General features: G+C 37.1%; 4 protein-coding genes across 8 annotated transcripts; 2 read left to right on the top strand and 2 right to left on the bottom strand.

Moving 5' to 3' along the window:
• Positions 1–3,864: 3,864 nt before the first annotated feature.
• On the bottom strand, positions 3,865–5,146 carry wu:fb55g09 (coiled-coil domain-containing glutamate-rich protein 1). The gene has a single exon (XM_053483699.1). The coding sequence runs from the start codon at positions 4,822–4,824 to the stop codon at positions 4,234–4,236; it is 591 nt and encodes a 196-aa protein (XP_053339674.1). The 5' UTR covers positions 4,825–5,146; the 3' UTR covers positions 3,865–4,233.
• Positions 5,147–10,181: 5,035 nt separating this feature from the next.
• Positions 10,182–45,755, top strand: nisch (nischarin). Of its 5 annotated transcripts, XM_053484006.1 has the most exons (21): positions 10,182–10,424; positions 12,035–12,118; positions 14,409–14,591; positions 21,238–21,286; positions 23,105–23,268; positions 23,578–23,673; positions 24,559–24,654; positions 24,749–24,901; positions 25,560–25,628; positions 25,754–25,939; positions 26,034–26,162; positions 26,729–26,842; positions 27,234–27,357; positions 31,301–31,416; positions 32,510–32,577; positions 35,064–36,323; positions 36,909–37,095; positions 37,315–37,465; positions 40,169–40,297; positions 41,191–41,352; positions 42,595–45,755. In XM_053484006.1, the coding sequence occupies exons 1-21, from the start codon at positions 10,344–10,346 to the stop codon at positions 43,206–43,208; spliced, it is 4,215 nt and encodes a 1,404-aa protein (XP_053339981.1). In that variant the 5' UTR covers positions 10,182–10,343; the 3' UTR covers positions 43,209–45,755. The 5 variants fall into 5 exon arrangements, 3 of the variants coding, with proteins under 3 accessions (XP_053339981.1, XP_053339983.1, XP_053339984.1); XR_008356172.1 differs by lacking the exons at positions 35,064–36,323; positions 36,909–37,095; positions 37,315–37,465; ... (1 more) ...; positions 41,191–41,352; positions 42,595–45,755 and having other exon boundaries at positions 27,234–27,365; positions 32,510–32,525; XR_008356173.1 differs by lacking the exons at positions 32,510–32,577; positions 35,064–36,323; positions 36,909–37,095; ... (2 more) ...; positions 41,191–41,352; positions 42,595–45,755 and having other exon boundaries at positions 27,239–27,357; positions 31,301–31,317.
• An 11,213-nt stretch (positions 45,756–56,968) lies between these two features.
• Positions 56,969–150,396, top strand: stab1 (stabilin 1). Its single transcript, XM_053484208.1, has 69 exons — positions 56,969–57,245; positions 57,398–57,525; positions 58,924–59,039; positions 59,137–59,222; positions 60,023–60,092; positions 60,510–60,605; positions 64,398–64,508; positions 66,182–66,372; positions 66,491–66,621; positions 67,400–67,527; positions 67,637–67,707; positions 68,541–68,687; positions 68,771–68,905; positions 69,753–69,824; positions 69,949–70,062; positions 70,179–70,232; positions 70,868–70,948; positions 72,062–72,220; positions 72,808–72,870; positions 73,107–73,205; positions 74,319–74,405; positions 75,388–75,499; positions 76,597–76,783; positions 77,882–77,975; positions 79,153–79,311; positions 81,988–82,083; positions 82,504–82,599; positions 85,585–85,632; positions 85,724–85,851; positions 86,379–86,487; positions 86,585–86,662; positions 91,046–91,147; positions 95,916–96,020; positions 96,115–96,249; positions 96,338–96,466; positions 104,910–104,963; positions 106,743–106,856; positions 107,260–107,455; positions 107,873–107,968; positions 108,086–108,131; positions 108,250–108,329; positions 109,900–110,025; positions 110,432–110,505; positions 112,376–112,447; positions 115,347–115,466; positions 115,604–115,651; positions 115,761–115,841; positions 118,143–118,289; positions 118,477–118,611; positions 119,021–119,080; positions 119,914–120,090; positions 120,584–120,670; positions 124,268–124,414; positions 124,512–124,568; positions 126,856–127,024; positions 127,457–127,606; positions 129,711–129,809; positions 130,012–130,119; positions 130,699–130,892; positions 130,978–131,122; positions 133,002–133,135; positions 134,872–135,034; positions 135,147–135,253; positions 136,310–136,429; positions 140,501–140,650; positions 145,501–145,614; positions 146,010–146,159; positions 148,418–148,525; positions 148,645–150,396. Exons 1-69 carry the CDS (start codon positions 57,192–57,194, stop codon positions 148,705–148,707), a joined length of 7,662 nt encoding a protein of 2,553 aa, XP_053340183.1. The 5' UTR covers positions 56,969–57,191; the 3' UTR covers positions 148,708–150,396.
• A 20,265-nt stretch (positions 150,397–170,661) lies between these two features.
• On the bottom strand, positions 170,662–207,894 carry ccdc71 (coiled-coil domain containing 71). Its single transcript, XM_053484209.1, has 2 exons — positions 207,813–207,894; positions 170,662–173,741 (listed from the first exon to the last, which is right to left on the bottom strand). The coding sequence occupies exon 2, from the start codon at positions 173,707–173,709 to the stop codon at positions 172,654–172,656; it is 1,056 nt and encodes a 351-aa protein (XP_053340184.1). The 5' UTR covers positions 173,710–173,741; positions 207,813–207,894; the 3' UTR covers positions 170,662–172,653.
• Positions 207,895–243,793: the final 35,899 nt, after the last annotated feature.

Below are 243,793 nucleotides of genomic sequence, written 5' to 3'. Positions count from 1 at the left end.
CAGAGAGTTCTGATATACAAAAAGACAGACAGACATGTACAAGGGCTTCAACCTGGCTTATTGCTTACAAGCTTATTGCAATTTTTTTTTTTCGCACCATTTTTGCAAGCTCTGAAAGTTGTTTTGCCTGAAATTCCCAGGAAATCTGACTTTTCAGGAATACTCAATCTAAAAGCCATGCCACATTCGAAGTCATTGAAATCACATTTTCCACATTTTGATGTTTTATGTGAACATTGATTAAATAACTTGGCCATCAATCTGGACATGAAGCTGAAAATAGTCTGAATCTGCAAGTTACATTTATCAGGTGATATTGTTCAATAAAGTCATGTTATTATGTGATCAATACTAAATGTAAAAGTAGCAAAAATTGGTAAGAACATATTACAGTACTTTTTAAGTTAGTCTAATAAACATGTTATAAAATCACATGGATTTTGGTATAACACATAAAGACAAATTACACAATTCAATTCATTTCTATTGTTGCTTCAGCAGCGAATTCTAAAACCACGCACGTGATTCATATTAGTTATTCAGCCCAAAATGTTACTTTGACCACCAACAAAGTATTTAACTAAGTTCACGGCAGCTTAAATCAGTGAAGTTCAACTTATCACTTGTGCATAATTACCACATGTTAGGAAGGACTGTTTTGATGTGGCACACCTATAAAAGGGAAGCTTTGTGACATGTCAGAGCAAGTGTGTATTGGCAGGATGACCTGATTTTTAGCAAATATCACACTGTTTTATCTGATGTGTTGTATGTGCTGAGCCAAATTCCACCCCAGTCCAGCCTATCCTCTTGACAATGAGAAAACATTGGGTTTAATTTGCATTGTCACAATCTCTTTCAACATACTGTTGACTTACATGTGTGTGTGAACCATAAAGTTGCACTTGTGGGAAATGTTCTTAATATAGCATGCAGTACATTGTCAGAGTAATTCAATTTCAATCCAAATTTATTTGTATAATTAAGTAAAAAAAAAAAAACAAGGCTAACAGAAATTTAATTAAAATATATATATATATAAATTAAGCAAACACACATTTTTGGCTTTATCAATTTATCCCTTAGCAAGCTCCCTGATATAACATATGAAAACCCACCAAGCACAGGGAGAACATTCAAGGTGGGAACCAAACCCTTCGAACCTGGGAGCTTGAGGCCACAGTGCTAACCACTATGATAGGCAGTTTAATATGTAGAAAATCAGGTCATGCCCTTCTTTTGTAGTTTACGCGTTAAATTAACATGCCAAATTAACAGGTTAATTACTTGCCAGTATTAAAGAAAACAAACACACTAAGTTGGTGCATTGGTGCACAGGCAGAGACCATTCCCAAACTCTTCCCACAAAGTAGGGAGCATGAAATTGTCCAAAATGTCTTGGTATACTGAAGCATTAAGAGTTCCTTTCACTGGAACATCTTAACCCCCCCAACCCTCCATAAAACTTCAAAAGTTCAAATCGATTGGACTTGCTGTGTTTCCTTTACACATGTGTTGGAGCACACCACACATACTGTCTGTTGAACATTTCTGGTTTAATTCACACATGAATGAGGACTAACTATGCACTTTAAAGATGGATAGTGCCACTGCTATCACATTCCATAGACTTTATACAGTTTATTTACACAGTTCATACCTTTCATATTTTTTTATACAGTATTTCTAGGTAATGCTCTATTTCACTGCAACAAAATTACTACATATTGTAGATTTTGTATTTTACATTCTTTTCTTGTATAAGCATTTCACTGCCTCACTTCAACTGCTTTCACTGTTGTCTATTTGATGAATGAAATTTCGAATTTGAAATAAAACATGCAAATGTACAAGGCTGTTACATTGGTCTTTTTGTGTTTTCATAATTTATGCTTTAATATTTACAATTTTTTTTATACAGTATGTTTTATCACTTTTATACTGTTCATCCAATAAATATTTAGGATCCAGCTGTGCTGTAGCATTAGATATACAATGAAGTATTAAGACAACATATGTGATACGTTATAGTTCTCCCTGTGCATAAAACAGATGACATTACTAATTAGATGAGTTTTGCTAATTAGAATCAGTTGGTTTAGTTAACAGACAGAACAAACTAAACAAATATGTGGCAGGACTTTTACTTTCTAAAGCTGTGGTGTTCACCTTTGCACACAAAATGTGCAAGGGAATTTTGTGAAGCTTTTGTCCCTAAATTTATAACTAGGGAATTCTCAAAGGAAATTGCAAACGTTTTTGCAATTTTTTGTACATGATCCTCGGAAGTAATCATGCATGCACAGATTTTGTAGAATAAAGATTTCATACTAAACACTAAATAATTGTAATAAATATTTTTTCAGACTTTATGCAGGGTCAAACAATGAGTTATTAGTTTTATATATATATATATATATATATATATATATATATATATATATATATATATATATATATATATATATAACTGTATATATATGACTGTCAAAAACAACTTGCTAAATACCTGTCTTTGGTGCATCTGATATGCATCAAACAGCATGTGACAAACGTGACCTTTGGTTAGAGGGCTCATTTAAACATATATAAATTGTTATTAATGTATCATAAGTATTGACATTACTGATAATACTACATGTGACAACAAAGACTTCCCTTTCCTCACTCCAAAAAACAAAACAAAAGCCACATTACACCACTGTTGCTCTTTATACGGACACAGCACAGCTCTGTCGATCAGACTGTGATCATGATTTTTGGCCTAAGTAAATATAATCAGTTACACCGTTTCCCACATTGTTGTTTTGCTCTTCATCATTTAATATACTTGCGAACTGTGTAAGCTTAGTCTAAGTTTAGAAAAACCTAGGGCACTACTACACGGCCCAGGTATTTTTTTTTCTTTTATACACAGGACAGGAAGGGGAGGGTGGCCCTAAAGACTGTTTTGAGAATCACTGACATGAAAGATGCACACAGAGGTACTAGTAATGAGATGTCATTTGATTTATACATGTTTATAATATGCACTCAGAAACTGTACTATAAGATTTCTTATCATTGTGTTACCATTAAGCATATACCTTTTGTTGTTTAGTATGTATTTTTAGCATTATATAAAAAGGTGAACAAAGTGCACTTTTAAAGCTTTAATCTGAAAGCAAATTATGCTGCAATGTACTTGTGGCTTTTTTTGGGCAAAATACACAGCACACACATTTCCAGTTGAAAAATACATACTTAAGGAAGTGGGAACCACCCTAGTAACTAGAGCGTGGGTTACAATCCAATATGCAAAAAAAAAAAAAAAAAAAAAATCACTTTTGTGAACCAAATGTATAACAACTGCAATGTATTATTTTGCAATTTCATTTTTGCCATGCATGCTGCACTAATACTTTCCTGACCATGATAAATCTATTTTTTTTATTAACATCTGCATTGACATTTTTGTCATGCATGCTGCACCAATACATTTCCTGTCATGATAAATCTATTATTTAACAACATGCATTGTTTTTGCCATGCATGCTACTTTAACCTTTCTGACCATGAATCTATTCTTTTTTCTACGTCCTTTATTGATTGATTAACTTGTAATTGTTTCTGACACCTTTTACCATCAACCTTCCTTTTCAGTCTTTGTTCAGCTTGCATAATTTTAAATGTACATTTTTAATTTAATTCTTAACTTTTACATATATATTTGCATTATATTTATATTTGAAGGACCCAAACACTTAATAGTATATAAGTAAGTATTTGTTAATATATTAACTGTGCATATCTATATTATGTGATACCCTATAGATTGTCTGATTAAAATAAGACACAAAAAAGTATATTAAGTGGACACAGAAATTACTTAAAAACGTGATTTTTATTTCAGTTCACAAAGAGTCATTTAAACAACAAGATATGGCTGAACCTCAAGTGGCTCCCTGCTCCGTAAACAAGTGCACCACACAGGAAATAGGGCTTCTTTAGTCGATTGAAGTGCACTAGATGCCCAAAAAGAGGAGGAGGAGGGACTGAGTGATCTTGAAATCTGATTGGCTGCTCTAACACTCCTACTTTACTGCTTTAATTACTTCCGTAACAAAACAATGCATCATAAAAAAAACAAAAACAAATACACAACATGATAACAAGATCTTATTTTTAAAAAAAACGTTCATGTTGTTCTGCTGGCCTGTGCACCACACACTGTGTTTACCTGTGGCGAGTGTTTCATGTACAAGCCACGGTGTCACAGAACTGTTTAAAGTCCCTCAGCATGAAGTCTTCGCTCTGCATGACGTCACTCTCGGACGGAAAGTACTGCATGCTGTCTTCTCGCTCGAGCTCAGGGAACGTGAAAAAGTGGAAAGCCTGGCTGGCGGTGAACGAGAGCTCGGGGCTGTCTAACAGCGCGCCGCGGGCGTTCTCGAGCACCCCGAGGTACGAGTCCATGTCCGCGGGGTCCAGCTCGCAGTCGGATGAGCTGTCCGTGCCCACTGAATCAGAGCGCATGTGCATAAGCTGGTACTTCTCGTGCATGAGGAACTGGTTGGTGTTGCGTGGCGCGCGCATCCCTGGCGCGCGGCGGCCGCGGACGTTGGCCGGCCGGAGCGACACGGAGCCCGAGAAGCGCCGTGGTCTCGGCGGGTTGCGGCGGAGAACCTGGCGGAGATCTCCGCTTTCGCTGTTCCACCGCCTCCTTCCGTTTCTGTGCCAGCTGTGCTTGGCTCTCTTCGACTCCTCCTCGTGCTTGAGCTCGTGTTTAACTGACAGCTCGTGGCTCTGGACTTCACTGTGGCACATCATTCCCTTCCCACACATTCTGTCTTCGTATAGCGTTATCTTCTCTCTCTCTCTCTCTCTCTCTCTCTCCTCTTAATCTTCTTCACATCGTCTTCCCGACGAGGAAACAAAGAACAGTCTCACCCGTTTAATGGGGAGGTTTTGTTTCTCGACTCGAGGGGGTTCACCCTCAGTATCTCGATATGCTCTACCTTTTTACAATCTTCTCCGTTTTTTTCTTTGTCACTGGCTTTCGCAGGTTCATAGCCTGACGCGGTGCCTCCTCGTTAGGCAGTTTGACTCAGTCACACCCCTCGACAGTCCGCTTAACACCTTCTTTCTCGTCGTTACTCTTGGTATATATATATATATATATATATAACACGTCTAAATATGAGGTTAAATCGTGGGGAAATGAGCTTATAGTTTGTTTGACGTTTTTAATTACAAACAAACTACTTCTCACAACCCCGCAGATACACCATCAAGCTCTTGGCAGTTATTTTCAATGGAGGAGCGACTGCATAGCTGCTTATATAGCATCAGGACGCTGGGCGTGCGCTCGAGTTTAAGGGGGTGGTCGCTTATTGTTTGGAATGGAAAATACAATTAAAGTATAAAACCCTAGTCTAATACACGATATCACAGAATTATAAGTAAAATATTTCGTATATAAATAATGGGCAAGCAGCGATTTAAGGCATTTAAAGCACACTACGTTACACTATAGCCCCACCCATAGCTTTGAAATAATGGTTTCTTCCATTGAATGGTTGTTGGACGTACAGCTGGTCTAGGATCAGTTATTGCCATCCCAAACAGGCTAAACCTATCAGCAAAGGGAACCTCGAACAGGTAACAGATCAGATGTATCATCCTTAAAGGCACAAAGAAGCTACGTGCAAAACTGCATACTAGCGCACTACCACTTTAACAGAAAGAACAAGTCTGCCGACCATTTTTACCTTTTTATGGAGGTTGTTGTGGACATGAACAACAGCGTTAACACGAAAGCAACGGCTCCAAAATTGGCGCTACAAATAATGAAGCAGTGTAATTAGATTCAGTACTCAATGGAGTGACCACTTTGGAGGAGACAGGGTTATTTTGTCTATACAATACTCTGAACCTAAGATTCACCTGCACAATGACGTTCTCTCTTATAACACATGGCCAAAAAAATCTTTTGATACTTATTCAGGTTTTGGAATTTTCACTTATCATCCCTGAACTTAATTCCAACAATGTAAGATAATGTTCTATGTACATAGATGTTTGACATGTGACTTGGGGAAAACATCAAAAATACCATACACCTTCTCTCCTTTACACCTTGAAGCAACATGTTTTCACTGAATTCCCATTTTGACACACTTAATCATCCATGTCTTGGTTCAGTTCCCACCCAATGTCCAAACCGCAGCCACTGGATGCCATTTGGGTCCCAAGCCCAGATAAAATGGGAGGGTTGTGTCAAGAAGACCAATAACAATCATCTAAACCATTAGACAGACTAAAAGTCACCATATCTTTAAAAAACCTGAGTGTGAGTTGTAATGGGAAGCTAGTGTTTCACAAACTGCCAAAGAAGCACCCCTGACAGGGGTAAAAATAACACCAACTACACTGTAGTCTCATATTACTGATTTTATATATTAGGGAAGCTGAAGTAATGCTTATTCATAACTTATACACACTGGATGGAAAACAATGTACAGTGTACACAGCAAAACATTGCCGTTAAAAGAAAAACATTCTCAAAGTATATTAAAACATTAACATTATTTTTGCCTTTGCTAAAACAATTAATAATAATCATAATATGTTCTGACAGTTTAGTCTATGCATGCCAATACTTATTACACAACCTTGCTTTAGCCTTCTTGTACCACATGAATAAGGAAAAGTCTCATAACAGATCATAAAAAGACCAGATGAGGCTGGCATCTGTGCCAGATTTGTCTTAAATTTGGGATTATTAATGAACAAGACAATAAAATCATGTTAATATCAGCTGATGATATATTTTAGTACAACATGCATTGTTACAGCTAACACATATATGTCTGTTCATTTACCTATTAGGTGGAAGGAAATGATCAATGACTAGTCTATATTGATATCCTGTGTCCTAGAGCACATTTTTAGGCATCTTCTAGCTTCTAATTAGAGGTTTAATAGCACTTCTACTTTTAGGTCATGTAAATAGAAAGTGGAGCTGAGCTTCTGCTTAATAATAAGATGGAAGAAAGAACTTTAACTACTTTTTTTCATAAAAATGGGTTAATGTTTTACTTCCGTCAAGGCAGTTGTTATGGAAGCACTGAGGTTATAGTGGTTATAGTACAGTATATTGTTGCATTTAAAAATTAGTGAGATAAAGTCAAATGGTTTATTAGACTTCTGGAACCACAAGAATCTATACACTGTATGTCACTTTGTATGAATTCTCAAAGTAAAGTCTTTTTTGCAGATCAGTATGAAATAATTACCAGGAAGTACACATTTCATAGCCATAACAACAGAATAACTACTGTACTATTTTTACTCATCACACATACATTACAACATTTCCCCCCATATCCCAGGTCATTAGGAAACTGGGCTCAGAGCAAAGGGTCAGTCATGATACAGCACGCTTGCAGCAGATAGGATTAAGGCCCCTGCTTCAGGGTCCAAAAATGGCTCCTTTGTGGTCCTGGTCTTTGAACCCTGACCTTTGGTTTAGTAACCCAAAGTCTTAAATGTTGAGCCAACGCTCCTGCCTTATATAATTTGGGGATATAAGATAATTGTTTTTGGCCTTATAGCCATGCCATATTAAAAACTCCAACTCACATCAGCAGTTGGATAGTTAAATGCAGTCTATGTACAAAACATCCCAGTTATTCCAATTGAAAGCCTTCATGGGATTTTAAAAGATAAAAAAGAAAGAAAGAAATGATGTAAAAACTACCAACGAATAAAGGCTAAAGTCTTGTGGTCTATTGACCCAATAGTAGACAGTTAAATTGGACTCCTAAAACATAAACAGATATATGTCTGTCACCTTACAGCCTGTGTTTGTCACCTTTTAAGATTAAATTCAGTTCCGAGGCTATAAAATTAAACATCCATTAAACAGGTAGCACCCCTCCAACTCCTAAATCCTAAGTCAACCCGTGTATTGTGATTTCACATGTAATTTTGAAAACAACACAAAGCCAGATATTAATTTATTCATTTACAATAACCACATTATTCTCCTTGGGTACATACTGGGTGCACAAAACAACATGGATAGTACCATGCACATTGGGGTAATTTAGAGAAGATAATCCACATACCAGCATGTTTTGGGGAAATGAAATGTAACCCGAGAGCCTGGAGGGATAGGTGAAAAACATGTAAAACTCGACCAGACAGTTACCAGAGCTCAGGATCTCACCAGGGACCCTTGAGCTGTGAGGCAGTAATTCAACCCATGGCTCCACCATGTGGCAGGCTTTGGTTTTGTGTAAAAGTGCAAGGCAGTGCTATATGATAGCCGTACCAAACTTCTTTCTTTACATCTGTTTTTTTTTTTTTATTACTTTCATTGCAGTTAGTAAAAAGTTTCTAACGGTTGCATGTTTTGGAGACTTTGGTGTTATTTAGCTTTTGTACTGGTTAAAATAAGATAGATTATTATATCCTGAGGGAAATCGAAGAATAACATTTATTCATTTATCCATCTTTTATATTGCTTATCCTGTGTACATGGGCAAGGCCCCCTGTGAGGTATTTTTTTGCTATTTTGGTCTGTCCACATGCCATCGGTCACTTTGAGTGACATTATATCTGATATAGCCATCGTTTCTGTGGCAGTTACTTCAGAGGGCGGGTTGGCAGGTCAATGCACGATGGTCATTCCCAATCTATGGGCAATTTGGAAACCCCAATTAACCTAATCTGCATGTCTTTGGATTGTGGGAGGAAGCCGGAGTACACAGAGACAACCCATCAAGCACAGGAAGAACATGCAAACTCCACACACGCAGACCTGAAGTGGTATTTGAACCCTTGACCCTGGAGGTGCGAGGCCATAGTGCTAACCACTAATGACATATTATTTAAAAAAAATTATTTTAAAACCTGAAATTAAACATTTGTAACTATATAGTCAAATGTCCACATTCTTGTGACCATACATTGAACTGCCATAATGTTATGACCACGTACTTACGTTTAGGCATTTGGCAGACGCTCTTATCCAGTCATGGATAGATACTTACACTGGGTTACTAACCAAGTGCCATCAGTCAAACACTGTTGTGATTTTTTTTTGAGGGGATTAGTCCAAGTATTGAAGAAACAGATACGTCTTGAGTCGTCATTTAAAGACTTAATATTATGTAGGCCCCTCTTTTGCACCCAAAACAGAAATGACTTCCGTGTTCTGACAGCCATTGCTGGAAACCAGCATTATCCTTTTCAGCAATTTAAGCTACAGCAGCTTTCACATTGGATCAGATTACACAGGCCAGCCTTCACTCCCCATGTGCATCAGTGAGTGTTGGTCTCTAGTACCACTGGTTTTCCTTCCTTGGATTACTTTCGGTAGGCGCTGACCAATGCAGCCTGGGAACATCTCACAAGAGCTGCAGGTACGGAATTTCTTTGACCCAGTCCACTAGCCAGCACAATTTGGCAGTGTCGCAGTAGGTGCAGTTACAAAGCACCTGGAAGTGGGTGGGATATATTAGGCAGTGAAGCTTTTGTCCCTAAATTTCATGTAGAAAAAATGTACAAGCATAATGATTTGAGTGACTTTGATAAGAGCCAAATTGTGATGGCCAGAGCACTGAGTTAGAGCAACTCCAAAACTGCAGCTCTTGTGGGATGATCCTGAACTGCATTGGTCAGAAAATTCCAAAAGTGCTACAAGGAAGGAAAACCGGTGAACCGGTGCCAAGGTCATGCGCAGCCAAAAAACAGTGTTGCACATAGTGGGCGTAAGCCCCTGTGTAGTTTAATTCAATTTAAATTTACTTGTGTAGCGCTTTTAACTATTGACATTGTCGTAAAGCAGCTTTACACGATAAAAAGAATGATTTAAGTTTGTATGAAATAAGAATGTGTATGAATCAAAATGATAAGACTGTCCCTGATGAGCAAGGAAAAACTCCCTGAGAAGAAACCTTGAGAGGAACCAGACTCAACAGGGAACCCATCCTCATTCAAATAATAACATACAGAATTAGCCCGATCCAATAGAAGCGTTAGTGTAAATCAAATTGATAAAAAGGTTACTGCTGGTTTTAATAGCAAAGTATCACAACACACAGTGCGTCAGGGAGCCAGCTTCCGCTCTCCAGTACACCAGTAGGCGCTGTTGGACTTCATGTTTTCAGAACTACAAGAGTAGAGGGAAATGATCCAGCCTGTGTCTGTGTTCTCTGCTCGAATCACAACAGTCATGGACGGGGACTGAATGTTTTCTTTGCACATTTCAGCTGACATTTCTGCATCAGACGTTGTCATTGTCCGGGTTCAGGTTTTTGTATGATGGTGTAGCAGAAAATTGTAACCTGGGGAAAATGGACTGCGAGGGGTTTACGGAGCAAAACACAGAAAGAAGTGTTTGCATCGTTGGATCGGAACTGGTGGAGAACTACACGGTACAAGTTATTGAACATTAATATGCATCCTATGAATATAATAAAGTGTGCTTAGATGCTGCGCTTGGGCTTCTCCTGATCCAGTGTCCCGAGAATGCTCTGATAGTGCTCCCGCTTATCTTCTGACAGTTATCCTGTGGGCCGCGTCATAATCGCCTCTCTAGTGGACATAGAGTGCACTAGATAGGGTATACACTCGAGTGCATTGTAGTTTTCTTTTATAGTGAGGAAGGGGAGGTTTGGGACTGAGCCAATGTTTACGTCAAAATCCGTGAAATTATCGCAAAGACAACATGATATTATTTATCAACGTTATGTTGTATGGATACAACTGCGCAGATTTAGTTAACTGGCTTGTTTAACCAGCTTGGTTATGTGTTTTTAAGTTCACAGAAAGCTTGGAAACAATCGACGAGACCTTTGAGCTAGCGAGAGAAACACTGCTAAACTATAACTAGCTAATTGGCTCATACAGCTCACTATAATAAAAATGTATTTTTATGGCTCTAACATTGCTTTCAGGTTTATCATCCAATTTATGTTAGCTACAAAGCTAGTTCACACAGCGTTAACCAGCTAGTTAAGTTCGTTTGGTTCGTCTCGCGCCTCACAGTACTTCCGGATGTGATGAAATTGTATTACTTTCTGTAGACTGTAAACTATTTTGGTGAAATAATTATAAAGAAAGTGAAAGCTGTATAATTTAGATGAGTTTGTTTGTTTACACAGGTTGCTTTTATAATTTTTTATTACACTGTTTTAAAATGGTTGATAAATCATTAACTAATCCCCCCCCCCCCAAAAAAAAAGTCAAATCAGCATTAATTCATAATGTATTAAACATATTTAGAAATATATGGCAATATCAGAATTTTTTTGTACGAGAGAATGAAATGATTTGGATGTGGCCTTTAAGCTTGTTATATAAATGTGTAAGCGCCGGACATAGAATTAAAAGAGAAAACTGTTATATGTGAATTTTTCTGTTGGAGGTACGAAGTTGTTATCACCGTGGGCTTGAACCTCCAGGGTCAAGGGGTCTGTTTTCTCCCCGTGCTTGGCGGGTTTCCTCCGAGTGCTCTGGTTACCTCCCACAGACCAAAGACATGCAGATTAGGTTAAATTGTGTTCATAAATTGTTTTTGTAGTGTGTTTCTCTGTGTATATGAATGATTGTGTGTGTGTGTGTGTGTGTGTGTGTGTGTGTACATATATAAAATCATAACTAAATAAGTAACTTGTCAGGCAGCAAGTACTTTCCAATGTTTCTGATCTTGCCGGAGGGTCTCCGTAGCTTGTTCAGTTGTGATGTTTAGTGTATTGAGGTCTTGAATAAATGTTCGCCTCCATGTTTGGGGACGTGTTCTTGATTTCGTTTTCCACCAGGACATCTTCACCAAACTGCTGTCTTTGGGATCCTTTGGTTTCACATTTAAAGTTGGTGGGACACTTGGGAGATAATGAGTTGCAGTTATGAGAGAATAGTAAACCTATATATTCATTAAGAAAACTCACCTTGTTGTAAGTTCTAGTTAGATGTCCAAAATGCAGAACCATCAAGAACTGTTGCAATTGCTAACACGATTTCTTTCTGATTTGCCTCTGTTTAGGTTTATATAATCGAGGTGAAGGTTGGGGAGCACCGGTGGACTGTAAAGCATCGCTACAGTGACTTTCATGAACTGCACGAAAAGGTATGTTATAATCTTGTATGCAGTGGATATACAGTTCATACTAACTAATTCCTAATTAACATACTGCATACAAATAAAACATCCTTTAAATGTTTTGCAAAAACCTTTTTCATTGATGCATATTTTTCACCATAGATTATACTGGCAAGTTTATAATAGCTATAGGTTAGATTAAGTTGCTTAATTTATACTCGCAGTTAAATTTGTTCTGCAGTAAATGATGGCAACGACATAAATTTTTTTTTAGCTTGTTTTATACCGCTATGTTCTGTGCTTTGGGACTAAAAACCTCCAAAACCGTCCAGAAGTAAGAAGCTGAAACTCACTGTGCAGAGAGTGGGAGTCATAACTTAAAATAGATGTAGCCTCTGTAGAGATGTTGGATACAACTGTGACTCACCAACCAATAAACTAGACCATTTACCTATCTGCTTTAAGGAATTTCTCGCTTTTACAGATGCATGACCAAAACATGCCACCAAAGATAAGGGCAAGACTGATTCGATAAACGCATGGTGAAACATGCCCATTATTGTTTAGTCAGCTTTATTATTCCAGCTTCGCTTGCAAACGACGTGTTAATTTTGGCAGATTATTTTAGTTTTAGTTTTGATCTTAGTTGTAGTCTATCTTATTTAATAAGATATTATTTTATATATAAAAATATTCTAGTTGATAAAAATTAAATCACATTCTGTTAGGTCAGGCTATACAGTGGTGTAGTAGTTAGCACTGTGACTTCGCACATGCATGTTCGCAGGTTCGATTCCCGCTTTGGGTCCATGTGCTTGGAGTTTTCATGTTCTCCCCGTTTCCTGCGAGTCCTCCAGGTTTTCTCAGATAGTCCAAAGACATGCAGATTGGTGATGGCTAATTGTTGTTCTCAGATTGCTCATAGTGTGTGGTGTGTGCATGTGTGCCCTGCAGTGGATTGGCCTGTACCACCTTATGCCTGAGGTGTCCTGCGATAGTCTCCATGCTTCCTGCAACCCTGTACAGGATAAGCGGTATAGAAAATGAAGACTGTTAGGCCACATATTTTGATTTAAAATTTCACAAATTCATGGAAAGTACCTTCGGTTTGTCTAATTTTATAATATTATGTTTATATTTTGGAATAAAAGTATAATTCCAATATTATGTTTAAGGTTTAATAAAACAGTCACTAAAATTGCGTTTGGTTTGTCCACTAAACTGTGAGTAGGCTCCAAACAACATGGTTTCATTATGATTGTAGGTTATTTTGTTTATACTGTAACTAGAGCAGTTGCAAAAAGCTTGCAGAAGAACAAGACTGTTAGAGGCTACAGTGCTGTCAGAGCATCGTAAATCAGGAGATCTCAGATAAGAGACTTGCATGACTCCCTGTCCTTTGTTAAAAACAGATGGGAATCGGAGATAAACGCTGGATGAATGATGCTACTACTTTCGTCCTTCCTGCGAAATAGTAACTGCAGTTTCTGATGCTATAAAAGTTGCAGGAATTGTATTCACGCGTGTTTAATTTAAATTGTGACCACTGTCAGAGTCGACTGTTAGCCAGGTAAATGAAAATGCAGTATGTACTATACGCTACTGTTTATAACAGTATAACAGGGTGGTTAACATGTTATGCTACGCATTTAAAAGTAAAGCTAACTGTATGAATGCAACGTTATGTTCACAATCTGCCTTACTGTTGCATAAATCGTAATGTGTGCTTGCTTTTTCGTACATTTCTGAACAGCTGGTATTCAAACGCTTTTCACTTTTTACTATCCTTTTTTTTTTTTTTTTTTTTGTCTGTTTTGGCAATTAAGTTATCACATAAATTGTTAATCTTTTGTTCGTTTTCTCACAAAAGCAAGGAGAGCCATATCAGGTAACGGAAGGTTTGTTTTTGATTCCAGTTTGTGGATAAATTTTTTTTTTTTTAATTATTATTATTTATTAATGTCAAACTTACTACAGTTTGCAATGTACATGTGTGCAGCTTTTTGAATAAAAAGAAAAAAAATCAAACATATCTGTCCTTCACATTTACCTCATTATTTAGTTGTTATTCATTAATGAAAAATAGAAATAATTTCATTCATGGTTATTGTTTTCAAAGAAGACACTTAGTCTTGTCCTTAACATGAAATCTAGTTCGTCAGTTAATAATTTGAGTCAATATTTTTGTTTACAAAATTAACAATGCAAATGAGCATTATTTAAACTTGAATGAGAACATTGTTCACATGTTCCTTATCCATTTGTTAAATGATGACATACAGTATGTAAGGTATTGCATGGATTATGTGTCTTTCAGCTCACTTCAGAGAAGAAGATTGACAAACATCTTCTGCCGCCGAAGAAGATAATTGGTAAAAATTCCAAAACCCTTGTGGAAAAAAGGCAGAAGGAGCTGGAGGTGTATCTGCAAACGTTGCTCAGCCAATTCCCTGTAGCGGTCCCGAAAGTTTTATCTGACTTTCTGCACTTCCAGTTCTATGTAAGTGTTCCTACACATATTTGTTTTTTGGGATTGAGCAAACGATGAGCAAGTCCAAATATAGAATGATAATTAAAACTGTCTTTGCAAATGTTGTATGTAATACAACATAAAAGAATCAAAGACTAGAAAAAAGGTAGTGATGGTGTAATCTGAAGTATAATGGCAGTTCATTCTTTTTCCTATTTAAAGTTCATTTTAATAATGTGCTACAAGAGAAATTAATTCTTGTTGTAGATTACACTTAAGCAACATCACACATGGGTCAGTGCTGTTCTTTTAGATATCCAGCAAAACTGATTATGATTAGTTTCTTTATTTAACCAGTTATTTTGTTCCGCCAACACAAATAACAGTAGTATACACTAACAGTAGTAAATACAGTAGTAAATAACAGAGCGATTTAAAATTCAGCCTTGGGTTAGGAGCTAGTTAGCTGTGTTGCCATAAATAAAAGAAGGTGAATAGCAGGGTTAACCTGTTCTGCCTTCATTGTCATGTCCGAAATTTTATGTGTCACAGAAGGACAGAAACCAAAAGAACAAAGACCTCTGAGATTAACTTTAAAGTTTTATGCAAACTAGTAACATTATGAAAGTGGTGGTATTAAATAAACTTCATAGTCACAGTAATAAATAATTGATTATGTACAAAGAATACTTTTAATGTGATTTGGGATTTATTTATATTTTTATTTATTTATTTCTTGGTGTAGAAAACTAAATTTTATTTGCAAAGCAGCTTTCCAGAATCAAAAGAAAATTATGAAATGAGTGAGAAAATATGTATGAATTGAAATGATCAGTTTGTCCCTGATGAGCAAGCCGAGGGCGACAGTGGCAAGGAAAAACTCCCTGAGTAGGAAAGAGACCTTGAGAGGACTGAGACTCAACATCCTCATCTGGGTGATAATAAATAGCAGGATGTGATTTGCAGTTATACTTTGTGTTAGGCAGCTGGAAGTTCAATATACTGTAACAGGAGATGTGTTGAAGTTAACATGGAGTCTCGTTATTGGAGGCTCAGTTACAGAACTGTAGGGAGTTCCAGTCCTGAACTATTGAACGACTGCAGCCACAAGTCCTCAGAGAACAGCTGTCTGCATCAGCTGAGGACAGGACCATCTTCATGGTAAAGTGGAACCATTCTCAGTCACCACACGCATCCCAAGCAGACCACACGGGCCTCTATGCACCAAGATCCCCATGACTCCATCAGTCAGACAGGTCTGGAGGGCAAGGGATCTGTATGTCGGCAGTGGTAGCTCAAAGGGTTAAGGCACTGAGTTACTGATCAGAAGATCGGCGGTTCGACCACCAGCGCTACCAGGTTGCCACAGTTGGGCACTTGAGCAAGGTTCTTAACCCTAACTGCTCCAGGGGGCCCTGTATCATGGCTGACCTTGCGCTCTGACCCCAATTACGCTGGGATATGCGAATAAGCAATTTCCCTCTGGGATCAATAAAGTTCTAATTATTATTATTATTATTATGGGCAGCTCAGGGCCACCATGTGTAGCTCGACAGAGAGAAAGGGGAGAGAGAGATGAGTAGAAGAGAAAGAGAGATGAGTTTCTATCGGGTCACAGTCACATGTGTAAGGTGAATGTACTTGTATATTTAGTGCAGAGTGCAATCAGTTACTCCGGCAGGATAAACTGTAACAGCATAACTAAAAGAGAGGACCTGAAAAAAACACAGACATGAGGGCTTCCTGGGAAGTAAAGCAACCAGTCACTCCACAGTCAACAAACCCAAGTGATCAAGAGAAGAGCGAGGGAAGACGGCATCCAAACATACTATTTCAAACTTAAAATAAAAATTTTATTTATCATAGTCATACATAGTATGATATGCAGTGAAATGCTTAGACAGCTGCCCATGACCTTAAAATAAAAGACTATGAATAGGAAATAAATATGAAATGGAAAATAGAAGGTAAATTTAACTAAGAAAGAATAAAATAAAATTAACTGTACAGTACAAAATGTACAATAAAAGAAAAATGTATGAAAAATAAGAAAAACAGCTGTACAATATCAAATATAGAATCTATACAATTTTTGTATGGGAATGAAATTGAATATAAATGGAAATGACCAGGGGTGTGCAAATGTGCCTGTAACTGTAATGATTGACATATCCACATATTTAAAGTGACTTTAAATGCATCATTGAACCAGAACGTCCAGGGGGTGTGCGAATATACTTAAAAGTGACTTATTTAAAGTGCCATGTGATAGAGTAATTAACTAATGTCCGCGAATGTGCATTTGTGCAGTGGCCACTAGTGTCTTGAATGTCCAGAGTTGGTGCAAAAAACGTGTTGATGTGCAAAATGGATCATTACTGTGTGGTGTACTGATTAAGAGACCGTATCGCCTGCGGAAAGAAGCTCCTCCTCAGTCTTTCTGTGTTGGTCTTTAGGGAGCAAAATTGCTTTCCTGACCTCAACAGAGAGAACAGTCCATTGTTGGGATGGCTGAGGTCCTTCACGATCTTCCTGCCTTGGTCCAGCACCGCTTGCTGTAGATCAAGTGCAGGTCAGGGAGCTCGGTGCGGATGATGCGCTCAGCTAATCGCACCACCCTCTGTAGAGCTCGTCTGTCCTGCATGGTGCTGTTTTCAAACCAGGTCGTGATGTTTCCCGTCAGGATGCTCTCTATGTAGTAGAAATTTCTGGGGACTCTGGAGGGCAGTCTGTCTCTCAAGCGTCTGAGGTGGAAGAGACTCTGTCGGGCCTTTTTTACCACGTGTTGATGTGACAGGACCATGACAGGTCCTGCGTGACGTGAACACCGAGGTATTGGAAGCTGTCCACTCTCTCCACTGGGCTCCTGTTGATGACGGATGGTCTGATGGTTCCTCTCCTGCTTTGTACTAAAGTCCACTATCGGCTCCTTTGTCTTGCTGACGTTTAGAAGGAGAAAATTCACTTTAATACTCCCATGAGTCCATATCTGTTTCTTAATCTAAGACAAATCCATCCGCAAAAATGCTTGGCTAAATTAATGGGGACTTTGGGACTTTGTAAGAAATAGGAAGTTGAGCTTGTTGTTTAGCCCTGTGTGTTTCTCATCTGTATATTTTACCATGATTGACAGTTTTGAAAATATATTACCTTTGACCTACGAACGGATTTAATGGATGCAACATTCCTAGCTACTCAGCATTTCTAATTCAGGTCAAACTCCACATATTTACTAACTTAATGTGAGGTCAAAGTAGAAAGAGTGAAGAGATACTCAGATTAGTGAGATATGCTGTGGACATTCTTCTGACTTAAAAAGTTTTAGTGTTTTCTTTGCATTTTAAGTTTTATTTAGCATCATATAGTGTAAATTTCTGAGGCAGCTTCTTACTATATTGGAACCATCCTAGTTTTTGTATAAAGTATTATTATTATTATTATTATTTATTTTTTTTAATACCAAATGGAAATTTTTTATTACACCAGTGTAGTCGTGAATGTGTTTTAAAATTAAAAAAGAGCATGAATACATAAACAACAAATGAGCTGTTTTATGTAATTGAAGAAAATTAATAGCTCTTGATAATGATTATTATTATATATTTTTTTATTTTATGTGTGAAATTCTTTTCGCCATCTGTAGTGATCACATGGTTGGGTGATTTGTTAAACTGGAGTGTAAAAGTGAAATTGCTTTACTCAGACCCGGTTTCTGCGGGGGCCGGTGTTAATTCCACTTTTTTCAGAGCTATTGAGTGATTGTATTACTGTCTGTTTTTTCAGGTCATTGTTCCTCTTTCTTCTTTTCTGAGAAAAACAGGGTCCAACATACAGAGGTTTTATAATTTTAGTCCCTTCCCCTACTGTGTAAATGGACTTTTGTGATTTTGAAACACCTTTAGTAAGCACTTTGTAAAACAGAAGAGTATGATTCTACAGCCTGATTAAACAGGTTTGTCTTTCCCAAATTGGTTGTTAATGAATACTCCTAATGTCTTTGTCTTTTGGGAAAAAAAACCCCCAAACATTTAAATTAAGCTATATTTTTTTTAAACCAAACTGGTAGGGGTGAAAGGTAGTCAGGCATCCACAAATGACCAAAATTAGTACATATTGCAAAGTAGAGCTTCGAGAAGTTTATAATCGAAGTGATGAATTTTTTTGCAGCAGTGTGGCTCAATTTTATTCTTTCCCTCTCTTTCATTCCCCAAGACTCGAGGGTCCACTAATGCGGTTGTCTCTATCCTTTTTTGCACCACGGACCGGTTTTATCTAAGACAGTTTACCACGGACCGGCCATCACATGCTCGTAACAAAACATAAGTGCATAATATATACAACATACTATTAACACAGAATCGTTTCCTCATGTTCAGTCTGCTCTGTTATTTCATTTTTGTTGCTGTCACTGCAGGCAACCCTGTCTCACAGAGATACATTGTTGAAAATTGTGTGGCGATTTCAGAATATTCCGCCTTGATTTTAATCCAGAACGTCTGCAGAGTTGAACTTGTGCAATGTGCAATGTGCAGACGGAAGTGAATGGGAGACGATCTGGTATTATTATTTTTTTAAACAAAATACTCTGCAGATAGTCAATAAAATAGAAATAAAATCAAATACATATTTTAATTTTTTTCTGTATGGCCCGGTACCAGTCAGCAGCCCAGTGTTTTTTTTTTCCCTGATTTCTTCCCTAATTCCTCACCGTCACTAGGGGACTCCCACCGGCTGAAGACCATCAAGTGTTTCCTCCGAACCACGTGACGCCAGCTGACCGCATCTTTTCGAACTGCTCACTCACGCCATGTTGGGGGCGGAGTAACACACTCGGAGGACGCGTGTGTGCGCGTGTGTGTGTGTGAGAAAGTTGTCCTACATGCCCCCCTCTGTTATTCCTACTGTTATACCCCTAATTGTTATACCCCTATCTCACCCTATGCGGTCTAAGATGGAAGATAGAAACATAATCACAGCCCTAAACCTCGCAGTGAATCATGATGAACTGTACTTACGGCCACCACGTAGGTGAGGGGTTTTAGTAGTTAACAGATTATAGGCCAAACCTCGCTAAGTGATGATGGTAGAATAATTATAAAGGTCTTGACTAAAACAACATGCATAAGGAATCACAAAGGAGTTTTCATTTTCTGCAATGGAAAAGTACTCGAACTAGTTACTTTTATCAGAAAGTAATGCTGTAAAGGCCAGGGGTAGCTCAGTGGTTAAGGCATTGGACTACGGTTCGGAAGATCCCAGGTTCAAACCCCACAACCACCAAGTTTCCACTGTTGGGCCCTTGAGCAAGGCTCTTAACCCTCAACTGTTTAGATGTGTAATGAGATTAAAATGTAAGTCGCTCTGGATAAGAGCATCTGCCAAATGCCTAAATGTAAATGTAAAGTAACTGATTACTTTTTAAAGACAGTAATTTTGTAATGTAATTAGTTACTTTAAAAAGTAACGTCCTTCAACACTGGTTATGATTTCGAGTGAATAAAGAATTCTTTCCAAAGGCTAAGCCTTAATGTCATTTAGAAAAAGAATCAAGCTTTGTTGATCCCCTTTATGTGTGGGGAGGCCTTCTATCCATTTGACATTTAAATGATCCCATTTCCTTAAAAATCCATTAGAGCGGTTAAATATAGATCTAAATGGGATGTTAAAAGCGTGCTCACATATTTTACATTTTCCCATCTGGTAGGTCTTTATCTTATTTTATTTTTTTTTTTATTTCTACCCAAGTGAACACTTGGAAATACTAATATTTGTAATAATACGGTAGGAAAATGGGTATTAAAATTGGTAAATTACTGGTAGCAATAGTTCTTTCCTCACACTTACCCAGTCTTTTAATCATTGACCACTGTAAGACTTTTCCTTGAAAGAAGCATGAGACCTAGACATAAAGTGTAAAAAGGAGTGAAGTGCGGTAAAGGAAAACAAAAGAAGAAAATGTGTGGTTTGGATGCATTTTAGATGCGTCAGTCATTTTATGGGTGGTCTATGGGCCTCCTTAGATTCTGGAGGAGCTTCAAGTACAGTACATGCTTGAGAATCATTCAGATATCAAACTAAATCTTTAAAGATGATGATTAAAATCCACTTTATTTTAATATTTCTTTAAAAAGTTAACTTGTGCCCCAGAGTTTCCCCAAAGTGTGACTGTTAATGCTTCAGCTGAAATAGCCTTTAGATAATTCATTTTTTAATTCTTCACACTTCGTCTTTTTTTCACTCCTCCTCCAAATGCACTGCCAGAACAGCAGTGCTAAGCAACAAGACATCTTTTATACTACGAGAACTACAAAAAGCCTCGTACAATTAAACAAATCAATCATTGAACAAATCAAACATCTGTTACCCGAATGTTAATTAGTGCACTTGTCATGATCGTAATGAGTGTATGATGTAGATGTGAGGTAGGAAACAGTGGAACAATACTTTTTTTTTCTGTATAGCCAGATGGTAGAAAACAGTTCACTGTATTTTAGAACTTAATTCAGCAGTATGTAAAGCCCTGTATTGTGTTTACATCATTTCATCATCATAGCTAAAGTTCTGTAATCGCAATATAAAATGCATGGGATCGGCGAATAAACCAAATAGTAAATGTGGCTTTATAAAGATTTTATTTAAATACATAGTAACTTATGATTGCTTTCTTTGATTTCAGGAAATCAATGGCATCACTGCTACCCTGGCAGAAGATCTGTTCCACAGAGGTATGACTTGTATATTTGTATTTTGTATATTTTATAGATTATGTCTAAAAGGTCTGATAGGCTGGGTATTCATCATGTAACTTTAACTTGTTTTTTCTTTATTATATTGTTGGCTTTTACTGCCATGTTTACATACTTAATGTTTTATTCTGGTAAAAATTAAACGTATAACAATATGGAAAGATATCATTCCTTTCGAAGTAAGAAAGGCTTCAGATCAACCCATTTCCTTGCTCACACCACTGTGCTGACAATCAGGACTGATTGGACCCCCGCTCTAAGACCTCGACTCAGTACCAGGAAAGCGTAATCATTGACTACAATTTTATAAAGTAGTTATTTTGTGGCAGGTGACGTTTTCTCCGATTTGTATTCTGAAAAACTATTTCAGTCAGAAATATTTGTATAAAATCTGTCAAAAATTAATAGAAAATTGCATTTAAACATTCTCCTTCCTGTATCTTTGGCATTTTGACAGTTGGTGTCTGATAAGAAACTCTTAGGTGGAAACACTTAGCTATCAAGATTGCGGTCAGAAGTTTAGATACACTCTGCATCAACATCAATGTCATGGCTAAATTGGGCATGCAATAAAAAAATTAATTTTGTCTAAATATTGTATTACAGATCTTTATATACAGTACTGTGCAAAAGTCTTAGACACCATATTATATGCTGTACTAATTTTGTTAATTATGTTTATCATGTCTGCATAATTATGTACAAAATAATTCAGTATTTCCATATATAACTTAAAAATTAATAAATAAATAACATTACAGGAGAATATATGCATGGCTGTTAAGAAAAAATATATAGTTCAAGACAGACCAGTTTTCAGATGGAAACAAAAAACCTAATGTACGCTCCTGGGATTTGCATAAAAATAGAAAGGAGCGAGTGTGACAAAGTTACCAGAAGAACTCATATTCTCCAGCAAGCTCAGTAAAAACCTATCAGCTGTTTTCTTATAAAACTGCACAAATCTGTGTCTAAAACTCCTGATTTTAAAGCAATGAGTTTTCACTCTCAATATTGACTTATTTTATTACTCTTATAAAATTTATTACACTTTTATTTTTTTTACACTTATAATATTTTATATATTTTTACTTTACAGCCATTTATTGTGGGTTTTCTGAAACCAATACATGCTTTAAATTATGCAGCACATTTAATATTTGGAATTCTTAGTTTCTTTAGCAGAGATAACCATTACCATGTCACAAGCTTTTGGCAGAATCCTATTTGGATATTTAAATCAATCTTAATTAATTTACTGGAATTAATTACTGATAATTATTGGTTTTCTGCTGACTTTTAAGAATTGCCACTGCCATTGTTTGAACTGATCTTGGAATCTGCGGTTCTTTACAAATGGCTCCATGAGAAATTTTGGACATGCCATCCTCTTTCTCAGATCTGCACTGAGCTCCTTGGACTTTCACGTTGTAGCACATGTTGATTAATCCAATAAGTGCTGTAAAACAAACATACATTTTTTTTTCATAATTCATCCAGAAAGTTTGTGTTTCACATATATCAAAACTCTACATGCTTTAGTTACTATCCAACAGAAACATGGTTAATGCAATTTGCACAAAGAAACAACCTTTATCTAGGAATAAAGTACACTACATATTTTATACAACAGTTTTATAAATTTGACTTGTAGTAAATGATTAAGATCAATATATTGTAAATAATTATATAATCTAATAAGCGATATTGTAACACAGCTGTCTGTCTTTTCATTGTTGATGATGAATCATAAAAACGTGACTGCATGTTATAATTTATGTACTTCTCTTCGTGCAGGTGAGCAGTTGTTAGTTGCGGGTGAAGTTTTCCTCCTGAGGCCGCTACAGCTCTATGCCATCACCCAACAGCTGAAACTGGCCAAACCCACCTGTGCTAATGGAGATGCCAAGGCAGATCTTGGCCACATACTGGACTTTGCCTGCAGACTCAAATATCTCAAGGTGCATAAAGATTTGCTTTAGGTGTCAGGTTGTTCCTGACTCGATGCATCATTCATCATATTTATAGAATTTCTTATAGTTCTTTCTGTATTTTCTTTCTTTTTTACAATTTTAATATATAGAAGGTTTACACTTTTATTGGTGTTCATAAGTAAGAAATGTCGCCTATTGCTACTTGTTAAATAATCCTTTATTATTTATGAATCATCACATCAGAAACCTAAGCAGTCTCATATTTTATTATTTAGCTCCAATTTGGTCTGGTATTGAATGGTTTTAACAATTTCTAATGTGTTTGTGCATACACAGATCCCAGGGACAGTAGGAGTTGTGGGCACCAGCAATATTGCAGAACACAGCCTGACATTTGACCTTTCTGTTTTTAAATCCATGCTCCAGATTGAGGTAAGAGACACATTTTCTTTATAGCCTGTAGTAGGTTGTTATTATGTTTAAAAAATGTTGGCATGAAGCACAGTAAGTCCCCGACTTACAAACATTTCAGTAACGAATTTCCACAGATACGAAACTACCGCGGAGCTATGAACATTAGAAATCATGAAAGTAGCTCAAGTGTATTGTACAAAAAATAGACACTGCATTGTTCGAGATACAAATATTTTAAATTATATACAATATTTTCAATGTGTAAGTGTCCACAGTCCAGTATATTGTATGTGTATGTGCATGTGGGGGGTGCAGGAGAAATGAGTCGACCTTACCGGTTACAATGAACCAGTTCGGGAGCACAAGGATAGAAAAGCTGTCCTGATGGTGAATAATCGTTATTTCGGAAAATCCTCCACAAGACAGCGTTCACAGTCCAATACAGCTTTGAGAAAAAATGGCATCCGTTCAAGCACACAGTAAACATCATGTAGCGTTGTCCCTCCCCTGATGTCCTCCTGGGTTCCTTTTAAACAAGGTCAGCTGGTCCCGCTGCGTCTTTGCCACTCTAGATTCGAAATACAGAACCTGTTGTGTTCTTAATTATTTATTTTAAAAAAAAGCTTTACATTGTATATTTATGTCAAAGCTGTATGAGACTCATTTTGTTGGAATTGCGAACAAATTCGACTTATGAATGTGCTCTTGAAACGGAACTTGTTCGTAAGTTAGGGACTTATTCTCTGGCTTTTGACAAGCAAGAACAATTAAAACTCTTACACTTTTGCATACTTAGACTACATTAACTATTAGAAATTGTTTTGGTATGTATGTAAAGTTAAAACGTGTTAAATACAAACAAAGTGTTTTAAAAAAATGCCTCTACCTGCTGATTTGTTTCAGATAAATGATTGCAGTTCAGGACAGATAAGAGGACTTCCTGTGTTAAAGCCCACTCTGGCTACACTCAGTATTCATCGCTCAGCTCTGTCCATGAAGGTTTAATATCTGCTTTGATTGAACCATTTAAGCCAATTTAAAATCCAGTATCTGTATTAACCCTGAATTGGGTTTGGGTGACTTTGTTCTGTAGGAAATGTTAGTTCCCGAAGCTGCTGAGTTTGCCCAGTGGGAACCCGAAGGCTTGGACATCGATGGTGCAGTGACAGCAATCATTCCCACTTGGAAGTTACTAACCACCTTGGACATGAGCCACAATAACATCAGCTGCATCGATGAGTCTGTGGTGAGGCAAAACTGCTTTAAATTCTTTACCTGCTAGAAATTTCTTTTCTCTTCTTTTAAAACAATTTGATCACCATGTTGATAAGTAAATGTAGGGCAAACGTAAATGTTTAAGTGACTTTAACGAAGGTCAAATTGTGATGGCTAGACAGCTGGATCAGAGCAACTCCAAAACCACAGTCTGCAGTGGTCAGGACTTATCAAAAGTGCTCCTACGGCGCAAAACCAGTAAACCGGCAACACGTCATGGGCAGCCAAAGCCTCATTTGCATATGGTGAGCGACGGCTGGCTCTGGAAGTCTGTTTCAATAGAGCTACTGTAGCTTAAATTAGGAAAAAGATGATTGCTGGTTTGACGAGAAATCTGCGAACACAGAGTGCATGGCTGTTTTCGTGGCAAAAAAGGAAACCCACACAATATTATGTGGGTGGTAGTTATGTTATGGCTGATCAGTGTACTGTATAAACACAAAATAAAGGAACAAACTTTTCCACCTTGGCTAGAACTGACAAGCACAGAGGCCGTGTGCATTTCTCCACCGAGACTATTATGCCACACCTCTTTTACTGGCAATGCCCCTGACATCCATGCTTCTTGGCCACACATGGCACACTCCCTCACAGCTAATCTCTTCAAAATCTTCCCTTTGTCATTTTAGAAACTGATTCCTGCAGTTGAATTCCTTGATCTTGGACACAATTGCATATCACTGGTGGAAAATATACAGGTAAGCTATTTAAAAATCGTATTGTTAATATTAAACTATAATATTTGAATATACTGTACATACTAGCCATTCTAAACTTTAATCAACATTTGTCAAAGCCTTACTTGTTTCATGTCTATTTGCAGTATCTGTACAATCTAGTGCACTTGGACCTGTCCTATAACAAGCTCACGGTCCTCGAGGGTGTTCACACTAAACTAGGCAACATCAAGACCCTGAATTTGGCCGGGAATCAACTTGAAACCCTGTCTGGTCTCAGTAAACTTTACTCTCTTGTGAACCTGGACTTGAGCAGTAACAGATTAGCACAGGTATTAAAAAGATTGGTTGCCAAAGATGGCGAAGATGCATGTTGGCAGAAATAGTGTTTAATTTGATTTACCTGTTAATCGTTATTTTCCGCAGTTGGATGAAATAAAGCACATCGGAATGCTGCCCTGTTTGGAAAAACTGTCCATCGCCAACAACCCCATGTGCATTATTCCTGACTACAGAACAAAGGTTCTGGCGCAGTTCTGTGACAGAGCATCAGAGGTACGGCTTACTTATTTATGAGAAATTTACTTGTACCATCATATTGTACCTGCCAAATGCCTAAATGTAAATAGTGTGTGTGTGTGTGGGTGTTTGTTTCATAGTTTATTGTTAAAGTATTATTTGTTTTTTTTCCCCATTTTATCATTTGATAAAAGTGATCAATCCCCCAAATGGACAAGTGGTCCGAAATTTTCCGTACCAATACAACATAATGAAACAGAACAACTTTCAGTAATATTATAATACAATGGTGAGTCAGAAAAATATCCGCACTCCTGTTATATTAAAACGTTTGTTGGCCTCATCTGCGCTTTTCGTTCAAGTCTCCTCATGGATATGGACAAAGTGTATTAAGAAGCAAGAAGACAATATAAAAAATGATGCATTTGTCTTTTCTAAAAATTCATTAATAAATTCTACAGGTAGAGTGCGGATAGTTTTTTCACTTAGCCTCGTAATAATAAAAATCTTGTCGTAAGATTGTCATTACATGTCTAATTTCCTGCTTATACTGCCATTGGAAAATTCATAATGAACGTGGGTGAACATATGTGTTATTAAAGGTTTGCCTAGATGGTACAGTAACCACTGAGAAGGAGTTGGACACTGTTGAAGTGCTGAAAGCCATTCAGAAAGCCAAAGAAGCGAAAGACAGAATGGCAAACTCTGATAAAAAGGTAAGGGTTGTTTGATGTCATAGTCTTTGTTACTTAAAGAAAGGAAATCACAGTCTTTTAGAAACTATTCCTCTGAAGATAAGCTTGGTATCTGCTTCCTTATGTGGGCCTTCAACATGACCCTTTAGTTCCTCTTTTAAAACTGTAATCTGTTTTCAACCTTTCTCAATTTTTCCACACCGCCTCATTGCTACGCTCTTTTGACCACAGACTTTAAGTACTTAAATTAGGATTTGGTAAAATTTCTTCTGCAGGTACACCATATAAATTCCGATTCATATGGAAACAATTTATTCATATGATGTGATTCATTGTAGCTGCATATTTAGTGCAAGCTGAAACCAGTACATTTAACTCTTCCTAAAAGTGGTGTGTTTTTCTTCTGTGTCAGATTAGTGATGTCCCCAGACGGACTGATGCAGGGCTAAATCCCTCATCCTCCGGCTCTGTCACTGCTTCACAGTCTTCCTCTTCTTTTTCCTCTTCTTCGCTTCACTGTGCCAGCTCCAGCCAAGGTAATCATGTATGTATCAGCGCAGCATGAAGTGGCTCATTCTGTATCACGTGTGTAAAAAGTTTGACGTGTAGACGAATAGGTCGTTATTTAGATATTTAGAAGATATATGTTTGCGGTAGTTATTTGCAGCATTAGGTTCATTGCAGAATTAAAGACATTATAGCTTTTGAAGTTTAAGCTTTTTAAGATTAAAGACCTCATAATAAAAGGTACAAAAGGCCATGCTTAAATGTCAAATCATTCGAAGAAAGAAGCATTTGTGTACAGAAGTTAAATGGCAACATAGGTGCCATTTAATGTCTAATGTCTAATCTAATTTCTTTAATTTTTATTGATAAATTGTTCATGATCTGCTGCTTTTTTTTAAATTTGGCTTTAATTGGATGAATATAATTATTTTTTTTCTGAGATGCGACAACAGGCCTTGTATCTTGGTAGGTGTGGCTTGAGTTGCAAAACATTGTGGTTTTGCAGTTTATTACATGTCTGTTGGTAACCTTACTTAAGAATATATGAAGATTTCAGCACTTCTTGTTTTAATGTTTGTTGAGCAAAAACTTAAACATGCTTACATTAATGCATGTTAGGAGTAAAGCAACAAAATGAACGGATACATTTTCAATTCTTAGGTGTTTTGTGTGACCTCTTCTGGCCTGATGTGGTGTTACATTTTCAATTCAGGACTCTGAGGGCTGCACGGACACAAATATCATGCAATAGAATTCTTCTTCGTGACTGCAGTATATAAATAAAATAGAAACCTGCTAATTTGACACCTTGGAATGCACACATGACAAGTTTTATGAACACACTCTAGGACAACATTAAGGCACTGAGATATAGTTCTGTTTGGGTAAAAGGTTCCTTTGGTGCTGCAGTGCACCGGGTGTTCTGGTGCCTTTCTGTCGTGGTTAGCATTTGCATTTTTCTGCGATTTGTTTTGCATTGGCTTTTCTGTGGGATTGGAGCAGAAGGGCTGGCCCTTGGTCTGGAGCCATGGGTGCTCATGGTCTTGTCACTAGTTTACTAGTGTATACAGTAATTTAGAGTCAGTGTTAATGAGTTAATGTTATGTAGTGTCGATGTTATGGATGATTGGTATGTAAGTAACTAAAAAAAATTGTGGATGTGTTTTAAATTAATATATTACTCAGTCACTCATGCTGTTTGAGATTAACGGGCACCACCACCTGGATGCACTGCCTCTTTCCCCATCTCATATGCTTTCATCAGGGTCAGTCGTTTTAGGGAAAATCGTATGAAATTTTTAAGAGATCATCAAGGTTTGATATGGTTCTCTTAGATTTAAGCATTTTGTATGTGGTTGGGAGACTGCATAGTTTTGTGCCACTTTTTTATGGATCATAGAGTTGTCGCTTCTGGATCAACTTTCTAAAATGGCTAAATCTGACCATGTGCAGTAAAGTACTAAGTAAGATGCTCTAATAGATACTATACTCAGTATGGTGATGTTATTACAGAAGTGCGTGACAGAAGCTATGAACCTACAGTCACAGGAAGCCAAAACACGGGTTATTTGGTCACTGTTAACAGGTGAGATGCTGGTAATAGGTAAATTGTGTATATTTTGTAGAAAATAAGTGGTTTGGCACGGTTTGTAGTAGTTGTGATCATAAGTATGTCATAACATTGGTAATGTGTAGCCAGTTTGTAGGTGTATGGCATGTGATGCCACCAAGAAGGTGACTAAGAACTGTTGAAAATTTCCATTCGGGACGATTGTGCATGTTCCAGCAAGTTTGCAAATGTGAAAGCGCCGCCTGACTAAATGAAAAATTTTCACAGAAATACCCAAATGTTTGCTTTGTACCTATTATTTATTTTCCCCCAGCAGCTTCAAAACCCATGATGGATAGTTCGCAATCTTCCTTTCCTAAGGTGATTTGTTATTTAATGGTGGTGGTTTGCTAGAACTCAAAATGCCTTAAGATAAACGCCCCTGCAGCAGCTATACCTTTTATATTTTGGTTCATATTGAATGATGCTTTTGTAAAAAACACTGGTTTTACATTCAGGGCACATACACACTTAACTGGGATGACCACATATTCTTTAGCAATTTGTTTTTCGAAATCGCCCAATACAATCGCCCAATAATCGCCCAATATCTCCTAAATGTGGGAGTGATTTCAGCTGGGCTCTTTCTTCTATCCTGGACCGTAATTCTACCAAGAAGGTTCCCACCTCCAGATCAGCCATTACTCATTATTCAAAAATTTCACAATCCCACATCTTGCTGTTTTTAATTTTTCCCCCCTCTGTGTATAATTCTTCTTAATTTTTCAAAGGTTTTGTATTCTGTCCAGCTTACAGCTATGAAACTATAGTTATTTCAGACTTTATCACTTCTTATTCCTGTTACACAACTGAACTCTACCATCTATGGAGGCCTAATACTGCTTAAGGGGTTTGTGGAATATATATTATGCTTGAGACATATTCCTTATAAATCACCCAAACTCCTGATGTCTCCTTCATTGCAATGGGAAGCACATATTTTAGAGTATATTCCAGACATATTTAGGAGGGCTATTTCTTACAGTGAAATTAAAGGAAGAGTGAGAAATGAACGCCCCAAATTACTAACAGATCAAATATTGAGGCTTGACTTGCTACATAGTCAGACTTCCTTGCCAGCACTACTAGAACAATGTCTACTAGTGCAAACTCTAAATATTTTAAAAGCCCAACAACCTGAATGCTTGCCTTCTAAGTTGCGATGAGTTTTCTTTGAGCCCCCCTACTGTATCAGTCTTTGAGGAGTCTTTCCTGTCAGCCTCCCTTCCTCCTACTGTGTTCATGTCATGGGTCACGGTGCTATATGAAATTGAGTTACAACGTGGCACAAGACAAGTATGTCCCTTATTTCAGCTTTTTTTGTTGTAGAGATAGAGACACAAGCCATAGCTTTGAGAGGATCTTAAAGGAAAATGTGTGATTATATGCTAATGACATGCTGACTGAGTTGGGTAAAATATCAGGCTATAAAGTCAATCATCAGAAAAGTGAACTAATTGGCACAGCGTTCACAAATCATTCTTTTTCTTTAGCCCCTTTTAGGATTAATCACAAGAAATTGTGAATATCTGGAGGTATAAATTACACATAAATATATAATCTCTGGTCAGCAAAATAATTGGCTAAAGAAGGATTTTTTTTTGACAATATAGTCAATCAAGGTATTACCTCGTTATATAATGATGTGTATATTGATTTCAACTTTGCTTACATTTGAACAGATAACTGAACATTTTGTATATCTTTACAAATTGGCTTCCAACTTTGTTGCCCTTCTTGCCTTCTTTTCTTATTCTACTTATATGGAAAGACTCTTTACCTCCGACTTATGATCATTGGATTAGAGATGTTGGGCATCATGTACCGCTGGAGAAGATGTATTAATTCTATGAAGGGATCTATAGAGGGATTTTAAGACACATGGAAACCCCTCTGTGAACGGTATAGGGAACATGAAGCTGAAAAAATTTACAATTTTATTTATATATTATATATATTTTTCTTTTCAGTTCTACTAGTTTGTCTTATTTGCTCCAGGACAGGTGTTGTATGTAGTATACTTTAGTTGTATACTAAATGTTTTGTTTTATTTATTTTATATTTTTATCTGGGACTCTGATGTGGTTTACAAAAAAAATACATATAAAAAACTATAATAAAAAGCTATTTCGTGACACTGATTATACTTAAATGCATCAATTTATATTGATTCACTTTGCCTGCCTACCCTTATACAGTATGAGCATCCATGAAATGTGTATGTGTCTACAGATAGTTGATGTATTGGTATTAGATTTTCCTTTTTCATAACCGTACCGCTCGCTATACCATTGATTTGCTGTATGATTTATTCAGTTCTCCACCTCTGTTGGGTAAATAAAATCACTGCTGTCCTTTTCCAGAAATAGCCTGCAAAGACGATGCCTTTCTTACCAAAGAGATATTGACTCATGTGGATTCTACACTTACCCAGCGATGCTGTAATGACCTCCCCACAGCCTGTGAGGCCACACCTCAGGTGAGGAGAATTATCAGTCGATCAACTGCACATAAATTTGTAATTAAATTTGAATTTTTTTAAAAAAAAATTTATGTGAGTCAATTACAGTTCCATCACAACCAGCATTTATGTTTGGCTTGGTATTAGTGGGAAATTTTAGTTGTAGTAGTAGAATTTAATGAATAGAGAATAAGTAAAATAGATAAGCATGTGAATTCCCACGGAGTTGGAATTGTCCGTATCCTCTCCCGATAAGGCTTTTACTCTAACTATTCACCTGTATAACCCTTTTGTAGAGGTTGTCAGTTACCAATAAGTGTCACTGTAGTCCAGCCTGTGGTGAGATTCAGGAACATGTGCTATAGTTCCAGCAGTGAGCTGAGTTGAACAGCTGTAAAGTAGTTTATCTTTTAACAAGCATACCAAATACTAAACTTTTCCAGAAGCCAGTAGGAAGTAGGGTTTGTTTTCTTTCTCACTGTTTTTTTCTGGTTATATCTTCTTGTCCACTGGAAAAAAATCAGATAGTAATACACACATGGTGTTCAATTCTCCGTCCAGGACACACCACTGTGCTGTAATATTTATACACTTCATCCATTCGCAGTAAAACTCTTGGACAAGCTCAGTGAAGACAGCATGGCTTCCAATTCCTCAGTCACAGACACCACTTGTGTTTTAAAATGGTTGTTTAAAAGAAAAATGTATATAAATTTGTAGCTGTCAGTCATGTTCGAATTATGCAATCACATTAGGTGCTCAAAGTTGTCCCCATTAGTGTCCACACACGTTTGATTTCGGCAAACTACATTGGATAGTTCATAGGGATTACTCTACATGATACTTCAATTTCTCTCCACAGTGTAGCGAGTGTACAAATGTACAATACCACTTCAATATAATATTATATTGCCCGAAAGCAAAGCATGGCTCCGCCGTTTTCCTTTTCATTTACCATTTGTTTGGGCCCCTCTGTGTGTGTCTTTGTGTTTGTATGTATGAATACAGTATGTCTTTATGTATATCTGTGCATGATTAAAAACATTGTGGAAACATTTTGTCCAACACTACAGCAGTGAAAGAACATTTGCCTGTGTTTGGTTTATTACAGGTGAGGACTCAACTTACTACCGGTTCAACTTCTGAGATCAATTCTGAGGAGAAACATGAAAATTCTGGGTCAGTTTTTTTTAAAATACATGGTTAATTCTCTATGACCTGTCAAAAATTATACTGATAAATTACTATTATCATGCTTAGAAAATTACTACTATTGAGACCATAGTGTTCCAGCAGCTCGGATTAACAGATATGTTTATCATTGGACTAACATTTCTGTAAGGGGGTTTTAAAATGTCATAATATACTGCCCATTTTCTTAAATCATGTGGAAATCATATAAGAATGTTATTGATGTAAACATGCTGACTGATAAAATCACATGAACACGTAACTGCTCCTAAAGCTTTTGTAGAGACATAAAAAGAGAGAATGTGTAAACATGATTACTTCCCTACATGTTTATTTCCCAAGCTTTTAATATCACTCCTTGATAATAGAGACTAATAGAGTTAAGAGGTGTAATTCAAGCAAGTCAGATTTTTTTAGAATGTGTAAACAATCCTCAAACAATCTTTTGATGCCCTATGTTCTGATGCGAATGCTGAGCGTAAAGATTTGCCTCGCCCCTTCCTCTCTTGGGAAGGTTTAGATTAGATTGTTTAGTAAACAACAATGGCACTTTTTCTCAGAGTGTGTAGAGCTGCTGTCTGACGTTGCATAAGCCACAGGTTAAAAAAATGTCACGAGGAAGCATGTGCAAACCTTCATCCTCTCTGATCGGTAATTAGTTGCTATTTGTTGATCGGGAATGCTTAGTTAGTGGGTGGGAATTGACCAAAAAATAAAAATAAGAAGAAACATGGCGAACAAACTATTAGTAATGGGATTGTTACTTTATAGTTTGAAGCAGTTGTTGATCATTCATTCAGTAGAGGTAGTGGTTTTTATAGTCTGATCAATAAATCTAGACACGTATAATTAAGGTCATACTGAATATTCTCCCAAACATCAAATACTGTTTGCATCTTCTCTGCATGATGCACAATACAGTAAATATTTATCCAGATTTACAGAGGAATGGTTTCCCTTTTGGGTCTGCTTCCTCTCCTCATGTCACTTCAAAGTTTTATTCATTGCAAGTTTTCCTCTGGATTTCGGACCCCCCCCCCAAACATAAATTAATTTTTTATATATATATGTGTATATATAAACTACACATATTTCCCGCTGCACTTATTTTTTGCATGATGTTTTCAACTTTAAACGCAATCACAAAGTTTGATGAATCTAATGGGAAATTTAATATTTGACAACCATCATAAAGTTTCGAAACCATGTTCAAGGCAATTCTTTCATTACAGATACTCAAGTGTGCAGTAAGTGTTTTAGTAGTTTTAAAAGTGCGGTAATATGCAAACTGTAAACGTGAATTATAGCAGCAGTACAGTGTGCTGTAAAACGGATCACCATAGAATGTAGCAGAGCATAATAACCACTCGATATCTCTCACAGACGTCCATGAGCTGAACAATATTATAAAGCAAAATAATGTTGGAATGTATTAAAAATAAAATGCAGGTGAATAGAGAGAAGAAGGAAAGATGTAAAGGCTCCAGAAACAATCAAGCTCTTATGAGTTATGGATGTTGAAAGTGCTTTGGATTCCATGGGTAATGCGACTGTATTTCTATTTAAAAAATCTTAACAGATGTTTTTTTTTTTTTTTTTTTTGCCAATCATGTGGTGGCTTAGACTGTAATAGTCAGCCATGGCTTTTAAAGCCCACCTTGCTGTAGTTTATCATTTGGACCTAATAAGGTTAAGGAAACTAATGCATTAGCCTATTAATTATATGGCAAGTGTTTAACAGTAGTAGCTGCAAAATGTGAACTTTCTGTTGACATATCAGTAAAGCCCATAATTACAATAGCAGCAATAACATATTTAGACAAACGTTTGTGGATATCTCACCATCACTCCTATATGATGAGGGCCTTCTTCAACTTTTTAAAGCACACAGTTGTATGCAATGTATTTGTGTACTGTAGCATTACCAAACTTTTATTGGATAAAAACTTTTATTGGAACCAAAAAGCCCAGCGCTGTTCCACAAGACTTATAATGTCATAGTTTGCTAAGGATTGAGTGTCTTGCCCAGATCGAAGAACTTGCCCAGAGCCCTGACCTCAACCTGACTGAATACCTGACACCTTTTTGGATGAATTGGAACAACACATTTTGCCCAAGACCTTCTAGTGCAAAGCTTCCAGGAAGATTAAAGGTTATTATAACAGCAAAGGGGGAATAAATCTGGAATGTTCAAATGGGTGTGATGGTCAGCTGTCAACATGCTTTTGGTAATATATTGGCAACATATATGGGACACACAAACTTTACATACTTTACTTACCTTTAGTTCAGGATTAAACATGGTCGTATTGACCATGGATGTACAAAAGTATGAACAAATCAATACACAAATATTTACAAATACAGTTTGTCAAATACATGATGTAAAATGGTAAAACCCCCCAAAAATTTAGTACTTGTGCTTGTTTTTGTGTCTTAGTTTGTTAATTAAAACAAACCTTTCTGTCTCTTAGCTGCTTTTACTGTGAAGAAAACCAGGAATCCTGGACCAGCAGATGCTCCACACCTGTACTACCCTTCTGTTATTTGTCCTACACCACCACGAATTTGGACTTCATTACTCGGCTTTCTGATTTAATCTGGCAAAAACATATGGAGAATAAAACATCCATTGAATGCAGGACCTCCTCTGTGGATGTGACTGAGCAGGGCAGTCCTGACTCTGGAGGCAGTTACTTTGAGATGGGCCCAGATCACAATGATGAGATCATGGGTTGTTCTTCCTCTTCCACACTTCTGGATAATGAATCTGAGAATGTGGAAAGCTCAAGCATTCAGATCAGTCTGATAGTGTGGTCTCACTGCATCAGTGTGGGCCAAGATGGAGGTCTGAATCAGATACCGTGCTGTTTGGCTGCAACGGATAACGCACTGGTGGTTTTTCAGACACGGTCCAAAGAGAAACCACATAACTTGGACGAGCTAATGGACAGTATTAAAGTAGCACTGATGGTGCCATATTCAGACATTGAGGCATTTCGGTTTGATGTTCCAGACACTTGCGTCTTCTTAAGGACAAAGTCTAGCACCATGCGGTGTTTCTTTTTCTCAGATGGACAACATTTGAAAGAGATCCATTCCCATGTGAACTTGCTTCTAGATAAAAAACAAATTGAAAGTATCAGTGAACAGTCTAACATCCAGTTGTTTATTCAGCAGTTTCTAAATTCTTGGGAAATCGAAGAGAGTGATAGCGGAGTAAAAGGTGGATACATAGCTCACATTCTGGACCATGCGTCATTGCCCCCACAAAGTCAAAACAGCTCTATTCCCTCGGACATTTTATCTCCAGTATATGAAAGCCACACTTCCATCCCATTACTTTTGTTCCTCACAGCACGACATCTCTGCGTGCTTAAGGTTGATTTCATTGGCATGGCATCAAAACCCAACGGAAATTGCATACGTTCCTGTACCAAGTTCACCAGAATTCCACTGGCATCTACCTTACTGAACCCCAAGAAAAGTCGAACTGGACAAAGCAGTTCAGCCACCCATTGTTTTTGTGATGGCCATGTTTTAGAGCTCATGGCAGGGCATGCACACCTAGCTGTCATTTTTGCTCTCCCCCATGACAAGTTTCTGTTTCTGAAGCAGTTTGCTCAGTTCCGTGCCAGCCTTCGAGATATCAAGACCATCGCGCTTTTGCAGACGAGTAAACGCCAACTGACGGCAAACATTGCAAGTCCTAGCAAAGCTACAGGGAAAAAGAGGTAAGGAAATAGTTGTCATGTTTAACAGCCATTTAATAAGAGCCAGTAGCCATTTAACATGTTCCAAGGAGAACAAAGAGATGATGTCGTATTGAGACCCAAAAACAGATTATGGAAAGCACATGTTCTGAGCCATAGGAAGTATTATTAAAAATGGTAATGAATGAGGGGGTTGTTTAAGACGTATGACACAGGACCAATAGAAGCATTGAAAATTTCACACAATATCAGAAATCTCTAAAAGGTGACTTGTGGGAATGATAGGACCTAACACAATTTGAGAGGTATACAGTTATACACTATTTTCTCTATCAGCAGAATCATATATCTGACTTTGGTTAAGACTAGAAGGTGGTAAATGATGGATGGATATGAATTAACATGTCTAGACTGTGACGTAGATTCATGGTTTCACAGTTACTGTACGTACATTTTGGCTTCTACCATTTGTCAATGCTTTGTAGTACCATCTGCTGGACAAACTATTAAGATAAAATGAGAATGAATTATGTACTTTCTTGTGTTTTTTAATGATAAGAATCACCATCCTCTTTTGATCTAACCAGGATTTATTTTTATTTGAAGTGTTCCTCAGGACCCACAGAAACCCCATTTAACCTTGTCTCTGGTCAACCCTGGAGACTCGCTAATCCAGCAGCTGTCGGATGAAAACCAGTGTCCGTCCCACCTATCGCTGTCTTCAGCCCTGCGTCACCTGTCCTTATTGAGGGGCAAGGAGGTTCTAATTTTCTTCCATGACAACATCGCAGAGGTATGCTATGCAGTGTGTATTACTTGAAGCAAGCCTGGTTCCAGTTTGTGCATTGCTTGATTTTTATGTTTATTTTTTTGAGATTTAAATAGCTATGACATTACAAAAAGCAGTTGTTAATTTGGGGTGAATGTCAAAATTATAATATGTATCCTTATTAAAGTATATGTCACCACACCGACTACATTGCAAAAGAAAATGTTGTGTTTGTTCTTCTAGGTGGAGAATGAAGAGCTAAAGCACATGCTTTGGACCTCTGTGCTTTTCTACAAATCCCCTGATGTGGAGTTGACCGCCTGCGTTATGCTGTCTACCAAAGCTGTTTACTTTATCCTGGATGATGCTGCGTCCGCACTCAGCGATCAAGCTTGTGAGTGGCCAGATTTTTACTTGGTTGTCTACATTTATTTTTTCTCGTTCCTTTTTTGATAAATGATGAATATAATATTGCGGTTGCTTAATTCACAACAAATTAAGGAGATGAAAGATCTTGCATTGATTCCCTGTGTTTAATTTGCATTTGGTACTCCTGCTGTTCATAGGAACATTAAAAAAAGGTACTAATGAAAGTGCAGGAGGCCGTCATTTGACAAAAATAAATAAAATAAAATCAGACCTATCAGAAAAATATAAGGAAGGCTTATGTTCCACAGCCAATCACATCTGGGCTGCTGGTGTTTATTTATGATCGGACTGCTGATAGAAGTAGCAGGATAAATTCTAAAATATTAAAGAGCTATACTTTGTGCACACATTCAGTCGAATGCTGCCAAACTAATTTCATATGTGAATATTAATCTAAAATGTGCTGTAAAAACACCCCAAGTCAAAGAAATTTAACTTGGCTGGGTTAGTCACCTGACCTCAACCCACCTGAGCAGGCTCTTGACCTTCACTTTTTTACTTAAGACAAAACTGAAGAAAGAATGACCTACAAAAATATAGCATCTGAAGTTGGCTACAACAAAGGCCCCGCTAAACAGTTCAAATCTCAGTTTGGTGATCCCCATGACTTTTACATTTACAGTTTTTGCATCCATTTAATAAGTGTAATTCCAATATTTTCAACTATGTTCTTTGGCCTCCGAGTAACGCTGTAACCTCTCGCAGCCGGAGGTCTAAAGAGAGCTAATTGGCTAAGCTCTTATAGAGGGGCATGCGTAAATGGAGGGTCTTCGTATTGTCTTAAATGGTTAATGCATTATTTTTATTAAATGTCTTGAGGTCTACACTTTAGGGCTGCATTGCAAATCTATTGTGTTGGTATACAGGGTAAAATGACAAAGTATCTCTATTAAAATACTTGAGCGTATAAATCAAATTGCACAAATCACTTGTGACTGAATAATGGCTCCTAATGTTCTTTTTTGTATGATAAATAGTCGTGGCCAAAAGCTTTTAAATTACATAAGTATTGGAAATTGGAAAAGTTGCTGCTTAAGTTTTTATAATAGCAATTTGCATATACTCCAGAATGTTATGAAGCGTGATCAGATGAATTGTATAGTCCTTTTTTGCCATGAAAATTAACTTAATCCCAAAAAAACCTTTTCACTGCATTTCATTGCTGTAATTAAAGGACCTGCTGAGATCATTTCAGTAATCATCTTGTTAACTCAGGTGAGAATGTTGACGAGCACAACGCTGGAGATCATTATGTCCGGCTGATTGGGTTAGAATGGCAGACCTGACATGTTAAAAGGAGGGTGATGCTTGAAATCATTGTTCTTCCATTGTTAACCATGGTGACCTGCAAAGAAACGCATGCAGCGATCATTGCGTTGCATAAAAATTGCTTCACAGGCAAGGATATTGTGGCTACTAAGATTGCACATAAATCAACAATTTATAGGATCATCAAGAACTTCAAGGAATAGGTTTAATTCTTGTTAAGAAGGCTTCAAGGCGTCCAAGAAAGTCCAGCAAGTGTCAGGATCGTCTTCTAAAGAGGATTCAGCTGCGGGATCGGAGTGCCACCAGTGCAGAGCTTGCTCAGGAATGGCAGCTGGCAGGTGTGAGCGCATCTGCACGCACAATGAGGCAAAGACTTTTGGAAGATGGCCTGGTGTCAAGAAGGGCAGCAAAGAAGCCCCTTCTCTCCAAAAAAAAACATCAGGGACAGATTGGTCTCCTGCAGAAAGTATGGCGAATGGACTGCTGAGGACTGGGGCAAAGTCATATTCTCTTTCCAACTGTTTGGGGCATCTGGAAAAAGGCTTGTCCAGAGAAGAAAAGGTGAGCGCTACCATCAGTCCTGTGTCATGCCAACAGTAAAGCATCCTTGGACCATTTATGTGTGGGGTTGCTTCTCGTCTCAATACTCACAATTTTGCCCAAAAACACAGCCATGAATAAAGAATGGTACCAAAACACCCTCCAACAGCAACTTCTTCCAACAATCCAACAACATTTTGGTGAAGAACAATGCATTTTCCAGCACGATAGAGCACTGTGCCATAAGGCAAAAGTGATAACTAAGTTGCTCGGAGACCAAAATGTTGAAATTTCGGGTCCATGGCCTGGAAACTCCCCAGATCTTAATCCCATTGAGAACTTGTGGTCAATCCTCAAGAGGCGCATGGACAAACAAAACCCACTAATTCTGACAAACTCCAAGAAGTGATTATGAAAGAATGCGTCCTGAAAAAGAAGGGCCAGCACTGCAAATACTGACTCTTTGCATAAATGTCATGTAATTGTCAATAAAAGCCTTTGAAATGTATGAATAGCTTGTAATTATATTTCAGTACATCACAGAAACAACTGAAACAAAGATCTAAAAGCAGTTTAGCAGCAAACTTTGTAAAAACTAATATTTGTGCCATTCTCAAAACTTTTGGCCACGACTTTAGAGTTCGTAGCCACCATCAGTGGCACTACAAACAGTGATTTAGACATTACACTTAGACCTTTAGATATGGTAAATATAGTCATCTTGAAATTTAGGTCTCTGCTAATGAGTAATTCTGATTATTTCATGGATTATTCCTAGTTTCCACAAACAATCTGCACGCAAATTATGAACTGAAACTCAGGAACATACAAATGACCACAAAACCATTTCTTCATGCAGTGATGTGGAGTTGGCACCCGTCAGACCACAAGGACACCGATTTCCTTATCTCCTTTTGCTTTGCGATGAAACTGAATGAGCTCCAGAGTGTAAATGTGGGACTGTTTGACCAGTACTTCAGAGTGGTGGGTGAGTAGAGATGTAGACAGTTAAACAGTAGGACATATAGGCCTCGAATAATCAAGGAATGCACAAGTCTTGTAAAGACATTTGATGCAATTAAAAAGCATCTTAGTGAAGGAAGTGCACAGAAAGCATATGCTTAACCTGAAGAACATTTGATGCGTTATAATTGTATATTAATTATGGCCATAGCCCGATGTGGTTACATGACATTTGGATAAATGACTTTGATCAGATCTACTTCAAGATTTCATGTCAATCATTACATTCAGGCCATCAGCTGACCTTTATTTTATTGCTATGTTGCGTCGCTAAGTCTGGACCTGACCAACTGAAGCAACCCAGATCATAACACTGCTACAGAGGCTTGTGCATCATGGGTGCATCACTTTATGTGCTCCTCTAATTACTGTCCAATGATTATGCTCATGCAAATGTTTTTTTTTTATGGCCACATAGTTGTTTTGTCCCAATCCTGCAAGTTCTCATCAATTTGGTTGTGAATGGAAAAGCTCTTGCCTTCACTATTAAATGTGGCTACTTGTTTTTTTTTTTACTTTTGAATTTTTAACCATGTAACTTCAATTGTTTAAATGATCTCCATTCATTTTTTTTTTACCACAATTTTTGCACAAAGTTGACAGTTCAGCACCATCCTTGCAGGTTTGGATAGTATGTTAAAGGGTATTAACCCAGTTCACTTTAGTTGTTTTCTTTTCTTAATACAGTCCAATAATCTGACCCTTCTAAAATGCTTCTTTTTTTTTTTTTGTCAGGTAGTATGTAATAAAACTTATTTTTATGTGATACAAAAACATAAATATACCAAAGAATAAGATGTCACAATTTTTTTTTAGTTTTTTATTTAATTAAATATATTTTATTTATTTCTTTTAAAGGTTCCTTTCCAGAGCACATCATCTCATGCCTAACCAGAGACAGCTACAGCACACACCACTTTCTCCAGCAGCTGATGAGTGTGCTGTCTTTACTGGAAAAAGCACCTTCACCAGAGCCTTCAGACCAAGACTTCTACACGCAGTTCGGCAAGAAGAGCACAGGTACAGTAGAATATTCTGTATAAACTCTCTCTAGACTGTTCCTTATGACACAGGTGATAACACATACATAACTGCAATTGTATCTGATTGATGGCAACAATTTGTGAACAGTGGCATGGCTAGAAAATCATGGTCTAACTTGCTGAAAAACATAAAGTGTTTCATACTTGCTTCCTAATTGTGTCTCTGTATAATTGGACAGATAAAACGGTATGTCCAGCTTCTAAAGTCTTAGCCAGTGAGTGAGCTTTGGCTGTATCTGTCTAGACATCATAGGAAAAAAAATACAGACTGAATAATCTTCGTATTGCCGTTTTAAGATTTTAACTCTTTTGTTTCCAACTAAAACTTATCAATTAATATAGCTTATTACTACATTACTTGCAGAGTACTACATTACAAGCAGGGTATATTTACATGAGGACACTTCGATCAGTTTGATTGAGTATGAGTGTATATGTGTGTGTGCCCTGCAATGGATTAAATTGGCACCCTATCCAGGGTGTACCCCGCCTTGTGCCCTAGGTCTCCTGGGATAGGCTCCCGGGCCTGCGACCTTGTATACAGGATTAAGCGGTATAGATAATGAATGAAAGAAAAATCTTTTTATTTTATTTTTTTACATCAAGGTTCAGCTTTATAGTAAAATGACTGTACATACAAGCATGATGAAATAAAAAGAAATTCTGCCAGTATCGGCGCCCATACTTCTGCAGACTCGAGTCTAAAGTAAGCATTAAAAAGCAATGATCCGAAGAAATGTCCCTCTCAACCTTGTCTACAAGCATTAATGCCAAAGCCTGGAGCAGAGAGAGAAATCGGAAAGCTGAAGCAGCCAAAAAAAGAGCTTAAATTTACTGTAATCGAGTATGCTTATAGTCTGCTTGTTTGTGTCCTATTTTGCATTTGTCTGGGCATGCTTGTATTAATCTAAATTTACTTTGGCTGTGATTTGATGTGATACGATATGATGACAAGGTGAGAAGTCAGTTCTTCTTAAACAGAACAGATGGAAAACATAGCAACTGTTGCCAAAGCAATGTGGGTTAGCCATCTCGGGAGTATTCAGGAGTTAACTTTTATTCAAATGAAACAAAGCTTCAGGATGCGTCCTTTACACGTGCGAGTGAGGGTCAGGGTGCTCTATTTTTCTCAATCATGATACATGAGCCTTTGTGTTTGTTTGTCTCAAAACAGGCACTGTGTAACTTACACTTGTATTCCGTTCTTTCATGAAAATAGGCATAATGGAGAACTACGAGCTGGTGCACTCAAGCCGTGTGAAGTTTGTCTACCCGAGTGAGGAGGAGATCGGTGACTTAACCTTCATTGCGGCGGAGAGGAAAGGACCTCAAGGACCTACCCACTCGTTTAACGTCCTCTTCTACGCGCTGGTGTTCCAAGTTCAGAGCGGTCTGGGTGCGGGAACTGAGCTGCAGCCCAAGAGTCTCGTTCTGAGCAGCACACATGTCTTCCTACTGGATGAGGACTACATCAGCTACCCGTTGCCCCAGTTTGCCAAAGAGCCACCTCAGAGAGACAAATACAGGCTCACAGACGCCCGCAGAATACGAGACCTGGACCGTGTGCTCATGGGATACCAGCCGTACCCACAGGCGCTCACACTGGTCTTTGATGACGTGCCTGGACCTGATCTGCTGTGCCATCTGACCATGGACCATTTCTCTGATGAGAAGGAGAGGAAACGGATGCAGGGTGGTGATGGAGCTGAGAGCGAGGTACAGTGGTGTATTTTTGTCCCTGGCGCAGACAGCAGGGAGAGACTGATCTCACTTCTGGCTCGCCAGTGGGAAGCGCTGTGCAGCCGGGAACTTCCACTGGAGCTTACGGGCTAATAGAGGCCCAAAGGTAATTAAGGAAAAATAAAGACTATGTCTAATAAGTGACTGGGTGTCTTAGCTTCAGTTTTAGTCTGAGCTTTAGTTTTCTTTATGAAGTCTTTAAGCATTCAGCATCAGGCAATATGACATAATATTGACATATATATCTATGTATATGACATTATCACAAAATGATGATAATGACGGTCAACAAAGTTGAAAGTGACAGAACACACCAGCATAGCACCTGTGCACATCTGTGCATTTAACAAAGGGTATACTACTTACACATAAACAGCTATAGGAAGAAAGAAAATCATAACATCAGATCAGCTACTTTAAGTTTGTTGTCTTTGCTGTTTCATGCTACCGCAACATCACTAACATCTAAATCTTTTTTTTAAACAGTTGTTTATTTACAGCGGCAGTAAAACCATAATTACTGTTTCATTGAACATGCTAAACTGGGAACCTGATCAGGAAATTTGAAAGACATCCAAAACACAATGTCCGCCAGTGTCATCATGACTTTTAGTGCACATGACTGCTCGTTCTGCCAACCTGAGGGGAAATTATACTAAACTAGCTGATTTACTAGTTTTCTTTAAATGAAACAACATATTTAGTCTTTCAAGACCTACTTGTACAAATAACCTGAAGATACTTAAAACATCATTAAAAAACAAAAAACAAAAAAACACTGGCCTGAAACATGAATTTAGTAACTCAGTCACTAATCGTCTGTACAGCTTTATCCTGTGTACATGGACACAGGGGACCTGGAGCAATTTGGGAACACCAGTTAGCTTAACCTGCATGTCTTTGGACTGTGGGAGGAAACCAGAGTACCCTGAAGAAACCCAATAAGCACCGGGAGAACATGCAAACTCCATGCACTCAGTCCACAGGCGGAAGTCGAACCTAGAACCTGGAGCTGCGAGGTGACAGTGCTAACCACTAAGTAAAAAGTTAATTAATTTATTAAGGAAGTAGTAACTTCTTGTCCAGCATGCTTGTCTGTCAGACTTTTTAAAGACAAACAATGCAGGGCATTTATGATCCTGGGGCGGGGATTTTGTGAACGTGGCCGAGGGGGAATTCAATTTTATTTATTTATTTATTTATTTTTTCCCCATTAATTGGATTGAGTTGAAGTTGAAGACTAGCAAATTAGTCAGATGAACTTGCTATTTATGATGTTAAACTACATTAACTAATTTTAATTCCAGAACATCGGCTAATCTAAAAATACAGATGTTAAGGATTTTTTTTCCTTCATTTTGTTAATCTACTTTAAGCAGGGCCAGATCAAGACCTTCAGTGAAATCAATTATGCAAGTATGCTCTTTTTTTGAATGTCAGTTTGTTGCATGAACAACCATCACTAAACTACCTAAATTTTTAGAATGTTTGCTTATTTTGCTACTACAATGTATAGTTTTGACAGTCTTTTAATACTAACACTACCTGTGCGGCAAAGATAACAACTGATAATATCATAACCACTGTTTTGTCTGAGTCTCAGTAACTGATCGTCTTAGATAAAATAGAAGGTGCAACTAACAATGAGGGTCTTCTGTTTGCTAAAGTCCAGATGCTCCAAATCCATTTTCTAGAGCTGCAAAAAATGCTGGATAACAGAAAAAAACTTCAAAGGGAAAACTAAAGCTAAAAAAGCTGAAGCTAAAACATTGGATGTGGTTATCCTCATGTAGTTCAAAGGAAGAAAAAGAAAAATCCTCCCAGCTTATACACACAAACACACACACGCACACACACGTTCTTTGTTTCATTTTTACTTACGCTTTCAACACAAAGCATCCTGGGAAGTTTTGTGTAGAGTCCACAAGAGTATAATATTTTCTTTTCCGTATCAGCCTTCAAACTTTGCTGTTCTTCTCACACTGCTTATATTTTATTTACTTGCTGCTTTGTACAATCTACCGAATGTAAATTACTGAACAGAATAATGTGTTATTAAATGTTGTATTTTATTAGAAATATCATAAAAAATGTATGTTCCGAGTTGATTTTAATTATTGAATGGTTTCATATGATTTATGTTTTAAAGCATTATGTCTTTTTAAACAGTCATTTTGAGTTGTACAGGTTGTACATTGTGGTTTACAAAAATAGAACATTTTTTGTCATGCATTAATGAATTTGATTTTATGCCATTATTTGCCTTGGACATTAAAAGCATGCACTTTTGGATTTATGTTGTCCCCCCCCCGCTTTTTTATTTTTCTTTTTAACAAAAATAAATGTAATTAATCCGAATGTGTCCTGTGTAAACGCTTCATTTTGGTATGTTAATGTTATTCTGTACTGTAAAGTGGCTGTTCAGGTAGGTGCATTTGATAAACTTGATCTACCTGTATTACACAATGTTGAGTCCAAATAATACTCCATGTACTCTGAACAACTAAAATCTGTAAGGTGCTTGAATCCGTATAAAGAGGAAGATTTACCCATACCGTATAGCACCCGGGTACCATCATTTCCCCTGCAACTAAGTGAACCCAGCTGTCACATGATGTAAAATAAAGCAATTTATCAGACCAGGCCACCTTCTTATTCTTGCTATATGGTTCAACCCATCTGCAGCCCCATACAGTACAAAGCTAGCTCTAATGTCTCCTGACACCCTTCCATCAGAGTTAGCATTAACTTTTCAACAATTTGTGCTGCAGTAGATCTTCTGTGGGATTGGACCCGACAGGCTAGCCTTCACTCCCTACATGCATTAGTGAGCCTGGGAGCCTGCGACTTGTTATTGGTTTACAGGTTGTCCTTCCTCAGAGCACTTTTGGTAGGTGCTAACTACTGCCTAATAGGAACATACCACAGGACTTGCTGTTTTGAAGATGGACTGGCGAGGTGTCTAGCCATCAATATCTTTGGGGGGGGCCTTGCCAAAATCGCTTAGATCCTTAAAGTTGTTGAAGCTACAGATTAATTTATTTATTTATTGTCTAGGTTTTGTTATTCATTAAATTATGTATTTAACAGGAAATTAAGTCTCATTAGGTATTAACCAGTACCATTACAGCAATGTTGCTTAAAGGGGCTGCTTAACTAGTGTCCTTCATTCCATCATCTCATCCACATGGTAATGGTTTATGGTAAATAAAATTATAAATGTAATTTTTTTTTTTTTTTAAATAACAACCAACAGATTAACAACATAACCACTACACACTTAATATGGTAACTAAAAAAAAGTAAACATAATTAAACAATCAAAAATAACATAATTAAATGATCATATACCCTTAAAGAACAAAATGTATTAAATTTCCTAAAAATTACAATAAATAATAAGCTGCCTGGGGGATACAATAAATGTACAACATGCATCAGTAGGTTATGAACAGTTGAATATAAACAGTAGTCCTGTTGTGGCAAGAAACGAACCCCAAATATGTAAAAATTTATCCAGGGATTTGGATCGTGTACATCTTCATTTTTCCATTCGGATAATAGACCATTTCCAAAATGCACCTTTGAAAAGATGGAGAACAGTGAGATTTCCAATCTGTTCTAATTAGTCTCTTGGTGGTGTTCATACCAAGCATCAAAGATTTCTGTAAGGCTTTAGGTACTGTATATGCAGCATGGATTCTGAACAACTAAAGATTGATAGTATGCCCTTACACGGCAAGCAAGATGGGTCCAATGGACCTGATTTCAAATTACTCATTTGAGTCTGAACATCAATAAGTATCCGAAATGAATGAACATTTGTAAACAATATGATCTCTACATTCCAAGCACTCCTTGCAAGGCAAAGCCTAATTTATTCAAACAGCCTGAACTGAATAGAGGATGCATGTAGAACCTTGAACTGGATATAGAGCACAAAGTTCTGAGGCCATAATTCAAAAACTGTTTTTTAGCTACTATACACTTAAGAGAGCCGACTTCTGGTATACTGCAGCAAAACATTAGTATTCAGCAGGCATAAGGATTTATAGGGTTAACATTGAGCAATCATCATAAAACCTGGAATGTTCGGTTGATCTAAAGACCTGCTAGTAGCTGATGTGATTTAACACAAATTGGGTGCTCACACTTTTAAAGTTTTTTGCATAATAAAACAGCAATCTCTTGTGAAGTAAACTGTAGAGTGTAAATTATTTATTTATTCTGCTTCATTTGCATCAACCATGAAATTGTCTCTTATGGACAATTTAACTTTGCCAGTTCAAACTTATAATAACTTGCATATACATTTACACATTTTTGTGAACTAGTTCAAATTTTTTTTTTTTTACAAAATCAGAGTCTCATTAGAGTCTGAAGTTCGATGATTATGATAAAAAAAAAACAATTTATAAACACAATGATCTACATTCTAATGAAATGTCAATCAATTCTAGTGGGCGGGGCTTTGTTTAGTCAAGTACTGGCATAAAATTGCATAAAAAGCCAATTTCGACAGGGTTATGAATTATACTGCTGATTAAAGAAACAGTTTACACTAACCAAATTATTCAGTATATATTCAGCAGTAGATTCTAATGAAAAAAATATATACATTAGGTCCATAAAAGTGGACTTCTTAGCCCTTAGCCCTATATACAGTACCTACAAGATGCTCATCACCTTAATGGAGCTAATAAACTGCCATTTCAGTGTAAAACTCATATTGTCTAAACAACCGAGTAAAATGTGCTGTGCAGGTTTAACAAAAGAAAATGGTTGAGAGAAAGGTTTTGTGCTCATTTTGCAATCTAGCAGTTAGGAAAGATAAACCGATTGACCTTAAACGCAACACCCTTTGTTTAAGAGGATTCACTGCACACTACAATGGCAGTCAGCAGTATTCTATACTTTTTTCCATTCGGCCACGCGTGATTAAAAAGAAAACATTACAATGTGAATTAGTTTAATCAAATATTTACCATATTTACACAAGCAATATGTATGATTTTAAGATTTCGGGCTTAAATATAGTCTGTTTACACATAACCTCTCTGTAGATTGTGTACCACAGACTCACCCTGTTAAAATTGATAAATGAATTGGACAATAATATGTGTCGTATCCGTAAAGGTAAACAGCTCATTAACATGATATACTCACTCTTATTCTATGCTAATAATTTTAATATATATAATAAAAATAAAAAAATCACAAAACGTTTTATGAGTGATGTTGGGTGAGGAAGCAACACTGAGCATTGCATCCTTTTTGACCTCATTGCATCCTGTTATTCCAGGGAAGGCAGAGTGTGCTGTGCTAAAGGTCAGAGCGCAGAGTGATGTTCAGTCCTGTCAATGCACAAATATTTTTGTGGACACTCCAAAACTTTAGACTTGAAGCCATGCCTTTGAATGACACAGCAAATTATCTTTGGTACGAATTGAGTTATATGCGTTTATCATGTCTGCATTATTATGTACAAAATCATTCAATATTTCTAAACATAACTTAATGAATAAACAAAATTAATAAATAAATAACTTTACAGAACATCTGCATGCCTGAAATAAAAGCAATAAATTAAATTACAGACCTGTTTTCAAATGGAAACAAAAAATTAAGAAAAAGAAAGAAAGAAAAAAAAACAATTAGGCTCCTGGATTTTGCATGAAAATGGAAAAGCGAAAGCGTGACAAAGTTACCAAAAAAAAAAAAAAAAAACTTACATTCTCCAGCAGTCTCAGTAAAACCAGCTTTTTTACTCACAGTACATTATATATATATATAATGCCATAAGCATTATGATGCCTTTTAAAACTTTTCGAAAGAGCAGGAAAGAGTATGCTGAGTGTGCTGAAGAATATGCCAGCAGTTCTTCTGGTAACTTTGTAACACTTGCTCTTTGCTATTCAAGGCATTGGGACTAACCAGCTGTGTCTTTATACCAGGGAGCATAAAGAATAGACTTTGGAGCATTATAAAAAAAAGGTCATGTTGTCTTATGGGTCCAGCTTTACCCTGTTCCAGAGTGTGTGGTGCATCAGCGTAAGAAGAGCACCCATCATGATAAGAGCCTCCTGTACAAGCCTGTGGAGCAGATGATCTGGAGTCACTTTTGTTGGTCATGTCTAGACTCAGCAATTCTGTGCCCACAATATGAGGTCAGCAGACTACCTAATATGCTGAATAACCAGATTTTTCCATCAATAGATTTTTCCTTCCCTGATGAGACAGGAAAAATCCAAGATAACAATGCCAGGATTCATACTGCTCAAATTGTAAATGAATGGTATGGAATATAATTTTCACACATGGATTGGCCACCACAGAGTCTAGACCTTAACCCCATTAAAAATCTTTGGGATGTACTGGAGAAGACTTTACACAGCAGTCTGACTCTCCCATCATCAAGTCAAGATTAATGTGATGTGGATGAAGCTAAATAAATCAACATTGCATAAGCTTATTAGAATGACGCCATGGTAAATTGAAGCGAAATGCTATCCAACAAACTATTTGAATGTATGACCTTTTTTGGCCAGGCCTGTATATACGTACACTCACCTAAATGATTATTAGGAACACCATACTAATACGGTGTTTGACCCCCTTTTGCCTTCAGAACTGCCTTAATTCTACGTGGCATTGATTTAACAAGGTGCTGAAAGCCTTCTTTAGAAATGTTGGCCCATATTGATAGGATAGCATCTTGCAGTTGATGAAAATTTGCGGGATGCACATCCAGGGCACGAAGCTCCCGTTCCACCACATCCCAAAGATGCTCTATTGGGTTGAGATCTGGTGACTGTGGGGGCCATTTTAGTACAGTAAACTCATTGTCATGTTCAAGAAACCAATTTAAAATGATTCGAGCTTTGTGACATGGTGCATTATCCTGCTGGAAGTAGCCATCAGAGGATGGGTACATGGTGGTCATAAAGGGATGGACATGGTCAGAAACAATGCTCAGGTAGCCCCTGGCATTAAAACGATGCCCAATTGGCACTAAGGGGCCTAAAGTGTGCCAAGAAAACATCCCCCACACCATTACACCACCACCACCAGCATACACAGTGGTAACAAGGCATGATGGATCCATGTTCTCATTCTGTTTACGCCAAGTTCTGACTCTACCATTTGAATGTCTCAACAGAAATCGAGACCAGGCAACATTTTTCCAGTCTTCAACTGTCCAATTTTAGTGAGCTCGTGCAAATTGTAGCCTCTTTTTCCTATTTGTAGTGGAGATGAGTGGTACCTGGTGGGGTCTTCTGCTCATGTAGCCCATCCGCCTCAAGGTTGTGCGTGTTGTGGCTTCACAAATGCTTTGCTGCATACCTTGGTTGTAACGAGTGGTTATTTCAGTCATAGTTGCTCTTCAATCAGCTTGAATCAGTCGGCCCATTCTCCTCTGACCTCTAGCATCAACAAGGCATTTTCACCCACAGGACTGCCGCATACTGGATGTTTTTCCTTTTTCACACCATTCTTTGTAAACCCTAGAAATGGGTGTGTGTGAAAATCCCAGTAACTGAGCAGATTGTGAAATACTCAGGCCGGCCCGTCTGGCACCAACAACCATGCCACGCTCAAAATTGCTTAAATCGCCTTTCTTTCCCATTCTGACATTCAGTTTGGAGTTCAGGAGATTGTCTTGACCAGGACCACACCTCTAAATGCATTGAAGCAACTGCCATGTGATTGGTTGATTAGATAATTGCATTAATAAGAAATTAAATAGGCGTTCCTAATAATCCTTTAGGAACACCTTTAGGTGAGTGTAGTTAATGATTATTTAATGTTATTGCTGCTAAAGGTGGATCTGCAAGCTATAAAATCAGAGAAGTACTTAGCATTACCTGCATGTTTTTTCTTGAGTTAATTTTGGTTAAATAAATAATAGTACTGTAAAACAAGTTACATATTGTCATTTGTCTGAGGTTGCCTTTAAGCAAACACGCTATAAGCAGATGATTTATATTACAGTATGTTTTTCGACACAAAAAATCATGGAATTAAAAGAGTGACCATTAACTTTTACACATGACTCTTTCTATCTATACTCTATATTGCCAAATGTATTCCCTTGCCTTCCTTCTCATGCATATGAAGTTGAGTAACATCCAATTCTTAATCCATAGTGTTTAATATAATGTTGGCCCATCCTTTGCAGCTATAACAGCTTAAACTCTTCTGCGAAGACTTTCCACAAGGTTTAGGAGTGTGTTTATGAGAATTTTTAACCATTCTTCTGGAAGCGCATTTGTGAGGTCAGAAACTGATGTTGGACAAGAGCCTGGCTCGCATCTCCACTCTAATTAATTTCAAAGGTGTTCTATCGGGTTGAGGTCAGTAATCTGGGCAGGCACGTTCTTCCACAGCAAACTCACTCATACATGTTTTTATGGACCTTGCTTTGTGCACTGGTGCGCAGTCATGTTGGAACAGTAAGGGGCCATGCCCAAGCTGTTCCCATAAGGTAGAGAGCATGAAATAGTACAAAATGTATTGGTAAGATGAAGCATTAAGTGTCCCTAAGTTAGAAAAAAACGATCCCACACCAGTTCCAACATGACAAAGCAAGGTCCATCATATTAAACCCTGTGGATTACTGAAGTTCGTAAGCATGTGAAGGCAGGCAAGCAGGTACTTTCAGCTATTTAGTATATACATGTATACTGTATAAAAAATATCTTATTTAAGAACAATATTGATTCGCTAAGAACAAAAGTGGGAAAGTTCAGGTCGCATAGTGCTGCGCCCCAAAGCTCAGCCTCAAATCACATGCTTTACAAATATCTATGTGCCTACATAGACACTCGTTTGTCCAGACGCCCCGCGTACGCAAACACAAATGAACGTAATACAGTTCAGATTTTTTTTTATTGTAATTAAATTATATTAAGAATTACAGTGGAATATTGTGACTAAATGTCATTTTTTTTCATTATTAAAATAAATAATTATTATGTTAAATAATTACAAAGCATACAGTAGTAATAGTTAGAGTAGCATTTATCTCTGGCTAACTTTAAAAGGGCGGCGCCCCAGCGCCCCTTATTAACCGGCCGCCACTGCTTACTACAGAAATCCTAAAATATTTTAAAAAAGCCTTAATGAACTATATCTCTTTTCAAAGGTTCAACACCCGCACTGTGGCACAATAATGCATATTTCACCCTTTTTTTAAGAGTTCTGGATGTTCTGTATAACACAACCTTTAAAAAGTATTGTAAAAGTGCTATTAAATCTTAAGCAATCTTAACATGATTTATTTCAAATTTCATATTTATCCATTTTTATATGACATAAATTGCAACTCAGTTTGCAAATATATCAAATTCCTGTTAATAATGGTGGACTCATGAACTGACCTACTTTGGCTGATGACAGCACATTTATTACTTAAACAGTGTTCTGTTAAAACTGCAAGAAAAACAATGTCAGGAAAGACAAGCATTATTCTGATTACACAGCACTATGTATAGTGCCAAGCCTGTTTCCCCCCCATCCAATCACATATTTATGGTGCTTTTCTGCAGATCAAGCATTTTATTATCTATTGAATTTACTGTTTTGCACAGGTTTCCCAAATGTTTAAACAGAGTACGAGAAACTCTCAATTTCTCAAAAGTCTAAAATCAAACTGAAAATGATTCAGAATTCAAAACCTCAGTCGACAAAAACAATACATACAGTACAGCTATCGAATGCTTATGTCTTAAAGAACATCATAAAAACACATGACTACTTTTGATGGAACTGTTTTGGATTTCAGGTGGCACGGTGTAGTGTTTAACACTGTCGTCTTACACCTCCATGGTCCGGGTTCGTGTCCCGGCCAGGCGCGATTCCCGTCTCTGTGTGCATGAAGTGTGTATGTTCTCCCTGTGCTTGGTGGGTTTCCTCCGTGTACTCCGGTTTCCTCCCACAGTTCAAAGATATGCAGGTTAGACTAATTGGTGTTCCCAAATTGCCCGTAGTATGTGAATGAGTATGTGTGTGTGCCCTGCGATGGATTGGCACCCTGTCCAGGGTGTACTCCGCGTGGTGCCTTAAGTCTCCTGGGATATGCTCCAGGTTCCCGCGATCCTGAAAAACACTTTAAAGTAAATCATTGCACAGATACAAAAATGTATCCAATATTTATTCGTCACTGCAACATTAAATGTTCTGCTGATTTGATAAAAATATTATAAAATTGCAAAATGTAATGAAACTCATCACTTTCGTCTCAAATCCAGGTCAGATCAGAGTACCTCACCCACATTGGCTGCAATGTTCTCCCTGGCCAAGCAGCAAGGGTAAAAATGCCTGGCATGGCAGATCCATCCCTGGCATTAATTCGGGTGAATGGTGTTACATGCATTCTCCATTGCCTGGAGCAGTGCCACATGTATGTGGGGTCTGCATTTGGACACATTCCACTTTAAAAAGAATTCCTCTATCTGAGTTAGAAATGGTAAGTATAGTGAAAGGTACAGTACAGCTAAAGCATGGGTTGTTGACAAACCAGTCATCGTGGAAGTTCACATTATCCCAAGTGACAAACCTACGTGGGCTGCTCTGGTTCTTCTTCCTGTGGAAGAATGAGATACAGTATTTTTGAGCTCAGTAAGAGGAATGTTAGCAAACTGGGAGTGTTATATGGACCATGTTTTGCATGATGTATAACCCCACACTAAGCAAAATGTGCAGCACACATGGTGACATTTCCGCCATGCATCCCAGGGACAGAGACAACGACACAGTTGCCAATAATGTTACTCCCCCGCCACCTGGTCTTCTGCAGGTTGAACACAACCTCGTCAATCAAGATATTTTCACAGGGAACAGCTCCGGCATCAGGAAATAGAACACAATGTACCCGTTTTATCCTCAGCAGGTGATGTTTCTGGTTGATTTCAGACAGGCTGTGCTGGTAAGAGTTTGCTATATGAACATGGGACTCCAGGACTCTGTCTCTGATTTCACCTTAGGGTGATGGCACCATTTTCCAAAACCATGTGAATTATAGTGGTCTCTTCACATCTGTGCATTTCTGGTATCTTTCACCATTTGCTGTTAGCTTTCTGTTCTGTGAAAAGTTTATGCATACTATTAAATACACATTTTACTGTCTATAAAACATTACACAATAGGGAACATTTCTGTGAGCAATGTGAATGTCCGTTGAAAACCAAAAAGTTATGGTATACTGTAATTATTGACATGTAAAACTTCTTATATGGTTACTTTTTATGACATTTATTGTGGACAGCAAAGCAGTTTTAATGAATTTCATTGAAACATGTTTATTTACTGTGCATATGACAATAGACTTAAAATGTAACTATTTTCTCCTTAAAGGCTCGGATTACTGTAATTATCATGCGTGATGGTCCACAAAAGTTGCACATATTTTATTAGAAATATTGGTTTGCTTTCCGGCACTGTGGTTAGCACTGTTGCCTTGCACTTTCATGGTCCAGGTTCGATTCTCAGCCAGGTTGGACTTTGCATGTTCTCCCTGTGCTTGGTGGGTTTCCTCTGGGTTCTCCAGTTTCACCCCACAGTCCAAAGACCTGCAGATTAGGCTAAATGGCTTTCCCCAAATTGCCGCTAGTGTGTGAATAAGTGAGTGTGTGAGCCCTGCGATGGATCGGCACCCTGTCTAGGGTGTACCCTGCCTTGTTCCCTAAGTCTCCTGGGATAGGCTCCAGGCCCCTGTGACCCTGTATACAGGATAAAGCGATATAAATGATGAGTGATTGAGTGGTTTCCCTTTCACTTCCTTCTCCTTGATGACCAGATGTCATGATTGTCTATGTTTTAATCATACTGCTGTTGTCATACCCACACACAATATTTTTACACTTGAGACTTTTAAATTCTTATATTTTTATACCTCAAAGTTTACACTTCTATTTCGTGCATTCTGTTCTTGTGTAAGGGTTCACCATGATCCTTCTAGATTTTAATAATGCATTAGACAACTCTTAACCTAATTTCTGTAAGTTGAAATTTTTTCTTGATGCAGGCCAGCTCTTCTGAAGCGATGACTTATTTACAGTATTTTGCTTAGCAATTGTAGAATGTTGCTGATAAAAATCCGTGTTATGGATGTTAAATAAAAAGCAGTCCTTCAGTGAAGAGCACAAGGCCACCTCATATATTTTTAGTGAATTCAAACTAAGTTAAAAAAATAAAAACATAAGCTGAAAACCAGTGGTGTCAAAAGTATTCACATTCATTACTTGAGTAGAAGTACAGTATAGATAATAGGGTTTAAAAAGACTTCTTTAGAAGTTGAAGTATCAACTCAAGCTTTTTACTCAAATAAAAGTGTAAAAGTACTGGTTTCAAAACTACTTAAAGTATAAAAGTAAAAGTAACGTGAGAGGGAAAAAAGCATTAAGGATAAAAGCTTAGGCTGTGCCACGGGCCTATATACTGCACTAACACCTCACAAAAAAAAAAAGAAAAATGTGGTGTTGTTTTTTGTTGTATTTTTTAACGGCCCTAGTGATTTGGGATACTGTATATGGCAATTAAAAAAGAATGCATTTTAGTACAATGCAAATACATTAAAGAAGTGTACTACTGAGCATTAACATGTTTATGGAGAAGAAGATATGATAACTAGTTGCCTATAAGTATTTTAATGGTGCAAAAAGTCAAACTTCAGAGGCATGTCATCGGTAACTTTTATTAGAATGTAAATGTACATCCAAGCTTAGCTGCAGGAATCTGTGAGTGCAACATACAAGAAAATTAGTGTACCCAGGGCAGGCTTAGTAACAATTACCCTTGTATGGTTGTCTACAATAAACATTAGTGCTGTCAGAATGAATGATTAATCCAAGTGATTAATAAAAAAAAAATTATATATACGTCCTTGCTCGAGTGTGTGACGTGACGTCATGTGCAGGTGCGATGCATCGCGTACCAACCAATAGGGTGTTGGAATGGTATGTTTATACTTCTCATCCAACCACAATTAAATTCTCTCCATCCGGATGGTGCGATTTATCCGGATGTTTTTTTTTGTGTGTTTTTTTAATGACAAGCTGAAATAAAATAGGAGTAACGAAGCTATTTTTAAAATGTAAGGAGTAGAAAAGTACAGATAATTGCATGAAAATGTAAGGAGTAGAAGTAAAAAGTCGGCTAAAAAAATAATTACTCCAGTAAAGTATACACTAGATACCCAAAATTTCTACTTAAGTAAGGTAACGAAGTATTTGTACTTCGTTACTTGACACCTCTAAAAACTTAACTAAAGAAACATTTCCACTTCAGCTTTGTGATCATAAGAACTTGATGATCCTGGCTTTAAAATGATGAAATGCATGCATGAAAATAATGTTTCTGTGATAAAATGTTTTTATTGTTGGATCTTTGCACAGAATCAACTACTACATACATACATATATACACTGTATATTTTCTCCTCCAGGTACTTCGGTTTCTTCCCACAGTCCAAAGACTTGTAGGTTAGGTTAATTGGTATTCTTAAAATTGCCCGTAGTGTGTAAATAAGTGTGTGTGTGTGTGTGTGTGTGTGTATGTCTGTGTGCCCTGCGATGGATTGGCGTCCTGTCCAGGGTGTACCCCGCCTTGTGACCTTAGCATTTAAGTTAGCATTTTGGCATCTGTACTAACTGTATCTGTACTGACATGCATCTGTATGTAGTACATTTACTGCTAGACACGTCTGAACAAAAAAACTCAGCTAATTGTCACTCTCGGTTGGTATTTTGCTGAACGTCGCACAGCAGTCAGTTGACAAGTACAGATTTCCTAACAGACATTGCAGAGGAAATCCGTCCATTTTCCTGTCAGGAAGAGATCGTTTACTTGTTCTCTTCTTTTTCGAAATGGTGCATGGTCAGTAGGAGAACCTCCCTTGCTCACCAGGAATAAACTGACACTTCTTTCCCCAAAAGCAGAAAGGAACTTGTTGGACATGGAAGAGTAAAACTTCTCCATCCTGCCTCGTAACTCATGCTTTAAGGGAGGTTCGGGTGGATATTTTTCGAATGAATGCTTATCTTTGAGAAATTCTTTCTTTGATCTCCGAAAGCAGCCATGCGTTATCTCCTCATTTTAGGACTCACGGTGCTGTGCAGTTTACAAACCGAGGTAAGATTTTTTTTTACAGTTATAGTACCTTTAGAATTCTTTGCGGTATCTAGATTTGTTGTTTTTCCCTAGAAGTTTTAACGTTACTTTAGATGTTAGACTACAGTTAGCTTTCAGTGCACAGCATGCTTTGATGATCTGATTTGTTGAAGGCTACCTCGAATCGCTGTGATGAGCCCCGCACTGTCCGCCACTCCACTCTGTGTACGTCTTGTGCTGCTGCACCTGCTATCGTCTGCCCACAAGGCTTCAGGAAGACTTCGACTGATGCTGAGTGCCGGTAAATGACTTCTCATCCAGCTCTTCCAGCTCGCTCTAGTGTCCAGATATCCTTTCAAGCTTCCTTCAGCAGGAAAAAAAAATTGTTTTATATGTTTTATATACAGTAGAGCACATTGTAACTATGATGCAAAAAAAAAAGTTTAAAGGTGAGAATTGAGTATATCTCAGTGATAAAGAAAATTAATTCAAGATTCCCCTTATTACAAATGCAGTCAATCAGCCATAACGTTTCCTCTAAATGGTGCTTTTCTACAGTGTTATTCTCTACTGGATAAATTTAGCCCAGGCTGCATGCCTAAATCATTACACACTCGCCTCACTCTGCACTACATTGTTCAGCTTTTTAAACAGACTTGTTTATGTGGTTCCTGACACTGTACGGCACATAGTTATCTGTAAAAGTTTTCAGAAGTAAAGTGCTGAGATAAAAACAGTAATAAAGTTAAAGCTGAGGCACTATGTGTTAGCCATCAAACTGAGTTTCAGATAGGAAATGGAATTCTACAAATGTTATACATTTGCAATTTTTTGAAACTTTTAATGTACAAACTCTCTTACGGAGCATTCCTTCTAAGATGAATGTGAGATTATCTTCTCTGCAGTTAGTTATCCTTGTTTTGTGATTACAGAACAGAACTACAACTACTTATCAAACCTATTTCTATACATTGTAACTAATGCCCAAAACATTTGTTTTATTTTTTTTTCCTACCTTGAGGCTTTCAAGTCAAACTAACCCTTTTGATGCAGAATAAAAGAATCCACTCATGAGAGTATAAACTCCCCTTATTTCTCCATACACTCCCTTGCTATCACTAGTCCTTGGATATAATCAAGGTAGAAAGTTTTCTCAATATTCTGGAGCCACAATCAGACATCCTGGCCCTCCGTGTCAGAATGTTTCCTTATCTCTCTGTAGATTAGCTCTTCTGTGTTGGCGGACAAACACCAACATACTGGTGTTTGTCCAACAACTTATCTGTAGATTTTTTTTTAGGATCATCTGAATGTTCATGGGAAGTGCAGTTGTCTCTGAGCCACCGCGAACGGGATCGTCATTCACGGATGAGTGACGTTCTGTAAAATGTTTGCATTCAATTCATATGTTTTACTGCGGATGAGAGTCTCATAACCATATTGTGCTTTAAATCTTCTGTAAATGTCGTTTAGTTTGACGTCGTTTAGATCTCCTTTTCCAACAATATTTCCAACAATTTGACAAATCCCAGTTTGACTTTGCAATATTTTTTGAAAGAAGCAAAAACGTCTAAAACCTCTAAATGAAACTCCCTTTGATTAGTAATAACCAGTAGATTTGCCAATATAGCATATTGTGCACCAAGTGTATTGGATAAGAAGTTTTGAAACACCAAGTGTGTTGTGTTTGATTTCTCAGCTACACAGTGCAAATCGGTGAACGCCTTCTGGAGCTGCCTGGTTGTTCTCGCTCCTGCGAGAAAGTCACTCTTATCAAGCGATGCTGTCCTAGCTTCTTTGGGTCTCTGTGCTCAGGTAAGTTTGATAACTGTAGATCTAATTCTGCTTTAGATATTGACTATGCTTATAGTTAGAATGCAATGTGTATTAACACAATGTTTTATCTGTTTAGCATGTCCTAGTGTGTCAGATAAAATTTGTAACTGGCATGGCACCTGCATGGACGGAGAATCAGGAAATGGCACCTGTGTGTGTGAGGTAATAAAATAAAATTGGTTACAATTAAACATTATTATTATTATTATTATTATTACATTAACGAGGGGGGGGGAGGGGGGCATTGTTGATTTTCATATCAACAGCATACCGAGCATAGTTGTGTTCTCTTTGCAGAACCACAAACACAAACCTGAGCCGTGTTGTGTAATCTGCCTATATCTGCTTTGAGTCCACCCTTAAATACAGGACAGAGTTTGAGCCTGGTTAACAAATGAAATAAAAATATTAACTTTTTCATTTTGCTCACATACTGTAGTTTAGTTTTTCAATATTTTTTCCTTCTACTACCTCCTACTAAATATAAAAGACATTTTCAAACTAACTACATGTGCAGTTTATTAGAACTTTTGGTATTTAGTATAAAAAGTCACTGGCAAATAGATCTTATTTATTTAATTTATTATTTATTCGGTTGGGGGGCTTTTTTAGAATAAAATTAAAATTTTGTATATAGTATGTTGTCTGACCTAAAAGAAATCACAGAAATCTTATTTAAATGAATCTGATCTTATTAACTCAAGGCAGTAGTAAGGATCACCAAACACACACACACACACACACACTAGCCATTTTTGCACAGTAGCTAAGATGTGGCCTACTGTAGAACTGTGTGTGTAATCAGTCTTCAGTGTAGAGTTTGTGTTTGATAAATGCCTTTTTGCTCTCAAACCCCAGCCTCCTGTATCTCTCCTTTTTAATGTAGTACAGTACTTTCCAGTTTCCCTTATGCTTTGTGTTATACAGTAAAGAACATATGTATGACTGAGTGTATTTTGCAGGAGGGCTACACTGGGTTTGCATGTCAGAAATGCTCTAGTGAGAAGAACTACGGTAATCGCTGCAGCTCAGGTGTGTGATGATTTTAATACTAACTTTTGCTTTAAGATTTTCGTGTTTTTATTGTCACTTCAGAATGCACAGCAGAATGCATTATTACGGCAAACAACTTAAGTTTCCATTTACTAAAGAAGTCTAATCACATAGTATTTTAAGCAAATTCACCACCTTTCCTAGCTGTTATAATCATATTTAAAACCGTATTAAAAACAAATATTTTAGTGTCATAATGACTGTCTTTGTTTATATCTTTCTACTATGCAACCCTATAAACTTTATGTACATGCTATTTGAGATGCTTTGTAAGTGTACATTATATGACATTTGTTCTGTCATTCACAAATGTATTAATATTTATGTTATGATTTTATGTTCTGCTATACATGGTTTTTATGTGTCTTAATGAGTGCTACTGTACCTTTGCTTTAGTGTGTGATTGTGTGCATGGAACGTGTAATTCGGGTCCAGATGGAGATGGAAGTTGTTACTGTCAACCCCCGTATTCTGGACCAAAGTGTGACCAAAGTAAGATTGATTATATTATATAAGGTTGTTTATCTGTCAGAGCTTTAAAATGTTTTAAATATCAGGTTTGTGGGGGAAAAATAAATATATAGTACTGTCTTGAGCGACCCCTCATTTCCTTATATTAAGTTATAGTAATATTAAACTAAGTGATTAATAATTTAACTATGTTACTACGACTGCAATGTTCCTATAGATAATATTTAAAAAGGGTTGTTTATGTAATAACAGGTGCCATGGTGGTGTAGTGGTTAGCATTGTCGCCTTGCACCTCCAGGGTCCGAGTTTGATTCCTGGCCAGGCTCGATTTCTGTCTCTGTGTGAATGGAGTTTGCATGTTCTCCCTGTGCTTGGTGGGTTTCCCCCGGGTACTCCAGTTTCCTCCCAAAGACATGTAGGTTTTTTTAATTGGTGATCCCAAATTGCCCGTAGTGTGTGAATGTGTGTATGTGTGTGGGGTGTATCCTGCCCCGTGCCCTAAGTCTCCTGGGATAGGCTCCAGACCCCCCGTGACCCTGAATACAGGATAAAGCGGTATAGAAGATGAGTGAATGGTACAGCAGCAACCTCATTTCCCCTCTCATTTGTTCCAACCACTTAGAATTACAAGTATACTAATCTCCGGCCTGATCATTTCTCATCACCTGCACCTGTTTCTAACTGGTTCATGCCTTAATTTGGATGTTTTTATGCTTAAATGATTTGAAGGTCATTGCAGCTTTACAAAAAGAAAAAAAAATGAGAGACAAAAAATCTGGAGAACTATTCCTCAAGAAATACAAGAAATCAGTATATAATACAAGAAAGCCGGTCTCTTCGGAAGCCAAATATGAAGAAACAAGGCTTTTACGAAGACTTTAAAGTTTAAAGCTTTCTGTTTTAATAATGTAAAAAATCAATATAAAAAACAAACTGAGAATTTATTTCCATCTGCATAATTCTTAATAACTCTACTTTGGAACTTGCAGCCACATCACACCAAGCTGTATAATGTAACTATGTGCTACCCTGTGAATCCATAGAATGTAGTTTTCAGAATGCATTGCAAAACTGAATGCTAAACAAATCTTAGTTTATCCATATCATTTAATTTTTATCTTCTTAAAAATGTAATCTTTGTCAAAGCTGTTTTTATTTTACAGATTTTAGCATTTATAGTATATTTGTTTTATGCAGTAATTTATACAACAGGAATCAGCAATACCAAGGTGAAATAAAATATCAAAATACATGAATAACCAAAAGAAATCTCATCCTTTAAAATTCAATCACTTTTAGCTTCGATTACACACAGGGTAATGGCCAATTCATGTGTGAAACTGATTCCTCCTGCTCCCAGAACCACTCTTTTACAATTTAAGTCCTGGAATTTGCCTGTGCTGTCAGGGACAAAAACATCCAGTCATGTAATACCCTGGTCATTCAGTACATTTAGGTCACCATCTGCAACAACCTCAGATCATATTACTGCCTCCAGAGGCGCTTACAGCATGATGGGAGCATTGCTTCATGATGAAGCAATTGATTGTTGATTTCTTCCCTGACACACCAATCATTCTTGAGTAGAGTCAAATATGACCTTTTTACACATAACCTTTTCACATTGCTCCAAAACCTCTTCTTTATCTTTATGCTCCCCTATTTTTACCATGCAGCTTCACAAATTGTTCTCCCTTCTCCCTCTTTAAACCACATCTTTCTAAAAGTTAAAGGTTCAGCACTATCCTTCCAGGTTTTGATCAGTGTTGAAGGGTCTTATCTTAGTTCCAGTTTTAACTTAAAATCTTCTTAGTTGTTCTCCTTAGTTGATGCTCAACTTTCTTTTATTTGGCGGGGTACTGTATAAGGTTCATGCAGTATATATGTGCAGCTGTAAAGATTAATGTTTAATAAACCTTGGAACTAGCACCTTGTAAAAATGTAGACATTGTGTAAATCACATAGTATAGTAATTAGTTCAAGTTTTAGCTTGGCACAGTAAAAAGGTTCAAATGGGGGAATAAATATACGAGGGACAGTACTGTAATTTGTTGTTATGGGTTATGCTTATTTTTATACTATGAAGTGATAATGATCAGGGCCGTTTTATGATGGAGCTGGAGCACCAGGAAAACAGGAAGTACAAGAGGAAACAAAACAAAGGCTCTACCGTACATAATTATTTCCCTATTTTAATCATGGTAAACAGAAGGCAAACTGGAAATCTGTGATCGAACATTACAGTATATATATGTGGTGGTTTTAAAAAGGTTCGAGATTTACACACCACAGATCGCATCGCTTTCGCGGTAGACTACGTCTTTTTTTAAATGCCTTAAAACCTGGCAGTAGGCCCCCGAGTGTCGTAGTGGTAAAGTGCTCGCCCTATCATCTGGAGATCGCTAGTTTAATTCCCGGGTGATGCTGTAACCTCTCGCAGCCGGATGTCTAGAGAGAGCTATTGGCCAACTCTCTCACAGGGGAGGGATGAGAGATACTTTGTGCTCCCACATTAACCATGGCTCTAAAGCCAATCAGGGGCATCTGTGAGCTCACGCAAGCGGAAGGAGCGGATAGCGCTTTCCTCCTAGTGTGTTACGCCACCCCTAACGGTGCGTGAGCGAGCAGTTCAAAAAGGTGAGGTCGGCTGGCGTTATGTGGTTTCGGAAGAAACACGTGATAGTCTTCGGCCCTTCCGACTGAGTGGTAGTAGTAGCCTTAATATAGGAGCCCCCTAGTGACGAGGAGGAATTGGACACAACTAAATTAGGGAGAAAATTGGGAAAAATTCCAAAAAAAAAAAACCTGGCAGTATAATTTGCTAATGACGATGTGGCCCCTAGAGACGAATTCTTAATTCACAATGCCACAAATGTCAAAAAAGATGATAAGCATGCACTTGATCAAGCTGAGGACCTTTTTCCGACCCTTTCCGGTCGTGAAGATTTTTGCTTTGTCTCAGGGTGGGACCAACACATACAGGTTTTGTCACCAGTAATGATACTCGACATGATTGTTGGTGTGGACGGGTCATCCAAGGCAAACTGATGGAGTTCTTGGCAGACTTTGATACAATGTTCCTTCTGCTCCTGGGTCAGTAGCCTGGAGACGAACTTGGCAGCACACGCGGTGCGTCTAAGAAATGCCGGGAGTATTCTGTATGACATCCTGACAATGGCAGTAATGTGGATTGTTTTGTCTAATTTTTTGTGAACTGACAATATTTCTTCTTAATTCAAAAGAGAACCATTGTTATCCAGAGTGTACAGTATATTTAAAGGAAATAACATCACAACACATCAAAATAACCCAAGATCATGCAGTACTTTCAGAGCTTTAATAACTCATATAAAACAATAATTCTAATAATTTGTAAACAAATTGTGATAATGCTTTGGCTAAATAACATTACGAAATCAGTATTTGGTGTATAAAATATAATAACCACGATTTGCAATTACAGCTTTCATAGCTTTTTGGCATGCTCTTTTTTTGCAAAAAAGCAAACAGCTCAGCTTTGCTTGGTGGTTTTTGACCATCCATCTTTCTTTTGATAACATTCCAGATGTTTTTGAAAGTAAATTGCAGTAGTCTCTTATTTTTGATGAATGATGTGTTGTATAAACATTGAAAAAAAAACAGGTTTGAAAAAACCCTGTTATGGTGCAAAATATACTTTGTACTATTGAAAATATGACAATTATCAGGTAACAAATTAACCTGAACATCATCAGAGGTCTAGAGCTTGAAAAAGATTATGAAAGATAAATATAATGATACATAATTTTAACTGTTGTCTTTCTCCTTATGCAGTTTCGTCTTCATGTTCAGACTGCAGTCTCTACTCTTACTGCAAAGGAGAGGGTGCAAGTGCTCAGTGCGAATGCCTTCCATCTTTTAAAAAGGTTGGACGCGTCTGTGTAGGTACGATCCTTTAAGACAGTGGACAATTACATTTTGCATAGTGCATGTTGTCTGTAAAAACAAGTAAAAATTAGGCTACTTTTAGACATTTTCATTAAAATAGACTAAAACCTAAAGTTGTAAGGTCATTGTTTCAGATACATTAGATGCAGAAATATATATAAATAATAAATAAAAAAATATTTACCTTTTTATTAATCTGAAAATATCCCTACCTGTGTTTGCTTGGAAAATATTAACTTTAATCACATTCTCTTTCATCCAACATTCAGTGACTGGAATTGGCTGTTTTTCAGCTTGTAAAGTTTGTTTTCCAAATACTGCAAATGAATTACTGTAGTTTGAAACCCACTCAATACATACACCAGTATCAAAACACTGCAATTGCAAATTAGTTTTTAAAATCGCCCGCTCCTAATTGCTCAACATGCACTCAAGACTTTGAAGGCATATAAGGTGTTAAAATGTCACTGTTTCTTTATAATCCTTCAAGTGGTACACTTTGAACTATTCACACATTGGCATCCCATGTTGTAGGAGTAAATTATTTTCTAAGTTTGTTTCGAAACAATAATTATGGTGAAGGACAGAGATATGTGCTTTTTTCATTTAAAGTTAAATGGTACTACTAATACTATAACGAGTGACTCATAATTCACAACCCTTTGAATTATACAGAGGTATAGGTTATAGGTTATTGTGAGCTGCAGGGAAAAAGGCAAAATAGCAAAAATGCCTATCTGAAGTGCACACCCAGTCAGTGGATGAAGGGATTAAATTTGCAAGAACTGTCACATGACACTATAAGAAAATGTCACTAACTATTACATAAAAAAAATACACAGGCAGGGATTATTAGCTAAGATGAGTAAAAACAAGCTTATTAAACAATGTATTTTTGGTTAGCTCACTTTATATTGAAATATGCAGTCATGTGTACAAGTACCCCTTCTCTTTATTCTATGTGTTTAAGTGTTAAACCATAAGAAATAGCAGAGTATAGCAGCGTATTCTAGATGCAAATGTGAGGCCATCTGTTAGACAGCTAAAGCTCGGTTGAAATTGAAAAATTGCAAACAAGACAATGATCTGAAGCACACTAATAAATTCACATCAAAATGGCTAAAAAAAAAAAATCAAGGTTTTGGAATGGGCTAGTCAAAGTCCAGTCCTCAAACCAACTAAAATGCCATGGCAACAGCATACAGTAAGAGAGCTGTTCATAAGTAAATGGCCAAAAAACTCAATGCCTTTAAGCAATGTTATAAAGAAGAATGGACCAAAATTCCTAACTGATAAAGTTGTTAAGGAAAAGATTTCTTTAAGTTATTGCTGGCAAAGGTTTCTCTACAAGCTATGAATCATGGTTGGGGGGGTCTTTTTCGTTTTATATTTATTAAATGAATAATGGCATCATGAAAAAAGTTATATGTTGTTTGTCTGAGGTTGTATTTGTACTACAATACTAATACCTGCTACAAGCAGATGTTTTTATTATGTTTACACCTAACATTAAAAGAGGGGTACTAAGGTTTGCTCATGACTGTTATTTTATGTTAAAACACAACATAAAATTTCTTCTCACATTTACCTAACTCTACTGCCCATTGGACAGACATGCCAACTTTGATTATTAAAAATTGTTCATGACAGTTGTTCTTATAAAATTTCAGGGGTTTGCAGCAAGGATGTTTGTGACATAAATGCAGATTGTTCATACAAGGGTGCAGGGCAATTTCAGTGCACTTGCAAAGCTGGCTTTGAGGGAGATGGCAAATTCTGCATCCCGGTCAACCCTTGTTCTCAAAATAATGGAGGCTGTCCAACAAACTCCACTGTTTGTGAAGTCACTGGACCAGGCCAGGTAGTTGTTGGGCTAAAATTTATACCAATGAACTCTTTACTGTATATTATACATAAGATTCATAAACAGTAGATTCCTTTATTCATGTAAGTTTTGTGATAAATGTGTTTGTGTTCAGTCAAAATGTGTGTGTCAGAGTGGGATGGAAGGATCAGACCCTCGTACTGGCTGCAGGCTGAAATCCGCCTGTAAGGATGGCACATGCCACAGGACTGCACGTTGTGAAACTGGACAAGATGGAATAGCCAGGTTTCTCTTCACTATTCACTCTTTTCATACTCTTTGTATTGGTATTTTGTTATTACTCATATTATATCATGCTTGGACTTTATACAGTATGGGCACCCTAAATAACTTTAATGGTATGCACTAAATAGAAATAACAGAAAAGTACAGTACTCACAAAACTGAGCTCCACAAAAATATTTTTAATACATCAAATTGGCATCTGTAGTTTTTAAACAAATTCAACAAATTCTACTCTCTGACCCCTTTTTTAATTTTTTTTTATATTTTCATCTCAGGTTTGATAATAATACACCATGGTCCCAATTTACTAAGATCGCAAATAACCAATGCTAAGTTGTGTGTTATAATGATTCATTTTGCATACATTTATGCATTTAGGAAAAGCAAAACTGGGTAAAGTAGCGATTTTACTGAGTTTTTGTATTTACTGCTCAAATTAAGAGTGTAGCAGATTATTATTTTACTTAACTTTTGATAATTTAGTAAGTGGTTTTATGTTTTTCTTTAACTGATGAAAAATGTATGACCAAAATTATCTTCTAACACACATTTGCCAATTTTGAAGCTACTTTCAGGCTTAATACTATGTTGGATAAAAAAAATATATTATGTTCCATTGACACCATTCCGTAGCAGATCTAGGTATGCAAATTTACACAAAATAGCATATTCACAGTAAATTCTCAAATTCACTGAAGAAATTGGATTACCATTTTAATTCTTCAAAGATTCTGAGCCATGTAAATCAGTATTTGTGAAACTGTTGTTCTTTTTTTAGGTGTGTTTGTACTCAGGGACAGATCAGCGATGGGTGGCGCTGTTATGGTGATATCATAGAGCGTGTTTTGGAACTGGATCAGGAAGGCAGCCAAGCAGGAAAGCTCACCGGAAGCATTTCATTGTTTGGTACTATTGCTGAAATTATTCATAGATTATCTGTCCTCTCTTGAACTTATTTATGCTGCAGATGTTTTAAATTAGTGATAATGTATCCAGTACACATTAATTTTTACAGAACGAGGATGTAAGCTCATTCTGAGCAAGCATGGCCCGTTTACAGCGTTCATCCCAGTGAATACATCACAGGTGAGCAAAAGTAGAAATGAATTTTAATTGCTTTTTATTATTTTTAATTATTGAATATTATGGTATGAATATTATTTTAATGATGTATAAATTTACTTTTAGATTTAATTATTTAGCTTAGGCTCATATAACATTTATAAAATGTTATGCATTTTTTTGTTTATAAAATAAGGCCAAATGATACTGGTGAGTGCTGATTTGTTCAAATGTACAAGTGCACTAGTTTATAAATAAAAATAGCAATTTTTAAAAACCTATACACTTACAGTCCCCTCCTCCCAAAATATTAAAATGTCAAGGAATAATCCAGATGGTCAGATGGTCTTACATTTGCCTTTAGAATACTCTTGCATACAGAGGAGTTCATAATGAATTAGTTGAGTGACTCTCTTGACTGTGGGCATGAGGGGTTTTCTGCTGAAATGCCTTTGCTTTTCACTAAATATGACGCTGGGCATAAAGGCCAAACAGCTTCACTTACATTTGGCAACTGACTTGAATGCTTTTCACTTGTGAATAATCTTTCTTACTGTAGAACATTGTATTGGCACACAGCTCAATGCTCCAGAGCAGCAAACTGCCAAAATATCTGCTTTTCCAGAGGTCTGTCTAAGCAACCTGGTTCTTAATGACACCTTAGCAATGCTACATGCTGATTGCCTACATGCCATGCCACACCGCACTGAGACAGTAATTTGTGCTAAAGGAGCCCCAACCAAATTTTAAGTGCATAAATGAACATACTTTTTCAGAATTTCTATACTTTAAGTCCTTTTTCTTTATATCTCTATGTAATGGAATGAATGTGTGTGTGTGTGTGTGTGTGTGTGTAGCTATCCATGGATAAACTTAACCAGGGGAGAAATGCAGAAGCCATCTGCAAACATCACCTCATTCTCGGCCAACGTCTTTACAACGATTTGCAAGGACAAGACTTATGGACATATGGAGGAGAACCTATGAGATTTAAATCAAACAAGGTGAATTATGATTCTAAAACTAAAATTTGTATGGTTCCACATCTAATGTCTACTTAGAGCTGATTTTTGCTTGTGCTTTGCAGAAGTTCATCTCAAAAAATGATCCTGATACACTGTTGACAATAATCATGAGTGACATACCTGCATCCAATGGAATTATTCATATAGTGGACAAAGTGTTTACGTTTGCTACCTTAGACACTTCTGACAATACTGAGGTAAAGTAATGATTTAAATTCTAAGAGTGATAAAAAATTTATTTTTTATAGTGTTTCCCTTATTTAAACTATATTTTATCAGCCAAGACATGCCTGGTGGTGCTAGTAGGCTGACTAACAAATTGCAAATTTGCACACACACCAGCTTAGCAAAATGCATGCTAAAAGCATCATATGCATGCCTCACTCTGTCCTGTGTTTTTCAGTAAGTAAGCAATAAACATGATGCATTACTACGCTGATATTTATTATTTTCTAATAACAAATATTATACCACATTAATTAAAAACACTGAAATAAAAAAGCCTTGTTCACTAATTAGCTATTATTATATTTTAAAGAATGACATCATATGTTCGTTTGTTTATAATTGTGCTTAATTTTTAAAAAGCCAGTTCCTATTAGCAATAAACAGTTGTTTTTTTACCAGCCTCTCTAGTTTTTCTCTTATGAAGAGAGAAAGACTAGACAGTCATGCAGTTACCACGAAACCACAATTTCCCAGTTCCAAAGGTGCTGTGCCTCTGGGTGCCACTGGAGAAATAATTAAAAATGCTATATTCCCAGAGAACTACACCATATCAAAATTAATTTAAAATCTTTGTTAATGCGTAGTGTCCAACATGCATGCTTCTGAACAAATAGTTGCTATAGAAATGATAACTTATTTAACAACATGTACAGTATACTGTATTTACTAATGGTGACTTTGAACACCAAATATACTCTGCTGAGAAACTATAATTAAGAATGAATTTATATATTTTTTTGTTTGGAGGAGATCCTTTTTTTCATTAATCATTAAGTGGTATCTCTTTTTTGTAACTCGTTTTCCTATTAATTATAGTTTTCTTCAAAAACCATTGGAGACATTATTGCAGAAGACAGCAGATTCAATCGATTTGTATCTCTGCTAGATGTAAGACTTATTTCCTTTTTTCTCTTGACTTATTCATATAAAATTAGTTGCATGCTTTTCTAGGTGTTTCTAACTGAACTCAAAATTTACCCTTTTTTATTTTATTTTTTTATTTTTTTCATAGAACTGTGGAGCTTCAATGCCACTCCAAGATCCAGGGCCAATTACACTGTTTGTCCCAACCAACAAAGCCATAGACAGATCTAGGGATGGCAGTATTATATACATGCTAAAGGATGTAAGTGATGAATGTTAATATACTGTGTACATAAATATTTTCATAAATATTTTAGTTCATGCCAGTATTAAGTGTAGAATTTTGTTTTACTCAAAATATATCTTTCACTCCTAAAGGCGAAGCACAAACTTCAAGAGCTTCTGAGGCACCACATTTTCTCTCTCGCAGCAGTAAGACTGTTTGCATTTTGCCTTTAAATGAATGAATTCATTATGTTGATTATTATTATTATTATTATTATTATTATTATAATGATTTGTCTAATAGAAAGGCTATCACAGACATAAGGACTTTTTTATTGTAAAATGCAATGTAGACATTGTTTACTGACCCCCCCCCCATCAATAATGTAGATGAGTTTAGTGTCTGACATTCTTCTTTTTTAACTTTGCACTAAAACTTTGAAGTTAATGTAATGAACAAGTCAGCGTGCCTTTATATCTTTAGGAAAATCTTTTCCCTTAAATACATTGCCAAATCTTAATGTACTTGTTTCAAAGGATGCTGACGTATTTTCAATTTATTTAATGTGATTGCAAGCAAGCAAACACAATATTTTTCTTATAAAAATTATTTTATACGCTTTATTTTTATTATCAGTATCGTTACTCCACTTAATTTTTGGCACCCCTTCTATACTTCTATCACATCACAACACTTCTCCAAATGTGGTAAGCTTGTTCAGATCCCATGCAGTGCAGGTGTAAATATTGTTGATACAGTATATAGCTTTGTTACATAAAGATATATTGGTAGGTTATTTTATTATGTATACGGTATATTCTGCATATGTACTTGTTTGTAGGTAACTGTGGACGAGCTGACCAGCATGACAGAGATCCAAACTATGGCAAATCAGGTCATAACGATCAATATCACTGGTGATGTAAGTCTCTGCATATGTTTGGGGTTGTTCTTAACTAGAAAGTGTTCTTAAATAGAATTTAATCATGTAATCATGTCAAAGATCTTAGCGCTAGATATATTATTATCATAACATCTACCAATCAGACATATTCTACAATTAATATACTGTAGTTATATGTAATCGCATATAAAGACCACATACCTGACTTGTGGAAAAAAAAGTCTTACACCACATGTGAAGCATATGTTTACCATTTGAAAACCTCTCACCAGACTGTCAAATTAAATAATAAAAGTGATACTTTAATACCATACTATAACAGCACTTTAAAATTAGTCCAAAATTACCTACCTTTTAATTAGGACATACTTTATGCTGAGATCATGAATGCTACCTAAATAAATGCAGCCGTCTGCAGCGTCCTGACTGGAAATAGTGATGATATTTTGATGTACCATATATTACGTCCCAGGTCTTAGGTCCAGGAGCGTAATAATAAAAAAAAAAGGAAAATTATAAAGAATAATAAAGCTTTACAAACAATGTGCTGGTCTCTTGTTCTCTCTTTTTTTTATTTGTATTTTTTTTTTAAACACAGGGAGCTTTTAACTTCAGGGTTGGGCCAAGGCCAAAACAATAAACAAAAATAGTATCCCTTTCTTCTCCCACAAACTAACTATACTAAAAAGAAAAAGACAAAAAAACGAAAACACAGGGCTAAACTATCTCCCTTACTAACTAAACAGAAACAGGAAGAAAAACGGGTTTAACAAAAAATGGTGCCCAACTCCTACAGCTTCCACATACACAAACAATAACAAAAGAGATATTTACACTATTTACAACGTTTACACGTAAGCGGACCGACATGGCCACGATAAAAAAACAACAACAAAAAAGAGGAACAACAACAATTAAGAGAAAAGAAAAGGAAAAGATTTACACCACAGGCGCGATAACAACAATGTATCTTTATAAAGCCAATATTCATGTAAACAACATCAACAACCCGCGCGCGCTTCCGGCTTTTCGTAAAATAACCAAAATAAACCCAGTGTATAGTAATATATAACGCATTTAACAAGTGTGGATTCCACAATCCTGATTTCTTTTCTCTCTTTTTTCTCTCAGGGAAGAGTGTTTCTTACTGAAAATGGAATACCTCTTGAAATAAAAGATATTGTTGCATCCAATGGGATCATTCATATTATTGATGGACTTCTTATTCCACCATCTATTACTCCAATCATGCCACATCGGTGTGATGCGAATGTGTCCACTGTCATTATGGTATGTTATGTTAAATACAGTATAACATGGACTGTTGGATTTTTTTTTCTGCATTAATAAATTATCTAAATGAAATATTTACTTTTACTGTACTGTAGTTGCCACAAGTTGAACTGGTGATGGTACTAAAATAGCCAGTTTGTTACTATTACTTCTGAGTGTGTAGTAATGATACACATAAACAATAGCTGTCAGCATTGCAGTATAAAGAGAAGCCACGTGACACATTAACCCCTAAATATTTTAATATATAAGAAATAAAAATTACAGACTACTACAGTTACTGACCCCTGAGGTACTCCTGTACTGTGGTTAGACTGTAAGAGGATGATGCTGAACCTCCTCAGGCTCTACATTATTAACATTTTTCTTTAACAACTTAAAATTTCCTATGTACTGTATTATAATCCATGCTATTAGGTTGTATCGTTATTTCTCAACTTAAAATATTAGACCCATTAGAGTACATCGCTGAAGTGCACAAAAGTGACCTTTTTAGAATAATAATAAAAAAAAACACTAAACACATTGATACAATGCTTGACGTGTGCATATTTTGTTTTTAAAAATGTTTATGTTGTTTGCAGAGTCCATGTCTAATGTGCAAGTACATTACTGAGTCAAAATGTCCACCTGGGAGCGAAGAAATGGTATATTTTACATTATAGAACAGTACATGTATAACAAATGCACTGTATTGCATGGAGGCGTGACAGAAGTTTTTTTTTTATATTTTATATTTTTTAACACAGTGATTCTTACATCAAAGGCATTAAGTATTTAGTTATATCATTGTATTTAATGATAAAAATTGATTACTGATTAATTTATCTGCTGGCAAATCTTCAATATTTCCTGAATTTCATGCATTTTTCTGTTGTATTAGTCTGGCCGTATGAAGCTATGTGACCCTATTCCTGATCCACGTTGGAATGACTTTACTAGGGTACAAGGCTGTGCAAAATTATGCACAACAAACCGCACGGTAAAAAAAACACTCCTGTATTTTAACCAAATTCAGGCTTTCTGGGAGTATTCAGCCTTTAGAAAGGGCGTACACGATACAACTGACCTTTATTACTTATTATACCAAATACACTGAATTACATTGTTATAATTACAAAAATTGTAATTGTACGTTGTAAAAATTTTAAATTGTAATAATTTAAGTCTAATGTGAGGGTCATTTTCTACTTCATAACAAATAAACAAATGATAGTTAAGTCTTCATGAACAAATACTGTCTACTACAATATTATTATTTTAATTAATGCCATATTATGCCAGATAAAGTAGAGAAATGTTGAGGAAAACAATGCATTATCCTGAAAAACCATCAACCTCATTAAATCTATGTTTATTTTATTAATTAAACCAGAAAAAAAATTCTATAAGTTTCCAAAAATGTTTACATCCTATAAAAATTATTATTATAAAAATATAGAATTAGTAATGATTTTTTTTAACTAGTTCTTTTCCGGGGGTAAGAATGCTTGTAAAACACACTTAGTTTGATAACATAGTTTGAAGTATGTTTCACGAAGTCAGAAGAATAATTATTTAAACAAATTTGTGATTTGTTTATTTAATATAAATTTAGGTCACAATGATTCCGTAATTTTCATCAGGGGTTGTAGCAATAGCAATTTTTTTAACTTCATTGTACTAATTAGGTTGCATAAATAATAACTTTTTTTATTTTGGATTATTGGTTAGCTTATTTAAAGTAGATTTGAGGATAACAAATGAATTTTTTTTTAATTGATTCTGGTAAATTAAATCATGAACTTCCCATTTATGAATATTCTCATTTACAGTACTTGAATACAGTAGATATAAAAAGTTTTCATACCCCTATTAAAATAGTAGATTTTTATAATGTAAATAAAAATAAAACCTAGAAAATTTAACTTTAATTATAAATTAGCAACCAACCAAATTCACTTAATAAAAAACAGAAAAAACCAAGCCTTTAATTTAAATATAAGGTATTTATTAGTTATATATGCATATATACTGTATAGTAGTAAATAATATAATCATGACATTATAACCAAAGGTAAAACTATATGATTAATATAAAAAACTTGTTTTTTAGGAGCCCCAGTGCTGCAAGGGTTTTTTCGGTCGTGATTGTAAACCCTGTATTGGAGGTTTCCAACACCCATGTTATGACAAAGGCACTGTAAGTACAGCACGTTTGTTCTTCTTTATTAATTCATATAAGATTGCTCATTGACAACATTATTATTAAATGAGTTCCATTTGAGTGGATAAGTCTGTATAATTCTGTAAAAAATTCAATCACAATTTTTTGAACAGGTAAAAGGAAAACATAAAAAATTTATAAAGTTTTAAAAATAAGATTATGCTAAGATAAAATTTCGGGTTGTCAATTCTTGGTGCTCACATTATTATTATTAGTAGTAGTAGTAGTATTAGTATTATTACTGTAACTAGCACTGTTTATGTATGAAATATTGATCAAATATTGCTTTACAATATCATTAAAATTAGTATTAGCAGTAGCAGCGGGAAAAAAGAGCAACTTTACTATTAAAATAGTAAAATCTAGATAAACGTATTTAGGCAAAAAATATGCAGGATGTAATTTGCTATACCTTTAAGATATTTTTTTTAATGTTTTAAAAATTTATTTTTTTCTTTCGAAAAGCACTGCTTCTTGAAGTTGTCAGAGCCACTGAAAATTGAGAGGATGCAAATGCAGATAAAATCATTTATTTCAAACTGGATCTGCCAGACAAATAACTATCAAATCTGTAAAAAAATCTGAGCCTGGGTTGACCAATCAGCAAACAATGTACACAATACTTAGACAAGAATCAGTAAGCAGAAAACAACAGAATCATATTCTATAGGTCTAAAAAGAAAAACAAGGCTTGATAACGTCGAGAATAAATCACGAGAGCATATACTTTGTGATTTCGTTGTAAAACAGGGTTTTATTTACTTATTAGAATGCAGATGATTCTGGTTGTGCATGCTGCGTAGTTGTAGTTCACTCCCAACATGTTAGTATGTATGGTTTCATCAGCTGCCACTTCTACAGTAGTCAGATTATCATATATTCGTCCTTTGATTATTATTATTATTATTACTTGTGCAGCTTTATTAAATGTTCTCTTCATATTTTAATTTGGAAACAGTGTTCTGATGGCATTCATGGTGATGGCTCATGTAAATGTAACCCAGGCTTTAAGGGCATTGGTTGCCACATCTGCTCTGATCCAAGTAAACATGGAGAAAACTGTGATGAAGGTAAGAATCTGACTGAGCCTTAATCTATGCAATGCATCTTTAATTATGACTACAAAGGAATAGCTAAAATGTTAAGTTAAACTAAACCTTAATGTGTGTAATAGAGCTCCCCTCATTGAGAACATTATTATGAACACCTGTACACCTAATCATTCATGCTATTATGTAATTATCCGCAGCCAATCTTGTGGCAGCAGCACAATGCATAATCTCCCACAGACACGTGTCCCCAGCGCCAAATAATTTTCACATCAACCATCAGAATGAGGGAAAAGTGAGCTCAGTGATTTTAGCTATGATATGATTGTTGGTGCCAGGCAGGTTGATTTGACTATATCAAATAAGTGCTGATGTACTGGGATTTTAAAACATAACAGTCTCTGGAGTTTACAATAAATTGTGCAATCAAGAAAAAAACCTTTTTGATAAGAAAGCCAAAGGTAATGATGTCAAACCTTGAGATGAAACAGCTACGAGAGCAGAAGACAACGTAGCATTCCGCCTCTGTCAGTGTACAACTTCACAGTTATTACACCTTTACAGTAATTATTATTATTATTATTATTATTATTATTATTAGTAGTAGTAGTAGGTGTAGTAATAATAGTGGTAGGGGTGCGCTACTGTTGGACCGACTGTTTTGCTGTTTCTGTTTTGAAGCTCCTGACTAGAAGGCCTTAGCTACCTCAATTTTTAATTTCAAACTCTAATTTTAATTGTCACATGCACAGCCACACACAGTATAATATGCAGTAAAATGCTTTTATGATCTCCCTTCGCCTAAAACTTGAAAGGACAATAGAATATTCTAATAAAGAATATGAATAGGAATATAATTTAAAAAAAGAAAAAGAGTGTAAAAAAAGAAAAAATTCAGATAAAAAAGTATGAAATAAAAAGATAATAATAAAAATTATATAAATAGAGAAAATATCGAAACCTTTTAGCTGTAAAACTTACACCATGACAGAACATCCAACAAAATTAACGTCTCCTCTTTTAAATAAACAAACAAACAAATAATAATAATAATTATTATTATTATTAATAAGTGATTATGTTAATCTTACTTTATCTCTGTTTGGGTGTTTGCACAGATTGCCGCTGTGTTCATGGCACTTGTGATAACAGGCCTGGCAGTCAGGGGGTGTGTCGCAGGAACTCCTGTCTGTCTGGATACACAGGAGACCTTTGTGATCTCACAGCCGCACTCTGTGATTCAGATGGTGCATCTGAACACTGTCATATCCATGCTCACTGTACACGCATTGACAACATAAACACGTTAGTTACACATCTGTATTATTTTAACTTTTTGCCTTTGCTTATTTTTTTGCTATTATGCCAACATATAGAGTAATACGGTCTATGTAATTTTGCAAATACTGAAATGCAAATACTAAAGTGCACATAAGTCTACGCATTGTTAAAATTGCAAGTGATGTAAAAACTTATGTTAGATCAAAATAACAGAACTGACATTAATTAGGGCCTAAGCATTATTATGTCATCATCAATATCACTATGAAAGTGCTGTCCGATAGTTCTGATGTCATAGTGTGTGAAGGGCCCCCTTGTTTTTCTAAGGATGTTTTTTCCAGAATTTTATCCAGGCTTTTTGAGGGTCATAAGATGCTCAAAAATTCATAAAGACGTGGCATAGGGCCCTCACACAAGAATTTACTGCATAGCTCATACATGCTTGCATGCATGCATGCAAAACCTAGTAGACATTAAGAGCTCATTGAGCTCAACAGGATTTGCATTACATGTCATTTACTCTACTCAACAGGAAGTCAGTTATTTTAGGTTGTTTGCAAAATACACCCAGTGGAATTCTCCTAGGGGATTTATATGATCACCACTAAAAGTTGTGCACTAAAACCATGTGATTTCATATTGAGACATTGAGGATGCAAAATTGTGGAGGGATTTTTGATATCTCAAAAGGGTCAGCTGTGATGATGCCCTAAACATGGTTAATAACTTTTGGTGTGGCAACATAGTGTGTGACATCACATTATGTGGCATCACAGGATGCTTGTTTTCAAGTATCTGGGGCTTTTTGGAGGGTTTAACATAAAATTCCCTCCTATTCCAAAAATGTAATATTGTTATTGCCATGTGCCCTTGGAATGCATGCGCCCATTGTGCCTACCGTCTTTTTGATACGCCTGGGGGCCATTGGCATAAGGTGCTTGGTCTAGATTTTTGCTAGCAACTCTATTTTTAATTTATTTATTTTGGTTTAATTATTTTATTAATTTAATTGTAATAATTTTAAACCGCAATTTTACACACAAATGAGTGTGTAGTCTTTTCATATCAAATTAACTTTTTAGGAATTTCCATGGTTTGTGTTAAATGGTGGGTTTGTTCTAGGTGTGTTTGTAATCCTGGATATGATGGTGATGGATACTCCTGTACTGAAGCCAACCTGTGCCTAAACCCTGACAGAGGTGGATGCCACACAAATGTGAGGCACAATGCTGTCTTTATTATTATTTTTTTCTTTAAAACATGCAATACCTTTTATTCTTAACCTTTCTTTTCTAAAGTGCTGAAAGGTGTCAGAATGATTACCTTTTTTGACTTTAAAGCAATATGCCCTTACAGTACCTAATAATATACTGTATACTGTAAAGTTCAATTAATGTATGTGGCTATAAGTTGCTTTAAACTATAATTCTTATTTTTCTGAATTCTGTATGAATAGAGAACAAATGCAGTACACGCTGCTTAAGTTAATACAGTACAAGGGCAATATTTGCCTTTTTGTTTGCCTAAAGAAGCATAGTGTGCACAATTTTTTTATTTGCCACAGCATTTGGCCAGCAATTACAGTTTTTTTTTTTTTTTTTACATTTATTCCCAAACAACACTTCGTGTTTTTGGATCATTTGTAGTTACATTAAATGTTGTGGGACATCGGAAAAACAACTACAACTACCTGTTGTTATGTATATTATAAAAGACATAAATAGTCAATATCGCCAACCTCTCTTTTATCCTTTCTTGAAGTTCATAAGAAAACAAACATTACCCCAAACTGTATGTCCTATAGTGATAGATGTAATGTAACTTTACAAAGTGCTGACTCAGTACAGTTAATCAATTTAGATCAATAAACAATTTTCTTTCTTGCACGAGAACACTATTATTATATAATATTGTTATATAAAATAATTATAATTATTTATTAACTTCTTCTTCTTCTTCTTATTATTATTATTATTGTGTGTCTGAGGGTATGTAGCCAATCAGCCTTACACAATCTTGTGAATTGCTTGTTACTATTATAATATATTAGAATGGATAATAAGTATATTATGAAAATTAAATCTGAAACTATTGTTAGAGATATGCTTTTATAGAAAATCGAGCTACAACTTCAGGTTTGAGAATCCAACAGCACCATATTTGTGTACTTTGTGTACTTGTGTGGGATTTACATTTATTTGGTTTATTAACAAATATACGTAAATGTAAAGAAGTCTAACAAAAAAGCTTGTAAATATGATATTCAATGTTAGATTATTGTTAGAAATATAATTCAGATGTTAGATTACTGATGTCCATCAGTGACATTAAGTTAAACAGATGACATTTCTGGGCACATTAGAAAAGACAGTAAATGTGGTTTGTGTTTACAGGCCCAGTGTGTGTATGCAGGCCCTGGAAATGTGTCGTGTGTGTGTAATGAGGGATGGACTGGTGATGGTGTTGTGTGTGTGGAGATCAACAACTGTTTAATGGAAAATCGTGGGGGGTGTCATGAACAAGCGGACTGCACCCCCATTGGACCTGGCCAGGTAATACAAAAATATTTTTACTGCATCATTGAGAGTGAATGAACCATATTCCATAATGAATGTTATGACCTGTTAGGACCTGTGCCCTGTGCCCTAGCCTAGTGCACTAAACTAGGGATAGGTTACAGGCCCATTGTGACTCTACTGAGAATAAGCAGTATGAAAAAGTAATGAATAAATATATGTTTTTCCCATTACATATATTTGGGAAAAAAACAGTATATAAATTAAATTTTTCTTGAACAGGATCTTTTTATTCTGTATCTTATGTATTATCCTATTTTAAATTAAAACATATTTAGTATTTTATAGCCTTAATTTGCTTTTTAAAGTGCACATGAAATGCTTTATTTTAACCACAAATTCAATAAAAAATGATTACAGCATTTATAAACGGTTTTATGATTTCTTTATTGCCTACTTTATAAGTAGTTTATTACTTCATTACGCTATTAAAAACTAAAAGACTCAGCTAAAACAAACATTTGAAATATTGACATTTATTGTTTGTATATAAATGTTATTTTTTATTATATTAACAGATAAAGAAAATTTACAAAATTAAAAAGACGTATATCTTCTATGACTTATATTTGACAGGTCTGAAAAGAAAAAAAGATCAGTGCAAAATGATCAGTTTCTAATTTTTTACTTTTTATACTGTAGGTGTATATTTTAATGTAATCAAAAGTTTTGTTTTATTCTATAAACTACTGACATTTCTCACAAATTCATATACAAACATTGTTATTAAGATAATTAATTTAAAGAATATGACAACATAAAAAGGGATGCAGTGTTTGCAGATATTAAACAATCCAATCAAAACAAGCTGATATTGTTTTTTAAACAATGTGCTGTTAATGTTTTAATAAAGGAGCATTTAGAAATACCACCAAAAATATATGGAAAAATTCACACAACCTAGCTTTTTTTTTATAGTGTTTGTCCTCTTGATCACATTTCAGAGGTTTTCAATAGGGTTCAGATCTGGAGATTAGGCAGGCTATAATAGGGTCTTGATCTGGCAGTCCTCCTTCCACATCTTGATTGACCTGGCTGGATGGCATGGAGCATTGTCCTGCTGGAAAAAACAATTCTCATACTGTAGTTGGGGAACATAGTCAGAGCAGAAAGAAGCAAATGTTTCTCCATGGTAACCTTCACCTTTATAAAGACAAATCTGCAACCTTCACCTTCACAAAGACAAATCTGCCCCATTCCAACTTTGCTGAAGCACCCTCCGATCATCTCCAGTTCTCCTCCACATTTCAGCTGGTGCAAGACACTGTGGCTTGTAAGATTTTAAGCATCCAAACACTTACTGTATCCATGTGCCAGTAAAGCCAGAATTTTCTTTTCGAATCTTTTTGAACAGTCAATAGTTGTTGCCAAAATTCCTTTTACCTTTAAGATACCACTAGCCCTGTTTTTGCCATCTAGCTGGTCACATTGTAAGAAGACAGCAACCTTCACCTTCACAAAACAAATCTGCCCCATTCCAACTTTGCTGAAGCACCCGCCGATCATCACCGTTCCTCCTCCACATTTCAGCTGGTGCAAGACACTGTGGCTTGTAGGCCTCTTCAGATCCTCATCTAACTACAGTATAGGAGGACCAGGTTTTAGCCAAAGCTGAAATTTGGACTTATCTGAGATGCCCTTACTCCAGGTCTCTACAGTCAAATTTTTGTGTTTTTTTTTTTAAACCTCAGCGTTGCCTTTCTTTCATTCTCATTACTGGAGGGCTCTTTTCTGGTTTCTGTCCTTGCGTGGAGTTTATCACAGCTTCAGTTTACCCATGTGTTTGAAGGTTACTTGATGTCATCATATGGCTGTTCAGAGATCCCTGTCAATAGAGATTCAATTTCACCTTCTGCCAGTCTGTAGCTTTGTTCTCCTCAGTGTCTGCTGGTTGACCTTGTTTCTGTATACTGCTGGATTTAAAATTTTAAGGATCCAAGAAAACTAACACTTACTGCAAACTGTCAATAGTTGTTGTCAAAATTTCATTTACAGTACCTTTACTAGCCCTGTTTTTGCCATCTAGCTGGTCACATTGTAAGAAGACAGCAAAAAAAAAAAACAGGGCAGTGTTTTTTTTAAAAATATTTTTTGTACTTTTATACTTTTTAAATAAAATTCGATTAAGGAGTTGAACTAAAAGGTTCTGCTCATGAAGCAGAATGTTTTGTGCCAGTGTTAGAATTCAACAGACACTGGAATGCTGATTCATAGAATTGACTTTCTTTTCGAAGACATGTTTGCTTATGGCATTTTTTTTTGCATATGCCCAAAACTTTTTTGAGTTATTCAGGTAACTTTATCACATTCACTCCTTTCTACTTTCATGCAAAATCAGAAGACTGTATTAGTTTTTTGTTTCTGGCTCTGACAACTGTTCTATCATGTAACATGTAGCTTTCATTAAATGCTTGCAAATATGCCTCTGTGATGTTATTTATTCATTTTAAGTTATGTTTGGAAAGGTGAATGGCTTTGTGCATAATAATACAGACATGATAAACAATCAGAATATAACAAACTTTGTACTAAAGATAGTATGGTGCATAAGACTTCTATCTATCTATCTATCTATCTATCTATACACACACACACACACTGTTTTTCTGCATTACTGAATTAACAGCCGCATGGTTCTTGTTATTTTTTCAGAGTGAATGTGCCTGTAAGAAGGGATTCATGGGAGATGGCATTATGTGCCAGATTGTAAACCCTTGCCTATCAGACAATGGAGGCTGTCACGAAATGGTTTGTACTTAACAATACAAAGATATGTGTACATGTGTTCAAAACAGTGTTCTAGCTGCTACAAACTAGGTGCATCATGGGTATCTTGTACCTGTTTAAGGCTCATCATACCCCAGACTGCATGGATGGCTAGTAGGCTAAGCAATCGGTTATAGGGGGAATATATTGCTTATGCTTAGTTTATGTTTTGTGATTATTATGATTGAAGATTTCAGAATGTTGAGGCACATGATAAAGAAAAATAAGTCTTAACTATCTAGCCAGTTAACTATTCATGGTATCAAGTGTGTTGTATATATCAACAAATTCTATTTACAAATATACCTTTTGAAATCATTGAAACATAACTAGTTTATGTTTATGTTTCTCAAAAATATTATATATATCTATATTGACAAATATATATTTATTTTTAAACAGGCAGCATGTTCATTTAATAACAGTGGCACACACACATGTACTTGTCCACAAGATTATGAAGGAGATGGCACCACATGCTATGGAAATATTCTGATGGTAAGTGTCTTTTCTAGATTAATGAATCAGTATTTAAAATAAATCCCATTATATATTAAATGGTTATAAATGTGTAATGTTCGCAATTGACAATTGTATCATTTACCATTTAGCCATAAAATTAAGACCACCTGCCTATTTTCGAGATGGTCCCCCTTTTTGCCACCTTTCAATTGGAACCAGCATCAACCTTTTTTTTTTTAATTCAATTCACTTTAATTTTATTTATATAGCGCTTTTAACAATGGTCATTGTCTCAAAGCAGCTTCACAAAAATGAAGGAAATATTTTATTTTATTTTTTAAAAAAGAAAATATTTGGAAGTGTGTATGTGTGAGAAAAATGTGTCTAGATAATAATGAGATGAATGAATGATTGATGAATGAATTGTCTGAGCTAGCCAAGGGTGACGGCGACAGTGGCAAGGAAAAACTCCCTGAAATGGCAATAGGAAGAAATCTTAAGAGGAACCAGACTGAACAGGGAACCCATCCTCATTTGGGTGATAACAGATAGAAATGATATAAGATCATGTGTGTTATGCGGGTAAAAGTTCAATAAAACAAAATTTCTTTAAATTAACATGAAGTCCAGTTCAGCGCAGGGATGAGTCAGTAGGTGCAAAGGGCAGATGAGGTCTGGATCACTGGAAGCACAGGAGCAGCATGTGTAGCTCCAACCATCATAAAGCAGAATCAAACTGAAGCTGGTTTTTCTCTGGATGCCTAAGGAACCTTGCAGGGTCGGCCTTTGTCTACTGAAGCTGGCACAATCTCCACATGCCTCGGGATGGTTAGAAAAATAGAGAACAGAAGGAGAGAATTAGCGTAGTTGCCATTCAGGATAGATGTACTGGAGAAAGAAGTTATGGGATGAGTTACACATATGCCAGATTAAAGAGATGTGTCTTGAGTCTACTTTTAAACTGGGAAACTGTGTCTGAGCCTCAAACACTGTCTGGAAGGCTATTCCAAAGCTTTGGGGCTAAATATCAAAAAGCCCTACCCCCTTTTGTAGATTTTGAAATTCTGGGAATTACCAAAAGTCCAGAGTTTTGTGATCTTAAGGAATTTGGTGGATTGTAGCGTATCAGAAGACTGGATAGGTATGTGGGAACTAAACCATTTAAAGCCTTGTATGTGAGTAATACTATTTTGTAATTGATTCTAAACTGGACAGCTTTGCAGGGATGATAATATTGGGGTTATGTGATCGTATTTTCTGGATCTAGTGAGAACCCTGGCGGCTGCATTTTGGACTAACTGATGCTTGTTTATTGGGGATGCAGGACAACCACCTAGTAATGCATTACAATAGTCCAGTCTGGAGGTCATGAATGCATGAACTAGCTTTTCTGCATCAGATGCAAATAAGATGCTCCTAAGCTTGGCAATATTTCTAAGATGGAAAAAGGCTGTTTTTGTAATATTGGAAATGTAATTTTCAAAGGACAAGTTACTGTCTAATATTACACCCAGGTCTTTTACTGTCGAGCTAGTAGTAACAGTACATCCTTCTAAACGCAGGCTAAATTGTGAAAGCTGTTGTGTACTGGTTTTTGGGCCAATAAGTAATATCTCTGTCTTATCTGAATTTAGTAAAAGAAAGTTATTGGTCATCCAATCTTTTATGTCCTGGACACACTCATTTAATCTAGACAACTTAGGTATTTCATCTGGTTTTATTGAGATATATAATTGGGTATCATAAGCATAACAATGGAAATTAATCCCATGTCTTCTAATTATGTCACCTAAGGGAAGCATGTATATTGAGAACAGAAGGGGTCCTAAAACTGACCCTTGTGGGACCCCATATTTCACTGGCATTACACCAGACGGTTCTCCATTTAGATCTACAAAATGGTATCGATCGGACAGGTATGTCTGTCCCTAAATACCTATGTGATTTTGTAAGCGATCTATGAGAATATTATGCTCTATAGTATCGAATGCAGCACTAAGATCAAGTAAGACTAGTGTTGAGATGCAGCCTTGGTCCGAAGCTAAAAACAAGTCATTTACAATCTTATCAAGTGCAGTTTCTGTACTATGATGGGGCCTAAACCTAATTGAAATTCTTTAAGGAGTGTTCCTTGGAGATAATTTTTTAAACAATTTGAGCTACAGTAACTCTTCTATTGGATTTGACTACATGGGCCACAGTAGCTACAGTTACAATATCTTGTTGCATTTGTCGCCTGGAAGTGGGTGGGATGTATAAGGCAGCAAGTGAACATTTTGTCCCTGAAGTTAATATATATTGAAAGCAGAAACAATGGCCAAATTGTGATGAATCACAGCAATTTAAAAACTGCAGCTCTTGTGGAATGTTACTTGTCTAATATGGGTCAGAACCTGGATCAAAACTGTTGAACCAGTAACAGGGTCTTGGACTGCCAAGGCTTTCTGATGCGTGTGGGGAGCAAAGGCTGGCGTGTATGGTCCGAGCAAATAAAAGAACTACTGTAGTTCAAATTAAAGAATACACAGTGCATCACTGTTTTGGCGGCAGAAAGGAGGACCTACTCAATATTAGGCAGTGACTGGTGTATACATCATGTACTAATGAATATTTTCAATAATGCACTTATAGTAGTATTAAATAAACTATATTTATGTATTTTGTTAACCCATTAATTCACATGACATACTAATACACATAATTAATTGTATAATTCGATGCATTGTTATTTGTCTTCTTTGCTCTCAACATTAGTTGATGTTAAATACCCATGGGCTTCATCAGTTATAACAGATATGTTAACAATGTAATTAAACACAGCTATTTTTTGTTTATGTGCTGATAAAAATAAATCCACATAAATCAGCATTTAATTAAAGGAAATTTGATTTATTTTCATTAATAAACTATAAATTATTTTTTAAAGCATGTTTACTTGATTTTAAACCCCTAAACCCGATTTTTACATCTAATTACTTAATATTTATTGTATAACAACTGTATGCTTTTTTTTTTGTTCAGGAGCTAGAGGGAAACTCAGATTTCTACAGTTTCAACCGCTATCTACAAGTTTGTACAGTTTTATCATGTATATAAGTCAGTTGCAAAACTTACTGCTTTTGTATTGCAAATAAATTGTGTTTTGTCCTTTTAACTTTAGAGACATCCAATAAGCAGTGCTGAGAGCAATGTGACTGCTTTAGTTCCCTCCAGGGATGCATTTAATAATCTGACTGATGCAGAGGAGCAGTTTTGGACTGACTATTACCGGATGCCTTACCTCTTGCAGTATGGTCCACTATTGTATTTATACTGTATGTCTGTTCTTTTTGTAACTGTACCTCATTAAATACAAAGAAATTTGCCACAGTGAAAATTATTACAAAAAAGAATGCTGGAAAATATAAGGAGATTGGGGTGAGATTTTTGATGCCTTATCCTGTATGAACTGGTAAATATATAAAAAGGAAAAAGAAACTCATGCCATGATTTGTAACAAGTATTGCAAAAGTAAGAAGGAGTAAAACATTTCACTTTTTTAATTAAAGTTTCTGTTTTAATAATGTTAAAGTAAATTAAAAATGCAAAAATACTCAAGCCCCCAAACATCTTCTGTACTTATTTACATTGTATTATCTATGAACCAATATATTGCTCATTTACTTTTTGTGTAACAACTTGAAAAAAAATTGGGTGCTACAAAAGTATAATGTTTAAAGTTTCCTCCATTGATTCTTTCATTTATGGTCATTTAGGGAATTTGCAACATTTTCCATCAGTGTTTGTCCTTTGTTGTTTATGTGTGTTCCTTTCAGAGCTCACTTTTTGGATGGCATTTACACCTATGATGACTTGAAGAAGCAGGTCAATAAAACAATCTCAACTAAATCCAAGACAAAATGGAAGATAACATTTAAAAACGGGGTAACATATGATACGTTTCTCTGATAGCATGTAGGTATTTGTGTATTTACACTTTTTTCTTAATGAATTATATGTAACTGTATGTTTTCTTCTTCAGGAGCTTATGATTGATACTGCCACAATTCTTGTCTCAGACCTCAAGGCGACCAATGGGTTCATTCACATCATTAATACAGTAATTATACTCTATGCTTTTTGTCTAACCCCCATACAGCAAGCTGTAATGCATGGGGTGATCTGAAACCTTCCTATCATAGCCAGTTTTTGGTGGTTTGTGCTCCATTGGCTGTGGGATTGCATTGGATGGGCAGGCCTTTGGTCCTCATGGCCATGGGTGAGCCTCGATGATCCTGTAACCAGTTTGCTGGTTTATATTTGTTCAGTCTTTAACTCTCACACCTCAACTCTCAGTGTTTTGTACTGACTAGTGTATATAACATATAATAAGTATATTGGCTTTAGACTACTACTGCTATACATTTTAAGGAGATCACCAGTGCACAGTGCTCTTCAGGCCATTCCACAGATTTTTGATAAGGTTTAGATCTGTGCCACTTTAAAACCGTGATCTTTTTCTGAAGCAATTCTTATGTTGACATGCAATTGTCTATTGGGTCATGGTTCACCATATGTATAGTGGACTTTTTATAATAATACTCTAGTAATACACTTTTTTAAAATAATGATTATTATTAGTATTGTTGTTATTGAAGTATGCTGTACTGCATAATAAGATCACAACAGATTTTGCAATATAGTTTGGGTGAGTGTGTACAAGAATTTTTTTTTTAATTACTATGAGTTTGGATCTCGTGACTGCGGAATGCTTAAAAAAATCTAAAAAGTTTTTTTACTGACTGCACCTTCTGGAGACTAGAGTCTTTTGTACTGCATTTACGTGTTCTGGGGAGATTCCACCAGCACATCTCCTTTTACAGAACTGGAGCTCCTCTCTTAACTAAACTTGTGAGGATTTACTGTCAGCAAGTCAATTTAGCATTGCCTTCACTTTGGATTAAAAATCAGTATGTCATCCACATACTAAGTGAGGGTGCTATCAGTGTCCACTGTTGCTAGGTCTTGCACTAAAGCTTCAAAGGACTTTCACAGTACCCTTGTGGGAGCCTTGTGTATGTATATTGTAAGACCTTATAAGCGAAGACAAATGCTGTTGGAGATACTGAAAAATGCTGATAATCTCGGGAACTAAGTGCCACTAAGCGCTTTGTGGAATGTAGACACTAGGGTGTGAGGGCCAGTTACTTTAGGAGCTTCTGCCTCAATCACTTGGTTAACTGCTCATGGATCATATATGAGCTTTGATTTTTTTTTTTTTCATTTTCTTTCCCTTTCATCTTTTCTGGTTTTGGTGTGCTTTGCATGTGTTTTCTCTAGATAGATATTAGCTATACATACTCAGAAGCTGGCAGTTTACACCTGTCCTTTTAAGCCTGCTCTCTAGCGTTTAACTCTTTATCTGATTCTGCCCCTTTTCCTTGGTTATTATGTTCCTGCTCATATGTGTGTGTTTGCTTAGGGCTTGCACCTCTCCTGCCCAGTATTTCCCCCTCTGGGCTCGTCCAGATCTTTGTTCTGTTTCCCTGACATTGGGGCTCTTGGCATTTTCAACAGTTCTGATGTCCCTGGTGTTTTTTTCAGATATTTGTCTGGGATCCTGCTGGACTGGAGTACTACTACTCCTTGTAGTTTCTGTTTTTTTCTGGGTACATTTCCATTCTCCTCTATTGCATGTGTGCCTCAGTAAATGGTGGAGGGTGCTCTTTTTTATTTTGGACTTCCTTTTTTTAAACTTTTGTTCTTCTGTTCCCTCACTTCTGTGTTTTTGTTTACCTGCTGTGTTTCCATGTCTCTGTTCTTTCCTTATCTAATTTATCATTTTTTCTTCTTTGCCTTTTCATCCATTTTCCCTTCTTGCCTAAACCATTCTTCTTCTAGATTTTTCCTCAATTCTGCCCTACTTTTGTTTGTAGATTATTTTTCCATCCTGGTTTTCTGGTGTGACCTTGGTGCTTAGGTCTCCCAGACATACCTGGTCTGGTCTGGGAGGAGTGCCCTACTGACACGATGCCACACTGTTCAACTTTGCAGTAATACTAGGCTATGATACCTATGATAAAATTGCAATTATGGGAGTACTGCTCTTCAACTCCTATCACTTCTCTGTTGTAATAGTTATTTTCCACCTATTTGAGTAAACCACTTAACTTCTTATAAACCTAGTCATCATCTGACTCTTCCTTTCCAACTGGCATGTGGCATGTATCACTGTCCATTTCCATAGCACTGTGTGCACTTGTAAACTAACAGATAAGGGTTTTTTCCCCTGATATTACTACTATAAAATTCTCTGGGAATAGGGCTTGATTGAATGTGAGATTCTCTTCTGGTATTTCACTCTTTTATTGACTTCTCCAAAGTTCTACTTCTTAGAGATTATTGTTTGTGTGGATATCGGCTGTTACTTAAACCTTAACTAGTTGTCTTTTCTTTTACTCCAGAACTCATTTATTTAGGATTCCACTTTATACTTTGCCTATTCCAACCTTTCTTACTCAATTTAATATTCTCTTTCTTCCAATACTACTTATATTCCTACTACTGTTGTTTCTATAGCTAAACAAACAATATCTGCCTTATACACCTTTATCAAGTCTTCAGTGCAGGGTGGTGTGTGTGTGTGTGTGGGGGGGGGGTGATATGGCCTTACACACACACACTGATGTACAACCCGATAGTAGAATTCCCTGCGTTTTCTATATTCTGGTACTCTCTTTCACCTATCCCCCTATGCCTAGGTCAATTTCGAACACCACAATTAGCTATAACAGCAACTACACTTTCACCTAAAGGAAATTTGTTCATACCTGGATACAGTCCTTTTTTTCTTGTAGTGAATGCTTATATTATACTTCAACTTACCCTTTAATTCACTTTCCATTATAGTTAAGTTTATCCAAGTTTAAATTCCATCTTTCCCATTTCAAGGGTCACTTTATAAAAATAACAGAGAAGCACTTTACTGCATATACAGAATCTATCTTCTGACGATGACCTGATAGCATCAGCAATGGTGCAAATTTGGTGCTATAATTTAATTTGAGGTTTAAAAAAGATCATAAATAACAACTTAGTGTGTGTATATATATTTTTAGCTGAGTCCGATACTGTATATTCAGCCTGTAGCTGTAGACTGTATATTGTTAGTGAGGTTAGGCCAGGTGTTGAGGGCCAGACCCACAGGTCTGTACTGTTCTTTGACAAGCTAGGGACAGGGCGGCATTACTATGCTTGTTGGCTGTTCTGGTTCTTCATATGGGTCAGGGTTTTGTTCTGAATGCATTGGCATAATTTTTGCCTGTCCTAATATGGGTGTTCTGGTTCCCTTGTCAAGTGCTGCATTTTCCTCAACAATTAATGTGCCATCTGCCTTGTTTGCTGCACATTTCACAATCATACTTGGTTATTTTTTTTAAATAACAGACGTAGTTATTTATCTGCCTATATATTCTCAATTTTTCTGATTTTGCCATCAGTTTTCAACAAGGCATGGGTAAGCATAGTTAGTTTAAAGTTTATCTTTTTATGCTCTTTTATAATTTTATTCTTACTGTACTCTAGTCTTGTTTTTGTTGCTTTAGCTAAGAGTTTTTACAAACACAAGCTTTGACTCTGATGAGGACATGAACATTGGGTCTACTCATGCTAATGTTTTGGGCCTTCTTGCTGCTAGTCAGTGGGTTCCTGATTTGATTCACAACCTGCTTAGAGGAGATTCTACATCTCCTCGGAATGGTGCTACTTCTTACAGTTTGTATCACAACACCTTTTGTAGTTTCTGATTTTGATTCTGAAAAGCCTAAGTTCAGTCACATGGTTACCAGCATTAAGGTGTCATCGGCTCCCTTTGGGAGAGATCACTGGTTCATGCTACAGTAGTTCGTTCTGATTTCTCTTTTTTGGGATCTGTGGAGTGTAAACTGAACCTGTCCAGTTTAGTTTTACCTATCCACTTCTTTTGAAATGCAGGCTGTTCTCAAAGTTTCCTTTTAAATATATATATTACATATTAGTGACCTGAAGTTATTTAGTTAGTTATAAAAGTTAGTGGTGATCACACAGTTGCTAAATATTTCCTGGTAAATAGAAACAATGACATGTAGGAAAAAAAGAAACTACACCCGTAATATACTAATATATAATTGTTATACTGCAATAATGTTAGAAAAGCATATGACCTATGTGTTTTAGTTTTGTTGTTTTATTTTAGTGTTTTATGTCGCACAAAAATGTGTGCAGCCATTGTATATTAACTGAAATGAACATATCCACATAATTATGCATACAATTTTTTTAAATGCAACCCTTTCATTTATTTTAAATGGCATTTTAACTAAATACCATTCACTATTGTAAATGCATTTAATTAGTATTGTACTTAAGTACTGAAATTTTGCACTGGATTGTATTTAGGATTTATCCTGCAAGATTATTCCTTACAGAATGCCGTGTGCTTAATAGTGTGTACGTTGTATGTCAGGTTCTGAAACCACCAATTTCCGACATCCCTCCTCCTCCCCCTGATCTGATGGAGGTCCTCAATAAGACCCCCTCCTTCAGCCTGTTCAGGGAAGCAGCACTGGTAAATACACACTGTCCTACACCCACATCCTCCCACACAAACACATTCTCTTACACATACCAGCTTACACTCACTTTGAAACAAACATTATATGTACAGTAGACCAATCTAAAAACTCATGCTCCCCAGTATGCACACAGTAACATAAACACACTCACACACACAACAACCTATGCACACACTAACTCAAACACAAACCTACAGTATAAGTAAGCGCGCACACACACACGTCCTGGCTCATCAGTCAATGCACACACTAACCTAACCTAAGCACAAACACACACCAGTCTATACACAACTTAATCTACTGTAAGTGCATGCGCACACACTACACACACCTAAAGCCTACTTTTTTTTTTATCTTTACTCCATCTTTAAATCCATCTACCTCTGTTAACTATCTAAATTATCATTGTCCCAAATACTTATATATACTTATGTAAGCATATTTTAGTAAAATATACTTGTGTATGCAGCAATGTAACAATATGATAATATTAATCACCATAATATTAATCTTAGTAAAATAATATAGAAGTAGGTGGAGAGTATGACAGGTCATAAAACAATGGGTTAACTTAGAGGTGAGATAAGAAAAGCAGACAGATTATAACAGGGCATAAAACATAATGGGTTCACTCAGAGACGAGACAAGAAAAGCAGACAACTATAAGACAGGTCATAAAACATAAACAGTAAGGGGGTGGGTAGTGATATTTCACCCTAGGGTTTTTTTCCCATGTATTTTGGGTACATACTGTACACTGAGTACCCAAAGTACAGTCGTGGCCAAAAGTTTTGAGAATGACAAATATTAGTTTTCACAAAGTTTGCTGCTAACCTGCTTTTAGATCTTTGTTTCAGTTGTTTCTGTGATGTACTAAAATATAATTACAAGCACTTTATGTGTTTCAAAGGCTTTTATCGACAATTACATGACATTTATGCAAAGAGTCAGTATTTGCAGTGTTGGCCCTTCTTTTTTAGGACCTCTGCAATTTGACTGGGCATGCTTTTAATCAACTTCTGGGCCAAATCCTGACTGATTCAACCCATTCTTTCATAATCACTTCTTGGAGTTTGTCAGAATTAGTGGGTTTTTGTTTGTCCACCCCCCTCTTGAGGATTGACCGTTTTGGTCCCCGAGCCACTTAGTTATCACTTTTGCCTTATGGCACGGTGCTCCATCGTGCTGGAAAATGCATTGTTCTTTACCAAACTGTTGTTGGATTGTTGGAATAAGTTGCTGTTGGAGGGTGTTTTGGTACCATTTTTTTTATGGCTGTGTTTTTGGCCAAAATTGTGAGTTAGCCCACTCCCTTGGATGAGAAGCAACCCCACACATGAATGGTCTCAGGATGCTTTACTGTTGACATGACACAGGACTGATGGTAGTGCTCACCTTTTCTTTTCCGGAGCCTTTTTTTAAATGCCCCAAACAATCGGAAAGAGTCTTCATAGAGAATATGACTTTACCCCAGTCCACAGCAGTCTATTTACCATACTTTCTGCAGAAGATCAATCTGTCCCTGATGTTTTTTTTTGGAGAGAAGTGGCTTCTTTGCTGCTCTTCTTGACACCAGGCCATCTTCCAAAAGTCTTTGCCTTACTGTGCGTGCAGATGCGCTCACACCTGCCTGCTGCCATTCCTGAGCAAGCTCTGCACTGGTGGCATTACGATCCCGCAGCTAAATCCTCTTTAGGAGACGATCCTGGTGCTTGATCCTGGACTTTCTTGGATGCCCTGAAGCCTTCTTAACAAGAATTGAACCTCTTTTCTTGAAATTCTTGATGATCCTATAAATTGTTGATTTAGGAGCAATCTTAGTAGCCACAATATCCTTGCCTGTGAAGCCATTTTTATGCAACGCAATGATGGCTGCACGCGTTTCTTTGCAGGTCACCATGGTTAACAATGGAAGAACAATGATTTCAAGCATCACCCTCCTTTTACTGTAACATGTCAAGTCTGCCATTTTCACCCAATCAGCCTGACATAATGATCTCCAGCGTTGTGCTCGTCAACATTCTCACCTGAGTTAACAAGATGATTACTGAAATGATCTCAGCAGGTCCTTTAATGACAGCAATGAAATGCAGTGGAAAGGTTTTTTGGGATTAAGTTAATTTTCATGGCAAAGAAGGACTATGCAATTTATCTGATCACTCTTCATAACATTCTGGAGTATATGCAAATTGCTATTATAAAAACTTAGGCAGTTTTTCATAACTTAACCAATATTTATGTAATTCTTAAAACTTTTGGCCACGGCTTTACATGGGAAAAAAAAAACCTAGAGTGAACCCAGACATGAACTGTACTTATTTTATAATTAGCTGTCATGTGTATAATAAATAGACAAGATAAGGCACCAGGTGCTGGACCTGACAGAGACACGAGCCTAAGATAAAGTGCCAGGTGCCGGACTCGGAACCAGCTTCCAGAAGAGATCAGATGTGCTAAAACATCTGTTAGTCCCATTTAAATCAAGACTTAAAACTCATCTGTTTAGCAGTGCATTTATTGAATGAGCACTGTGCTACGTCCGAACTGACTGCACTGTATTTAAGGTTTTCCTTTATTTTAATTTACTTATAAATTAAATTTTAAGTAGTTTTAAAAGCATCATTATGAACTTTTTTTTAAATTTTAAATCAAATTTAATGATTTTAAAAGTTTTAGTGCTATTATTTTCTATTTCTTTTTATAATTATTTTCCTCTTTTTTATGTAAAGCATTTTGAATTACCATTGTGTATGAAATGTGCTATACATATTAACTTACCTACCTTGCCTTGCCTTGCCTACAAAGGACGTAGGGAGTCAGATGACGAGGCATATGACGTTACATAATATGGTAGAAAAACTTAAACATAATGAGATAATTTCTTGGAAAAAGTTAGACTAATTTGTTAAAACATTTGGGAAGGAATAAAAAAAGAAGTACTGAGGAGGAGACAATGTGTGCATCCCTCCCCTTGAAAATTGTACATAATGAGTGTGCATGCAACTGTCAGACTTCTTGATAATGCTTGGATTTACGACCTAAGCATTACAAGTGCGGCTCACTTGGGTTTTATTGCTGCAATAAATCCTGCTTAGTTTATCCAGATATGCGCAGAGTCCTGAGTCGTTCTTTGGTCCTTTTTGACTGGAGATACGGTGTTTGTTTAATATGTTTAATTAAGGTGACATTAACAAGTGGAAAATAAAAACTTCCACACTTATATTATTGGTACGACTGTACACGGTTTTCCAGTAACATTAACAATAACAACAACAACAACAACAACAAAAAAATAATAATAATAATAACTCTCCTGTGTGTACCAGACTTCTGGATTTTCTAATTAGTTAATTCTTTTGAATGTACAGATTTATTTATTTGAGATGCAGTGCATGACAACAATCATTATAACAGCAGGAAATAGCTGAACATTTGTTCAAGTTAATTTGACTTGGAAACCTAATAGACTAAGATGCTTTGTCTCTGATGTGACATTAATTTTTATCACTTCTAAATAAAACATGGCAAATTATTATTAACAGTTTTGCTTGCCCTACTGCTACTAAGCATATACTGACCTCTTGATAATCTGTAAACATAACATCCCATATATGCACCAGCCAAAGCACTCTAATTAATCAACACACCAACCCACACACATTAGTCTATACAAATACTGTACATAAGCATCACCACTAAATAGACTGCCACAATTTAATTTAACCATACTATATACAAGCACACTACAGACTGCTGCACATATTATCACATACTGTACTGCAGCACATTTTACTTCTTATGTTGACTTTTTTTTTTTTTACAATTTTAAAAACAATCTGCCTTTGCCATTTTCATATAGCTTTTTATCAAAGCTATGCAACCCTGCTTAATCTGTTTTGTTGTGTCTGAAAAAACTGAAAGGTAAACACAGATTAGATAGCTCTATAATTCCATAACTGGATGCATGTAGATCAAACCACCCCATTTGTGTTGTTTGTGTTTTCCCAATCAGACAGTTCCTAAAACAATTAGTCTGTAATGGTGTCCAAAAAGATGAATACAACATTATTATATATTCTTATTATTATAGTTCTCTCTGTAGAGAAAACAAGTGATTTCACTAATTTGTTCTCGTCTATCTGGCTAGAGAGTAGGACTTATTAAAATCAGCTGGTTTAGTTATTGAAAAGAACAAAAATGTGGCAGATCTTTTACTTTCTGAAGCCGAGTTGTCCACCTCTGCACAAAACTTGCTAAAACTAAAGAATTCTTAATTAAATTGTGAACGTCTGTGGCAAAGTTTTGTACTTCAGGAAGCAATCAAGCAGCATGGAACTGATTGAGCAAGTGACACCAAAGTACTGCATATGTCTTTTTGCCCAGCCAGATCCAGCAGGTTTTGAAGAAAAAACTTGCTAAATGCTAACTATTAATTGTTGTATAGCAATTTCATTGCATAAAATATCAAATTATTCTTATTATATTGATTGGCCATCACTGTAATTGGAGAGCAATAGAAGTTAGAATTGATTTATATGAAATTAGAAAAACAATCGAATTAATCATTAAAGTGATTCGGAGGTGATTTTTAAGCTAATATTATATATTAGCAGTGCTTCATAAGTATGAGCACCAGGCATGAAACTGTTGAATGAATATAAACAATTTAATTTGAAGAATAAAAATTTCATAAATTTACTATTTATGACTGAAAAATGTTCTGCTTTCAAAATAAGAAAAATATATATTTTTTCCTGTTAGCTGTACAATTTAACAGAAAGCATCAAAACGAGGGACTTCACTGTCTTTGTTCCATCTGACGCTGCAATTAAAGATTACCTGAACAAAACAAATTCTACTCGTCTGGTGAGCTTTTAAATTATTTGTTTTCCGTTGTGTTATTTCCACAATTAATTTTTTAATGAATGATTTTGGCATTAATTTGTTTCTCTCCTAATAGAATGAAAACATTGTGAAATATCATGTTATTCCAAAAGAGCAGCTTTTCCCTGAACATTTGTCTGATGGAATGCTAAAAAATACACTGCTTGGAAGTGAATATCAAGTCATGATTCATTTAAACAGTGAAAATAAGGTATAAAGTATTGTTTTTATCATAATTAAATTAGATTGTTTGTGGTAGAAAATAAAGAAATAAAAAAATATTCCTTTCTCTGTTTTAGACGCTCATTAATGATGTATCTTTGGATGGGAACTTCACCGAGATAAGGCATGGTGTCATTATCAGCCTCTCCAGAGTTTTAGTTGTTCACAAAAACTACTGCAACAAAGAAGTACACATGAAAACCTTTGTAAGTCCTACTGTCCATTTTTGTCACACTTTTTCATGACTGTCACTTCTCCTAAATGATTTATGGGCATTTGATCAAGCCTTCCCAGAACCTTTATTAGGAAACATAGAAGTGCAACTAGCTATTTTATATAAATATACAGTGTAATTTTAAATGTAAATTTGTAAAATTACAAAGGATGAGCAAAGTTCCATTAAATTCTGTCAACCCCTTTTTGTGTGATAATGTGATAGACATACGGATATACAGACAGAATTTTTCTCATCCAATGTAAAGAAACGTGTAACTGGTTTTGTAACTGGTTTGACCTAAAACCAGCAAAACCACAAACACAGACATGAGGCTTTTATGGAAAAGTAGTAATTTTTTATAAATAATGGGGGAAGGAAGAGCTTAAAAGGGGGGAGGAAGGGGCAAAAGGGAGAAGATATGCACATGCAGGTCTGGAGGCAGTTTCCTGCTGGCATGCAGGCACAAGCTGGTGAGCGGTGGTGGCATGCAGAGTGGCAAAGAGGGCCCACATAGGCAGCGGCTCCTGTGAGTTCGAGCAGGCTTTTCATGGCTGATTAAATGTCGCCATTCCATTCGCTTCTTTGAAGTCTCTGTGTGCATAGTATCATGCCTCTTGCATGCCACTCATTGTGTCTAGTGTCTGCTGTGCGACTCAGCTCTCTGTAGATCTCTGGACCCCAGGCTACACTCCCTGCCTTGTTTTAATAGGGCAGAGAGAAGCCTGAGATCCAATAATGATGATTAATCACCAGCCGTGCCCGTTCTTGAGACCCCGCCCCTTTGCACACCTGCAGAAGATGGAGGCTGCCTACCTTATGAAGCTCTGGAGTGAGCGATAAGCAAAAACATTTAGGCGCATACCACCATATATATTATGGGTGCATTGCCACTGTGAGAGACAGAATCTAAAAAGAAAAATCCGGAAATCACATTGTATGATTTTTTAACAATTTATTCATGAATTACTGTGTCAAATGAGTATTTGATCACTTGCTTATCAGCCAAATTTCTGACCCACAAAGACCTGTTATTCTGCTTTTAAATAGTCCATATGTTTCTTACGGAGCCCCTCCTTGGTTTTCCTGGTTGTGTTTTGGGTCATTGTCATGTTGGAAGACTCAGCCACGACCCATCTTTAATGCTCTAACTGAGCGAAGGAGGTTTTTGCCCAATATGTCACAAAACATGGCCCCGTTCATCCTCTCCTTAATACAGTGAAGTCGTCCTGTCACCTGTGCGGAAAAACACCTCCAGAGCATGATGCTTCCAGCCCCATGCTTCACTGTGGGTATGGTATTATTAGGATGATACTCATTCTAGGATTATTAGGATGATACTCATTCTTCTTCCTCCGAACACAGCGAATGGAGTTAAGACCAAAAAGTTCTACTTTCTCGCATGACTCCACTGGATCATACAGATGGTCCCTGGCAAACTTCAGACAGTCCTGGACATGGGCTGACCTAAGCAGGGGAACCTTCTGTGCAATGCAAGATTTTAAGCCATGACGTGTTAGTGTATTACTGATGGTAACTTTGGAAACGATGGTCCCACGGCATTGACCAGCTCCTACCGTGTCCCACCCCTACTAGTTCTGGGCTGATTCTTCACCATTCTTAGCATCATTGACACCCCATGTCACATGTCACAGCCGGAGGCCTAGAGAGAGCTGATTGGCCAAGCTCTCTCAGGGGGAAAGATGAGAGGTACTTAGTGCTCCCACATTAATAATGGATCTACTAGCCAATCAGGGGCGTCTGTGAGCTTGCGCAGGCGGAAGGAGGGGATAGCGCTGTTCTTTCGAGTGTGTTACGCCGCCCCCAACGGTGCGTGAGCAAGCAGTTCGAAACAAATGGACGGTGACGTCATGTGGATCGGAGGAAACACGTGGGCGGTCTGCGGCCCCTCCTGACTGAGTGGCAGTGGAAGCTTAATGTTTGAGCCCTCAGTGACTGGGACAAATTGGACACGACTAAATTAGGGGAGAAAAATCTGAATTTTTTTTTATTTAAATCTGGCTGATAAGCAAGTAATCAAATACTTATTTGACACAGTAATTTACAAATAAATTGTTAAAAAATCATATAAAGTGATTTACAGATTTTACAGATTCTGTCTCTCATAGTGGAAATGCACCTGCAAAATCACAGGGTGATTAAATACTTATTGACTTAACTGTATGTATGGTGTATTTTTCACAGTGGTGTGAAAAACTATTTGCCCCTGATTTGTCCTGATTTCTTATTCTTTTGCATGTTTGTCACACAAAATGTTTCTGATCATCAAACACATTTAACTATTAGTCAAAGATAACACAAGTAAACACAAAATGCAGTTTTTAAATGATGGTTTTTATCCAAATCTTCAAACCTACATGGCCCTGTGTGAAAAAGTAATTGCCCCCTGAACCTAATAACTGGTTGGGCCACCCTTAGTGGCCCAACCAGTATATAATAACTGCAATCAAGCGTTTGCGATAACTTGCAACGAGTCTTTTACAGCGCTCTGGAGGAATTTTGGCCCACTCATCTTTGCTGAATTGTTGTAATTCAGCTTTATTTGAGGGTTTTCTAGCATGAACCGCCTTTTTAAGGTCATGCCACAACATCTCAATAGGATTCAGGTCAGGACTTTGACTAGGCCACTCCAAAGTCTTCATTTTGTTTTTCTTCAGCCATTCAGAGGTGGATTTGCTGGTGTGTTTTGGGTCATTGTCCTGCTGCAGCACCCAAGATCGCTTCAGCTTGATTTGTACGAACAGATGGCCGGACATTCTCCTTCAGGATTTTTTGGTAGACAGTAGAATTTATGGTTCCATCTATCACAGCAAGCCTTCCAGGTCCTGAAGCAGCAAAACAACCCCAGACCATCACACTATCACCACCATATTTTACTGTTGGTATGATGTTCTTTTTCTGAAATGCTGTGTTACTTTTACGCCAGATGTAACGGGACACGCACCTTCCAAAAAGTTCAACTTTTGTCTCGTCGGTCCACAAGGTATTTTCCCAAAAGTCTTGGCAATCATTGAGATGTTTTTTAGCAAAACTGAGACGAGCCTTAATTTTCTTTTTGCTTAAAAGTGGTTTGCGCCTTGGAAATCTGCCATGCAGGCCGTTTTTGCTCAGTCTCTTTCTTATGGTGGAGTCGTGAACACTGACCTTAATTGAGGCAAGTGAGGCCTGCAGTTCTTTAGATGTTGTCCTGGCGTCCTTTGTGGCCTCTCGGATGAGTTGTCTCTGCGCTCTTGGGGTAATTTTGGTCGGCTGGCCACTCCTGGGAAGGTTCACCACTGTTCCATGTTTTTGCCATTTGTGGATAATGGCTCTCACTGTGGTTCGCTGGAGTCCCAAAGCTTTAGAAATGGCTTTATAACCTTTACCAGACTGATAGATCTTAATTACTTTTGTTCTCATTTGTTCCTGAATTTCTTTGGATCTTGGCATGATGTCTAGCTTTTGAGGTGTTTTTGGTCTACTTCTCTGTGTCAGGTAGCTCCTATTTAAGTGATTTCTTGATTGAACGTGACAAACATGCAAAAGAATAAGAAATCAGGAAGAGGGGAAAAAGTTTTTCACACCACTGTATATATATATATATATATACACACACACACACAGCACTCCATGTTTACAGAAAAACACAGAATTGTTGACATTTTTGCAAATTTATTAAAAAACAAAACTGAAATATCACATGGGCCTAAGTATTCAGGCCTTTTGCTCAGTATTTAGTAGAAGCACCCTTTGATCTAATATAGCCATGAGTCTTTTTGGGAAAGATGCTTTTCACAAAAAAAAGTTTTTCACACCTTAATTTGGGGATCCTCTGCCATTTCTCCTTGCAGATCCTCTCTAGTTCTGTCAAGTTGGTGGACAGCTATTTTTAGGTCTCTCCAGAGATGATCAGTTGGGTTTAAGTCAGGGCTTACAGTCACAGAGTTATTGTGAAGCCACTCCTTCGTTATTTTAGCTGTGTGCTTAGGGCCATTGTCTTGTTGTTCGGCCCAGTCTGAGGTCCTGAGCACTCTGGAGAAGGTTTTTGTCCAGGATATCCTTGTACTTGGCCGCATTCATCTTTTCATCAATTGCAACCAGTCGTCCTGTCCCTGCAGCTGAAAAACACCCCCACAAGATAATGCTGCCTCCACCATGCTTCACTGTTGGGACTGTATTGGACAGGTGATGAGCAGTACCTGGTTTTCTCCACACATACCGCTTAGAATTAAGGCCAAAAAGTTCTATCTTGGTCTGATCAGACCAGAATTTTATTTCTCACCATCTTGGAGTCCTTCAGGTGTTTTTTAATTTGTCTTGCACTGGAAAAAGGCTTCATAGGGCCATTCTGCCATAAAGCCCCGACTGGTGGAGGGCTCCAGTGATGGTTGACTTTCTACAACTTTCTCCCATCTTCCGACTGCATCTCTGGAGCTTAGCCACAGTGATCTTTGGGTTCTTCTTTACCTCTCTCACCAAGGCTCTTCTCCCCCGATAGCTCAGTTTGGCCAGATGGCCAGCTCTAGTAAGGGTTCTGGTCGTCCCAAACTTCTTCCATTTAAGGATTATGGAGGCCACTGTGCTCTTAGGAACATTAAGTGCAGCAAAATTTTTTTTGTAACCATGGCCAGATCTGTGCCTTGCCACAAATTTGTCTCTGAGCTCTTCAGGCAGTTCCTTTGACCTCACGATTTTTATTTGCTCTGACATGCATTGTGAGCTGTAAGGTCTTACAGTATATAGACAGGTGTATTGCTTTCCTAATTAATTCTAATCAGGATAATCAAACACAGCTGGACTCAAATGAAGGTGTAGAACCATCTCAAGGATGATGAGAAGAATCATATGATATGTGAGAATCATGAATATATAGGTGTCACAGCAAAGGGTCTGAATACTTAGGCCCATGTGATATTTCAGTTTTTCTTTTATAATAAATCTGCAAAAATGTCAACAATTTTGTGTTTTTTTGTCAATATTCAATTAAATTTTATGTGTATAGCGCTTTTAACAATTGTCATTGTCGCAAAGCAGCTTTACAGCTTTAAAAGAATTATTTAAGTTTGTATGGAATGTGGATGTGCATAAATCAAAATGGTCAGATAGTCTCTGGTGAGCAAGCCAAGGGCGACAGTGGCAAGAAAAATCTCCCTGAGATGGTAATAGAAAAAAACCTTGAGAGGAACCAGACTCAACAGGGAACCCATCCTCATTTGGGTGAAACAGAAAGCAGGAATTGATCTGCATTCATACTGTGTGTTAGGTCTGTTAACAGTTGATGTTAATTGATGTTAATATGGAGTCCAGGTAGTTATTGTTATTCACTCAGATATTGTGGCACGAGACCATTTAATGCTTTATATGTCAAGAGTAGTATTTTAAAATCAATTCAAAATTTCACAGGGAGTCAATGGAGTGAAGATAAGATAAGTGTGATGTGCTCGTATCTTCTGGTTCTAGTGAGGACTCTCTCTGCTGCATTTTGGACTAGCTGAAGCTTGTTTATGCACCTAGTTAAACAACCAGACAGTAAGGCATTACAATAGTCCAAACTAGAGGTGATAAAAGCATGAACTAGTTTTTCTGCATCGTTTAGCGACAATATATTTCTTATCTTGGCAATATTTCTGAGGTAAAGAATGCTATCCTGGTACAGTAATATTATTTAGATGAGCTTCAAATAAAAGGCTGGAATCTATAATCACACCGAGGTCTTTTACTGTTGCACTTGATGGAACAGAAAGGCCATCTAAATTTACAGTGTGATCTAAAATCTTACTTCTAGCTGTATACGGTCCTATGACAAGAACTTCTGTCTTATCAGGATTAAGCAAAACTAAGTTAATTAGCATCTAATCTCTTATGTCCTGCACACAATGCTCAACTTCAGTAAGCTGGTTTTTCTTATTTGATTTTGCTAAGACATATAACTGTGTGTCGTCAGCATAATGATAAAAACTAATACCATGCTTACGGATTATGTTGCCCAGAGGAAGCATGTAAATGAAAAAAAGCAGTGGGCCTAAAACTGAACGCTGTGGAACACCAACTTCCACTAGAGAACATGCAGAATAATCACCATTTAGGTCTACATACTGATAACGATCAGTTAATTAGAAACTGAGCCAGGAGAGGGCTGTTCCCTTACTTCCTACCACATTTTCTAATTTGTAAAGAAGAAGAATATGATCAATTGTGTCAAAAGCTGCACTGAGGTCGAGTGATACAAGCATAGTTACACAACCCTGATCAGAGGCCAATAGGATGTCATTTACTACTCTAATGAGTGCTGTCTCTGTGCTGTGATGTCGCCTAAATCCTGACTGATACAGTTCATGTATGCCATTTCTATGTAGATATGAGCATAGCTGCTCCGTTACTATCTTTTCCAGAATCTTAGAGATAAAGGGCAGGTTTGATATGGCCTGTAATTGGACAGCTGACAGGGGTCGAGGTCAGGTTTCTTAATTATTGGTTTGATAACTGCTAATTTAAAAGATTTTGGAACATAACCAATGCTGATTGAAGAATTAATTATTCTCAACAGGGGTTCTGTTATTGCTGGTACTATCTGTTTAAGAAAATGTGTCGGTGTAGGATCTAATATACAAGTTGATGAAATTGCAGAAGAGATGAGTGAAATTAATTCATTCTCTTCAAGGGGAGTAAAGTATAAAAGGTTCCGATCTGACATGTCTGGTTTAATATCTGCATTAATTACATTGTCCGGTTTCAAAGCCTCAATTTTATGCCTGATATTTACAATTTTATTATTAAACACGTTCATAAAGTCCCCACTATTGCACGATGTTGTTGTGGAGATTTCTGCAGTGGTCTTATTTGTGGTTAATTTTGCTTAACTACAAATTTTTTTATAAAAATCTAGGATTATTTTTGTTATTTTCTATAAGAGTGGGGAGATACGTTCAATACGTAACAATTTACTTAGTTTAACGCCATTTACGTTCTAATTTCCGAGCGGTCTGTTATGGGGGTCTGTGTGTACATTAATTGCAATTAAATTAGCAAATGGCTGCAATATAACAAAAAGTAAAAAAAAAAAAAAAAAAAAATAAATAAATAAATAAATAAAATATATATATATATATATATATATATATATATAACACAATAATACCAAAGAACAGAATAATACCAAATAATTATTTTTCTTTTGGATGGACTACAGCTCACAAAAAGTACATTTACTATAGTAGGTGTAATTACTTACAATGTAATTATTATATTATATTATAACTACACTAGTCAATGTTTAATGCTTTCAAAATAAGGCTACCATGTGAAATTTGACATCCAGATGTGTTTTTTACCTCTCTAAGCTAGCTTGAAATCTTTGTGATAATGATAAATGCAAGCATTGGCTCACCATATTAAAGTTAAAATTATATTAAATTTTCACTTGATATTCAGTATATAAGTTAAAATATACGTTTTTTTTATTTATTTTTATTTTACCTAAGGAGAGTGGTGGCTCTAGGTAGTTGATTTGAGGATCTGGGTATCCTAGTTCAGGCCTGCCGTCGGTGGGTATGCACAACCCATACTACCCAGCCACTGCATGCTGTGCCTGTCCCAATCCCGGTTAAATTGGGAAAATTGTGTCAGAAAGGGAATCCGGCATTAAAAACCTGTTTGAAATTGTGTGACTGGTCGGATAGTCCACTGTGGCGACCCCTTAATAGATGCAGCTAAAGTTTTTTTACCTTGGTATAAAGAAACTCAATAGAAAAATGACCTGACAATAGTATAGAGTAATGTGAAAACATAATATAACCATGTGTTTTAAAAGAAGACAGAAAAATACAGAAATCCTTGTTGTGTTGCTTGCTTGCAAAGCATAGGTAACATGTAGGGATCGATACCCGTCATCTTGTGTCAAACTTTTTCTCTATCTGCAACTCTTAAACCATTCATGGGTTCCCAATTTATTCACAGAACCTTTACAGAACCTTTATTAGCTATTTCATTTTTAGGAGTAGCATATTCAGTTTAATACAATTAGTTAGCATATGAGTAAGTTTAGGCTTGTGTAAGTAGACTAGTAAGTTAGTCTAAGGTTCTTTTTTTACAACTTCATTTGTATACAGTAACTCATCATTTGTTACATTTCTATTATAAGGTCAGATTCTTTTTCTGTTTTAAATATACTTAAAGAACATTGAAGATCAAAAGGGTTAAAATAAAAATGGAAGGAGTGTGATTTTTTATGGAAACATAATTGAAGAGTATAGAATTTTAAGTCTAAATTTTTTAAGTGTACAGTTATTCTTACAGTTTCACTATTGCAATTTCTGATTCTTTACCTGCTGTATTTGTTCTTATATTGCTGTCATAGAAATTGTTGTTAATTAGAACCTCCCCACTTATATGAATAAAAATATCTAATGCAGCTTATGTTTGACCCTCACTCACAGGGAAGGTGTGTTCCATGTGACTCAGCTCCCAGATGCACATTGAGCAGCCAGCCTGTAAGATAACACCCCCTCTGTTCCACATCCTGTGCTTCATTAGTACATACAGTACATGGCTTTTGTTGTCAGTTCTTAGGGGACTGTGTGCTTCCCACTGCAGGCTCTGCCTCCACACACCTGTGTTTGCTGCTAATTATCAGGCCTTCATGGATTGAATCAGGCAGATTAGTAAAAGGAACACACAGTTCAGAAGTCCCAAAGGACAGAAACTGCACACTTTACATGGCCTAGTCATTAGAGGCTGTTTTTGCTTTTTTTTGTATTCTGTTATCCATAGTATAGGTACCTCCCCTCACACACACACAAACAAAAGTGAATTATAACTGAAACACAGTATAGCTGGCAGTTGAGGGTCTTGATTAAGGACCCAACAGTGGCAGCTTAATGTTGAAGTGACTTGAAATCACAATGTTAAAGTCCTAGATAGATGAAGCCTAGATAGCATGAAAAGGTTGACTTTAAATACTATGGGCCATTTCAGTAAAAAAACCCTTTAAATCTCTAAAAACGTTTGACCACTTGTGTAGATTTCCCTTTGCCATTACGCCTGCATCAAAAGTAGTACAATGTGACATTCAACAAAACAATATAAGAATTTTGGAATTAAAAATGTAGAAGTTTTAAATACATGTAGAAAATGAAAAGATTTGACCCCTCTAAAACACAGTACAGTGGAACCTTGGATTGCTAGTAATTTTGTCTGTAATCGTTTTGCAAGATAAGCAATTTTTTTTTGTAATTTTAACTTCATAAATGAGCAAGGTCTTAACATATGTTTTTGATCTTTCATATGTACGCATACGCTTAGTCTGCCAACCATCATGTGATTACAACTGAGCCAATGGCTCTTCTCTCTCACGAGCTGTGAGATTATGGGTAATTGTCTCCCATGCTCAGTCTCAGTGCGCGTGCGTCACCTGTATAATCAACATCCATGTGCATGTTTACTGTTTATTATAACATTGTGAACATGTGTGTGTGTGTGCGCGCATGCATAAAGTAAAAGTAGTCATTTTCCAGTCATTAAAATGGTTCCTTGTTAAAGATCCAGAGTCTTTGTAGCTTCTCACACATATACACACACACTAACGGAAACACTGTCTGGATTCTTTTTAAAGGTAAAGTGCAGGTTAATATTTTACTGTACATTTTGTATTAATGTTTTTATATGAATATTTTTGGGTTGTGAGATGAATCATCTGGATTTCCAGAATTTTTCTTATGAAAAAATTCGCTTTAGTATATGAATGCTTTGATATACAAGCAAATTCCAGGAAAAAATTATGCTCGCAATCTAAGGTTTAACTGTAACGTCTTTTCCACAACATCAATATGGTTGTATTAATTCTTTTAATAAATGAAAGCTACCCATTGCATTACTTAGGATTAAATAATAATAATAAAAATTTACTTAAGCAACTAATTGAAATCTATATTTTTAAATGCAGTAACTATCTAATCAAAGGGTCTTTGAGTATTTGCTTATTTAAAGTCAAATGCAACTTTTCTTTGTTCAGTTGGTATATAAAGTAGGTATAACTGATAAAATGATCCGTCAGTTTAGGTACCAAGACAGGTGTCTCTTTAACTGATTGATCAGATCTTCTTGTATAACTTAACATTACTCATTGCCATGTCTTGCTGTGTTGTGAAAGGTAATATTAAATCAACCTAGATTAAGCATGAAGCATTTTTTTACACTGAGCATGCTTATCTATGTAATGGTACACACTCTTATTCGAATTTTGTTAACTTAAAACTGTATTTGTTTTTAAGATGAAGGATGCCTTCCCTTTAAATATGAAATCTAACTGTAAATTCAGAAAAAGAGTGGGAAAAAGGAGAAAATTAGTGCCAGGTTGCATGATGGACTGCATAAAAACTGTAAAGGTAAGTTTTTTTTATTGTGAACTGTCTGTATAATAACAATATAACATTAATAGTTTGATAAGATTTAGTAATTTATATAATTTCCATACTGTAGTTTAGTTAAGACACTTTTGATATATGCTTGTATAATTTTGCACTGGCATTTTTGAGGACAATCCAGCAAGTAATAGAAGCCTAAATCATGAAAAGAAAATCAGTCCTTTTCCAGTCCTTTTTTCTATTGATATTGTTAATCTGTGTAATCTTGTTTCATGTATTTTATACATTTTAAATACATTTTTTATTTTATACAATGAAATTAAAGTATAATTAGTATAGTATCATTTACCAGTTTCCATTAAATTGTGAAAATTATAAATCACAAATCACATGTTAACCCAAGTTATACATGCCTTTCTCTAAGGATCATGACTGCTGCCCAGGATATTTTGGACGTGACTGTTTTAAATGTCCTGGAACTGTGGACAACTGGTGTTCAAACAACGGAAAATGCCAGGATGGAGTTTGGGGTACTGGGGAATGTCTTTGTAATGAAGGGTTTCATGGCACAGCGTGTGAAATGTGCGAGCCTGGAAGATATGGCAAAGACTGCAAATCAGGTAACATCCATATTATATGATCTAGCTTTAGATGCATTATAAAAAACTATCACTTAGTCCTTTTAAACAGCAGCTTGTGATTTAAAGGAACTGAGAGGAACTGTTTTTTGAGGGATTTTTAAGATTTTTTCTTCTTCTTCATTGTTTTTTTTGTTGTTGTTGTGTATGATTCTGTGTAAGATTGTGTAGGGGTATTATAGCCCTTAAGGAGAAAAGAAATGTAACTATTGATTATTGTTTATTTTGGTCACTTTTCTGAGGTGTGTGCATGAAGATTAAGGAAAACATTTTTAATGAGCTTAACAATTGTAAAATTGTTAAGCTCATTAAAAACTCTATTATATCCTGTTTTTATGGAGAAGGCATATTTAATCACCATGTAAATTAAGCAAGAATACATATTGCTCTCATGTTTAGAATGTCACTGTGATCACGGAAAATGTCTGGATGGCATAGAAGGTAATGGCCAGTGCACTTGCTACAAGGGTTGGAAAGGAACAAGCTGTTCTGTAGGTCAGTCCTGCAAATTCTATTATAATATTTAAATTGGTATACAATGATCTTTACGTTGTGTGCAATGTTCAGCCCTGGAAGACTTTCTAATAAAATAACTTAATCTTATTTTTTTAGAGATCGTTAATGATGAATGTGGAGGCAGATGTGATCAAAATGCCAAGTGAGTGAACAAGACAGCACACAGAATTTTCATCTGCCCTTAACCATGTGCAGTTTTTCCTAAAATGTGGTTCCAATGAAAAACTGGATTTTTTTTATGTCTGTAACTTTTCTTTTAGCTGTATTTCTCCGGGTTCAGGAAAAAACGCATCATGTGCCTGTGTTGCGGGTTACCATGGAAACGGCACCTTCTGTCAAGGTCTTGTTTAAGAGAAAATATATTTATTTTACTAGTATAAGGAAAAATGTAAACATGACACATAAATACTGACCACTTTAATATAAGAACATACAGTATGTACCATTGTTCATTCATGCAATTTTGAATAATGTGGCAGCAGCACATTTCAGACATACAGTAGGTTGAGAATCAAAGTGGGAGAAAATTTTATCTCAATATTTGGGAAAGGCAATTATTTTTTGCTCGTTTTTACCTACTGTACAGTTTGGTGTGGTAGCTCCTTAATGATTGACAAGCACTTTCTATGATGCATTTCTGCTCACCACAGCTGTAAATAGTGGTTTCCGCCCTTTAATTTCGTCCACCAAATTTAGTCTTAGCCAATTCCCACCCAGGCCTATCAGGCCTCAATTCAAACTGCCTGCTGCTCATGCTTTGTTACAGTGCAGTGGGACACTCAGAGCAAAGTGCTGTCTGTCTACTTTTGCATACATGAGCATGTGGCTGTGTTGTTGTGATTATCACGGAAAAGAGAGCTCTTCATTAACACTCCTGGCCACAGAGGGCTCTAACATGGTCAGGACTCGCATAAATTGTAAAGGCTGCTCTGTATAAAAATCCTGGGTGATTGCTAGTTTCTGAAATATTCATTAACTGGCTGATTCTTTAATTGCATGAATGTGCAGGTACAATAGATAAAATCTAAACAGAGCCTAGAAAACGACAAAACTAAGATCCTGTGGGACTTACTGATCCAACCATATAAACAAGTAAAAGCAAATCAATCAGACAGCCAGACTAATAAATGTGGTGATAAAATGTCATGTGACATTAATGTCCAAATATAAGAAGTTACAAAAGTAGCAGGGACTGAGAAAGAGACTATTGTAAAGAAGATGTGGAAAAGATCCAAGATAGCTACATCCTTGACAGGAGCAGTCAAGGCTGTGTATTATGAGTGAAATTCTGGAAAAAAAAAAATCCTTGTTAAGAATAAATAATAATTTTGTTTAGCTATCTTGCCCCAACTCCTGCCTCTATACACATATTTATAGCTTATGATTATATGGCTGTTGCTATGGATACCTCTCAGGGGACATTATCCTTGCTCAGTGGATTTAATTAAAACATTTCATTGTACTGTAGCTCTTTAAAATGTTTCTGTGTAATTAAATAGTTTAATAAAGAAAAAAAAGCAAAAGCATTTTTGAAATAAAGAATTTTGAAGAACAAATATTTCTGTCATAAACGCTGATTTTCAATGTGATATTCATTATATTGTATTGCTGTTTTCAGGTAATTAATTATATCAAGACAGCTAGTGACCAACTAGGGATTTATTTTTCTTAACAAAGCAATGCAATCTCAAAAGTATAGATATCAGCCTAAAACCATTAATTATACTTACTGTCTTGATTGCAATTTGGGGTGAGATTTGATTCATAACTGTGATAAAAAATTTGAATGAGATCTACACTAAAACGTGTTGATGTGATAAATAAATGCACATCTGTAATTCAATCAGGACGTATTTTACATGGTGTAAATTAATTATGAACTACCTTTGCTTTTTATCTTCATTCAACAGAAACTGACGTATGTGGTATCAATAATGGTGGATGCTCAGAACATGCAACATGCACAAAAATCTTACCTGGAGAAAGGAGCTGCACATGTAAAACAGACTACACTGGGGATGGAACTGTGTGTCTAGGTAGGTTTTTAAATACAAAAGACCCCAAACATCCACGGTTGATCCTCTTATAGCTGGTTTGGTATATTTTCTCACTTACTGTATGTTTTAATGGCGGCCTTACAGTATTTTTCGACCAGTTTATTTTCTAACATTCACATGGGTGTGGTGATCAATTATTTAAGTACCTTTGGCCATACAGTAGTATAGTTTATATTAAAACAGTAGACAAAATAGCAGAAGCCCTTAATAACATATACCTAATAAAATGTTCTGAATCACCACTATTTTATACATACAGTACATTTAATTATAATGGTACTGCACTATTATAATAAAATGATCACTGCTTTCATATTTACCCTAGTTTGCAACCACAGTTTATTTTATTAAGTCATGTTTAATTTTCTGTGTTTTTGTTTAACAGAGATGGATCCTTGTCTAGTTAATAACGGAGGATGTTCTGAAAATACAGATTGCATCAAAACTGGACCAAACACAGTAAACAGTATTACTAATCATCATCACTATTATGACATTGATAGATAGAATATAAAAAGTGCCATCTGTCTCCATTACATACAATTAGTTTTTTATTTCATGTTACTGGAAAGAGTTTGGTGTGCGCATGTTGATTGAATTTTACATTTTATTATTTTTTTCCCAGTAAAGTGAAGCATTCTACATACTGTACTTAAAGTAACCTGTTACCATAGCACATAAAAGCTAGGCCAACTTTATCAATTAAACTAGCATAATTAAAGAATGAAAGCTCAGATTATATTCATGGCCTGGTACTGTAGGTGACATTTTCTGCAACTATAAAAATTAGGTTCAATTAAATTTGAATAAATTAGACCCACTACACCCAAGATTTATCCTTTTTGAATGAGTCAACCAGATAATTAAGTTACGCACCTACAGTCTGAATTTTTGTTGCAAAAATGTTATTTTAATTAGTCTTAATAGTCTTAATTTAAAACAAACAGGCTTCCATAAGGTAAATATTAGCCTGTTAGTCATAATAATTCGCTTATGTTAGACACTGTACCCATAGTGGAATTCATAGTTGGCCGTTTGATTTAGCACCCCCTGTATATTGCAAATTGCAAAAATGCAAAAACAAGATATTTTGCTCTTTATAAAGATGCAGTTCTTTATAGATTCTGTCTTCTACATTTTTGTGGGTTTTATCTAGTTTTTACTGTATGTGTTTTACAAATACACTGCCTGGTGAAAAAAGCGCTATTGGATAAAGAAGGAAATTATGAGTCATTGATTTTTTTTTTTTGAGCGTAATATGTTTCAGTTGGCAGCAATTCTTTTACGGAATGCAGTGAGTAGCTTCTTATTTCTTAAAGAATCATGTTAAAAGATGTAACCCAGTCAAATTATTGACCTACATCAAGCAAGGTCAACAAAACAACAAAGAAATTGCTGAAATGACTAGAATTGGGTTAAGGACTGTTGAACGCATTATTAAAATCTGGAAGTATAGTGCTAAACTGTCAATTTCATTAAAAAAATATGTTAAAGAAATAAAATCATAAATGACTGTAACTGAAAATTACTTAAACTCTTGGTGAAGTTTTATTTTAAAAAGTGACAGCTGAAATCATAACTACAGTATGTGTAATAATAAAAGTACACTCATTTCCACATACACAGTGTGATGAGAACTTATAAGATTGGGACCAAACAATAGGCTGTACGGCCCTAAGAAACCACTTGTAAGTCACAATAATATAAAAAACACAAAAAAAGGTTCCAATCTGCTTGCACAAAGACTGGACTTTTGAGCAAAATATAAGTCCAGATTGATCCTTGTCCAGGCTAATTACATGAAGTAATGCTCCCATCATGCATAGATTGGAGGCAGTGCTACGATCTGGGGTTGTTTTAACTAGGTCAACTTTACTTTGAAATAGAATGAAGTCAGCTGATGACCTGAATGACAAGGTTATAATTTGAATGCATATCTTCTCTTATGGCTCAAATTTAGAGTATTTCTGGGAGCATTAGGAATAATTTTTAAATGTTAATTGGCCAACACAGCATCCTGACCTTAACCCCATTGAAATTCTTTGGGATGTAAAAGAGAAGTATTTATTTTTTTACAGACACTAATACAAGATTTTGGTTAAAAAAAAATGCAATACAGGAAGTAAATAAATGTGCAGACATTGCATACATTTGTTGACACAATACAAGATTAAACCTTGGAATAAGGAAACATTCGAGTATGTGATTTTTTTTTTTTTTTTTTTTTGGCCAGGCAGTGTATTAATTACTTAATAATTCAAAACCTTTTTTTGTTGGTAATTAATAAACAACAGTTTTTGGTGAACTATAGTTTATTATTATATTGCAGGCTGCATGTGTTTGTAAACCAGGCTTTGCTGCACGAAAAAATTATTGCATCCCGATAAATCCCTGCTTGAAGGTATGTGATACTATATTTCTGCCATAGGAAATATTTTTAATAGTCAGGACCTTATATATATTTTTTTTTAAACATTGTTTGCATTTGATTATGTATTTACTGTCAAACTTATAATTTTTATTGGGATCATTTTTCAGAATTGTATCTTAATATGACTTGCTTTGTGAAGTCCATAAAGATTTACTGCTTAAGGATTAGGACAAACATAATGTTTGGAGTAAACAGTATAAGCCATCTGGGCAAAATAATCACATAGTTCAAAATTGTGGCTTTTAGTATGTTAAGTCAACACTTTCCCAGTGCAGACTCTGTCCTACAAACATGGCTGCACAAGGCACTTTCACACAGAAATCATGCTATAAACCTACTATAAAAATGCCCTTAACACGCCACTTTTGCTTTCGTTTTCGAGGCATGACATGAAACAAAACTGTCACGAGTGTTGTGTGTGGGCTTTTGGTAAGGGATAGACGCAGAGGTGAAGGCGTAGAAAGTCATTGAATAAGGAAAACAGAACATGAACATAATACTCTCACTTTCTAACTAAGAATAAACAAACAATAAAACTAAAAACCAAATGAGCAGTAAGACATGGGATTAGACAAAACAGAAACTAAGGAAATTGGCTTTTTTTTTTTTTAACTCAACCAGCTTGACACAACACACATGGGTGATACATAACTACTTACAAAACTGATCAGGACGGACAAAACTGAACAGGACGGACATACAGAACTAGAGCTAAGCAGGACAGAAGCTAAACAAAACAGACCAGGAGACAGACAGACAGACCAGGAGATACACAGACCAGGTGATACATAACTACTTACAAAAACTAAACAGGACGGACAAAACTGAACAGGATGGACACACAGGACAGGAGCTAAACAGGACAGGAGATAAACAGACCAGTAGATAAACTAACAGCAAGTTAACAAAGCAGATGCAAGACCCCGAACAACAGAACACATGGCTATTTATAATGGAACTTAATGAGCTACCTTGGTTCAGGTGAGCGCTCCCATCACCTGTCCGAGGTGCATTCTGGGAAATGGAGTTTCAAACAACACAAAATATAAAAAACATAATAGAGGCGTCTCTGGGCGCATTACAGACATAAACAAGGAGTCTCTGCCCGCATCCCTAACAACAACAGTGTTACCGTTTTGTGAGGCATATTAATGTGTTAGAAATATACATTTGCTTTATAATAACGACAGGTGAATAGAGTGCTGATGTGCTTTTGCTAGCTGTGCACATGTACAGTACACTTTGCAAACAGGGTAAGGAGCTCTTACTGTCACTTCTGGCTACTTAACGTTTTTTATTTATTTTTATATATATATATGTGTGTGTGTGTGTGTGTGTGTGTGTGTGTGTGTGTGGTTTGCTGCTGTTTCCTGTTTTTCTTCTGGTGGCAGGTCACACGCATCAAACATTTCAAAACATCAAACCCTGATTGTACTATCTCAGCTCTGCCTTGTACACAAATCTTCTGTCTCTGTGACTGTTCCTGCTACCACCTTAATGGCACAACAGCACTCCCCCCAATTTCCCCATACTTTTTACACCAAATAGTAAGGTGTAATAAAGGTGCAAAAGTCCAGCCTTGAACAGTCAGTCTCACACACTCTCCTGATTAGTGATAATGGACATAAAAGATTCAGTCACACACAAATACTATATAAAGGACTTTCAATCACTTATGTATGGGAAATTTTGCTTAGAGGAAATTGCCTGACCTACCAAACATTTGTTTCCCCTTTAGAATATTCTCATAATCTCAGGGCTGTTTGTTTTCACAATTTTGGATTTTTGCTCTGTTCAGTCACTTCGCCTTGTGTTGTGTGTTAAAAAGACATTTATTATTAAGTATTTTATTAACGCTAAACACACTGCAACTAAAACCCTAATGATAGAATTTCAGTAGTAGTTTGCCTGCTGGAACCCATGTTTTTCATTAACTGTTGCCGCATTTATCTTTCTACTTCCTCCGCAAATTACAAGCAAATATTAACAAAAAAGACGAAAAAAAAGACCTGGCTAACCAACAATATTTAAAAGTAAACTATAAATTTCAACTTAATTATTCCTTTTATGATGAGCCCAAAACATAAAAAGAGCAATATAATATATGTGGTCCAATGCAGTGAAGAGAGAATTCTACATTAGGGAGACAAAACAACCTCTTCATAAAAAGATGTATCAACACAGAAGGAAGCAACACCTCAGGGCCTAAATCAGCAGTACAGTATCTCTTCAGCATGAAGGACAAATGACACGTTTGAGGATGAAAATTTACAAATGTTTTGGACAGAGACAATGGATGGTTCGAGAGAGAGGTGAAGGAAACTGTTTATGTGAAGGTGGAAAATTCTTTTATCAACAAAGATGGAGGTCTTTTTCATGCTGCCCCTTTATCCATCCCAAGGAAGATCTGGTCCTCTTCACAGGTCGAAAGCCACACTTAAAGACGTGACTAAACGTCCAGATAACCTTACCTGGATGACTGAGAATTTTTACAGACATAATTCCGCATAATAATTTGGACGCATTTACGCCCATCAATGACATCTACTGTATGTTGGCTAAAGAGGAACATGTTGCTTTATTATTATTTTTTCTTTCATGGTGTTTAATGTTCACTACTATTCACTCTTAATTTATTAAGTATATTTATGTGTGTACTACAAGGTTTTCTATTTATGTGCCTTTAAAAACTTAAGAAAGAATATATATTACATTATTATTAATGCTATTTATATGCCTGCCTCATTTAACAAAACATTGCAAATCCTGCAATAGAAAGAACAACAGAACCAACAAGAGAGAATATTATTCCTGCTACTTAACTAAGAAAATGAATGACTAGGTGTTATTTTTTTTTATTATTGTCCAGGACAATGGAGGATGCAGCCCCAATGCCTTGTGTCAATACATTCTTCCTGGTGAGAGGAACTGCACCTGTCGATATGGCTACAAAGGAAATGGTATTGAGTGTATGGGTACTGTCAGTAGAGTGAGTATCCTTTGTTAAAAAATACAAATACGAATCCCTGATAATAATAGTTATGAATAAGCAACAAATAATTTGAATTTCATTGAAGGTTGTTTTTTATGCACTTTAAAAATGACTGTATTTGTTGCTTGAGGCAGGAGCTTCTTCACAAATCATCTGCTAATTGGTTTCGAAGAAATCTTGCAGTAAGTCCTATAAAGTTTCTTGATTTGCCTAATATTTAAAAAAAAAACAACAACAACGATAATTATGCACCCAAGGTTTGAATTACATTCAATCTTTGGTTTGATACAGGAATCAGGAATCAGGGATTTGTACAGTCAAGGGCCATTCACTGTGTTTGTCCCTCACGCAGATTACATTGGAAACTACTCGGTATGTCCTTTTCTTACTTTTTATTTATTTATTTATTTATATATACCAAAAAATTGTTTCTTGCACAAGTTTAAGATTTGCGATTACATATTAGTTATATATTGGTGTAGCGTGATGTAGAAATGCACAACTGAAAGTATTCTTGGTGTAATTATTATGCAGAAAGGAAGTCTTTATCAATCATACTATTATTAATCAACCCATTTTCTAATATTCACTGTCATTCATTATCAATTATTATTATTATTATTATTATTATTTTATCATTTTATACGTAAACTGAAAACATTGCTTGACTTAAAAATTGCTGGCAAAAACAAGGGGCATAGTCAAGGGTGAGTCAAAAATGATCCACGATTATTATTATGATCTATTATTATATTAAAACTTCTGTTGTCTTATCATTCAAGGCTACTGTCTTCCCAGTCACTGCTGTGCAGGTGTGAACATGTTACATGAGTTAAAAGTAACTGTGATGCAATTAACAATGGATACACTACCTGTGATTTGAATGAAAGAAGAGCAGTGTGCAATGATTCTATTTTTTCTGTTCTGACTTTATTTTTCTAAACTTTTGCACAGTAAAAAGTAATTGTTTGAATATTTGCAAACAAAATTTAAGGCGATACTCTAAGAAATGTAAAAGTGTCTCACAAAAAATAATTACTGGTGGCGAGACATGGATTCCTCAGTACCAGCCTGAATGTAAACAGTAGATTATGGAACAGAAGCACCCTCAATCACAAACAAGAAAAAGTTAAAAAATCAACTATAAGCTAGAAAATTGCTGCTTACAGTTTTTTGGAATTCTCAAGGGCCAGAGTTTTATTGCCAAGTACTGTACGCTTGCACGTACAAGGAATTTGTTTTAGTGACAGAGCTTCCAAAAAAAAACAAATGACAAGACAAAACAATAACAACAACAAAAAGTTAACAACAAATGGAGTAGGATGTTTTTTTTGGAACAAAACTTGGAACATTATCAGGAAAACGGTTCAACAAGTGAGATGCTTATTGAAAAGCCTTTAAACTTAAGCCTGCTATCTAAAGCTGTTGTAATCTTGCATGACAATGCACGTCTGCACACTTCTGTCAACACGCTACAAAATCTTTCTTTTGAGGTGTTAAAGTATCCTCCCTATAGTCCAGATTTTGCTCCATCAGTCTTTCAACCAGCCCTGCAAGGATGAAGAGAAACCCCATTCTGTGTTGTTGCCAGGGAAAGTATAACTACTTGCCTTGCAGTATAACTACCTTCTTATTACTGTTGCTGTATCTTGTTGCTGTGCTCAGGCTTGCAATGATGAAAAATTGCATTGATAAAGCTCAGGCTTGCAATGATGAAGCTGTGACATGAAACTGTTATCCATAACCTCAACTTAGTACCAGAGTTTGGCTGTTCCTCATCCAGTTTTATGCCCCATACACAACTATTTCTGTTTTAGTTAATGACTGTATTTCAACCCACATATGAAATTGATGATCATTAGCACCAGCTTGGTATAATTGGTTAATCACACAATTGACACTGATCCTACAAAATCCTACACTACAAGTTATATTGATTTGGTTTAGAGTTTTCTTCTGCTTTCTCACTTTTGCCTTTTGTAAAATGATTAAAAAACTTTTTAAATATATTGATATATGGTTAATTTTTTTACATTAGAGTAACCAATAAAATACTTTTCTTTATTTTACTGGGGAAAATTATAGACCTAATATTGTACATATCTAATCGATCATAAACAAATAATCATAATATAATACATACATATACATATAATACATATAATACATATAATACAAAAAATAAAATTTTGGTAATACCATCAAGGGCTTTGCCTACAATCAATCATTTTTAATCTGTTGACTGAGCCTACATATAAAATACAAAGGTAATTGATAGTGTAGATAATCATAGTCAGATATGGTCAGATATCACTGAGATAAAAACCCAATTAAGTCTTGATGAGAATTCAGTGAGCACATACGGAAAACACTTTATCTGCTCTTTTTGAGATCAGCATGAGATGCATGAATGTGAAATGAGAATATATTCAGTTCATATAGAATGCTCACTGATTTCTTTTCCTGAATATAGTCTCATTTTAATTTTACACAGACAATGAGTATTAAAAAATTCAGCATTTTTTTAAAACAAATTTTACTTTCTGTATCAAATTACAAACAGAAAACAAATAACACTGCTTTTGGAACATTTAATTTTAATATCTTTGTTCTAGACTATAGCTTGGTATATCTGAATGATTTTGGTGACATTTATTTTCTTCTACCAAACAGATTGGCCTATGGAATCGTAAAAAACGCAGCCCAGATTTGATGCGATACCACATTGTAAGCTGTGAAGAACTCTCTGAATCAGAACTTAGGTCTATTACACGTGTGGTCGCTGCTTCTGGGCATGTGTTGAATTTCAGCACACGAGAGGTAAGCCTTTAACAGCTGAAACCACTTATTGACATTTTTTCTGACACGAATATCAATATAAATATGAATTAGACTTAAAATAACTAAAGTTAAGTTAAAATTCAAGTTAATATATAAATATATTATCCAAATGTATATAGTTATATAATTCAAGTTAATATATAATTTTTTTATCTTATTTTCACAGGGTGCCGTCTACATTAATGGTGATACGAAAATTATCAAGAGTGACTATGAATGCTTTAATGGAGTCATACATTTCATAGATAAAGTCCTCATCCCGTATGAAGTAAAAAATGAAACGGAAGTGGTTAAAGATAATGTATGTACTTTTTTCTTATTTATTGGTATTTTTTCATTTAGAACACACTTTTATCTAAAATAAGTTACAAGTGAGGCAGGCTTTAACCCAACAATCTAGCTATTCACAGACTTTAAAATTATTCAAACACTTTTGTAAGTGATTGTTATAGTGAGTACTCTGTACACAGAGGACAATATGATTGTAAAGACAAGGAGGGTAGAACATAAAAACAAATACATCAGTCAAGCTAAGCAAAAAAAAAAAGAAAAAAGTGTTGTATACAGTAGGTAATTAACAACTGAAATGGGGGGGGGCTGGGGGCGATGAGAGCTGATGTTGAAATGAAAAAAATATATATAGCTCAATATACAAACTTTTCATTACTTTATAAATAAAGTCAGCAATTGTGTTAATATTTGTATTTCAGCTAAATATTACTAGTGCAGCAGAAGCATATGGATATACCATGTTTGCCAAGTTGCTACAGGTATGTACATTGTTCGAAGTACACTTAAGTCATAAATGGTTATTCTTTTCAAGAACTTTAATGTATGTTATTGGTATTACCCTGTCCAAAATATTCTTACGTGGTCCTGAACATTCAATAATGCTAAACTAAGATTCAATAAAAAATACTTTAAAAGATACAGCACACTCTGAAAGTATCAAATGACATGGCCAACAATTTTGTTTTTGTTACATACTAAAAAAACATTTGAAATAACAAAGGAATATGACAATATATAATATTTTCAGTTAAAATTTTGGGATATTTAAAATTAGTTATGTAAATATCCAATAACCTACTGTAGATACATGTTGCGAAAACACTGCAGCTGGTGCTGCGATTCTACTTTTAGGGGGGACTTTATGCCCAAGAAACTTTTAAAATGCTTTACAAACAATATATCAAATGTGATAGGTTCAGTCTTTTTTTATATCAAAAATTGAGTTCATGTAATTTTAAATGCTTTAAGTCTCTGTTTTACATCAAAAATATTAAATTGGAACTGTAGAAAAAGAAAAAGGTAAAAATGAAATTTATTTACAATACTTAGAAGCAAAATTAAAAAGAAATTTAATTATATTTAAAATCACATTTGTAAGTACAAATTAAAGTTCTAATTTGCCTTTAAGTAATGACACCCCTACATACATTAATGTGTATTGAATACTGAAATAATTTTTGTGAAGCTGCTTTGAGACAATGACCATTGTTAAAGGGCTATATAAATAAAATTGAATTGAATTGAATTGAATTAAATTAAATTAAAATTACATTCACTTCCCAAATTGATTTGAACTTTTGTTTGGTGTCAGAAAGCCAACTTGATGGATATGGTGGAGCATACCGCATTTCAACCTTTCACTATGTTTTGGCCTACTGATAAAGCATTCAATAGTCTGCCCCAGAAGCAGAAGAACTGGCTATACAGTGCAGATCATTCTGACAAGCTGCAGGCCTTCATAAAATATCACATAATTCGTGACCTGCGAGTAAGTAATTCTTTTCTGTTTCCTTTTCTGTTTCTGATTATGTAAAACTATTAGCCATTGATTAGAACTTTGAAGGTAAAAATAGGTATTTGCAAAAGATTTTGGTGTTTTTCCTTGGAGCTATGAGTATAATGTAGTTAATAATTTTAGCAAGTATGTCTTATTCAAAACCTTTCAAATTAACATATAGAGCTATAAAAAGTTATTTTGTCAAATATGTCTTGTATCAATTTCAAATGGAATTACAGTACCATATGTCGAACTACAAGGTTTTAGTACAATTAGTCTTTAAACTAGTAGGGGCAATAATAGCACATTAGGAAAAGAAAATGTTGCCTGTGAAGTTTAAATTTAAATACACAGTAAAAGGTTTGGTAACTTTTTGTGAATTACTGCCTTTGTAAGTCAACCATGACACACTAATATTTGTACAATCACAACAGTAAAGTTATTATTTTTTTCAAGTTTTCATACTTCATTTTTGTCTTTATAGAAAATTGCTATTGCTTTGCCACCAGAAAAAACTTTAAGAACGATGTATGGATCGAGTCTGACATTCAGTTGCAGCCAAGATTTAACTGTGAGTTGTAACCTTTTAGTTTAAAAAATGGCCTTATATCAATTGCCTTATGATGCACATATGTTTAAAGTTGCTTTTGTTGTGTTTTTTGTAGTACAATATATTTAAGTCAGCCTGTCTGTTTCTTATTAATTTACAGTTTAAATATGTTTTTTTGTGTAAAAAAACTTCTCTGCTCCTATGTATATTTAATTTATTATCAATTATACCAATTTAAATACTTCTTAAATCTAATAATGACAGTTCCAAACAAGCAGCCATTTTAACGCAGTTAACAATGTAGTTTTGTATATTAAGTATATACAAGTTCCACTGAAAGTTTAAAATAGTAATCCAAAGGTTAAATGTGAGGCAGCATGGTGGCGTAGTGTTTTGCAATTTGGCCTTGCACTTCCAGGTTTGCATGTTCTCCCCGTGCTTGGTGGACTTCCTCCGAGAACTTTAGTATCCTCTTACAGTTCAAAGATGCAGATGCAGTGCAGATTAGGCTGATTGGCATTCCCAAATTGCATCTATGAGTGTGTGAATAAGTGTGTGCATGCGTGCCCTGCAATGGCTTGGCAACCTGTCCAGGGTATATTCTGCCTCATGCCTGAAGTCTCCTGGCAGATCCTTTAGGCTTACTGCAACCCTGTTCAGGATAAGCAGTAAAAAAAAAAAAATGGATAAATGATTTAAGTCATTTATTCATTCATTTATTTATTAAAGTGATTATTACAGGTAAATTTGGCAAATAAATTTAATTGGTAACTGTAAATATATAATATAATAAAATATAATACATTTTAAATATAAATTGTTAATATAAATGTAAATCTTTTATTTTAATATTAACTGTGGAAGACAAATGTTGATGAAAAAATGAGATTTTTGGCAAAAAACAAGCTTTTTCAAAAAAAGCAGAAGGCACTGCAAACTAATAGAAAATATTTTCACTAATATAATGTAATATATATATATATACAGTCATGTCTGAAATTTTCATACCACTGACAAATTGTGACTTAAAGTTACTTTTATTCAACCAGCCAAAACCAAGTTTTTTTCTTGATTAGAAGTGACACAGACGTCTCCCAAAAGATAATAAGACAATGTACATCATTGTGGAAAAATTATCAATCAACTTTTATTTACATTTGAACAAAAAGTGTCATGTCCAAAATTATTCATACCCTTCTTAATAATTAACAGAAAAGCCTTTATCGGCTATTACAGCAATCAGACGCTTCCTATAATTGCTGACCAGCTTTTTGCATGTCTCCAACTCTCATTCATCTTAAGCTTCAATTCTTTTAGGTTGGAGGGTCTCCTTGCCATCAGCCTGATCTTTAGCTCCCTCCACAGACTCTCAATTGGATTTAAGTCAGGACTCCGGCTGGGCCGCTGCAAAACATTAATGTTTTTGTCTGCCAACCATTTCTTCACCACTATTGCTGTGTGCTTTGCATTGTCGTGCTGAAATGTCCACTGGTGCCCAAGGCCAAGTTTCTCTGCAGACTGCCTAATGTTGTTGTTGAGAATTGCTCCTTTTCATGGTGCCGTTTACTGTGATTACTGTAGGTTCCCTGGTCCATTGGCCGAAAAACACCCCTAAAACATTAGGTTCCCACCACCATGTTTGACAGAGGGGATGGTATTCTTAGGGTTGAAAGCTACTCCTTTTTTATGCCAAATGAAGGCTACATCATGGCCAAACAATTAAATTTTTGTTTCAACTGACCATAAAACAGAAGACCAGAAGACTTCTTTGTCCAAATGAGCATTTGCAAAGGCCAACCAGGCTTTTGTGTGACTTATCTGGAGAAGTGGTGTCCTTCTTAGTCTGCGTCCGTGGAACCCCGCAGTGTACAGTGTCTCTGCCTTGAGATGCCACCAGCACAGCCCAAATTCATCAGGATGGCCTTGGTGGTGATCCTTGAATTTATTATTATTTTTACCTCTCACTATTCTCCTGGCCAGCACAGGTCTCACTTTTGACTTCCAACCACATCCTCTGAGATTTTTCACAGTGCAGAACATCTTGTATTTTTTTTTATAATACTTTGCGCTGTAGACACTGGAACTTCAAAACATACTCTTACAGTGGAACCTTTGATAATTAGAATAATTTATTAAAAATTAGCAAGGAACATCACTGCTATAAAGTAAAACAAACAAACAAACGAACCTGCACTTTACCTTTAAAAAGAATCGCAATACAGCAGTGTTTCTGTGTAGGGCAGAGAGTGTGTTTGTGTGTGTAAAGCAGTGTGGACGTGCTTCACACACGCACAAACACACACACACACACACACTGAAACTAAGAGGGAGAAATGAATCTTTAACATCTGTAATGAGACTTTGTTTTGTTTTATACGCACACACACGTTACAAACACAAAATAAAAGATGGTTTACACACACACACACACGTGGTCACAGTGTTACAGTATAGTACACAGTACGTGCATGCACAGATGTTGATTATACCAGTAAGACCCAGCAGGGGAGACGATTTAACCATAATTCCGCAGCTCAAGAGAGAAAAAAACCCTTGGCTCCGTTGTTAATCGTTCTCGTGTTTTCCAAGTCAAAATTTATTAAAAATCTTTGCTTGTCTTGCGGACTCGCAAACCGCGTTATTCGCAATCCGAGGTTTCACTGTCTAGCCCTTTCCTGACTTGTGAGCAGCCACAATGCGCAGCCGCAGTTTCTTAGTGAGCCTCTTTTGTCTTAGCCATGACTGTCTACAAACCAACAGCAGAGAGCTGTTTTCCACCTGTTGAGTTGTTCCCAATGAATCAGGGTAATTAGGATGCTTTAGAACAGCTTGGACTATTTGGAATAGTATAGAACTTTGGATTTTTCCATAGTTGTGGGAAAAGTTTGGGGGGTTTGAATCTCACCTCTGTTCCTGTGTGTGGAGTTCGCATGTTGCCTATGTTTTGTGTGTTTCCTCCAACAGTTTAAAGACACATGCACTATTTTTACTGCCATTTCCAATTGTTTTTAATGTGTGTGCTTGTGCCGTGTGATGGGTTAACACTACATTCAGGGTATAGCCTGTCTTTTGCCCTAAGTTCCCTGGGATAGGATTCAAGGCCCTGTGACCAGGATATTGGATAATATATTTTTTTATTTGGTTCTTTTTTTTTCTTTTTTTAAAATTTATATTCATATTTTCAATTGATATTGCACGACTGAAGTGTTTGACTCACTGAACATTTTTAAATGTAAAAAAAGACATATTGAAGGATAAAATTATGCAACATTTTACATGTGGCACTTCATTATTATAGGTTAGTAAATATAAGGAAATTACTGTTACAGTTAAAATCTATTAATTATAACCTAAGATTTATTTAAAATGCTTCTATATTACTCTTCTTTATGAACATTTAGTTTAATCATAAAGCAAATAATGTAATTTGAATGTCACTTGCTCAGATATTTAAAGCAGATCAGATCAGGCAAATCAGGAGATTGTAAGAAAAAAAAAAAACAAGCATTTAATCCTACAATGCTCATTTTGTTTGACAATGGCATGATTAGGATCCATTATATATGCAGTATGTCCTGTTTGTGAAATTATAAGTTTAACTTTCTTTTTTTTTATTAGGGGGAAATTTTAATTAATGGAAATGATGCCAAGATTATAGACCGCCATCTACAATTTCTTTCCGGAGTAGCCCATGGGATTGACAAGGTTCTAGAGCCCCCAGACATAGGAGCACACTGTGATAACTTTTCACAAATAGAGATTAAAGTAAGAGATTTGTGTGTAAAAAAAAATGCAATTATAAAATTAATAAAGACACACAAATATTAGTGTGTGCTAACATTTATTTGCTTATTTGTAATAGGGTCGCTGTGGGTCTTGTGTCTTTCTACCAGCTTGCCCCTATGGCACTGTGTTCTCTGTAAGTATTAATTCAACCATTCTCAGTTTTGTTTACCATTTGCATTTTAACCTTCAAGTGTAATATACTTCAGTATGGTTTATTTGTTGACTATAAAAATGTATAGCATGCATTACACTAAGCTCTTTTGTCTATATTTATGTGATATTTTTGTCTCTTGCATGTAAAACAAACACGAGCTTATGCTAAGATTGAAATATTAAAAATTTCAAGACTCGTAAGGTAAATATGTTATACAGTAAAATATATCAAAATAGCAAATGAATTGGCTTTTATATTAAAATAGTCACTTTTTTGAAACAGCAAAAAAAATAAATTTGAGTAGTTTGCAAATTTTGATTATGACACATGACACTTTTACATTTAATTATTTGGTAAACGCTCTTATACAGAGAGATTGACAAAAGTGTTTTGCAGTTTACGTTATTGGATAAATCCTTTTATCATGTTACTAGGTAACTAACTAAGTACCATCAGTCAAAAACTGTTGTGAAGATTCTTTTAGGAGAACAATTAATAAGGACCCTATTTTGGATTTAGGAACCCAAATCTTGGCTGCAGTTCTGGTAGCAACAAATACAAATTAATTGAGAACTAGATGAGATCTAGTATATATATATGTTATGGTGTGGCGGGATAGTGCGTTGCGCTAGCGCACCCGGCTTTCCTTTTTATAGAGCCCTGATGCAGGGCTTCGGAGGGAAAGTTGTGTATGTGAGCGGTGGGAGTGATTGTGCACACTGACAGGAGGCTTCTCCCATTCGGAGATAACGTGGGATTATTAATTAATTAAGTCTCCTGTCCCCTCCAGACAGGGTTACTTCTTATTGACCTTTAGTTCTTTCTTTTCTCTTTTCAGTTTTCTTTTCTTTTCTCTTTTTCTTTTCTTTTCAGTTATTTCTTTTCTTCTTTTTTCTTTTCTCTTTCTTTTCTTTTCTCTTTTCTCTTCTTTTCTCTTTTCTCTTCTTTGCTCTTTTCTTTTCTCTTTTTCTTTGCTCTTTTCTTTTCTCTTTTTCTTTTCTTTTCAGTTTTTTCTTTTCTTTTCTTTTCCTATACCGGAGCAACGCTCCACACCCTGGTGCTTTCTAAATGTCCGCACACCTAATGCTTTGTGTTGGGGGTCTATATAGGCATGGATCCAGGTGTCATGCATTCCCCTAATTGCCATCATGGCGGCGTTGCCTAGCAACTGCACATGAGGGTGGCCGCGGGCCTGCCTGACTGGAAACCTGTGGAGTAGTTGTCTGTGGGTTTGCCTGTCGCAATACCCGCGACGTTACAATATATATATATATATATATATATATATATATATATATATAAATATACTCCGCAAAAAAAGAAACATCCTCTGACTTTTAACTGTTTTTACTTTCAGTAAACTTAATGTGTAAATATTTGTATGAACACTAAAAGAGTCAACACCATAAGACATAAACTATAAATGTTTCACAATGTGTCCCTGAATGAAGGGAGGCTCAAAATCAGAAGTACCAGTCAGTATCTGGTGTGGCCACCAGCTGCTTGTAGTACTGCAGTGCATCTCCTCCCCATGGACTGCCTATTGCGGACAGTCTGAGCACTGATGGAGGGATTGTGTGTTCCTGGTGTGACTCGGGCAGTTGTTGTGGCCATCCTGTACCTGTCACACAGGTGTGATATTCGGATGTACCGATCCTGTGCAGGTGTTGTTACACGTGGTCTTCCACTGCGAGGATGATCAGCTGTCCTTCCTGTCTCCCTGTAGCGCTGTCTTAGGTGTCTCACAGTGCGGACATGGCAATTTATTGTCCTAGCCACATCAGCAGTTCTCATGCCTCCCTGCAGCATGCCTAATGCACGTTCACGCAGATGAGCAGGGACCCTGGGCATCTTTCTTTGGGTGTTTTTCACAGTCGGTAGACAAGTCGCTTTAGTGTCCTGCGTTTATAGAACTGTGACCTTAAATGCCTACTTTCTGTAAGCTGTTAAAGTCTTAATTAATTGATTATGGTTAATTGAACATGCATGGAAAACATTGTTTAAACCCTTTACAATGAAGATCTGTAAAGTTATTTGAATTTTTACAACATTATTGTTGAAATACACAGTCCTGAAAAAGTACATGCGTGAGTATTTTGCTGAGTATATATATATATATATATATATATATATATATATATATGTGTGTGTGTGTGTACTCAGCAAAATACTATATATACATATATATATATATATATATATATATATATATATATTTATTTTATTTTATCTTTTTTACTTTATTAATATGTATCTCTGTCCATAGAACAAAACCAACTTGTGTACTAGACACTGGAGCCCATACAGACGGCATTATTTTTATGATGACTATGAGTTTTCTCATCTGTCAAACCGTTTTGGTTGTAACCGCTTATGCACAAAAATATCATGGGTTTCCCAATGCTGTAAGAACCACTATGGACGAAACTGTCAAGGTAAAAAATGCTATTATTATTATTATTATTATTATTATTATTATTATTGTTTTTGTTGTTATTGTTATTGTTTTTGTTGGTATAATAATAATGTTTTGAGGGGTGTGCCAATCACAGAGATCTTGTAAATTTTCACTTTCAAATGCAATAAAAAAAGACACAAGAAAATAGTTATTTTGAGCACTTTTTACTTTATAAAAAATTTACTTTATGTATATATGTTTAATATTCAAAAACAATTATTTGTTTTTTGAAACTCAAAGATCTAAGCACACCTGTTTAATTTGGTCATTAAATAATTCAACAAAATTTGTATTTTGAAAAGCTACTAGTAAAGCTTATAACTCACAATATCAGAGGTCAACAAAAATATGCAAACTACATTAACAGTAGAAAGTGTGCCTTATTAAGATATGTGTGTATACATTATAGTCTGCCATGGAGGCTTGGAGGCACCATGTGGAAATCATGGTGAGTGTGATGATGGGAAATATGGAACAGGGACTTGTAAATGTCACTCTGGGTTTAATGGGACAGCATGCGAGCTCTGTGAGAAGAATTATTATGGTGCTAACTGTACTGGTAAGTTTTAAAACTTATAGTTATTTTGTGATAGATATATAGTGGCTAATTAAATGGATATTGTAATTATCACACCTGAAAAAATCTGTGCTCCCTTAAATATTATATCATAGTTAATTCCAGTGTATACTGTATTTTATAATTTATAATTGTTACAACCCTTGGTGGTCTAGGGGAATACGGGCCGCACACTTAAATTTGTTAGACATTGGCGAGTTGAATTCCCAGCACGGGTTGGAACCAAAGTGATGACAAGCTCAATACTTTATTAGCAAATGGTGTTTATTTACATAAGGTGGAGGAGAACAGCGTAGTAGTGGTACCAAGTGAAATATTTACAAGTCAAACTAATTGTTTAAAGTCAGGGACTAATTGAAAGACTGGCAATGGGTGCTGCTAAAAATAAACCAAAAACCTAGTCTAACTAATCACAATTTCCCTCCCCATCTAGTCTCCTCTAAAAATAAAAGTAGGGAATAAAAGAAAAAACAAACAAACAAATAAATAAATAAGATAATTAAAACACCCTAACTGGCTACACTAAAATCGAATTCCTTTAATTCCTGAAATCGCTTCTTAAAAGCCAGCTGGAGGATGGGGATTGGTCGAAGTACTGAGATGTGGAGCAGCCAATCAGAAGAGTGGAATGACGGGATTGATTGACTTGATGGGACATGAGTAAACCAATCAGAAGCAGCAAGCAGTTGATGGAACCACTAAGAAACCTGAAACGAGAGAAAAGGGCAACAGACAAAAAAACAACAACCACCCAATAATGTTTTGGAACGTAACAATAATATATTATAATCCTTATCATAACAAACAGGATTTTTGATGTGAGTTTCTTAAGTTGACTTTTATTTGGCATACCACAACGTAACATTATAGTAAACATCAGGATTTACCTTACTGGTCTTGGTTAGTTGTTATGTGTATGATAAAAAGATAAGATAAGGCGGCAGGTGCCGGACTTGGCAGAGACACGAGCACACTTAATAAAGGATGAAACATGTGTTGGATACACGTGCTACACGTGCACCTGCAGTCGGCATGCATGTCTAAGTAAAAATATAAACAAATAACCAAAAGACACACAATTAGTTTTACGATTACTGAGTTTAATAAGAGTAGACACAAAAATAAGCTAGTATGTGCATCTACAAAATACCAAACAAAGCGATGCTTACCCATGGTCAGTCTTTTGAGAACTGTAGAATAGATGAGGACAAACCAGGAGTGTATAGTACAAATAAGCACGGCCCTGTTATTATTTTTATAAACTAAGCAAAAGAAGTGTAAAGATAATGGAAAGTAATTTGCAAGAAAAATGAATTATAATGGGAAAAAATATAATTACTTGGTACAGATGACGTAGAGAGTCTTTAAATTTTATTAAGGAATAAAAAAAGACAAGGTGTGCATCCCTTGTGCCAACTTTTGTGTTTGTCTAAGCAGTTTAATTCTAAAACTGTGAATTTGATCTCCGTCCTCTTTTGTAATTTCTGTACATTTTTAATGATTGCATGTAAGAGACATTCACATAGCATTCGTATACACCTCAATGTTTTTTTTTAATTAATTAATAGGACTTACAATATTCATGTAATCACATGGCTAACTACCTAATAAAATAAAATAAAATACCTATCTAACTGACAGAATCAGTAATCTGTTTAATAATGCATTGTTGAAACTAAAATACTTTTAGTTTACTTTTGCCTTTTCACTTTTTTAGCATTTCAATATACACTGTACTGTAATATTTTTAGGTGATTTTTAGCTCACCTAAACACCTCTAAAAAGTGTTTTGCTGAAATTTAAAGAATTAAGCCCTTTGAAAAACACATTTGAGGTGATTAAAATAAAAAGTGAAGGTCAGCTGCTCTGAACTAATTCTTGCAAGAACAGTCAAACGCATTTGCAAAAACCCATCAAGCACCAAGATGAAACTGGCTCTCATGAATACCGTCCCAGGAAAACAAGACCAAAACATACCTCTGCTGTAGAGGAGAAGTTCATTTAAAGTTACAGCCTTAAAAATCTATGCATCTTTGTATGTAATTTAATTTAAGGAAGCACTGCATTAACACTTCTTTGCCCACAGCCTGTGCATGCGTTAATGGAAAGTGTGATGATGGCATAGACGGTGATGGCAGCTGTTTCTGCCAGGAGGGCTGGACAGGAGTGACGTGCAACACTACTGGTAAAAAGAATATTTTTCTTTCTGAACAATAGGAATATGTACTTACATTTTAGGTGACTGTACATTAGGATGGATGACCTGAAATGTCAGTTTAAGTTCATTTTAAGTCAGCTTGACCTACAATTTTTTTTTTTAACATCCAAGTGACTGAAAACCCTTCTGCCCTTATTTCACTAACCTTTTTCTTAATATAATGTTATAGGTGTGAAGTATGTATGTTCTCCTCAATGCCACTCTAAAGCGGTGTGCATGCCTGAGAATCAATGCCAGTGTGAACCACCATATGAAGGAAATGGCTATAACTGCACAGGTATGTTTATTCAATTTGTTGTAGGTCTAAGGCAAACCATAAACACTAAATACAATTCCTGGAGAAACTTTGCAGTAGAGACTGAAAGATGGTGCACCACCATAAGTAAAAGGCTTATATTGATTCCATGTGGTTCTCAAGATATAAGCTTTACAACTGGATGAGAGTCCAGTGAGTGTGTGTGAATGCTCGGGGTGTGTCTTAGACCATTCATTATAACAACTGGCCTCTCTGCAGGCTCACTCATACACAAAGTATGTAACATGATCTCTTGCATTGTCTTAAACATGATTTAATAGTGTAAATGATTAAGGGTCAGTCCTACTTTAGACAATACCATGTCTGGAAGATGTTAATCTGTATTGTTACATGACGGTTTGTTATGACAAAACCCATCAGAATTTCCCTTTTAATTCACAATGTAACTTTTTAGATTCAAATAATTGACCTAATTTCAGATAAAAAAAGTTGTCTATTATTTAAATCTGAAATGCCTATTTTTAAGGTACATGCTAAAGTTTATTAAATGTTCTGTCCATTATCCTAGATTAAAATGCTAATATTTTTTTATTTGTCCAGCTCCAGATTTGTGTAGTGAATATAATGGAGGCTGCCATGATCAGGCTGATTGCACACAGTCTGAGATCAATGTGGTATGCACTTGTAAACCTGGCTACACTGGCGATGGTAATGTCTGCTCTTCAATCAACCTCTGTGTTGAGGAAGAAAATGGCGGCTGCAGTGACTTTGCAAACTGCATATTCATTGGACCTGTGAGTTAATAAAATTTTTTTTTTTTTTGCAGGTTCTAGACTAAATTTGGCCACATACTGTATATTGACACATTTACTTTTTTAGAATGAGCGGCGATGTGATTGTCTCCAAGGGTACGTGGGCAATGGATTCCAGTGTTTTGAGAAGGTGGTGCCACCTGTCGATCGCTGTCTGGAGAACAATGGTGACTGTAATGCTAATGCGATCTGCAAAGACTTGCATTTTCACAGTAAGTATTTCATTCAACGATTTAACATATCCCAGATACTGTAGCATACACACGTCGCGGAGATGTCTACGTGACGTCATCTTTTTCATCTGGCAGATGTCTGGCAGAGGGCGTTTGCTCATCTGGCAGAAGTCGCCGAGATGTCCATGCCAGATGTTAGAACGATGCTTAGCTTACGTATTTAAGACGTAAATGAATTAAAACAACGCTGATCTGCTCTTTAGACAATGTTAATCAGATGTTCATACATCTGCCAAATGTCTGATTCATTTCGGATACGAATGCCGTTTTATTAAAACACCCCCTCCCATTATTTTAATTAAATACCTTGGTTAATTATAATTAACCATGGTCAACAGAATTCTGTGAAGGAAGGAAGCATAAGACAAACGAGTTAAAACAGAGATATTTATTTTATATTTAATAAAAACCCTGTTTTACACCAGCAGCAACTTACAAATGAGGTCTCAATTTAAAAAGAAAAAACATAAACATAAAACACCACAAATAAGTATTAATCAGAAAAAATTATACACCAACAGAAACGTTTTGTACTTTTTAACTGTATGTTATGACTTAAATATGACCGTTAGATACGGTTGGTCAGGAAACTCTTGAAGTCAGATGCAGACATAACACTTTTTTAGTTTTTCACTAATTGCTGTGAAAAAATATACAGATAGATATTTTATAAAAATGTATGATACTTAATTTAGCAAATGAACAATATTTATACTTTGTTCCTCTCGCTTCACAACTCAGAACAGACCGAAACCAGAACCGAACCGCAGATTAACATATAACCGTCGGTATTTTAAGTGTGATTAAAAATACAAGAAATAGCTTAAACCAAAATAATGTGACTAAACATCGCTAAACAGCAGGTGACACTTATGTTCAGTATTTAATTTCTATTTAGAAAGATGGAAATTAATTCCTGCTTACCTTTTCCACACGCCCGCCAAACGTTTGTCTTCTCAACAAACTGTTCTCTTCTCGCTATATTTTCTCGCGATGTTTGATCTGATATTTTGTCACTATCTGATGTTTTCATAGTGACAAGATCTCTGTGGTTTATCTCAACATGATTGAATCTAATACATGTTAAGTTGTTGAATTTCATGCAAATACAACATGATTAATACATGTTTATCTTGGAAACATGAAATTATTATGTACAAAACACATATTACATTTTAGTACATGTAACAGGTAGCCAACTTCCTTTTTTTGAGTGTATAAGAAAGAAAATGGGGAAAAGGAACATGGACCTGCATTTACATCTACAAAGTAATGTAGTGTTTGTCTTTAAACCTGCTATACGTTCTACTAAAATATCTGGATTTCACATATTTCCCCTTAAATCATTTAAGTCATAGCTGATGCTGCAGCTTCCCATTCACAAACCAGAAAATTCTGGATGATAAAGACATGTCGTATAGACATCGTATACATGTAAAGACGATGTATCATTTAACAGCTCAAACAGGCGATCTACAGACAATCAAAATACGACTATAAAAAAAAAAACACAATGTTTACCAGATGATATGCTCTCAAGCAGACGTCTCCGCGACGTACCTGTGCTATCTGGGATGATATAAAAAAGTTATTTGGGATGACACATTTCTTTGGTGAATAAATTTTTCCCAGTGAATAAATAAATGGTTTCATTCATGGCCTGTATGTGCCACCATTTTAAGTGCAGACGTTGCCTTATTATTTGTGTAAATCCAAATCTTTGAAAACGATACAAATTCAAAGAGAAACTTGTATTCATACATTGTTTGAACTACATTGCACATCCTGGTGCATTATTCTGTTCAAATTTCAATTGACACAACACCAAGTGTTAATTACGTGGAAATGTTTTATTTAGCCAAAACAGCAGGGGTCTTTCATCTGAGATCAAACGCTGGGAAGTATAAGATGAACTACACCACAGCAAAGGAATCCTGCGAAGCTGAGGGAGCCACACTTGCTACTCTGTCACAGCTCTCTGATGCCCAACAGGTAAACCAAATTAATCATTTTACTGGAATCCTCAAAAGGAAAAAATATTTCTTTGTGCAATATTTTTGTAAATTTGTTAATCTGAACACATCGATTGCTATCTCTACTTAAAAGTGTATTTTAAAAATATGCTTGTATACTCACAAAATACAGTATTTACATACTCAAAAACTTATTCTGCATACCACACAATTATACATGCATATAAGGGAATAAGAATTTGCATTTAACAAGTCTGCATACATACATATGGTTTTGAGAATTAAACAAATTTTAATTTTCACAAAGTCTGCTGTTTCAGTGTTTTTAGATCTTTTTGTCAAATATTACAATTGTATACTGAAGTATAATTACAAGCATTTCATAAGTGTCAAAGGCTTTTATTGACAATTACATTAAGTTTATGCAAAGAGTCATTATTTGCAGTGCAATTCGCCCTTGCATCCTGCCAGTCAACTTCTGGTGAATCACTAATAGAACAAGACATTAGACTTGGAAAATTAAAATACATTTAGGGACTTTCAGTATCATAAATTAAAAGTTTTAAATTCTTTTTTTTCCCTATTAAATATATAGCTTGCATTATCAAAAAACAAAAGATCGGCCCAGTTCAATCCAGATTCAAGAAATTAGCACAAGCAGTGACTGGGAAGAAAGGATAAGTTAGTGAAGCTTAACATGGGCTTTTATAATACACTACCCATCAGTGTTTTGAACTATGTTTCTGTCTCTCTATTATTCTCGTATTCCTGGACAGCAAGGTTATATAATCTAGCCTATCTTTCTGTATTCACCCAGTTCCTAAGGCCTGCTGGATAAGTAGAGCCAATTCTCATTAAAAAAAAAAAAACAGACTTAAACCCTCTTTATACCTGCAGCCATGGCAACTCAGTGCTGTAGACATAGAAACTTGTAAATCTTCTTACAAAAAACTTAAAAAAATATATGTGTATCAGCTGAATAAATCAATTAGTTTACATTATATCTTATATCTGTCGTCATCTTAAAACTTTTTAAAACATAAACTTTGTTGTTTCATTGATGGTTTTTAGATTATAAATCAAAATGCACCAAGTAATCGAAAAAAACTGCTTAAACAATTTTTATACCATTAATGAGTAGAGTCCAGTTAGTTATCAATATTTAGGAACATGGTCTAATTTATTTTTTCCTTTTATATATGTATTTATTTTTTAGTAACTGATTATTAAATTATTACTACATGATTATGAAAAACAGAAATGCATTTGTTAATATGCCAGTTCATACAGGGGTTAACTTATTTTGTTATTTTGTCATCTGTGATGCTTGTTTGATATCAACAAATGTATATTACTCATTATGACATTAAATAGTACAATTAAAATACAATAAAAATCTATAGTAGACATAAAAATATAAGATATTATAACAAAGACCCACAACAAATATACATTATTAAACAATTAGAGTCACAAAATGCAAGGAAATAAAAATAGGCTTTAAAAATCATGAGCCCAAAACCCATTTAGATTGTACAGTATTACAATTTTCGGTGCACACACACACACACACACACACACACACACACAAAGCAGTCAATAAATCAACAAGACCCATAAGAGTATTCTCATCATCATTTCTATTTAAGCACTTGGACTCATTTTTTTATTTTAAAATTTGATAAAATGAATGGCAAAATCAGATTTTTTACTTTTAATTAATATTCTACCATTTCCATCTTGTTTCCCAACTAGTTGGGTATGCACTTGTGTGTTGCTGGATGGATTGATGGAGAAAAAGTGGGTTATCCAATTGTCTATCCATCTGTTAAATGTGGTGGCAATCATGTGGGCATAGTGCAGTACAAGGATCCAGAAGTCAAAGCTCCTTATGACGCTTACTGCTACAGCATTAGAGGTACTTCTAAAACATATAAAGAAAAAATATTAAAATGTTAAGTTTGCATATACAATATTAATCATTGCATATTTGAACAAGTGAAATAACAAAATTTCTATTTGTTTTTTAGAAGTAACATGTGAATGTGGACCTGGATATGTTGGAGATGGAGAATTCTGTAATGGCAATCTTGCCTCTGTCATTGCTACCCATTCAAACTTCTCTGTATTTTACTCTGTAAGAGCTCAAATGCATTTCTGAAGCAATTGCACATGCATGGATGATATTAAGACATAATTTTATATTGTTATATTTTGATTCTGTATGTATACTGTATGCTAAGCACTTTATCCAGTCCACTATTATCTGCAAGCATTATATTTTGGACACACTGACTTATCAGTGCTTTCAGTTAAACGCTGCTATCTTCCCAGTCACTGCTGTGCAGGTGTGAATGTCAAAAATCAGTTCATTTGTAACTGCAGTGTGAGCAAAAAGGGATATATCTCATTTGTGATTTGCATGAAAGTGCAGCGTACAGTGATACATTTTTTGTGGTCTGAGGGTGTACTTGGTGACGAAACAACTCAAGGAAGAGCATAATCAGAAGCGTTTGGATATCTGCAAAGAAGGTTTGGTCTTGTATTCGTCACTACAAGCTTGAGAGTAAAGGGCAGAGGATAGAACAGACACATCCTCAATCGCCAACCAAGAAAAAGTCAACCATTAGCTGGAAAATTTATGCTTACGGTTTCCTTGGATTCTCAAAAAAAAAAAAAAGGGTTCGCACATTATTAAAAAAAATGTTCAACAATCAGCAAAGCTTTTACATTGAGATGCTTTTTGAAGAGCTAAACACGTCTGCCCACACTGTTGACAATCATTTTGAGGTATTAAAGCATCCTCCCTATAGTCCTAATATTGTTCCATCAAAATTTTCCTGTTTGGTCCCCTGAAAGCGGCCCTATAAAGACTAAGGTATCCAGTGTACTTCTGATAAAGTAGTGAAGACAGCGGTGTAAAAAAAAAAAGTATTTGTCTTTTCAAAAAATTAATTAAAAGAAGTTGTACAGCTAGGTTGCAGATAATTTATCCCTCATGTTTTTTTTTTTTTATCTTGCTGCCTTCATTTTGCTTAAATAAATAACGGTGGTATGGTTAAAAAAAAAAAGTATATATATATATATATATATATATATATATATATATATACAATTTTAAATGGTTTCTTTAAACAAATGTATTTTTATAAATCTATTTATTTATAGATGTTCCATCTTCTTCCCTTGTCAGATGTTAATAAAGCATGCAGAGGCTGCTGAGGAGGGAAAAAAGCTTTTGGATTTCCTGTCGACCAGTTCATCCAACATAACACTTTTTGTGCCACATAATGAGGGATTTTCTAAAAACGAGGTTAGCAGTCTTTCAGCAAACAAGCTAAAGTTTTTTGTTATGTGAAACTGAGGAAACAACCTTGTGGTTTATGATAACAGCATAAATAATATAATAATAAATAATAACAGTCATAAATTCCCCAAACCTCTTATTTTTATAATCCCAATAATTTTAGCAAGCATTTTCATTGTGTGAATTTCAGCAAACATATTATTATGTCTGTTGTAGGATGCTAAAAATATTCTGTATTTTATGGTGAGAAGTGCAGCCGAATGCCTTGATTAAAGCTTGCCTATAGTTCTGTAAGAGATTAAGAAAATGTTACAACCAACCTAATTAATTAAATGGGACTAAGAAGAGTATTACTGAAATCACACATTAAAGGTACACCACATTGTGTTTTTGTGGTTACAAATGAAAAACAAAAAAATTATCATTAGTGAATGATAGTCAGCATATTTATTCTAGTTTTTTTTTTTTTTTTTTTTTTTTACAAATGGCTGGAGCCAACACAGCAGGAAACTTAAAGATTAAGGGTTTTTCTCTCTTGGTTTCTTTTTAATCCTCACTTAGTAACTAAAGTTAAAATTTCTTCCAAAGCTTTTGTATTAAACTGGAGTAATGGCAGGATTTGGTTATCCATAGAGCTAAATACTACATAGTTTGTCAACACACCAGTGGGGTGATTACAATTTAGGCATACCTCTTAGCACAAATTGTGTTTTGAGACACATCTTCAAATTCTGTACAAGTGTGTGTGCTTGCAGCTGTGAGAGTAATCTACACTAAAGGCCAGTGAAGCACAACAGGCTTTACTGTTCATCCCCGAGAAGCTTGCAAATTAACATTTTTTAACATTCATTGGCTTTTAGTATTGTTTAGTGTTACACTGGATCAGATCACAACTAAAAAAGACCGGAAATTAATGCATTTACTCACTCACTTACTCACTCATTGTCTATACTGCTTTATCCTGTATTTAAGGGTGCAGGGGGCCTGGAGCCTATCCCAGGAGACTTGAGGAACAAGGTGGGGTACACCCTGGACAGGGTGCCAATCCATCGCAGGGCAATTAAAGCCAATTTATATACTATATATATATTTAATATTTAATGGGGGCACTGGTGGCTCAGTGGTAGGTGTTTCGTCTGCCATGCGGAAGGCCCGGGTTTGATTCCCAGCCAGTGCCCCAACCCCCCGGCCACTTGATGCAGTGCTGGTTCCAAGCTTGGATAAAATGGAAGGGTTGCGTCAGGAAGGGCATCCGGCATAAAACCTGTGCCAAGTTGTTGTGCAGAACGGATTTTCTGCTGTGGCAACCCCTTGACGGGAGCAGCCGAAAGACCAACAACAATATTTAATATATAATAAAGTACAGTGAGGTCAATGACTATTTGATCACTCTGTTCTTTTCACTCAGAAGTTCTCTTACTTAGAAATCATGGAGGGGTTTACAATTTTCAGCATGGGTGCATTTCCACTGCGAGAGACAAAATCTAAAAAGAAAAATCCGGAAATCACATTGTATGATTTTTTTAAACAACTTATTTTTAAATTATTATGTCAAATAAGTATTTGATCACTTGCTTATCAGCCAGATTTCTAACCCTCAAAGACCTGTTATTTTGCTTTTAAATAGTCCAGCTACACTCTGCTCATGATTCTAAATTAGTAGCACCTGTTTGAGGTCGTTAGCTGTCATAAAGACACCTGTGCACCTCACAATCAGCCAAAGTCTAAATAGCAACATGGGCAAAACCAATGAGCTGTCAAAAGACACAAGAGACAAAATTGTAGACCTTCACAAAGATGTAAAGGGGTACTGGACAATTGCCAAGCAGCTTGGTGAAAAAAGAACAACTGTTGAAGCATTGTCAGAAAATGGAAGAGGCTTATGATGACTGTCAGTGTCCCTCTGGCTGGGGCCCCACGGAAGATCTCCTCGTGGGGTATCAATGATGCTAAGAATGGTGAAGAATCAGCCCTGAACTACACGGGAGGAGCTGGTCAATGCCGTGAAGAGAGCTGAAACCATCGTTTCCAAGGCTACTATCAGTAATACACTAAGACGTCATGGTTAAAAAACTTGCATCGCGCATCCCCTGCTTAAGTCAGCCCATGTCCAGGCCTGTCTGAAATTTGCCAGGGACCATCTGGATGATCCAGAGGAGTCATGGGAGAAAGTCCTGTGGTCAGATGAGACCAAAGTAGAACCTTTTGGTCTTAACTCCATTCGCCGTGTTTGAAGGAAGAAGAATGATGAGTATCATCCCAATAATACCATACCTACAGTGAAGCATGGGGCTGGAAGCATCATGCTCTGGGAGTGTTTTTCTAGACAGGGAACAGGACGACTTCACTGTATTAAGGAGAGGATGAACGGGGCCATGTTTTGTGACATATTGGGCAAAAACCTCCTTCCCTCAGTCAGAGCAATAAAGATGGGTCGTGGCTAAGTCTTCCAACATGACAATGACCCAAAGCACACAGCCGGGAAAACCAAGGAGTGGTTTTGTAAGAAGCATATCAAGGTTCTGGAGTGGCCTAGCCAGTCTCCAGACCTAAATTCAAAAAAAAAATCTTTGGAGGGAGCTGAAATTCCGTGTTGCTTAGTGACAGCCCCAAAACCTGACAGATCTAAAGAAGATCTGCATAGAGGAGTGGGACAAAATCCCTCCTGCAGTGTGTGCAAACCTGGTGAAGAACTACAGGAACCATTTGACCTCTGTAATTGTTAACAAAGGCTTCTGTATCAAATATTTAATTTTTTTGACTTTTTTTGAAGTGATTAAATACTTATTTGACACAGTAATTCACAAATAAAAAAATCATACAATGTGATTTCTGGAATTTTCTTTTTAGATTCTGTCTCTCGCAGTGGAAATGCACCCATGCTGAAATTTGTAAATAATTATTATAACAAATAACAAAAAGACAGGACTTTTTGACTCAGTACAGTATGTGTGTTTGTTTGCTAAAATGTTCTGGTTAAAGGAGTGGAGGGGTTGTCTTTGGAAAAGAGAAAGAAAGGAGCAAAGAGTGAGGACAGAATAAGGAGAAAGAAACAAAAAATAAAGAAAATTAAATAAATCTAAAAATAAATAAATAAAATAAATAAAAGAAAGGAGGAAGAGCAAGATGGAGAAGTTATATATATATATATATATATATATATATATATATATATATATATATATATATAAATGGTTTACTATTTGTAATGTGAAAGTTGCGATATATATGTACTGTATATGAGACCACCTGTCCTGGAAGATTTCAGAGTTTGTTAAAGAAAACACCCAAACAGCAGCAATATAAAGCCCGGAGAGCATCAAAAGATATGGGATAAATAGACACTGTACTAAGATAAAGTTTAAGTATAGTTTTCATCAGATTTAGTTATAAAAAAACCTTTCAGCAAACTGTGATGACTATGGTGCAACAGTGACTCTGCACAGAGGAGCCTGTCCAATTTAGAATAAGTTTCTCCTCCACTGACACTAACATCAAGCTCAATTTCCAATAAAAATAAATGAGAAGATCAAAGAGATTGAATAAATGAGCACAGGTTTAAGAACAAGTATAACAAGTTAAGTCTCAAGAGACTTTTGATAGGCATCTAAAAGCTTCTGGTAGAATTCTAGTTGGTTTATTGACCACTCTTCATGACAGAATTGGTATTGTTCAATTAAATCTGCTGGTTTCTCGGCACAGACCCAACATTTAGGCACGGTCCTCAGAAGCCTTATAATCTTGAGGCTGCAAAAGCTACTTACTACATCATTTAGGGTTAAATAACTTGTTGCCAGCTGATGCATATTATTCACTGCATTAATTGTCCAATAGAAGGCTCTTAACTGTTTGCATAGATAAATCCATTTGGTGACTTTCTTTGGCCGGACAGTGTATTTACTTTTATTTATCAGTGTATTTACAGTGTATTACTGCTTCAGGACAGCTTTGTTAAGCTGTCAAAAAAACATGATATTTTTATTCTAAGTTTGATGAAACATATTTTGTTAGGTACTTATGTTTGCACTTTGCCCTTACATACTTACTATATAACCTGCTTATCCACAATCTTTTCAGACACTGTCTTTGAGGGATATGGAATATCATGTATCCTCAAACAACAGCATCCACTATTATGAAGATCTAAAACACAATACCGCAATCCCATCCCGGCTAGGTTATGATCTTAAAGTCATAATAGGAACAGACAATCAAACACAAGTTGAGGTAAGTGAAAATTTTAATGGTCATTGTGTTGACAGCTTAAAAAAAAATTATAAATAAATTGTGTGCATGTTAAAGATTTGTTCTTAAAAATTGTATTTTAACCCTTTGCACCTTTCCCCATAGTTTACCGAATATATCGATTTCACATATGTATACTATATGTACAGTGGTGTGAAAAACTATTTGCCCCCTTCCTGATTTCTTATTCTTTTGCATGTTTGTCACACAAAATGTTTCTGATCATCAAACACATTTAACTATTAGTCAAAGATAACATAATTGAACACAAAATGCAGTTTTTAAATGATGGTTTTTAATTATTTAGGGGAAAAAAACTCCAAATCTACATGGCTCTGTGTGAAAAAGTGATTGCCCCCCTTGTAAAAAAATAACTTAACTGTGGTTTATCACACCCGAGTTCAATTTCTGTAGTCACCCCCAGGCCTGATTACTGCCACACATGTTTCAATCAAGAAATCACTTAAATAGGAGCTACCTGACACAGAGAAGTAGACCAAAAGCACCTCAAAAGCTAGACATCATGCCAAGATCCAAAGAAATTCAGGAACAAATGAGAACAAAAGTAATTAAGATCTATCAGTCTGGTAAAGGTTATAAAGCCATTTCTAAAGCTTTGGGACTCCAGCGAACCACAGTGAGAGCCATTATCCACAAATGGCAAAAACATGGAACAGTGGTGAACCTTCCCAGGAGTGGCTGGCCGACCAAAATTACCCCAAGAGCGCAGAGACAACTCATCCGAGAGGCCACAAAAGACCCCAGTACTCCATCTAAGTACTGCAGGCCTCACTTGCCTCAATTAAGGTCAGTGTTCACGACTCCACCATAAGAAAGAGACTGGGCAAAAACGGCCTGCATGGCAGATTTCCAAGGCGCAAACCACTTTTAAGCAAAAAGAACATTAAGGCTTGTCTCAATTTTGCTAAAAAAAGATCTCAATGATTGCCAAGACTTTTGGGAAAATACCTTGTGGACCGACAAGACAAAAGTTGAACTTTTTGGAAGGTGCGTGTCCCGTTACATCTGGCGTAAAAGTAACACAGCATTTCAGAAAAAGAACATCGTACCAACAGTAAAATATGGTGGTGGTAGTGTGATGGTCTGGGGTTGTTTTGCTGCTTCAGGACCTGGAAGGCTTGCTGTGATAGATGGAACCATGAATTCTACTGTCTACCAAAAAATCCTAAAGGAGAATGTCCGGCCATCTGTTCGTCAACTCAAGCTGAAGCGATCTTGGGTGCTGCAGCAGGACAATGACCCATAACACACCAGCAAATCCACCTCTGAATGGCTGAAAAACAAAATGAAGACTTTGGAGTGGCCTAGTCAAAGTCCTGACCTGAATCCTATTGAGATGTTGTGGCATGACCTTAAAAAGGCGGTTCATGCTAGAAAACCCTCAAATAAAGCTGAATTACAACAATTCTGCAAAGATGAGTGGGCCAAAATTCCTCCAGAGCACTGTAAAAGACTCGTTGCAAGTTATCGCAAACGCTTGATTGCAGTTATTGCTGCTAAGGGTGGCCCAACCAGTTATTAGGTTCAGGGGGCAATTACTTTTTCACACAGGGCCATGTAGGTTTGGATTTTTTTTCTCCATAAATAATAAAAACCATCATTTAAAAACTGCATTTTGTGTTTACTTGTGTTATCTTTGACTAATAGTTAAATGTGTTTGATGATCAGAAACATTTTGTGTGACAAACATGCAAAAGAATAAGAAATCATGAAGGGGCAAATAGTTTTTCACATCACTGTATATACATTTTAAGTCCTGTTTTACCTGTCCTATTTCAAAGGAATATTTTTTGTTAAGCCACACATTGACATATGAAACGTTCAAGCAACAACAACAACAAAAAAAAAACTTAAGGCATGAACCAGTGAGATTACATTCAGATGATAAGGCCAGTGATTAGTATACTGGTGATGCTAAATCCTGAGTAGTTGAAAATATATGAGGTTGCTGGTAATGTTTTCACATAATTATTATTTTTTTTAATTGTACACAAATCTTTTAATTTTAGGCAGCCTGTCACAGTAAAACAAATAAGGAAGAAGATTTGATGGGTAGTTCAAAACTTACACTATCACTCAAAAGTTTGGGATCACTTTCTAACTCCATGGTCATTTTAATTTGTATTTATTTACATTTACATTTAGGCATTTGGCGGACGCTCTTATCCAGAGCGACTTACATTTTTATCTTATTACACATCTGAGCAGTTGAGGGTTAAGGGCCTTGCTTAAGGGCCCAACAGTGGCAACTTGGTGGTTGTGGGGTTTGAACCTGGGATCTTCCGAACCGTAGTCCAATGCCTTAACCATTGAGCTACCCCTGGCCTTATTTCTACATTGTACAATGAAGGAGTCCAAAGTCTCTAATCCGAGGTGCTGTTAATTGGTGATTTTTAGGCTAAATTAACTTCTCCTTTGCAGCAGAGGTAAGTTTTGGTCTTGCCTTCCTGGGACGGTCTTTATTTTGGTGCTTAATGGGTTTTGCAAATGCACTTGACAATACTGTGTACTATTTAGAAAAGGCTGACATCTGTGTCTTAAAATAACAACTGACTGTTGTTGTTGTTGTTGTTACATAAATACCTAATTCCATATGTTTTGATGTATGGTCTTTAATTGTTGCAGAATGTAGAAAATAAATCACTAGACATAAACAAACACATTTGCAAGTGATCCCAAACATAGTGGTAATATAGTGGTATATATATATATATATATATATATATATATATATATATATATATATATATATATATGGCTTACTGTATATACTGTAGTATTTGTGTGTGTGTATACAGTATGTGTGTGGCCTGGACACTTTTTTTTCAAGTATTTTTATTGTGAAATGAAAGTGATTAAGTGATAAAGAATAATTTTAAGGCTACAGCAGAAGACAAAAAAAACTTTTTAAACATTCGCATGCTTCGAACTTTGTGGCAATAAGCTCTTACCTGTTCCAGCATGACTGTTAGCCTGTGCAGGAAACAAGGACCATACAAACATGGTTTGAAGAGTTTGGTGTAGAGGCACTTCAGTGAGAACAGAGAGTCCTCACCTCAACCTTACTGAACGTGGTTCGAAGTGATTGAATGTTGATTCAGAGCCAAGCCTTTAAGTCAGGCACAATGCTATTGTTTTGTACAACCAGCTCATATGGATGTGATGGTTGAGTGTCAACATATGTTTGCCCAAATAGTATGTATGTTTAATGTACTCACTTCAGCTAGCCCCCACTTAATTGTGGAGGCAACAAATTATAATTTGTTTTTAAAAAATCATTGCAATTTTGAAGCCTACATGCAATTTTTACACCCATAAAATCCAGATTCAGGAATAAAATCCAGGGAACTTCTTGAAGACTAGTAACAGATCAGGCTGCTGGGAGAATCTAGAAAGTTCAGAATTACTGCTGTGTACTTTAAAGATTTGTACTCATTTAATTGTGGTCAACGCATAATTCTGTATATATTTCATAGTTTTTTTTATGACTTAATAATAAAGAACTTATTTTCAATATTTTAGTTAGAAAGCCAGAGGAAACCTTAAGCATAATGGCTTGAGCTTATTTAAGGACCAGAGTTCATAGCATGTTTTAAATTGCAGGCAAACAGGGTAATGATACACAATCCTGATACTCAAAGTCAAAAACAGACAGGCTTAGTTCTCGAGGAAATAGCAGAGCAAATGACTTAAGCATGAAAGCTGTTTCTCAGTACCAAGAATGTAGGGAATTCTGAGGAGGAATGTTCTTGCAGTATTATCCTGAAAGAATGCAGGCACAGGTTCATAAGTACAAAAAGCAATCTAATCATTTCACATGTAGACTTTATTTGCTATGTTAATTCCTAGCAACATCCAGTCAAGCTAAAGTTACCATGGGATCAAGGCAACTTAGCCAATCGCCTATGATAAGCCAAAATGTTTCTCTGCATCAGGCATCTTCAGTGATGGTGCATAATCCGTGTTTTTTTAGAATCCTGTGTAAACTTAAGTGTTATTCATTAATTTATTCATCTTCAGTAACCACTTTTCCTGATGATGTCATGGTGGTTCCAGATCTAATTCTAGAAACACTTGGTGATACATGGGGATGCACCCTAAATGAGATGCAGGTCCATTATAGAGCACCATGTGGCCACTCAATCACCTTAAGGTGCAGTTAAGAATAGCTAATTCAGTTTGTGCCGTGTTTTGGGGAGGTAGAGATTTTCACAGTGAGGTTATATCCCATCCCTGAAATACTGAAGGAACTCTCAGTTGGAACTTTCAATTCCTTCAAGCACAGACAATTTAAGTTATTATTAAGTTAAGGTATTGTTTGCAGGTATCCGCAATATTTTCTGACAAACTTAGCTATCATTTGATCTACTGATACTCTTCTTGCAGCATATCAGGGTGATGAGAAAAGAATGGAAATAGTAAATACATTACACAGTGATGATGGAAGACCAGATCCACTTTATTGGGAACCTGTAAACCTGTACACCTGCACATTTATGCAGGTATTTACTTAGCCAATCTTGTGACGGCAAAGCAATGACACATGATTGGCTGACCAGATGGTTTACAGGTGTTTTGAATAAAGTGGACAGTGATTATATGTTTTCATATTAATGGCACTGGCTTGTGTTTCTCCCACGAGCTTCATGTCTGACCTTCAGGTTCCTATGGATTTTTGTTAGGTCGTGCAGGGTTCCAACCCTGTTTTGAAAGGAAACATAACAACTTGGATGAAACCCTGCAGACAGGGAGAATACATAGATTGGTAAAAAAAATTATGGTTATGGTTTAATTCCTGTTTATTTCTACAGGATTCCCTACCAATAAAATTGGTCAATAAAAGAACAATATTAATCTGGAATATTCCAGCTACTAACGGCTTGATCCACATCATTGAAGGACCGCTAAGAGCACCTCCTGTCGTTGTGAGTGTTCATTTATTTTCTTTTAAAATGACTTGTCTATGGCCTGCTATTCCAGTTTTTAGTTGCATGTTCATGTTCTACATTACAATTATTCATTATGCAGATTAATGCTAAGCAACTTACAAGTGAGACAGAATTCAAATAAAAGCCCAGGGTTGAGCAAGGGTTAAGGGCTATTAGTCACAACCATTATTTTAAATGCTAACTTGTCATTAACAGAAAACTACTGTTTTAATGAAGTTTAAAATGAAAAAAAAGGAACTGTATTAAAAACAATACTGAAATTTCTCTTTGTTTATTACATCATTTTCGGCTATTTATAGGACCTGTTTATAGGAATGAATTAGTATAGCTCTGAGCTGAGTTTTTTGTTTGTTTGTTTTAATAATTTTTAGGTGAATCCTCCTTCACATGTCCACTCGCAGTCAAGTGCACCCACTGTGACCGCCGTTTTGATGGTTATTGTTATTGGAAGCATAATTGCTGGCGTGGCATATTATTTCCTGAAACATAAGAATGATCCCTTTCGCTTCCAGTATTTTAAGGCAAGTGTGTTTACTTTGATTTTATGTCATGCTAAATGCAGCAAGGTCTGTATATTCTGCAAAGAATACGTGAAAGTGAAATTAGGAACAACATACTGTATAAGTTCTTGAAACTGCATAGCAACAATTGAACAGCAAAAATAAGATAAAAAGCCATTTTTGGACGTTCACTGATTTAGGGAAATTATTGTCTGCAGACACACATTGATGTCTATAACAAAACATTTTTGTTGAAAGTTTTTTATTCTTCTTTCAAGGTTTTGGGCTAGCACTAGTACTGGCTTTGCTACATTTGGAAACAATATTGCACTTTTACAAAAGTAATATTTAATGTCATATTTAATTTAAGAAAATTAATCTGATAGTTGACAAAACTCTCAGGAAACACAAGATAGTTATGTGTACAAGAAATATGAGATACATGCATACAACCTGTTTATTTTTGGTATGCCTGGTTATGTCCAATCTGAATTTAAATAAAGTTGTAACTTTGTGGGACTACAGGTGTACAGTATATGCTGTTGGTTAATACTTGACCTTATATTGTACATACAGTCATGTTCACAAGTTGTTACACCCTCTTTGTGTAAAAAAAATAATAAATAAAATAATTTGATTGTTGAGAGTCTCAGGGTTCTCATTAAAAATGAAGCCAAAAAAAAAAACAAAAAAAACCTGTGGGCAGTACTAAGTAGGTCTACCTCTAACATCAGTAAATTGAAGTAATGACTCAGTTTATGACTTAGTTTCTCACATTGTTGTGGAGGAATTTTGGCCAATCTTCTTCATAAGATTGCTTCAATTCATTGATGTTTTTGGGCATTGGCTTATACATAGCTCTTTTAAGGTCCCACCACAGCATTTCAGTTGGGTCGATGTCCGGACTTTGACCACGCCATTCCAAAACCTTTATTCTTTTATTTTTCAGCCATTCTGAAGTAGATTTACTGGTTAATTCAGATCAGTGTCCTGTTGCTTGACCCAGTTTTTACCAAGCTTTAGCTGTTGGACAGATGGCCTTACATTTGCATTCAGAATACTTTGGTAGACAAAGGTTCATTCAGTTAACTTAATGACTGCAAGGTGCCCAGGTCCAGCTTTAAAGCTGCAAAACAAGCCCAAATCATCACCCCTCCACCGTCATCCTTAGCTGTGGGTATGAGGTGTTTCTGCTGAAATGCTGTAAGCTTTCCTCGAACATGCTGTTGGACATTAAGGACAAACAGCTCCACGTTGGTATTATCTGTCTATAAGACATTATTCAAAAAGTCTTACAGTTTGTTTAGATGCAGTTTTGCTTATGTGTTCTTTTTATACATGAACTGCCTTCTTCTGGCAATTCTTTTAAGCAAACTGTACTTATTCTGTCTTCTTCTAATTGTGCTGTCATGGACTTTAACATTTAAATTTCTCATTGCTCAGTAAGGCATGTAGCTCTTGGGTTGATTAGCAGCACCTGGCTGCAACTTACCCTCTTAAATCTTGTGGAAGCAGTAAATGGGTACTTAGTATGGCCAACATTTTTTTTCTTTTTGACTTTATTTTTGCAAAATAAATAATGGCACAGAGGAAAAAAAAATATTTTGTTGTTCATCATAGGTTGTATTTGCCTAATAATAAGACATGCTATGATCAGATGATTTTTTTTTTAGATGTTATTATTTTTTTAACTAAAAAAGAAACATAGAACTAACTATTTGACTTTTGAACATTGTACATGTATTTTGGTAAGTTTCTTTCTTTAAAAACTTAAGTGAGGTGGATGATGAATTGTTAACTAAAGAAACCAACATTATCAACTATCAATAATAATAAATAAATTGTATTTTTACATGACCACGAACACAACTGCAGGGTGATTTAGACATTAAACAGAACTGTGGCTGGTAAAGTTGGTGAATAGTGTTGCTGAGAGTAGACCTAACCAACTGAAGCAACCTCAGATCATAACACCGCCTGCAGTGGCTTGTACAATGGACATTTTACATGAAGGGTGTATCGCCTCCCTTCTTGCCCTAATGCACTCATCGTGACCGCATTTCTTCCACAAAGTTGATGATGAACCAAGCACTTCTCTTCCAGTGTTTGATGTGTTATAGTTTCTTAACACTGTTTCAGTAACTTTAAAGCTTCTTAGTTATTTTTTAATTAATATGGCTTTAATAACTTTTTATTCATGAGGGTTTCTTGTTTTAAGAAATGTAATTAAATGTGTTTGACTACACCACAGTTGATTATTGTATACTTGCTATTAACAGAATGATGATGAAGATGGTACCTCCACTAAAGCCAGTGGCAATCCTGCTATCGTGTCCATCCCAAACCCTTTATACAGTGGCTACAGGGCATTCGCTGAGCCTTTTGGGGTATCTGCTTACACATCTTTGCTTATCACGACTATATAACATTTAATACAAAACACTTGATTTCCATGAAACCTGCAGTTGATTATCGTAACCCTCAGGTCTTCTCTCTTTGTTTTTAGGAAGGAGAACAATGTGAATCACCAGCCTCGGTTGCAGCAAACACACCAAATCTCCTTGACTGACCCCCAGTCATTCTGTTTTTTTAAACAATGTTTCATTTAAAATTTTGCTAAGATTTCTTTAAAATATGGTGTCTAAGCCTAAAATTATCTCTGTTCAATCAGTAAAACCTTGCAGATGAAGAACTAGCGTTACATTACCTTTGTTGTGTTTATCCAAATCGACTTACATTTGAGGCATGATATAATTTAAGAACAAAGCTGAGTAGTTGATGGTTAGTGTTCTTACTTAAAAACAAGACAGAGTTTCTATCAGTTCTCAAACAGTAACACTGATTTGTATCTAAAACCAAAACTTTGCAACTGATCACCAGCGATTCAACAGCATGGAGATGTGATTTTGTTATAATGGAAAACAAGTTGTATATGTTATTTACATAACTGTCAAAAAAATAAAAACCTACTTAAATTTTAAAAAGATTAGTTTAAAACAAAAAGATTAATTATTCAGCAGTTCATTGTAAAAAAACAAACAAAAAAAAAAAACATTCAGTTTGGAACCATAAAAAAGTTACAATGATAATATAAATGCTAGCCTCTTTTTTTTTATTCAGATGTATAAGCTGCAAAGTTTATATTTTGTTTGATTGTAATCATTCACTACAGTGCTGTCTTTGTGCTGTTGAAATTTCTAATGAGGCTCACAGATTAGTTGGTTGTATGGATTTCTATTCCCAACCCACCGAATTCTAATGCCAATCCACATTGCTAAAATATACCAGTCCATAAAAAAAAATTTATATGAAAGGTGTTTTTTAGACATATTAAAAAATCATATAAAAATAATAAAATCATATTATGTAAAATATTATACACATGATTACAGAAGAATGGGTGTAATCAGAATTTCACATGATTACACACATTTTTCTGTAATCATGTGTATAAATAGGAACATAGACTGCTACATTGCATATGCTTGCCAAATTTAACACAAACTACTTCAGTGGCTGCAATGATTATTTGCCCAAATATAGTACCACTATTAGCCCATAATTAGTATAAGAACAAAGACCCATCAATATAATAATTTTCACCCTCCATAATTAGCCAAAATGTGTTGCTCAGGGTTACTTCTGAGCTAATCCCACTAGTTTGATGATGGTGCATTTTCGGCAGCTGCTGACTGGCAGTGTTAATGATCACCATTTGGCCATGTGTTACTTTATAACACTAACAGATTGCTGTCTGGAAAACTTGGCTGACCCAAAATGTCACACTTCAGCTGTAATTTGAGAGAGCTGGCAGATTAGTTTGCCTGCTTGCGTATTCATTGGCATATATCAGGGTAAGGCTTTGACCTTATTCACTGTAAAATGAGATGTGTACAAAAATGAAAACATACTCAGGCATACTTTGAATTCTGATGTAATTTACAATGGTATGTTTGCCAGAGAATCATTGTTGGACTCTAAACCATTAACTGCTACGGTTTGTTCTTGATAAAGATTCTGTCTCATCTCCGAGGTGTTAAGAATAAAATCATCAAATGGTTAAAAATGTCTTCAAAATGTCTCTTAAGCCAAGTAAAAAGAAGGACAACTACATCGACTCTTTTATGCTTTTAGATACAGTGATTATCCACATAAAATGCTACTGTAAATGCACTCTGTGATCACTGAAACCAGTTTAGCCTATTACATGTGAAACACAGCTGACAAATAAAAAGCTTCTCAGTGCATTACAATATAAAGCATGCACTACATGCCCTTCATGTCCATGCACAAAAGACACTCAATGTTGGTTTTAACACTGAACTTGATACAGTGAATAGCTGCTCTAAATAAACATAAAATATATATCATAGCGAATGGTAGGGAACAGATAACCTATACCCAGTGACACATCCACCATGTGCTGCAAAGAAAACCACAGGAATTAAAATTAGCATATTAAATGTGATACAGCACCCAGATTTAGTCTGGCTAACTGGAAATGCGTTTGACTACAATGGCGAACTCATGTAGTTGAAATTTTATCAAGATCTAATCAAGAAACAAGAGACCTGAAACAGCTTTAAATAATTTTACTGAATCTTTGCTAAACAAGCCTATATGCTTTGTGTGGTTTATAAAAACTGTTATCTCTCAGGATAAATTTCATTGCTCAAAGTCAAATCACAAACTCACGTTTCACTAACCTTACATTCTCAATTCCCTCATTGCTTTTTTTTTTTTCAGTGTGCATACAGTGATAAATAGCAATATTATTCTCTGCCTACTGCAGTCGAAATTATAAAAACTGTCTTTTTTTATTTTGAAATTAGCACATCCAATAAGTAAAATGTGTGAGGAATCAAACTGGGACTTGGGATAAAATTTGTCTTTTACACGAAGGTGTAAAACCGATTGACATTTACACAAGGCTTACACAAACTCTTCTTCCTCAGTAAAACGTGAATAGTGCAAATTTTTTAAAGAAGGCCGTACGTCCGTCAATAATGACCAAACTACCAAACTAATCCAGGCCTTTGTTCCTAGCCCTATCTGTCAGTGTCACCAGCTTTCTGACAGACAGGCAACAGCTAGTGAGACTGGGAAAATTAATGTCCAACAGCCGCACCACCAACACTGGCAGCCCCCAGGGATGCGTTCTCACCTCTGACTCTCCCTCTACAAAATGTCTGCACCTCTGCAGGTCCTTCTGTCATGCTTCTGAATTTACAGACGACACTAAAATCAATCTCATCCAGTGCGGTGACGAAAAGACACGTTTGAAACAATGGAGATGATTGTAAACTTCAGGAGAAACCACCCTGCACTTCCTGCACATTGACTCCTTTGTTAAAAAGGCCCATCAGAGGTTGTATTTTCTTCACCAGCTAAAGAAGTTCAACCTGTCACAGGAGCTGCTCACACAGTTCTACTCAGCTGTCATTGAATCTGTCCTATGCACTTCAATAACTGTTTGGTTTAGCTCAACTACTAAATCAGACACCAGAAGACTACAAAGGACAGTTCTAACTGCGCTCCCCTGCCCACCCTTCAAGAACTGCATACATCCAGAGAAATAAAAAGGGCTCACAATATCACTTTGGACCCCCACTTCAAAGCTACCTTTGTTTTTTGTTTGTTTTTTTAGAATTTTTGCCGCCTGGTTGGCACTACAGGCACTAATCTCAGAGAATCACAAAATGTGAATTGGCATTGTCCTGCTTGAAAATGCATAGATATTTCTAAGTAAAGATGGTGTTCGGGTGGTAGCATATGTTGCTCCAAAAAGAACACATTTGATACACAATTTATCCATGCCACAGGCACTTGTAACCCCCCACTGATACCTGATGGATTTTGGACCTGATGCTGATAACAGCTCCGATGGCGCTTTTATTTTTTGACCCAGAGAATATGACAGCAGTTGTTTCCAAAAACTATTCGAAATGTTGCCTTATCTTATATGAGACAAAGTCCAACAAAGTTTTTGACACCTCTGGATAGTATGGCTTCAATTCATTATGCAGCAACAATTCAATATGCAGCAACAAATAGTGTTAATGTACAGTGGAACCTTGGATTGCGAGTAACTTGGTCTGCAATTATTTTGCAAGATGAGCAACATATTTTAATAAATTTTAATATGATAGATGAGCGAGGTCTAGACATATGAGTAGTATGCATGCGCTTTGTCTGCCGAGTGTCATGTGATCCCAACTGAGCCAATGGTTCTTCTTTCTCTCGCATGCGCACAAGTGTTTCCTGACAGAGCAGTGTTTACATTAATGTGTGTGTCTTTCTGCGTGCACTCTCGTGTGTGTGTGTGTGTGAAAGTCATCCTACTCGTCCTCTGCAACTGATCCAGAATGCAGCAGCACGTCTCATTTTTAACCTCCCCAAGTTCTCCCACACCACCCCACTCCTCCGCTCCCTGCACTGGCTTCCTGTAGCTGCCCGCATCAAATTCAAAACACTGATGCTTGCCTACAAAGCTAAAAATGGCCCAACACCCACTTACCTCTCTGCGCTAATTACACCACGCACTGCACCACGTTCCCTCCGATTCTCCAGCACTGCTCGCCTCATCCCACCATCTCTCAGGGATCGAGGGCGGCATTCATCCAGGCTCTTTTCTGTTCTGGCACCTAGGTGATGGAATGAATTTTCCTCTAGATGTTGGCCACTAAAAAAAGTTGCCACTGTTGGGCCCTTGAGCAAGGCCCTTAACCCTCAACTGCTCAGATGTGTAATGAGATGAAAATGTAAGTCGCTCTGGATAAGAGCGTCTGCCAAATGCCTAAATGTCAATGTAGATGTTCGTACATCAGAGACTTTGACTATCTTTAAACGACGACTCAAGACTCATCTGTTTCTCCAGTACTTGGACTAACCCCCCCCCCGGAAAAAAAAACAAAAAACCCTCTTCTTAGTTGTGTTGGACTAATGGCACTAAGTTATTAACCTAGTTAACCCAGTGTAAGTATGTATCCAATTATGTAAACATTAAAGCACTTTTTGTAAGTCGCTCTGGATAAGAGCGTCTGCCAAATGCCTAAATGTAAATGTAAATGTAATGTACACAGTAGCCTCCCTCCATCCTCCTTTCCCCTCTCGTCTTACTTCAGCTTCTCACACATACAGTACAGTGGAACTTTGGATTACAAGTAATTCGTCCCGGAAGCGGGCTCATTCAAAACACTCATAGACCAAATCAAATTTCCCCATAAGAAATAATGGAAACCCAAATTAATAATTCCATAGCCTCAAAAAATAAATACATAAAAATAATTAACACAAAATAATATTAAGTAAAAATAAAACAAATTAACCTGCACTTTACCTTAAAAAAGTAAAAATAAATCCTGACAGATAAGTGTTTCCGTTTGTGCGCGCAGGCGCTGTGTGTGTGCGTGTGAATCTAAAGTAAGCTCCCCTCTCCCCCTTCTCGTCTTACACAGTTACCCTTTCCACTCTTTTCACACACACCTGCACAAAACGTGTAACCTGCACATTAACCTGCACTTTACCTTTGAAAAGAATTGCAACAGGGCAGTGTCTCTGTGTAGAGCAGAGAGAAAGTGTGTGTGTGTCTGTAAAGTAGGAGAAGTCTGTGTGCGTGTGTGGCACGGTGTCTAATGATGGTGTCACACAGACACAGAGCAGGCTGAGCCTTGAGCAGAGAGAAAAAATGGATTTTTAACCTCTTTAATGAGACTTGTTTTTGCTTTACATGGGTGATGTACACACACGCACACACACATGGTCACAGTGTTGTAGTAAATAGTATACACTTGCACGGATGTCCCGGCATAGGAAGATGATTTCCCACAATTTCGCAGCACAAGAGAGAAAAAAAACTTTGGCTCAGTTGTGATCACGTGACGCTTGGCATCAAAAACAAGTAGCACATGCATTATACATGATACTCAGTGCTCGTAAACCAAGACTTGTTTGTTTTCCAAGCCAAAATTTATTAAAATTCTTTGCTCGTCTTGCGGAACACACGCAAATCGCGTTTTACTGTATTTGTAAATACAGCAACAAATGCTGTTAAAGCCCACATCATGATATTCACTACAGAAATATTATGGTTTTAAGACACATTGTCTGAGGTATCGGAAATCACACATATTTTAAAGTGGTTTCTGGCCCTGCCCTTATGCATGACAAAAGTAACTAGGCATTAAAAAAATGGCAATAAAGTCCACAAATTGTACATGTACCTTATTTTATAAGTAAATTAAAGCAAATCTTTAAATTTTAATGTAGGTACCGGTGGGGGCAAGGGAAGGAATGCACAGTCCTCTAATGGAAGTTGTTTGGGATATAACTAAGATAGGTTATTACTAACCTTAACCCTCCTTGCTCTGGAAGGACCAGGCCTTTCAATAAAACCCATTGTATACAATAACATAATTGGTTGACCTGTTTAACAGCACTTGTTTCCCATCTCAATTCCTAAGTCACATTCATTTTAGTCTTAAAAAGCACTATATAAATAAAATGGAACCGAATTGAAATTTGCCCTGTCCCAACGTTTTTGCAATCAACAACAAAATAATAATAGATTTTTGTTTTTATTGTCAATTTCCATACTGTCCCAACTTTTTTGGAATTAGGTTTAAAATCTAGCTGACTCCAATAAGCACAACCCTTTAGCCAATTAGAACTAATTAGTGAAATTACCCATTTTTTGCACAGGAAGAACCATAATACATGGCATATGTTGTCTTAATATTTTTGTTTACCACTGTCATGGGTATTGTATAAAGAAATACATTTTTTTAGTTTTTAACTTTCACAAGTGTGTTCTGTTATTCTGCACAAAAGTACCGGTTTGGCTTGAATGCCCCTTGTAATTTGTTTACTGTTTATTGAGGTTTATTAGCTTACATATCTCTTTAGCATCCCAAGAGTAATGGTCCATGTATCCACTTACAGTTCTTGATCAAAACATCTAAGTACATGAAAAATGCCTTTGTTGGGTTTAGGTTTAATACAAAGCACATTTGGCAGAAGGAGGGAAAACACTTCTAAGAAAAAGTGCATTCTTGGAAGCCAAAGCTCAAGATCGATTAATGGTGAAGCAGATTGCAGCAAGTGGGTGTGGGGTGAAAAGAGATACGCTTTCCTTAGACCATCACTGCATTTTTTCTCTCTCAGTCTGCAAGGTTTAAAGGCCAACTTTCAGCAGGGTTATCTTCCATGTGATTTTGCCTTTTCTGTAGTGAAGTTTCCTGCAAATCTCTATAGTCTATAGACAATAACAGTATGTAACATTTAATAATATTATTGTTAACCCATAAAACAAGACATTCCATGAATGCTTATATTACATGGCCAACTGTGGTACCCCTAGTGAGCAAGATCAATTGTATAATTTTCCCAAGAGCATCTTTTTAAAAAGAATCCAAAACTTTGATTTGCAGTCCATCTGAATCAATAAGAGAGCATGGTAACATGATGCAGACAAATATATGCATATAGGCTTATATTGGATATATTTTTATTCAAATACTAATTAGAAAATACCAATGCAGTATATGTACTTTTTCCAGCAACTGTATGTTGTTGTGCACAGAATTTCAATTGCCACTCGAATTTGATTGATTACATTAAATTTGATTGATTACAATGAAATAAATTGATTCATTTTGAACCATCAGTGAGCTGAAGAGACTGACCACAAACAAAAATTGATTTTAGTATTCGAGTAATAACAGGAACAAGAACATATGATCTGATCTGACCATGAATAATTGAACAATTTTGGGTTTACCACTAATTTTTTCTGCTCACCATTTTGGTATACATCAATCATTGTTTTCATCTGTCAAAAGAATCAGGCTCAAGAACTGTGAAGGCATTTTTGATGCTGATCTGGCCTTTCTGTTCTTGAGTGTTACCAATTATTTGCACCTTAAAATACATTAAACCCAGTTTTTACATTTACACAGACATCTCTTATTTGCAAAGTTTATCAATGATACATTTACAGTGTTAAAATATTAAGACAGCATATGGCATGTATTATAATTCTCCCTGTGCACTTAAAAGTGGATCGACACTTAATAGTTGGAGTCTATCGGGTTAAAGAATTGTGCTAATTAGATTCATTTGGTGTAGTTAATAGATGGAACAAATATGTAACAGGACTTTTACTTTCTGAAGCCGGGGTGTCCACCTCTGCACAAAAATTGCGAAAACTAGGGAATTCTCAAGTGAACTTCTGTGGCAAATTTCTGTACATGATCTTCAGAAATCAATCAAGCAGGCACAGATTAAACAAGTGACACTAGAGTACTAAAGATGTGTTTTATGTACTCTATGCCCACCTAGATCCAGCATGTTTTTAAGAAAAAAGACTTTATTTGATGTACAGAAATTGCATTACATAAAATAAATGATTCTTATTTGTCTCCAAATTGACATGGCTAAATGTTGTAAGAGTTTTTTCTTACCCAAGGAAAGAGTTCCATGATTATCCATGTTACTTGTTATCCATAGTGGTCTTCCAAGTATTTTGGCCTTGCAAATTCAACAATCTCCTTTATTTATCACAAAATAATGAGCAAGCATGCAGGCAGCATGGTGGCTTAGTGGTTAGCACTGTCGCCTTGCACCTTGAAAAAGGTGGGTTTCCTCCCACAGTCCAAAGACATGCAGCTTGGACTAATTGGCATTCCCAAAGTGCCCGTTAGTGTGTGAATGTATGTATGTTTGTGTGCCCCTTTCCAGGGTAGTGTTGATTTCGTCAATGAAAAAATAATGACAAAAATTATTAGTTGATGACCTTTTTCCTACAGTACGACTAAGACGAGATGATTATGAGATAAAATGTCACGGATATCAATGAAAGGTGACAGTGATGAAATCAGCATGCAGTATTGTTGATGAAAAAAAGACAAGACTAAAATGTGGTTCAAAATAATAAAAACTAATAAAAACTGTCTGTATTTTCATCAACATTTAATTTTTGACACAATCCACAGCAATACAGTGTTCATTTATTATGGCACAAGCAGCAGTATTTCCCGGAGCACAGCGCTGCCTCTTTGTTGTAATTATGGTTTGTTATATGTGATGTATTTTATTTTATTTTATAGCTTAACCGTTAAAAATAGCAGATAAAATTAACATAAGTCCGGGGGGACCCCACCTAGTATAGGCTCCAGTTCCCCTGTAACCCTATATACAGGATAAAGTGGAATAAATGTAATGAGTAATGAGCAAACATTTCACATCTGGCCTCAAAATCACTTATCAGTCAGTTGTACAATTATTTTTGAATCTGTAAAAATGGAGGAATTATGTAAAAAGGGTTGTAACAGCTTATGCAATGTTTTTTTCCTTTTAAAACAATTGAAATAAACCAGAAAATATACCCTTCAATCACCTCTTAATTGCTTCATTTGAAATTCAATGTGGTGTTATACAGATGCATAAAATGAAAAACGTTTCATTGATATTAGTCTTAAATTAGACTTTGATTTTCTAAAGTCATCTTAAAACAATGTACTTAGTATCAGTACTAAGTAGTACATTGACCCAACTACAGTATATGACATCTAATATTATACAAATTGTATAATAATTATACAAATTATTAAATCTCTGTGGTCATGATTAAATGTTCCACAAAAAGTTTCTTTTTTCAGTTAAAGCCTATTAATCAGGGAAGTTTATTGTATACCTAATTGTGCAACAGAAATATTTGTTTTTCTGCACAAGAAACATGCTTTTTTTTTTTCATTACAAATCTTTCACTTCTGTTGACCCTGTTAAATGCCTGCTAAAAGCTAAGGGGGTGATGATGGTCATATTTTCTAAGCAATCAGGTCATCATCAAAAATACATTTGGAAATTAGTTTAGATTAGAGATTAGGTATAAACATTTTCAGCCTGATCTGTTGCTGAGAAACAACAAAATTAACTTCACCACATAGATGTCTATCACCACTAACTGTAAAGATCTTCAGAATGCTCTACTGAATGTAAGGGTTATTTTTCAAGGTTGCATGCAAATCAATGCCCCCAATCACTGATTGGGCTTCACCCCACTAGAACTCATTTATATGTAAAAGCTATATTGTAAATATTTAAAACATGTTTTAAATATTTGATAATGATAAGACTCTTCTGTGTATTTTCAAGCTAATTTTTATAAAGATTTACCAAAATCTTATGAATAGATTTCTAGGCCTCTCATACTACACAGACAGAGCCAAATGGCAGGGCTGACAGAATCAGGGGGAAATTAATTATGGTGGCATCATTGGGTAAATGTGAGTTGGCTGATTAACAGGAGAAGTCCAGTTTCATGTCTCCAGCACCTTTGATGCCTGGATCCCAATAATGTTGTAATTGTATATAAAAAATGAAAAAATGCTTTTTTAAAAGAATTTTTAGCTCACCTCAGAACCTTACAGCACTTCTTGATGGAACCAGAAACAATAGTAGGATACCTACTAATATAAAGTTTTTTCAGCCTTTGGATGAAAATAAACATCTTGCATTTGACCTATATATAAGAACGAATTTCTAAAATGCACAACTATAAACAATATATTTTGCGTTCTTTAAAGCAGTCCTTTTTAATCTGCTTCTTTTTGTTTGAATTAAGCAGGTTTTGTATGGTGTTAGGTTTACCTTTGTAATTCAATAAGAATGCTTTAAATATGATAGCCATTTCCACACAAAATGCCATCTTACCTGTGAGGTTTTTCTTTTGTGATTTGTCTTGGCAGCCCTACTATGAAGCCTGTACTTGAATGTATGACTGTAGATTAAATCCATAGGTTAGATGTCTTTTATAGAATGTTAATCATCTCACCTCACCTTGTCAGGTTGAAGACACTTTTAAATACTTTTAATTCTTTTTAGCATAATTTTTATGTTTTAGCAAGATAACAACTCTCATTGCAGAAAAATGGTCACTATATATGGCAGGTTAATTACAATAATAATTTTATTTAAACACGGCCTTGATATTCCTTAAAGGTGCCTGTGTAAATGTTGAAATGGCCAGGCTGGTTATATGTTTTTTAGCATGCATTTTGTTTTGACATCAAAATATGAATGAGACGTTTGATCATTTCACCCACCAGCTTTCATTTTCTGATTTTACATCTGGATTAAACAGCTTATAATATGGCACTAATTTTTTTAAGTGATTAAAAAGAATGTGACTGATAGGGGCCTTCGAGGAGCGCAGTGGTAAAGTGCTCGCCCCGGGTGATGCTGTTTTCCTCTCACAGCCGGAGGCACAGAGAGAGCTGATTGGCCGAGCTCTCTCAGGGGGGCGGGATGAGAGGTACTTCCGCTCCCACATTAATCACGGCTCTACAGCCAATCAGGGGCATTTGTGAGCTCGCGCACGTGGAAAAAGCAGCTAGCGCCTAACGGTGCGTGAGCGAGCAGTTCGAAAAGATGCGGTCGGCTGACGTCACGCGGTTCAGAGGAAACACGTGATAGTCTTCGCCCTTCCGGCTGAATGGTAGTAATAGCCTTAATGTGGGAGCCCCCTAGTGACGGGGAGGAATTGGCCACGACTAAATTAGGGGAGAAAATTGGAAAAAAAAAAAAAAAAAAAAAAATATATATATATATATATATATTATATACAGTGGTGTGAAAAACTATTTGCCCCCTTCCTGATTTATTATTCTTTTGCATGTTTGTCACACAAAATGTTTCTGATCATCAAACACATTTAACTATTAGTCAAAGATAATATAATTGAACAAAAAATGCAGTTTTTAAATTATGGTTTTTATTATTTAGGGAGAAAAAAAATCCAAACCTACATGGCCCTGTGTGAAAAAGTGATTGCCCCCCTTGTTAAAAAATAACTTAACTGTGGTTTATCACACATAAGTTCAATTTCTGTAGTCACCCCCAGGCCTGATTACTGCCACACCTGTTTCAGTCAAGAAATCACTTAAATAGGAGCTACCTGACACAGAGAAGTAGACCAAAAGCACCTCAAAAGCTAGACATCATGCCAAGATCCAAAGAAATTCAGGAACAAATGAGAACAAAAGTAATTGAGATCTATCAGTCTGGTAAAGGTTATAAAGCCATTTCTAAAGCTTTGGGACTCCAGCGAACCACAGTGAGAGCCATTATCCACAAATGGCAAAAACATGGAACAGTGGTGAACCTTCCCAGGAGTGGCCAGCCGACCAAAATTACCCCAAGAGCGCAGAGACAACTCATCCGAGAGGCCACAAAAGACCCCAGGACAACATCTAAAGAACTGCAGGCCTCACTTGCCTCAATTAAGGTCAGTGTTCACGACTCCACCATAAGAAAGAGACTGGGCAAAAACGGCCTGCATGGCAGATTTCCAAGGCGCAAACCACTTAAGCAAAAAGAACATTAAGGCTCGTCTCAATTTTGCTAAAAAACATCTCAATGATTGCCAAGACTTTTGGGAAAATACCTTGTGGACCGACGAGACAAAAGTTGAACTTTTTGGAAGGTGCGTGTCCCGTTACATCTGGCGTAAAAGTAACACAGCATTTCAGAAAAAGAACATCATACCAACAGTAAAATATGGTGGTGGTAGTGTGATGGTCTGGGGTTGTTTTGCTGCTTCAGGACCTGGAAGGCTTGCTGTGATAGATGGAACCATGAATTCTACTGTCTACCAAAAAATCCTGAAGGAGAATGTCCGGCCATCTGTTCGTCAACTCAAGCTGAAGCGATCTTGGGTGCTGCAGCAGGACAATGACCCATAACACACCAGCAAATCCACCTCTGAATGGCTGGAGAAAAACAAAATGAAGACTTTGGAGTGGCCTAGTCAAAGTCCTGACCTGAATCCTATTAAGATGTTGTGGCATGACCTTAAAAAGGCGATTCATGCTAGAAAACCCTCAAATAAAGCTGAATTACAACAATTCTGCAAAGATGAGTGGGCCAAAATTCCTCCAGAGCGCTGTAAAAGACTTGTTGCAAGTTATCGCAAACACTTGATTGCAGTTATTGCTGCTAAGGATGGCCCAACCAGTTATTAGGTTCAGGGGGCAATTACTTTTTCACACAGGGCCATGTAGGTTTGGATTTTTTTTTCTCCCTAAATAATAAAAACCATCATTTAAAAACTGCATTTTGTGTTTACTTGTGTTATCTTTGACTAATAGTTAAATGTGTTTGATGATCAGAAACATTTTGTGTGACAAACATGCAAAAGAATAAGAAATCAGGAAGGGGGCAAATAGTTTTTCACACCACTGTATATATATATATATATATATATATATATATATATATAAAAAGATTGTGACTGTTGCTCTGGTGGGTCCTGTTTAATTGATTGTTCAAACAACAAATAATTCTAAATGTAGACGTTTAGAATTATGAAGACATTTGTTGTTAAAAAAGGATAGACCAACGTGAAGCCCAGAAAGCTGTCCATGGGAAAAAAGCAAAGCATTTAAGCTGAGAAAAAAGGGAGAAAAATTTAATGAAGCCTTTGCATAAGTACTGGAGATAATGAGATAATACAAAAAAAAAATCTTCTGAAAAAGTAAGGAAATACTGGGGTCCGTTCTTTGTAAGTCGCTAAATCACTTAGCTGGATTTAATTGTTGTGAATTTGTCCCAATCTTGGATTGTTTCGTTCTTCGATGCGCTTCTCGCATTTCTTGTCATAGCAACATATCCGTAAGCTTGAACCTGCTCGGGAGCAGGTTTATTTAATGTAAACAGGTTTAAGCCTGCGCTCCTGTCGGGTTATGATTGGTTGAAATGGCGAGGTTACATCTGATTGGTTAAAGATCATGACTGACTCACGTGGAAAAAGAAAAGTATATGCCCTCTGCCATGGACTCCCCCCCACCCACACACATATCATATCATATATGAACATAAATTCATAGGTTTAGTATTATCAAATATGATATTACTATTATAATAAACCCTAGGCACGAGACAGCCGTCAAGACCATTAATACAAATTCTTGAATAATGATAAATTGGACGAAACTAATTTTATTATAAAATAAACAATATAAAAGTATACATAATATTTCAATTTTTTCATGTACAACATATTTATTTCATATTGCTTATTTTATTGTCTCATGTAATTTGTAATTTGTAAACCATTAACTTATGAATTTATGTTCTAATATATTATTTGATAATGATTATGTAAGGGGGGCAATCCATGGCAGGGGGGCATTTCAGCGCATACCACGTGTTACAAAAAAAATTGAGCCGCTCTTTTTCCATTTCGTCAACCAATCGGAGGGCTTGTGATCAGTGTTTCTACTGTCGATGCATATCACCTTTTAAACCAACGCACGAGTGCGCAATAATCCTAGACAACTCAATCCAGCTATACTAATCATCAACAACAGGTGTGCTCGAAGAACCGAATTAGCCAGATCGTAATTAGCACGATGATCTCATCTTAGATGTGTCAATTCATCTCGGATGTGTCAAGCGACGTACGAAGAACGGACCCCTAGTCTGCTAAAAACTGGACACCAAACAGGTTGCCAAGGTAAACAACAGTAGTGAATGACAAAGGGCTTGTGAGAGCTGTGAAGAAACCTCCATAGGGCATTGTTTAAAGCATAGCAACTTACCATTCAAAGACAACTTTCACAGCAGAAATATATGCACCATATAGCAAGGTGCAAACTCATCCCCAGGTTAGAATTTGCGAAGAAATGCGAAGATAAATTTTCGAACAATTAACCTGCACCAATGTGATGAAAAGTGTGGAAGAAAAAAATCTGCTCATGATCCAAAATTAGTTCATCAGTCCAGTATGGTAAAAGTTGAGTTCTGGCTTTGGCTGGAATTCTGGAACATGATGTCATCATGTTAATAGCGGCAGAATGAAGTCAGAAGTGTACAGAAACTTTCTGTTTGCCAATGTAAAGAAAAGTGCATGAAGTATTTTTCGGGGGGGAGGAACTACATCACGCAGCAAGACAATGACCCATCTCTAACTAGGGGGGTTGTAGGGCGTGTAAATAGCTGATAGCTGCTGTCTGGCTAGTCTTATCATGGTGCAAACAGACAATCTGCTTTATATATTTTTCTTTACAGCTGGTTGTCATGGTTTCCCCACTTCTTAGTACTGTCCCTGTCTTTATGTGCATGACCTTTCTTAATGTATGGTATGAATATACACAAATAATTGTGACACTTATCACATATGCTTTGATTTCTTTACTTAGCACTTACACAGTATTTTAAAACAGACATCTTAATTTTACTCCCCGCTACAAGTTATTGATTAAAACACTCAACCATGTTTCCTAAGGTTTAAGGGATATGCATCACTTTAACCAGACCAAGGACCAGGTAGGGCTAGAAAAGCTTTTTTATGACTGTTTGCTGGAAACCTTAATTTAATGGTAGCAACAGAAATAGAAAATGTAAATATCCAGTAAAAGAGATTAATCAGGTATGGACACGGAGAAAAAAAAAATCAATACCTTTGTGACAGCTCTCAAGTTAAACTAATTTGGGGTGGTTGCTATGGTGTTGTTATATGCAGCCGACAAAATTATGCACATCTGCTCCCGTTTTAATTGATGCTCTGACTTATTTGAAGATTTTTTTTCTCTCACGTAACTAAAAAAAACTATATTTGACAGAAACACAAAACAAAGATAATATTGGACAATGGGAAAAAAAGACAAATGACATTTCCCTTTGTTTGTTATTATAGTTTATCCATAATTTTTTTTCACAGGAACCAGAAACCTACAGTCCCTATGTACCAAACAACCTTCTCAGATCAATTACTGTCCCATATGCAACATGTTAAAATGTCCAGACTGTATATTAATTTTCATGTGTGGATGCTATTAGCTGAAGGTGAGGAACTTTACAGCACAAAGGGTTGTGAAATCCATAGGCCTTTAGGACCCAGCAGCAGACAAGAATCCAATAAATTCCGTTCAGCCATGCTTTAGGGTTCTCACGCACAAAGCCCTTCCCCCAAATCTTCTGCTTTTCCCCCCACTGCGCTGCAAAACCCCCAGATGAATCAATACTTCTAAGCCAAATATTAAGCCAGCAATTCAAACAGCTTATGATTTACACAAGCATGCTACAATCACACTGTTTACAGCCCAATGAATGATTAATGATGTGTAATGAAAACAGTGACTAACAAAAATGGTGTAAAGCATTTTTTTTTTGGTGTGTAGACAACATGCAAAGAAACAATAATAGCATTGTAGGAACCCATTTATGGTTAAACATACATAACTATAGTCAGAAGTACAGGCCTAGGCTATTATGGTGCAATTCACCCTGTAAATAATATTGTAAACCCTGCATTCACACTAGCAGGAAAGCTATCTACTGTATATGTTTATAACAAAGCTGCAATACTAGTTAGTAACAGTTCAGTAATAATAGAAGTGACAAAACCAAATTAGTGATTCCAGTGAAATAGGAAACTTGCATTCAGACACTTATTCAAGCCAGAATCAGAAGAATGCCGTCTTAGTTATAATGCATAGAGTGTTTGTACAAGTAGCACACTCGCCCAACCAATGCTATGACAAGCCTTTTTTTATTTTGTTCTCTCACAGCTTTAAGTCCTACCCCGCATTTAACTCATAAACAAAAGCTTTTTGTGGTCAGAGTTCACTTATAATTTCCAGGATTTAATTACAAAAGTAAAATAATGAAGATAGATAGATAGATAGATAGATAGATATGTATACACACAATGATAATTGCATTACAGAAATTGACATCTGTATTAATAGGTCAGGTTTTGAAAAATAAAACCATTACATTTGTTCTCTCCATAGTATATTCATGCCATATAGTATATTCTAATCTTTGCCATGGCAAATATTTGCCATCAATGTTGCTTAGCAACCAAACCTTACAAAGCAACCAAAGACTAGAGAGTGGCAGAATTGTTTATTTAGAAAAGAATTAATTTAGAAAATGCAATTATTTATTAAAAACTGGATTATATATTTTTTTATATATCATATTATTTGGGTAATGGTCTGTATTCAGTAGTGAAGTACTGTGCTACTGCGCACACAAGTCCTTTTAAGGTTTTTTAATTTCCAATGTTTTTTCCATATTCGTTATTGACCATATCTGCCATTTTTACTGCAATTACTAAGTACTAAGAGGCCAAAATGATGTTCAAAGTGTGTGATAAGAACACACTTTCCATGGCTCCTGCTTAGTTGTTCAGCAAAATGCTCCACTAGATGTCTTAGATGTCTCTTAGTGTCTTAGTTTACACTAGAATATCTTTTTCTTCGCACCTTCTAGTAATGCACTTTGGAGGATTCCTGAAATATGCAAAACCTGAAACACTTTTCAAACTATTTTAAGATGAAACATGGTCGACTGAACTTACATTATCAAAGAAAAATCTAAATCTTGATTCTTGTAATGAAAAACCCCTAGTGTATTGACTTAGGAGAAAGCATTCACAGTACCTTAAATATCAAACTAAATAAGCCTTAAGCAAGCCATTACTAAGCATTTATATTTTAAAAATTTTGGGTCCCTTCCTGTACAATTTTTTAATGACCATCTTTAAACAAAACTAAACTATATTTTAGTTATGAAACAGCTCAGCAGTTTTACTTTTGTACTAGTTACTACATGATGAGAACTGGATTAGCTGATGTAGGTTTCAAAATATTTGTATGTCTCCTCAGTGACAAAACTTTGTCAGGATGTACTTGGAGTTAGCATTAGAGGAAGAAGGTGCGAAACAGAGTTCTTTTTCTACCCAGAGATTGACAACACATGGCAATACGAAGGTACAGTGGAACCTCGGATTACGAGTAATGCGGTTTACGAGTGTTTCGCAAGACGAGCAACAATTTTTAATAATTTTTGACTTGAAAAACAAGCATTGTCTTAGTTTACGAGCACTGAGTATCATGTTTCACGCATTAACGGAGAGACCATTTTTAAAACCGTTTAAAAATTAGCAAGGAACATTCCTAGTCACACTCAGGTGAGCGCATACTATCAGGATCACTGCTGTAAGTAAAACAACAACAAAAAACAAATTAAACAGCTCCTCACCTTTGAAAACAATCGCGACAGAGAGAAGTTTGTGTGTTTATTTGGCAACCTGAGAGGAGAAGAGCTGTAAAGCCGAGACGTATCGTCTCCCCTGCTGGGTCTTAGTGCCTGCAGTGTTTTTGAGTGAGCGTGTGTGTTTGTGTCTGTGTAAGGCAGAGAGTTTGTGTGTTTGTTTGGCAACCCTTCAGCCTCCCTCCTCTCAGGTTGCCAAATAAACACACAAACTTCTATCTGTCGCGTTTGTTTTTAAAGGTAAGGAGCTGTTTATTTTTTTTTGTTGTTGTTCTTGTTGTTGTTTTACTTACAGCAGTGATCCTGTTAGTATGCGTTCACGTGAGTGTAACTAGGAATGTTCCTTGCTAATTTTTAAACGGTTTTAAAAACGGTCTATCCGTTAATGTGTGCGTGTGTGTGTGCGTGCACATTTTACACACATACACCCTGCGTGCACAAACGAAAACCCTTATCTGTCGGGATTTATTTTTACATTTTTTTAAGGTAAAGTACAGGTTAATTTGTTTTATTTTTACTTTATATTTTGTATTGATTATATATATGTATGTATTTTTTTGGGCTGTAGAACAAATAATTTAAGTTTCCATTATTTCCTATGGGTAAATAAAATTTGGTTTACGAGTGTTTTGGAATACGAGCCCGCTCCTGGAACGAATTAAGCTCGTAATCCGAGGTTCCACTGTACTTTTTGCCTTAAACGTCGAAAAAGACGTTGAGCATGTATGCACGAGCTGTTGCCCTGCCTCGCCTTTTTCAGTCATGGACATGAGCTCTTCCGCTGTGAAAACTGTTGCTGCGTCTCAAGGTCTAACCCATACACCCATACATTTCATTACTGGTAATAATCCTCGACATGAAGGTTGGTTCACCCTGGCACGCTGACAGAGTTCTTGGCAGACTTCGATACAATATTCCTTTGCTCCTGGGTTACCAACCTGGGGATTACCTTGGCAGCAAAACTGTGGATGCTCAAATCACATTAAGGATAGCCTGGATGTTCCAAATGACACACTGACAATGGCAGCAATGTTGTGGATTGTCCTCCAACAATCATCATGCCTATGTTGCCAGGTGGTTTTGAAGTTCTGGGGGGTTGAGCTCGTTTAATGGTGTTTCCAGTGAAGTTCTTCCATTTTTGAAGTGTGAATGCCACTGAAAATACCTTGAACAAATAGTGAAAGCATCGTCATAAACTGGCCAAATTATGTCAAACATCTCTGTGGCATTTTTGCCTAGTTTCACTCATAATTTCCACAATGAAATCGCAGGCTGGGTAATGCACGTGGTCAGAATAGCACCAGTTGCACAGCTCCTGATGTACACAGGACATGTCTTTTGGCACAATGACTTATGAAGTTTGGTGCTCCCTGTGACTGCTTGCAGCTTTCTGTCGTTATCTTATGAACTAGTCTTAAACTTTTTGATACCACCTCATATTGTGGACTTTTTATATAATGAAAATTACTATACTCTGTGAGAGGTATTCAAGTCAAACCAGGACTTTTGATTGTGCAGAATAACAGAACAGTTATGAAAGTAAAAACAACCTTTATTCTTCTATATAGTCTAGTGCTTGGATGCCATCAAGGTAGGTTTTCTTAGGACAAAAATCAAATGTTTGATGAGTTTTGCTACCCAATGGAACTCCTTGGTTAGAAGTAATTTCCAAACTAATGGAGGAAGCATGAGCATCTGTACAAACACCTGGATGCTAATATGCAGCCGCTAAACACTAGGGTAAGGTTACTAGGTGCACAGATTAAGAAGACCTGTGCACCTAGTACTACATGCATTTATCTTATCTAATCTTTTGTGAGCAGTGCAATGTATAAAATCACACAAATAATGACTAGCAGGTTTGCTGTAAATTGTTTACGTTAGCCATTAGAATAGGAAAAAGAATTTATGTCCGATTTTGAGTGTTGCATAAAAGTTTGTGCCATAAATTGTGATTTTCAATAACTGCACATCACCTGGGATTATCAAATGGTGTGAAGGGAGGAGAAAAAAAAATTTTTGTTGATGAGTGGTCGTCAAGGAACAGCCTGACTGGTTCAACCTGACAGAAGGCTACAGCAGAGGAGCAGACTGGCTACAAAAGCAGACCACAATAATAGGTTTAACTTCTATAAAAAAAAAAAATTGAGGCTCCAGGGGGTACAGGTTCACAAAAACAGGACAGTTAGGTACTGGAAAGTCATAGCCTGGTCTGATGAAACAATTTCCTGGGGTATAAAAATCTGCAGGAGTAGTCATGTTCCAGAATCTCAAAGGAAATTTCCCAACATTTTGAGGATTCAGTATTTAAAACCAGCACAGATTATACCGATTTATCCAGAAAAGAGGAAAAATTTAACTTTGATGGATGAACAACCTTTTGTCCAAAAGTTTCAACTGAACGAAAAGACATGGAATTCTGTTCGTTGCTCCTGATCCAATCAGCACCCAAGTTTTTTTTTTTTTTTTTAGGAACAGGTTTTACGGTGAATGACCTGACACGCAAGCCTCACCTTATCCATTTTTTTTGTCCCATTAAGGTTTGAGACCAGCACTGCATCCAGTGGGTGGGTTCTGGAAACTGAGCCCTCCACATGGCAGATGAGAAACCTTCCACTAAGTCACTGATGCCCCAAAAGACAACTACAAAGTGAAACTTGATAAGAGTTGGAGATACCACATAACAGTATGTATGGGAATACAGTGGTGTGAAAAACTATTTGCCCCCTTCCTGATTTCTTATTCTTTTACATGTTTGTCACACAAAATGTTTCTGATCATCAAACACATTTAACTATTAGTCAAAGATAACACAAGTAAACACAAAATGCAGTTTTTAAATGATGGTTTTTATTATTTAGGGTGAAAAAAAATCCAAACCTACATGGCCCTGTGTGAAAAAGTAATTGCCCCCTGAACCCAATAACTGGTTGGGCCACCCTTAGCAGCAATAACTGCAATCAAGCGTTTGCGATAACTTGCAACAAGTCTTTTACAACGCTCTGGAGGAATTTTGGCCCACTCATCATTGCAAAATTGTTGTAATTCAGCTTTATTTGAGGGTTTTCTAGCATGAACCGCCTTTTTAAGGTCATGCCACAACATCTCAATAGGATTCAGGTCAGGACTTTGACTAGGCCACTCCAAAGTCTTCATTTTGTTTTTCTTCAGCCATTCAGAGGTGGATTTGCTGGTGTGTTTTGGGTCATTGTCCTGCTGCAGCACCCAAGATCGCTTCAGCTTGAGTTGACGAACAGATGGCCGGACATTCTCCTTCAGGATTTTTTGGTAGACAGTAGAATTCATGGTTCCATCTATCACAGCAAGCCTTCCAGGTCCTGAAGCAGCAAAACAACCCCAGACCATCACACTACCACCACCATATTTTACTGTTGGTATGATGTTCTTTTTCTGAAATGCTGTGTTACTTTTACGCCAGATGTAACGGGACACGCACCTTCCAAAAAGTTCAACTTTTGTCTTGTCGTTCCACAAGGTATTTTCCCAAAAGTCTTGGCAATCATTGAGATGTTTTTTAGCAAAATTGAGACGAGCCTTAATGTTCGTTTTGCTTAAAAGTGGTTTGCGCCTTGGAAATTTTTGGCCAGTCTCTTTCTTATGGTGGTGTCGTGAACACTGACCTTAATTGAGGCAAGTGAGGCCTGCAGTTCTTTAGATGTTGTCCTGGGGTCTTTTGTGGCCTCTCGGATGAGTTGTCTCTGCGCTCTTGGGGTAATTTTGGTCGGTCGTACACTCCTGGGAAGGTTCACCACTGTTCCATGTTTTTGCCATTTGTGGATAATGGCTCTCACTGTGGTTCGCTGGAGTCCCAAAGCTTTAGAAATGGCTTTATAACCTTTACCCGACTGATAGATCTTAATTACTTTTGTTCTAATTTGTTCCTGAATTTCTTTGGATCTTGTCATGATGTCTAGCTTTTCAGGTGCTTTTGGTCTACTTCTCTGTGTCAGGTAGCTCCTATATAAGTGATTTCTTGATTGAAACAGGTGTGGCAGTAATCAGGCCTGGGGGTGACTACAGAAATTGAACTCAGGTGTGATAAACCACAGTTAAGTTATTTTTTAACAAGGGGGGCAATCACTTTTTCACACAGGGCCATGTAGGTTTGGATTTTTTTTCTCCCTAAATAATAAAAACCATAATTTAAAAACTGCATTTTGTGTTCAATTATGATATCTTTGACTAATAGTTAAATGTGTTTGATGATCAGAAACATTTTGTGTGACATACATGCAAAAGAATAAGAAATCAGGAAGGGGGCAAATAGTTTTTCACACTATTGTGTAGATAACTCACAAATTTCAGTGTTTTACTTGAAACAGTGGTTTACTTGAAACATACATCAAGTGTTGAGTTCTAAGAGGAATCTTCCATTAGTGATTTAAACACACAGTAACTGCTGGTTGCTATAAAAGCATAAAATAAAGGAATGAATACCAGCCATTTTTAAATACTTTAATTCACAACTTCTTAATAAGAACTAAGGATACAACACTGACATTTTACAGTTCAAGGTCACAGATTCAGCTGAATGAAAAAGATTAGTCAGTAATAAAAGATGAAGTTGTTTTGGATGTCTCGGTACTGGTTTCTGTTGCAGACTGAAATAGCCCCAAAAAGGTGTTTTGTGGTTTCTGGCATAATGTCCTTTTCTCCCAACACAAAATTACTCTAATAAGAAAGTCATGAAGAATGGGTGAACTCTCATTAGAAATGGTTCAACTTGTACACAGGTTAAGCGTTCTGCAAAAACAGCAGTATTTGAGTTTACAGTTAGATTTTGCAAAACCATGAACATTTGCTGACATGTACACTGCAATAGTCTTGAAAAATACATCCATATCTAAGCTTGAGCTATGTATATAGAGAATCATTGGAGAAAAAAAAAATATAGATATGTATATATGACCTCAAAATGAACAATTTAGTCAGTATTTATTTGGGGAGTCTTTTTTGAGGGGTGAGAGATGTTACCATAACAATATGGACGAACGACAAAAAAAAATAATAATAATTGCTGGGATGCTTAAGACCAAAACATTTAGGGTTTTTGGTAAAACTGGATGCACCTCTCAACTGCAAGTCTTTATCACCGATGACTGAAAAGATGTCAAGCTTGACTTCCATCCAGACAAGAAATTAAAATGGGAACCAGAACGATATTTAACAGAATTATTGAAAGCTAAAATCAGGCCCTTTGTGATCAATATCAGGAAACTTAATACATTAATATAAATGCTAGTGGCTATGGCAACACTGTAATCATTGAGCACCAAAATACAAGTGTATTTTCATTTTTTTATTTTTTTTTTAAAAGGGAGTGAGAAGCACAGGATCAAATACACTGTTGTATTTTTGTGTTAAAGGCCATTTAATTTTGTATAGTGCTCTAACTCTATTAAATGATATGGAGGCTAAGGTTTTTATTAATTATTATGCATGGCTAAGACCTGACCTGCACTGTCTATAGTGATCTTCGTGTTGTTGTTTTTTTTTTTTGTTACTCCCTCCTCAAGCCAGTTGCTCTTTATGAGGCATGAAAACAAGCAGGGAAGAACAGATCAGCGTCTCAGATGAAACCATATCTCAGCTATGCAGTAATTAACTTAAGATTCAAATTAGTAGCAAGTTCTCAGCAGATCCAACTCTTGCATTTTTACAGGCAGAAATAAAGAACATGAAAAATACACTGCAGCTTTAGTTCTTTAAACACAGACGACAGATGAGTTTAGATTTTTCCTTCTGATTGATCTCAAAATGAGAGTGCTTGACAATTAGCTGTTATATTAGATCAGGAAGAATTCTAAACGATTCTGCAGGCACACACAAAAAAATCTGTACTTAATATTTAGCATCAAATTTCATGTTCTTTTGTGTAAAAATGCATCCCACTCGAGCCACTCTTATTTAATACAACTTTTAACATACAATGGAGCTGGCCAAGCAAAACTCAATGTGACAACCAGGTCTGTGACTCTAGCTAGGGAATAAACATAACCATACCCCCTTTTGCTTGAAACTTAAAATGTTATGCAATCTATACCTACAGACATATGCAGGGAACAAATAAAAACATAACCAAGGCATTTCTAAAATAAAAATTATAATGCGTCATCCCTCTAATCCATCTGTTACATGGAGTCTCAATTAGAAAGCCGGTTGATTTGTACATTTTGTTTCTTGGGCAGCCTCTGCATAGTGATAATGTGGTCATGGTTTATTTAAAAAAAAAACAAAAAAAAAAAACAAAAAACACCTGTAACAGAAAAAATCTAATTGAATTTCCTTCTTTGGATCACCAAAGTTGGTCATATGTGTGAAAATTCATATTTTGACAAAACTTCCACTCAGACAGAAATGATCATGTTTTGATCCAAGTAACACCCCGGTATAAGAAATTCTAATAGTATATGTGGATATAAAAGTCTCTAGTCTATACAGAGTGTACAAGTGGATAAATCTGTATCACCGGTGACAAATTGACCCGCAAGATCTTCTGAGCCTCTTTCCTCACCTCCTCATCAGTGACAGACTCGTCCACTTTGATGACTTTCCCATGAAGACTATTTCCATTCAGTTTAGACACGTCTTGGCCGTTTGTGACGAGTGCTGGCTGAGACCAGCTTAAACTCTGGCAGTTCAGCCTCCTCATTGATTCACTGTCCTTACAATTCAAACCATTGCTCATCACACCAGATTTGCCTGTTATTATCTGGACCTTTTTACCCTCTTTCAGACTAATACCATTTTGACAAACGATTGGGGCAGAATCTCCAATAAGGGCATCATCCACTTTAACTGGACATGACAAAACTCTTTTATTGTCCAAAGCTACTACACTTGACGTTTGAGTGATGTTTTCTGAAGGAGAATGTGGTATCCCAGAGAGAGTTGGTGGGCGCTGGACACTGGGACTAATTGTGCTTTGCGAGTCCACACCAAAGTGAATCTGCAGCCTTGCAGTATGGCCCCCAGTAACACCCTTTATGTTTGTTAATTTCAGGCACTGCTGCACTTGAACAGAACTTGAAATCGGCACTGATGGTTTGGGTGAAACAGTCTGCTTGAGTGTATCTACTGAAAGATTGGTTAGTAGAATCTTGGGCTGGTTTTGTAGGATGGCCTTGGTGCTTGTACCAAAAACTGAGGAACTGACATCCTTGTTCTTTATCCAAGTCTTTCGTCCTCGTTTTTTACAAGGTTTTTGTACTCTTGGAATCTTATTGCCAATCTCTGCTGTGAAAGGTTGTGCTGTGCAAGACCTGTATCCATAAACATCTTTGCTTCTTAGCACAACGGGTTTACGTCCTTCATCTTTTAATGCCTGAAGAAAAGATACCATTTGCCTCTCTGTTTCAGAGAGGTCTTGGGAAATGGGATTAAAGACCTTCAAAGCCTCCTTGAGGGCCGTCTGTCCAGCTGAAGCAAATCTGGACCATGAGAGAACAGCCCTCTCCACATTTGGTTCTTCACAATTCATGGTACCCATCCACAGATGGGATGCATAAAGGCGTCAGGTGTCTGCAAACATGAAAGATATGGGGTTAGGTTAAGCCCAATCCAACAAGTATAAAATTCATCAACAAAGTGAAATAATAAAGTAACACGTCATGAGATGTGGGTCACATCACATCAAATCAGGCTGTGACATGCAGCCAGGGATATGGTCTTCAAACTGCTGCAGATGTAACACTGCAGGAAAGACAAATATATTCTGGAGATCTTCAAACCACTTACAAACCACATACAATAACTTAATATTTTTTTAAATTTCTCTAAAACCCATGTGAAATCAAAGGTACGCTCACTGAATGTCATATATTAACAGCATGGAGGCTGATTGCACAGTGCAAAAGTGAGTAATATTATAATTCCCTGTTCCCCACTGCCTTGCAAAAAAAAGAAAAGAAAAAAAAGAACAAGTAACAAGAAGGGAACTAAGAAAACAACTATAATCTATGAAAACCGCAAGTTTAATAGTAAAAGAGCATTTCCACGCATATTGTAATAATTTAGGATTGGGACTAAATATCAGTGTGTGGCCTTAACTACACGTTAGACTAAGAAAGGCTTAAACTTGCCAAGAAGCATAAATTTGACATACGCCAGTGTGATGGGGTGTCAGGGGAAAGAAAGGAAGCCCATGAAACGATGCATCCATTATGCACAGCGACCACTATACAAGCATTTTAAGACAGTGTTGTGATGTGGGGTTGTTTCAATTGGTCAGGTCTAGTTAGGCTCAGCAACTTAGTGTCGAAATTAAAGTCAGCTGACTACCTTAAGGAACTGAATTTATTACAAGGTTAATGTATTCATAGATATTTGAGTTTGACTAGGTAGTGTAATTGCAGTGATGTCTGATTAAACATCCTATAAGTGGCAATAAATCACTGTTTCCAGTTAAGTCATTGCATCACTTTAGGATTAATAAAAAAAAAAAAAAATTAAATAAACAGATTAGACTAAAATAACTACTCAATGGTATCATTAAAGTTCACTTCACCATTGATGAACTAAACTGTGAACAAGCTGTTATGACGACGCTTAAGAGCCAAGTTACCCACATCAATTAGAGTAACGGACATCAGTTAAATAGATGAACTCAGATGAAGCTACAGAAAAAGACTAACAATAAAGTCCCACATTTTCAAAGCTAAAACTATCTGCCGTGGAATTTACCCTGGTGTCAAACGATGTTAGATTTTGAGACGATTTCATCACCGACAAAATGCACAACAGCAGATACCTCACAGCACAGGGTGAAATGATGTTGCGTACCATTACATTCAGCGCTGCCTACTGTTACATTTTGGGAGAAACTCCTGTGAAGTGCTCACAGTATGACACAAAAGTTGATGGCGCAGCTTACTGTAGGAATGCCTGAGATTTGTTTGTGACGCAAACACACGAAGCCACAAACCTCCGCCTGAAGTATGTGCTGTCGCAGCAGACACATCGCAGTCTTATCCGAAGGTTCAGTGGTCTAGAGCTCGGTCTGACATACCAGTTGTCACCAGAGCGGTTTTTTTAGTCTTTCGGCAGCCCTTATGTTTTGGCAGCCCTTACCTCCAGAGGTATCAGCCTTATCAGGCCGTATCAGCCTCTTGCTGCGAGTTGTCTGATGCTCACAGCAATGTGCATCTCTCTGCAGATGATGTGAGTCGCCAGTTCAAAGCCACGAAGACAATTGTGACACGGTCACAGGGTGTCAAAGACCTGTGACGTGCCTAACTACGGGTGCGAAACACAATTGGCATAAACACGATTGCGACACGTTTACAGTATGTCGTAAACAAACTGCATAAACAAATAAAGATATTTTAAACAAAATTCCAAGACCAGCAATGGCTTTGTTAATGCGTTATCTACACTCCGAAAAGAAAAAATAAAACAAAATCAAATACAACATTCTGCAAAAGTTGCCTGGATTTTGCACCATGTACAATATTGTTGAAAGTTATGGGCCAAGAAGCAGCCATTACCTATCCAATGTAACTTTTAAATTCTTTAAAACTTGGGAATTTCACCAACTTTCAACATCTTTTACATTTCTCATATCTCACTCATACTCAAAGGCATGCCCTTTGACAGATCAGACAGTTCCCTATTTTTTTTTTTTTAAAAAACCTTCCCGATTTAAAGAAGGGTACTTACTTTTAAATACGATTGTATTTATTGTATTGTATTTTGTATTTCTGTTGAGTTTGTCATTAATCATTATTTAACCGATAAACCGTACATGCCTGCTTTCTTGGTGAACTCCTGAACCAAAACATTCACTACTTTTCCTCATATACGAGACCCACTAAGTCCATAGAAACTTTCCTTGCTGTTTTACTTTGTAACCTTCCTGAATTGGTTTTTCATCATGTTTCCATTTTGATTTTAAGATTTTAAGAAAGGCTACCAAGTTTATCATGATTTTTTTTTTGTGGTGGAGTGGTAGCAATTTAATTCCCTCCCTCAGTACTCTCTTGGCCAGCTAATCTCACAATCTGACTCAGAAAGCTATTCCATTGTTTCTGAAAACCGCCATTTTGTGTCTTCATGTCATATGATATGTCAGCTGGTTTGCAATCTGTTGCATGTACCCTAGGTTTTTACAATATCCTCTTTTCCAAAGTAATACTCCCTTTTATCTTTCGACAATTCTACCAGTATAAAGGTATATATACTGTTTAGTCCTGAGTTATCATTATTGTCGACATGAGAACGTACAGGTGAGCTCTCTTATGTCTTCTTCTTTGACTTGTGTGTATAAATGACTTTATATTTTCTTCTTTTTAATACTTTTATTTCATGTCTATTGTCTAGTGACAATAGGGCTCCAAGTTTCTCTGGAAATCAAAAACGTGCAAGCTGAATGTCTATGTTCTGTTGACCTCATACGTACCCTTCTTAAGAAGGTGTTACTGGTTTTCAGGGAGTTCTCCTTCCATTAACATAGTTGAGAAACCAAGTATTTGCAGTTCTCTAAATCCTGATAGCAAGGATTCGGATTTTGTTCCTGAAGACACTAAAATAGCCAACTGACAGGCAACAGGGTTTGCGGTTGGAAAACTACCCATGACGGCCTTAAAGCTGGAGCAACCCTACTGCAACCCAGTCTATGATACTTTTGCAACTCGATCGATAGATTACATCAGTCGTCAGGCAAGCCGAAATCCTAAAACGAAAGTTGGATAGGCAGGTCGCTATTCCTATGGCAAATCATCTAATTAATATTGTAACCCCCGTCCAAGTTTGTGACCTTTTCTTTTGTGGTGGTCAAGACATACCACTACTCTAGTGGAGTTCCGCAGGGTTCAGTTTTAGGTCCACTGCTTTTTTCCCTTTACATGCTTCCTCTGGGCAACATAATCCATAAGCATGGTATTAGTTTTCATTGTTATGCTGACGATGCACAGTTATATGTCTCAGCAAAACCTGATGAGAAAAAACAGCTTACTAAAATTGAGCAATGTGTGCAGGACATAAGAAATTGGATGCTAATTAACTTCCTTCTGCTAAATCCGGATAAGACAGAAGTTCTAGTCATAGGACCGCATACAGCTAGGAGTAAAATTTTAGATCACACCGTAACTTTAGATGGCTTTTCTGTTCCATTAAATGCAACAGTGAAAGACCTTGGTGTAATTATTGATTCCAGCCTTTCATTTGAAGCTCATGTAGATAATATTACCAGGATAGCATTCTTTCACCTCAGAAATATTGCCAGGATAAAAAATTTATTGTCACTAAACGATGCAGAAAAACTAGTTAATGCTTTTATCACCTCTAGGTTGGACTATTGTAATGCCTTACTGTCTGGTTGTTCAGCTAGATGCATAAATAAGCTTCAGCTAGTCCAGAATGCAGCAGCGAGAGTCCTCACTAGAACCAGACGATATGAGCACATCACCCCTATCTTATCTTCACTCCATTGGCTCCCTGTGAAATTTCGCATTGATTTTAAAATACTACTCTTGACATATAAAGCATTAAATGGTCTCGCGCCGCAGTACCTGAACGAACAGCTAGTGTCTTACGATCCGCCATGCCTACTTCAAAGGATCAAAGGATGCAGGCTGCTTGTCAGTACCGCGTATTATAAAAAATACAGCTGGGGGCAGAGCTTTTTCTTACAAAGCCCCAAAATTATGGAATAGTCCTCCAAATAGTATTCGGGACTCAGACACAGTCTCAGAGTTTAAGTCCAGGCTAAAAACCTATTTATTTAGCCAAGCATTTTTATAAATAGATTGGCCATAGGTAAAGGAGCAAATCTGGGGGACTCATGGACGTAGAATATTATGGTAAACTGGTATGTTTGGATGCTGTCTTCCTCACTCTCATTGATCACTCAGGTTTGCTGACGGTGAGGTGATTGTTTGCTTTACATCTCAGGAAGCCCTCACGTTTGTGTTTCCTTCTGGCTCTCCCTTTTAGTTATGCTGTCATAGTTAGTTCTGCCGGAGTCTCTGCTTGCACTCTACAGTTAATATACATTCACATTATACATTGTGTGACTGTGACCATACCTTACTGCCATCTCTCCTCTTTTTCTCTTTCTCCCCCCTCTTTCTTTTTCCTCTCTCCCCCCGTCTCCCTCTTTCACTCTTTCTCTCTCTCTGTCGAGCTACACATGTCGTTCCTGAGCTGCCAGTGATCCAGACTCCCTCTGCCCTCCGAACCTGTCTGACCCATCCTGGTGGCCCGCTTCTGGCTGAAGATCTCGTCACATGGATGCCCCGTGTCCCTCTTTGGGATGCGTCTGGTGTCTGGGGATGATTCTCTCTACCTAGAAAATGGTTCTGGCCTTGACTGGTGTTGTCAACTGTTTCTCTGGGGACTTGACAGTTCGATAATTCAGGACTGGAACTTCTTACAAGTCTACCTGGGTCTTCAATAACTACCTGGACTCCATATTAACATCAATTAACATCAGCTATTATAGCTGAATTACCTCCCACCCTACACACTGTATAAATGCAGATCATTTACTGCTTTCTGTTTCACCCAAATGAGGATGGGTTCCCTGTTGAGTCTGGTTCCTCTCAAGGTTTCTTCCTATTACCATCTCAGGGAGTTTTTCCTTGCCACTGTCGCCCTCGGCTTGCTCACCAGGGACAAACTAACCATCTTGATTCATACAAATTCACATTTCATACAAACTTAAATAATTCTTTGACTGTGTAAAGCTGCTTTGCGGCAATGAAAATTGCTAAAAGCGCTATACAAATAAAATTGAATTGAATACCAAAAGAGGTCCAAGGTAGGAAAGGCAGTGAACCGACAATAGGGTCATGGGTAGCCAACACTCACTAATGCACACCAGGACCGAAGGCTGGCCCATGTAGTCTGATTCAATTAAAAAAAAAAAAAAAAAAAAAAAAAACTGTAGCTTAAACTGCAGAAGGAGAGAGAGAAAAAAAAACCCTAGCACTGGTCCCATGGAAAGATGTAACACCACATTGTGTACCAGAGTTTAAACCAGCCAACTGGAAAGCAACAGTAATGGGCCAGTGAGCATCAGAACTGGACCATGCAACAATGGAAGAACTTGGCCTGGCAAATCATGTTTTCTTTTACATTATACGGATGGTAAGGTGCGTGTGCATCTGTTACCAGGTGAAGAGATGGCACCAGGATGCATTATGGGAAGAAGGCAAGCTGGTAGATTTCATCCTATCTATAGTGGCCCCACATAGCAACTTGCAGGACTTAAAGTATCTGTGATTTTAAGAGATTTTATGAAGGCCTTACCTTAATGGGTCAAGGTTCTCTGAGGAAAATACACAATATTAAACAGCTAGTTTAAATTTGATTAATGATGTAAACATATGGATGTCTTGTTAAAATATGCTACAAGTATAAACCGCATTACGTTTAAAAGTCAAATCATAATGACAAGATGTGAAAAATATTAATCAGCATGTCACTACCACTGACATCTTCATTACAAAGTGTTTTAAACTTCGTACTGCTGTTGCAAACCTCATCTGAAGTGTCTTCAGCCATGAAACAGAAGTGCATTTTAAGCTTTACTGACCTGCTATGTAACTTATGATTACTGCCAAGTGGCACTATATAACTAATGCACTGGCCTACCAAATTAGGCTAAAGCTTTGGGCTGTTGATACAGATGTGGCCATTAAGAATGCGTGTTTTCTCGCAAGATGCCGCAATTTGGCGCGCGGCGTACCGCGACATGCCGCAAGCAACATTTGGGAATTTAAATAAATGTTTTGTGCTTCACTGAATATGCGCCAGATGGCGCATGGAAGGACTTAATCTAAAAGTCAGACCAAGTACAATAAAGAATTGTGTATAATTAGCCTGAAACAAGATCTTTTTCCAATGCTGAGGCAAAAATGAATTTTATTTTGTTTTACACAGATCTTTCATGATGAATGTGTGTCTATGTGATTCATATTATTTTCATAATGATGAACTGAGATTTCCAAAATCGTGCTTTAAAAGTTTTATATAGTTTTTGTAATGTCTTAACAGGGACAAAACAATAAAAGACATGGCAAAGACTTGGTTTAAATGGTCTTGAAATTAATTTCATTTCCTGATAGTAGGCTATCTGATAGTGTTAACTATGCGAATGTCCTGATTCGTAAATATGCCAACATATCTTATTTAAAATGTAAAAATGTGTCGACATCATCAGAAGACATGAATTAACTATATATATATATATTATATAGTTCACACACACACACATATATACATACACACAGTCGTGGCCAAAGGTTTTGAGAATGACACAGATATTACAAAGTTTGCTGATAAACTGCTTTTAGATCTTTGTTTCAGTTGTTTCTGTGATGTACTGAAACATAATTACAAGCACTTCATACGTTTTAAAGGCTTTAATCGACAATTACATGACATTTATGCAAAGAGTCAGTATTTGCAGTGTTGGCCCCTTTTTTAGGACATCTGCAATTCGACTGGGCATGCTCTTAATCAACTTCTGGGCCAAATCCCGACTGCTAGCAACCCATTCTTTCATAATCACTTCTTGGAGTTTGTCAGAATTAGTGGGTTTTGTTTGTCCACCCGCCTCTTGAGGATTGACCACAAGTTCTCAATGGGATTAAGATCTGGGGAGTTTCCAGGCCATGGACTCAAAATTTCAACGTTTTGGTCCCAGAGCCACTTAGTTACCACTTTTGCCTTATGGCACGGTGCTCCATCGTGCTGGAAAATGCATTGTTCTTCACCAAACTGTTGTTGGATTGTTGGAAGAAGTTGCTGTTGGAGTGTGTTTTGGTACCATTCTTTATTTATGGCTGTGTTTTTGGGCAAAATTAAGAGTGAGCCCACTCCCTGAGAAGCAACCCCACACATGAATAGTCTCAGGATGCTTTACGGTTGGCATGACACAGGACTGATGGTAGCACTCACCTTTCTTCTCCAGACAAGGCTTTTTCCAAATGCCCCAAACAATCGGAAAGAGGCTTCATCGGGGAATATGACTTTGCCCCAGTCCTTATCAGTCCATTCACTATACTTTCTGCAGAAGATCAATCTGTCCCTGATGTTTTTTATTTGGAGAGAAGTGGCTTCTTTGCTGCCCTTCTTGACGCTAGGCCATCTTCCAAAAGTCTTTGCCTCACTGGGCGTGCAGATGCGCTCACACCTGCCTGCTGCCATTCCTAAACAAGTTCTGAACTGGTGGCACGCCGATCCCGCAGCTGAATCCTCCTCAGGAGACGATCCTGGCGCTTGCTGGACTTTCTTGGACGCCCTGAAGCCTTCTTAACAAGAATTAAACCTCTTTCCTTAAAGTTCTTGATGATCCTATAAATTTTTGATTTAGGTGCAATCTTAGTAGCCACAATATCCTTGCCCATAAAGCAATTTTTATGCAACGCAATGATGGCTGCACGCGTTTCTTTGCAAGTCACCATGGTTAACAATGGAGGAACAATGATTTCAAGCATCACCCTCCTTTTAACATGTCAAGTGTGCCATTCTAACCCAATCAGCCGGACATAATGATCTCCAGCGTTGTGCTCGTCAACATTCTCACCTGAGTTAACAAGATGATTACTGAAATGATCTCAGCAGGTCCTTTAATGACAGTAATGAAATGCAGTGGAAAGGTTTTTTTGGGATTAAGTTCATTTTCATGGCGAAGAAGGACTATGCAATTCATCTGATCACTCTTTATAACATTCTGGAGTATATGCAAATTGCTATTATAAAAACTTAAGCAGCAACTTTTCCAATTTCCAATATTTATGTAATTCTCAACTTTTGGTCACGACTGTATATATACACACCACGTTTAATATTATTATGCAAATTGGATGCGAGTGTCAAACATTAAATGTTTGGGTTTTAAATTAAACTCATGGGTGGCATTGTGTTTCAGAGCTCTTTGGATCACTGAAATGAATCTCAGACACCTGTGATAATTACTTTGGCAAATAAACCCAATTAAAGGAAAGGCTGATTTAGAGCACAGACGAGTTTGTGCAGATAAAGGCAAAATGAGGGAGGTTTCTGATAGACAAATTCATCGGATTAAGAGAGCAGCTGCAAAAAAGACCATTACAAATTAGCAAACAGGTATTTGAAGCTGCTGGTGCCTCTGGAGTCCCGCAAACCTCAAGGTGTAGGATCCCTCAGAGACTTGCAGTTGTGCATTAACCTACTAACCCTTAACCAATGCTCACAAGCAAAAACTGTTGCAGTGGGCCTAGACATACATGAAGACTAGTCTTGTTTACTGATGATATGGTTGATGATATGGTTGATAGTGGATGGTTGGTGGATGGCCACCCTGTCCCAACAAGGCTGCGACGTCCACAAGTAGGTGGTGCAGTCTTGATTTGGGCCGGCATTATGGGGAGAGAGCTGGTAGAGTTTTTGACTTTCTTCCATGGTACAAAAAGAAGAACCGTGCCGTTTGTAGCAAAATCTTTATGCATGACAATGCGCACCATCTCATGCTGCAAAGAATACCTCTGTCATTGGCTGCGAGAAAAGATGGGTAACATAAAAGATGAGAAACTCATGGTGTGGCCATCATCCTCCCCTGACCTCAACCCCATTGAGAACCTTTGGAGCATTCTCAAGCAAAAGATCTAGGATAAGAGGCAGTTCACATCAAAACAGCAGCTCTGGGAGGCTATTCTGACATCCTGCAAAAAAATTCAAGCAGAAACTGTCCAAAAACTCCCAAGTTCAATAAATGCAAAAATTGTAAAGGTGAAATCAAAGAAAGGGTCCTATGTTAAGATGTTTTTAATTTAAATAGCTTTTGATTACAGTAAATATGACCTCATTATGCTGCAAATTCAACAAAAGCCTATTTTCAGTTCTTTACAACCTATAAAATGTTTTAACTCTTATGCACAATAATTTGGAACAGTGCATTTTTTAATAAATATTATCATTAGGAGGTTTGTTCACTAAAAATTGGATTATACTCTAATGGTTGATGACTTGAAAATTCTAAGACTGTCATTTGCATTCACTATGAGAAAAGTACTTTCACTTTACAAAAGAGAGCATTTTGATCAAAAGGCTAGCAAACAGTATATACAACGCAACAGCGTGCTCGTTACTGTAATCCCTCTTCTCACCTTTCATGTAGGTCTGCTCAGTCTTGTTAAATCGATTTAAACCCCTCAATTATGCGAACTCCCCCATTAGCAAAACCAGTTTGATAACTTCACACCTATCATGAATTAAAGGTGAGAAGAGGGGTTACAGTAACTGGGGTTCTGTGTGTGTCACCTCGGAGCTCGCTGTCCTGTTGTATTCAGCGTATCAAACAAAATCATGTTTGCTTCAGCATTGGAAACAATATTGTATTAGGCTAACTTTAATAAAAAAGGGTGCACGGAGCGATGGTGTGTGCGCGCGCGCGTGCGTGCACGGAGCGATGGTGTGTGCGCGCGCGCGTGCGTGCACGGAGCGATGGTGTGTGCGCGCGCGCGTGCACGGAGCGATGGTGTGTGCGCGCGCGCGTGCACGGAGCGATGGTGTGTGTGCGCGTGCACGGAGCGATTGTGTGTGTGTGTGTGTGTGCGTGTGCACGGAGCGATTGTGTGTGTCCATGCGCGTGTACAGAGCGATTGTGTGTGTCCATACGCGCGTCCTATACTGTAGATGTGTACGCACTGAGAGTTTGTGTGTGTGTTTGGGACATTATCTTCTCCTTCAACGTACTTCCAACTTTTCCAAAAATAGTGTGTATGTCTGCAACAAACACTAACCATTAAAATGTTAAGAATTTAATTAAACACAAATATATAAATTAGATTTTCTGTATACATAATATTTTTGTTTTATATATATATATATATATATATATATATATATATATAAACAAACTTATGTTAGGGTACTTTTACTACGCTGAAGTACCATTTAAAGCTATTTATTCATTTCTCTTTTATTTGCTTGCTTACTTACTAACTAGTGAATGCTTTAGCATAGGGCTGTAAACTACGGCAGTATGAATGACAATGGAATATTACAGAATGTGCGAGTTGACGCCCATGCGGCAATCACTGATCATTAAGATGTTGGATTTAAATTAAAATGCCCCTAAAATATATTCGCATTTAATTAACTTCTTAAATCATCGTGTTCACCCATGGGTTTACTGCATATACCCTGGAACAAAAGGTCTAGGGAGGAAACGGAGACATTTATTTTTCAGTTTTTACATTGAGTTTAATTATGCAGCACTTTTAGTTTTCATAGCAAAAGCAACCCAACAAAAGCAAAGTGTGATTAAAGTACCCGAAATAACAGTATTTTGACCCAGCATAAACAACCCAACGCTGTGTTTACAGAAACCCAGCATTTTTTAGTGTACTACTACTACTAATAAATGGTGAAAGCGCAGTCAAAGCCCAGGGATACTGCGTGCTGTCGCGTTGTATTCAGCGAGTAGCACATATTTTGTGTTTGTTTCATTTCATGTCTGTAGTTTTATCGATAAATCGGCTCATATCTGCGCACACGTTTATCAGCCTTTTGATCAAAAAGCCGCATGCGCAACTCACACGGCAAGTCGCGGGATCCCTTTTCTCGAACCGTGCGTTCTTAATGGCCAGATCTGTAGGCTAGTATCCCTTGAGCAAAACCTGTAGGCAATGTACATCAATACATGGGAGAATAGTTTGTCTGATTAGTGAAATAACTTGAAATTGACTATAATAACCTTAATGGCCATTGAATAATGACAACCAACCACTGCTTTTAAATTATAATACAACAGAATAATTACACAAACAACTAGACAATAATTAAACCGCAACCTAATATTTTTTCGCAAAACCTTTTTGTGGTTTTTGCAATCACACTGCAACACAAAGTCTGTAGCTGTAAACAACCTCTGTTTCCATAAAGAGGTAGTGTGGCCCACTCGTAGCAAGCAAACTGATCCAGCTGTCTGAGGTTTAAAGGGCTTTTTTGTTTTAAATGCCTTCTTTAGACTGCAAGTTTCAGCTTTTTCCATGCAAGTTCAATTTAGCAAGATCACACTTGAGGTCATGCTGCTGTACTGAAGATCAGCTGTGAGTTCTTAAGCACTCAACAAAAGGGCCATTAGATTAAATGATTAAGATGGCTTTAACATTATTTTTGGTTACTTTGCATTAGGGCTGTGAAATTAATCGCAAAAAAAAAAACACGATTTAAGCACATGCAATTTCTAAACCGCATAAGGCTGCAATTTTATCTATTAATTTATTTAGATTTTTATTCAGAATACGTTCTTGTGCGCATGATTTTAATATGTTAACCAATCAGAGCTCACTTCATGCACGACGAAGCTGAGCGGGAGAACCGAACAAGCGAGCAGGAGAAAAAAACATAAAATATGGATGCAGGTTAAAATAAAAATGATTTGGTGCCAAAGAGAAATTCAACATCAGTCGTTTGGGAGTATTTTGGATTCAGGAGAGAGGATGTCACAGAGCAAGGTAACTTGCAAGACTTGTGAAATGATTATTCCAACGAAACTGAGCAATACTACAAATCTGTTCCAACACTTAAAACAGCGTCATAAAGAAACTCCATGATCAATGCATGTCGACAAAGTCCATCGAAACAAACAAAAGCACACATTATAGCCAGCCCGAACAGACTGAATAAGTATCCATTGTTCAAGGATTGCACGTGCCGTGCCTTATGAGAAAGGATCAAAACGGCACAAAGAAATCACCAACACAATCACCTATCATATATGAAAAGATATGATGCCTGCGCACATCGTCAGTAAAGGCTTCCGAAGACTAATACAAACACTTGACAAAAGATACCAGCTGCCATCTCGCACTCATTTTACACGATTTGCTATTCCCAAAACGTATGAGAAATGTAAGGCGGGCGTTGAACTACTTCGCCCCAACCACAGATATGTGGTCCAGCAGAATGATATAGCCATACATGAGTTTAACGGTCCACTATATTAATGACAACTTTGAAATAAAAAGTCGATATTTGCAAACAGCATTGTTCCCAGAAGATTTCACTGGAGAAAATATATCTGAAGGTTTAAAAGAAGCTTTAGCATCATGGGGACTTTGTAAAGAGCAACAAGCGTCTATCACCACAGACAATGGAACTTTTTTTGGTTTTGATTTACGTTAGTTTTTAATTATTGTTATGACTGGAATTAAGGTTAGTTAATCTTGATTTTTTTTTATGTTGTCTGTTTTTCAGACAATTTATTACAGTTTGTTTATCAAGCAGTTAGTACTACTGTGTACAGTATGTTATTAACTAAAGTTGAGGTTAGTTAATCTTAATTTATTTTATGTTTGTTTTAAAGACAATTTTACTAGTTTTGTTTATTAAACTTAATACTATGTTATTTCATCGTGAAATGTTATGCACTTCTTGTGCACTGAATACATTTAGAATGTATGTATATAGCTTATTTGAAAAAGCAAAAACAGTTGCCAAAATCGCAAATAAAATCGCAATATTCGTTAAAAAAATAAATAAATAAAAATCGCAATATGATTATTTTGTCCATATTGCACAGCCCTACTTTGCATGTATACACACAATAGAGGTCATTTTAAATTATTCATTTTTAAATAAAGGGCACATATCGGGCCCTTTTAACTTCATCTGTCAATTTTTTGCCATGCCATCAGTTATGCCTGGTGTTTTAGTTTATTTCTATTGGTTTACAGTTTACTCACCAAATTCAAGTTTTTGACATCGAATCCATTACTGAGATCCTGCAGAAGAACAAAGAATGTAACCAGAGGGGTAATCAACCAAGTAAGGGCTTGCGCACACCATGCCTCACTGCATACTTTTCTGCTAACCAACGTCCAGTCTTTATAACGTAAACAATAATCTCATGACTAGTGTTAAAATTCCCAAGTGACATAGCTGATCTCAGCAGTACTGTCCAACGGAATATGGCCAGCCAGGTTCTTCTAGATTTGCGTGTGTGTCTAACAGTAAGCAGCAGCTGGTGTGACAGTGCAAATATTGTACCCCTGGCCCACTTATGCAAATCCAACAAGATGCTCCAGGTCAGAAGCTGAAGCCAGATGCCCTGGATGAGACAGACTGGGACATGATTTCAGACAGCGCTGAGGTCATCATGTTTATGAAAATGGCTGTTCTGTTTATAAAAATGGTTGTTTTCAGGAAACACAATACCATCCTAAAACCCACAGTCAGGACATCCAGGAGCAATGACTGGATCGATGACTATAGTCTTTCTCCGAAAGAAACTCCAACATGCATGCCTCATTGATTATCGCCAGGTAGCCCAGACTCGGTTGGAAGTGCTTTGAAAGGCTTCATTGGCTCCTCATTACCCGACACACTGGACCCACCATAGCCGACACTGGGCGGACATCCGTCAGTACTGGAGCCAAGCAAGCTTGGTCCTGGGGGAACTCCAGCTTCTAATACGCCCAATTTAGTTAACCAGTTAATAACTAAACTTTTTGGAATTGAAGTGGGTGGCAATGCTGCCCATAAGTTTGGAGGTGGTGTTTCTGGGAGCAGTATTTGTTTAGTTGTTGAGATCAAATATTAACAACAGTTCTCCAAGATTACTGTACATTTAAATCTGGGGTTACTTTAACCATTGCCAACTTGTTTCGATTTCTCCTGACACATCTCGCAGAGATTATTACTTTATGCCAATCTGTTCCCCTTACCTGTTTATGACATCTGTGGAATTTAAAATTGAGCCAATTAGGTCAGGTCTTTTTGTTGATATTTGGGCCAATCTTGCAGCTCCTGTCGAGGGGTAACTTGCGATAAGCGTGATTATTGTCTGGCTCTGTTTTACAACTATACATGTATTTTACCTTAGTTATCTTCTGACTCTCTATTATAAGGTCCCACATACGATGTTTTCTTGAAACACGTTTAATATTATGCCTTTTACTTTTTACATGAATTTCTGTTTACTTAGTTTAATAATCTATTTTGTCTCTTTGTGCATTTAAAGCACATCCATTTTTCATGTCTTATGCATTAAACTTTCTTTTTTAACAACCAGTTATCAGTGTAGTATTTTACTCCTCTCCAGCTGTTGTGGTTTTCTTCTGTTTACTCTGCACAGCTTGTATGCACCTGTTCTGTAACAGTTTACACTGCATGTTAACACTGCAACAGCAAACACAACATGCCTTCCACACTTGCTTTTTAACATCCCTTAGACAACAACCTATTTATTACCATTCTTAATTAGAAAACTTGGTGAGAGCGCCTCTCCCCAACTCTGTCTACTATTTCGCACACATTTAACCAATCATAGATGAGATGAAATTCTTATAACCAACAACGTAGAAGGTGGAATTTGCTGGAAAAGATAATCCTAACTTAAAAAGTTATGGAAAAACACTACTACTTCTATATTTGAAAACCACATCTGTAAAAATCTTTTGTGATTTACAGTTTTCCAATCATTCTACATATGACTGTGATTTAATGTGCTTTACATAAATACTTCAGTGAGTGAGCAGAACTATTTTGCACGTCAAAAAATTATGTATTCCATATACATGCTTTGAGCAGGTAAACACATCTTATTGGATCAGCAATCAAGTAACCTGTGACGTTAGAATGTCTTGCTGAACTTCATTTAAATGCAAGAAACAGTGTATGTAAACATGGCTATACATACTGAGGCCACGTCTTAATATAGTGATTGCTTAAAAGGCTAACTCTTATGTATTGGCAAATTCATGTAATTGCATCCTAATGGCCATGTTAATATGCTCCAAATAACAACAATGACTTGAGTAGCATAGGTTAACCATGTCTCTCTCTCTCTTATTAATTCTAGATTCTCACTCACTCATCTTCTATACCGCTTTATCCTGTATTCAGGATGGCGGGGACCTGGAGCCTATCCCAGGGGACTTAGGGCATGAGGCAGGGGAAATTATTATTTGCAAAACAAGTGGTAGGGCTTGAAAATTCAGTTAAAACATTAAATGGTAAAAGTTATGGTTATTATGCACTGGCAAGTCAAACAAAGGATAAATTGACTATAAAAGGCTAAATCGAAATATAAATAAACACATTTAATATAGCCTAATGATAACTAAAGACTTTTCGTCGAGAAATTGTCAAGTAGGGAAGCAATGGTGCATCTCTTCTTGTGTAAAACAGTGAAAATAGTTCTATCTTAGCAAACACAGGTTCCAAAATATGAGCACTCGCTTTCTAAGTCCAGTGAGTGGGTGAGTGTAGAGAGGGCGGAGTTTAGCCTGGTTGCCATAGCAATGGACTTGTCTGTGCAGTTGACTCTCACACAGAATGCAACATGATCTCTTCCTCTTGACCTCTCATGTACTTAAATAGGAGTGTCACTGAGTTACTTCTAACTAAGGTAGATACTTCGGACACTGTTGGTGCTACAACTTTCATTTCTAGATTGATTAAGAGTAATGAAGCTTACATTTAGTAAGAACGATTTTTATCATCATTTATTAATATTCTTGCTTCTGTTGTGCTCTGTAAAACATCAAGTTCCCACAGATTGATAGGGTTTTGGGGGGCAGTTTTTAGAAGGTGTAATTTTTTTTCAGGGATCAACATTTTTTTCCCAGAGTAACAGCCATTTTGGAGCTGTGTCATGAATGAATGAGTGTGCCATGAGAGCAAGCAGGTTCTTGCACAGATCTAAAAGAAAAAAAAGAAAAAAAAAAAAAAAATCTTCATATGGGATACGGCTGTCTAGTCAAAATCCATTAGGGCAGGCCTACTATTTATTGTTGAGTGCAGTCTATTTGCTATGAAATGTTTATATTTTACTTTGATTAAACAATTTACTCAGCATTTTGGGGGAACATGATAGCTAGTTATTTTTTTGTTTTTGCATAAAATCATAACACTTATCTAGACACACATTCACACCACAGGCAATTTGAAAACGTTAATTAGTCTAGTGTGCATGTCTTTGAACTGTGGAAAGAAACCAGAGTACAGCAAGTCCCCGACATTCTACAAATTTCTGCAGATAGGAACGGACAGCAGATCTACAAACATTCATAGATGCGAAAAAATAGCAAAAGCAGCTCACATGTATTGCACAAAAACAGACAATGCAGTGCACCAGATACCAATATACAATTGTATACAATATTTTCAGTTTGTAAGTGAATGGATAAAATGTCCAAAGTGCGTTATACTGTATGTGTGTGCATGAAGATGTGCAAGAGAAATGGGTCGGCCTCACCAGTTTCAATGAATCAGCCTGGGAGCACAATGAATTTTTGTCATCTAAAGCTGTCCGATGGTGAATGCTGTAATACTAATTTCGCAAAATCCTTAACGAGACAGAGTTCACAGTCCAATACAGCTCTGAGACAAAATGCTGTTTTTTCAAGTTTGCAGTACACCATATAGCGTTGTCTTCCCAGGGCTGCCTTTTATTGAGGTCAGCTGAGCCCATTGTATCCCCTGGATTCACCTCGCTATTCGGAGACAAGAGTATAATGCAAAACCAAAACACCAAATAGGGGTGTTGTACATAAATCCATATATCCGTATTTATAAATCTTGTGGGCAATGCCAAGTACCGCTTACTCTCAAATTCTGTGGAAGCAGTAAGTCACAGCAAGGTGCTGCTAATTATAAAACCTTGATTAACTGTTCAGTGGGCAAACCTCTTAAAAAAAAGGTTGTCGTCTTGTCAGTTTGTTGCATTCAGCTATGTTAACACAATGGCAAGAGAAAAAGACATAAGCAATGGTCTTAAAGAAATTGTTGCTGCACATTAACAAATTAAAGATTTTTCATACATAAAAAGCATTCAAGACAGATCTTCCTAGCAGTCAACCTGTAACAGCCACATCTCAGCTCTTGCAAGCCTCACTGAGCAGGTTAAAGTCTATGACAGCACAATCAGAAGAAGACTGAACAAGTAGAGTTTGGAAGGGTGCCAAGAGAAACCTCTGTGTAAAAAGATTACGGAAGCAAGACCAATGTTTATAAATAATCTAAAAAAACTACAAGAACAATGTCCCATGGTCAAAGCAGAAACACATCAAACCCACTGTCGAGCACAGCGGTGGATGGGTGATTTGGGTTTGCTTTGCCGCTACGGGACCTGCGCCCTTTGCAATCATTAAATCGACCTTGACCTCCTCTGTATGCCAGATAATTCTAATAGGACAAAAAGGTCTTGAAGGTCTTCAAAGCTGTACGATTAAATCCATGCAATTTAATCCATCTCTTTTAGGCTCCAAGGGCTTGTGCTTAAACATGGTGTCAGTCAGCAAGTGTAAAACTTTTAAAACAATAAAAAGTTGAGGCGACTCAATGCAAAAGAAAGACAAGTTTCATTAGCAGCAAGCTATGTTTAGAGAAAGCCAATGACCTGGCAGCTGGAATGGAAAACAATGATGTTAAGTCTACTTTAGGTTGGCTTGAATATTAAAAGAAGTGAAATGGCGTCAGATTTAAGCTAATGCATGGAGAAGAACATTGGTCAGAGAGATGCACTTATATCTTTAAGGATCATAAGCCTCGTAACAACAGCCGATGAAACTGAGGTGTACTGGTGGGCCATAGATGATGGAACATTAACATTCAATACTACTAAAGCAACTGGAAACAAAGTGTCATATAGCCATCTCATTTTGCTTTTTGTATGCAACATGAAAAATCGGAAGTGAAACATTGTCATGCTGTGTGATTACATTACAGACTTCTTTTCATAAACATTAACTGCACTTTTTTTTTTTTGGTCAGTTTTGCCGAGTGTTCTAAGGCAAAAATATGAACAGTCGCTGTTGAAACACTAAAGGCCCTGATTAGTTTAGGTTTTAAAAATGGGTTTAAGTCGTTAAGCCAATAGAAGTGTGTGTGTGTGTATGTGTAATATATACAAAACTAAAAGATTAGGGGCCTAGCTTAAAAAAAACAAAACAAAAAAAAAAAAAAACTCAGAACTGTAATAGAAAAGACTTTTACTCTGGGAAAAATGTAGGTATGGAAGCATTCCAAGGGACTTAAAGATAAGGCAAGATGAGAATTAGAATATTGTAAATTTTAATTTTCCTTCATGATTTCATTTCAAAGTAAAATTATTCATTACATTACATATTTCAAGGTTTTTTTTTTTCATTTTGATTATAGATTACAGCTTATGAACAGCAAAAACCAAGCATCTCAAAATATTAGAATATTTCACATCAAGTTTTAGTAAATTTCTATTTATACACTATAAATACTGTGAATCTCTTGGTCTACTTCAGTACATGTATGGGGAGACTGCTTATTTGACGGTTGTCCAGAAAACGATCATTGACACTCTTTCCAATGAGGGTAAGCCACAGAAGGTGCTGCACTGAAGCATTTAACTGAAAGGGAAAGGTGTGGTAGGCAAATATGCACAAAAAACAGGGATGACTGCAGTCTTGAGATCAAGCAAAGCCAACTAATGAATTTGGGAAAGCTTCACAAGAAGTGGAGTGAGGCTGGAGTTAGTTCATCAAGAGCCAACATGCACAGACATCTTCAGGAAAAGGGCTACAACTATTGCATTCCTTATATCAATCCAGTCCTTAACCGAGACAATGTAAGAATCATCTTATTGCTAAGGAAAAAAAGAAACAGACTGCACCTCAGTGAAACAAAGTCCTCTTTTTAGTTGAGGGAAAAGTTTGCATTTTATTTGGAAATCAACTTCCTATGGTCTGGAGGAAGAGTGGAGGGGAACAGAATTCAAGTTGCTTATAGTCCAGTGTGAAGTTTCCACAGTCTAGGATGATTCAGGGTGACAAATACCTGCTGTTGTTGGTCTACTTTGTTTTATTAAGACCAAAGTCACTACAGACGTAATCCAGGAGTTTTTAAAGAACCTTATTCTTTTGTCTGCTGACAAGCTTTATGGAGATGCCAATTTATTCTTCCAGCAGGACTTAGCACCTGCCCACAGTGCCAGTAATACCACTACCTGGTTTGCTGAACTTGGTATTACTATTCTTGATGGCCAGCCAACATCCCTGATTAAACCCCACAAAGAATCTGTAGGATATTGTGAATAGGAAGATTAAAAACTCCAGATCCAACAATACTGATGAGCTGAAGGCTGCTATCAAAGCAACCTGGTCTTCAATAAAGCATCATAAGTGCCATAAACTGATCAGCTGCATGGCATGGCACAGTAATTTGTGCTAAAGGAGCCCCTTGACAAAGTAATGAGTCAAACCATTACCAAAACCATATGTCAGATTATGGCTGTCTGTACCCCATGTTCTGTCACAAGTAAGTTTCATGTAAGTAAGCAACACACTGTTACACATACAAACAGTAGTTACCCAATTGAAATGGTTATTACCGTCGCGCTTACCGCAGTGTAAAAACGTCAGCGGCCAAAATAAATCAGTTGCATTTCAAAGTCATTCGTAAAATGGCCGCCAGGTGGCGCAAAGTGACATTTTCACTCATTGCAGTAAATACAATAGTGACTGTTATATAGTATCTCTGTATCTGTTTATTGTTATTTACGTTCTGGATTATTTCAGGTACTTTAAACACATTGTTGGGTTGCTCGTGTTGGCTCAAATAAGATGCAGTTTACAAATGAACATCTGGTTGGGTTACTTTGACCCAACAACTGGTTTATTCATTATTCTTCCGTTTCTCCAAATGGCAGCCTGCTAAATGTTCGAAATATTACTGTTATTGTGTCACAGTTGTAGTTTTAAGAGTTGTATAGGCAGGAATGCGTGTGTATACAGCTCAAAACCTCCATCAGTTATTAAAGATAGCATCTACTTAGAAAAAATGCCCCAGCGATTTTGGCGCTTTAGGAAATCTCCTGGCGCTCTGCGCATAACACCGAGCCAACTCATGTTAAAAAGAATTCATGAGGGAGGTCACGTGACCCGAAGCAGGATGGCAGCCTAGGAGTTTTGCTCCGCATCGAAACTCCGTATTTTTCTTATTACGCCCTATTTTTACCCACTTTGTGATTATTTAATAACATATTTAGAAATGGAAAGTGGAGGGGATAAAGACTTTCCTATTTTTACAGCGACAAGATCACAAAAAAGTAAAGAGAAAAAGAAAAGCCCCACCGCGCGTGATGGAGAAGGGGAAGAGGCCGGCGCTGGTCCTCAGTCGGACACCTCGCTAATTTTAACAGAAATTAGGGCTGTCGGTGCTCGTTTAGACGGTATTGAGGGACAGCTGGGAAAAATAGCTTCCTCAGTAACAGTTCTTGAGAACTCTTTCGCTGCTCTCACCGCACGAGTTACCGACACTGAAACACGACTTAATACAGCTGAGCAGCGGATTTCTGCGGTAGAGGACTCGGGGAATGCACGCGGCACTCAGATGGCCGATTTGCGCGCGACCGTGGAACAACTCCAAGCGAAAGTGGATGACTTGGAGAACCGTGGTCGCCGCAAAAACTTAAGAATTGTTGGGCTTCCTGAGAAAGCGGAGGGCAACGAGCCTATGACTACATTTCTTGAGAAAATGTTGCCAGTGTGGTTACAGCTTCCCGCGGATTTCCCTGCTGTTGAGATTGAGAGAGCGCACAGGGCCCCGCTTCCATCCCAGTCTACGCCGAGCGCACCGCCGAGGAGTGTTATTGTGCGTTTCTTACGTTTCCCGGTAAAGGAGGCAGTTTTGCAAGCAGCTAAGAAAACTAAAGTCAGTTATAAAGGTGCCACATTACGCTTCTTTCCGGACTTATCTGCGGAGATTGTGCGGAGGCGGCGAGCGTTTGGGGCGGTGTGCAAGTCTATGGTGGAACGAGGTGTTTACCGGGGTTTTGCGTACCCGGCTAGACTCCGCTGTTTACATAACGGAAAGATCATTTTATTCGATAATGTTGAATCGGCTACTAAATTCCTGGAGGTTTCGGATAAGTGAGCTTTCCTGACTAATTGGCGTGGACTTTAAGACAGTTTTCCTGGTGTTTTTCTTTCTTGAAACAATTTGAGGGTGTTTCTCCTATTGAACTTAATAGTGAATAAATGGCTTCTTTAAGGTTGATGCAGCTTTCCGGTGAAATTAGGTTTGCATGCACAAGGCCCTTTCAGGCTGTATATTTTATGACTGTGGTGCCGGATCTGCACACACGTTAATTTATTTTATTTATTTAATTTTGTTTGTCATCTGCCATTTACTTATTTATTCATTGTTTTCTTCTAAGGTCTTAGTTAAATATTTTTTATTAGTACTATTATTACAGTGGGCTTAAGGTTTTTTTTTAATGGGGAGTTTTATGGCGGACTTCTCTGGCTGTTGTTTTTTCTGGTCGGTCAATGGAGGAGTTGGGGGAAGGTGTGTGTGACGTCTTGTTTTTTGGGTTATTTGAGCCCTATCGTTTGGGGATAGGGACAGGGGGGAGGGCTTGTGGGGGATTTTGTTTGTGTTTAGCAGAGCTGATCGTACTTCAGATGTATGTCGTTTACCTCACTTTTGTCCACTTACAGCATCCAAATGTTTTGTACTGCACTAACATATGTCCAACCTGACTAGGGTGGTTACATGGAACGTGAAGGGCATGGGTAATGTAGTCAAAAGAAAGAAAATTTTAACATTACTGAAGAAAGAAAAGGTAATTATTGCACTTCTACAAGAGACACATTTGTCAGATAGGGAACATTTACAGCTCAAAAGAGATTGGATTGGTCAGGTATATTTCAGTTCTTTTTCATCAAACAAGCAGGGAGTTGCTATTTTGATTCATAAAAACTTTCCTTTTATCTTAGAAAAGACTGAACAGGATCCTGATGGCAGATTTATTTTGATTACCGGTCACATCTTGGGGAAACCCTTAACTGTTTTAAATGTGTATGCCCCGAATGAGGACAGTCCTGATTTTATATCAAAGATGATTCTATTGTTTAATCATCATTGTAATGGTCTGGGGATTATGGCTGGGGATTTTAATTGTGTTATGAATAACAAGTTGGACAGGTCATCTTTTGTAAAATCAACGTCTCGTTCTTCTCAAACTCTTCAGAATATGTGTCGTGCTTCAGGCTTGGTGGATATATGGAGAGAACTACATCCAGGTGTCAAAGACTATACCTTCTACTCTCCTCCCCATAATTCTTATTCCAGATTAGACTATCTATTTCTGCCTTCCAGATACATTAATTGTGTAAGATCTTGTGAAATTGGTCCAATGGTTCTTTCTGATCATAACCCTGTTTATTTAGGTTTGACAGAATTTTCAACCCCTAAATCATCTTATTGGAAATTTAATAGTACTCTCCTTAATGACAATTTGTTTTGCCAGTTCCTTAAAGAAAAAATCTCCCAATACTGGCAGGATAATGAATTTTGTTCAGTAAATAGCGCCACCAAATGGGATGCAGCCAAGGCCACCTTAAGAGGCCACATCATCTCTTTTACTACTTGGCATAAAAAACAAAAGGCTGAGAATAGGAAAAAATTAGAAGAAGAGGTAAAAAGATTGGAACTGCTTCATAAAATTTCACCTACACAAAACAATTGGAATCTTCTAACTGGTGCTAGATCTAAACTAAACCTGGACTATTCAGAACATGTACAAAAATTAATAACATTTAGTAGGCAACGGTTTTATCAATATGGAAATAAACCTAGTCATCTTTTAGCATATCAACTCAACTGTGAACGAGCTGAAAGATCCATTAAGGCTATTAAAACTACTGAAGGAGTAATTTCATATGATCCGGTTAAAATTAATTCCAGTTTCAAAGGTTTTTATGAGAACCTGTACACTTCCTTGTGTGCATCCCAAGACCCCATCAGTTTTTTGGATAAGGTGCAGTTACCTTTAACTTCAGAGGATGATCAGGCTTATCTTAACACTCCTCTTACAAAGGAAGAAATTTTTGCGGCTATTCAATCTATGCCTAGTGGGAAGGCGCCAGGGTTGGATGGCTTTCCTCTGGAATTTTATAAAAAATTTTGGCACGAGCTCTCCCCTATTTTCATGCCTGTAGTTGATAACCTTTTGGAAGACAGTCTTACTCCAGGTTCCTGGAAGACCGCTTCTATTAGCTTGATTCTTAAAAAAGGAAAGAACTCATTGGACTGTGCCTCATATCGCCCAATAAGTTTACTTAATGTAGATTTTAAAATTGTGGCCAAGGCCTTGGCTCGTCGTCTGGAGAGAATTCTGCCTAAGATCATTAAACCTGATCAGACTGGATTCATTAAATCTCGCTATGGCTCAGACAATGTACGTCGTCTTCTGAATATAATACATCAGTTGAATACAGATGGTGACCCGGCCACTATAATATCTCTGGACGCAGAGAAAGCGTTTGATAGGGTCGAGTGGAGATTTTTGTTTCAAATATTGGAAAAATTTAATTTGGGCTCTAACTTCATCAGACTAGTCAAGCTTCTTTACTCTGATTCAACAGCTGTGGTTAACACTAATAGTTTATTATCAAGTAAATTCTCAATTCATAGAGGCTGCCGTCAGGGATGCCCCCTGTCGCCGCTCCTGTTCGCCTTGTTCATCGAACCCTTGGCAGAAGGCATTCGCATGCATGGGGGCGTCCGGGGCGTGGAGGCAGGTGGGACGGAACACCGCATATCATTATATGCAGATGACGTCCTTCTATACTTAAGGCAGCCACAATCATCAATTCCTTGGGTATTGGAGATAATTAATCAGTATAGCCAGTATAGTGGGTACAAAATAAACCTGGGGAAATCCCAAGCCATGTTTTTAAATGCCCCACAGAATGTTAATTTACAGTGTCCCTTTCGGATCACTGACTCTGGGTTTCTTTATTTGGGCATACACATAACCCCTGACTTAAAGGATTTATTCTCCAAGAATTATTCACCCTTAATGACAAAACTCAAACAGGATATGATTAGGTGGACTTCTTTGCCAATTTCTTTTTTTGGAAGAATTAGCACAATTAAAATGAATGTGCTTCCCCGTTTACTTTATTTATTTCAGTGCATACCCTGCTATTTGAATTCTAACTTTTTTAAGGGTCTGAATACAGCCATCAGTAAGTTTATATGGAATAATAAAAAACCCAGAATTAAATTCACTTCTCTCCTTAAGCCAAGGGAGTGTGGAGGCGGATCTTTGCCTAACATACAGCTTTACTACTGGGCTGCTCAAATCAAACAAATGCTTAGATGTTTTTCAAATGATACAGGCTCTTTATGGGTCACTATGGAATCTTTTGCATGTGCCCCGAGAACATTAACATCTCTTCCATTTATTAATAATTTTAAGGAGATCCGACCAGTTGTTGAAAACTTTTTGTTATTAAATACTCTTTTGGCTTGGGAAGATGTCAAAAAATATCTCCGCCTCCCCGGGAATTTGACCATGCAATCCCCAATTATTTTGAACCCCGACTTTCCTGCTTCCTTGGCTAATATTGGCCTTCGGTCCTGGGTGGAGAAAGGTGTTTTTAATTTAGCCAATTTATTTACAGATAATGTTGTCAAATCTTTCGAGACACTTAGATTGGATTATAAACTTCCTAGAACAGATTTTTTTAAATTTCTCCAGTTACGTCACTTTATTCAATCTGAAATGAGACAGGGCAAAATCCGCTTTGAATTGTCCGATATTGAGAATCATCTCCTTCTTCCAGGGGCTTTGAAGGGTCAGATTTCCTATCTGTATGGCTCCCTTTTATCAGAAACCTCTTCACCTTTGAATCCTTTAAGAAAGATTTGGGAAAAGGATATGGGCCGATCATTCACTGATGATGAATGGCTCTCTATATGTGAGGAGGTTTTTCACAAATCAACTTCAATTTCTGTGCATGAGCAAAACTTAAAATTTATATAAAGAACATATCTCACTCCTGTACGCCTCCACAAAATGTATCCAAATGTATCTCAGCTGTGTTTTAAATGTAATTCAGAAACGGGAACATTGATGCATCTATTCTGGGAGTGTAAGAAAATTAATACTTTTTGGCATGAAGTGCATGATCTGGTTGAGAAAATACTGGCTAGAAAATTGACTATGTCTCCAATTATATACCTGTTAAATTGTAAAATATCGCTAGGTCTTTCTTCTGATTTAAATTGTTTATTAAATTTCATTACTTATCTGGCAAAGAAATGTATACTTATCTTATGGTCATCATCTCGTGTACCAACTTTAAAGATGTGTTTGGCACAAGTGAGTAATCTTCTACCATTGGAAAAACTTACATATGACTTACAGAACAAATCTGATCTATTCTGGCGGATATGGGCCCCTTTGTGGGATCTACTTGAACAATCATGACTCTCTCTTTCTTTTAGGTTCTCTTTTACTGAACTGTTTTGCCCTTGGGTGTTTCCATGTTCACTCTTATATTAACAAATTATTGTTTGTGTTTAAATGTTTGCTGTGGGTGTTGATTGTGTATTGATCTGGCTCTGTTTTTTTTTTTTTTGTTGTTGTTAAATATCAATAAAAATATAATTTAAAAAAAAAAAAAAAAAGAATTCATGAACGTTTTTTTAAACCTTGGCTATTGTTTTTTACTTATAATATTTGTTGATTTAATTTAAATGAGGTTTGGGCTCAGGGCTTCGATTCGGCATCGTGATCCCCCTCTTTAATTTACTCCGTCTTAGTCTAAATCAGGGCTAAACCACATGCATGAAGTTTTCCAGTGCGCACCGGCAGAAGTAGACTAATGATTATGAATACGTCGAGAAAACAGCAAGCAGACTGACTCTGACCATTTTAAAAAACGTTTGCGTTCATTTTCTGACACGCTCAAGTTCACCAAAAACAGTACAGAACAGCGCACCTTACAACACTTACAAAATCATAAAAAAATTTCGTTATTCTGAGTGCGCTTAAATAAAAGTTGAGTCTTATAAAGGCCATGTAAGCTTAGATAGTTTTATTATATAGTTTTTGCACATTAATCTGAGTCCTCATCTGTTACATTTTTGAGGACAATATGTTTTTTAGCCTGTCACGGCGTGCGCCCAAATCAATATCGCTTCTCGGTCACTAGTTAGGTGGCCACCCCTTCAGATATGCGAAGCAGCGGGGCCGCAGAAATAGGCACAGCTGGTAAACTATCCTTGCTATGGATCCCAGGTTTGCACCCCGCGCTATAAAATACTTGGTGAGTGTTGGGTTACAGTGGATTTTACTATGCGGTGTGAGTGCGACGCACGCGCAACAACGCAGAAGTGCGGCATGCAAGCGGGACAAATAGACCGCGCCCCAAGGAGATCAAATCAGCAAGAGATGGGAGGGGCTGGTCCGCCATCCGCGGAGAGCAGAGTCAGAGCGAGCTTTCCTCACTCCTTTAACACTTTCCTTCTCATTTTTTCCCGTAAGACCTCCCCTCGAGTCCGTGCTTTATGGTGCTGCCCAGGCACTTAGGGTCGAACCCGTTTCAGGGCCCAAATGTAGTCAACAGTATAAAAATTAATAAATAAATAAACTTTTTATGCTTGTTTTAATGTTATTTTAAAGTAAATGAAACAGTAATAGCTTAAATAGTAAAAAGTTTAAATTTTAACAAGGGCAATGTTTGAGGTCATGTGGGCATTATAAAATTTGTATTGAAAACTTCTAACTAAAAAGTGGCAGCTGGCATAATTTTTTATAGTCTAAATAGCTGGTTAATTTTTTATAGTCTAAATAAAAATCCTCCTCTTTAATTTCCTATAGTCAACCGCACGCATAAAGTTTTTCTGTGCGCGGAGGAATTTGTTGTGCTAAATAATATTTGTGCAGTATAATCAGAGCCTCCTATTCCTATTAATCCTGGGTTTTTGTTCTTTTAGTGTCACTGTGTGTGCTTTACAATGCCAGACAACATTCAAATGCAAATTATTCACCCTCCCCAGGTGTGAATCAGCTGTTCTCACATTTACATTAAGAGAAATTGAAATGCACCTCTCCACACTTTAGAAACCTCTTGAATCTGAGGCTCTTCTGAAGACTTTCAGTGATTAAGGCCTCTTTTAAAATTTGTGTAAATTTAATCTTCTAAATTCTAAATTCTCTAAAGTTGACATTGTTACCGTTTTTAATCCTTGGAATGGAAGAAATTAAAATTTTCCTTATGATAGCATAAGTTGCATTGTTTTTAATCAGTCTATACACAATAATATTCTTTGGTATTTTTATTTTAAAAAATGTTTCACTGAATAATCCATGACTTTTCATGAGTATGTAAGACCTCTTAACATGCCCCCCCCCCCCTCTCTCTCTCACTCACACACACACACACACACACACACACACACACACACACACACAGCAGACCAAATCGTCATTAGCACGTCCCTCCCCCAAACAGCGCAGCCATTTAGGGCCTGTCCACACGGAGACGCGTTTCGCTGTATACGTGTAAATTTTTTATCGTATTGGCGATTCGTCTACACGAATCCGGTGTTTTAAGAAACTGAAACCGCTATTTTTTTAAAACCGGGTCCCAAAGTCCCGTTTTTTTAAAACCGGGTCCCTTGCGGTTTCATGTGTACAGCCAATCAGTATATTTTGTAAAACGATGATGTCATCACATCACGTGTCGGCTGTGTCACACGTAACAGCAACAACATTAATGGCGAGCTACATGATTGTGTTTGTGTTGCTACAAAGCCTACTAGCTTTATTACAGCAAAATCTATTGCTTCTATGCAACTGTTATGAGCAACAAGCAATAATGGACACCACCATCTTGGTTCGTATACAGCGCGAAGGTTATGCGCATGTTCCAAGTCTTCTCCGTGTATAGCGTATCTCTATGGCAGAATTACAGCGCCCCATACTGGTCTGGCATATATACTACACCGTTTTTAGTGGTTTCGTGGGTACGCAGATATTTCTTAAGACGGCGCCGTGTTTACGGAAAAAAAAAAACGCGGTAGTGCTGTACCACCGCTGGGAAAACCTTATGAAATAACAAGTTAAAGACAATTATGATGAACTGTCTCGGCGTGCGCCCAAATCTACTATCGCTACTCGCTCACTCCCACACCGTGCCCGCCTTCGCAGCCCCGCTGCCGTAGAGGAAAAGGTTGCGAGGAAGTTTTTGCGTCAGCGAGGACTCACGACAGCCATTGACAGCGGGAAAAGCTAACGAAACCAAGAAAAGCATTCATTTCCAACCCTTTACTCAAAAACAGAACTGTAATCTTTAGAAAGTGCACAAACATGTTGCTCTTTGAGCTGTTATAATAATCAAATAAAATAAAAATGGACCAACACAAAAAACAGACATGTAAGCTTTACATCTGCCAAATAGATATGGTGGAACCTTGGATAATTCGTTCCGGAAGCGGCTCGTATTCCAAAACCCTCAAAATCAAATTTTAATTTTAAAAACACACTAACGGTATCACTGCTGTAAACTAAAACAAATGAACCTGCACTTTACCTTTGAATAGAATCTCGACAGAGCAGTGTTTTTGTGTAGAGCAGAGAGTAGGTGTGTGTGTCTGTGAAGGCAAAAGTAGGCGGGGTCTGTGAGTCATGGCGTCCAATGACACGCACGCATTGCGCACACACACATACAGCAGCCAAAGAGCAGCCTTAGCCTTAAGCAGAAAAAGAGCATGGATTTTTAACGTCTCTAATGAGACTTGCTTTACACACGCGCTGTACACACACTCATACAGACACAAAATAAAATACGTTTTGCGCGAGCACACGCGTGGTCACAGTGTGTATATTAAACAGTACACGCGTGCATGGACGTTAATTATGCCATTAAGAGACGCGCACTAAGACCCAGCAGCCTCCGCGTATCTTTCCTCTACCTACGCTTGTATTTTTTTTCTTTGCTCCACCCTGTCTATAAGGCGCCGAACTCTGCTAGCATCAGTGCGCGAGACTGAGTGTGTTTACTCCGCTCGGCGCTCAACTTAAGTTTTTATTTTTTATAATCAAATGTCTCCGCATCGCACGACACAACGTATTGATTATAAAATTCGTTAACGATTTTAGTAATTGATTTTTTTTTATTTTATCGATTAGTTGTTGCAGCCCTAAATTTAACACCAATAACAGCAAATTAGTTGGTATTCTTGGTATGCTACAAACCAGCTTTAAATGCAAGTAATTCTTGGGAAGAAATAAGACCATATTTACCAAAATACCACACCTTTCCTGACTTAGCCAGGGTTGGTGTGAATGGTGCTGGGGATCACGCAAAAAAAAAAACGTTTGTTGCATGTTGCGGTGTCAATCCTTTGTTGTGAAATACAGCCACACTTTAGAAAGTTTAGCTTTAGGCGTTTTATTCCAATCGTGTTTAGCTAAGCAAGCTAACGCCACCTGCTGTTATCGGAGCAAGCGTAATTACTACAAGCATGCGCTCATTGAATGATCTCGAATTCCAAGTTTTGCTGACTAAAAAGATTTGTTAAATTTGTATTACTTATGTTCACCTACATCCGTCTAAGAGAACCAGAGTCTAATACAGTACAGTGGAATCTTGGATTGCAAGCATAATTCAGTCCGCCAGCGTGCTTGTATACCAAAACACTTGTATATCAAAGCAGATGTCCCCCATAAGAAATTATGGAAACGCAGACATTCGTTCCACAACACAAAAGTATTAATATAAAAATGTATTAATACAAAACAAAGTAAAAATAAAACAAATTAACCTGCACTTTACCTTTGAAAAGAGTCCTGGCTATAGTGATTGAGACGAGAGAGGAGGAGGAGGATGGGGGCTGCTGTGTAGGACGACTTTGACACATTATTACATCTAATGAAATATATACATCTCTGTTTAGCAAAGTGGTGTGGGTGTGTGTGTGTGTCTGTGTGAAACTCGTCCTACACACATACAAACACATAATAAAAGATGCTTTACGCACGCACACGTGGTCACAGCGGTGAACAGTACACACGCACACAGGTATTGACTATACAAGCATGGGAGACGATTACCCACGATGCTTCAGTGCGAGAGAGAATAACCATTGGCCCAGTTGTGATTATGTGGCGTTTTGCATCAAAACAAGAAGCCCAAGTGTGCCACATGATACTCGATGATACTTGGTACTCGTCAAAATCAAAACTTGCTTGTCTTGCAAGTCAAAATTAACAAAAAAAAATTTGTTCATCTTGTGGAACGCTCACAAACCGGGTTACTCGCAATCCAAAGTTCCACTGTATTTGCATTTTAATTAATCCCTCAGGCATCAAAGTGGCACATAAATCTGTGTTCTGATTCTGATTTATAGGTACTGGTGCCGTATTCGCACAGAGTTTCGGTACCCAATCCTACCATGCCCCTTAGTTTGGAGAGTTATGTGTGTTATAAGGGAGCTAGCTTTTCAGAACAATCTAATATGAGTTAGTAAGAAAACTAAGTATTCAAGGTGTTATCAGATAGCTTTTCTTGGTTATGTGCATCACTTCCGTGACTAAACAGTAACGACTCAGATGACCGGCAGTTAGTGCAATTAACGACTGTCGGATCAACAACTGTGATGCCAAGTGATATATATCCTTAATTAACCTAGTGGTAGTATGCTTCATCACCACCACTTGTGGAATGCCTCTTGTCCAATCATACCCCTTTTCCAGCTCGGGAAAGGTGCCCAATTTCAAACCAGTTCTTTCTGTCTTTTCAGACAGCCAACGCAGTCCTCATGCAGAAAAAATGGTTTCTTTAAAACTTTACCCAATATGCTACTATTATCTACACGACATTATCCTGTATACTGAGTCACAGGGGACACAGAAGTAAAGTCTGGATGGGATGCAAATCACACACAGACACTCACACACTACGAGCAAAGTGGGAAGGCCAATTAGTCTAATGTGCATGTCTTTGGACTGTGGGAGGAAACGGCAGTACAGGAAGTCCCTGATTTACAAATATTTAAGTTGCGAATTTCTGCAGATACTAAGAAACTGGAGAGCTACAAACATTCTTAGATACAAACGAAGTAGCTCACATCAATGTACAAAAAAAAAAATAGTAGTAGTGCAGTGCACTGTAGTGCACCAGATACCAATATTTACAATTATGTGTAAGTAAATAAAAAAAACTATCTATTGTATCTGTGTTAGGGCTGGGCGATATGGCTGAAAACTGTATCCCGATTTCAGTTTTTCATATCGGTCGATATAGATAATAATTGATATTTTTATGACCCATTTAAAATAAGGACCAGGAAAAATACTACATTTAAACATTTTTATTTTAAACTTAACCTTCCTCTGATCATAGTCCCCTCAGTTATTAAGACAGAAATGTCAATAACCATGGAAAACTCAAATAATTATAATGTAAACATAAGTCTAAAGTCACAATGAACACAATTATCTCTTAACATTTATGGTTAAGAGATATGAAAAATCAAAGAAAATGAAAAAACAATGTAAGAAATGCTTAATAAATGTAATAAAATAAGTGCATTTTCTGCTTTTGAAGAGGAATCCAGCAGACCAGCATGAGACAACAACATGGCGCAACCAAACATGAGAAAAAAAGAATGGACATGCATCGACTAATTTGTCTTTCCTATTACTGCATGGGCATAAATTAACGGGCTGTTGTTCAGGGTCCTAGTGCCGTTTGCAGAGCGAGTGCGCATGACAGCAACAAAACTAGCTTTGCGACCACTGTTTTCTTCCGACAAAGAATAAAAATTATCAAACGTTTTATCGAACACATTTTTTATTGATATCGATCACGTGTCTATCGCGATACATATCGTTATCGTTTTATCGCCCAGCCCTAATCTGTGTGTGTGTGATGCAGGAAAATGAGTCAACCTCACAGACGAATCAATGAATCAGTCTGGGAGCATGATGATAGAAAATGCCTGCTGCGTTACCGGGATTACTCTCAGAATCTGGAGGCGCAGGCTTGTAAGTATAATGCGGAACCAAAATACCAAACCTGTGTGTGGTTTTATTATGCTTTACGTTGTATATTTAAAATGAGATGCAGTGTTGCACACCGTGACTGACTGCCTGATATTTCACAAGGTTACTTATGATCCACAAGCTGGTGTGAGGGCCTCAAACTAAACTAAACCTATTTACTTCACGAGGAAAAATTAGAAAATCTAATCACAACACCTAAACTGCAAAAACTCGCAGTGACTCTCAAAAAAAAAAAAAAAAAAAAAAAAAACTTAGCCACTGCGTTGACTCCGCGTAGGTGAGATAGAGGTGCAAGACTCACTTCATCAAACTTACAAACAAACCCGACTTATAAACTTGCTCTAGGAACAAAACTCGCTCATAAGTCGAAGACTTGCTCTAAACAGAGGAAACTCGGCTAGCACTGAAAGAACATGTAAACTTCATGCACACAGACCCTGAGGCGGGAATCAAATCTGGACCCTGGAGGCGCAAGGTGACAATGCAAACCACTAAGCCACTGTGCCACCCGAATTGCTTTCTAGTAATGATAAAACCAGGAGAACTAATCACAAAGCCATGTTAAAGTTTACCATTGTTGTTGCGCATGCCGCTAGCATTCTTTGCCACTATTATTTTTATCGCCACTAAAAAAGGGGTGTAACCAGACGCATAAAATGATGTGATGACGTGGAAAAACAAGGGAACTTCTTAGGAGGCTCAGGGTTAACCCAGCACAAGAACTAACACCTGGTTCACTTTGGTGGAAAAGAAGCTTTTCAGTCCAATCGGTCGGAGCTAACTGTTGTATAACAAACTATAACAGTCACAAAAAGATGTCTCGTTTAAACATGGTTGAAAATGTTGTTTACTAATGATTTACAAACTGTAATAATTCACTGTGTTTTAGGAGGAATCATTTTAATCCGTTTTAGAAAAATAACACATTTATTGCATCATACAACAATGCACAGTGGATTATGTTCCTATAACAGCAGACCGCTGTAGTGTCATTGATTAAAAAATATATTTTTTTTTAAACAAAAAACTGGATGAGGCAGTAGTTAAATGTAATATGGCAGGATATTCAATTCTAGGGGTGGACAGAGGGGCAGCAAAACGCTTCAAAAACTACTTAATGCATCTTTAACTAATTTTGCGAATGCATCCTTTAATTAAAAAAAAAAAAAGATTTTTGCATGTCTCTCTCTCTCTGTGTTTGTGTGTGTACATTGCGTTTTTAACACAGTCTAAACCTTACATTATAGCTTGGAAATTTATAAGCATAACAGTTAGGAATCCTACATCACTGAATACGGGCACTATAGAGAATAGTTTAAAGATAATATTTACCCCTCACGCTATAGAGTGCTATACTAAGTAATGCTGTGGTCATTTCTAGGGTTTGTGCAGCTTTTGTGAAGCTTGGCTGGCCATAATTAGAGACAAAGCTCTCGTTGGAGCACAATGCAATAGAGGATCAGGGGAAAAGAGGACCACGTTAGCTTTAAAAAACGACGTCTAGACCTTTTTTTTACTTGACGTACTGATTACTCGCTAAGCAATTTCGCCTAACTCGTATAAGAAAATAGTAAATAAGGATTGCGTTTGCCAGCAGTAAACTTGTGAAAACTAGCCAACTGGCTAATATTATGTACCAAGCTAACGGCAGAAAAAAAGAGAGAAATCTTTGTTGATCTTAAGCTAAGATATACGGCCAGAGCTGTACTGGTGAGTAAAGCAAGCTGCTTATGTTCACCCGCCGGCGTCGTTTCAACACGACAATATGTCGTAAGTAAAATCTCAGTAAAACGTGTTTAAAAAAAAAAGTAGCTTACCTTCACAGAGCCCGAAATGCATCAAATTCTAGCCAGCGAGGGTTTTGAGACATGAAACAAAAATGGCTTCTCCGTTCTAACCCATGGGGAGGGGACTGGTGCGAAGTGGGCGGGGCCACGCGGTGACGCAGAATCCTCGGTTTAAATAGCTAGCTAGCTAACTGAGCAGGAGTGTTGGAAGAAGAAGTGGGCTCAGAAGGAAAGTTTTGGTTGGTAAGGAAATAAGCTGGCAATAGAAATGGGGGTGTATGGTAAAGATTTTGGTGCAGCTGCAGTATGGCCTTTAGATCCCTCTGGGTATTAGAAACACCAATGTTAATTTGAAAACATTAACGATCAAGCATGTTAATGGGAAAACTGACCTGGTTGGCGAATACAATATGGACAAATATAAAGACTACATGGACAAAAGTAATTAAAAAAACCTGCAGTGACATTATATCTAAGTATACACTGTATATATAGTATAAACGAATTTAATATTCTCTGGAGACGAGCTCTCCAGAGAATATTATGCGTATTATGCATTTTCCCATAGGAAGTACGTTAATGTAAGTGGAAATAATCTGTTACAGCCACCCAAAAGTATTTTTACATAAAAATTTACATGACATGCAAATAAAGTTAAATATTAAATAAATTAATTAATTAATTAAATATTAATTTATGATTCCTTCCTCTTGGCACCAGCAGCTTTAAAAACAAAGCTGAAATAAAACCCCTTTTCTTCTTGATACCGTCCTTGCTAACATTCTTGGGACCCATGCCACTGTCTTTATTAAATCTTGCACAAAATACAAAAAAAAAAAAAAAATATATATATATATATATATATATATATATATATATATATATGTAAACTCACTTCACTTGAATTTCCACTAACGCCCATCCCTATCCCAGAAGTGCTCACAACAGGATGTACGGTAACTAGAAGTACCCAGAAGTGGCTTAGTCATTTGTATGCCAAAAAAGGGTTTGTATGCAGAGGCAAATAAAAAAAAAAAAATTCTTCTTAAGGCAAAAATTCGCAAGGCGGGGTGTTTGTAAGCCATACTGTACTTTTATATGCAACAGTAAGAAGAAAGCAGGAAAATTGCTGTGTTTGTTAACAACAGAAGCTCAAATAACACATATAGTGAAACCTCGGATTGCGAGTAACGCGGTTTGCGAGTGTTCCGCAAGACGAGCAAAGATTTTTTAAGAAATTTTGACTTGAAAAACAAGCAAGTCTTGGTTTAGGAGTACTGAGTATTATGTATCACGCATGCGCTTCTTGTTTTGATGTTGAGCATCACGTGATCACAACTGAGCCAATGATTTTTCTCTCTTTTGTGCTGCGGAATTGTGGGTAATCGTCTCCTCTGCTGGGTCTTAGTGCGCGGCTCTCACTGGTATAATCAACATCCGTGCACGCGTGTATTGTTTACAATAACACTGACAACCTGTGTGTGTAAAACATATTGGTGACGTAGCTTCCTGTTTTTGTATCGTTGCCACGAAAGTTTCGCGTTTGTATCAGCGTTTAAATTACATAGTTTTTTCATTTATACAATAATAATATTAATAGCAACTAGTTTTTACATCTTCATACTATTTGGCTTCGCTTTTTTCTGCGCTTTTTGGAGAACGCATGAGTTTCTTCGTCTAAAAACAACAAGCGGAATTCAGCTCCAAACAACTAAACTCCGACTCAGGTACGATATAATGTCTAATATTCAGCTCGTTCAGAGTTTGGAGTGCAGGATGTTTAGACATTCTTCCTCCGTCGTTAGTGGTAATTTTATTTGTGATAGGTGTGTGTTAGTGAGCACTCTGATGAAGAAGATACCAGCGTTAGAGGAGCGCATCCAGACTTTAGAGAGGGTTAGAAAGTGTGAGAGCAGAGTTATTCCTGTAGCGAACAATCTGGGTGCCGCAAGCGGAGATAACCAGCCCCCAACTCTGGTATTGGACCCCTCACAGCGGGGCGAGTGGGTGACGACTCGGCGGCATACTCGTTCAGCCAAAGCTAACGCTAAGGCTAGCCCACCGGAGCACACCTCTTCTGCGCTTCACGTGTCCAACAGGTTTGCTCTCCTCAGTGATGCACCCACTGAGAAACCTGAAAGAGCTCTGGTTATAGGAGACTCTATAATGAGGCACGTAAAATTAGCTAGGCCTTTGGGGGCGCCAGCGGCAGTGGTTAGGTGTATCACGGGAGCCAGAGCGCCAGACATAGCAGATAATCTTAGGGCTCTAGGACAGCACAGGTTCTCCAAGATAGTGGTACATGCTGGAGCTAATGATATACGCCTTCGTCAGTCAGAGGTTAGTAAGAATAACTTTATAGAGGTGTTTAAATTAGCGAAGGCGATGTCCGATGGAGTAGTATGCTCTGGTCCCATCCCAATGAGACGTGGCGACATAGCTTACAGCAGGTTATGGTCGCTGAACCGCTGGATGTCCAGGTGGTGCTCCGAAAACAACATGGGCTTTATTGATTGTTACCGCCTTAAACGTACATTCACATCAAATACCACACAGAGCTTTATCGATAATCTTCCAGAGTTATCAACTTTGATTGGATCGCCATCTGATTTCACAGAACTCGATCAAGCGACCGAATATCTAGAGTCAACACTTCGTCATAGCTTAGATAATGTAGCTCCAGTTAAAAGAAAAATGATTAGAGATAAGAAACTTGCTCCTTGGTATAACGATCACACACGCACTCTGAAACAAACCGCTCGGAAATTAGAACGCAAATGGCGTCAAACTAAATTGTTAGTTTTCCAAATAGCATGGAAGGAGAGCATCCTGAACTATAGAAGAGCTCTCAGTGCTGCTAGGTCAATGTATCTCTCCACTCTTATAGAAAATAACAAAAATAATCCTAGATTTTTATTTAATACCATAGCTAAATTAACTAAAAACAAGACCACTGCAGAAATCTCCACAACAACAACATACAGTAGTGAGGATTTCATGAACTTTTTAAATAACAAAATCATAAATATTAGGCAAAAAATTCAGGCTTTAAAACCAGACAATTTAAGTGATACAGATGATAAATTAATAACACCACATCAGAACCTAGAATAGTTTACTCCCCTTGAAGCGAGTGAACTAATTTCACTCATCTCCTCTTCAAAATCGTCAATCTGTGAATAAGATCCGATACCGACACATTTTCTCAAGCAGATAGTTCCAGCAATAACAGAACCCCTGTTAAAAGTAATTAACTGTTCACTCAGCAGTGGGTATGTTCCTAAATCCCTTAAATTAGCAGTTATTAAACCACTAATCAAAAAACCGGACCTTGACCCCTGTCAGCTTTCCAATTTCAGGCCGATCTCTAAAATTCTGGAAAAGGTAGTATCACAACAGCTATGTTCATATCTACATAGGAATAGCATACATGAATTGTATCAGTCAGGATTTAGGCCTCATCACAGCACAGAGACAGCACTCGTTAAAGTAGTAAATGACCTCCTATTGGCCTCTGATCAGGGTTGTGTCACTATACTTGTGTTACTCGACCTCAGTGCAGCTTTTGACACTATTGATCATAATATTCTCCTTTACAGATTAGAAAATGTAGTAGGAATTAAGGGAACGGCCCTCTTGTGGCTCAGATCCTATTTGACTGATCGTTATCAGTTTGTAGATTTAGATGGTGACCATTCCTCATGTTCTCAAGTTGAGTTTGGTGTTCCACAGGGTTCTGTTTTAGGCCCACTGCTTTTTTCCCTTTACATGCTTCCTCTAGGCAATAATTCGTAAACATGGTATTAGTTTTCATTGTTATGCTGATGACACACAAGTATACGTTTCAGCAAAACCAGATGAGAAAAACCAGCTTACTAAAGTTGAGCAATGTGTGCAGGACATAAGAGATTGGATGCTAATTAATTTCCTTCTGCTTAATTCTGATAAGACAGAAGTTCTAGTCATAGGACCACAAGCAGCTAGAAGTAAGCTTTCTAATCACAATGTGATTTTAAATGGCCTTTCTGTTCCATCAAATGCAACAGTAAAAGACCTCGGTGTGATTATAGATTCAAGTCTTTCATTTGAAGCACATGTAGATAATATTACCAGGATAGCATTCTTTCACCTCAGAAATATTGCCAAGATAAGAAATATATTGTCACTAAACGATGCAGAAAAACTAGTTCATGCTTTTATCACGTCTAGGTTGGATTATTGTAACGCCTTACTGTCTGGTTGTTCAACTAGGTGCTTAAACAAGCTTCAATTAGTCCAGAATGCAGCAGCGAGAGTCCTCACTCGAACCAGAAGATATGAGCACATAACCCCTATCTTATCTACATTGCATTGGCTTCCTGTGAAATTTCGCATCGATTTTAAAATACTACTCTTGACGTATTAAGCATTAAATGGTCTCGCGCCGCAGTATCTGAGTGAACTGCTAGTGTCTTACAATCCGCCACGCCTACTTCGATCAAAGGATGCAGGCTGCTTGTCAGTACCGCGTATTATTAAAACTACAGCAGGGGGCAAAGCTTTTTCTTACAAAGCCCCAAAGTTATGGAATAGTCTTCCAAATAGTGTTCGGGACTCAGACACAGTCTCAGTGTTTAAGTCCAGGCTAAAAACCTATTTATTTAGCCAAGCATTTTTATAAATAGATTATCCTTAGGTAAAGGAGCAGATCTGGTGGACTCATGGACGTAGAGTATTAGGTGAACTGGTATGTTTGGATGCTGTCTTCCCCACTCTCATTGATCACTCAGGTTTGTTGACGGTGAGGTGATTGGTTGCCTTACATCTCTGGAAGCCCTCATGTTTGTGTTTCCTTCTGGCTCTCCCTTTTTAGTTATGCTGTCATAGCTAGTCCTGCCGGAGTCTCTGCTTGCACTCTGCACTAAATATACATTCACTTTTTACATTGTTCGACTGTGACCATACCTAACTGTTATTTCTCCATCTCTTTGCTCTCTCCTTTTCTGCTCTCTCCTCTCTCTCTCTCTCTCCCTCTCTCCTTTTTCCTCTACCTATCTCTCTGTCGAGCTATACATGTCGCTCCTGAGCTGCCAGTGATCCAGACCCCCTCTGCCCGCTGGACCTCTCTAACTCATCCTGGAGTCCTGCTTCTGGTTGGAGATCTTATCACATGGATGCCCCCGTGTGGTCTGCCTGGAATGCGTGTGGTGACAATCATATCATTTTGATTCATACACATTCACATTTCATACAAACTTAGTTCTTTTGATTGTGTAAAGCTGCTTTGTGATGATGTAAATCGTTAAAAGCGCTATACAAATAAAATTGAATTGAATTGAATTGAATTGAATTGATATTTGGAAAACTTTTAAGGGGAAAACTGTCCTGTTAGGGCAGGACGGTGTCCATCCCACTCGAGAAGGTGCTGCTCTCATTTCTTGCAGTATAGCTCATAGTCTCAGAAGAGGCCTAGTTAATCGGTGACAATCCAGATCCCAAGCCAGGGAGCAGACAGACAGGCTAAACCAACTGTCTGCTAGCTGCATAGAGTCGTCACTCAGGGTTCATCATATTGAGACTGTGTCTGTTCCCCGAGCTAAAAAAACAAATTTAGAAAGACTCAGAAAGTCTGTTTTAGTAATTCAATTAACATAAAGACCACAAACTCAGATCATACTGAATGCGCAGCCGGCACCTCTGATCTGAAGCTAGGATCTTTCGCATCTAAAGCAGTTATAGTTAATGAAATTATCACGGATCAGGAGTTTGATATACTCTGTTTAACAGAAACCTGGATTAAACAGGACCAGTATGTAGCTCTAAATGAAGCTAGTCCTCCTGGATACAGCTACATACACCAGCCTCGGTTAACTGGTAGAGGAGGAGGCGTCGCAGTTATTCACAATGATAATTTGATTATTGTACAAAAACACGGACACAAATTTCCTTCATTTAAAATTCTTTATAGTAACATAAGTCCATTTAACTCTTTTAAGTCAGCTCAGTTGATTCCACAAATTGTCATTTACAGACCTCCAGGGCCGTACTCTGAATTTCTTAGTGAATTTGCAGATTTCCTCTAAAACCTAGTCGTTTCTGTAGACAAAGTGTTAATTGCTGGAGATTTTAATATTCATTTTGAGAATCCAGAAGACCTTCTGAGAACAGCATTTATGTCCATACTGGACTCGGTAGGAGTAAATAAGTGTGTAGTAGGACCCACTCATAAAGCAGGTCACACTTTAGATTTAATAATATTATTCGGATTAATTATAAGAAATTTATTCACAATTCCACTTTCTGAAGTTATCTCAGATCACTATCTTGTCTCAATTCAAGTGTGTCACAGTAATAATGTACGCACAGCGCCGCGCTACCATATGAAACGTACATTCACATCAACTACCAAACAGAGTTTTATCAGTAATCTCCCAGAGTTCCCAACTTCGATTAGGTCACCGTCTGACCCCACAGAACTCGATTAGGCGACTGAATATTTAGAGTCGACATTTCGCTATACCTTGGATAATGTTGCTCCAGTTAAAAGAAAAATTATTAGAGATAAGAAACTTGCTTCCTGGTATGACGATCACACGCGCACTTTAAAACAGACCACTCGGAAATTAGAACGTAAATGGCGTCAAACTAAATTGTTAGTATTTTAAATAGCATGGAAGGAGAGCATCCTGAACTATAGAAAAGCTCTTAGTGTAGCTAGATCAACATATCTCTCCACTCTTATAGAAAATAACAGATAATCCTAGATTTTTATTTAATGCTGTAGCCAAATTAACCAGAAATAAGACCACTGCAGAAATCTCCACAACAACATCATGAAATAGTGAGGACTTCATGAACTTTTTTAATAATAAAATTGTAAATATTAGGCATAAAATTGAGGTTTTGAAACCGAACAATGTAATTGATGCAGATGTTAATCTAGCCATGTCAGATCAGAACCTAGAATACTTTACTCCCCTTAAAGAGAATGAACTTATTTCACGCATCTCTTCTGCAAATTCATCAACCTGTATATTAGATCCTGTACCGACACAGTTTCTTAAACAGATAGTACCAGCAATAACAGAACCCGTCTTGAGAAAAATTAATTATTTACTCAGCATTGGGTATGTTCCAAAATCTTTTAAATTAGCAGTTATCAAACCAATTAATAAGAAACCTGACCTCGACCTCTGTCAGCTGTCCAATTACAGGCCAATATCAAACCTCCCTTTTATCTCTAAAATTCTGGAAAAGATAGTAGCGGAGCAGCAATGCTCATATCTACATAGAAATGGCATACATAAACTGTATCAGTCAGGATTAAGGCCTCATCACAGCACAGAGACAGCACTCGTTAAAGTAGTAAATGACATCCTATTGGCCTCTGATCAGGGTTGTGTAACTATGTTTGTATTACTCGGTGCAGCTTTTGACACCACTGATCACGTTATTCTTCTTCACAGATTAGAAAATGTAGTGGGAATTAAGGGTACAGCCCTCTCCTGGCTCAGATTCTATCTGACCCATCGTTATCAGTATGTAGACTTAAATGGTGATTATTCTGCATGTTCTCTAGTGGAGTTTGGCGTTCCGCAGGGTTCAGTTTTAGGTCCACTACTTTTTTCGCTCTACATGCTTCTTCTGGGCAACATAATCCGTAAGCATGGTATTAGTTTTCATTGTTATGCTGACGACACACAGTTATATGTCTCAGCAAAACCTGATGAGAAAAAAACAGCTTACTAAAGTTGAGCAATGTGAGCAGGATATAAGAAATTGGATGCTAATTAACTTCCTTCTGCTTAATCCGGATAAGACAGAAGTTCTAGTCATAGGACCGCACAGCTAGGAGTAAAATTTTAGATCACACCGTAACTTTAAATGGCCTTTCTGTTCCATCAAGTGCAACAGTTAAAGTGCTTTCTGTTTCACCCAAATGAGGATGGGTTCCCTGTTGAGTCTGGTTCCTCTCAAGGTTTCTTCCTATTACCATCTCAAGGAGTTTTTTCTTGCCACTGTCGCCCTCGGCTTGCTCACCAGGGACTATCTGCTCATTTTGATTTATACAAATTCACATTTCATACAAACTTAAATAATTCTTTTGACTGTGTAAAGCTGCTTTGCGGCAATGACAATTGCTAAAAGGGCTATACAAATAAAATTGAATTGAATTGAATTTAACATATTTTGTGTTGTAAGCGTGTGTACAGCGCGCATGTACTGTTTCTTATAACACTCGTGTGTGCGTGTGTAAAGCAAAAGAAAGTCTTATTAGAAGGTTAAAAATCCATTTTCTCCCTCAGCCTGTCATGTGTGCACGTGCGTAATTTGACAGCGTGCCGGTTCACACACTCTCTCTTTCTCTCTCTCTCTCTCTCTTTCCCCTTAAGTGTGTGTGTGTGTGTTTTTGTGTTTGTAAAGTACCCCCTCGCTGCTTTACACAAACACACACACACAAACACACACACACTTCTCTACACAGAAATACTGCTCTGTCGCGAAGTGCAGGTTCATTTGTTTGTTTGTTTTACTTTACAGCAGTGATTCCGTTAGTATGCGCTCACACGAGTGTCATTAGCGATGTTCCTTGCTAATTTTTCTAACAAAACAGTCTTTCTGTTGAGGTCTGTGTATGTGTGTGTTTGTGTGAAATTCAAATAAGAGAGAAAAAAGGTTTACTGTGTAAGATGAGAAGCGGGAGACGGGAGGGGCTGAAAGTAAGAGTCTCCTCTTACTTTAGCTTTACACACACAAAGACACACACACACACAGCGCCTGCGCGCATAATTTATTTATTCAGAATTTATTATTACTTTTTTTAAAGGTAAAGTGCAGGTTAATTAGTTTTATTTTTACTTAATATTTTGTATTCATTATTTTTATGGGGTTTTTTTTTGGCCTGGGAACAAATAATTAGAGTTTTTAGAGAAATTTTACTTGGTTTACGAGTGTTTTGGAATATGAGCCCGCTTCCAAGACAAATTATGCTTGTAATCCAAGGTTCCACTGTATAACAAATAACAACAGATGGTGTATTCCCAGTCATATTACTCTTAATGTATCTATAGCCCAGATATTGTTAACTGATATTAACTGTTAGCCATGATTTATGTTGTAATAGAACAAAGGAAAATTTGTATGAGAAATGAGTATGAAAAGTGCGAGAAAATATGTATAAAATAAAACAGATAGATTGTCCTTAATGAGCAAGCAGAGGGCGACGATGGCGGGGAAAAACTCCCGGAGATACCAATCAGACTCAGACTTAACAGGGAACCCATCCTCATCTGGCTGATAACAGATCACAGCAATTGATCTGCAGTCATTCATAGTGTTAAGAGGCTGGAAGTTCAGTATTACAGGAGAGATGTTTAAGTTACTATGGACTCCACATTTAACAGTCCTAGAATTTACATTGTATGCAACCTGTCCGCAGTTTATTACTCATCAGCAATAAAACATAAAAAAAGTGTGAGAAAATATGTATAAATATACAGGGTGTGCTGGTATTGATGTGCTTAAAGACAATGTAGAGTTGTTACCACCTCAAAGTTGATTATTTTCCTGTTGCATTAATGCATTAAATTCTCTATTATCCCTGACTAGTTAGGTTTCTACAGTATATAGTTTTAAAAATATATGTAAGGCAGTAAGAAAACTTCATTTAATAAATGTTTTGATCAATGAAAAATGGTCTGCCATATTGCCCAGTTTGGCCAAGCTGGGTTTTGGAGAAGGAAGGTGTTCTGCATGCTCTTCTTTTGAAATTGGTCTGGGGTTCCCAGTAGATTTGTATGCACAACCTGAATTCTGGAAAAGTTGGGACTTTTTTTTTTTTTATTTGAGTGAATTAAAAACTAAAAGTCATTTTTAATTTTATGCCTGCTACAGGTCTCAAAAAAGTTGGAACTTGGAGGCAACAAAGTGATGAAAAAGCAAGATCTCTTAGAAGAAAAGATGGGCAGAGGCTCTCCAATTTGTGAAAGAGTGCATACAAGTATTGTGGAATACTTAAAAACAGCGTTTCTCCAATTTAAAAAACTTCATGCAAAATCTCATTATCTACAGTGCATAACATTATCAAAGGATTCAGAGAAACTAAAGAATGCCAACAAAAGCTCTATTATGCAAAAAGGAAGCCATATGTGAACTTGGTCCAGAAGTGCCATCATGTCCTTTGGGCCAAAGCTCCTTTAAAATGCACTGTTTTAAAGTGGAAAAGTGGTCTATGGTCAGATGCATCCAAATTTGACATTCTTGTTGGAAATCACGAATACTGTGTCCTCCGGGCTAAAAATTAGACCTTCTAGAGTGTTATTAGCGTTCAGTTAAAAAAAAAACAGCATCTCTGATGGTATGGTGGAGCATAAGTGCATATGGTGTGTCCTCCGGGCTAAAAATGAGGGAGACCTTTCAGTGTTATTAGCGTTCAGTTAAAAAAAAACAGCATCTCTCATGGTATGGGGAGCATAAGTCCATATGGTTTGTGCAGCTTGCATTTTTTGGAGGCACTATGCATGCCGAAATGTATATAAAGTTTTTAGATGATGTCTATGTATGGTGTGGAATTAAGGGGTTCCTTTGACTGAAGGTAATAACCTTAAATAAAAACAAAAATGTAATATGGTATGTCCATATACCAAAGAAAGGTTTTCCTATACTGTATGTTACATATACAGTAAAATCATGTATGTTAAAAACATATATTACTATTTTCAATATATAGATTATGTATTTATTCCCCCTAGTGTCAAAATTACATGTTACTTATACATGTAACTAAGAAAACAACATAGATTGCTTACATATCTTCAAATAATTTTCAAGAAAATTTATACTGGATCTAAAGGTGAGTCCATCTGAGGGTGAGCCTATCACTATTGAGCCCACACTATTGCTGTAGAATGTATTTTAGTTAACTTATAGAAAAGACAAATACATACATTTTTTGACATAATCCTCTTGCTTTTTAATACACTTTGTCAGTCTATTAACATGCTTTTGTATTCCCTCAATATTTTTTATAGGATAAGCTTTAAGCTATGGTGCACTTCCTTATTAAAAGAACAAGGGAAAGTAAAATGGAGTAAGATCAGTATTATAAGGAGGATACTTTCACCCAATTTTAATGACTTTTAAACATTACTTTTAATGGTAATTATTCTCTTTAAGAAACTTCCACCTTCCTTAGAGTATTGGTACAAACGTATTTGCAGATATCTAAATGCTTCTGTCTATGCTCTTCTGTGAGACCAAAAAATCCAAAATCATAAATGATGGCTTTCATTTTTGCTCACACTGCAATTGTAATACATAAACTGATGTAATAAACTGTACAACAAGTGACTGAGGAGACAGTAGTCTTGACCGGAATGCGTTGATAAGACAATGTAACCAGAGTGTGATAAATTTTTGACTCTCCCTTATATTTTGTCATTGGTCACATCACACCTTCTTTTTCATTGTTTGTTTGTTTTGTGATTATTTTTTTTTTTTTCCATTTTAAACAATACTGGAGGTTTCGAAACTATGAAACAACACATATGGAATTATGGAATTAAGTAACAGCAACAACAAGTCAGTTGTTATTTTAAGACATCTCACCATCTCAATGAAGGTCAGCTGTTTTGAAATAATATTTGCATGAACTGTATTACCAGTATTACTGCATTTGCAAAAACCATCAAGCACCATGATAAAACCAGCTTTCCTAAAGACGATCCAAAGAAAAGCAAGACCATTACTTACCTCTGCAGCAGAAAAAGTTAATTTAGAGTTATCAGCCTTAAAAATCAGCAATTAACAGCATCTCAGATTAGAGCCATTATGAAGGATTTACAGAGCATACTCACTCACTCTTCATTAATACCGCTTTATCCTGCATACAGGGTCATGGGGAGCCTAGAGCCTATTCCAGGAGACTCAGGGCACAATGCAGGGTACACTCTGGACAGAATGCCAATTTATCGCAGGGCACACTCACATACAGTACACACACTTACACTTAATTTGGGAACAGCAGTTAGCCTACTCTGCGTGTCTTTGTACTTTGGGAGGAAACCGAAGTACCCGAAACAGTCCATTTTATGTACCAAGCATGGGGAGAACATGCATTCAGAGGCGGGAATCAAACCTGGCCAGGAATCAAACCTGGACCCTGGAGATGCAAAGTGACAGTGCTATCTACTAAGCCACTGTGCCACTCTAGTATCTGTGATATATATGAAAGAAAGGAGATTATTGCATGTTTTGTATGCCTTTATCATAGTATTACAATGTACAAAGAAGTAAAAATCAGGAAACCATGGAATTAAAAGAGTGTTCAAATATTTAACTGGTAATGTACAGTGTATACAGTCCCAGCGAAAAGTTTAGACACACTTTTTTATTTAGTGGCTTTTCCTTATTTTATTAATTTCTAGATTGTATATTACTGCTTAAGACACATGGAATTAAACAGTCAAAAAAATGTGTTAGATATCCCAGAATACATTTTATATTTTCCATTCTTCAAAGTAGCCATCTTTTGCTTTAATGGCTGATTTAAACATTCTTGCCATTTTCTCACGCAGCTTTATGAGGTAGTCATCTGAAATTGTTTTCCACCGATCTTGAAGGAGTTCCCAGAGAAGTTGAGTACGTGTTGGCTGCTTTTCTTTCACTTTCCGGTCCAACTCATTCCAAACCATCTCAACTGGATGACTGTGGCGGCCAGGTCACCAGCTGCAGCACTACATCACCGTCTAGCTCTTACATAACCTAGAGGCTTGTTTGGGGTTGGAAAAAAAATAAATTCGATTCCATTAAATTTTATTTGTATAGTGCTTTTAACAATTGTAATTGCCGCAAAGCAGCTTTACACAAATGATGGTCCCAATGAGTGCAAACCAGTTTGGGATGGCATGTCACTCCGAAATGCTAGTTAAGTGTGCCCTCCAAGTCATCCATAGTGTCACCAGCAAAGCACCTCACACTATCATCACCTCACACTTATTCTCCATGCTTCACAGTGAAAACCACACATTAAGGAAACATCTGTTCACTCTCTGTATGTCTACCAAAAACATGGTGGTTAGAAACAAAAGTCTCACATTTGAACTCATCATGACAAACATGAGAGGAAGTTTTCCACTGATTCAATGCCTATTCTTTGTGTTTCTTGGCCCAAGCAAGTCAACATTTTTAGCATCCCGGCACATCCGGACCATTCCTGCTCAAATAGAGGAGGACCACAGTGTATCAAGAATCTGGATCCGTGTGGCCACTTCCCTGTGAACACCGCTGATTCTGGTAGTCCCCAGCTTTCTCGCCATATCGGCTATCCTGTCAACACTTTACCTCAGTTGTGACAGGCATGGAATGCTCCACCTATGTGGGGAGAGAGAAAGTGTTAGTGCAGATATCAGTGGGGAAGAGGAAGATAATAGTTGAGTAGCAAAGGGTCAGGAAAGCAAAACACAGATTTGGGGGGACTGGGGGAGAAGGGAAGAGCTCCTTAAAAACAGGTACAATGTACTGTTTCAGCTGCACCAGGTCATTCTGCATCAGCAGATGTACTGTAACAACAGGGGGTTGTTGAAGTTACTTATTTAATTATTTATTACTAAATAACTGAATTTATGTAACTGAAGTAAATAATGTTGCAAATAATGTTAATAATGTTGCAAATAATGTTAACATCTGCCAGTGTTCAATTAAACTTTAGCATTTCATCAGTAAGCAACCCAATGCTAAATATCAACATAAGAAAAGGTGTGCATGTGTAAATACTTTCGTGTGTGTGGAAGTATAATAGGGCTAGGAAACCTGAAATCAGAAAAATTGTGACTTAATCAGAGAACTGGCACTGGAGGTCTCCTCTTTGACCTCCCTCTCAAGATGAGCCAGCTGGGTGGTCAGCATAGATTCTTTTTTTTAGAGCTCCTGCATCCACTCTACCGCATGCTGAGCTAGGAGTGCAATTTGGCAAATGTCCAGTTGTATGGCGAGCTCTTAGCTAGGTGCTGGCTCCCGTGCAGCCTCCATAGTTGCTTAGCCTCGTCTTCCTTCCATCACTACTCAGTAGGGGGAATCTCTCTAAGCCTGGACACTGACATTCTCTGAACCATAGCGCCTTGCTTCATGGTCAATAAGTGGGCTCCACTTTTCACCCTGAACATCTTTGTGGTGCATCTTGAAGGACACATGCTTTTTGCTGAGCCAGGAGTCTGCCCAGCTCACTCACCACTGCCAGTCTTTTTCTGGAACTCCATGTAGGCTCTTGTGTACCTCTCACCTACATGCTCTGGCCCATGTTTTGCTGGCTTGATACCCAATTGCAAAAGGCTGGCTGTGAATCTGCTTATCTCTCAAAGGTTCTAGTTATAGACCCCCAAAAATAATTTAAGGACAGCCCATCTGCAACACCAAAGTATCAGTCTTGCATTCTGTCATGACCTGGTACTGAAGGCACAGCGTATGTTCAGATGTTTCAATATTTACAATATGAACATAACTAAGATCTGGGTCAGGAACAGGAACATGATACAGAAAAACCATTATAAACTAAACAATTGCTAAGATAAAGACTAAACTTAGGATCCTAAATATTACTACAACATATGAGACGCAAAGTGCAATAGGGGAATAGTATACAGTAATGGAACAGAACGTACAGAAATGCTAAGAAGAACAGGTTTAAAGAACAGTGTGTACAGAACATATGTACCTCTTTAGCCACAAAACAAAGACAAAAGTAAGGTTTAAGAATACTCAGTTTAATGTAAGGATTGGTCACAAATTGGTGCATACAGAGTATGGGGCCCCAACTCGGAGATACACAAGACATACTGTAGAGGCCCTGGGTAAGCATACGAATTGTACAGATAAGATATCAGTAGGCAATACTTTCTGAGCAAGAACAGCCACAGGAAGTTTAATTAAAGGTCTAAAAGTAGAAATGTGTCTGTTCACAGATAGCGCAGGTATAAAATTGGTTTGGGTGCCAACGGTAACACTATCACCGGTTTGTTTACTGACAAGACACTTTGAAAATGGGTCTGAATGGTAACATCATAACAAATTGGCAATAGATCAGCGCTAGGCTCAGACCCTGCTTGCCAAGGGACATGTGGGTAAGGAGTGGGTGTGCGATGTCATTTGGTGTGTATGTCATAACAGGGATCCCACAGAGAGAGACAGCGGTTAACTGACCACAGTCCAGGGACCTTCTCACAGCATGCATGTCACCATCCCGATAAGCTATCTGATCCGCGATCATGAAGGGGCATCTGCAAAATGAGGCTGCAATCTTATCTAATTCGCAATCATAAAGCAGATCTGTGAGACGAAGCTGCAGAAAACCTCACAAGGCATAAGACCAGATGCTTTGAAGTTAACCCCAAAACGAAGGGTGTAAATTGGCGATTCGGTAAAAAAAGCAGACAGTTTTACAGCTTCACCCTGAGCTGGGGGGAGAACCTATCACACCTGGACACTCTCTTGACCTCCGGAAGACATGCCTTTAAATAAACAAAGGCATACGGCATGGACACTATGGGTGGATGGGTCACACGTGACAGCCCAAACACTAATGTATGCACAGAAGGAGGAACCACGTGAGGCGTGGCTAAGCCCTGCAACGACATCCGATTGGACCAATCACCTTGTGGGAAGAACTTACCCTGAAGGGACAAAAACCCTAAGGAGTAAGAGTTCAAGGCCGGGAGGTCAACATCACAACTGCAGCCTACAACATCTTCGAAGCAGCTCGGGCTTCCGCTCTTGCGGGCGCCTCGCCACTGCTGGCATCATCCGCTCTTCAAGAACTCTCAACGAGACTTCGTGCCAGAACTCCAAAGTCCAGCAACGAAGAAACCCTCAGGAGAAGTTCCAGAGCGCAGCCATCGGTAACCAGGCAACCAACTCCTCACTGAAGGACTTTCCCGAAAGACATCATCTCTACAACAGCGCACCAAATAATCAGCAACGCCGTGATTCCCTTAGCTGGAGGCAAACCAACGGATGAGAATGTAACGTAACGCAAGTAAACAAACAAACCTCATACCTTGCTGAAGTTGGTGCTCGTTTTATAACTAAACCGTTAGATTAAACCCAAGATTTTGCTCTTGTGACTTTCGTTGATTTAGTAAACTGTACTAGAATAACTTCATTTAATTTCCATATTCCAAACTGTTTGTATCTGTGTCTGTTTGTATGTATGTGTGTGCGTGTGTGTATGTATGTGTGTGTGCGTGCGTTCAAGTAGTCTAGTTTCATGTATCGTAGATTAGTCAAATAAATTCTCGTTTCTTTATAAAGAACTGTTGTCTTTGTCATGTATTTTAAAGTCTAAACATTTGCCCAGATCTTGTTACCTTGCTCATAATTGCTAAATAATAGATTTTGTGTTACCGTCGTTGGCCAGGTGATAACCAGAACTGGTAAGATACACTAAATTGAGCTAAATGCTGGACGGGTAGTCGATAAAGTGTACATTATAAATTTTGATTCAGTTAATCAAATTAACCTGAATCGTTAAAGATTCAATACAACTCTGACCCAGAGCTAAACATTTTTTTTTTATGAATGGTAACAGATGCATTGGCATTGTGTCCACATTAAAATATGGACAATGCGACCGTCATTCGTTGTCATTATTATGTAAACCCTACATATAATGGTGGAGAATGCCAGCAGTACTTCATTGTCATTATTACGTTAAAAACCCTACAGGTGGGATCAGGATTGGCATCACCATTCTTGACATGAAATCATTCTCCTGAGAATACTGTGTAGAGGACTGTTGACACCCAACCTCTACGGCGCTCACAGAAGCTCGATCCTTGACATATTGATCAATATCACTGTCTGAATCATCCAGAGGAATGCAAAAGTTGTTTAAGCTATCACAATTAGCTGCAACAGAGTAAAATAAGACACATAAGCATGACATAAACAAAATAAAGGTTATACCATTAAAAACAATACATAGAGGGATGCTTACCCATGGTCCATCTTTTAAAAACTGTAAAGTAAACCAGGAAATACATAAGTTAGATAACGGGGTGTAATGTAAAAACAACAAATGCTGTCTTGTTAATGTTTCCTTTAGATTGAGCAAAGGAAGTTTAAAGATAATGGAAAGGAATTTGGATAAATATGTTATAATGGGATAAAGGAGAAGTCAGATGTCAAGGTGTACTATTTTATTATAAACCAAATAAAAGAGATTTAGAGATAATGGGAAGTAAATTGTAAGAAAATTAGAACTATAATTAAAGTCAAAGTATAACATAAAATCTAAAGAAAATCAGATTATAATGGGAGTCAATCTTGACAGGATATAGAAAATAAAAACTGTAGGAGGGGCAAGTGTGCCCCTCCCCATTTTTAAAACTGTATATAAGGAATGTGCATACACTTGTCAAGTCAGTCTGCCTTTAAAGATGCTTGAGTTTGCCACTTACTGTAAGCCTTTGAGTACGGCTCACTTGGATTTTCTTATGATAGCCAGATGATAAACTCACGGTCACACCTATGAGTCGAAAGAAGCCTCTCCATACCCGAGAGTTAAATTGGGGACCTCGATCGGATACGATGTCCTCTGGGATGCCGAAGTACTGGAAAACTCTTTTTGAATAGTATTTCAGCTGTTTCCATGGCGGACGGAAGACCTTTGAGAGGGACCAGTTGACAACTTTTCGAAAATCTGTCAACAATGACGAGGATGCAGGTACAGCCACCCGAGTTGGGTAGGTCTGTGATGAAATCCACCCCCAAGTGTGACCATTGGCAGTGTGGAATGAGCAGAGGCATGAGATTTCCAGCAGGTAAATGTCAGGGACCTTTTGACATTGCACCCTCAGGACATCCAGCAACATACCTTCTAACATCCCTCTCCATGTTGGGCCACCAGTAGCGATCCTGCAGGAGTGAGAGAGTACGCTCGGTTCCCGGGTGTCCTGTGCCTAATGAAGTGTGGACTGAGTGAATGAGTGGATTGCGATCCAATTCCTAAAACCGGCGATTAGATGGACAGTTCATGGGATTGATTGGCGCTGGTTCTGATACGGATTGAGGGTGCTCCCAGTGGATAGGGTTGACAAAAAGTTTCTCTGGGAGAATTGGAACTGGGTCGTCATTAGTGACGTTGTCGGAGTGTAGTCGAGAGAGGGAGTCGGCTTTGAGGTTCTTCGACCCTGGACGATAGAGATCTTGAAATTAAATCGGGAAAAGAACATTGCCCATCGTGCTTGTCGTGGGTTGAGTCTTTTTGCCTCCCTTAAATATTGCAGGTTCTTATGATCAGTCAAGACAAGGAACTGGTTCAAAGCTCCCTCTAGCCAATGTCTCCATTCGTCCAGGGCCATCTTAATCGCCAGGCAGTTCTCGATCTCCAATATCATAATTCTTTTCCGTTGGGTTGAATTTCTTAGAAAAGAACGCACATGGATGGAGCCTTAAGGGTTTTGCTAGATGCTGGGACAGGATGGCTCCCACACCATTGGTTGAGGCGTCCACTTCTACTACAAATGGGAGTTCTGGGTTGGGGTGTATGAGGATGGGCGCCGAGGTGAATGCCTGTTTTAACAGTTGGAAGGCGTCGGTGGCTTCCGGGGTCCACTTAAGGGCTTTGGGTTTTCCTCGCAGCAGGGAGGTTAGAGGACTGACTGTGATACTGTAGTTCTTTATAAATCTGCGATAGAAATTTGCAAATCCAAGGAAACGTTGGAGCTCCTTAACACTTGTGGGTTGTGGGCAGGTGGTGATGGCGGAGACTTTCTCTTGATCCATTTTCACCCTGTTTTGGTCAATGATGTAACCGAGAAATTGGACGATAGATTGATAAAATGCACATTTCTCAGCCTTGAGAAAGAGATGGAACTCACGGAGTCGTTGGAGAACCCTTGTGACGTGCCGGTGGTGTTCAGCCTCGGATTTGGAGAATATGAGGATGTCATCAATGTAGACGATCACAAACTGGTGGAGGAAGTCGCAGAGTATCTTGTGCATGAAGTTTTGGAAGACGGCCGGGGCATTGACAAGGCCATAGGGCATCACTAGGTACTCATAATGTCCTGTAGGTGTTATGAAGGCCGTCTTCCATTCATCTCCTTTCTGAATACGGATAAGATTGTAGGCACTGCGAAGGTCTAGTTTTGTGAACAAACAGACTTCTCTGAGACACTCCAAGGCTGCTGGAACCAGGGGTAACGGATAACGAAACTTGACATAGCTTTATTGAGGGTACGGAAGTCTATGCATGGAGAAGTCCACCATCTTTTTTCGCCACAAAAAAGAAACTGGATGCTGCAGGGGAAGTTGATGGACGTATAAAGCCTTGTTGTAGAGCCTCCTTGTTCTACTTTTAATTGGCCTGTCTTTCGGGGATAGAGAGAGGATAGATGCGACTCGAGGTAATGGCTCACCACGGAGGAGGTCGATCGCGCAATCCTATTGACAATGTGGTGGTAGTTGGGTTGCCTTTTTGGGGCAGAACACGTCACTGAATGTGGAGTACTGGGGGGGTACGTTCACAGACTGTTTTTCTATTGGGCTTTTGATGGAGGTGGATTGTAACTTTAAGAGTTGGGGTCTTAGAGGTAGTGCGGGAAAACAAGTCTGTGTACACTCCTTTCCCCACTTGAGTACTTCCCCTGTGGTCCAAGAAAGGACGGGATTATGTTTCGGGTACCGACACAGGTTCCCAGAGATGTAGTTCCCAGCTGACCCAGAGTCGAGGAGTGCGGCCACTGAAATCAAAACATCGGAGGCTGTAAGGCTTACAATTGTGGTGAGGGGTTGAATTCATTCTATATGAGAAGACCAAACACTCCCCAAGGGACGAGGAGGTCAAGTGGGACACCCCCGCCTGAGGCAGTACAGGCAAAGGTTTTGGGTTAGCCTTCTCTGTCGTTCAATCAGTAAGATCCGGCCCCTGTCCAGTTGCATAGGTTCCATGGTAGATTCGGAGTTCCCTGGCTTTGTCGGCGGAATTGGGAGGAGATCTGGGGGAGCATGGGTGCTATGTTGGCAGGAAGAAAGATGTGCTGAGCAGCGGATGGACAGTTGAATGAATTCTCATGGGGTATCATGAGTAGCGAGCATGACTCGCAAATCTGGATGGAGCCCTTGATGGTAGGTGGTAATTAGGGGCCTGCTCATTCCATCCACTAGAGGAAGCTAGGGTGCGAAACTGGAGGGCATATTCTTGATTTGTCACCTTGTTTGAGATGATAGAGTTGTTCTTCAGCAGATTCAAATACTTACCGGAAGTGGGAGTCAAAGAGGCCATAAGATTAGTAAGTTAGATAAGAAGAGTTAGTGGTCCTCCCCGTGTCCAGATTGGCTCAGCCCATTGTAATGCTGGTCCAGATAACAGGGAAATGATGTAAGCGACTTTAGCCTGGTCGGTGGGATAAGTGTTGGATTGCATTGTAAACGTGAGGGAACATTGGAGCAAAAATCCCTTGCAATTCCCCGCTGTGCCAGAGAAGGGCGCTGGTCGCGCCAGGGGTTAGTTACCATGGGCGTAGAAGAAGCGCCGGTGGCTGTCTCGGGTAATGGTGGGGATGTTACTACCCGGTGTAGCTGCGCAACCAGCTCATGAATAGGATTGGTTTCGCTCATCCTGTCTTGTTGTTAAGGTCCGGGCTTCTGTAACAGATTTGGACTGACACAGATGGTAGGAGAGCAATGTTTATTTATTCAGCAGGCACGGTAGGGTCAAGGTTGAGCACTTTAATATTAATACTTGGAAATATCGGTAGTAACTTTACATGAGGGGAGCCTTGAAGATCGCTCCTTTCTTTTCTTGTTGACGTGGAGGATCGGGGATGGCACGGTCGGTTCTAAGGACACAGTGGAAACGGCGAAGAACAGGTGCGCACACTCACATGGAGCCACGAAGACGGGGGGAACAAAACAGGATAACACACTTCTGAGGAGAAACAAGGAGAACAGGTAAGTAATTTAGACATTTATTCGAGTCTTACTCGTTTGGTTAACTGTCTGGTTACCTAAATGGCTTGCAAGAGGGGCGACAAAGAAGGATAACACTAATGTATGGCATAGTGCAGATGGACGATTTGTAGCCCCACAAAGTTTTGTACTACTCTTGATGAAGCAGCAAGTTATAAAACAAATACAAGTCATGGTGGTCACCTTACATAGCTGGTTCACCGACTACTAGCTCAGTGCGATGTGGATATGGGAGAACCTAGGATACAAGGGAAAAGATATATCCTAATGGTGATAGGTTCAGTTGATGGGTAAAAGCAGTACCCACAGCTAAGGAAAATGCACTGGCAGTAGCAAAATGTCTCTGTAGAGAAGTGATACCAAGATTCGGAATCCCAGACACTGTTAGTTCAGACAATGGAAAACATTTCACAAATAAGATTGTGCAAATAGTAACCCAATGGTTAAATATTAAACACAGGTTTGGATGTGTGTATCATCCTAAGTCACAAGTGATGGTTGAAAGGGCAAATGGAATTCGCAGAGACACGTATGAATTGGCTTTAGGCTCTCCAATGGCACTGATAGGCATGAGATAACAAACTAACCGCAACATGCACTTAACCCCACACGAAATGCTCACTGGCAGACCCATTCCTACTTTATTTGTCCATGGGCCCTATAATTATTGCTGCAAATCTGGACCAGGTAAGAGACAGGATACCCCAGGAGTGGTGGAAGATACCCCATGAGGATGCTGAGAAGTCTCCAAGAGCAGGACCATCAGGTTTGCCATCAGATTCCCAGAAGGGCGACAAAAGACCCAGACAACAATCACCAGACCCATATGTACACACTGAGGGGTTGCCATGGAGGAAAGAACAGGAAGAAGAACAAGGCTACTGGTGGGAGTGGCCCCAAAAAGATATATAAGCTGAGCTTGAGAAGAGGAAGCAGAGGCAGGCCATCTCACAGAACAAGAACCCAAGTTAGACAGCGAGAGCACAAACATACCAGAATTGAAACAGTGCAGAAACAGTTAAAAGCTGATGCTGACTCAGATAGTGATTAAATTAGTCAAACCAATTACAGTTGAGAGAACATACCCAACAAAAAACACGAGAAACACATTGTGTAGGTTATTTGGCCATTGTCCCATGTGTCACCATTGTGATCCAGATGGAGAAACCACCTTTTTACTAGACCACCGGCAAAGAAAAATCATACTTATAATAATATTCCTAATGATTGACTTGGCTGACGGTGGTGCCGCCAGAAGCAAGAGGCAAAGATTAGAATGGACCACTGAAGAGAAACAAATACATTGCGCATTAGCTACAGTAACTAGAGCAAGAATGATAGCTGGGTTGGCGAGTTGAGAAAGAACAGGACGTTGCCTTCCAGATAGAGGTAGATAATCCACAACCCCCAGGAAAACAAGTTCGCATTTTTGTAGAACTGGAGACAAAGGTGAAAGCATAGGATGGACAGGATGGAATGACAGCGTTAGATGGACTAATCGAGGCTGTACCAAAATCCAATGGGTGGTGCATGTTAAAAAATTTAGCAGAGGGTAAAATAAAGGGAATGTGTGTATACCTAACACATTGGCAGGGATGTGCAGCAAAAGGACCCAAGGAAGCCTTAAGAGTACTAGATGTTGGTTCATCAGCCTATGTAACGATAATTCCAGATATAATAAAGTAAATGTCTGAAAACCGAAAAGGATCTAGCCCGACATGGAATAATGTCATAATGACAATTGCTGAAATTCACAGCTGAGTCCTTCAGCTGTTTTCTAAACTCAGCTGCAGCACATTATGGCCCAGAATGGATGTGAAACATAAGCAAACGCTCATATCAACCTGTAGAAACAATAGATGCTGTTCAACAGGAAATAAGACCCACCCAACAGAGCTATTCTTAATTGCAAACTGCAACGAAACTCAATGAAAAATTTACCAGATATGTGAAAACGGAACAGATCATACGTCATGTAGTGACGTATCATGTACATAGATAGTAAAAGTACGACAACCAGATTTAAGGTTAGTTGACATATTCTGGTACTGTGATGGACCCATGGTTAGACAGACACTACCAAACGACTAAAAAGGTAAAGGAAGCGAAAAAAGCAAAAGAAGCAAATGAGAAAAGGACTATGTGAATAAAATCTGTCAAAATTAACTGAACACATGGGAAGAATTTGATAGAGAAGGAAGTTCAATGGGATGGTATCCCAATAGGAGTACCAACTGAACACAAGGTTGTAAACATAGTAGCAGCAGGATTTACAACATTCCTTCTTCTATGAGCTCAAAGTGCTAAAAACGTTAAATGGGTTAACTTGCTTTGGTATAACCAACAAAGATACTGTAATCATACTCTAGGTGTGTTGGGACTGATAGAGACTGTACCAGTAGAACAATAGTAATGACTATGCTGAATAGGTTCATCCTGGACACAATGTTAGCACCTCAACAAGGAGTGTGTTTTAGGTGGGCAAGCATAATTTTTAACTTTTTAACTTAGCTTTTTGGGCAAAATGTAACCTTTTGACTTTACTTTTTGATTTTGACTTTAAATATTGACTTTTTAACCTTAACTTTAAATTTTAGCTTTTGAATGATAATTTTAGCCTTTAAATATAAACTTTATACTGTTATTGTTATTATTATTATTATTATATTATAAGCAATAACTCTTGTTACTTAAATCGTAAAAATTCTTTCTTCTCTTTTATGCAACTTGAAAGTTGCAGAGGGAGAAATATGTGAGCAATTTTAGAACATGTACTTGTGTGTTTAAAAAAGAACAAGCTTTAAGAAAGCGCAATACAGTGATGTAGTAGTAAGTAATAACGCAGTGATGCAATAGAGCAATGGTTCTAAAACATTTTCTGTCATTCCCCACTTAAGGGGGTGGGCGAATTTTCAAGCCCCACTTGTCAACAAAATGATAACAAAATCGGCCAAGTTCACTATTTATTGAAATATCAATTTCTAAACCAATAAGATCAAATAATACCAAGTTAAAAACAGATAAAATACACGTGCAGTTGTTATAACAGACTCACTTCGCCACTTATCTCAAGCTTTCTTTCAAAGAAGTCGTGTGGCTTATTAAGGTGACGGGGGTGTGTTGTCTCTAAGTGTCTTCCTATTTTGTTGGGTCTCGTGCTTTCTGCTGCCAGCGGTTTAAGACACAAAACACACGGGTCTCTCCTCTGCCCTCACCATCCCCACCATGAATCCAAGCACAACATAGGCTTCATCATGTTTTCCTTTCGGCTGGCTTTTTGGTTGATTAGGCTGATAGTGTTGAATCACCTGCTTTTTTGTGGTCCAGTAACAAATGTATCCATTGACGTTATTATGCTCACTACATACAGGACGCTACTGACCCGGTTTGTGTACGCGGTAAAGTTAGTTTAATATTCGCATCTTCAAATTTAATAGCTGCGTAAATAAACCCGCAAATAAGATACCCACATATATTTCCTCTCTACATTGTCTTTAAGCTACATCCGCCTTAAATTATACATGTTTAAAAGCATAAACACCGTTATTTTCTACGGCGCAACGAATGATTTAGGAATCATCGCAAAATGCCGCACACCAACAAAAAGCGTAGAGCGATATTGATCTTCCCTTTTATTCAGTGCCTGAAGGATCAAAAAGCAACTTTGTTGCCACACTGGAAAGTAGAAATGCCAGACTAGTACTGCCTGATCGTTAGGTTTTAAAATGATGAAGAAGTGTGTGTCCGAGCTAAGTTTTAAGCTAAGAGAAAAAGAGTTATTTCTTGTTGTGTCCGCTGCACCTTGATACACTTACTGTGTGTGTTTGTCTCTCCCGATAGGCTGGGAGAGACAAACACACACACACACACGCAGGCATGATGTCTGAAGATCTCTGTTTATTCTCACATTTAAACGGTGCTACGTCCCGAACATCAAAAGAACCAGTCATTAACATGTCAGTCATAGAGAGACCCAGAGACAGACAGGTGAGAGGAGATGCATTTGCATTCTCCTGATTAAACAAAAGGGTTCTAGCAGACAAGAGCCATTTGGATGTATCCTCGTCTGGATACAGGATATAGAAGGTGTTACCACAGAAGGCATGAGGAAGCACAGTAAGGGGTCTGTTTTGAAGGGACAGGAATCTTCATATTAGATTACATTGTCTTACAATATTACAAAACATTACACTGATAAAATATTAATTTTTAACAAAAATACAGAAACATCAGCATAAACATTGGAATAAATGAAATCACTTAAATAATCCCAAATGTTCCCTTATATATTGTTCCTCTGCAATTAACATGCCGATGTTAAACCGTTATTGTTGCATGATGGGTCCACTTTTTCTCAGACATTATTTTTATTACTTGTATTAATGATCCATTTCTTTGCATGTGATTGTTTAGCTTCGAGTGTCCGATCTTTATTGTCAATAAAGAAAAACATGAATTAGAATAGGTACATTCCTATTATTTTCCACTAATTCCCTCCCCGTTCATTGCGCCCCACCTGCCATGTCTGTATTTCCCACTAGTGGGGCGCGCCCCACACTTTGAGAACCATGGCAATAGAGGAATAGTATACAGTAAAGAAACAGAATGTACAAAACAAGAACAGGTTTAAAGAACAGTGTGTACAGACATATGTTCCTATTTAGCCACAGAACACAGACAAAAGTAAGGTTTAAGAATACTCTGGGAGATACACAAGACATGGAGGGCCTGGGTAAGCATCTGAAGTGTACAGATAAGATATCAGTAGGCAATACTCTCTGAGCAAGAACAACAGCCACAGGAAGTTCAGTTAGAGGTCTAAAAGTAGAAATGTGTTTGTTCACAGATGGCGCAGGAGTAAAAAAAGCCTTAAAATTATGGAATAGTCTTCCAAATAGTGTTCAGGACTCAAACACAGTCTCAGTGTTTAAGTCCAGGCTAAAAACCTATTTATTTAGCCAAGCATTTTTATAAATAGATTTGCCTTAGGTAAAGGAGCAGATCTGGGGGACTCATGGATGTAGAGTATTATGGTGAACTTTTATGTTTAGATGCTGTCTTCCTCACTCTCATTGATCACTCAGGTTTGCTGACGGTGAGGTGATTGTTTGCTTTACATCTCAGGAAGCCCTCATGTTTGTGTTTCCTTCTGGCTCTCCCTTTTAGTTATGCTGTCATAGTTATTCCTGCCGGAGTCTCTGCTTGCACTCTACAGTTAATATACATTCACATTATACATTGTGTGACTGTGACCATACCTAACTGCCATCTCTCCTCTTCTTCTCTTTCTTTCCCTCTTTCTCTTTCCTCCCTCCCCCTGTCTCCCCCTTTTACTCTTTCTCTCTCTCTGTCGAGCTACACATGTCGTTCCCGAGCTGCCAGTGATCCAGACTCCCTCTGCCCTCCAGACCTGTCTGACCCATCCTGGTGCCCCGCTTCTGGTTGAAGATCTCGTCACATGGATGCCCCGTGTGTCTCTTTGGGATGCGTCTGGTGCCTGGGGATGATTCTCTCTACCTAGAAGATGGTTCTGGCCTTGACTGGTGTTGGCAACTGTTTCTCTGGGGACTTGACAGTTTCGATAGTTCAGGACTGGAACTTCCTACAAGTCTACCTGGGTCTTCAATAACTACCTGGACTCCATATTAACATCAATTAACATCAGCTATTATAGCTGAACTGCCTGCCACCTAACACAATGTATAAATGCAGATCATTTACTGCTTTCTGTTTCACCCAAATGAGGATGGGTTCCCTGTTGAGTCTGGTTCCTCTCAAGGTTTCTTCCTATTACCATCTCAGGGAGTTTTTCCTTGCCACTGTTGCCCTCGGCTTGCTCACCAGGGACAAACTGACCATTTTGATTCATACAAATTTACATTTCATACAAACTTAAATAATTCTTTTGATTGTGTAAAGCTGCTTTGCGGCAATGAAAATTGCTAAAAGCGCTATACAAATAAAATTCTATTGAATTAAATTGAATTAAAATTGGTTTGGGTGCCAGTGGTAACACTATCACCTGTTTGTTTCTGTCAGTACACCAGTTTTTGTACTGACAGACAATTTGAAATTGGTCTAAATGGCAACATCATAACAAATTGGCAATAGATCAGCACTAAGCTCAGACCTTGGGGGCGAAAGGACATGCAGGTATGGAGTGGGATTGCGACGTTGTTTGGTGTGACCAGGATTGGCATCACCATTCTCGACATGAACCCATTCTTCTAAAAATACTGTGTAGAGGACTGTTGACACCCAACCTTTATGGCGGCCACAGAAGCTCGATCCTCGACATAATGATCGATATCACTGTATGTACTGTCATACATACATGAAGTATCCAGAGGGATGCAGAAGTTGTTTAACCTATCACAATTAGCTGCAACAGAGTAAAATAAGACACATAAGCATGACATAAACAAAATAAAAGACAATAAAATTGAAAACAATACATAAAGAAATGCTTATCCATGGTCTTTTAAAAAATGTAAAGTAAACCAGAAAATACATGAGTTAGATAACGGGGTGTAACGTAAAAACAACAAACGTTTTTTGTTTCGTTTTTTAGATTGAGCAAAAGAAGTTTAAAGATAATGGAAAGGAATTCAGATATATAATATAAGGTAAAATGGGATGAAATGTAGGAGTCAGATGTCAAGGTGTACTATTTTTTTATAAACCAAAAAAAAAGAGGTTTAGAGATAACAGGAAGTAAATTGTAAGAAAATTAGAACTATAATGGGAGTCACAGTATGACATAAAATCTAAAGAAAATCAGATTATAAAGGAAGTCAATGTTGGCAGGAAATAGAAAATAAAAAAACTGTAGCAGGGGCAGGTGTGCCCCTCCTTATTTGTAAAACTGTATATGTGCATACACTTGTCATGTCAGTCTGTTCTTGTAGATGCTTAAGTTTGCCACTTAAGTATTTGAGTATGGCTCACTTGAATTGTAATGCTGCAATAAATTCTGCTTACATCATCCAGATTTATAATGTTTTCTGTTATTGAAGAATCAAAGAACAAACCAAAACAGAATGTTATGAAGAGTGATCAGATGAATTGCATAGTCCTTCTTTGCCATGAAAATTAACTTAATCCCAAAAAAACCTTTCCACTGCATTTCATTACTGTCATTAAAGGACCTGCTTTCATTACTGTCATTAAAGGACCATTAAAGGATCATTTAAGTAATCATCTTGTTCTCTCAGGTGAGAATGTTGACGAGCACAACGCTGGAGATCATTATGTAAGGCAGATTGGGTTAGAATGGCAGACTTGACATGTTAAAAGGAGGGTGATACTTGAAATCATTGTTCTTCCATTGTTAACCACAGTACCTGCAAAGAAACGCGTGCAGACATCATTGCGTTGCATAAAAATGGCTTCACAGGCAAATATATTGTGGCTACTAATATTGCACCTAAATCAACAATTTAAAGGATCATCAAGAACTTCAAGAACTAGGGCGTCCATGAAAGTCCAGCAAGCGCCAGGATTGTCTCCTAAAGAGGATTCAGCTGCGGGATCGGAGTGCCACAGTGCAGAGCTTGCTCAGGAACGGCAGCAGGCAGGTGTGAGTGCATCTGCACGCAAAGTGAGGCGAAGTCTTTTGGAAGATGGCCTGGTGTCAAGTAGGGCAGCAAAGAAGCAACTTCTTTCCAAAAAAAAAAAAAAAACATCAGGGGCAAATTGATCTTCTGCAGAAAGTATGGTGAATGGACTGCTGAGGACTGGGGCAAAGTCATATTCTCCGATAAAGCCTCTTTCCGATTGTTTGGGGCACCTGGAAAAAGACTTGTCCGGAGAAGAAAAGGTGAGCGCTACCATTAGTCCTACGTCATGCCAACAGTAAAACATCCTGAGACCATTTAAGGGAGTGGGCCCAAAAACATGGCCATGAATAAAGAATGGTACCAAAACACCCTCCAACAGCAACGTCTTCCAACAATCCAACAACAGTTTGGTGAAAAACAATGCATTTTCCAGCACAATAGAGCACTGTACCATAAGGCAAAAGTGATAACTAAGTGGCTCTGGGACCAAAACGTTAAAATTTTGGGTCCATGGCCTGGAAACTCCCCAGATCTTAATCCAATTGAGAACTTGTGGTCAATCCTCAAGAGGCGGGTGGACAAACAAAAACCCACAACACAAGAATGGGTTGCTATCAGTCAGGATTTGGCCCAGAAGTTGATTGAGAGCATGCCCAGTCGAATTGCAAAGGTCCTAAAAAAGATACTGACTCTTTGCATAAATGTCATGTGATTGTCGATAAAAGCCTTTGAAACAAGTGCTTGTAAATATATTTCAGTACTGTACATCACAGAAACAACTGAAACAAAGATCTAAAAGCAGTTTAGCAGCAAACTTTGTGAAAACTAATATTTGTGTCATTCTCAAAACTTTTGACCACGACTGTATGTGGAGAACCTAAAAAATCCCAGACAGTTTAATGATTTCATATTTTTCCTCAGGCTCAAATGTAAACAAGATACAGTCACATTAGATATCCAGGCTTTACATGGAAAATAAAGAGGGCTGTGTCAGAGTATTAGCCAAGATGGATGCTGTATTCAGAGCAACATACTACCTCGCTAAATTGAACCAACTTTTGACCATGGTAATCTTATTACGTTTCAGGGGAAGAATGTGTCAAAATAGACTAAATTGTCAAAAAATATATATTCAAGGTACAGTTCCATAAAAACCATTACATTTCTGACAGACTTTTGTCATTTTTAATCAGGTTTTCTTTTCTCATTTATGAGGCATCAAATCTGCCAAGATTGTCAATATAAAAGCCTTTATAGATTGAGCCTCTGCTGAATTTGTGTTTCTGGAGCTGGTTAAGTTAGAGAGCCAAAGAACCAAGGCTACAGAGAAAGCTCCTATGAACTGTATGGACACTGCAGGTGTTAGTGAAGAGTGGTTTTAAAGTAACAGGGTTTCACTTGTTTCTGAGGTAACTACTGTAATGCTTGGTAAGAGCTCTGGTGTGGCAACCAAACTGGAGGCAATGTACCCTAACCTCTTCACATAGCACTGCATGAGCCACCACTTGTAACTAACTGTATTTGATGTGTGGGAGATACAGTGGTGTGAAAAACTATTTGCCCCCTTCTTGATTTCTTATTCTTTTGCATGTTTGTCACACTTAAATGTTTCTGCTCATCAAAAACAGTTAACTATTAGTCAAAGATAACATCATTGAACACAAAATGCAGTTTTTAAATGAAGGTTTACGTTATTAAAAGAGAAAAAAAACTCCAAATCTACATGGCCCTGTGTGAAAAAGTGATTGCCCCCCTTGTTAAAAAATAACTTAACTGTGGTTTATCACACCTGAGTTCAATTTCTGTAGTCACCCCCAGGCCTGATTACTGCCACACCTGTTTCAATCAAGAAATCACTTAAATAGAAGCTACCTGACACAGAGAAGTAAACCAAAAGCACCTCAAAAGCTAGACATCATGCCAAGATCCAAAGAAATTCAGGAACTAATGAGAACAAAAGTAATTGAGATCTATCAGTCTGGTAAAGGTTATAAAGCCATTTCTAAAGCTTTGGGACTCCAGCGAACCACAAGGAGAGCCATTATCCACAAATGGCAAAAACATGGAACAGTGGTGAACCTTCCCAGGAGTGGCCGGCCGACCAACAATACCCCAAGAGCGCAGAGACAACTCATCCGAGAGGCCACAAAAGACCCCAGGACAACATCTAAAGAACTGCAGGCCTCACTTGACTCAATTAAGGTCAGTGTTCACGACTCCACCATAAGAAAGAGACTGGGCAAAAACGGCCTGCATGGCAGATTTCCAAGGCGCAAACCACTTTTAAGCAAAAAGAACATTAAGGCTCGTCTCAATTTTGTTAAAAAACATCTCAATGATTGCCAAGACTTTTGGGAAAATACCTTGTGGACCAACGAACTTTTTGGAAGGTGCGTGTCCCGTTACATCTGGCGTAAAAGTAACACAGCATTTCAGAAAAAGAACATCATACCAACAGTAAAATATGGTGGTGGTAGTGTGATGGTCTGGGGTTGTTTTGCTGCTTCAGGACCTGGAAGGCTTGCTGTGATAGATGGAACCATAATTTCTACTGTCTACCAAAAGATCCTGAAGGAGAATGTCCGGCCATCTGTTTGTCAACTCAAGCTGAAGCGATCTTGGGTGCTGCAGCAGGACAATGACCCAAAACACACCAGCAAATCCACCTCTGAATGGCTAAGGAAAAACAAAAGGAAAAAGACTTGAGTGGCCTAGTCAAAGTCCTGACCTGAATCCTATTGAGATGTTGTGGCATGACCTTAAAAAGGTGGTTCATGCTAGAAAACCCTCAAATAAAGCTGAATTACAACAATTGTGCAAAGATGAGTGGGCCAAAATTCCTTCAGAGCGCTGTAAAAGACTCGTTGCAAGTTATCGCAAACGCTTGATTGCAGTTATTGCTGCTAAGGGTGGCCCAACCAGTTATTAGGTTCAGGGGGCAATTACATTTTCACACAGGGCCATGTAGGTTTGGATTTTTTTTCTCCCTAAATAATAAAAACCATCATTTAAAAACTGCATTTTATGTTTACTTATGTTATATTTGACTAATAGTTAAATGTGTTTGATGATCAGAAACATTTTGTGTGACAAACATGCAAAAGAATAAGAAATCAGGAAGGGGGCAAATAGTTTTTCACACCACTGTAATTCTTCCACCTGTTGATGTTGCTTTTAGTTTAAAATATCAAACATTTAACAAACTACTTACAAAGATAATTAAAGAAGATTTTGGATGCCACACAGAGCTGGATAAAGTAAGTCGGGCTTTTATTGCAGCAATAGGAACCCAGATGAGCCAGCTTAGCAATGCTTTGGATCATAACTCAAGCAGTACCAAGTTCAGACTGAATTCACAAAGAAAAGCATGCTCCTTTTATGCAGTTCATGAGGGGAGTAGAAAATACCTAGTCTCCTCCCCTGTACAATCATCTGTTGATTACGGCAAATGTCAACCCATTATAATCCAATTTCCGTCAATAATCTTTTCCATTAAAATTACACCTCGTCATTTGACTCCTCCCTGTGCTTATCTGGCTCCTCCCTGCAGTTATCTGACTCCTCCTATGCTTATAATTTTTTCCATTATAATTCATTTTCTTTAATACTTATTTTCTATTATCTTTACACGTTTCGTACCTTTTTATAAAAAATATAGGATGGCGCTTATTTTCAAGGCTTTTTCCTCATTTTTCTTTGGTTTGTCTTCATTTCTCAAGAGACCAGTCATGGGTAAGCATCTCCTTTGCACTATTTTACTTATTTGCCTTATTTTACCCAATTCAATGTTTTTATACATTTTATTTTATTTTGTAGCTAACTGCGACTTCTCCATTAATGACTTCATCCCTTTGAATGACTCGGACAGCCAGGGCAGTCCAGATCGAGTTCCTTCTGAGGACTACAACCCGACTGAACCCGTTATGGATCAAGCCTTCGTGAGTCCTAACCGAGCTGAGTTGTCTGGATCTCTGATGCAGTATCTACGAGATAAAGGGCTTACTTATTTTAAGAAAGGTGATTCCAAACCTGGTTCTTCTAAAAGATGGTGTCTAGATTTTGAGAGTCCTTATTGTTCTTTTCAATCAGTGAGGCCAGAGTCTAGCACTCCAGCTCCATCTATCAGAAAGCCTGGATGTAATGTAAGTGTTGGTACCCAAACTTATTTAAAAGTGTCTGTTAGTACACAGACTAACGAGACAGCTACCCTTGGTACTGAAACAGATTTTCCTCAGGCTCCAGTGCCTTTGTTAAATCGTCGTATTTCTGCTTTTATTCCTCTCACTGATCTTCCTCTCGGTGTTGTTCTGAAGGTTTGCTATGTAATTTTATTTCTATTGATGCTTTTACCCTGGCCTACTCTTATTAAAATATGTTATTCACAAGACTGGCTCTGTGTCTCTGGTTTATTTCTTATCTGCCCGTTGTACCAGTCTGCGCCCATGGCTACTTGCACATATGCTTCATCTTATAGGGAAACTCCTGATCCTTTCAAGTTTGGTTTCGAGCTTACAATTTATTACATAGCTCCCTGTACATTCTTATAACATTTATGTGAGTCTCTCTCCAACTATCTTGTTTCTATTGCCTGGTCATCCGTTCTTTATGTTTGTGGACTTCTCTGGTGTTCTAGGTATTTTCCATTCCCCCTCTGCTTTGCATCCCCCCCCAGGTATCGCTGTTCCTGACTTACTCCTGTCCTCCCTTTTTGCTATAATGGTATATTTGTAAATCTTTTTATTTTTCTGCCTGCATAAGTATATGTTGATTAAATTTTTCTGCCTGCATAAGTATATGTTGATTAAATATGCTTACAGATGCTGTGGATAAGGTTCAGTTTGTTAACCACTTCGGAGGCAGCACAAGAACTGGTCTCATAAGTTTATCAAATTTGTTTTTTCCAAATTTTATAAATTTTGACTTTTCCGTAAGTTTCTGGCAAGTACTTTCCATACTGTAAAGGCTCATGTGAAGCTCATAAAAAGCACTAACCAGACACTTTCAAAATCCTTTGGGAGATCAAACAAGAAACAGCAACAAGAGGCAAACTAACAAAGGTTTTCTTTCTCTTTCTTCTTGTGATTGATGAACTATTAGATAAAATAATGATGTTATGGAAAGAGATTGTTCAATAAAAAGTTATGTCCCTGTCTATGATCAAGCATGGTAAATAACCCACCTGATGAACACTGACTCAGAACGAGCTATCCAAAACATATTCTTTGTCAGTTGGCTTCTTCTCCTGAGCAGCTCAGATGAGATCCAGACTGGAAAACATCAGACGAATAATCCTAACACTGTGACTTTTAATGTAACATGATCGTTGGTGCCAGACGGGTCACTCTGAGTAGCTCCAAAACAGCTGATCTACTGGGATTTTAACTCTCTAGTTACAGAGAATGTTTTGAAAAAGAGAAAATATCCAGTGAGTGGCAGTTCTCTAGGTAAAAAGACCTTATTAAATTTAGTGTTCAGAGAAATTTCATATTGCAATACGCATTTATAATTCGTTATACTATATAACGTTGTAACAATATTACCTATTTCCAACACAATAATAATATTTTTGCATGTATAAACAATAAAAACATTTAGAAAATATATCTGAATTAATTTGCATATGAATGAAACTGACGTTTACACAAGTTTTAAACTAGTGGATTTTTGAAATTCCAATTATTTTTCCATGTATCTCAAGATAAATTCATATATATATATATATATATATATATATATATATATATATATATATATTGTTTGACATGCACAATATAACTAAGCATTGCTGCAGACCAAATACACCATTTCGAGGCAATGGCATTCCCTGAGGACAGTGACCTATTTTATGGTCCAAAATGTTTTAAGGAACATGACAAAATATTACTAATTGCCCAGATTGCCCAACATTAAATTGCCCAGATCTCATTTGATCCATGACGGTTCCACCTTAGAACTTGTGGGACAACCCTTAGGTCATCTTATTCAATCTACAGGCAGATGTTTGAATCTGCAAAGTATGTGGTCAACTGTGTGGAGAAATGGCCAGGCAAGGCAAATATTTTATTGGCTGCATGGATTGGAGTGTTTTTTAAGCTGGCATTAAAAAAAAAAAAAATCCATCAGTTTTTCTGCAAATAGAACAAAAAACATGTTTCACAGCCAAGACAAACTTTTTAGGCCAAGGAGAATGCCTATAGAAATGGGTATATGTAGGCCAAAATCTCTATGGTAAAGGGATTAAAAGCCCCTTTTCTACTAAAATGAACTAAGAGCTAGTTCATGTCTAGTTCTAGTGCCAGTCTAGTAGCAATCCTCTTTAGAACTGGACTTGTTTTTCCATGGGCTAGAGAATCATGCCATTAAACCACTGTATACGCCTGTGTACGTCACTACTTGCCCAGCAATGTTAGTGATGTAGTGGCAATGGTAGTGCTAGCACCCATTCTACCGGCAACAATAGTGGGAATGCTAACGTTAGCGGAAATGATAGTGGCGATGTCCATGCTAGCAGCAATGCTAGGAGCAAAACAATGCTAGTGACACAATAATAACAGTAATCGCAAACTTCAACATAGCTTTGTGAGCAGTTCTGGTTTTATCATTACTAACAAGGCATTCAAGCTGCCCATTGCATATTGAGGTTATTTTTTTAATAAGTCACAAAAATTTTGTTGGCGGTCATAATTCCAACAGCCTCTGATATAAGCAGTTCTTTGTTCTACCCCAGCAAAGTGTTGGCGCCACCATACAACTGTTTTTTCTATCTGAGGGTTGGTGCTTTGACTGTCTGAAAACTAAAAAAACTGGTTTAAAAAGCGGTAAGAGTGGTTAAAAGAGGCTACACTGAAATGCAGAAAAACGTGTTTATCAGTGTGGAGATGCCTGCAAAACATTGCAAACTGCAGGAGACATTCCACCCCCTGCTTAGGCAAACAAAGACCTAACTGACAACCTAACTAGCTTTGATTGCAGGTTTTGAGACATGACAATTGACCCATTCACACCTTTGGCAACCCCCTACTTTTCCTCCCAGTATTTAGGCTGCACTCTAAATATGTGAAGAGGATGTGAGATGGCTCCCTAGTGACAAAAAACAAGAAATCGCCTGGTCTGGACGATGTCTCCTTCTCCTATCTTAAAGCACTTTGCTAAGTGAATGACTCCAGTGTTCATTCAGATCTTTTACAATAACTAGGGCTATGGTAATCCACGGTACAGCTGTGGGGGAATTTCCCGCCCACTTTTTACAATATTGCTCCAGTTCATTGAGGTTTTTGGGCATTTGCTTATGCAATGCACAGCTTTCTTAACCACAACCACAACATTTCAGTCGGGTTGAGGTTTGGACTATGACTAGGTCTTTCCGAAACCCTGCTTCTTTTCTTTTTTAGCCAAAGTTTAGTACAAACACGCTTACAAACACAAAATAAAATATGTTTCACACACACACACATGGTCACAGTGTTATAGCAAACAGTACACGCGTGCACGAATGTTGATTATACCAGT

Source organism: Clarias gariepinus, chromosome 23 (genome assembly GCF_024256425.1).
Source record: "Clarias gariepinus isolate MV-2021 ecotype Netherlands chromosome 23, CGAR_prim_01v2, whole genome shotgun sequence".
Lineage (NCBI taxonomy): Eukaryota > Metazoa > Chordata > Actinopteri > Siluriformes > Clariidae > Clarias > Clarias gariepinus.
This window is presented reverse-complemented; position numbering and strand designations above follow the sequence as displayed.

Coding starts and splice junctions, on each gene's coding strand:
- stab1 (XM_053484208.1), top strand. CDS start 57,192: ATGCGTTATCTCCTCATTTTAGGACTCACGGTGCTGTGCAGTTTACAA. Junction 96,467..104,909: donor AAGTACACATGAAAACCTTT/GTAAGTCCTACT, acceptor CCTCACTCACAG/GGAAGGTGTGTTCCATGTGA. Junction 145,615..146,009: donor TAAGAGCACCTCCTGTCGTT/GTGAGTGTTCAT, acceptor AATAATTTTTAG/GTGAATCCTCCTTCACATGT.
- ccdc71 (XM_053484209.1), bottom strand. CDS start 173,709: ATGGGTACCATGAATTGTGAAGAACCAAATGTGGAGAGGGCTGTTCTC.
- nisch (XM_053484006.1), top strand. CDS start 10,344: ATGGACTGCGAGGGGTTTACGGAGCAAAACACAGAAAGAAGTGTTTGC. Junction 10,425..12,034: donor AACTGGTGGAGAACTACACG/GTACAAGTTATT, acceptor GCCTCTGTTTAG/GTTTATATAATCGAGGTGAA. Junction 23,674..24,558: donor AATCCATGCTCCAGATTGAG/GTAAGAGACACA, acceptor GATTTGTTTCAG/ATAAATGATTGCAGTTCAGG.
- wu:fb55g09 (XM_053483699.1), bottom strand. CDS start 4,824: ATGTGTGGGAAGGGAATGATGTGCCACAGTGAAGTCCAGAGCCACGAG.